The 288,358-nt window shown below is 36.6% G+C and overlaps 2 long non-coding RNA genes across 3 annotated transcripts; both read right to left on the bottom strand.

The window, feature by feature from the left end:
• Nucleotides 1-47,292: 47,292 nt before the first annotated feature.
• LOC128084279 (uncharacterized) lies at nucleotides 47,293-190,377 on the bottom strand. 2 transcript variants are annotated; one of them, XR_008208427.1, is made up of 4 exons: nucleotides 190,314-190,360; nucleotides 73,327-73,432; nucleotides 57,605-57,719; nucleotides 47,293-47,576 (listed from the first exon to the last, which is right to left on the bottom strand). It is a non-coding gene; the product is annotated as an uncharacterized LOC128084279 (long non-coding RNA). The 2 variants fall into 2 exon arrangements; XR_008208428.1 differs by lacking the exon at nucleotides 73,327-73,432 and having other exon boundaries at nucleotides 190,314-190,377.
• A 41,677-nt stretch (nucleotides 190,378-232,054) lies between these two features.
• On the bottom strand, nucleotides 232,055-235,292 carry LOC128084277 (uncharacterized). Its single transcript, XR_008208425.1, has 3 exons — nucleotides 235,133-235,292; nucleotides 232,985-233,052; nucleotides 232,055-232,435 (listed from the first exon to the last, which is right to left on the bottom strand). It is a non-coding gene; the product is annotated as an uncharacterized LOC128084277 (long non-coding RNA).
• Between the last annotated feature and the right edge of the window lie 53,066 nt (nucleotides 235,293-288,358).

Consider the following 288,358-nt stretch of genomic DNA (forward strand, 5'->3'; position numbering starts at 1 on the left):
GTCTTGCATGGATGAGTTTGGCACTTTGTTGCATGAGCAATCAGCATGACTGAGTCTGCTTACAGACCAAACCCTTAATCAAGTCATCTGATGACACTGCATACCACTGCAATAAAGACCCTCTGAGGCTCTAAGTCTCTATCGTTCAGTATTATTCTATGCAATCATGTTCTCAATTTATTTTTGACAGCAAGATAATTTACTGAGGGTCTCTGACTCTGTAGTCAATTTCTTTCTTTTGCATCATTTCAGCTGCCAACACTTTAAGCGATACATATATTAACATGAACTGCCGCAATAAAGGAAAGCCATAAAGACAATGAATTCTTCAGGCTTTTTTATGGTATTTTTTCATGTATTTCTGAGGGAGTTTGAAATGTAAAGTCTTAGACAGTATCTTAGCCTATGCCACTCAGTCTACTGCTTCCTCAGTCAGCAAAACCAGACAGCTGAACAACTAAGTTGTTGGTTAGAAGCAACCAAAAGCTATGTAGCTCTTCACAGCAAATTTTTTCACACCTTCTTATTTGTTCAAATAGACTCTCTTTCACATTAAGAGCAGTGTTGAGTCTGAAGGCTGGGAATATACAGAGACACTTTCACAAAAAGAAGCAAACAAAAAAAAAAGGCAAAAAAAAAAATCAGAAGTACCTCTCACGACAACTAACACCACAGGACCTCTAATAAAATCTTCAGGAAAATGACATTCGCCTTGATGAAAATTATGTTCTTGATTACCTCCTTTTTAATACCACCTGATATCTTCCCTTGGCAAAGCAAAAGCAGAAATTTGCCTCCAAGCATATCTACTTCAGCAAAACTCTGTCTGACTTTATCCGTACAGTTCAAAAGTAGAAACAGGTGGAGTCCGAGGTCATTTTCCTTCAGGTTATAGAATAACAGCTTTGGAAATAAATATCGAAAATTCACATGTACTTTTATTTTAGATTTTTTGGTGAAAGAAGTTATATTTTGCATACATACAAACACTACAAGTAGCAATAAAACAATGAGTAATCTCACCAGCACACAAAATAAAGAAAAAAACTAACTAAAGTGCTGTAAACAGTTTTGCTGTGCTGTAAATGAGAGTAAGAAATGTATCCACTGGCATTTAATCCTGTAATTAATGAAATGCTCTGAGACTGAGAATGCCTTTGATTTTTTTTTAATCTTAAATGTCATGATGAAGAAAAAGAGAACGCAAAGACTGCGATAAGTTTTCTGAGTGCTAGACTGGCTACCACCAGTAATAACAATGAATCTTAAGACAGGAAGAAAAACAATTGCTGAAAAATGTTGCATCTATGTATATGGATGAAATAAATTATTAAAAATTAAGCTGATTTACTTTAATTAAAAGCCTCCACAAACTTACCAGTGATTTCCATAGAATGTAAAACAAACTATATGCCACTTACCTTTGAAGCAGGCAGAAACTTACTTTGACTCAGGAATTTCCTTTAAATACAGTACTCTGGCAGGGCTCAGAAATCAAAGACATTTTTTGTTTGTCAAATAAGTAAATGTTTTGACGATAAAGGAGTTGCTCAAAAACAATTCTAAAGAACATCCTCACACAGATATTTGACTTAGCTTAACACGTACTGTATAGAAAGCCCAAGTGCTTTTGTTCTAACCCACCACTGTTATTTACAAAGAAGGGCCCAAATGCTAGTACAACAAGGAGTTGTTTTTTACTCACCTTTTATTTCCAAAAATCACACCTGAAATGAACCATCAAAATTATTTGATATCAATGCTATTCAAGTAACAGATAACAAAACACCCTAATGTCAAAAGTCATTTCATTTTTCCATCAAGAAGAATGAGGCCATCTCTAAACATATTAAAATATTATTCACTTTGACAATAAAACTAGTTCAAAGACATGAACTATTGCTATATTACAGAAAGGAGGCGATCAGCATTTGTCATCTTCTAAGAATCTCTATAATACAAAAAATCCATCATGTCTAATGGAATTGGTAAGTACCTGCAAGGCAAATGTCTTTTATTTCCAGTGTGAAATCTGGGTGGAAACAAGCATTTATAGTTAACTCACTTCTCTAATAGCCAGAAAAACTCGAACAAAAATGAATATTATCATCTTTTTTTTTTGAAATGATATATGTTTTTTGTTACTATTCTATGATGGGTTGTTGTACTATTAAAGACAGATTCCTAAAGTGATATATATATGTCTATCACACATCCAGTGGAGCTGAGTTCCATATCTAAGGCACAAACAAGGCTGCGTGAGCCTTTTGGATTGCATTTTATTCAGTAGCAGAGAAACATCAAAAAGCCTTTGTTGTCTCATCCTGTAGTACTCAGGATCTGTATAGTACAGGGAAAAATACTATCCAAATTCAATTTACAGGGATTGTTACAATTTACAATTGCCATCAGTTTTAGCACTAACATTAATTATTATTATACTGCGACTTTGGGAATCATAATTGCAAAGAGCTTGCATTTTACACATTTAATGGAAATCACAACTTGGCATTTATTGAAATTAGTTGACAGGATGCTGAATCCTTTATTGCCAGAGATATAACACTGAAACGACAACCTGCACACATCTGCAGGTTGGACCACCAAAGAAAGACTTGTTCGAGGTCTCCCGGTTGCATATTTTGTTATCATTATGGCTAACAACTCCCTGTCACAATTATTAAAGCAACCAATTCATTGCCACCTCAAAATAAATATCACGGTTCATAAATATCTACTGCTTCTTGAAGATCAAAAGTGTGTCTTACCAGCACAATCAAATCCCTATCTTTTACCACGAATCACAGCTGTATTCGAAAGGACAAATGTGTGCCTCAGCATCCACATCAAAGCCTTTAAGCTATCTAGCCTCTTTGTTTTTCTTGTTTGCTGGGCTTTTAAATGCTGCCTCATATTACTCTTGTTGAAAACACGGATATAAATAAACCATTTTTATGGTGTATTGTATCACAGTTTTCTTTAATATAAAATTGCTACTTCCTTTTTTTGATGCATATCATTTTGAAAATACGCTGAGGTTAATGCGTCTTTACAAAGTGAAAAATTAATGATCAGTTTTCTTATTGGAAGACCAGTAGCTTATGTCTCTCTCCTACATGAAAGTATAAGCACAAAAGCACAGCATTCAGGCTGAACTCTTAGTTACTATGGTGATATCATGAAGGACGGTAGAAAATGTTATTTTAAAGCATTCTTTCATTTCCTATTCAAATGGTTAGTACTAAGTATTCTGCAGTATTTTTAGTTAATAGCAGATCAATGACTTTTTTCCTCTCCTGCCAGGCAAGCTATGCAAAAAAAAAAGAAGTCATACTTTTTGACAATACTGCCACGGGAGACTGGATTAAAATAATCAATATGGCTTTCACATGCTATTCACTTAAAACAAAATTCTGAAATTCCAGTTCTTGAATTGTCTCCTACCAGTAATTGTACCGGATTGTATTTTAACTGTTATTTCCCCCCAGGAACAAACTATTGTGTATAATTACTGCACTAAATCAGATGCGTTGTCCACCTTATCTAGCATACTGGTTTTTTTTGTTTTTTTTTTTACTCTGCCTAGTCATACCTGCCCTATCCAAAAGCCTAAGAATGTTCATACATCAGTACAAATAAATTAGTGTGATACCTTATGCGTTTCTTATATTAAAAGGCTAGTAAAAAGGCTAAGTATGACTCCAGCATCAAATCTGTGCTGGATAATTCACCATGAGGTTGCCAGATTAGCTGTAACTCCAAGTTATACTGATTATGAAGATTGACTGGATTCAGGTGAAACCCAGCATCTAAAACACGTAAAATAAGCAGGGATTGTAGCTCAATCAGTAAACAATACGATGGAGAACTTGCTCCTTTTAAAATCCTTTTAAAATGCATCAAGCAAAATTGTTGCACTTACACACATGCAATGAGTAACATGGCAGAGAAGCTTTGCAATTAGTACTCACCAATGGAATGCACTGACCACAGTCTTGGGTACGGTAAGAGACTGCAGTTTTACCTGTGAAAAAAGATAGGTATATTTAGGTCTATTTCCTACTTACTAAGTATGTTATAGCTGCATGGTGACAGTGTTGCCTAGTCTTGCGTTATACAATGTCAGAATCAGTACCATTAAATGCTTTGGAGTTAAAGTAGCCATCCACTAATAAATCTTTTAAAGAACAGCACACTGATTTATGAAAGCAAACTAGTCACCTAACTGGTACTTAGAATAATGAACGCATCATTATAGAGCATCATGTTGATTACTAGCAAGTACAAGTAAAATTTTAAAAGCAGTTTTCATGACTTCAAGACATGATATCATGAAAGCTTTCTGCTTGGAATGCAAAAGGAAATTATTCTTTTCAGAGTAAGTCATACAAAACAGAAATTCCCAGGGATAGCTAATTTTTCAATAACATTATTTTATGTGTGGCAGTTCTTATGCTACAAATCCACTTACAGCCTATATTTTGAGTGGCCGTTTCAGGCCTCTCCTACAAGGAACCCAAATTAAGAGTGTGCTACACAAGATGTTCTTTCAGTTATATATCCTCTTGTTTTCTACATACTCCACCGAACTCTAAAACATTCATAAATCACTTATGATTTTGAAATATCTCCATCTGCAGGTCAAAAACTTGCCATAATTTTAAGCTTTCCTGCATAGCTGGGCATATTCCCATCAAAAGAAAACCATCAAGGATTATTCACTGAAACATTGTTTTTAGGGGCAACCTTGCTGCTAAATTACAATCAACTTATTTTTGCAAAGGAAAAAAGAACCCTTCTTTTGGCATTTTTGAAATATACAATTTCACAAGGATATTTTATATACATTTATGTATCTATGCAAGCAATATCAGAATTGTGTTTCTTGAAGAATGCTACTAAATGATTACATTTTTATTCGTCTTGTAGAGAACCACTAGTAACTAATCCAAAAAGAATTCCAGAAACACAATTGGGGGAAAAAAAAAAAAAGGAAAAAAAAGAAGGAGATCCAGCTAGTGTGTCAAAATTTTCAACTGTGAACATGTTAGATGACTGTTTAATCTTCATAAACATCTAAAGGGAAGAGGAAGGTAAATGGGTGAGTCCAGGCACTTCTCATTGGCATGCACTAATAGAACAAGGAGGAATGGCCAAAAACGTTAACGTAGGAAGTTCTGTACTAACAAGCAGAACTTCCTTATCATGAGGGTGACAGAGCACTGGAACAGGTTGCCCAGAGAGGCAGTGCAGTCTCTTTAAATGAGAATATTCAAGACCCACCACGATATCTACCTAAGAGATCCATCGTAGGGCACCTGCTTGAGCAGGGGGGTTGAACTTGATCTTTTGAGATTCCTTTCCAACCCTGTTATTCCGTGCAACTAGACAAACGGCCTGAAATTAGAAGAGAAACTTATTTTCTGCAGGAATATTAGCAATACTTTGCTGATTCACAGTAGTACTTTATGGTGGAGTTAACTGTTCATCCTAACTTCATTCTCCAACTGGTCCTTCTAGGCCTTTCTGGAAAAGTTAGTGATACACTTGTATTCACTCCAGGCAGCAGACTGAAAACACAGGATAACATTTGTCAGTGTTTAAATACCTGTTATTTTATTTGTGAAGAAGAACAGCCACAGAGAAGGACAGAACAACCTCAGTATATTGAAACATTTCTTTCTATGAGACTTTTTTCACTTAACTTCTTCTACTTGAGATGTAATGCCTGGGTAAACCCCTGTTATTTATTTATTTACTTTCTAGTCATATGGAATCCTTGACATTTTTCCAAGATCTGTAACAGAGTATATCTTAAGTTAGCTCTATAAGTTTAGTTCTGATATGCTTATCTGTTTGGCAATTAGGATTTGAGCACAACTGAGGAAGAGGGGAAGAACAGGGGGAAGAAATAACAAAAATTGGAAGGAATGAACAAATGCAATGAAATCAATTCACATTTTTAACACGATGGCTCAAATTTAGACAGCAGTGTGTCTTTTCAGTACCATACTAAAGAGCACATAGAAGGAATTGTTTTAAAGGAATTGCTTTCACATGCAAATAAAATAATCACGCGCAAAAACACACATCGGGTTTTCACACAGCAACCTGGATTCTTTTCCCTTTAATAACTGAGATATGAAAACCTACTTAGTCTATTCGTAGATGTAGGGTTGCTTCCTTTTTAAATTAATAACATTGTAATGTTTGGTAAAGCAAAATAAATATATTTTCAACAGCCATTTCATACTGAGAAAACGCAGAAAAGCGGGAGAGAAAAGTAAAGCACAAACTAAATACAATACCATATATTACCCATTCATGGCTTTTTCTCATTAGAAAGGCAGAGCATTTACCTCTATTTAAAACTCATGCACTTCCAGAAGACAGTCCTTAAATATGGAAATACTTGATTGATCTAAAGTTGCCTGTGATAAAAGAATAGAGTTACGCAGACAAGACACTTTATACCTTCAAAGATCAACTGAGGCTCATGAGCCTGCATTCAGTGACATTCTTCATTGCATCCGAGACTAAATTTTTTTTTGTGAGGGATTAGGACAGAATAATATAGACTAAGTTGGTGATTTCTTTTTCCGGCATATTCTTTGAATTATTGATTGATTCTCTGTCATGGTTTGCACATCTGATTACTCAGTTCAGTCTGATTACTGAATTAAGAAAATTTCATAGATATTACTAGCAGTGACTTCCCATTTCCGTTCTAGGATAATTCCTTACACACAGCTTAAATTTGCATTAGCCTTAATTTAAATAATTTAAGAAACCTACACTCCATCAACTTCCTCAAATGTTTCAAGATCTGATCACAGAACTCTAAATGCATAATTGAGCAAATGTGTTTCAGCATTCTTATCCTAAGGCATCAGCCAAAGCACATCTTTTTCATAAACCACGTGATTACAAAATATGACTTTTTTCACTAAAATTTTCCCTGGATGGGAGAAAAAAAAAAAGTTCTGTTCTGACTAGTGAAGGCAAATCAGTAAATGATTTTCTTTATACATAAAGTTAATTCACTGATTTCAGAGTCTAGGCAGTAGTAGCAACAGTTGATAGCTAGAACATATTTATAGCAGCCAATCTTCCAGTAAAAAAAATAAATGAAATAATTGAAAATAATTGAAAGAAAGCTTTTTGATTGATACCTTTTCAAGCCCTACAAAAAAAAATATATATATATATATATATATATTTATATATACACACACACATACTATTTAAGCATTACTTATATCAATCACTACAGAGAAAAAAGGAAAAAAATTTCCTTTTGCTGTGTTTTATACATATATGGATGTATATTTATATACTGGTGCATGTTGCTGTGCTGTTCACATCTTATCAGTCTATACTATTGCCTCTGTCAGAACAAGCCACAGGACTCTAACTATGAATGATATGATCCAGTACAACCAATTCCATTTTCTCATTCTTTTCAGAAAAAAATTATTATACACACTTTTTCTTCACTTACAGAGTTATTTCTTCTATTGAAAGTTGATGGCCTGCTCAACCTGACACAATGCATGAAAGGAGACAGTCCTTATGAGGATAATTTCTCAGCAATAGCAATGGAAAACTATTAAAAAATACCAGAAAGCTTCTAATTTTTTTTTCATTTGTATATATCTATGTATCTATGTATTTATAGGTACATACACATATGCACAAGTAGCATTTAAAGTCAATTTTACTCAAATATGAGGTGCATACTATGCCAAGAGGCATTGTGGGAGAAAGAGACATGAAGTTAAGAAACTTAGGAGTAAGATGAACTGTTGCAAATAACTAATATATAAGCACTCTTTTACTAAAAATTATGAGCATCTTGCTATAGGGAACCTTTGCGTTCTGAGCCCTCTCTAATACGTGTTTACCTTTTGTGCTTCCCCCCACAAATAGCTATTATACAATAAAATTCAGATACAGGAGGTTGATTAGCTTTTTTTGCTGGAAAGCATCACCAAAATGAGGTATATTCTGTTTGGGTAGATTTATCCTATGCTGTATTGAGCAGGATGTTATTTATTACTGTTATGCAAGCAGTTGAGCTTCGGAAATTAGTTGGCACTGGGCATGATGTTTTAAATGATGGTTCAAATAAAGCAGAATTAGCTTTTCTGCGAGGATATGACCATACTTTACTTATGATAGGCCTGACAAACGGAGAAAGCCTGCTCTCATGAGGAAAGGGGAAAACATTCCACCAGCCAAGAAATTTAAATTCTAAGCATTTATCAGAAGACATAAAGGTCAGATATGTACCAGTATCTCGAGACACATAGATATGTTATCTCCTTCTCTGAAGGAAAAGAATTATCAGAGAGAGTTGGTAGATGAGAATGAGAAATTAGATGTTAGAAGCCATATCAGGTGAAATCCTACCCTTTGGAAGACATCCTCTCAAAATCATGTCCTAAAAAATCTTCTCTGCAAAGACAAATGCTCAAATTAAGACCCAAAGCATCCTTTTGTTCTTAAGACGTCATTTACGAGACCTATTCATACAAATATTTCGGGTTATCATTATGTTTGGGTAATTGCAAAACCATAAGCAGTGAATGCTAGAAGTTAATCAGCAAGAGTGACCCTAACAGTGGATGTTTGGCTAAGTGGAATTCGACTGTTTTTCCTTTTAAAACACACCCAGAATGCTGTCTTACCTTGGAATAATGAAAAACAAATGATAGATGCACAGTTAATTTAATTTATTTAAGCGTCTCGCCAAAGCTTTGTGTCGTCAATCTGTTCAGTTCATTCTGTAGGTTAGAGTCGATCTCCCTTCTAAATGAACCTTTTCGAATGCTAAATCTACTTCTAAATGGGAAAAAAGAAAATCAAGCAGGCAAGTAGAGCAGTGTCTCTGTAACTGCTGAGCTCTGACAGAGTATTTTTCACTTTGGGAAGAGAAAAAATGCCAATAACTTCATTCAAAAAGCCTAGAGTTCTTGGTGCAATTACCAAAGATGACACGGTGACCTATTGTCACTGCTGCTGAAAAGCACCACCCACTGCTTTACTGTGCTCACATCCACTCTCATCTCCAAAAGCATTCAGCAAGCATCGATGAATGTCAATGGGTGCAATTTTTTCCTCATGGAGAAATTCAACAACATGCCTTCTCTTCAAATATACTTCCACATCAGATGCCATTCTGTCAGACTGCCCTTCTGCTGCACAGCAACAAAACGTAACAAAATATTGGTGGGAAGCTCTACTGCCATAGCACCAACCATCACCTCTGAGACTGAGAACCGACATAATATAATAGGAGGCATTACTTCTGGTGCAGACCTCCTAACTTGACAATGACTGACAAATGCACAAGAGGAGAGTCGTATTAGGGGAGAAAATAACATACCACATCATAACCTGTATTTAACAGCAAAATCATCTGTCCAGAAGCAAAATAAATCAAAATAACCCAGGGTTCTAGAGCTCAGAACCTGTTAGATTTAGCCACACAAGTAGGAAGAGAATAACATCAATATCTGTTACTAACAAAGATGACAACTAAAGTGATTTTAAGGCTAAAGAAAAATGGTCGTGAATAAGGAAACATAAATAGAAGATAAAACTGTATCTTTTCTCTGTCTCATGACTCAGTCACTTCAGGTCTAGATCAATTATGTCTAGACAAAACAGGAATAGGTGATAAAAAGAGATACTACATTATAGCAATTGACACAAACAAAAGAAATGAATTGGACAGATGTTCTGTTGCAACCACTCTATCAGAACATCACAAGACATCTTTAAAGTAATTTGAAATCAGATTATCTTGCATTGCTTCGAAGTTTGAAAATCCAAGCAACTAATCCCATAATTTTTTCTCACTTTATTGGAACAAGCCCAGTAATTAATGCTGTATCTTGTAAAGGTAAAATCTAATTCCAGGGTTCTGATGTTTCACTTAGATAATAACTGTATCCTAACCTCACGAATTCACTAACCAGAGTTATGAATTATTCTAAAATACATCTCCTACCTGAGATGTTCCACCTCACAAATAAATATTATCTGGGAAATCCAAATAATGCTCTCATTTCAGAGAAGCCAATACTGAAATCCTTGCGCAGTGAAAAATGCACTAGAAAGAAACATGAGGGGCAAGGATTTCCTGGATTCTTGGTACTACGAAGAACGGAGTGCTGAACGTCTTTAACGAAAACAGAATCTTTGGGTCTGTGTAATGTTCTTGTTCAGACAGACTTTGCAGATTTTCTAAACAGTTGATGAAGTTGACAAATCTTAACATTATTTCTGAACTTTGCCTTCTGAAGTTTTTAAATTGAAAAATGATCCAGATACTTTATTTTGTTTCTGGGAAAAATAAAGAAAAGCTTATTTCAAAAGAAATTATAGCATTCTGACAGATGAATGTGTCATTTGGAAAAATAATTTTTAAATGAGTAAAGTGACAAAACTGTAGAGAACTTAACGTTTCCTGGTCAATATTTAAACCTAATTTGAATGATATATATTTTGAATTAAATATCATAGAGATATTTTCTCACATAAATATTTCTAGGGGGTTAGTATATAAAAATGCAGAAAAATAAAGCAAGCTGGTATTTTATCACTTTTAGAACGCTTTTGAGTGTGATTATTCATGGCATATCTACTGCTATATCATGATATTCATACTCATTAAGAGCTCTTAGTATCAGAGAAACAACGCTACTTTTCAGAGCTTAACTTCTGAGGATTCCATCATATTTCAGACAGAAAATGCTTCTTACAGTTAAATGCTCACTTTCCATTTCTCTTCTACATAAAAAAAAAGTTCAAAGAAAATATTTGAACTGTTCCTTCATAATCTCTGTTAGTACGTAAGTTCCTTGAACCTGAGCTATTATGTCTGGGTCTTACCCAGTGGAGCTTTTAAGTTATTTGATCTGGAGCTATTTGGTTTTCTGCCTCATGGACCAAGCACTCTGGATCCATCTGACATTAAAAGAATTGCTGTTGACTCAGACATCCTTAATTCATCCATCAACTTAAGCAGAAGCTTGACTGCAGCTTAAGTTAAATCATCCTCTACCTAAGTAAGCTTGCTGGGATCCACTCAGGCTAATTGAAGCATCCTTTTAGTAAAGAAGCTCTTTCATTAAGCTGTTCTTTATAAAGTCAAGAAAAAACAAAACTATTAAAATGCTTATGCCTTGTAACACAAATTTATACATACATTTTAAAAACCATGAGGCAATTATATCATACTTAGCTTCATTATTAACGCTTTGTACAATTCAGACTTGTCAGTTCCAAGTAGCTATTACTGAGTTATTGAAAAATAACTGGGTAAAAATGGTAACTGCAACGTATAATAGAAGATGTATTCTTGCCACGTTCATAGAAAACAAAAGCAACCAAATAGATATGCTCAATTATTTAAGTTCTACAGAACTGGAGGCAATTTCCCTGTGGACTGAGGATATATGTTCTTCGACCTATAGAAATACTGGCTAGTATAAGGCAAAGCACTAAGATATGTGGGACTGGAGAAGTTTATGCAAATTGAACTTGCAATCATTCCAAATGAGTTTGAATGTGCAAGAAATTTATTTCAAATTAAAAGCTGTGATAAAATGCTTGTTTACAAATACTGTGAGGTGCATGGATACGAGCAGGGTTCTCATTCTATCTGAAAGATGAGGTCATAAACCTTGAAATAGGCTGTGAAGTTTTTTACAGCAAACAGTGATCAGGTACTACATGATAGTTACATCCAAACAGCAATCTCTATTCTGCCAGACATATCTGGCCTCTTTGCCACTCATCTTGTATGTATGAAATGTATGAACCACTGCTACTTTTTTCATATTGAAGGTGTTATCTTAACTGATCCTTTAAAAAAACTGAAATTATCTCCATTATGTAGTTCAGTAAGGCAGTGAACTCCTATCTTACCGCAGAACTTAAGCACCACACGTTCAAATTTTGTCTGAATTTCACACAACATCCCTAAAAGCAAGATCAGAGGTCATGATTATGGTATTGTACTAGGAAAAATTCTGGAGAATAGAAAAAGAGAAAGAAAAAAAAAAAAAAGAAAAGTAGTCTTTCTAAATACCCATCTGAAACTGATTCCTTAGAAGGTTGTGTAGCTCTAAGAGTTAACACGAACTTCACAGGTAACAACAGGTGGACATCTGACAAAAAAAAAACAAAAAACAAAATGCTGTTATCATTCAATATATTTACTGAAATAATACAACGAAATCTATCCTCCAAATATTGAATATGATGTTGCAAAATTTCAGAGAGAGGAGTCACAAAATGCAAGAAACAGCAAGGCTGGAAAATCTGCCTTACAGAAAGATTTAGAAAGTTCAATCTATTTAACTCATCAAAGTCAAGCTTAAGGGATCTGTAAGCATAGACATGGAAAGAGGATATCATACACCAGAGGGCTTTTCCACATAGCAGGCTAAGATACAGCATTATGATTTGGCTCTAAGTCAAAGCTCAACAAATGCAAATCAGAAAAGAAGGTAATACAAGCAGTATTAACCAGTGAAGAAATTTAACAGGAGGTTGTCTTGTTTCCCTCATATTTGAGACGTTTAAAAGAAACGCATTTCTCCTTTTGTTTCTTAAAAAAGAAAATAATAATCTGTCATGTCTTGACATTAAGATAGAAGAATATGAGACATAGTCTTCCGAATACGGCTCCAAATTTGTCTCGTTCCCTCTCTGCAACACCTAGGGACACTGCTTGTACCCAGACCAGTCAGCAAAGGCAGGGAAAGCTTTGGCCCACTTGCCAAATTCCACTATAGTCATGTCCATTAAATGTTCATGTGGGATCAACCAATTAGGCGATTCCCTTTCCAGTCAAGAGCAAGTGTTCATGAATGACTTATCTTCTGAATGATGTGAATCTCCAGAATAAGTCTCCAAAAAATACCTGTTTTTCACTGTTGAGTATGGCTACACTCAATCTCGTTATGAAAAAAAGGGAAAACATGTACATGAAGGCTAAAAATCCACATTAACTAATCAATTTAAGAAAGCTATATAGTTCAAATTGCCGTGCACCTAGCACATCCCCTTTCCAATGTTCTTCTAAGTCCTAGGGCTGATAATTCAGACCTTCTCAACAAGCACTGGGGAAGGTGACAAAACATCCTGGGAGAACATGATGCCCCTGGTAGGGCATTCTTCCTTCTTGATAATGGGTTCGCTTAGTATCTGTGTACGTTTTCCTTGTCAGTTTCCTTCCATCTTCTCAATGGCCAGCAGCTAAATCTAGAATCTAGATTTCTAAATCTAGAAAGCTGCAGAAGATTTTTCACCAGCCCAGTGAACACAAAGGACTGCTGCCTTTTACGCAGTCCCAGATTACCAAGGGGTGTCAGGCCATTCCCAGTGCCAGAAACAGCCAGGAAAGTAATGAATGGCCATTTTGTCCCCTTGATAACTGTTATCCCAGACAAAACCCAACTAAGACCAATGGGCAAGACAGCCCTGAAAGGTTCTACTGTCAGGTTGGGTCAATGATTTCCTCCACATTCTATAAAATGGCAAAAAATCCTCTGGACTACATTTGGAAAGATTATAGTGGCTGCCTTATCTGCTGACATCAGCATTTCATCAGATTGCATGACCGACGCAGAAAAACACTCAACATCTGCAACTTTTGATCAGGTTAGGAGTAGAGCACATCAAGCACTGTGCAGAAGAAACAGATCTTAAAGGTGAGCTGAGCCTTTTAGGACTTCTGATAGTCCTGGCTTTTAATGACTTGGTGAAGACAAAAAACAGTTATTACATTCACTTGCGTAACCTTATTAACAGTCTTGATTGTTAAGATTAGTTCAATACAAAAACACCATGCATTTTTTCTTTTTTCCTTTTTCCTTTCCTTACATTTTTCTCTTTTATTTTTTTTTTACGGCACATATACCATGTAGGCAATAACTACGTAACCTTCCATCTAATTTCCACTAATAACTACTTGGAGTTCATGCAGCAGAAGGCGTAAACCTCTTATCCAGCAAATTACTTGCAACTCAATGTTACAGCTTTAGCTTAAATTTATTCTTGATCAAAATCAGTACTCGGTATGTGTCCCGAACCCCAAGGATTCACAAGCTTCATACTTTTCATCACAGTTGGTATGCTGTAAATGCTATTATTCATAGAGAAAACTTAGCCTTGAAAGGGTCACAGCTATATTATTACTTTTTGAAGTTTAATCAGCACTTCAATGCAAAACTGGTATTCACACTCTGAATGGGAACTTCCCATATTGATAGGGAATCTGAATGGAAAGTAGCTGCACAGGACTTGTATCAAAAGAAAATCTTGATTTGCACTTAGGCATACTTTTAGTATATCCCACATATGAACATAAGGACCAAAGGGGTGGTCTCATTAACTGTTTTCAAGTTCTTCATTCCTGTTCAGTTATTGCAACTTCAATCATTCTAATCAGCTTATTCTTATAAACTGTATATTTAATCGCACATTTAATCTTACATTTCTAAAACTATAGGTGCTAAAATATAGTTAAATTGAAGTTCCAGGTGAAGTGCAGGAGAGGATTTTCTTAACAACGTCTACTATATTGAAAATGCTACAGACACATTTTCAAATGTGCCTCATTACCATTATGTATTTCAGGCAATATTAAGGTAGTGGCCATCAAAATCCCTTTGAATTTAACCCCGTGAAAAAAACAATAGAGAACTGGTTCTAAATATTAAATGAAATCAATGAGCATTAGAATTATTTCTAATGCTCCAGTTAAAGGTGTGTGAATTTCAAGACAGTCTGGCACAAAAGTTTCAGTTCAAGTTCACAATCTTCATAAGAAAAACACAAGAAATAAATTAACATAAATTAACAATAACCACAAGGAATACGTAAGCCTCAGAGGAATATCATTCACTAGCACCATGGTTGGAAAGCAACTGTGGGGACAGGACAGACAGGACAATATTTTGTAGATAGTGATGAAAACATTACTTTCAAAACAAAGAAAGAAAGCATTATGTTTTGTAGCTGCTCAACTACCAATGACATTTGGGTTTTCATTCAAAAAATACACAAAACCTTCCATTTGCGTATTTCAGAAAGTTGAGTTAGTTCTTTGCTTATTTCATTGTATACTTCAATGATAAAGAATGGCTTCAACTTTTACCTTTCAGGACAGAACACGCAAGTAGCATGTTCTTATCCCTCTGCTGGCAACCTACTAGCATTTTCAACACAGAGTTTATAAAGTGGTGTCCTCTGAGGGTAGATGTTACTTTCAGCAAGCAGAGATTTATGCACATCTTCCAGTAAAAGCACAGATTAAAATCAGTAGCTGCTATGAGTGGACAAGATTTTACAGATATTTCATAGTGTTGAATACTGACAATCATCACAGAGATGCAATTCATCAAAACATCTCTGCGTGTGGAATCATCTTCGATCTCAATTAAACAAATTATGGAGCAAAAGTTGAATGTACACATTGAGTCAGCTATTGCGTTGCTTTCCTTTGTATTGTTTTCTAGTATCTGATATCAGTTCTGAACATGCAGAGTCTGACAGTTTAATTTTTATAAGTTTTCCTTACTTATCTTAACATCAATATGCTTGTGTACATCTTTGAGAGCTCTTCAGGAAAAATCAGTAGTCAGGCTTTTTTTGGAAAAGCTTAGTTCAAAAAGCAAAAAAGATGTGGGTAAAACATTTTGCATTTCTTTGTTTCCTTATCAGATATTGATTTTCTTTTTTTTTCTTTTTCACAGAGTTGGGAATGCACCCTTTTGTGAAATAAACCTACTTAAAAAAATAATCAGGTATTGCTGAGAAATCAACAAATAACAATAACAAAAAACAAGCAGAACTTCATAGGATCAAGCTAGCTCTCTTTAGGCCTTTTAAATCTGAAAATAAGAAGCAGAGCAAGTCACAAGTCAGCCTCCAATGAACCAAGTGTCCAAATCCTCCTTGATTGCAGAGGATTAAATTTGTCCTTTTTAAAGACAATAGCATGGCGGGTGCCTTGCAGAATTAAATACTCCCTAATGAGATACTTAACAATAAAACTTTACTCAATGAAGTAAACACACAGAAAATAAAATAAGGAATGAATTTTCGAAAATTATAACAGAAAAGGATTAATTTCTTTCAGTAGTTTTCAGTGGGAATTTTTTTTCCTCTTTTTTGTCAGTGCCAGGTCCATTATTTAAGAATTGCTACGTTGAAAGCATATAATTAAAACCTCCATTATGCGCCAGAAATGGTTTGTGCTTTACTTCCAAGATTTGGGATTATCATCATTTTTTTTCTCTTAATTAAGCATTATATGTTAATTCTAGTTTCTTCCTTTAAAACCATTAGCATATAAATTCAGGCTGTGACTCTATCTACAATATTCCACAGAAGATTAAGTTCTTAAATTCCAGTGGACTAATGATTTTTAGAAAATAAACAGGCTTCAAGAAATTACTCTTGCTCTAATATTTGCATTAATAAAGGTACATCTAGAATAGAAATGATTCTAAAACTAATTTGAAAAAGATGGGCAAATAACATTTTAAATAATTAAAAGTGTATATAGTATTTTAAATGTTTTCCTTTGCTTAAAATCTAAGCCTTTGGTTTGGAAGCTAAATTTTTTCCCATTTCAAGTCATTCAAGACAAGTATGGTTAAATATCTCTTGGTTGACATTTCTTCTCTTTTGGAATAAATCAAGATGTGAGACAATACAGTATTAATTATCAAATATTGTGGATATACTCCAAAGCAGATTGCCTAATTTGAGTCTCAAAATATGGTTTTCTAAAAACAGAATATTCAATTGTTAAATAAAAAACAAAAACAAATCTAGGATTGAATGCCCTTCTTCACATCCGCACTGTCCTGTGTGCAGTTATCACCTGCAAACCTATTTTCCAAATCATAAACTGAGCTAAGGAAGGCCATGCATAAATACACCAAATAAATATCGTGCTCACAACATCACTAGAGAAAATCAAAAGCTGCTATGCTGATGCTGATAGTAGGTTTGTTTTCAGTTTTATACCCTATGCCTCTAGCAGGGATGAGAGAGCCCTGCAGATGAACAGAGCGATTATTCCTACCTGTGGAGTTCAAGAGCAAGTAGAAAACCTTACAGAGCATGGCAGAAAAAGCTGTAGCAGTGTCACAGCAAAGAGTTGTAATCATACCATATGACATTGCACTGTTGACAATCAAGGAGCAGACTGGGAAGAGGTCCACAACCTGGGGACTTCAATTCTAGACAGCATCTTTGGAAAAACATGACTGATTTGAAAGAAAAGTCAGCTTTAGCTTACGTAATACTCATCCTGTAGCAGGACAGAAGTCAGGGTCCCCCCTTCTGAATTTTGACAGCCTTTGCAAATCTGACTGGGTGATATTTGCTGGCAAGTTTCTATATGTTCTGCAGACCACGAAAACAACAATTAAGTATCCAACACCACAGAAAGATCGCTGAGATTAAATCAAAGCAACTCAGTGCTGGAATCAAATTCTTCTAAAGATCTGGCCTCGGAGATGTAAGATTTAGACTACAGCAAATGAAGGCCAAATTTCAACTGTAAATTAACTCAGAATTTACCTACGTTAACATTTCAAAGAATTTAACTGCAGTAAAGTAGTGCTGACGGTAGTAAAGAAGCTGATACTAAAGTACTGTCTTATCCAATTAGATACTGTACTCTATTTCCATGTAATACATATCCATTTTAACAAGAACTCGATTTTTTTCAATGAAAAATGGGAATTTCCCCAGCCAATATGCCATCATTTTTCAGCAAAAAGAAAGTAAAAAATACTAAGAGCACTGTACAGAACACTGTACTGTATGTCCAAATATTCTGCAGGTCGCAGATCTGTGCATATACACTGATCTAGTCAAAACCTAGCACTTAATCATGGTGATTTGGAGCAGAAAACATCTGGTTGTAGCTAATGAGCTGATATTTTTCAGCCTCCTTCAATGTTAAAAACACAGAGCAAATTATTATGAGGGAAAGCTGCCTGCCTTACTTCATATTGTGTTATTGGGAATTCTCTTTTATACTGCAATATCACTGATGTTCCAATTTGCAGGGTAGTTATTTATATTCTCATGTACAGTTCTCTCGAGCAGTGCTATTAATGGCTTGTTCTACCATTTTGCTTTGCTTATTCTATATATATCACTAAAACTTCAAACTTACCGGTTATCAAGAACAGTTACAGAAGTGCAATACATAAAAAACTAGACATTCACAATGATCAATAATCCTGAAGAGACATATTGGCTTTCATAAATATGCTAATTTATGCCATTATGACTTGTAACATGCACATTCTAAGACTACTAACAATAAGAAGGCTGCTAATAAAATGACAACGAAAAAGCCTTGTGTTTGTCTGCCTTTTTCAAACCAAATTTAACAGAATGTATAAAATAATATTATGGTATTTTTGTTTTTAACAGTGCAGTATCACTATGTGCTATATATAGTGAAAACAAAAAGGAGCATAAAAAGTATTTAGATGAGGAGGCAATGAATAGTGTGGGGTTTAGTGCCAAAGAATTTTGCTATCAGTGCCAAATCAGATGCAATTTAACTTGGGGAGTTGAGTACCAAGTCGAAAACAACACAATATTAGTTTTCAAAGCTAAGTCTTAGATAAGAACATGTATCCTTGTTTCTCTGCTTTCATGTCATTAATTCTAGAAAGACAGAATGAAGCTGATCTGATGAAGAACAATAATTAACAGTTCCTAGAACTGTTGGCATTGAAAAAGAAACAGGAAAAAAAAAAATCAAAACCAGAAAGAAACAGAAAACAACTCAATCTGAAAAAAGTCTTCTCAAATAATCTTATTCACGAAAGGACAGATTTCTGTCCACAAAGAACTAATCTTGATGAAACTGAAGCTCCCCACCATACAAACGGTGAACACTTACCTGAGGATAAGCACTTGTTTCTGAATGTAAAACACAGTTTTCAAAGATAACTGCTGAAGGTAACAAATCAACCTGGAGCACTGTCTGCCAGAAGAGGATGAAGACTTGTCCATCTTGAAAGAAAATGTTCCTTTTGTGGTTTTGTTTCCCCTTGTTCTACTTCAACTGAACTGTACCAATAACTCAACTACAGCCTCAAGTGAGAGACCTGCTTAAAATAATTTCTGACAGCCTCAGCTGACCAAAAATTTATTTTTGTTTTAAGGAAGGACACTCATCACCAAAGTATCTAACAGTCTCCTCAAAGTAGCATTTCTCTTCCTGTGTCATTTCATTTACAACTATGGTGAGATCGGTGCTCAAAAGCATTTGTGGCATAAAAGATGTATTTTGCATTTTCTTAGAAATGAGAAGCTCAGAAGTCATCTCTTATTTATCTACCTTGCTGAAAATTCTAGGGACGGAATTAAGATTCCAGCTACCTGATCCTAATTACAATGTTGTAGCAATAAATAGCTGTTGAAAAAATAATTTATGCATGAAAACTGGACACTCGTGAGGATTAGCATCAATTATAGTTTATGCCAGTGAGATCATCTAGAAGAAAATACACAGAACCTTCACTGCATATATCGCCTGGCCAATCTTAGCAGGCCAGAATTTCAATTTACCATGAAGAGCAGCCTATTTGCTGAGAAAAAAGGAATAGAAAAAGACAAAAGAAGATAAATGATCCAAACTAAATCTTTTTTTCCCCAGCTGTTAACTGTAGCTTGCTAGCAAATTAATTTCTGTGAGTATCAAATTCTCTGGTTTCTTAGGCAAATTCGTACAGAGCTACAGCTCTGTCACTGTTCTCTACAGCTGGGTCAAGTAGGTCATACCTCTCCATTCCAGGGTCACTGAAAAACAGTAATTTTGTTTAAAATGCTCAGCAGCAAAAATTAACCTATCCAAGTTCAAGATGCTGTAAAAACCTGATTCCACGTATTCAGTTTTAAATGAATACATGAACTGGAAAGGTAATTAACTTAGCACAAAGGGCTATTTATATAGACCATATCATAATGGTTGAAAGTGTAAAGGTTTTTTTCTGGTTTCAAGTTTTGGGCTTTTTTTTTTTTTTTGAAGATCAAAAGGAGATTGGAAAAAATGATTTCTGTAAGAAGTAGTAGTCTTCTGAGGCAATGTCATTTACTTTTAGCCATGATGTGATTTCCTTTGGATATAAATGTGCTGATCCTCAATCAGGATGCAGAGCAGCCAGTTATAAAGGGGAACTTCAAAAAGCCATGAAAAAGAGAAACCTACGTAAAGGTTCACAGTAATTTCTGCGTACAGTTCTGAAAAGGAAACTGCTTTGTAACACGAGTTCTCAATTTGCAATTTAAGGTGCGCTGTTCATCTAAGATGCCTTTCTTAAGACTGCTTTTTGCTTTAAGACTCAGACAGACAAAAATTAGCCTTCAGATGTTTTCTCTTTTTAAAATTCTGTTTCTTCTTACATTTCAGAAGCCTGAAAGACTTTTAAAATAGGGCCTTCTTCATGTAGCTTTTTGGACAAAAGAATAGCATCTAGCTCTATCATTTTCCACACTTCTAATACAAAATGTTAGAAAAGTAACTCACCTTAGTGGATAAGAAAGACTAATCCTTCAAGAATATTGATAAAGGAAATTGAAATAAAGACAAGAGTGAGGCCATAGAATAAACCATACATTATCTTATTTACTGCAATTTAAATATTTTAACATAGTTAAACAACTTGCAGAACAGAGTAAAATTTGAATAGGCAGTTCCCATAGCAATGTCAGAAAGCCACAAGGGAAAAAGCAGAAATGATAAAACTTAGGTGGGAAGGAGAAGTGCCTAAGAGTAAGGCCCTTTGGCCAATATTGACAGGTGTAACCAAGAAGTACCAGTAGAGGATGTTAATACAGTAGCTCATGGTCTCACTTAATGCCAAAAGAATGGGCTTTATAACATGGATTAATATAAGAAAAGACAGTCATAGGCTCTGGGAATGACAAGCTGTCAGAGCTCTCTCTCAGAGCGAGATCACATGTTTGTAAAAACTATAACTCAATTCAAAGTGCTAGAAACCATCAAGAATCAACAATGTAATTTATATGCTAGCAGGATCTAAGACCACATCAGATAACACTGATACAGAAAAGATGAGATTGATAGAAGCAGTAGCCCCAGGCAGCTATAACCCAGGAAACCAAACTGTCTTTGTAACACAGGAGAACAGACTGCGGAAAACGTAGCAGAGCATCAAGCCAAAGGGGGAAACAAATGTCCAACAGGAGATGGGGATGTAGCAGGTGTTACAAACATAATATTTTCCAGCAGTACTCGGGTCACTGAGAACAATCCATGATGGGATGCAATCATCACATAATGATCTCCTGGGAGATAATGTCGTTAGTGCAGACCACAGGGATGACTGTAAATAGAAAAAATATTACACTTCAGGCTAATTCAGTACAGAAGGGGACTTCCTCATTGGCAGTCTTTTTGCGTCCCATTTCCCATCACTGTTACTATCCTGCTGCGTGCTGATCATGAAGTAACAATCCCATGTAGAATCACTTTCTCTTGCTGGCAAACTGCAGAGGTTTTCACAGCAGTTACTGTAAATATCTGTTTCACCATCACTACTCTAACCACTGCTCGTGCATGTTCCCACAACCTTGGCCCCCACATTACGACACACCTAACCACAAGACTGATCTAATATAGACTTTACCATTATAGTCTGGTGAAGATCAAGTATTTCAGCAATCACTTAAAAAAACGACTCTGTGTTTTAAGAACAGAGATAAAGCAGGATTGATAACATTCTGCTGCGAGACGGACATGAGTCAAACATCCCACGGTAGCTTACATAAAGGTGGGGGACTATTTTTCAAGTTCCTCATGCTTTTGGTGGCATCTCTCAGATCCCGTTTCCCAAACACGCTAGGGAATGAGAGTGATCTACAGTGCAGTAAGCAGCACTTAAACAAATCATATCGAGACTCTATGATATTGACAATCTACCTGTTAGAGAGTTCTGGGAAAAAATTTTTCCATAACCACTCAAAATACTTCAGCACAATTCTCAGCAAAAAAGACTAAGTTCAAAAAGTGCTTTCAGAAACGAGGACCTCTCCCCACTGATACTCTCCTTATTCTAGCTGGATTTCCTTCTCCGTATTTGTATTATTTTACACTTGAAAAAATTCCATGAAGAGTAAATGAAAATATCACACGTGACTGCTTTGTTGATTAAATACACCATACATCACTGTTAACTAATAATCTGCTTCTAGTTTTGAGAAGAGAGAACAAAGCCAATTGTTATATCCCTATTTAATCTACAGTGCAATTCTAGCTATACCATTACTGAAAATCATTAGCAATGCTTTAAAACATCCATTGTTGTTTTCCCCTGCCACATTGTAGTGCTTGATACTCTGATTTGCACACACACACACACACAAATGTCATTTTCTTAATTGTATAGACAAGCATGAAGATGACAAAGCACGGATGCATCTGATCATCTTTTTAGCTATGTGGTAAGTACTCAAAATAAGTTCTTATAGAGGAATATGTAAATGACTAAAGATTAACAACTTAGAAGATGAATATTTTTATTATACTAAAATAATAACTACCAATGCTAACAGAAAAAAATAGAATACGTATAAACCGAAATTTCACACCAAGAAATAACTGCTTAAAGCTTCAGCAACACACAAGATAGTAATTATTTCTAACTGCCTGAGTGTGCATTATTCACGTCTGAAACAACTTCAAGTCAGTATACCCACAGTGGCCTCCCATAATCTTTCCGACTCTGTTTTCCATATGTTTCCCATGGCAAGTGCTGCCAACACTCTATCATTCCTTTATATTGACTTTTACTTCCCTTTTCCCTGACATGCAGATTTCAAGTTCCTTGGCTCCATAGCTCAGAAATACCAGTAGTGGGGGAGGACAAACGGAAAACAGATGAAACAATTTAATTCCAAATGAAGAAAATCTTGAAGAAAGCCCTTAAGATAAAGTACTACGCAAAAACTAGTGCATTCCTAAGGTTCTCTTCTGTGAGCAGGAAATAGAACAGTCTATGTCATACTCATTTTAGTTTTAAACACAGAGATTAAACACTCTGTTCACACACCTTGTGTTTGAACCTGGATAAGTACTAGTAACTGATTTGTCTATTCTTCCTCGTGAAAAACAAACATTTATATGTGTTTTCCTTAACCTGCATTATTTGTTTATGATCATTTGCAATGAGCTAGAAAGCAACAAAGCAGTCCAACGTCATGCACGATCCATGGAATGCAGTTATGACAAACAATATTGATATGCAACATCAAAACAGAGAGCAAAAGCTGCCCGGGCTTACAGAAGACCGGGTAAAACTGAAATCTCTGTAAAAGTAGATTCCACCAACATTCCCCACCCAAAGGGCAAAGTTGGCTGCTGGCAGCAAGGCAGAGGGAGGAGTACCTCAATACTGTGGTTCAGCAAAGAGAATCTCCATGCAAATAATGGATTAATTCTGAGGGTTTTCCATGAGATCCAGTACTGCCTGAACACCTGCATAAGCTTTTTTGTCTGATTATGTCAACAAACTAATCTCAGACTTAGACCAAATAAAAGGTAACTCAAGCTGTTAAACTAAGTTCCTTTTAACATTACTTCAATGGATCTGAAATACAGCATTCCTGCAGGAAAAAATCTCATTTTGTTTTTCTATATGGGGCTAAGAGAGAAAAGTTGAAAAGCCCCGACATATTTTATTTTTTTAAAGAGGTTTCTAACACAGTTTTTTTTGTTGTTTTGTTTTCTTTTAACACAGAGAACACTCAGTAGTTATGAGTGCCCACTGATCCAGTCAAATCAACATCTCCTAAGCTCCAAAGAATTTTTCCAAAAGATCACTGCTTTAGAAAGAAGTCTGAAACTGAGAAGTATTTAAATGTGCTTCAACTCTAGAAATGAAGAAAATTCTCTGACCATATTCACATTTCTAACATCCTTTTATGTATCAACCATGATCTGTGATGACTGCAGACCCAGTGATAAGAACCGTACTGACAACTGAATAGCTTAATAAAGAAAGGCAATTTTGCATTGCCATTGAACCCTGCTTCTCTTTTTTAAAAGATAAATTATAAATTTAGAACCACAATAATATTTTCAGGAGTGTAGACATTCAGTGGAAATGTTAGTAAAAAAATATAATGTTTGGTTTTGGACCTGTACAGAAGAGAAATGAAAATAGAGCATAAAATGGGACTAGCTTTTCTGACAGAAAAGAAGGAGTAGCAGCTGCAACAAATCAGTACTATGTAATGCTATAATCTATATACAGTTTTCTGGGACACTGAGGCAGAGAAAGAGAAATGTTAATTTATTCTTTTCCTTTTTGTTCATCATATTCATTGCCATTTATCAGTGTATGGCATGCATTTTCTTCTATTTATGTTTTGCACTTTGTTGCTAGTTACACTATTGATTCAGGTCTGCAGTTTACAGCTCTCTAGCTAAGTTTGCTATTAGGTGAAAAATGCTCACGTGTAAAATCTGTTCCAAACAGTTTCAAGGTAGCAATAAGCATCAATGTAATAATTAGTCCAGCGTTTGGTAAGACAACAGGTAGCAATCAACCATTTCTGCACTGCTGGAGTGTTGTACAAAGCATTGGGGATATCACTGCAATTTGGCATCTACAAGCATATTACACAAAACTGTGGTTCTAATGTGCATCTGCTTCCATTGAGAATAAACAAATGGGGAATGGGCATAGAAAGAGAGTGTACATTTGACTTGCTAAAATGTATAAGGAAATTATTGAGCATAAAAAATCTGGTGAGGCTAAAGCAAAGGACAGTAGCTGCTTCAGTTAAATTGATGCATTCTGTGCTTCAGGATCAAAAACACAGCTGTTGAAAGGAGCAACTCTGAAAATAAAATTCTTTGGACTACACCAGATTTGAATTCGGTTTCTACTTGTATTGAATATGCAAAAGACTGATAGTCTCCAAGAGTATTTTCAAAATTAAGCACCCTTCTCTCCTCTCCCCAGAGGTCAAGGCGACTCTACATCCATCCTTCAGCTTTTTCTATTATTTTCTTTCCAAATGCCTTGAAGACCTGCAGATTTTCACTTTTTTACAATGCACATTCATGACTGCCCCACCAGTCAGTTAGAGAAATCCTAGTTTGGAAGAAATTTGCATTCCATAGTGCTGTGCTACACACCTTACGCAATGATGAATATTTAAGAAGGAGAACTGTACATTCACATGAATAGGAGGCCTCCATCACCAGTTCAGATGTGTAAGACCTCACTGCCTTTAAGTGAGTCTTGTGACTGCAAGGGCATCCTTATCTTTATAACCTACATCTGGAAAGCCGCCAGGACAAACTTGGGGAAGAATAACGAATTACATTAAAAGCATTAAAAAAAATAAACAAAAAACCCTGCTATTCCACCCTTCATCAGTCATTCCTAACTACTGCAGCCATTCTGAGGTCACAGCTTTCCAGCCACGCTTCACAGAAAAGCATGAAATTCTACAGAAAAAAAAATAAATAAAAAAAAATCAAAGAGCAGTAGTAATGAAAATGCCTACCTGGTTTGCAATGTCTTCTACATAAAAATAAAATAAATAAATAAATAAAATTCCTTCTTTCCTGACATTTGAATTCATTCACAATACAAAATATAACTTACCCCTTTCTGAAAATCAATTTTTTGGTTAAATAATACTCCTTCTCAGTTAAAGCCTTGGCTCTTTCCTGTGTCAGACAAGCTTTAAGATGCCTTCTTATCTCCATTTCACTAATCTGCTCCTTGTTAACATACTAAAACAGAGAAACCACGTTTGCCTCCAGCTTTCATTAGGCAGCCATTTTCTCACTTCTTGTAATTTCTCTTTGCATTTTTTTGCTTGTTTCCCCTTTTCTTGATTTTTTTGCATTGCTACTTTCTGTTTCACTGTATCTTCAAATCCTTCCATTTCTCTTCAAACTTTTTCTTCTGTAGTGTTTATCTTTCTGTCATTTGTTCTGTCATTTCTTTCCATATTATCCACTTCTCTCTTTTCTTATCAATTCCTGTGAGCTTTTCTTCACTATCTTCCCTGCTCCTTTCTCAGCCTTTCACATCAATCACCTTCTCTCTTCTGTATTTCTGTCAATTTCTGTTTGGACCCTGTAGACTTCAGCACACAGCCTCTTTGCATCCTCCACCCACAGTTAACTTCTCAGGCTCACACACATACTTTCCTTTTAAGCTGAATGACACAGTCACCATTTACATCTCCAAAACAACTTCCCCTCACCACAGATTCTCCCTCCTGGGTTCATTTCCTTCGCAAAAGTACAAAAAAATCACATGGGGAGGAAAATAAGAGATTTTTACTTTTTTCGCAGGGGAGGCAAAAATCGTCAACTCTGCTTCTCAGTTTCATTTGCTGGTTGGTGATGAACCAGGAGCATACATGTTAGTCAGAATTAGATAATTAGGCAAAAGAGGTACATTGTCAGACTATGTATAATTGTCTGTTCAAAGGGAAAGAGTAAATAGAAGATGTTTTAGAGAACACTAGAACAAATGATGGAATCCATAGATGTTGCTTCTTCGAGAAAAGGTTTCCTATCTTCCTGAGTTCGTGCTGCTTGCACTCCAGTATCCTACCAACACACGCCCTGCACATAACTAAGATCAGCACTTCCATATCCAGCACAGAAAAACTGCCATCCAGTGGCCGAGGCTGTTTCCCAGAACAATAATTGCATTGCTGGAGGCGACTGCTACTTTTCCATTCTGGAATTGCCAGTACTGCTACCATTTTTAGAAAGAATTCCATGAAAAGAAGACATTTGTTTAGCCAAAAAAGCGTCCTCTCTTTCATATAATCCATTTGTCTGATTAATTTGAGATAAATAGGCACTGGAGTATTTCTCTACACTGAGATTTCCAGGCTTGCAGTAAGTTGAGATACATGCCTGCAATCACCTTAACAGTGTCATTTATTTTGACAAAGTGTAATAGAAGTTATTTCCATGAAAGAGTGTGAACCAAATTAAAACTGGACAATCTGGTCTTAGCTGTGACAAGCTTCAGCATGCCATGGAGAATAAAAATAATTGGAAGTAGAAACAGGTCTGTTTTTCCTTTCCAAACTTTGGAGATGTGTAATTGATCTCCTAACTTAAAAAAAAAACATATAGAAGAAAAGTAAGCTGTCAGTTACGGTGTCATCTGTCTCTGTCAATTGTAAACATATTTGCCATGCATTGCTACAAACAGCTGTGCAATATCAATCAGTTCATCCAGGATTCCGAGGCTAATTAAGGAATCTTGGGGGTGGATGAAGGGTTTTTGTTTTTTCTTACAGTAGAATGTAGTGCAATTATATCAGGGGTTCAAAAACTTGTGCACACATTTTAAGAAAATAAAGAGAAGTAGCATATATCTATAGCACTTCTTTCACAAAAAAAAAGTTGCTTCTCTGTCTCTTTACCTTCAATTTCATCTGTTCTTGAGAGTAAGTTTTCAACAAATAGGTCTCAAACAGCAGGTCACCTGCACTACAGAAAAGTTTTGTGGCATATTATAGAAGATATAGTTTCAGATGTTATATGAGAATAAAGGAATGTATCTGTCTCTAATTCAAATCATCTGCCCTGTCCCTGAGATAAAATATTTTAGTCAGTCTGCCTCTTACCCCACATTCTGAAAGGTGATGGGAATTCATATGCCTGAATATTAGAATTTAATTAAAAGGGTCTTATTTTTAGAAACTGCTCTAAATCTGAGCAGCAGTTTTGTAGCAACAAAACAGAAGATATTTCTCAGGTTTTATAGATAAACTGATGCAACTGCTAGAATGTTTGAAGAAAGAATGTGTTCAACAGACACTTCTATTCTACAACTGGAATGACAGAAAGTGGATCTCCATCCTGGTGATTTAGAAGGAAACGGAAGGTGAATCTAGAGCTGTCAAAAAGTAACTATCTTCAAATGAATTGAAAAAGTTTTCACAAAGATTCTTAAATGAAGTAGTTGAACACACCGTTAATGTTATTCTCTTAAAAAATCTCGGATTATTAAGAAACATTTAGAAGACAGCCTTATCCTGTCAACACCATTTTAGTATATTCACCTTACAAAATTCCTTCTGAAAGGAATCACCCTACGTCATTAGAAATAGATTATCCTGATAAACGCCCACTATAAAATAGCGGATCTGGTATATAGTAAAATATTGGAGGCTAAATTCAATGTGAATTAATCATATGACTGAATGGGATTTAGCTAAGGTTTATAAAACAAAGGAAAAGAGAAAATGAAGACCAACTATTGACAATGTCTTTAAAGTCAAGAACTTGAAGAATCATATAAAACAAGCAAGAGGCAGAGTCACAAAAGAAAGGATCAAAAAAAAACAACACATCAGTGAGCAAATTCAGAGAAGAAAAAAACAAAGAAAGAAATGCAAACACAAAAGTGGTATCTTCAATGCACTAAGACTCAAATTCCTTAAAGTGTACAGAGAACTCCAGAAAAAAAATGTATTTATGTGTCATCTTACAGAATCATAGAATGGTTTGCGTTGGAAGGGATCTTACAGATCATCTTGCTACAAACGCCCTTCCAAGGGCAAGTAACGTAATTGATTTTGTCCCAGATGCGCATTACAAAACTAGTGGGATCATAGCTATGGCTTTTCTCATCATTCTCTAGCAACCAATCACCTTGTGAAATGGTTTTAATACAACAGGAGCCTGAAAAATACAGATTGCACATTATACAAAGATGTGAGAGTATACACAAGGCAGTGGAAGACCATTCAGAATTTTTCATAAATATTTGGCACAAGTGAAAAAGGAGAAAAAGACAAAAAATAATATAACACGCAGTTTTGAAAGACAATTGTGTTTACAGAGTACATTTTCTATACTCATACATCCATAATGCTGTGAAGATGTTAATGAAGGTATTTAATTAGGCTTCCTCATAAGATTACTTACTGTCTCTTTGGCTATACTTGAGCAAAAAGAAGTTGCAATCACCTAAGTATATCTCATCTAACTTTCTGCCAAAATAAATGTCCTGATAGCATCAAAATCACTGCGTTCTCAATTTAGTATTTTAGTCTAATTCTGATTTTTTGGCTTCATACACTGTTAATCATTATGACCTGTGATACAAAAAGGGTCGGAACAAATGAAATACTCTTTTCCGGCCTTAAACTCAACGAAATTAGCAAAGCTTCACAAAGTCCAGTTAACTTCTATAACCTATGTTCTGACACAGTCTTCCCACCTTCATCTTAGCTCTGCAGTATTACTTTCACTGAGTTTGAGCCATAAGAACTTGCCTTTCACAGAATCATAGAATAGCCCAGGTTGAAAAGGACCACAATGATCATCTAGTTTCAACCCCCCTGCTATGTGCAAGGTCACCAAACCCCAGACCAGGCTGCCCAGAGCCACATCCAGTCTGGCCTTGAATGCCTCCAGGGATGGAGCATCCACAACCTCCTTGGGCAACCTGTTCCAGTGTGACACCACCCTCTGAGTGAAAAAACTTTCTCCTAGTATCTAATCTAAACCTCACCTATCACAGTTTAAAACCATTCCCCCTTGTCCTATCATTATCCACCCTCATAAACAGCTATTCCCCCTCCTGTTTAAACGCTCCTTTCAAGTACTGGAAGGCCACAATGAGGCCTCCCCAGAGCCTTCTCTTCTCCAAGCTCAACAAGCCCAGTTCCCTCAACCTTTCCTCATAGGAGAGGTTCTCCAGTTCTCCAATCATCTTAGTGTCCTCCTCTGGACCTGCTCCAAGAGCTCCATGTCCTTCCTGAACTGGCGGCCCCAGGCCTGGACACAGTGCTCCAGATGGGACCTCACAAGAGCTGAGCAGAGGGGGACAATCACCTCCCTCTCCCTGCTGGCCACCCCTTTTTTAATGCAGCCTAAAACACAATTGACCTTCTGTGCTGCAAGCGCACACTGCTGGCATGGTCACTACCGCCTAGGCTGCCTCCAATCTTAACCTCTCTAATGCTCTCCTCCATATTAGTGAGAATCAGGTTCACTAAGGCTTCTCCTTGCGTTGGTGCATTTATTATCTGGACCAGGTAGTTGCCCTTGACAGACTCCGGAAATCTTCTGGATTGTCTGCCACCCGCCATGCTGCTACTCCAGCAGGTAGCCAGGTGGTTGAAATCCCCATCAGGACAAGAGCCCTCAGCACAACACCTCCTGCAGCTGAAGCAAGAAGGCTTGTCAACAAGCTCCTCCTGATCAGGTGGTCTGTGGCAGACCCCAGTCACTAGACACAATGACTTCGTTTGAAATAGCTTTACAGAAAATTCAGAAAAGATTATGAAAGTATTTACATGAAAACAACTAAGATTCAATTATAAAACCAAAAAAAAGTTACCAAAATCTTGATTCTTTTAGAGGACTAATCCTAGCAAAGTATCTTTCAACTTTTATAGTAACTTCAGGCCTTCCAAATAGCTACGGATTTTTTTTGCTGGTGTTCAATTGTTCTTTATTTTTTTATTTGTTTTGCTTTGGGTTTTTATTTACTTTTCTACAGCTCCCACTATGAAAAAAACCGGAAACTGGAAGTTGGCATTACCTGCTTTATCCAGAAACACGTGCTAGCTAATACTTTGCATTTCTGTGCATTTACAGAGAGGCATAGCAAAACCCTTGGAGCTGAATGATTCTTAAATGCATGTCACATGAATATTCAGATATATAAAATTAGAATATTTCTTAGTAGATCGATCTATTATTGGAGATCAAAGCACGCATCACAAGAAAGGCCTATCAAAATATCAGATCTTTTATATTATTCTTGTACACAATATACTGCAGGTAGTCACGTTTGTTTTTATTCCTCTTGGCAGTTAGCTTTCTCACTATAAAAGTAAAATCTTAAGACCTCTTACTTTTGTCACTTCACATGCTTTGATAAAGTGTTTCATCACCCAGGCTTCACAAATAACCCTTTGCAGTTCAAAAGGGGTTTTTGATAGCATATTGTCAAAATCCCAAATCCACACAGCAGTGAAAAGGTTTGAGAAATCACACATTTCATAATTACCTAACCAATTTTACAATATATCCAGGTCAGTGAAAAAAATGAGAAAAAATGCTGTATATTTCCTCACAGAATGAGGGAATGGTTTGGGTTGGAAGAAAACTTATGGGTGACCTAGTTCCAATCCCCCTGCCATGGGGATGGACACTTTCCACCTGTTTGCCCAGGGCCCCATCCAGTCTTTAGCACTTCCAGAGATTGGGAATCTGCCCCAGCTCCGGGCAGCCTGTGCCAGTGCCTCACCACGCTGAGTGAAGGATTCCCTTCTAACATCTAATCTAAATATTCCCTTTTATAGTTTAAAAACCATTGCCTCTTGTGCTATCGCTTCTCACCCTGGTAAACAATCTTTTCACATCTTCCTTGGAGACGGTTTTACACATGGAAAGGCTTTAATAAGGTGTCTCTGGAAACCTCTAAGCTGAACAACCCTAAGGCATACATAAACATTATATTTCAGGCATTATGTCAATGCGGGTGATTCACAAGTTTCTTCGGCTACATTTTTAGAAGAAAAAGTAAATGTAAATCCTATAAAGCTACGCTGGAGGAAAAAAATATTGCTATGTACCCATGTGAGGAGATTAACAGAACTCATAGAGAAAGTAACTACTGGCCATCATTGAAAGGAGACTAATGTAAGAGTATTGCATATCTCCTGTTAAACATTTCAGAACATTAACAACTCAGACTGGTAGATCTAATTTGTCTAGTAGCCTTAACTCAACTTTCCTTGAAACTTCTCTTCCTAGAAGACCTATGACTCCTTGCACAACAATCCTCTGTGCTAATATTTTTTTCCTACACGCGTAAGAACATCCTTCCTTTCCAGAACTACCTTTCCAGACATAAGGTCAGTCTTCTCAGGCAAATTCTCAGCCAGTTCATTCAATATTCCCCCATGTGTTTAGCCTTCTCATTTGACAAAAAGAGATATAAGACTTCCCTCATCATCATACTCCAGAAAAAGACAAGTTCAGAGTATTTTTTTTTTGCCATGCTTTAGCATTCTCTGTTCTTCTGTAACTGAAAAGGATTATAAACCTCTGTAGCATTGCCTTCTACTCAGCTGTATCTCTTGGCAGGGTGATATACAAACAGCCCTCCTTACAAGCTCTGCCTTATCTATGCTAAACCAGCACAGCTGCAATGCTACTGTTCAAAGTGTAAGATGCAATATAGAAAAGCAGGTTACTCCAGAGCAGCATCTGGGTTTTGAAGACAGGCTTGGCTAAAGAAATGATCTAAAGGCCCCAAGGGTACTGAACAAGTTTATCTTGCGTTTCCCAAAGCAGTAAAGATCCTAATTAAGCTCAACACCGAAATACATAATATGCAAGCAAACTTCAGTTCAAGACACAAAAAGCTCCCAAAACCTTAACGTTAAGACAAGTATTGTATGCATTCATCTTGTTGAGAAGACACAAGTGACTCAACGAACAGGATCTTGTGCAAATGAATCGTGTTGCTGGAATTCTCTACATCAATTAAAAAAACATCCTTAATCCTTTTGCGCTTTAAGAGGCAGGTACTCCAAGAAGAACTACAGAAGAGTTGTGATAGGCAACTAACCTGTTAGTCAGGTAACAAGCTCATCAATGATAAGTAAGAACAAAAGAATGAAAAACGTGGGAAGTGAGGAGATGAGTAACCTGTTGAAGAGCAGTAAATTAACTCCAGAGAGGTTTCTAAATAGCTAGCAGACCATAGAGAATTCTTACAAAACAGAGGAACGGGAAAGATGTTAGTAAAATATACACTACTATTCTTTACGTTGTATTTTCATCATGTGAGAGTGATCTAAAAGGATAAATCTAACACACTGGTGTTTCTCCTGAGTGTTTTACCATTTTATTTTCTGATAAAATTATAAAATTAATGTATTCTATGAATTGAAATCCTTAAGTTGGTTGAAATTATGATGACTTGAAAAGTATAACAGGTAAAAATAGTTGAAGTAGAAATCGCCGAGATTATGTCAGACACATTCCCTTTCCTTTAGTTCAACCTTCTACATATAACCATGGCACAATATTAATGAAGAATGTATAGTTTTATCAGACAAGTTAACTGAAACTAAACTGAGATGATAGCTAACAAATGAAAAATACCTGTAAAAAAAAAAAAAAAAAAATTATAGACTTCCTTCAGTCTCTGAAGCATCTACTGAAACTTGTTTCTCAAGTATGGAGACAAAAACGATAAGGAAAAACAAAAACAAAACCCCAAATTCTCTGGATCTACATCAAGTCACACATGGGAAATCATTTTTAAAGCACTCTTCTTTGACCACCTGCAGACAACAATGTTAGCATCTCATGAATCCAAGCAATGAAGTGAGTACATGTGTTGCTTTCAAGTGACCCATCCAATCTAAATAGCATCTAATAAAAACAGATTTGAGTTGCCAAAGTGAAAAACAGAATCACTTACATGTAGCAGTAACTTCCTACCTCATAAGAACTCATCAGTACTTAGCAAAATTATCTTTCTTGTGGTATCAAAAAACTTTCTATTATGGAATGATAAGAATGAGTGGAAACTATGCATGCTGCCAGAAGTGTCTACAAAACATTTAACAACTGTAATGACAAAGAAACAACCCTGTTAAGATTAATATTCTTCTCATAATTCATATTTTTGTAATTAATTTCCTGGAAAAGTTCATATTCCAAATTATTCAGGACAATACATTATCCTTGAATTCAGCATAAAGTTTAGCTAGAAAGTGTAGCTAGCCTGCTAGAGTGGGAAGACCTTCCTCCCTTGAGACAGAGACTCTCAGTGAGTGTTGAGTACAGAAGTGACCAAAAGACAAGAAGTAATTTTTAGCATGGAAGACAGTCTCTGGGAAGCATTATGAGGTTCAGGCCATGATTCAGCAGTTCCCACACACTGACATACAACAAGACATGGTTTTCCCTATTAAAGAGTCACGCGATAGGGCATCAGTTCAAGAAAAACTTCTGTTCCTTGCAAAGTCATTTTCATTGGAATTGAAAGATTTCTCTCTTCGTAATTTGTTATTTGCTTCATCAGTTATTTGTTTTAGTCACTTGTTGGTGATTCTGGTCCTCGTTGTACAATTTCTAACTCGGCACAGATGATTGTGCAAAGAAATTTTAGGGACACATAGGAAATACTGGCATAGCCATTTGGAACAATTCAACCTTCTTGAAACTTTGGGGGGGGGGGGCAGGGTGTATTTGTTTGCATTAAAGCATTAGTCCTTTTTTGTTTTCTTTTTTTCATAATTTAGCATAGTATAATGAAATTTAACCCCTTTCCATTCAAGTGCTATGATAAGGAATCACATTAAGTAGAAAATAATTGCAATTAAGAGATGTCTTTAACCATTGCAAAATGAAAGATGTTAAGCACTAAACGTTCTGAATGAATAAGACTGCACGCTTTGAAAGCTTCTACTCAAGAAGCACACAGAATTGATTCATTTCATGTTTTACATAAAGTGTACAGTTTGAATAAAAAATGTTTACATGTTATTGCTTGCTGGCTTTTTGTTCTTGCTCAAATTATTTTCAGCTGTAGTACATGAGAGGGAAAAAATCCAATTAAGTTAATACTTGTAACTACAAAACATTACTACGGATTTATTTTTTTTTTAATACTAGAGGAAAACAATGAGGGCAATTTTGCAGAAGTAGGAAGATTGCCTGCAAGTATTTGCTATCTGTAATCCATCTGATTTCTAAGCGTTTCCTCACAGTTTTAATTGAATTAAAACAATTTCAATTCGGTGGAAATACTGCTACATATAAATTAACATTAATTTACTAATTGCATTTTCAGAATCATGGAGAGGTATCTTTGTTATAACTTGGCAGCATTAATGTACAAAAGAGCTTACTGTGATTTTAGAGGGAATACATCACATCCACAGCACTTGGCTTCTGCATGTTTAAAATGATACCCTCTTTGAATAGAGTCACAGACAAACAGGCAACAATTAGGTCTTTTTTGTATAATAGTCTGATGTCTGCTTTCAGTACAGGATTTACTAATTTGTCCTTTGTTTTGGGGACAATTTAAACGTATCTTTTTGGAATACCTGCCATACTTTCATTCCTTCAGATTGTAGTCCACAATGCAAAATCAACACAATACAAAGTAACAAATGGTTGAATTAGAGCACCCAGGGGAAGAAAAATAAGAAGATACATTTACCAGCAAAGATGGGTAAAAGGAGCATGGCTATCAGGAGTTTGGCTGTTTTTTTCCCCCCCTCATACTGTGTGACTGAATCCCTGTGGGAAGCAAGAAAATCTTGAGTTTGCTCTAATTCTGCTCCAAGTTTCCCAGCTTTATTTATTATTAGAATTCCATCATGAATTTTCAGCAATCCATGTATGGCGTCAGCGGTCTTAGAATCCACATGCTTTTCTAAATCAAGTAGAATTAAGTATACATAAAACTTGAAGAATATTTTTAAGGGATATTTTGTTTTACCTCATGAGCACTAAGAGGCTCCTAGCATTCAAGCAAAAAAGCTGGTTAAAACTCTTTTTGAGCCGTAGTTGTGAAAAAAAATTACACAGTTTTATCTGGAAATACAATCTGAATTGAGCCAATTTTAGAGCACTGGGAAAACATTATCAAATTCTTAGAACACTCCTATCAGGTCATCAGCTATCCAATGTACCTGATTTCACAGATGTGCTACTGAGAAGTAACAGAATTTGCAAACTTACAGACTAAGATTGAGAGAAAAAGAATTAGACACATTCTCCTGCTTTCAAAGCTTTCTCATTCTCACCCATCAGGAAACTACTAATCAATGAAGGAAAATCACCTCACTCTGCGTTGGAATTCAGGAACTGGTATGATACAGCAATTAGCGACTGCACAGCTGAAACCTTCAAAGAGGAATGGATGTTTTTGAACACATGAAGAAAATGGATCTTACTGAATCTCACACTTCCAGATATCTTTATTTCTATGAATAGCAATCCTCATCAAAAGGAAGCTGCTTGTAGCAATAATCATCCGAAAAAACGATGATTCAAAACCATTTTTTTCTAGTACAGGTCGAGATTAGACCATGTGCATGTAGCACTACTGGCCTTCTCAACCTTCCTAACGCCTGCACATCACAAATGCCCATTTTTCCACCAGCTACTGTAGTTTCTGCTTAATATAGCATGGTATGTAGCACACGAACAGAAATTCTTAAGAGGCACTACAGAGCTGCATGGTATTGGCCCCCTCGGGGATTCAAGGGAGGGAAAGCCTTCAGGAAGTACTGTTAGTACCACTCCTTGGGCAAGACAGGAAGCGCATTTAAAACAGCAGTTAAGGGACTCCGTGGTACATCAGAAACACCCAAAAGCACATTACAAAATGTGTCATTCTTTCATTCTTCCCACCTTGTTTCAGTTCTCCCCTTCAACAGCTAAAGGGCGATCGTGTCTTAACTGAACTCTGCAGCTGTCAGACACAGCTTCGCATTCCGTTCTGAGCTGCTGAATATTACTAGTTCATGAAACCCCACATTAACAGTACACTTCCAGCACCGAATAAAAGCAAGACACAGGATGCCACTGCACCTGGAATTTCAAAACTCCATGGAAAGGAATTACTGGCTAACCACATAGAAACAAAACCTTCTATGCCTTGCTTGGCTTCGCTTTGTCCAGTGTGTTTCAACGGATGGTCAACTGGATTTCTGTCTCGCATCGCGCAGTCACAATCTGAATTAAGCATTTTCACGGCTACAAGGAGTTTGATGAAAGATTAACAAAAGGTATTAGAAAAGGTCCTGTGAGAATTTAAACAGCCTTTAAACAATGAAACGCTGTAAAGCTTTCTCCACGAATATGAATCAAAAGTAATTAAGATTTGGAGTATACCACGTCAACCAAGGGAACCAAGGGACATAACACTGTCTTCACTTGTCTAATCTTAGAGGGGGGAGATTTCAGAAAATAATTTACATGGAAGAAATGATTACAATGGTGAAAAAGGGAGAGTTACTCTTCTTGACAAAATAGTTTTGGATAAGGTATAACATGCACACCCAGCTACAGTAGAATACTTAAAATGTTCAAATGAATGGTCATATACAGAGATGGAAGACACAAAAGTATACAAAGCAAAAGCTACACATTTTTACACTAAAAAAAAAAAAAAGGGGGGGGGGGGCTAATTACTGGTTTCCAGAGCAATGAGCTTTTCAGAGTAGAGAAAGGTGTAGGAAGGTTAGAATAATTTTTAGCCAGAATTATTTGCAGTTTAACCTGTCATACAGCACATGCACGATATTTCAATATCTTGAAGTAATTCATATTTTTTAGTTATTTAACTTTAAAATGCATTAGGGATCTGTGCCTTAATGCATAAAGGATATGTAGGGCGTAGGAAGTAGTTGTCTTGGAGGCTTTTCCAACCCAAATCATCCTGCGATTCTATTATCTGTTAGCCAAAGGATTCTAAAGACTCCGAGATTCCCTACGTTAAAACACTGCTAACTAAGCAGCTCAGTGGCTAGTTCTTTTTACATGAGTAATAAGAAACATTGTGAACCACTCAAAATATGTTCGACAGGAACTGTTTCTCTCCAGGAATTAGGAATTTTATAGACCATGTCATGCATAACCGTGACATTGATAAAAGGAAGCTCTTCATACTGATGAATCTAGTATATAGCACCAGAAAAATTTAATGGTCATTTCTGCCTTATGCAGCTATCACATATTACACATGTAATTTTTTATTATGACCAATAAAACCTATTTCCAGAGCAATGCAGATGGGCTCTACTTAACAGTCAGTTTCCTAATGTAATCATCACGCTACTACTGTGTAAAACGTAGCAATATTTCTGTCGCAAAGAGCACAGTGCTATTGCATGTAGATCAGATTATCTGGGTCGGTTTAAATGTTATTACTGGGTCAATTAAATTGGCTTAAGGCAATATCAATTTAAAATAAGTTTCTATTCTGCTTTATTATACTGTAGAATATATATCAATTTCATTAAGACTAGAAAGCTCTGAATAAACCATATGTAGGGAATTAATTATAGGTTTATGGAGTTAACATAGCCAACAATATGCCTGAAAACAAAACAAGAGAACAGTATGTATATAAAACCCAGAGGATTTCATGTCATATAACACAATCAATGACTGATTTCAGTGGCAATGTAACAGTACAAAAAGAACAGTAAGGTTGCTCAACCTTCTTAATTGACAGATTATTGTAAAGTTTAAGGGAATTATTGCAACTTCTTTTTCCTTTCTTTTTTCTTTCTTTTAATACAAAGAAAAATATATTTTTTAATTATACATCAGAACAGTGCTTGCAACTGAAAATACTGAGAGCACAGAGTACAGTTACAGAAGTTCATTCAACCAGAAAGTGTTGCCTCCTAGAAGGGGTGAATTTAAAATTACACTTGGTGCTGAACATGATTCATAGATTAAAATTTAGAAATGCTATAAGCTGGCAATGAGTAAGAAGCTTTCTTCTATGTGGTGCTGTTAAACTGCTTCCTCTCTCTACACCACTCTGGAAATTTCTAATTCACTGATCCCAAAGTAAGCAAAAGAAATACAATATTTGCATAGATTGTATTTATGGACTATCCAGTTCTAGATTGGTATGCATAAGACCCTTCCAAAAAAATAAAATAAAATAAAAAATAATAAGCATAAGTAGCCAAAGTCCACGCAGCGTTATCAACACATCATTTAGCTTTTCCTTCATTTTCCTTCATTAGCTTCTCCGTACTGCAGCAATAACGCTATGAGGTCAAGTACCACCCATACGCTACCCAAAACAAAGGAACATTCTTTGGTCTAAAAATGCCATACCTGATATGTATGGAATAAACAACACATAGCTCATGAGCCTTAAATACACACTGATCACTATTTTTCATAGATGTTTTACTTCATCACCTCTATTTCCCTAGAAATGACATATTTTATCGTTGCCATACCAATTGTGAAAATTTAAACTATATCCTAGATTATCATCAATTAAAGATTTACATCTAGAAGTAAAATGTTATCATATATCATCAACAATTTTCTAGCGACTTAGACACAAGGTCAAAAAATAATATGAACAGCTGTGTCTATACAACTAACAAAAGTATGGTTGTAAGAGTAGCAAGGTTCAGATAGTATTTTGCAGGTTTATAGTTAGAAAGATTATCATGGTGGAGACAATCAAAAATGAAATGCTCACCGATGTCCTAGATTCATAGTAGAAAGCTCCAGAAGGGATCTCTAGAAAGAGACCCTTCCTCAGTCACAGTCAGCCCTTAAATGGGATCTAGGAGAGGTGCAGCCAGGCTCCACTCCTTCTGGTCACACAGCTGAATGGCCTTCAGCTGTGCTCCCAGGGCTGATTCAGTCCTTGCTTCAGGTGATCAATTAGTGGTTCAGGCCTGGTTTCAATAGCTCCTATAGACGTGTCTTAAAGGGTTTTTTTCTTACCACAATGCATACAGAAGCATTCTAGGTTGTTCAAAAATTTTCTATTGTATCTTCCACACTATCTTTCTCTTTCCTATCCTTCCCGTTATATTACTATATCTGTTCCAGAATACAGTTGTGCTGGTACTTGTGAAGTCAACCAAGGATCTCTTTGAAGGATTACAAATTCTAGAGTTGCCAGAATTATACCTGTAGCTTAAAGAGCATAAGGATGTTTCTCAAGATAAACAATATCAACTACAATAATTGATCTCTGAACTAAATCATTTGCAGATAAAAATGACATTAAAGTATTTATTTACTGCTATGTCTATATCTTGGCAATTAGGCAAGGAGTGAATCACAGTTTAATACACAACTGATTAACTGAAGATCACATTTTCCATAATCCAAATCAGGCACTTCCAAAACTTACATCTGGAAATACGCTCTGATCAGACACTGCTACTACCTACTGATTACACAGTAAATATTCAGGGTTCATTTATTTCCTTTGGTCTTTTGAAATCTTTACCCTTTTTAACTGTGCATTTTGTTTATTTCCTCATACATCTTGTGGTCATAACACATGCTTCTTTGAATTCTGGCAATATTGAGCCGTGGTGTTAGAACTGCTTGGATTTGCTGTTATTTTGTTGTTGTTGTTGTTTGTTGATGTTGTTCTCTATCAAATATGTCTAAAAATAATGAAATATTTATGAGTTTCATCTTGGGGTTTATTGTTCCCTTTGGTAACCTCATAGTGGTAAACAAACATTACTAATTATTTAGCAATAATTTACAGAGTCGTCTAAACTTTTGTTCATCAAAAAGCACTTGCTTGTCTGACTCCTAACAACACAGGGACAGTATGTATCTGTGATACCTGGGTAAGTACTTCAATTAATTTTTAAAACCTACTTATATCTAAAAGATGTATGCTAAAAAGCAAGACTTCCGTCCTACTTTGATTTCACTGTCTGTCTCACTGATATATATTAGTTAAGCCTTAAAGTATATACCTCACAACTAAAATTTTAAATGTTCTTTCAATAGGAAATACTATCAATATATGGACCTCTCAGGTGTGCATTTATTAGGCACCAGAACACATTGTGACAAATCACTCTTAAACTTCAGTGGTTTAAGTAAGAAAAATGTACCCTAACAAAGTTTCTGCTATTAAATTATTACCTGTATGTTTAGATTTAAAGATACAAGAATGCAAAATGCATCATGTGTATTAAGGGTCACATACAGAGTCGACAAATCACATGTGGAACAATCATTCGTAGCAGCTCAAGTCACTTGTAAACCTGACCATTTGGTTTGACTATATTCACATAAAATAATGTTCTTCATTGATCAACCAGTACAAAAATAAATAAATAAATAAATAAATAAATATCAGATAAATATACCCATTAGTACTTAAAGAAATTGAATCCTTTTGTCTACAACATGTTGACATAGTACCAACCTGGTCCATTTAATACAAGGAAAAAGACATTTTTAGAAGACTTCCAAGAAAACTGGTATTTGAAGGTATAATTTTGATTTTACTGCAGTGTTCAATTGAGATATAGTAACTCTTTCACATCTATAAACAAAAGATAAATCTATCTAGGATAACTGTGCATAAGCTGACCCTGTGCATTAGGGTGTGTTTCTGCTTTACAAGACGATCATACAGGAATAGTAATGCGTTTCAAGTTCTGTATAGATCTTTTGAATGGTCCATTGGCTACAGCTGGGTATCCAAAACCTAGCCTAAGGCTTTATCTCACATTTTTACTCTCCTAGGCAGTAGGTATTATTTCCTGTGTTAATATGTTGAGATCCTACTATTAGTGAAAGGATAGTAAATCCCCTAAAGGAAATCACCGTTAATCATTTCTGTAGTATGGGTCCTTGAAAGCACAAGTATAGGATGACAGCAGAAGCCCCAGTGGAATAAGCATAAATGAGAAACGGTCAATTATGGATTAATAAGGAAACGCAGCCTTGAAACCTGGATAGAAATGTTATTAGGGCATAATAAAGAGAAAAAAGAACGTGAGGCCAACACATGTATAACAACCCATATATATTAAAGATGCAAGGCTGTAACAAGAACAGATAAAAGGCACTCACAGCCCCTACAAAGAACAGAGAGAGGGCTGCTCTAGCATTGTCATCCCCAGTTAAGGCCTCTGCACCTGATCAATACAACAGCCTGACTGCAGGAGGTCTTCACTCCAAAGAGTAATGAAAGAGGACTGCCTTTTGATTTGCCATTCATGACATCGCTGTTGCAGATTCAGCAATCTTATTTAAATTATTATATTCAATATATTCTTGTAAAGTAAATTAGATTTCTAAAGAGCAGCACGTGTGTTTTCTACCCCTTTTCCACTGAGATAACGGATGCTGCAGAATCAAGTGAGAGTGAACTTGAACACAGTAAACCAGAAAATATCAAGAGGTTAAAAAAAATGAGAGCTTTTAACATGCTTTTTTTGCATGTTCTGCAAAACAAATTTTCTTTTGGGTGACAAGTAATTAAAAGTACATCCATACATGCCTGAACATTTTACAAAAATCAAGATCGTAATTTACCAGTTACTTCATCATTCTCTTTAACTGTGCAAGAAGCCTGCTCAGAATGATTTGGCTAAAATAAATCAGTGAGGGTACTTACATTGAATTTAATGGTATCTTGACAATTAACATGACAACAAATCTTCATGCTTTGTAACAGTGTCCATAATATTTTTTTTTAATATTCGTAACACATGAATATGCAATTACACCACAAATACCAGAAAGTGCTACAGTGAGTGAAGCTGTATATTCTGGAATTGTACAGTCTTGCAACTATCTAAATAAAGCATTCTTTTTCTCCACGTGTGCATGTGTTAAACTAACGTGCTGGTGTGGTACAGCTCTGGGTAACAATATTGTCGAGTCACAAAACCAGGGGAGGAGGTAGGGGATTTTCACTCTGCCATGAAAGCACTGCCAGCTTTGCCTTGTTACACCCAATGCCCTTCACCTTCTTTGCTCATAAAACCACCACATAAATTAATTGGCAGGTTTCTTTTTTCTTTTCAACATTTTCTGTAATGCCAACTGGCCTAAGGAAGGTTTATCTTATTAACACCTGCATATTTTCTCCTACTCCATTCCTCCTATATTAGGGAAATCTTTATGAAAATTGTCAGAACAATACCATTACGCTCCTACAAATTAAGTTGAAATTCTTTGTCTGACAAACAATCTTTAAAATTTTCCAGGTGATAAGAAACATACAAAAAGCCAACATCAAAACTAAAACACTCCATTATTTCTGATAAACTTATCTTCTGCCTACTCAGTCACTTTGTCACAACATTTTGTTTATAAATTCACTGGAGTGGAAACTACAATTTACTTTATGTCTGTAACAAAGTCTTGATTAGCTTGAAGGTTTCCAGATAACTTATGTAACTAGTAAATATTATAGTAGAAATAAGATGTACCTGGCAGCACAGAAGCAGGGCATGTAGAATCCTCCTTACTCATGTCAGTCAGTGGTGAATAGTTTATCCTGAAATGTAAAAATTTGGAGTGAAATTACGGCTCTGCTGAAGTTCATGCTTTTTATGTCTACACTATTATAGTAATACAGTAACTAGAAACACATCTAAGTATCAAATGAACTTAAGAAAATGCCATATATTTTGTTTTGCGCTATTCTGCAAGGGATCTATTACTGCATTTACAGTAAGTTCACTATGACACGCCATTCCAATTTTCATCCTCACTTTCATAAGAGAGCTATTTCTCTCTTTTTTCAAGCTTATGAATCTGATAGCTGTATGTCAGTTTTGTAAACCTGATAGATGCCTTCAGTTAGAGCAGATCTAAGGACTGCTGGGCCCATGACAGGGTGAATTCACTAGGCAGGACAGTGCTGAAAAGCACTGAGGTCAAGGCACATTGAGGGCTGGCTGCTTCCCCAGGGAGAAGGAAATGGGAATCGTATAAAAGTTTCTTTTCCCTTTTTCTACCAACTGCAGACCTGACATGCTGAAGACAGGTTGCTTTAATGTGTCCTGTGAAAGACATAATCTGCATTTACAAATACAAATAAAACTTGAAGGGATAAAGTGCTGAAACTCTTCTTCAAACTTAAAGGAAATAGAATTAAATACTGTATTGGATATGCTGAGTTCTAAAGTGGCCTTTTAAAAACTTTTTCTTAAATAGAGCTCCATCTGCCTGAACCTACAAATCAGTACATACAAGACCCTTCTTGCATTCATAGCATTGCCATTTACATTTACAATTCTGAAATCAAAATGCAAATTCGCTTGCACAGCTGCACATCACAGAGAAAAAATCTGGGTACTACTGAAATTGCTCAGCGGAGCTGGGATTTCATCCCTGCTTTTTCTCTATTCTCACAGGTTTATCAATGAATATCGAGGATGCACTCAGAAAGCCTGATCAACACCTTTCCAGTGAGCTGAACTGAAAACAGAACAGTAGCAGAAACGTCAGCATTTCCAAGGAGCTTTTTGAAGGCAAGTAGCTTGCAGAGAAGTCTAACAGTGAAAGTCACTGTTCTTGTTCTTTTACCTAGCTTAACACAATGGTTTTGGGGATTCATTTCTCTTTTATTCATGCTCCATGTGTTTGTCAGTCAAATTTTCTTAGTCATTAACCATTCATTTGCTATTCTGTAATTTATTATGTTATTCATTTTACAAGGCAGCTTGCAAGGTTTCTTACTTGTCTGTTCAAGTCAAGCATAATGCCTTATGCTAACCTTCACAAGGCACACTGAACTTGTCAGGAATATTTATTATCTGAGTGTAGGAGGATATCTATACATTTTACAGTTTTTGATATTGTTCATTACTTTTCCTTCTCTATTTTTTTTAACTGATTTTCCCTGCATAGCAAACATGGGTTTTTTGATCCATACAACTTACATTTGAGACTTGAACAGATCAAAATAAAATCAGTAAAAGCTGTTTATTTGCTTTCATTGATTTATCAGTTCTAACGAAATCACACGGAATGAAAAGTTTCCACGAATGTGGATCTTGGCTCAACACTTTGTAGTTTTAATAAATTGGAAAATGACACATAGTAAATGTTTGGCAACATTTACATTTACCATCATGTTATTCAGAATGTTTCCTAAAGCAGATACTAATTCAGATTATAGTTTGGAAATTAAACATAACACAACATCCCTTAGCCAATGAATTTGAAAAAGAACTGCATTTTTTTCCTGCGTTAATAAAACTGAAACATACCGAAGAATTTTGATTAAAACCAAAATGTGATGTAATGGTTTTCAGAAAAATTAGGAGCTTCTTGGCAAAACAAAAAGAAAACTGGATAGTTTTGTGAAGACATTCATTTAACTTCCAATAGGCATTTAGGAAAATTAGATCACTAACTTCTTACATTCATAAGCAGTATTAATACAGTACTTTCCAGCACTTCCAGTTAATCTCAAGCCCAAAATACAGAGCTGAAGTTGATTTTTTGTTCTGCTGTTTAATTGCAACTCAGATTGACCTCACACCTACAGTGCAGCCTATTTTTCTGCAAAAACTACCTCAAGAAGAAGCTTAAAAATAAGCATCCTAACTAGACAACACTGGTTTTATTTATATAATTTAATTCTCATCATCCAATAGTGTAATTGTTTTTATTGCTCTTGTCCTTAACAGAAACAGAAAATTGGCCCTACTGAATGAAATGCAGGGAAACAGAATGAGTAGGATACATCAGACTCAGTAGCACTTCGGATCTTGGCAGATTTGGGGTCAAATGGAGAATACAAGAGTTACTGAAAATAAAAGCTTCTCTTTTCCTTCCCTTCATTTGTAAGCTGGGGTGAGTTACTGTTACTCGTATAAGTTTTCTGATACAGATTGGTGAAAAATTCACTGTGAAATAAAATTAAAAAAAAAAAAAAACCCAAACATCTTTTTTCAAATAAGAAAGCCAGTTACAAATACTCATGAATATAATCAACATATTGCAATACACACAGAAAAGAAAAATTCTCCTCATATAAGGGCTTTGATAGAAATAATGGAAATGCATAGATGCCATTTTGTGGAAGAAACAGGCTAACACTAGTTTCCACTAAAAATTCAAACCATGGGATATAAGAAGTGCTCTGAAAATCACACTGGATAAATACACCGAAAATAAAGTATTCGGCCAAACAATTAGAGAACCCTCCTTGGTAGGGATCTAGATCTAAAGCTATGTTTCCACATAGTATTGACAGATACAAATTAGTACTTGTGTCTATGAATATGTTTATTGTAAAGAAACTTGTAATGAATAAGGATACTTCTAATTACAGAATGGTTATGGTTGGAAAGGGCCTGTACCTGGGAAGATTATAGCTTCCAGGAGGATCTGCTCCATGTTAAGGCACATATGAGATAAAAAAAGTGATAAAGAAGTGATTCGAATCATTTCTTTACCAAGGGCAGATCTTGCCCGACCAATCCGGTGGCTTTCTACGATGGAGTGACAGATTCCGTGGACGGGGAAAGGCAATGGATGTCATCTTCCTGGACTTCTGCAAGGCCTTTGACATGGTCCCTCAACACATCCTTCTCTCTAAATTGGAGAGGTGTGGATTTGAAGGATGGACTGTTCGGTGGATTAAGAATCGCTGGATGCAGTCAAAGGGTTGCGACTAATGGTTCTGTGTCAGGGTGGAGGCTGATCACAAGCAGTCCAAGTCAGCCTCGGGCCCGGTGCTCTTCAGCATCTGCATCAATGGCACACGTGCACAATAGCACATCGAGTGCACCCTCAGCAAGTCTGCAGATGACGCCAAGCTGAGTGGTGCAGTCGATACATTGGAGGGAATGGAAGCCATTCAGAGGAACCTGGACAGGCTGAAAAAGTGGGCCAATGCAAAACTAATAAGGTTCAACAAGGTCAAGTAAGGGGTGCTGCATTTGGGTCAGGGAAATCCCAGGTATTTATAAAAACCGGGGGAAGTCTTTACTCACACCAGGAATTGCCTCAAGTCGAGTGCAACACCTTCCTCTTGGTCTTGTTCAACCTTATTAGGGTCTCATGTGCCCGCTTTCTGAGTCTGTCCAGGTCCCTCTAGACGGCATCCTTTCTTTCTGTTGTGTCAACTTCACCACCCTTGGTGTTGCCTACCTCAACTGCCCTGCTAAAGCGAGAAGCAGGAAAACCTAGAACAAATTGTCCAGGACAAATTAATAAATAAAGACAGTTTTAGAAATTAGTATTAGAAAAATAGAAGCAAAACCAGCTTTTAATATAAACAAGTATGACATGGAGTTGTTATCAGAGGCACTCACAGTGACTTGCAGATCAGAGATCCTTATGGGTCACCGCTTTTAACAGTGTCATTCAGACCAAGAAAATTCTGAATGCATTAGACTCCTATGCCTAAAGTGGTATTGCTATCTCCCCTCTTTAATGTGTTAAAACATACGTGAGCTAATTTCACTTTTGCTTGCTGAGCAGTTCCTAAACGATTTATGGATGCTGACATCTACAGTTCTGAAATCTAAAAGTACTGCCAAAAGAATAACTGATCCCATTCTTCATTTCAATAGTTTATTTGTTACAGATACTACATAGAGCACCAGTAAAAGCTCCATTGCAGATATAGTAAAAACTCAGTCTTTTATGTATGGTATTCTGTCTGGGGAAGACTTGAGTAAGGGTCTTCAGTCTAACTAAGACACGATTATGATGATCAGGTACCTCTCCCTCTTCAAAAAGTAACAAGGTGATACATAATTCACAAGGAATCAAACAATAGCAATAATGAACACAAAGAATTAGAAAACATGCAGGACAACCAACAAGAACAGTATTTTTCTCTCAAAACTGTTAGTTGTAAGAAAATCTAATCACTCTCACAAGTGTCTTGAAGGATACTCTAGGTCATCACAGGATGTTGGGAAGCTGAGGGAAGTTTGCCTCGGGGAGCAAGTCTAAGGTGAAGGGGTGCTAAGCAGGCAAGAGATGTTGCTAGTCTCAAAGTCTATGAATAAAAATATATTAGACCTCGCACGGCATAGCAAAGAAATTAGCCCACTATATTTAAATGTATATCTGATTTTAAAATTACTGCTTTCTGAGCCTCATTGTTAAGGGTCCAGTGATTAAAGTTCTGGTTCAGTTATCTGAGCCTCTGTATTTGGAGCCAAGTACATTACCTGAGTGACAGCAGATGCAGCCTGCATAAATAAGAGAGGAGTTATCAATGCAAAGAGCGTAACAGCTACTAGTTCCGGTCTTTACTTTTAAATTAAATGTAATAGGCACTCTCCTCCAGAATCACTAAACCAGACCCAAAAAGGCACTCAAAAATACCTTTGTTAAACTGTTGATTATAAATCCAAATTTGGGAATCTAGACAAGAAGCACTACATTTTTTTTTTTCTGCATGGGACCACTTGAGATATTGTACATTGCACCTAGCAGTATCCGAATCACATCCAGTATGAAACAAAGGACTTCATCTACACTGAAGCTTCAATACACCAAATGCAGTTTAAACTGCAGTTCTGTTACAACGTATGTAACAGCCATACACTATGCAAGACCTCTGCAGGGAGAATTCAAGTCCATTTATAAAAGCATTACATTATAAAAATTGTTCCACTATTAGTCGAAGGCTTGATTTAGTTCTTCACTGTAGGTTCTAATGCACAACATTTGTAACTGTTCATATTTTTGGTGTATTCAATTACCAATTTTATTATATCAGTGTCCAGAAAACCCCAGTCATTACTTTGAATAAGCACTCACATAACTGACTTCAGATAGTCTAGATAAGAAATTAAAAATAATGATGACCGGATTTAAATAAGTAATGTCCAGGCTGAACCTAATTTTGATTTCAATTTCATTGACTATATACTAATTTAACTACATAGACTTAATGGAGTTATTATGATTTACACCACTGTCAGTAGCCTGTATTTTAAACACAGATCTTAATTCCATACTGAACTGCTACCTATTCTCTAAGTACAACAATGAAATTCATATATATAATTTGTAATAAAAAAATAGATAAAAATTTTTACCATCTGCTCTAGTATCATGTAGTTTGTCTATAAAAAGCAAACAATTGGGATTATAACTTTCCTTGTTAGCATGTTAATTTACTAATCATATGTAACAGGAAGAAAAAATAGTCAAATCTTAAATCAGAAGAAAGCAAGCTGTTTGTGGCTATGCTTTAAGTAAGAACAATTTAAATCCTACTGCTTCAGAGAACCAAATAATTCTGTAATATTAAAAATAACGGTTTTACATTAAAAGACACTGGCTTGTTTCTTATATTCCTCATATAAACATTATGTTACAGTGATTCCATTAAAGATGCATACATTTCCTCTGAAATGTCCAATTTTTAGACAGAACTGCCATTTCTTGGCTAATTCCAATGAAAATAGATCAGCTGCCTCTACTCACCGGTGACTAATAATAATGAAATAGAAAAGAAGAAAAAAGTGTATCTCACTTGTAAAGAATGAGTTACATTTTTAAGTAAAATGTTAACTTTTCTGTTTTAAATGTGATTTCAACATTTTTTCCTGGATAATACTGCACCAAGATAAGCTTTCCAGCATAACTTTTTTTTTTTTTTTTTTTTTTTTTTTTGCATATACTAAATAGCTACAAAAGCAGAAGCAATAACATGGCAAACTAACTAAAATATCTTAATTCCTGTTATTTACTACTGACTTGGCTATTTAAACATCATAACTCAGTTACCCACTTAAAATTTCTTCTCAGTGCAAAGATCTTCAGACCGTGCTAAAGAGGCACACGATATCACAAAGAGAGGAATGGAAAAATGGGAACTTGGAACTCTGCTACAGCCAGCGCAGCAGCTCAGTCTCATTATTTTAATCTTTGTGCAACATTTACAGTTGTCAGGAAGAGGGTTGTTTCCATTTGCTCCATCTGGCAAGCTGCTTGTGAGTTTAATGGACGTGCATTTCAAGTCTTCTTATGCCTGAGGCCATCTTTGAATTCATGTGCCTCAGTGGAATACCTAACAAGAGCAATTTTTAAAAATACATAATTTAATGAACTATGAAGCTCAATCTTCAGGGTTAATAGACTATTTACCTAATAAGAATGCTTAGAAAATATTTTTTCCAGGTTTTTTATGGCTATTGGGTTTCTATTTTGATTTCTTCGTCCTCTTTCTTTTTTTTCCTTCTATTAGTTATCTGCATATCATCAAGGATAATTTTTGTTTCACAATAAAGGTTGTAGAAGAGTGTGGCCTAGACCAGATTATCCTTCTCTCAGGATTTATGAATGGACATAACCATGGAATGGGGGTATCCCACACTAAGCTAAAGAAAAGGTGCGTCTGCCATGAGCTCAGTATTGCACAGCCATTTGGGAACCTGCATCACCCCTAACATCCCCAAACTTGTTGAATAAAATGACAGGATTCCAGCCATATTTATATGACATATGTTTTTCTATACTTAGAAACCTGATGGGAGAGGGATTTTATGTCTAAAACGTTTTTATAGCCTCAAACAAGACATGTGGCACTTGTTGCAGTGGAAATTATGTTACAAGTATACAGTGTAGCAAACTAAACATATTTCATACCACCATATGCCTAAAAATTTGGAGAGATACATACATCATGATGAACTGACGTTTAAAATAAAAGTAGTCTAAAATGATTTAAAGGAAATGTTTTAAAAGAAAAAAATAGAAAAAGACAAACAAAAAAGTATGTTGCAATACCCTATTTTCATTGAAAATGAAATTTACAGGAGAAACAGTGGTACTGAACAGTAATTATTTTTATCATTACTTACCTTCAATTGTTGGTAGGCAATCTATACAACTGCAAATAAGACTTCATTGTCAAATCAAGTTCCAGCTGTGAGTGAATCAGATATATTTCTACATATTAGAAATAGTTAAGGGCCTTAGTTTTGATTTTGCACTGGCATATGCCAGCATACCAGCTTAAACTTCAGCAAATTACTTCCAAATCAATTTCAGGGTGAAAATGGAGCTTCCTAAAACAAATGGTTTAACTGATTTAAATTATGCATTATCGTATTTCTATTAATCCTCTCTGTCATTGCTTGTGTTTTAGAATATTTCTCTGTGTATTAAGCTATCTAACATTAATAAAATTACTATAGTTAGAAAATTGTGGTATCCTTCCAGTTACCTCTGGTAAAAATTGTGGGCATTTCATCACCTTCATTAGGTATATTGCCACATGTTGACCAGAGGATCAGTAATGAAGCAGCTCACAGGTAGTTTTGCTACGTCTCTCTAGTGTGCCTTTGGAATTTTTTATGCCATCCCCTCATATCCTCATGGAACAGCTGTATCCTTTGCGTGCTGACACATCCCTGCCTCCCTAGCTGAAGGAATGAGCTGCACCAAGTTTTAAAGAAACACCCAGGATTCAACAAACTTTTCAGTATATCAGTCGCTGCGAGAAAGGGACATCACATACTTGCAGGAAGCCAGAAACAGGCAAGAAGGGAAACAGTGACTTCCACCTGCGCTCTTCCTCAGATCAAGGAGCAGTAATGTGCCTCAGCTTCTGCTTTCCATCATTGCGTGCACGTTACTTATGCAGCATAGTCAACAAGGCAACAATATTCCCTTGCTCAGAGAAGTGACAGCAGCTCCATGGAGGTTTTTTGTCATTATTTAACAGCACCACCTCTCCTGCTGTGGTCTGAAGTATCACCCACAGTGCTAGTAATGAGGGATATTTTATATCTTTAGTATCCAAATCAGGCAAAAAAAAAAACACTTTCCAGGCATTGGAATGCAACTTCAAACATACACCTCAGCCCTTTTTTAAATTTGCTTTTAAACTACTTAAGTATTTTATGGGGAACATACTAAAATTAAATATTGCACTAGTAGATCATATGGCATAATGAGATTCGGATAGATGGTAGGTTTCTACTTCACACTTTGATGACAAAATTCAAACCACGTTCAAAGTTTCTTCCAAAAACAAAACTGGAATTTATTGCAAAATACAAAGAAGGTAAAAAAAACTCTCAAGAGCTCTGGAAGACATAAGACAGATATTGTTTTCGTAATGGGAGTATGTTTCCTTACCCATGAAACAGCAAAATTTCAAGCATAAAAAGCTCACATCAGAACAAAATATTAATACTATCTTCTGCATGCTAATGCAGAAAGTATGGTGTCTCACTACATTTCATTGAAGAATCTTATATACATCTTTAGAAATCCATGCATAAAAGTTACTGTAAATGGCCTTAAAAAGTCCATTAAGTATCCACATATGTAATTTATTATATAAAATTAGATTATCCATATAAGCAATTTTAATCTGGTGTACATGGAAAACAGAACTCATTTAGAATGGTTGCCCTGTTAAAATGCTGAAACGTTTGCTTTTTCTTAGAGCAAGCTCCAGCTTCCTGCTTGTAGCCATTCATTCAGGAAGTCTACTCCTTTAAATATGATGATGGTGAACTTTTGAACCAAGAAACTAGGTGCCACAGAGCAGAATGCTGATCAAATTAGAAGGGGACCTTTTAACTGTTAAAAGTGTTAGAGTCAAAAGCAATAGGCTAAAACCAGGCCAAAGATGAAGTCAATAGCTACAGTGACCATTCTGCAGTGGTTTTGGTCCCTTGGACACATCCGAGTTCAGCCACCAGTCTAAAGATTCCTAAGGAGCAAAGCCAGCACCAGTAAAACATACCGCTATCTTAAGCTGCATCACCAGCAAATATCTTACACATTAACCTACTGTGCATGTCCTAGGGGGTTATCTCCTACTAGCCTGAAACCCAAGGACATGAAGCCATGCAAGAAGTGCGTTCTCATTTTGCCTCCTGTGGACTTGCAAAATCAAAAGCAGGGGACTGGATGCCCCATCCTTGGACCTGTTCAAGGCCAGGTTGGACGGGGTCCTGGGCAACCTGATCTGAATGTGTACGTTTGGTGGCCCTGCTAGGCAGGGGAGTTGGAGCTTCATGATCCTTGAGGTCCCTTCCAACCCGGGTGATTCTGTGGGCCAGACAGGCCTGAAGGCTGTCACTCCGCTGGTTTTGAATGTATATAAGAGAAAGTGAGAATGGGGCAGGCACTGGACACAAGTTCTTTCTCACAAACAATTATTGGATAACATATATCATCATCTATCCTCTCTACTTCTCCTCTGAAAATAATTAGGTGCATAAAACTTTTCAAGTGATTGCAAATAACCTGTGCAGTCATATTCTTTTGATCTCTGCTTAGCTATCAGTTAGGTGTTCTCTGCTCACAGTGATGAAAGATCAATAAAGAATGCAAAGAACTAAGCTTTTCTGAAAGGTGCAAGGTTTTGTTGTTGCTTTTGTAGTCAGGATCTGAAATAGCTAAAGCCAGTAGCTCTTTAGAATTTCATCAAATGCAAATCATCAGCCTTGGTACACAGAAGGTTAATACTGTATTTCTTAGCCCCAGAGTTATGTATGAAAATTTACAATCACTGACTTCAGGAAACCCATCTAAGCTCTGCATGTACATTTTTCACTTCGCCAGCTACTCTGGTGAAGCCAGTAGATCTAATTTCAGCAAGTCTGTGTTCCTGACAGCAGTCACATCAAATTACAGAATCTTCCAGACTTAGCTGGCACCTTCATCTCAGCCCTTTTATCAAATAATATGCCTGTTGCCTTCATCATGTAATCCTTAATTATCTGAAAATCAGCAGACTGCCACTTGTGCCAGAAAAGGAAATGAGGAAAGAATAGCGATCTTTCCAAAGCACATGGCTGGACACCCTTCAGAGACGTCTGATTTGATTGCCAGCAACAATATTCCACTGATGTTTTTTTCAACAGTTATGGCCTACGGCCCCCTTCCTAAAGAGTTATTTGATAAATGTACATATTCAAACCTGCATGTTGGTTTATTTGACAGAGATGGTTTGAATTGTAGTTCCCATTTTTCCAACCCATTTTACTTGTTGGGTAAATATGATGTGCCCCTAGGACCAGGTGCATTATATCAAAAGAAAGATTACAAAGATGGGTGGAGACGTTCACCAAAGGAGAATTCCAACAATAAATCTAATGAGGGACTCACAAAATGTCTTATTTTAGTCCCAGACAAAGATGTTCTAATTTCCTGGAATCAGATATAAACCCCAAAGAGTAAACAGGCAAAACTAGGCAGCCCATCAACAGTGTACAAGGGTCACTGAAAGTAATGCCTCCAATTTATTTCCAAAGACACTACAACAGACACAAAGAACACAGTAACAACTATTCGACAGAGACAATTCTCAGCTGCAGAACACTGTTTTTCAGCACAGTCACCACCATTATCTTATACATTTTTGCTAGTGAGAAACAAGAACCTGCATACTGAGCTCATGAAAATCTGCATGTCTGGAACATAAATGTCTTGCACACTGCCGTTGCCACTGCTGAAACACACCACCCACTGCTTCACTGTGCTCACATCTACTCTTTGGTCTCCAGAAATGTTCAGTAAGTGTCAGTGAATGACAATGGATGCCATTTTTTCCATGTGGAGGAATTCAGTGACACACCATTGCTTCATGGGCACTTCCTTGTCAAATGCTATTTTATGACTCTCTGCTGCCATCTGTCACACAGAAGCCTGATGTGAAATAATGTTGGTGAGAAGGTTCAACTTCCACTGCCATACCAACAACATCCACCTCTGACACTGTGGGCCTATGTAATAAAATAGAAGGCATTACTTTCAGAGCAGACCTCTTCATCATGTCCTATTGACTCTGAAGAAATCCAAGAATCAACACAGATGTTGGAACAGAATCTATCAATTTCTGGCCCCTGTATCATATCATTACCTGTCACCTACATTTGTAATTTTACTCATCAGGAATCTACTCATTTCTACTCATTTCTAAATTAAATGATTATTTAGAACCGAATGCCAGTACCTAAAGTAATCTGTTCTGGGCTAAATTCTTGCAAGCTGTCTCATGCAAGGGATTTTATTCCTTGTACCCTGTCTCTTATTATCAATGCAAAATTTTTTAAAAGAAGTTTTCGTTGGAAAACATACTCTGATGCTTGCCTATGCACTTACATGCACTTCAACAAAATATAGCCAAAAGGAAGAATGGTTAGTTATAAGAGAACTGAAGTTCACAAACTCAACAATAAAGGAAGGATAAATAGTAATAACAACAAGAAAATACCACTGTGCACAGACAAACTGATCGCTCTGTAGCAAATAGGTAACAGATCTCTTCTTTTTTAAAACTGCTATGTAAACTGTCTACATTCTAGCCTCTTTTGGACAGGGATTTAACCTGTGTACCTGTTCAACCACTCAGAACCAGCCCAACTTTTTAGGTTATTAATTGTTTTTATATAAAAATAAAAGTAAGGAAACACATGTCTGAGTACTCTCTACAAATTATTTTTGCCAGTGGCCCTCTTCAAGGATGTCCACTTTCACACTGAGACAGCTGAAGAAAGAACACAAGAAAACTACGCTGAAAAAATAAAAAGAAATGAAGTATAAGAATTGTCTTTCTCACAGTCTGGTGACTTTCTAGGGTGAGGTACAAAGTACTATTGGCAAGAAATGAATATTAATATATAAAATAAGATATGGTAGGTCAGGTCCCAAATCTGTGAAGCTCTGTGTGTGTGAACTTTAAAAAGCACTCAGTTGTTACAACTGTATTCAACTGTACATTATGCATTTCTTTTTGTTTATTGCCTCATGCCACAAATATTCCCTAATTCCAAATCTCAGCCACACACAGGGAAATATATTTGTGCTGCAATCTAAATGGACTAATAAAAACAACATTCAACCATTTGGAACTGAAATATTCATGAGATATTCAGGGAACGATGAAACTCAATTGCTTCAGCTATCCTAAAGGAAAAAGAGTCAAGAAAACACAGGAGTAACTAGAAACTGTTCTACTGTGCCTTCAAACTTTCTTCTTTATTTTTATTTTGCCTTTTGCTCCTCTTACTTCAAATCAAGCCGCTTTATTCTCATTTAGTGGATTCTACACCTGACTACCCAGCTGGCTCGAATTCATTTATTTAAATTTTGGCCTGTACAGTTCAAGTACTGTGAAATCAAAATAGGAAACTACTCTGCTGAGTTGAGTGAACTTCCTTTGCCACAGAATAGTCGTACAGTCAGATGGTGAATACACACGTGTGCGCTTGCAGGAGTCTAAAGATGTTGAAGTTTCCCAAAATCCAGTGCTTAGGGTTAACCTCAGACAAAACTGTATTGCTTGTTATAATTGAAATATATTCACTGTATTGAGAAGTAGCTCTAGGCTCAAGTTACTTGTGAACTAACTGACCACATCGTTCTTCAAGGAAACATATAATCCACTTAAGAAATCCAGTTTTTTCATTCAAATCACAAACAGTCTAACTAAGATATATCACCATTCACATATCTGAGCCAGTGGTATCCTTGCCAGGAAATATATGGTCCTGGAAACACTGCCCACTGGGGCTACTCTAGCTCTGTCCCTCAGACGTGCATGACTCAAGCAGCTGAAGAGGATGCTGTCTATTTCTCTTCAGTATTTGTCAGCTTGGGAGAGCATGAAGTAATTTCATACCATCTTGAAACTGTTTATCATCCTTTATTCTTAGCATCTACCTAGCTATCTGTAACAGCAAATATAACTGTCACCTATCCTTCATAATGGATGTACTTTTTCACAAGGGAGGACGGAGCACACAGGCGCTCCCCGTATCTTCAGTTCCCAGCCATATCCTGTTATCTCATACATTTCCTTTCAAAATTATCTTGAAGGTAGGAAAATAACTAAGACATGCAAACATTTGTAAATAGAATTGTCAACAGAAAATACAGCCTAGAATGGGCCTAGCAACTCCGTGATGCACAAAAGCAGAAAACATTTTACAGACTGCCAACATTTTTAGTAAGCCCTTTGTTCCACCTGTTAGGGCTACACTTGATTTCTGCACTGAAGTATTCCCTTCTCCAGGCTCTTCTGGTGCCCCAGCCAGCACAGTTTACCCACAGCCTCTACAAACACCTCAGGACAAGGTCTGTTCTGGCTGCGGACAGACAACTCTCCTCCAACTCCTTCCTGCTCCCCAGAGATCTTGTCTGACCCCATCTACTCCATACCTAATTCTCTGAAGACCTACCTAGGGCTTCTGCACCAACCAACCTGCTGAAGGTGTTTGAAGTCAGGAAGTATTAAAATCATTCAATGGCACACCTATAAATCCAAGGTCTTCTTCAAACTAATAAAATTCTTGTCCACTACAGGATGCTTCAATAGGGAAAAAAAGATAGATTTCCCTGTGAATGACGGTACACTCAGCCTTTCTTTTGAAGTAAAAAATTGCCTAGGAGGATAAAAAAACTCCACATTTTTACTCTCGAAAACTAATCTTTTCCTATTGATTTTTCAAGTGACAAGTTTTGACAAAGTCTTCAATCCCAATGACCATTTTTTTTGCCAGTGTAAAACATCTCCCGCCAATTCCTTACAGATTTCAAAACTTAAATAGTCATCACATCCGTACTGATCAATAGAAGTCCCATGGATGAAGGATACAAATATTAACAAAGGATTTGGAAACTGAAGAACAAAACACTAGCGTACCTAAATTTATGTGCTGATTAATTTTGTATTAAACACACTTGCAGCAGTACGCTTAAAAAAGGATCTCAGTGTTTTTTTGCATCACCAAATCTTAGTAAGTTCATCTGATTTAATCCAACTTGCTCATCTTCTCTTCACACAACCTTAATTAAGTGCTCCTATGTGCCCTAGATTATCAACACCAAAGGAGTTGTTTGGTTCATATTCCGTTCAACATCAGTTGTTTTACTGTTTGATGTTTTCTAAATACTTTACAAGTCAATCTGGGTTTTCAAACACATTTGAAAGACCTAAGAATGAATGGCATCTCTTGAACGTTGTCTCCAAAATAAAGCTATGCAAAATTCTTATTCCCAGTTTCACAAATATTTGAGGAATATTATGAGAGAAAGCATGATTACCTTTTCACTGTGTGTATAGTCAAAGCAGCTGCACAAAGGCTCTTCGCCACTGTGGTAGTTGACAACAGGAGTTTTCTTTTTCATAAGAAAAGCATTTGCTTGAAAACAAATGGAGCTGAAAAACAAAGAGGATTTCAGGTTAACATACTGCCAATAGAATTTAAAAAGAGCCATTCAGATTTTATATTTCCATTTTCTGAAGATATCCTCAATAGTCAGAAAGAAACATTTTTTAAATATTATTTAATATTTTTAATTAACCATTAATTTTATCTATTAAAATAACCTACAGTCCATGTTTGATGGAAAATTCTTTTTAGTTCATTATTTTGGTTGGCAAACTGCTCAGACCCCCGAATTTCAGAAGGATCTTGCGTGACTCTCTGTCTCATAACCCAGACAGGTTCAATGAATAAACCCTCTAATGCAAAGAAATTCATAAGAAATTAAGTTTGCATTACGGCTCTCTCCTTTGCTGCTTACTGCTGCTCAGAAGTTGCTAGTTCCAGGTGGTTGTATCAAGACCTTATCTACTGAATTACTGGAGCTCTAAATTAGAATCTATATTGTAGATAATACTTTTGTCTATTACAGTATGTATCACTAGTTTCCTAAAAAGTGAAAGTCATTTCTTCTTTGCAACACATCTAGAATTGCAAGACACCTGTGCAAAAAAAAGGACACTTTTTCTGCCCCATATCAGTAAATCAACTCAAACTGCAATTAATGATTAGCTCAGTATCACAAATTTCTCTAATAGCTGATACTACTTAAATCAAGATGGTTGAATGCTAGCTCTCCTAAAACACTACGCTTGATGCACACCACACATTCTATTCCAAGATAGGTTTGCTTCCTTTCAGTGCAGAAAGTTACAAACATGTAGGATCAAGTCCCAGAAACATCCTTGCATGCTCTTCATATTTGCTAGCAAACATGGTGAAATACGCAAGCATAAAAATGGTTACAGTACTGATTACAACTTGCAGGTACACACTTAAGCATTTACACTCTATTTGCAGCTTACCTGCATGACAAAAAACACTGAACAAACTGGAAAAATGATTAAGTTCCTTTTTTGAAATACAAATTATAAAGGCTTTTGAGGAGCTTTTATTAACAAAAAGGATTTGTTAGGCTCCCCAGGGAGGTGATTGAGTCACCATCCCTGGATGTGTTTAAAAATCATTAGGATGTGGTGCTCAGGGACATGATTTAGTGCAGGGTTGTTCAAGTTAGGGTAGTATGGTGAGGTTGTGGTTGGACTCAATGATCTTTAAGGTCTTTTCCAATCTGAGCAATTCTATAATTAAAATTTCCCTAAATTTGAGTCATTCAGAGATTGTGTTTGATTTAATACATTCCTACAAATAATCAGGCATACTCTGGCAACAGATAGCAAATGCTTGGTGAGCAGACTTAAACTGACTTCAGACTATTTGGCAATACCAATCAGGAATGATGTGACCATGTCAATTAGCTCTTCTAAATTAATTTATATTTAAGACAGATACACATCTGGTATGTCAGCGTGCTCAGAATTCACCAAAATACAGAATTGCCACAATTTATGTTAAGAATTCAATTTTTCCCCTTCCTAATATTGTACTACTTTGCCAAGTAAGCCGTTTTAAGGTATGAAGAATAGGCAAGAAATATACTACATGCTTAAGTGTACAGATTTAATTTTCTGATCATGGCAATCAGGGAGTACCATATCATAGATTTAACAATGTTTTTATTATTAAAAGCAAAAATCCATTGACCTAGAAAAAGCATTTCTGAAATTCTAAAGTCACTATACAGCAAGTAAAAATAACAAGCAATAAATACATGAACAATTAACGATACTAAAAATATTGACTGATTGGTAGCGAGTACCTATTACTATCACTTTCTGTATTTAATCAATTCTGACTACACAGTGTGTACTGTTATGATTTTAATTCTTTGGGAATAGTTCTGTGCTGTTTGACCACAGTACTTAACACAAGGCAGAGTGTTTAGTATTGATGGCAAAACCTGTGCCATTTCTATCATCTACCACTGGGCAAGGTACAGTTATAGACAAACACAAATTACATCTAGAATGATAAATCAACAATACACTTCTGAAGTAGCAGTGACAGACATCTACAACTGAAGAGACCACTCAATTACTTGAAGTATTTTCTCAAAAAGTCTAAGATGCTTACCCACGGCCACATTTAGGTTTGAATTAAATGTACATTAGGTAATCAGATATTTGAAATAGCTGCTAGAATCACTAGCTGGCTGTGTATTCTCAGAAGGCCAAAGTAGATGGCAATGGCTAATAAGTAAATATTTCTTGTGTAAAAGGATATGCAGATAGGATTACTGCTGCAGCCTCATCAGAGCAGCCAAACCTAATTAAGTGCCAAGAAGTTCTTACAACAGGTTTATGAGGTTTCCCTTAAAAAAAAATAAAAAAAAAAACAAAAAAACACACTACTCAACTACAGTACTACAAAGATAATAAAACCACAGCACCTCATCAGCAACAGGAATGAATTTTATATAGGTTTGTGAGTGACCTTATGCCCAAGGCATACTTCATTCACATTATTTAGAGAGCGTGTTGGATATTGCAGTTAAAGCATAATTGAAATAGTTAACCTAAACTATGAGGAATATTTTTTTCCTTCATCAACACATCCTTACAGTACTTGATAACACTTTTAACTGTTTCCCCCCACCCCCAAATGAAGCACTGGAGGCTATAATAAGACTTAGCTTTTTCCATTTGTAATGATTTATATTTTAAACTACTCATATTTCTTATTACTGACTATCTTTATTATCAAGTTAGGCATTGAAATTAAAATATTCTGTTTATAGAGACAAGCAAGCCATAGAGGTAAGTGAAAAAACAGGAACGTGTTAGATATTCAGAAATAACAGTGTGTAGAAATAGTGCTACTGTCTCATTAACTTCCTAGATTTCAAACATTTCCTCATCCCACATTACAAGGCAACTCTTTCAAGGATTTGTAAAACAGTCACCAGAGTAAATAAAAAACCCTGCATTTTATCTTGCCTTAGTTTCTCCTACATAAAGAAACTAAATATTTGACATAGAGATTATGTCAGACTCTCAGATATCAGCATCAATTAAAGAAAAAGTTGGATATTTAAGAACAAGAGACGTAAGGATGACACAAGCACATTTTGTATTCTGATGATCATCCTGCATATACACACTAATGTTCTTCATAATTTCTTCTTTAATTCAGCAATGACTTTTTCTCATTTGAGAAACATCTCTCACATGCTCTCAAATGCTATCAATGCAGCATTATCACATCTCATTATTCCTAGAAGTGGCTGCCCATCTTAAGTTTAAACAAGGATTCTTTGTTCATTTATTCCACAGAGCTCTGTCATTTTTGATATATTTGTGTTGAATAGTATTGATTCTCTTTTAATCCAAAAATGTAATGGCATTTCAACTCAATTCCTGGCACATTACTTACCATGTAGAGCAACAGAGCTATGTTAATCCTTGCTATGGTAACAATGAAGAATTTTCTCAGATATTACTATTAGGAGACACTAAACTCTTCAAGTGTGGCATGCTAATCATGTTCTAATTCTTCATCTTTCTCTTTCAAACTTTCTTCCATTCCTCCCCCTGAATTTGCTGACAATCCCCTGCCACTGAATACAATTACAGTTCCTAGAACTGTTCAGGATATATTTTATCTTGCTCAGGGAGTCCTCATAACAATATGAAAATGTACATGGAATATCTTAAAGTGATTGGCAGCCAGTCACCTTTTCCTCAGCCAAGAGAACTATTTAATGTCTTCTCTTAAAAATGCAAGAAAATGCATAAGTAAAACACAGCTTTTATCCCAGTCACAGTTCAGATCTTCCTTCCTACTAAAGCATTCATATCTCTGCTGTCTGCTCAAACACCTTTATAACAAGGGCATGAAACCCCAGACTCATCTAAACAAATTATAAATGAAGTTTCACTGTTTCTTTTTTGTTTGTTATTTCATATTATTTTTCTGATGTTATGCCTTTACGTGCCACCAGTTAGAAAGGGAAGACATGACTGAATAAGGCACAGTATAGCTCACTCCTGCTCACAATTTGAATAAAGGTATTCAGATTTGCACTCACACATAGAAATGATTTCACTGCCTTGGCAGCATATCCTTTACCTTCAAAAGCAGACAGATTGTTAAGCTCTTGATTATTCTTCCTCAAAAAGAAAACATGAAAAGGAGTTTATTTAGCTTTTTAATATTGCAGTTGTATTGAAGGTACAGTTATTGCTGAACAGTATTGAAAACAATTTTTCATCTTGAAGTCTGAACGGAGGAATCAATGCATCCTACAACATCCGATTATCTGTTGAGATAAGGGCATGCATCACTATATCCCTCTCTTACTGAAAAGGGCATCGGGATGCTCTAGGCTGGACTGCTAAGCAGGGCAGTCAGAGACATGAGTCAAATACCACCCCACAATCTAGTGTCACCAAACAGAGGGACTGAGTGAAGGATTTAAAAACAGGGGAGTGCAAAGGGAGGTGATATACAGTGTTTATGTTTGAGCTCAAAGACATACTGCCTTTCCTAAAATACTATTCTTTTCAAAAAGAGAAGCAATCTGATTTTGGGAATCCTTCTGAAGAGGGAGAGCAATATTGTAAACTGTGGAGTCTGTAAGCTACGTTATTTCACAGAAGCAGCAGACATGTTAATTACCACTGAATGAAAATAACATTAAAAAATAAACCACAGAAAACTTGAAGTGCAGGCTCTGGGACTGAAAATGACAAGATTCTATTTGTGTACCAAATTATGTTTTTGGTTGGGTTTTTTTTCTTTCCTACATGCAAGTTTCATTTTACTGTGGATGCCATTTTCTTCCTTTTTAGGGTCTCGCACACATCACTATATTAAATTATGGGAGCTCTGAAGAATAATAACACCCACATGAGAAAGAACAGAACTTGTCTGCAAAACCAGAATTCTGCAGTAAAAAAAATTATTAGAGACTAAATGGCTTTTCAGGATTTTGTTTCAATACAACATTGACCATTCCAGAGCACAGTGATACAACTGTGGCTCAAACAAAAAAAAACAAAACAACACAAAGCCATCATTCACCTTGCCACACAATCTGGCCATACACCGAGGTGGCTTCAAAAGTAATGCCTCCTATTTATTTCCACAGAAACTACAACAGATACAAAGAGCAGAACAGCACTGTTTGATAAAGCAAATTGTCAGCTACAGAACACTATTTTTTCAATATAGTTACCACTATCATAATGGCATCTATTTTCACCAGGGGTGAACATAAGCCTGCATACTATGCTCATCAAAATTGGCCCCAGTGGAGGTAATCCACAGTCACCACTGCTGAAAAACACCACCCACTGCTTCTCTGTGCTCACATTCACTCTTCCATCTCCAGAAGCATTCAGCAAGTGTTAATGAATATCTATGGTTGCCATATTTTCCACATGGAGGAATTCCATGACACACCTTTGCTTCATACACACTTCCATGTCAGGTGCCATTTGGTCAGACTGCCCCTCTGCTGCTATCTGTCACATGGCAACAAAACACAAAAGAAAGTTGGTGGGAAGGTTCAGGCTCTACTGCCATACCAACATCATGGGACAATACAATAAGGTAGGAGATAGTACTTTTGGACCAGTCTTCGTAATAAATTTATCAAGAAGTGAAGAAATTAAGCTGACATTGCTGTCCATAGGATTACAAATAGCCTGGTGAAACAGAAATCAGAAAGACAGTAAGATCCTGAAATAACACTCATATTTCTGAGTCATTGCTCTTGATAAGGAAAAATAAATTTTGAAAAATTTCCAGTAACTTGAAGAACTCTTTTGATTACAGATAATTATTTCTCTTATGTACATACCATAAAAACAAAATGATAAATTTCTTGTAAGTTTTTCAGAAGCACATTTGGCAGCACTTCAGACATTTAACATTTGAAGTTCATTTACAGAAGGTGCTTTTAAGTGATTCATTCACACAACAAACAACTGAAAGAGTACACATTAAAAACAAACAAAGAAATACAAGAAAATAAAACAAGAACAGAAAAAATCCATCAGAAACATATGGAAATAATATATTACACCTTGAACTAGAAGTATAACAACCATGTTCCACTGAGCAAGTCATATATTTGAAGAAGCACATGCAGGAATTGTCTCCTAGAGTCAAAATAAAGACATAATTTTTAAGCAATACGAGCATTTGAATCCTGTGCTAAGTCTCTGAAGTGTGCTGGACTAAACTTCAGCAAGAATGTGACCCTTTCAAATATTTTCTTTAAAGCATGGCATAGAAATACTACAACGTCAAAACGAGATACTGAAAGTCACCATTCTTTATTACATGCTCAGCAGACATTCACTGCTTCTAAAAATATACCTAACATTTACTATGCTACAGGAAGCAAGCAGCTTTGAATTATTCTCCTTCCTCTAACACGCCACATCATTTTTTATCTCTGTTTTTTAACATGCAGGAATTACTACAGATCTAACCCCTCATTTCAAAATCCCATCTGCTTTTTAGGGAAAAAAAAAAATGCACTTTTTCTACATTCAAGCAACGATTATGGATGTCAAATGCTAACATCCAAATATAGTTTATAAAGTGCTAAACGTGTGCTACTAGTTATACAATCCAAAAGAGATTAATAATTTTGAGTGCAAGCAAGGGAGACCACGTATCATACTATAGATACAGTATTTTTGTGAACAATTGAAAAAAAACACTTACAAGCTCAGCAATAACATTTATTGTCTTACTCCATAAATATACACTAGAAGACCAAGTTTTCGTTTTTCTTCACTGTGAATCTTACACGCGTTGAGAAACTTTTCTGAGGTGGTAACCAATTAACAAAAACTATCTTCAACTTATTCTTAATGGTACTGTGATACCTACTCCCATCTGATTTGCAGCATCTCTTTCTCAGAGTCTTTGTTCATTTTTATCTCACTTGAATTCAATATAAAGCAAGAGCAGGTGTTTGTGAGGGAGGAAATATCAATGTTATTCTTGTTAAAAAGAAAAGAAAATCAGATTGAATGTTACATCAGCAGCGAAAAAAACGTCTGCTACAGATACTTTAACAGAAGTTTGACATTTTTTAAATAGATAGGAGGTTGCCAGTTGTCGCAGGTAGTGTTACAGCTGGAAAGATTACTGTGGTGGAAATGGGAAAAGAAACAAAGACAGAAAGAATGCTCACCTGTATCCAAAGATCCAGGCTCACAGGAAAGACTCCACGGAGGAGGGATCTCCAGAAAGAGATCCTTCCCCAGAGGCAGTCAGCCCTTAAATGGGGTCTACAGCTTCACCTGTGCTCCCAGGGCTGACTCAGTCCTGTCCTCAGGTGATCAATCAGTGGTTCAGGCTGTGACTCAACAGTTCCCATACACCAGTGTACTGAAATCATGACTAGGTGTGTAAATCCAACACATAAAAAAAAGAACACACAAAAGAAAAAGCTGAAGTCTCTGCTTGTTTGATGGTATCTTGCTGCGTAACAGTTCTGTAAGGAATTTTCAGTTATGAGAGGTTTGAGTGAGCGAAACGTAGGAGTTTTTGAATGAATTATTTAAATTTGCAACATTTTATTACTGTGAAGAAATTTAATTCAATTTTTGCAAGCATTCCAATACTCAGTCAAAACCAGTCCCTCAAACAGAGCAACGAATTCTGTACTGTTGTTCACTGCCTCTCCAATTACCAAGCTTCAATCCACCTCTCAAAGGAGTAAGAAACATGAAAGACTTTTCTGTGAATGACTGATTAACATGGAAAAGATCATTTCATGAAGATTATATTGTATTCCTAACAAGATCAAAAGCATGCAACGAATTATTGTTATGATAATTACCTTTGGCAGATTTTGTCTTATTGTTAAAAAGCAATAATAAGGTACACCTTAAGAGGCAGAATAATTACACTTAACTGCTGTAATTAATAAGTTAATTCTCAAGCAAAAATTATTCATATGGTAGGAATTATGTAACTGCTGTCATTTAAATTCTTACTGTAATACCTTAATATATTTTTGAATCAAGCATTGTTAATCTTTCTAAACCTTCACTTCCAATATGTAAAAGAACAAAATCAGTTCAGGAAGAAGAGCATTTCATTTCTCCTTCACAGCCCTGGATTCCCTACAACTGAGTATCAAAATACATGTACGCCATGCAGTAAAAAATGAGGAAAGGAGAACAGAGGTTAATATTTGTACACTCAGCTTTTGTGACTTAAATTTGTAAGTGTCATTCTGCAATCTTTCTTCACCATCAAAGGTGTTTTGCCATCAAATTATTTTAATTTCACTACGTGATCAAAAGAGATTTCATAGAGAGATTTAGTCCTCCATTTCATCCTTAAAAAATTTGAGCCAGAATTTGCTATTTGGTAACATTGAATTTTAGTAATTGCTTTAAAGTCTGTTGGTTTTTTTGTTTGTTTGTTTTTACAAATTTCGGTAATTTGGTGTAATTTGGTAATTTTCAGTCATCTGAAAGACAAAAAAATGTCAGTAATGTTTTTAAGAAGCGTTTCTGTTTCAGAGTTTAAATCAACTCCCAGACTACCTACATTTTACCACCAGTTGTAGATGCTGTCTAAATGACACAGTACAGCTCCTTATTACACACTAAGACATTAAGGTTGATATAGTTCTGAAGATGATACACACAGCTTTTACAGTGTTACAAGTAAAATAAAACCTCAGTTTACTAGCATCCTTAACGTTTCATGATTTTGGGATTAATTGACTTTGGAAACAGTTTCCTCAAAAACTGAATACAGCAACACTTGTAGTTAGCCTTTCAGCAAGAAGAGTCTTATTCTTTCAATGAGACAAAAAGTATAATTTCTACTGTTCTCAATACTTAAGCAAATGTTCTCCAAAAGATTCTGCATTAACATTTCAACAGAGTATCTGATTAAAACAAAATACTTCTTTTAGGCTATGGAAATCAATACTATAAGAATACAACAGCTCATCAATATATATACCCTTATTCCATGCTACACACTGACGTGATTCCACATTTAGAATTGCACATAGGCTACAACTCTAGGCTCCATTTAAGAACTCAGAATTTTCTTGTGAGGGCTATACTTCCTACAAACACTTGAAAATGTGCTGGAAGTTTAGAAACAGTTGGAGATAAACACAACTAAATAGTTGCAACTTATTTTTTTTTTTAAATTAATTGAATATAAAACTGTCTGCATACTTAGACTAATGGAAATAAACGAATGTTCCCAAATTTATTTTCTAGGCATTCCCCGCATGATGCTAAGGATAAGTTGAAACTTTTAAAGCTAAAAAGATGATGTTTGATAACTGCACACTATAGTACACGTATGTAATAGGGAATTGAAAGAAATACACAAGTATTGACTGCTCTGTTACTTTTCACGGAAAACAGAGCCAGGTGCAGAAGCAAGTAAAGAGATGGATAATTCCTCAAATGCATTTTAAAGAGTTTAGATGCTACCTTTTTGTTGACATGGAAGTTGTTATCAATTGTGTTTTCCAGAATTATGTATCTGTTCCATACACCACCACAGAGCTTTAACAGCATCCTATGAAAACAAATCCTAGAGGAACTTTAGGACAAGGTATTTTCATCCAGCATCCCCCGCAAGGAGGGTCTCTTCAAGCCAGCTGTCAAGTAAAGCCCATTGGAAGACACAACTTAAATATTCAGAGAATCTAATGGGCCATAGTGAGAGGGTGAGTTCTGTCTGCTTTCTCAAAAACAGAACAAGGGCATACAAAGATACGCCTGCAAAATGCCATCTCCTTTGAAGAGATGCTCCTGTAACCTTGACAAAAATGACCTGCTAGTGTATGATGGCATCAATATACTGAACAGTGGGAAAAGAGAATACACCTGTGAGATTCATGAGAATTCAGAAAATAGCAAGCGAGGCAGATGCGTAATTGAAAGACAGTGGCCAAAGAAACCAATATTTGAGTTCTGTGAAATAGCACTCAGACAGTGACGAATTTGTCACATTCTTTCTAAACGCTAGCAAATGCTCTAGAAGAAATCTAGTCCAATAGAACAAAATTTGGGGCAGTTGATAAAGATATAGTCTTTTTTTGCCTACCTATAGTTCTGTTTCCCTCAAGTTAGAGATTAACTAAACATAGGATTTCTAAGTATTCTTCTGAGATAAAGTGAGTTTATATTTGACAATGGCAGTCACAGTTTCTTCTGTGCCATTCAAGATCACGGAACCGATCCTCCTGAAAGCCCGACTAAGGTAAAAGGTAAATAAAAATGAGGTGATTCATGGTAATCAACACAGTCCCACCAAGGGCTCTGATGAACTAGGTGGCCTTTTATGATGGGGAGTTACAGTGCAAATACAGGCTGGGTGGAGAATGGCTTGAGAGCAGCTATGAGGAGAAGGATTTGGGAGTGTTGATTGATGAAAGACTCAACACGAGCCAGCAATGTGCGCTTGCAACCCAGAAGGCCAACCACATCCTGGGTTGCATCAAGAGAAATGTGATCAGTAGGTCGAGACAAGCGATTCTGCCCTTCTACTCTGCTCTCATGAGACTCCACCTGGAGTACTGTGTCCAGTTGTGGAGACCTTTACGTAAAAAGGACATGGATCTGTTGGAGCAGGTCCAGAAGAGGGCCACGAAGACAATCAGAGGGCTGGAGCACCTCCACAGTGGGGATGTGCTGAGAGAACTAGGACTCTTCAGCCTGGAGAAGAAAAGGATCCAGGGGGACCTGGTAGTGGCTTGCCAGTTCCTGAAGGGGACCTACAAGAAAGATGGGGAAGAACTTTTTATAAAGGCATATAGGGATAGCACGAGGGAAAATGTTATGGAAGAGGGTAGATTAAGATTAGATAATAGAAATAAATTCTTTACCATCAGGGTGGTGAGACAGTGGAACAGGCTATCCAGTGAGGATGTAGATATCCCCTCCCTGGAAGCATTCAAGGCCAGGCTGAATGGGGCTGTGAGCAACCCGGTCTAGTGGAAGGCGTCCCTGCCTACACCAGGGGGGTTGGAACTAGATGACCTTAAAGGTCCCCTCCAACCCAAACCTTCTATTATTCTATTTTACCAATGAAATTAAATATTCCATTATTAAATAAACATCTTTTTAAAATCAGAATGCCCATGTTAAAACACCAAACTTAATCTGCTTACCTTCGCAGAAGACGAGAGTGGTACTTTGTGAATAAAGCAAATATATTCAGCCATATTAGAAATAGAAAAGATTTTGGAAATACGTGAAATACATTTCTCCTTTATAAGTTTAAAAGGCCTGCTTCTTTGAACAGTGTTACCTTCTACAATAAACTAATTACGTTAATAAATGTATTTTATTGTTAATTTATGTGATGATATTAACAGATAAAAAGTTCAACCACACAAATTGTTCCCAACTTGGCTTTTTTGCAGGCAGTTACAAAAAAACCTATAGCTCATTATGCTTCACAGATTGATTTGAAACTGAAGCAGCAATTACTCCAATATTAACAAAAAAGAGTATTAATTATCCGCAAAGTCTAAACTCTGCTAAATGATTATTTTCACCATAATTATCAGGGTATACAGGCCAACAATTATCATCAAAAGCAATTAAGCACATCCCAAGACACCATAGAATCAAGGCATCACAATAAAGCTTTCAAATTATTTCTACTAGGCTCTGACCTACCTACAGGCCTGTAAGAATTTCAGGGAAGAGAAAGGTAGGCTGCCATAAACGGTCTTAAACCCATTTGTGTTTGAGAGCATAGGAAAGCTGAGATTGCATTTTATATTCAAAAACGTGAGGAGGAAAATGAAAAATGTTTCAACGTTTCAAAAATATTTCAGGAAAAAAAAAAACAACAGTTCTCTTATTTGAGAGAAACAGTGTTGCTTGAACCTTTCGCAGCATTTACCACATAATTTAACACATGCAGCATACTTAGGCATTAAGGAAATTAAAGATTTTGGCAACGGCTTTTAGATTTAGGCACACCACTCTGGTGGGTAAAGACAATCTCAACCTATTTTATCTGATAAATAAATATTTTTAAAAATCAAAACAAGAAAAGTCTTAGAAACACTTCTTTCTGTGGTATGTGCTCTGAAAGGACTCATTTGAAAGTCAAGTAAATTATATAAATGTCAAAATTATACCAGTCACTGTCATGCTTACTACAAGATCCCTGTTGCTTTTACAGCACTGAATTTCTGTGCCAGCCTCCACAGCTATCCAACCAAGTGTCCCTGTGGTTCACACACAGATCCTATCTTCACTTTACCCTACTTCAGAACATGTAGTCTGACCCTGCTGCTGCAGATGTCACTGGTTAACCTCCCAGATGGGATAACCAAATATAGCTTTTTCCTTCCAGGCTGTGCAAGTGAAACAACACAGAATATCATTACGAGAAAAGAAAAAGAAGAAAAAGAAGTTTCTCAAAATACTGGGGTTAATCTGAATGCTTCCTTTTATATTATATTGGCCCACAACATCAGAGGCAGATGTTGGTGGTATGGCAGTAGAGCTTGAACCTTCTAATTGGTATTCCATTACATGCCATTGCCATGTGACAGATGGCAGCAGAGGGGGCACTCTGTCACAATGGCATCTGACACAGGTTTATGAAGCAAAGTTGTGTCATCATTCCTCCATGTGGATGAAATGGCATCCACTGACATTCATCAATTCTTGCTGAACATTCCTGGAGACCAAAGAACGGATGTTAGCATAGTGAGACGATAGTTGTTTCAGCGACTCTACTGGTATCAATTTTGACAAGCACAGTATGCAGGCTCTTGTTCATCACTGATGAATATGTGTAGCTAGCATGCTTAAAAATAGTATTTTGTAGCTGACAATTTGCTTTATCAAATAGTGCTATTGTGCCTTTTGTATCTGTTGTAGTTTCCATGGAAACAAATAGGAGGCATTACTTTTGAAGCAATCTAACAGGTAACACAATACGTTCTGACAAGAACAATAAAAAATCTACGTATGTTTATTATGTATAAAATTATGTATAATTATCTCATCTAATGTTATGTATATACAGGTTTGCTGATCATTTGCATTACTGAGAATCAACCACACAAAAAATAAAAATGAAATATACATGTAGATAAATGTCAGAAGCCTGTCAAACATTTTTATAATCTATTCTCATCATAAAAGACTTTGAGACATGGCTTATATTCCTCTTTGCCTCAGCTAGAAGGACAATTCTGTCAGTACCTTGAAGTTACCCCTCCTAAGCCTCATTATTAACCTTAACATTCTACAATCCATTTATGTTATTTCTGCAACTGAATCCACCATTTATAGATCTGGCTTTTCGATAACAAAATCTCTATCCATACAGTAATAAGCGAGTACTTCATTTAATTTCTACTGACACGAGCAGCCATGGGAGTGCCATACAAATGTCTCAGCTCTCCTTCCAACTGTGAAAGAAATATTTCAATTCTCGATACTCAACACAAAATGATCTAGCTTCCAAACTATGATCATATCTGAATCTATCATCAATAACCAGCCCTGCTGATATAATAATTTAAAAGAAAAAAGGAAAAAAAAAAAGAGGGATAGGTGGGGTTTCTTCTTTAAAACCTTGAGAATCAATAAATAGATTCAGAGGTAAAATAAACCAGCTATTATACAATGAATGGAGTAGGTTATTAGAAATATGACAAAAGTTTCAAAATCATGAAGGGCTCTCTACAGGTGTTAATTTTGCTACTTGAATGAAATTAATAAGACTCTCCATAAAACAGCAGGAGATTCTTAGATTACAAGTAATCAGTACGAAAATTTACTGTAGAATCATGAAGCATGAAATGTTTGTGTAATGTATGCAAAGTGGTACTTTATTCTCTGCAATGAACAATTCTGAGCCCTTATAATAGAAAAATATTTAATAGCTTGAAAACTCTTGAGGTACAGTTTTTTAAAAGTTGTTGGAGTGTGATTAATTTGATTCATGGCAAACTAACAGTGAAAGAAGGACCATCTTATTTAAACATTCAATTGTAACTATTGCCAAAATAACTGTTTAAGATTATACAAAGCATACAGAGACAATTGAAAATCCAACTTGATGTCCAGAGAAGCATGTTTTAGGAGAGTAAGTTACACAAATTCGCCAGCACGCTAAACTGAGCAGCTAAACTACTTTTTCATTGTGATATTCCTGAAACAACATACGGATAAGAGCCAAGATTAACATTTGAATATGAAAAATATCAAAAGACTTCAACCACTTTAAGCAATTTATCAATTTTTAAGGAATGCTTTTTTTCAAGCTGCTTTGCAAGCAGAAGATGCTGTTTGCATAGTGTGTTGAGGTCAATAGGTACCAATGGACTTAGAGTATTTGTTGGCTGCTGCATGTATAATATATTTACTTAAATGACTACTTATCACTGTGAAATTCATGTATGTTTTATGAACCATTTCAGATGAAGAAGATCTAACACTAGGTTCCAGATAGGAAATCCTATCTCCTTGATGCTATTAAGTTCTCAGAAAATTATGCCCACCAAAAAACAACGTATGGCCCAGATTTGGTCTTTTTACAAAATTTTGCTTTGCTACAGTGCCCCTAAGAATCACGATTTTGTGCTCAGTACTTCACATTTATTATATATTGATTGCTGTAATTAACTGCTTTTGCTTTGTACTTTTGGGCTTCATTAAGTGGACTAAAAGTGTCAATACACAGCTACTGTTCAACCAGCTCACGAGCAAAATTAAATAATACTTTATTGTGACTAGTTATTAATGTTCTGTAAATGAAACAAGCAAGGGGACTGCATGGGTGAAGGAATTGGTAATAACAACATAAGATAGAGACTTTTATTTTTAGAGTAACTGCTCGGTGCAGATTAACAGTAGCTAAAACTATATAACTAAGGATGCTGAATTAGTTATGCTGCATGCGTTATGTGAAATGAGATTACTGATAGCAGTTCAGTGTCTAGGGTCTAGAGAATAAAGGCATCATCAAGTAACATATTTTGCTATGGATATTTCCATAGTACAGTACTCAAAGATATCATCTCTTTCTGTTCATGCACTGAACAGAGGGGAAAGAAAATAAACAACCCAATAACATGCTCACGTGGCATTTAAGTTGCATCTGTGTCATGTTCTGCAGGTCTGTTGTGCAGGCAACAGCAATACCATGTGGAAGTATCCACTGACAGTTCAGTAAAGCGTTCTTGGTGGGTGACCTGCCCTGTGATCACTGTAAATGTTCTGCCCATTACAGAGCTATGGCTCTGTTAAGAATTTCATTGCTACAGAACACGTTGCACTCGTCAAGTTTAAACAAGGTAGACTTGTGTTTTCAGAGTTTGGCACTGCTTAAGAATATTACATTAAAGCATATGCAAAGAAAAAGGCTATCTTTCTAAGCTAAATTGGTACATCTTTTTAGATAGTAACACAAAAAGATAAGAACCTTGCTCAGAATATGAATTAAAACCCATTTTCCCCTACATACAAAAAACGAGCTGCACGTTAACAGATGTTACCAATTCTAATATATTAGTTTTTCATCTTTTTAAACCTTTCTATACAGGTCACCAGTGAAAAAATATCATTTTGTTTCTAACATCTGATTTATTAGCTCACCTCAACTGTGGATACTCACAAACGGTTCATCAGTTGTCAGTACTGCAGGTTTTCTGTGAAGCTGCTGGCATCTTTTTGAGTATCAGTAAGATGGCAGATAATTCTTTCCCATTGTTTGTCCTTTGCTACATGCAAGGCAATTAGTCATTTACTAGCTTCCTTTCAAACTTTTGAACCTTTTCCCTTATCAAAAGACAGCGTTCAACTATAAACATCTACACGCCACTTAGTTCTGAAAAAGTTGTCTGACATATATATGTCTATACATATTTATTTTTGCCAGGGATTAGTATTTTCATATCTATTTTCTTTAAATATCATACTTAATATCCTTTTAAAATCACTTCACCTTCATATCTTGCTCCCTCCACACACACATGCACTTGTACACATACACATATAACTTATATAAATTTATTCAGACTTATATGATGCAGATTTATGGTAAAAGTTCAAGCATTTTCTCCCTTACTGGAGGCAAATGTCTCATTAATATTTTATTTTATTGTTTAGGCATATATGCTAATCTTGTGTTCTTGGCAAATGAAATTAGACCACCTTCAATTATAAATGACGATTTTAGAATTATATTTATGAAAAGATAAATAACATTGAAAGATAGTGCCAATAATTCGTAAACTATTTATATATTTTGGAATCATATTTATCTCCTATTCTCTGTAAAGACGAATGCAAGACATGAGTCATAGCCTTTTAACATATTTCCCTGGGTTATCTGAAGCTAGATCAGATGGAACACTTTATCAGAATCCTTGAAATCATGTAAACAACAAACAAGAGCATCTGCATTTTAAGTATTAAGTGCTTAAGTACCATGAAAACCTCAGCACTGGCAGATTTGCTCCAACTCCTCTGCTAACGGGTGGGCTTCATATTCTTTACCCTGAAAGCGTTCCACACAAGAGATGAATGTGAAACTTAGCTTTCATAGCTGAAGCACATATCCCAAAATGCGTTACTGTTGTTTAATTAATTCCTGAAAAAGACCACAGCAATTTCTATGCTACATTATTCATTATATTCATTAAAGAGAATATTCAGTAGCACAAACTAAAAGAGGAGATTTATACTGGATAACAGAAAATAAGTTCTTCACAGTAAGGTTTTAAAACACTGGAACAGGTTGCCCAGAGAGGTGGGAGATGCCCCATCCCTTGTGACAATTGAGGTCAGGCTGTACATGGCTCTGAGCAAGCTGATCTAGCTGTAGGCATCCCTGATTCTTGCAGGGGAGTCGGAGTAGATGGCCTCTAAAGGTCCCTTCCAAATAAAACAGTTCTATGATTCTACGAAAACATAAATAATTATATCCATTCTTGCAAAGCCATCTCTTTCAATCCCCTTGATGACATTTCAGTATCTGCAGAAGTTACATTGCTTACAAACATAAAGACAAAACTTGATGTGTTACTTTATCTTCTCATGGCCCATTGCTCTGAGATTGTTCTTTACCATTTGGCTTTTTTTTTTTTTTTTTTTTTTTGCCACATCTTCACTGAAATACTCAGACAAAAACAAATATAGATATATATAGGTTATTCTCCACATAATAAATCTCATTAATCCCAAACTGTAAAATATTCATGTTAAATGTATGCTTGGTTGTTTATACAGTTTGCAGACTAGTCGCAATTTTTCAAGTGTTTCTGTATTGGGCAACGCAAGTGCATGGATTCCTATGTTTGATTTGAGCCATATTGGGAAGTATGGAAAAGATATTCACAGCATTGTTGTACCCAAAGCTCTCTCTCTGAAAAATAAATTCAAAAATAAGAAAAAATAAAGCCTGGTAAAGTGACAAAAAGGCAGCCAAATAGAGTGCCCCTGAGAAAGATCAAGACTTTAAAGGCAACAGCAGCTAGAAGAGTATGCAGACAAAATCAGAATTGCACATATAAGGTAAGAATCAGAAAACAATTTTTATGTTGGCAGAACTGTAACATGAATTTTTCCCTCTCCTGTCCCATTCTACCAGATACCCAGGCTTTGGTGTGCATGATGCGTTCAAATTAAAAACAGCACGAGCGCTGTAAAGAGAAGAAAATAGTCCTGAGGGCTGAGTATTTTACAGGCAGACTGAGATTCCAGCCTCTAAAATCCCCGGGGCCACTTTGAAAATCTCAGCCTAAATGTTTAGATAGTATTACTATCTGCTTTTCTTTCAAACTGCAAATCCCAGTTGTTCTCAGAATTTCCCAATGAATAACACACTTATCCATGAAACATAAGCTGTGGTTAGGACAAAACCTTTACCCTGCAATCTCTCTACAGATATAATCTGTTTACCAATATACCATAGCCCTGGTACCACTCAGCTTACATCGTACACGGGAACCTCTTTACTTCAGCACCTGGGAGGCTTCAGAAACCAGTTTTGCAAATCACCTACAACAAAATGTAATGAAAAAGGCATTGTTGGCCTATTACAATTTTTTTTTTCATGTCATGTGAAAGAACGTGAGGTGATTTAAAATACAGAGCACCACAGAAAGGAAGGAAGCAGGCATTCTAGATAAAAGTACTTAAGATTAATTTAACATGCACAGGATTTCCCAATTAAAACTTTCACATTAGCACTGCATTTCAAACAGTTAATCTCCTAATGAGACATCCCAGCAATGAGAAGTGAATTGCAGGGCTGAATACAGCCCTGAGGCCAGCATCTGGAAAAGGCTGTAGTCTGTAAAGGCTGCATTTACGCTGCTGCGTCCAAGGCTGGAAAGAAAGGACTGCACTGCCACCTACTGTCAAGATGTCTTTTCCCACCAGGAGCTGCCACTAACCGTGAGACTTCGTGCTGTCACACAAAAATGTTGAGCGCTGCTGACCAAAGCACGCACCAAAGAATACGGTGTAACTTAATCATTAATGTATACAAATTTTAGATTATTTTTTAACTCTGGTAGATTTTTTTTTTCTCTCTTCATTATACAACAAAACCAAAAGAATACTGTGCTCAACAGCGTGGGAGAGCCTGTGCAGAAGCCTCTCCTTTTCCCTCACCCTCGTACCCAGATTTCCAGTGTTACACTTTTGAATCCTGGCCGAGGAAGAGAAGACCTGCAGCCATTTCAGCTAACGATACACTTACTGACTCATCCAAGAAAGGTACATTGTAGTTGACTTCTTCCCTTCCCCTGGGAGCCAAAGGCATTACCTCTGTGACATGCTTGATCAGTGAGAAGCTGGATGCAAAGAAGCCTTGCATAGCAGCCCAGGGCACTTCCGTGGAGACATGAGCTTAATTGAAAACCAAGATATACTGCGTGTTCCTCTCAGGGTCTTTTTTTGACAGCTGAATTTGCAAATCAATTAACACGTTGAGAACAGCTAACTCCTTTTCCTAGTAGACATCTCCACTACCCATTGATCAAGAAATAAATTGTCAGAAGTAGCAGGGGAAAAAAAAATAAATCTCAGAACGCAAAGAAACTTACCTAATGGTGAAATAGAGAAGACAGAACATCAGGGTAAATGAATGTCAGTCATTCCATTTGTAAATTATAGCAAACTTGAACATTTTACCTAGGATTTAAGACATGACAGCAGGTAACTGTGTGTTTTCTCTGCTCTTCCCCTTAATTTTATATGCAAAGAGCATTATAAATACACAGACAAGAGAATCTCCATCCTCATATCTATAGTTGTTTGATAACTTAAAGCCACAGACCAGTTGGAGCTGCTGCTGTGAAAATCACAGAGTTGCATGTCATCTGCAAGCACCCTGTGGGGAAAACAATCTCCAATTCAGTGTGTGTGTCAAAAGATGTCTCAGAAGACTGAAGTTGGAAGTACAAGCTCAGAGGAACATATGCCCTTCCTATATATCCATCAAAATAAGTCCAAAGCAAACAAGAAAGCTTAAATGCACTTTCTAAAGAGTAGATTTCTTTCATTTTTTTATTTTTATTTTTATTTTTTTGGTCAACAATAGATAGGACCTGATACAATCACAGAAGCAGTGATATTCACTTGTTTAATGACTGGGAAAAAAAAAAATAAAAAAATCCAGATATCCTTACACTACTGCTTCTCTGCCTTCAGGCCCTGCAGTACTCTATATTTCAAGTACAAGACAGATACTATATTTGTGTGTCTCTACTCTGTGCCTTTTTAGAGGCATAATCTGGTCATGGCACCAAAGTATTCGTATGTTTGGACCTGAGAAAAGAGTTGTTTCTTTTAAAAGGCATAGATATAGTACAACAATTCTTCAAAAAGCATTCTCACAAGAAATGCCTCCCTTCACTTGTCATTTATCACAGTAATAGTTCTGAAAAATTAATGCTTTTTGAAATTCTATTCAATTTTGTTTCACTATATTTTTTTTTTATCTTTGAATCAACTTACTTGCTGTAAGGCTTCTACTTAAAATATATTCAGAAGTTTTTCTTCGTTTGTGAGCAGCAGCAACAGAACTTATGAAAAACATCTTTTTTTTTTATTTAAATAGAATGCAATATTTGCTTCCCAATGGAAATCCTTAAAACATCTTCCTTCCAGCAACAAGCCCAAGTGAGAAATTTTGTATGGTATCTTACGTAACATTGACCAAAGAAAATTGTACTTCACCAATTTCTCATATCCACTGTGTTTAAATTCAAACTAATGAAGTTATTTCCATCAGGAATTGCAGATATTTGAGGCATCTCTACAAAAGCCCTTCAGGCAAGAAAGTGAGACTAATTACACGTTTTCACCTCTTCTTCACAAAAAAAAAAAAAACAAGACAAATACACAAAAAAAGGACAGAAACAAGTTTTAGCAAGACTAATCTTCCTTTCCACAATTTCTGCACTGGCTGTGTTGTGTGTGGACCTCAGTTTGCTATAAAGCACTGTACTTAAGACAATTGTGACGTGCTCCTGTGTTAATGAAAGGTTTTCTCAGGATTGAAGCAGAACTATAAAGGCCTGATTTTTATGACAATACAACTACATGAGCACTGGTAATCCAAAAGCATATTTCATTACTGCTGTAAATAAAAAATATTGAAAAATCTACATGAAATCTTAGTTTCAATGCACTGTATGCTTACTCTTCTTAATATCTTTCACTCCAAACTGACTCTGTTGATATCCTTTATGTAAAAAACAGCATTTGAACTGAACTTCAACTTTACAATGATCAACTCAGCCTATGAAAGGAACAATAAATTATCCCTTTCATATTATCCCTTTTTTAAAGAAAAAAACAGTGAATGTAAGAATCAATGAACCACCCCCACGCTAGGAAAAAAAAAAAAGGGGGAAAGAGAAAGAGAAAATCCTGAAGATTCTTTTGACAGATGAACAGTTTTTAACTAAAACAATATATACTCATTTTGCCTTCAAAGTACTTGTGCTTGTTTTACAAAGTAATCTATGGAGCATTACTGCTGAACCTAAGTGATCGCCAGGTCATCAGTCAAATCCTCCAATTCAGTGAATGAATACAGACTAGAATTTAACAAAGTCTGGTTGTTATATACAGTCAATAACCAGACTTGGTTTTATGATGTACAGCTATGTTCTTCTGTAACAGTTTATTTGCGTCTTCTTTGGATAAGCGTTGGTGCAAAGTATGCTGGTTAGACACAGAACGGTCATATGTTTCTGTAAGAGGTAAATAATTTCAGATTTGATACTGAGGGAGACAGTTCATTCCTGAATTGCTTTCTCCCACAGCTTTATGAAGCTGAACATGATCCATTAGTTAGGCATTCTGCTAAGGCTTTGCAGCTCACAGTCTTCATACTTGCTGCTGAATGCTGTACTAAGTGAAAGGAAGACATGATTGTTTATTAGCAATTCATGTGGCAAAAGATCTACCCAGTGAAGACGAAGTTTAATAAGCTGCAAAGTGAAAGATCTCTCAGATTTAAAAAATAAAAATACTACAGTACTTAAGAAAAAGAAGGGATTCATATGCTCTTAAAACATCTTTCTCACCTTCTGAAACAAAGCTAAGCATTTCAGAACCCACATTGCACAGCTGAATAAGGTTTTCTTAATTTGCTCAGGAGACATGCATATTGTTTTATTCCTTTATGATGGCCCATAACATTTTAGGACCCATGAAATCCCCAAGGATGACCCACCTTCCATTTTCAATGCATTAACATAACTCTATGAATTTTGCATGGGTTACACAGTATGAATACCTTTTGGAAAAACATGGACTTACAGAGTACCAAAAACTAGGATAAGCTCTTTATGTCTCATTCCTCAACCTTAAAATTGTTCTATTATCTTTGAAAGAATCAGATTAATATTAAGAAAGCTTGTCATAATTTCCTTTAGATGCATTGATCTCTTTCTTTAACAACAATTCATATGTATAAATAAAGATTAATTATGTTCAGCCATATTCTCAGATTACCAAAAGCACATGCTTTGTGAGAGTTCCAATTGTTGTGCTAAGGCCCTAATATACAACATAAATATAAAGCAGAAATAACAATTATAAGACAGTGATAAGAAATCTATTGTGAGACAAAAAACATTGTAACATGAGCATGCCATTTCACACCTGACAGTGGAAAACTGAGAGCTCAAAGTGACTTGAAAAGCCTTATATTGAAAAAGTGTATATTTATTTCAGCCTTCGCATTAAAACGTTCTTTGACTTCGCTACTGAGCTAAACAAAACTGAAAAAACTTCACATGATTTCAGTAGCATCGCTCTTTGGAGAAGCTTCTACTATGGGATAACGGAACCTAAAAGCTTCTTATGCTAGGGCTTAGAATGTCAGCTGGAAGAATTTAGTGGGGCAGAAGAGGATAGCATATATTGTGGAACACATAGACAAGGCCTATCTCTCAAGACATGCATGCAAATGAGGCTGGTTTTGCTGGCAGTAACACGTGGAACAGGTAGCAAGAGTAACACACAACACTCTACCAGGACAAACCCCTCACCCCACATTGCAGACCTCAGCCAGGCACCCACACTACCTCTTGTACCTCATTTCTTTAATTTAACATTAGAGTAAGCACAGTTAACATTAAATTATTTATTCGTTTTATTAAGATCTAAATTGCAGCGTTTTTCAGGAATGGGATAACGAAGGATATTCAAATGCATGAACTGATAAAACACAGATAATACCATCATTGCCAAGGTACTTTTAAGCAAAACTCACTGCAATTCTAAACCAGATCTAGGTCTCGGGAAACAAAGTTCAGTGTTACTAACTGCCTCATCTAAATTTGGGGGGAGTGTTCCTGCTTTCTCTCCATGCGAACACCTCAGTCCTTGCCTTGCAAAATCATGAAAACAAATATACCTTAGAATAAATCAGATCAGATTCAAGAAGTGGTAGCATAAAAACTGTCCCATATCTACACGTAGAAAGATCAGTAAGAGCCTGGACTACTAAATTCTATCGTTATTATTAACCTTATTACTAATGTTTTGAATTGATTATAATTAATTAATGTGATACTTCTATATTGTATACAGGAGCAGACATTATAGCTCTGATATCTACCTTAGCTTGTGACCTTTTTCACACCAAGAGACTGTTCCATAAAGATACATTATTTAAAAATCAAAATAGTAATTTTGCTAGTACAGCTTACAAAGGTCCTCACAGATATGTGGTATTTACTACCACTCCACTTACTTCATTAGTACAGTTTAAAAAATAACTATTTATTATAAACATAGCTGCATCAGGGGACAGAAATATGATCTCTGTATAACAGTGTGAAGGGAAGTAGCTTGTGCATAAATAGTTGCATTGCATGTATGTATCAACAGCATGGCCTTTTCTGGTCTCACACAAGTCTAAAGAACATAGGAAGTGAGAGAAAACTGTGCTTAAGATATGGCAAGAGCATGGAAGCTCTTAGTGGGAAGCAACTGACAAAGTGAATTTGATGCCTTGTCTCACTGAATTATATAAATAGTGAATTGGTTTTGCATCCTGGTTCTTTGTCTTCTTTTGGATGGGACAAAATCTTTTCTCACAATACTGCATGCACATAGCAAAATGAAAAAGTAAAACCACAATTCTCTGCATCTAACACAATTAGTGTATATTTTATATCAATGTTACTACGTAGTGACAATCATTTATTGAAAACACACTAATTTCTGAGCCTTTCTACATGCTAATTTATGTTCTTTCAGAATGTGTATTAATGCTTCTCAGTTTGAAAATTCGAGCCACCCTTGCCACCACATTAACCTTTACAACTCTTTTTAGATGGTCATCTCCTGAGAGGGATGAAATGACTGATGCTTATGCTCAGTGCTTTTCTGTTGCCTCTTTTCTTTACTTGTTCACTTGCATGCATTTACGTAGCAGCATTAGAATTAAGATCACCAACTTTCTGCTAAAATTAAGACTAACCTTAACTAGTTTCCTTTGTCTTAATGATTTCCACGTTAACTTTGCATCCTAAAATATTATAGTTTGAAAAAAAAAAATCCAGAGCACTCTATTATTTTCATGTTCTTCTTGGCAATATCAAAGACTATAGGGGTACACAGAAACAATTTCTTAATACAGCATAACAAATTTAACTTGTGCCACTAAACAATAGCAGAAGTATCATGACGTATTTGGGACTTATTAACATTACTCTGATTACAGTAGAAATAAAATGGTGTTCAAACTGCTATTCAATAGATTACTGAAATTTAGACAGCCTTAAGATAATTTATTAGCTTTAAAGCCAACAGGATACAAAAATGAAGCTAAGTAGGGAAAGACAGGATTATAGTATAGTAGGTGTCTTAGTTTCAGCTGGAACTGAATTATTTTCTTCAGAGGGTCTGGTATGTTACTATGTTTTCGTTCTAGGAGAGAAGTCATGTCAATAACACAATGATATTTACAGATGCTGTTACTCAGTGTTGTACGGAGCCAAAGGCATTCTCGGGGAAGGGCATTTCCATCAGTTCCTCAGCCTCCCTTTCTCTTTCACATTTACGTATTTCCCTAGACTAAATAGCTCAATAACACTGAATATGCTTAGAATGCCAACTGGAGAACCAAATAGTAATCAGCAAGCTCGCCCTATAATAGCCCCTTCTAGCCTGTACAAAATCCAATGGAGAGCGAAGGCTAGCCTGTGGACTATCGTGGATTTAGGAGAATGATCAAAGATGATTAACGGGAATCAATCTGCACACAATATATGCACCATATTCAGATAATACAAATTACTCCATATTAGCAAATCAATATTTGCATTCATCATGAGCTCTAAGTGTGATTGTCCCGTGCATCTCTGAAAAGGCTATACAACATTTTTATGCATTAGTAATTCATATAGCGATAAAGGCCTTCTCTAGGTATATAAATCAAAATAGATACTTATAAATATACCTTTGATTAATATAAAAACTAAACTAGACAGCATCAGATAATATGTTTTCCTAACAGCTAAAGAAAAATATCAGCACTGTATTTGTGGAAAATTTTCTTTTACTGAGCAGTGTGCTTACATTTTCTCACTGCAATCCAATCCAATTGTATACAGTGATTGACATAAATAGATCAAATGAGCAATATTTATTAGAAAATAACAACCTGATCTACGTAAATATTTTAAATTAAGAAGACCCACTTTTTAGGAAAGCTTTTTTTTTCCTTCTGTAGTTGAAACTAACAACAATATCTGACATAAAGATTCATCTGAATGGGGGGCTGTAATAAAGTGAGACATTAACTAGACTGAGAATCAGGAAATACAGGTTCTAAACTGGGTGCTGCCAGTGTGAATATATCCATTTATAGTAGGTAGATGGAAACTTAACTTTGTTTGCTAGTGGAACTGTCCTCAGATGAAAGCCATGTGATCATATGACCAGAGAGCTGAGCTTACAAGGCAGCTGAGAGCTGAAAGCAAATTCTTGCAACCTCAAGTCACTGCTTCTGTAGTTGTTCGGCTTTCAGACTGGACTTATCTCTCACCTCCTAAGGTGAATTGGGCAATTCATCTGCTCTTTTTGTTTCCCCTCCCACTTTTCATATTTTACCTACTCTGAGTAAAAGCTCTGCAGCACAATGCAGACATGATCTCAGTTGGGACTTCCAGATTCTTCTGTAATATGAACAGTAGCAATAAATCATGAGAGGATAATGGAAGTGTCAACTGAGTCCTAAGCGTAGCAGCAGAGCTGTAATGTACTGTACTATACTCGTAACACCATTCTTCAAGGAGGTCTTTTGCAGATTGTGGCTTATTCAGCTACAAAAGTAAATGTATTCATGATCATCTCCACATATTACCCAGCACTATAAACGAATCACAGTAATGCTACCTTCACTTCTCTCCAACAAGAAGATAATACTTCTTGTATATGATGCCATTCTGCATAGTTTTCGACAAACTGGAAATACTTTAATGAAGTAGTAGGATTGTGCTAGGAGCACAAGATTCATATTGAGGCAGCAGTGTACAACAAAAGAAAGCTGGAATAAGCAAGGCAATTCAATCTATATCTGCTTAGCTTTTTAGTTACTCCTAACTTTCCATTAGATATTTCCTTTAGTGCTTCTCCCATTCACCACAATCAGCACTTTCTAAGAGGTTTATGAGAAGCTGCAAGATGTGTTGGAAAAATCAGCAAATATAAGCATCACTAGCACACAGAAGAATCCCATTGCAAATGACATAATGACATGTAAGGAAATGCTTGTTTTTTACAATCTGAGATAGGCTGTTACTGATAATCACATGAATATAAGTGTGAAGAGCTTACACAAATTGTTAACATTTTCTATATCATGCTGCTCTTCATTAATGATTGCTAGTTCTGTCCATGCTGTTCTTCTTTCTATTTTGACAGGTTTGACTGATACGATGCCACGTGACTTTGTAAATCTGTCTAAATATCAAATGTTTTTCTAAAACCTCAATAAATTCTTCCATGTAACTGTTCCATTGTTGTCCTCTAATTTGTAATGTTTTTGAACTAAACACATTTACCAGTCTCGGTATCCTCTTCATAAATTAATGACAAGAAACATCTCACTACACATCAGGTTTTACGCATGAAAATCCTGAGATCTGGCCATATTTTTAATGTATGCCTTCACAAGGAAATTCAACTCATTCTCTTAGCTCCCACTACCCACTACAAAAACACCTTTCTCTCCCCTTCTACTGATTACATCTATTAGCCCTCTTGGCAGAAGACCTTCCATTTTCTGCTGCTAATAACTTTTGAATCCTGATCCGTGATTCTTGTAAGCCTGCTTCTTTGTCAGCTTTTGATCGTTCTAATTGCCTTATTATCATCTGCTTTCATACAGTGATAAAGACTTTTAATGTTTCATGTGCTACGAAAGAAGAAAAAAAAACGTGAAGAAAATCACTCTCTGTTCCTGGAATATTACCATCTCCACAGTCCATAATCATTAGGGTGAAGAATTCATTTTGGCCCTCTGTTATGTCAAAGTTCTATCCTTTCAGCGGCCCTGCTGTCTCTTTGCTATTTTGTTCGCTTCAGTGGCAAAATGAATTGATCATCGCTGTTCCTTTTGCCACCTACTTTTTCATACCCTACTTTAACATCCCAGAATAATGATTTGTACTCACTTCTTTAATTTTTTTCTACGAACTGTATGTCACATACATTTTTCTTAATATAGCTTCTTCTATCTATGCAAAGAACTGAATGATAACCAAAAAAAAAAGCTTACCACCATTATATTTTACTATATTAACATCCTTTTTTTTTCTACACAAGAATACGTTTCACAAAGCAGATTTAAAAACATGAATGAGCTGCTGCAGACTTGCCCACCATTTTGAGTTCTGTCTTTTGAAAAGTTAGCAACGACCACAAAAAATGCAGTCTCCATCAGCCATCAGCCTCTCAGATCCGCTGGTTTGGAATGCAGAAATATTTAACAGAACCTTACACCAAAATCCTCACAAAAACAAACAAACAAAAAAAAAAAAAGAACAAAACCTTTTCAGATCATCCTCCAATTATTAAATAGCTCATTTCATTAAAAACAAAACAAACAACAATGGAAAAGGAGATTTTTTTTCCCCTTCTTTATTCACAAACACCAAAACTATTCGTCCCTAAGCTTTTGCATCAGAACTCTCCAGATCCACAGTGTAACTTGTGCTCATAACAAAAGCCAAAAAAAAAGATCAGCAAGAAAGATATACTTCTGCCCAGGTAGTGTCCAAAATCCGCCCATCACTTTTTCTACCCAAAAAAACTTACAGTTGTCACTCTTGATTTTCAAAAGATACTTAAAGCACGCTTACAAAGAGAAGCCTCAAACCTAAAATTTACAATCCTACAGGACATTTACCAAACAGGCAAGACACAGAATTCCCTTTTTTTCATCTGCTAGCACGTCCCCTTCAGTGACAACTTCCCCATATTTTGGGGAATGGGACAGATGGCTAGAAAGATGAATTTTAAGGAGAGAATATGCATGCAGCACAGCCTTTTACGGCAATCTCTCTACCTTACCTTAATCAGTGAACCACAGCCCTAAAATTACCCATCACATGGAATTCCAAGCAAGTAAGTTCCAAGGCAGTAAATTACTTATTCAGAAGCACTAATCTTTGTAGACGTCCTGATAAAGCTTACAAGTTAAGAAGACACAACTTTGAACAATGAAGAAGGAAAAAGAAAGAAAATCTTACTATGGCTAGAGAGATGTACCAACTAACTGATAGAAGTGTGATGTTCTCCTGATGCCAAACATTCTGGCCCACGACCATAATCATCTCTAATTTTTCTTGATGAATTGTTCCCTAGCTGAGTGCTTCTCAACACAAAAAGGAATCATTCCTTTGTGACTAATATGCACCACGCTGTGTTTTTAAAAACCAGTAACCTCTGTAAACAAAGCCTAGCTTCTACTGCATTTCCTGCAAGAAATGAGAGCCTCATTTATCATGAATACGTGGAGGGTTTTATGATTTACACTAAAAGCAATACAAAATCTGAATGACTTGAGAACAGTCCAGTGCTTTACTTTGTCCCTTTATAAAGGCAAACTTTAATCAAGAAGAAAAAGCCATACAGGTCCAACTCGGTAATGTTTTGTCACTATCTTTTTCATGTTTAATTAAAAAAAGTATTTAGAAATAATACCTATTTTAAAAATATCAATTTTATATGTGGCCCAAGACAACTCCTCTTCACTCATTGTGGCCTAGGAAAGCCAAAAGCTTGGACACTCATTGCACTAGACTTTGAATCTGTAGAACAATCTTTAGCAAACTGGAACTGAATTGAACAGCTATCAGGTACATTTACTTGAAATTAAATGACAATATCTTGCCATTCCAGCAAATTTATTATAAGATTTCTGTTCCGATTCCAGGTACAACATCATTATTATCACATTCTATGCAATGACATAAGGAACAAAAATTCTTCAAACACTAGGTTAAATGCAGGAAATAAATACAAGGGTATGTTTCTAGTGAGACAGCTGTGGTTTTCTAAGAAAATTAAAATGTTCCTCTCTTATATCTTTAATAATAGATAGTCATGGGATCAGTTATGCAGCCAGTGAGAGCGAGGGGGGGGGAGGGGAAGGTTAAAGCAGAATAATTAATCCACAACTATGCCATATATTGTAAATTAACAAGTATCACCATATTTTAAGGAATATATTTTAAGTAATAGGCATTTGCATAGTACCACAAATGTATGCCATACATTACAAAAATCTAGAGACACATTGCTTTGTCTAGATTGATTACAAGCGACCAGTCATAAATATTCTAATCAGGCTTTTATACCTCTTCTGCCAGTGTTGTACTGGAGCGCCTTTCTATTAATCTATCAAGCTACATGACTAGCATTTATCTGTCTTTCTGCTCTTAGGTGCAAAATTGCATGTGTTTAAAAATAATTAATATTTTATTTTTTATCTATGATGTACCTGCACATTTACTTGCAAACGCAGGCAGAAAAATATATATCCCATTTTACTGTGTATCTAAACCTGAAGTATTTGATGAGACTTCTGTATTGAAATCAGCGTATTTATATGCTGAACTGGTGAAGAGCAACAACTTGAAATATCTTGAGAAATATGTTTTATACCTTAGCAGCAAATATTTCTCATTATTCACATTCCAGAGTAACCACTGATGTACACTTAGAATGGATTTTTTTTTTACATGTTCACTATTGGCCTAACTTTGCTTCAACTGGAAATTTCATCACGTGTTGCAGTGGGAGCAGAGCTGGGCCACTGCTTAGTGCATCTGCAAACTCCAGACTCAGAAGGCACACAGTGTGAAAGCACAGCAGAGAGCTCAGAAGTCCCTGACTGGCTGCTGAGGGACCTAATTAATCTGCCCCAGTTCACTTCCAATCTGATATAGTTCTTTGTTTGCCTCCATATGTATGAGTTGTAGAATTTCTTCCAGCTGTATCAACTGCAGTCACCAATATCATGCTTGCTATTTCTCATAGACAGTTCAGTTAACTTTACCACAGTAATTCTTAGCACTTTTCTATCTAAAATAGACCTGGAATGCAGAAAAGTTCAAATATCAGAATATTATACTGGTAGTGTCAGATTTAGTAGAGAAAAAACTTACACCACCACTTACACAAGGTTATACTAGTACGTTTTAGTGACCCAAATAAATTCTGGACCCATGTTGTATCATGCAAATACGTACAATTATGACTTCTAAAATGCTGATGGTTTTTCACTGAAAATCCCTACTTCTCCTTTCCATTCCTAGATGTAACCATTCTGAATTTTTGAACTCCAGTTACTTACGAGCACATAATTTAATCAGTTTTATTAAGAAAATGATGATACACCAGAATGTTTTTTATACCAGAGACATGATCTAAAGATTGCTTTATAAAAGATGCTACTAACTTCAATAAAAGCAGAACAAATCTGTATAACTGACTTAGCATTGCAAGACAAACATGGAAATTACCATCAAATTTTGAAAAATTTAGATGTCAGATTAGTTATAAAAAAAAAAAAAAACAGGTCCTTCCACTAATAAAGTATTCTCCTGGCATTTGCTCATGAAACCGTCTTCCAGGGACAGACACCTTCTAACCTCAGACACCAAGGAGACGTTATGTCATCACTGAGGAAAAAAATGCATACTCAGTTATCATACCATACAACATTTACTTTTCCCTAATATTTGATGTAGAAATATCCCTACTTTCTTTTTGAAAATAGAGAAGAACACATGGATTTGTATGGTGTTGGTTTTTTTCCACCTCTTACAACTTCACTGCCTCCTATGCTTATACTCACTTTTAAGATCATCTCCTGATACGTCTCTCCCCTTGCCACACATCTTCCCTTACCCTACATCTCATCTTCTCAGAATCCTTGTGAGTTTTCACTACTCAACAGACAGGAAAATGAAGTGACTGGAAAGTTGCCAACATGTTGATCAGCCAGCTGTCAGCAACCAAACAAAACACGTAACAGTTTAGTTATGCCTATTCCTGAGAGCTCAGGAGAAGCAAACATTTTAGCTTTTACGCCTCTGTCCAGCTTTGGGTTTTCATAAAACTACTTGTAACTTCAAAACTATTACATTGTTTGAAATCCGGATGAAGCTGAACGGTTAGTTTAAAGCTACTGAGGAGAGATTAGGAGAGAAGTAGGTAAACAATCAGCTTGCTTCATTCCTGCCCTCAAAAGAGAATAAAAATGAGAAGCGTTCAAAAATTCACCAGCAAGTAAAGGCAGAAATCACAGCGCTTCTGCTTCTGTCTAGCTGACAAAAACAGAAGAATAACACTTATTTTTTTACAAGACAAGCTTCTATAAAAATGAGTTTGCCAAGAATTATCTACTTTACAGACCAGAAATCACCAAGTTCTGTGATTGTCCCAATGCTTAATTTTGCAAATATATATTAGCAGAAAACTAGTGCGACAAATTCCTCCATTTTAAAACATGATCTTTTCAGACGAGCTACCTTTTTTAAGACTTCAAATATTTAATATGGATCTCACCCCGTTAGGACATGTATTCCTGTTTGCAAAATAATCAAGAAATGAAAGGCTTTACCTGAACACCTTATATGGTACCGGATTTCTAATCTCAACAATAGGGATAGGTGTACATGTTCAACCGAGCCAGACAACATGAAAAAGATGCCATATATCACGTGAAGATGAGGCCCAGACCAATAGTGGAAACGACAGAGTTGATAAGATGCTGACCTAGGAGAACAGGAAAGCAGAGCTCAACTAGTCATGTTCTGAAACTTCCTTGTGTGCGTGAAGGTAAGCAGTTGTGACATGGGGCCCTGCTTCAGCATGGGTTGCCTCCGCTCCAGAGCTGAGCACCTTGCTGAAAACATCAACGGATCTGATAAAAACCTCAATGAAGATAGATAACGTTTATAACTGACCTTAGCTGAGTTTGAACTTGATCTATTGGTACTTGCCAGTAAACAGTCCATATATTTCTGTATAGTGCCGTTGCTTTAATAGGGGTGTGCAGGCCAACTTTTTAGTGAATGCACAGCAAGACCACAGCTCCTAACATGCATCTAAACTCAGATGTCCTTAGCACAAGCTGTAGGGTCTTTCCAATTGGACACATCAGGCAAAGCCCTGAAAGTCCACGCTGCTCACTTTAGCCAGTATTCACGAGCCACTTGTAAAATACAAACAATTACCTTATTTTGACAATTTATTGTCAAAAGCTGTTATAGAAAAAAAAAAACAAGCTGACAAAATCAGCAGTGGAAGGAAAGATTAAATATTTTACAGATAAACATAAAACAACTTAAAATAGTTCCATGCTTTTTAATCATCTTCTAATTGATTTAAATATTATTTTTATTCATATTATAATCTTCCTCAATTAAATGAAAAATCTCTGTAAATACTTCAGTTATTCAGCATGAGAACTTCACACAGATATTTGGTTAGAAATATCTGTTTTAGTTTCAAAGTTTTATTAGATCATGAGATAAATTAAGAGTATAGTTTAGAAAATAGATACTAAGAAATACATTTGATCATACTTCAAAGTAAATATTTCATATGTAACTGCAGGTTTGTAACCATATTCACTAACCAACAAAATCAAGATAACACGAGTAAAAATAAATCATAAAAACAGATTTCTATATCATCTTTGGTTATCAGCTTGGTGATCAAGTAAGTAAGTACAGTACTCAGCAAGCTTCAGTTTTTATTTTGATTTTTTTTTTTGGCAATGTGATCTATGTACAAGTAGAAAGATTCATAGGAAAAGGAACAACTAATAAGAAGGACTTCAAATTCTTATTCAATAAACAGTTACTATTACACTCAAACACTGTAGATTTTGAAAAGTATCTTGGACTAGAATGATTTTATTTTAAAAGATAAAGGAGATTTTCCACCTCAGTTCAATTCATTAGTGATCTTTATTTTATTTATTTATTTATTTTTTTGGAATTACACTCTAGAAGTTACAATAATTAAAACAGTGTGTTGAATAAAAATACTTCATTTTTTATGTTATATTACTTCTTCAGCATTATTATAAGCTCAGCCTGCCTGATGTGAGTCTGATTTTCTACTCAGTCTTAGACTGAATCCCACTGGGAAAGTGAGATATTGTGATTATTAGGAAAAGACAAGAAATAAGAGATTAAAGACTCCCTGCTAGTGAGTAGAAGAGAAAAGAAAGAGTTGTGCCAGTCCAAATCATATTACCTCTAAACTGAACTGCACAACAATAAATCACAATAGGAAATAATTCTTCATCAGAAAGTTTTTAGACAGTCATAGGGAAGTGCAAGAAAATACTGTTAAAAATAGGAAAGACCAAAACAGTCACACAGAAATTGAAATGTATCAAGTTTGACTACTTTACTTAAATCCCTTCGTGGAATGAATATAATACAGACATAAGGTGCATCCATTAAATATTTGGAAAGGCAGACCAGTAATGAAGGTTCAGTAAAACAGTGCCAGTTTTATTCATTTTTTACCTGCTTTAGTTTATTACAATAAGGAACAGAATTGAGTTCACTGAGAAGAATGCAATTACACTTGGAGTAGTACTCATGCACAAAACCACTGAACTAAACAAATACATCTGATGTAATTGCTGGAGGTTTCAGCCATCAGAAATTTTTATTTACGCTCCCTTTACTCCTAACTCCACCTAATCGATAAAAAGCACTATTACTACAAAGAAAAAAAAATGTCACTGAAGATATAACGTATATCATTGAAGAGTGATAGTACTGTATCATGTAAAATATTATTTCATTATTATCAGGTAAAGTATTTCTATTTCATCAAAGGATCTCAAAACACTTTACAAAGGAGGAATTTTTCCACTCTAGGTGAACAAAACAAGAGAGAAAAATAGATCAGGTTGCATCGAATTATTTAGAACGTTAATGTGGCAGAAGTATTAGCTGTAGATCCAAATTAATTTCTTTACAAAGTAGTATTTGTAAATTAACTGGATGAGCTTGATGCTACTTAACAGAATTATCACAAAGATTGGTGGAAGTGTACATCTACCTACATCTATTCAATGACTGCAAAATATCATTACACCATCTTGAGAACTTGAAAAATAAAGAGCATTCTGAATAAAAACACAAATTTATCCATGACTCAAAGAGGGTACAATAAGAGTTCTTCTGAGCAAGAACTACAGCTTGTACGTTATGACAGCACCTGCTGATATAAGATCAGTCTGGGCAAGTGCATCACCACATTCCACTATCATTTATAGTAATCTTAAGACTTGTTCTATCTATCAAGAAAGTCCACAATTAGCCCAGCAAACCTTGACTATTAGAGCTAAAAGAATAGAAACAACAACCTCAATGATTAATAGTGTAACACCAGATTGTGAAAAACCTTTCTGGTTATTGGAAATTAGTATGCCAAAAATAATAAAACTACAGAGATGGGATGAAATAAAAAAATGGATGCTCCACTTCCCTTCAGAGCTCATAAAGTCTTTTATGCTGTAAGTTCTTACTATGCCTTGGCTTCATATTCAAATGCAGCAGTCTCAATTTCACCCTGTTTACCAATAATCTCTGTTCCTCTGATTATCAGTGACCTGTGCTCTTTATTTTCACCTCTGTCAGTATTTGCACCAACTGCACACTAACAGCTAATGATGATATTTATTCCAGGCCACTGAGAAGATCTTCAACAGTGTACCAATCATCCCTGATCAAGACCACCAGACCAGTGCCTGCTTGATGATTACTCATCACTCATGCAGTCACTCTTCGTTCACACAGCACGTACTATCATGACTTCACGCTGTTCTGAGGGTGTCATAAAAATTCTTGGCCACCCCCAGTCCCTCCTTCCCATAAAAAACCTCCCTACGTCAATAGCTCTCTTACATCTATCAACTCAAACTGTAATCTCATCTAAAGGGTGTCATATCAGTTTTACAATATCTATTCTGTAAGTCGTACTATTATCATTACCCTTATTTTATTACTCATAATTGAGTCCTACATCAGCCACGCTATTATTTTAGCCAAGATGGATGTCAAAGTGACAAGCCTGTAATTACCACAGTAACCTCTTTCACCCTTTCAAAACATTGGCTCAACAACAGATTAATTCTCATCTTCTGGAATTTTCCAGTTCAGTTTTATTGAAAAGAAGTGATAATAGTCCACTGAGCTCCTCGTAGTTTTTTTACAATGTATAGACACTTATCATATCAAAATATTATGAAAATATCAAGGTTTAGCAGCCCATATTAATGATTTTCATTAGCTTTTGAAGTATTTCAGCTTCAGCAGCATACTGTTTATACCTTCTCAAAGAATTAGGCTTCTGCTTCAGTTCCAACTTTTATTTTTACACACTGACCTGAAACATGTTCCACCTGGAAAAGGAGGAAGGCAAGATGATAATAGAGAAATGGATGGAAAACAACTGCCACTCACACAATAAAATGAGCTAAAAGGAGAGAATAATACTGGTATTAGAGAACATAGAGAAGGCAAAAGAATTTGCTTCCTAGAGAGAGGACTACTGAGGAATCCGAGTTTGTAAGGATGGCAGCAGTTTGGTAGCTTAAGAAGAAAAGAATGTAGTCACAAACAAAAATCTTTACCCAGATCCATGATGAATCCTTGGAAATTCTTTATTTAGTCTAATTATTTGTTTCTTGTTTCATCTCTATTGCCCATCTTACAACTCCTTTGCTACTGTTCACGTCTACCTATTTCTGCTTAATCAGCAATTGCACCAGCAGTACTCCTTTTATGCCTCTCAAAATCCACCTGGATCACTGAATATCATTTAACTTAGAAATTAGCCGTGACAGCTAAGCTTTCTTAGCACAGAATTCAGACTAGTAACCGGCTAAAGATGTAACAGAAATGTTTAACAAATGCCTCTATTTTTCCTGCATTGTTACACATTTTTCCATTTTTTCCACCTATTAACAGATGAATATCATTATTAGAACTTTTTCCCCACAAAAAACTTTTTGAAGTTCTTAATTCCAGTGGCCACAGTTTTCTTCCTATGCCCTTCTGATTCCTTTAGAAACGTCTTCAATTCCTAAATTCTCATTTATACTCATTTATTCATTGCTATCAACTTTTTTTCTCCCCATTTGATTCATTATATATGTTTCACTTTCCTTGTAAGCCAGGCTAGATTTTAGCTGTTGAAAAACTTTCATTGAAAAAATACCAATGAACTGATCCTGAAACATTTTGCTTAAGACAAGATCTTTTTCCGCATTCGTTTTCACCTGTTCCCACCCCTGCACCTTGTTTTGCTTCTGGCATTGTGAGACAGTATCTTTCTGATCACCTTCAAGGCATTCTTAAGCACTTGTGTATTCTTCACGCTATTTACCATCAGAATCCTAATTGATCCAGCTTTTCATACTTATAAAGCTTCAAGTCAAACAGGACTTATTACTGGTTTTCACTACAGTCTACATAGTTACAGTAAAATAATAGTCAATAGTCATAGTCATTAAACTCATTCTTCTTTCCTCTCGGAACAAAATCTAATGTGTAACTCACTGCTATTCCACTACTCTTAAAGCTGATACAAATTTACCTCACCGTGGTCCTCTTGCTCTCCAAACACTACCCATCCTGCTACCAGTCCTTCCTCATTCAGAACGTCTCTCCAATTTCTGCATGAGATTGAAGCCAAAGAAGCTACAACCATTATCTCCTTTTGCATGATGGTTTAAGACAGGCAGATGGCAAGAATCCGCATAGCAGGCTACCAGGAATGAAGGGGAATAGACGTCCTAATGAGACCCTTAAAATTAAAATTAAAATATTAGCACGTTCTTGTCTACATTACCATAACTTGTTTAGCTCACCGAATTTCAACATTTTTATATTTGTTCATCTAACTTAACCACTATCTCAGGCATCGATGGGTGTCTCTGGGTGAGAGTGAGTGACAGGTGCTGTGCAGTCACATGTGTAATGAATGTCACAGACAACAGCAAGGCCTCCTCATAGAACGCCATCAGGAGAGACAGCTTGTCTTCCAGCAGTTTGTAAATAGAAACCCAGTGGGAGTTGCACGGATGTGAGTTACCAGTCACTTTATTCCTGACTGCTCTCCACAGGAGTCAAGAGAATAAACAAGTACTTCTCATTGTTGCACTTTCCACCCAAAGCAGAAGACACTGTGTATGTAAAACAAACCATTACAAAGGATATTCCTTCTCTCATTTAGTTTTATCAACATCACAGTCATACTGTTATGACTGCAGTTATGGCCAAGTAGGTATTGCAGCCCTAGATTTCTACACAATACATTTTTATGACTTGCCTATTCTCTCTTCTTTTAAACAGAACATGCATGCCATACGGAAATGGTGCACAGATTTCCAAAGACAGTGTTCTTCAGGGAAGCAATAATGTGAACATAGCTTCTTCTGCTTATATTACCTAGTGTCAACTAGACACAAAGCAGATAGTTTGTCAAGAGTATGCTCTCACATCAGTACTGGGAGCACGCTTTTGATATAAACTTTTCCTATCAGGAATAACGCACTCCATTGTGTATTTGTCATGATCCTTTTTTTTTTTTTTCTGCTTTTCCTTTTTTTTTTTTTCTTGTTCCCTCTAGTGCAACCTTCTAACAAGGCAACAGAAAAGTATACATAAACAGAAATAGCTAGAGTTTTTTTCAGTGAAATATGGATATCAGGAAAGGCTTGAAACGCATATGCAGTTGCTATCTTTCATTCTTCATTGCCCTAGGACAGGTGACAAGCACGAGAGAATGGTATTCTCTAAGGCTATACTCAGGAACTGGCACTTGGCACAACAGCACACCTTCAGAAAAATGCTCGCAGATCTGTAAACGGTTAAGAGATAAAAAGCCAGCAGGTGGCACCCAAAAACATATAGTGGTGTCTGGATGAGAGCACAATCAATAGATTTTGTGCACTAGATGTGGCGGCATGCTTCCTCCTAACAGTACCTCAATTAGAGAACGTGACAGAAATGAACAAGACAAAAAAATTTCTCTTGGTCAAATAATGGTTTTTGATCAAATTTGATCAAATGTATAAACACATAATTCCAGATTATAATGGCACCATACGTGCCATCTCAGAAGTCTCGTTTACACAGGTAAACAAGGAAAGATTATGTACTTCGTCTGTATTTCCATTTTCTTCTTCTGTTTCCACTCGTGTGATTTGCCTGCACACAACATTCTCACACATGAAGGCATTTCTCAAAACTCACAAGGGAACAAATTGTATCAGTCTTCAGTGGCAGCTATGCGCTTGCATGGGATTTGTTATCTCTTTCCAGTTCAGTGTTGTGAAGTACTCTATCTGTAGGCAAATGTCTGTATCTATACGCAATGAAGATAATCTTTTGGTGCTCTTTGCCTATCAACATGTAGCCATTTTCTCAATTAACATGTGTCCAAGCTCAAAACCGACGGCATCATCTTTCACTGGTAGCCCCGCTTTATTAATGGTTAAACCAGGGTGACTTAAATTTGTGCAAAGGCATGACTAATGGACACTAGCTTTCTCTATCAATAAATAACAGGAAGTCAGTGCTGCTTGTCGTTCTTTGAAAGACACTCAACCCAAGTCTGCCACTTGAAGCACTACTCTTATTATTTATTCTCTTTCTTCTATACAGCCCGTTATCAAAATAGATTCCCTTTCATATTTCAGTTTTTAAAAGTTTAAAACTCGACATTTACAGCCTCTCTCCCCCCCTTCCCCCCAGTTAGACTTACAAGAGAGAAAGAAAAAAGACTTAAAAACTGCAAGGCTGGATGTTACTGCTAAAATTTTAGTTCCTACACTTTTATGATACCTTCCCAAGGCTATATGTTACTGAGGACCCTATATATGTGTCATTAAGAACAAAGACCTTAATATCTTCTCTAGAAGGCTGGCCATATGATTGATTCCTAGATCAATCAGACACTATAAAGTGACAAAACAGGAAAGATATTCAGAGTAGCCACAAGAAGAATAAAGGAGAAAATGCTTACAGCTCTTTTTTTTTTTTTTTTTTCCCCCCCATCAGCCTTACTATTCCCCTTATTTTCAGGAGTCAGCATTAAAAAAAAAACCACAAAATAAGCATATCCCTTTCTAACACCAAAAAAATCCAGTAACAACAGAACTCTTCATTCAGACATGTATGTGATACAACTATAAAACCCAAAATACTTCAAGAAGTAATAAAAATCCATACAGTTCTTCAAGATCCCTCACACCACAAAGTCCATCTTGCCAGTTATGTCTTCTGATAGGGGAAAACATACTACATGCTGATTTAATTTTTAAGAGATACAAACCCACATTTCATTCCCTCTAAACAGCCAGATGGCGTATTTCTGTATATATGCATCCAGATAGGCCTAGTCTTTATTATTATGGTTAGTTTATGTTACATACTCAAACGAATAAATGAACATAATTCTAGATAAGGAAGTTGTCAGCCGTCTTCACAAAGTGCTGATCTCTTTGGGGTAAGCCAAACCTAAATTCTACAGTCTTAATTAAATCATTGTCAACCATGAGGAGATCATTTTCTTCATCACTGAATCAGGGTTTTGGTACTACTGTTATACACTCAGATTTCAAAGGTAAGGCTCAGAAATTGTCACCCTACATGAAATTCCCACACATTTCACACTTCATGTTTTGCAAGTTTTGATTTAAAAAAACATTACTGTCTCAATTATTCCACTGCTTTCATTCCCTATAAAACTTTAATTTAGCTAAAGATGGAACAGAAATATTTCTTTGTATTAAAAAAAAGAACAAAGAAACTTTATGTTTGTATTTCCTCTCTCCTGTAATTTCCAAGAGGCAGATTCTTTCATGGAGAAATCATTCAAGTTACTATTAGATTATATGCTCTGCTTATAAGTATAAATTAATTATCAAGTACAAGTGAACTGCGTTTTAAACATTAATTAGAGATTACATACCTATTGTAGACTGGATGGCAGAAAGGGCTCTATGTTGATCTGAATGTTTTAATTCACTCTGGCTGACTTAATGACATGATTTAAAATATTTTTTTTAAAAACCTTTGAGCAGACACCTACTTGGGCATGTGGATATTTTCAGTCTTTCATAAGCCACAAGTTTTCACTATTGACCATGAAAGCAGCTCAAAGATTAGCTCCTTCATTACCTTGATGATAATTGCTTGATATAGCTGAACATATTCCAATTCTCTCTTGAACTGAGGAAAAGAAAACCAGGATGACTGAAATTCTGGCACAGCAAATTTTACTGGGAAGTGTGGATGCTTAATGAGACAGATTTATTTTTTCTCACTTGGAAATGGTTGCAAGTGCAAGCATTATAGAATTTCAAAACGGAAAGCATCTTTAAAAGATGTAGGATGGATAATTTTTGTTCAAGTTTTCTTTCTTTTTAAGGGAAGCTTTTTTAGCCACAGATAGACTCAGTAAGTAACATGGCATCAGAATATTCTTGCAAAGGCTGCGGACCATTTATAAGATGCTAACATTTGGAAAAACGCTGTTACTTTCATTATGTTTTTATCAGAGATGTAGAGTTATTCATTCTAATATGAGTGACTACAATTAGATATTTCACTAACCAACCCCTCTTACTTTCCCAGTTTTTGTTGCCACAGTACTTTATTTACACATAGAATAAGCCCTGTCACCAAGTCAATGAGATGCACAACAATTCATCATTAATTTATGCTAGGTACTATTCCGTTCCCTTCACATCTATTGCTGTTATCCTCCCACAGCCCTCAAGCTAATTTTAATTGATGGTTTCCATCAGCAAATTAAAAAACAATATACTCCAGACTGAAGCAATGAAAAACAGAGAGTAAAACAACATGTTCTTAGAGTATACCATACTTTGTTATCTTTATGGAGCAGAATGAAAGACAAATTAGGGAAAGAATGCCATGCAAGTCTTTTTATTGCTTTTATGATAATAAGAAGATAGTCCTTATTTGTTTGATTGGATGGTACAAATTATGGTCCTGTTACAAATTATTGATTTGGTTGAAAATCAGCAGTTGCCTGATTTAGCACTTACGGGTGTTTCTTTCTGATAGTTTACATTTGCAATTTAAATTGTGTTAAGACAGCTTAAATAACTAATCCTCAACTTGTAGACACACGTCTCTTCAGAAAATGTAATTCCAGTGTCAAACTACTTTTTTTTTGGTTAAATACATTATTGATGATTTTTTTTTTTCTTATCCTGTTAAATTAGAGAGCATCACAGAGTTTAGCATGGGCAGTGGAAGTATATGTATGCTGGGGGTGGGGGGTAATTGAAAAATTGCTTTAGTTTAAATGCTTCATAGTAACCCTAAATTAATGGCATAAATGGTAAACTTCTGCATTTATAAGCAGAGGAGGAAAGGAGCTACTGTTCATCTTAAGCCCATCTACACCACACTTGATCTATCCTGGTCGATAAATAATTGAGATACTGTTACAGAAGGCACAACTGCAAGCCAGCATGGAACTCACACCAACATTGATATTTGGTGTCGGGAAGTAATTATGTTCTTAAGAATATAGAGACCGGTATAGAGAACCTCACATGGCATCTCCTCTCCACATCCAAGTGCCACTTCAGCTCAGCCCGATCCCCCTTGCAGGAGAGCTCATCACTAGCTCAGCCACAGACAATCCCTGCACAGCCACACGCCTGACCTGCATGCCTTCACCCCTCTTGGTCTCCAATCCAGCGATCCCTGCCTGTGGCCACCACCACAGGTGACATCCTGAGGACAGGGGCTGGGGCTGTTCATTTCAGCATGTCCCTGCATTCCCACCCTGCAAGCAGATGTCCCTTTCTGTGGCCCTTTCAAGTTCATAGAAACTTGGCACTCACCAGTGCCAATGATTAATTGCTTTCTAAAGCTACTGACATCAAGTTAACGTCAAAATGTCTGAAAGAGTTGACTGCAGTTGAAGTTAATCCATAAATTGCTGGTTGTAAAGCATGGCCAGAAGCAGCAAAAAGCCGAGGAGAGGAGCTGCAGGCCAGCATGCAAGCAGTGGAACTCTACTGAGAGAGCACCACTACTAAGGATAAGATGCTCAGGCCAGACTTTAGCAATAGCTTTATCATTCTCTTTCTTCATTCCTCCAAACTGAATAATTTTTACATTTAAGTGTGCTAACTTCACTGTCTTACAATATTTCCAAAGGTTAGCGAGCGTATTCAGGTCAAGTGCTTTTTGCACAACAAATGTTCAGATGAGTTGCCACATGCACTATAACTGAATTTTCACGCCATATCTCCACTGAACAAAATAACATCTTTCTTCAAGAGATTTTGGTTTTGGTTTGGCTTCTATTGAAAAAGAAGTTATCTTTTAGATGAAGCAGTTTACCACCTCTCTGTGTAAAAGCTACAACTGCAGCAGATAATGCCCAGCTCTAGGGAAAAACATTAGAAAAGCTAAAGTGTGACCTATTCCTCCCTCCTAGTTCTACTGATCACCTACTCTCTGTCACTCCAAAACAAGGCTACAGTACAATCTCAAATTAAACTTGCATTTAAAAACAAAACAAAAACCACTTATCAGATACCTTCTTCAAATGACAGTCCTCCCCATGCTGAAAATTCTTTCACTCTATGCAAATCCTCTTCTAAACCACAAAATCAGGCAGCACAGATAGATTCCACCAACCAAGCATGCAATGTATGTAGTGTTATGTTCACTAGCCTTAGGTAAGCATTTTCCTTCTCTGTAACTCAATTTCATCTTAAAACTAGAAAATAGTATGACTTCTGAACAGTTATTTGGTTAATGCTCGCAATCAAGTTACAGATAAACCAATTTCCTTTTTCTTACTTCACTGCTGTTTCTCAGTTGACAACGCTAAGACCAACTATATTAAATAGATATACACACATACATTTTTCTTTGAGTAACCTCTCACACTTCTCCAGAGACAGATACCATTTTCTAATAACACTCTAACAGTGGCAAGCCTGTTTATAGGTATTTTTCCTGGATCTGTTGTATCATTTTTTCCTATGAACCATGCATTTAAAAAGACAACTTTAAAGTTGTTCCTGCTGTTACGTTGCACCTTGGTAGTAGTAATCAGTCTTCTTACTAAGCTTTCCATTCCGCATCTATAATTTTGAAAGTTCCCCAGCTTCAGTCACTTAAGTAAAAGATGAACACTGTAGCTTTATGATTAAAATGATAATTTTAAAATAAAATTGAAAGTAGTCCATAAAAATATAAGCACAGATTCAATACAGCCTGCGTCTGATATTTTGTCATAACTGCTCTTCATCTGTTATCATTACATGCCCTGTCTGTCACCAACAGAATAAGCTACACTACCATATGAACTTTTACAACTTCAGTAGACTTACTGCACAAGTAAACAAAGCTACTGTGAGAACAACACTGACAATTTAATTTTTTTGCAGTGTGTAAAATACCATTTTACAAGTTCCTTTCCACTTACTGTTACTTCAGTTCTGCAGATTTTGCAAATAAATATGTACATAAATATTCTTCTCAGAATACTTCATGATTTGCAAAAATCTCCCAAACATCTTGGTTTGAGGTGTGTGTATTACATTCCATTCAAAAAGTATTTATTTTCCTTCAGGTAGTTTTTACTAAATTTGCTGTAAATACAATTCCCTATACAAGATGCAAGCTTTCAAGTCCTGCAAGAAGAATGATTTAAGGATTTGACCTATATACTGCCAAGTGTGTTGAAATCAATGTTCAGTTTTAACCATAAGGAATACTTAAATACCTCCTCCTCAATTAAACCATATCTTCAGAAAATAAAAGTCCTGCTTTCTAACACCTTGTTCTCACAGCAATGCCTCCTGTAGTCCCAAACTATTGGAGCAGGACTTCCTGCAAACAGAAGAGAAGCAGATGCTTTACTCTATTTCCTTGTCTACTGTGTGTCCACACTCTTTGCTCTTTATTTTTGCAACTTTATTTCAAGCACAGTTTATCCTACGCTTTATACACTGAGAATATTATATGAGAGAAAAATAGTGCTACTTTACCTGACGGATCTATACCACAGAGCAAAGCACAGACAACGGAGCATTCAGCCTGAATAATCCAGTAATCGGATGCAAGCAGTTATTAGTGATAACATCATACAATATTGTGTTGCCCACAAGCTCAATCTCCTTACCATTCTTGAAATATGCATTCAGTGCCATGAGATACAACCTGTTGAGCAACACTGCAACCAGACTCCATTGCTCAATTCAAGCAAGTGTGATACTATGTGCTGCAGGTGAATGAAAATGAGGTAAAAGCACAGCTGTTACCAATCTGAATCTCCACCTGCTCCAGATTGACAGAGTAAGCACCAGAAAGACAAAAGGTTTGAGTAAAGCCAGCAGGATGCCATTCAGAGGAACTAATACTGTTTCTTAAAAAATAGATCAGAGTCTGATGGGATTCTACAGCCGCACCACAAGTAGCCCCAGGCATTTGTTCTTCTGACAAAGTGCATCAAAGGAAAGAAGGGACAAAAAGGAAGAATACTCTAAAGGCTTTCAGAGACTGAAAGAGGTTATTTCAGTCTACTGCTATTGATAGGAAGTATTGTGTATGTTCCATTCACATTTAGTACCCATTTAATATTTTAACGACATTCTCAATCACTTCTTCTAATTTTATTTTTTTATTATTATTTCTACTGCTTGAATGTCCTCTAGGAAGCTCGAAAATCCAATGTCTTTCCCCATTAATTTTGCCCTTTTCTGACTGACACGCTCATTCACCTGAGATTCTTGGTAAGATTCAAATTAATATCTTCTCCATTTCTTCTCCTTTCCTTGTTTGGAAAGTCTGGTTTACTTCATATGCTGAAGATGAAATATCTTAAACAGCACATTACACCAACATGAACTCAGCAATTTTGGCTTTTAACTTCCCAGGGCATCATCAAGAGCCACGATGAGGTACGTATCTAACAGAAGCCATGATACACTGTTCAGTAAATAAAAAGACACTGGTTTAGATTAACTTGGGTCAAACCATTTTGGCATTAAAACATAGATTGTAAGCCTGAGCCATCAGAGAAACTAGTTCCAGTAATCCAGGGCACCCACTCGAAAATTATGATGCAAGTAACAAATCCAAAGCTACGCTCCTGAAAGTTGTAACACAGCACCTAATTTGAAGGTACCTGTTTGTTCTTTTTGTTCTTTTCGAAATTCATACTGTTTTCTAATCTGATACATACTTTGTATGCACTGAATTGCCTCACTTAGAAGGAATTGACACTTCTAACGCAAAGCAGTATGCAGTGTGTATCTCCATCTGCGCCTACAAATTGACTAAATCCAACACAACCTTTCACTGCATAGTCAAAATACACTATTAATGGATACTTACTGTAGGCGCCTACTTTGGCCAACAAACTATGTGGCAAAGCTCCACTAGGAGTCAATGAAAAGGGCAATTCAAAGCACAAGATAGACTCAACTGCATTCATGAAGATACTGTGTTTCTGGTGACAACAGGAGAAGCCTAACTGAAGAATTTTGCCAGCTAAATGAAATGCCTATGGAGAAGTGCTAACGTCAAGTGATATATAAGGTAAATAAAGAGTGAAAATAGAATTTAGTAGCCTTGCATTCAGTGTTTCAGACTTACAGACTTACTCCAGTGCATTTACATCTTGTAGATGCTGGATGCCTAAAGTGAGTTACACAAATACTGCTGTAAGCCCTGGATAATAAATTCCTTCTTCAAACAGACTTAAGCTACATGAGTCATGGTCTCACTTGTCCTCCACTTTCTCCTGACTATGGAGATGGCAAGCCCACTTAGTTTACTTTTTGATTCGTATTACTTTCCTGGTGCTAAAACGACTACGCACGAAGAAAAACATTCACTCAGTGACTATCATCCCTGCCCAGCTCTGCTTTTAGAAATAAACAGACACATGGTCACTTCAAGAAGTTGATTAGAAGCACTTACCACTGAATTATATTTTTTTTTAGTGGAGCTGCTGCTAACAGAGACTGCACCTACCTACTTACACGTCTGAATCAAAGAATGGTTTCGGTTGGAAGAGACCTCTAAAATCACCTAGACCCAACTCCTCTGCTAGAGGCAGAGACACCTCTCTTTAGACCAGGCTGCTTAAAGCCCCATCCAACCTGGCCTTGAATTCCTCCAGGGAGTAGGCACCCACAGCCTCTCTGAGCAGCCTGTTCCAAGTGTTACCACCTTCACAGTAGAGAATTCCTTCCTAATATCCAGTCTAGATCTACCTTTTCCAGTTTAAAACCATTTCCCCTCATCCTATCACTATATGCCCTTCTAAAAAGTCCCTCTCCATCTTTCCTGTAGGCCTGTACTCTTCAAGTACTCCAAGGCTGTCATAAGGTTCCCCCAGACCCTTCTCCAGGCTGAAAAGTCCCAACTCTCTCAGCCTGTCCTTGTAGGCAAGGTGCTCCAGCCTCCTAATCATCTTTGCAGCCTGCCTTTGGATCCTCTCCAATAGCATGGTGAAGAGTAAAAGGGTAGGATTTCAAGCACATCATATATTTATTTTCTTCTGAGTAGTTAACAGTTTGCACTACTCATTGCTTGGCTCTCCACACACAACACACAGCATCAAAGATTTGTTACCTAGGGATCTGTTTGCAGTAAGAACCTTCCAGATATTTGTATTCTGTATCAGAACTACCCACATTGGAAGTAGTCACAGCAAGTAATCAAGTTGTCAGAAGCAGAATACTCTAAGATGGCTAAAATGTTGGTAAAATTGAGAAAGCTGGTTTAACACAAGAAAGGTAAGGAAAGGTCAAGGATTGCTGAGCTATCTTAAAGCAGATATTTTGCTCTGAAGAAGGTATGGATTTTTTAATCCCAGGCACTCAAAAGAAGCACCAGAAAAAATTTCATTCATCCTACATGGTAGTAAAATTATGCATTCTCTAAGATAGCAAATGATAAAGTAACAAAATACTGAGACAGAAATACCAAGGGAGAGACCCACAATATGATTAAATCGAAAAGTCTACTCTCTTCCTTGCATCACAAGATGTATGTAAACTATAAAACTTCAAACTCCATGAACACTTGAAAAATTGTGGCCTTCCAAGATGCTGATAAAGATCATATTCTATGCAACTTGCTTTACATTTTCACATACCTCAAAGGAGGTTCAGGAGAGACTTTATCACTTTCTACAACTATGTGAAAGGAGACTGTAGCGAGGTGGGTATCACCTTCTTCTCCAAAATAACTCAGGGATAGATCAAGAAGCAATGGTCTTAAGTTTCACCAGGGGAGGTTCAGATTGAATATGAGAAAAACACTCTTCTCTGAAAGAGTCATAAGGTATTGGAACTGGCTGCCAGTATCCCTGGAAGTTTTCAAGCAAAGAATAGAGGTGGCACTGAGGGATGTGATTTAGTGGGCATGGTGGCAATGACCTGATGGTTGGACTAGATGATCTGGGAGGTATTTTCCAACCTTAATGACTCTTTGGTTTAATATTATTTTCCTGGTGCCTACATCGCAAAAGAGTTTAAAGATATGCCATCACCTTATACGTAACACAACAAGGATTGTAAATGTCTTTTCATAACAGGCTGTGGTCCTAAAAATTCATCTTTGAGAAACAAAACACTCACAAAAGCCTACTATTAGTTCAAGGGGGTTTTTTTTAAAGGTATTTTTGAGTAGTTTCTATTTCTCTATATTCCCTATTTTAATTCCTACTTTTAAAAGCCATTGTAAATGTTTAAATGTTTTCAAAATAGTTGTCTTATTTCTGTCATAAATTTTCCCTATGTATTATGTTCCCTATGTATCTACAGATGTATCTACAGATGTATCTACAGATGTATCTACAGATGTATCTACAGATGTATCTACAGATGTATCTACAGATGTATCTACAGATGTATCTACAGATGTATCTACAGATGTATCTACAGATGTATCTACAGATGTATCTACAGATGTATCTACAGATGTATCTACAGATGTATCTACAGATGTATCTACAGATGTATCTACAGATGTATCTACAGATGTATCTACAGATGTATCTACAGATGTATCTACAGATGTATCTACAGATGTATGTATGTCCCTAGGTATGTATGTATATATGAAGAAAATGAAATTGAATCTGTACCAGCTACTATTGTTAGCATGGATCAATATACAGTGCATTATATAAGACTTTCATGGTCTCTTATTTCATATCATAGGATGGCCTGGGTTGAAAAGGACCACAACACTCATCCAGTTTCAACCTCCCTGCTATGTGCAGGGTCACCAACCAGAAGACGAGGCTGCCCAGAGCCACATCCAGCCTGGCCTTGAATGCCTCCAGGGATGGGGCATCCACAGCCTCCTTGGGCAACCTGTTCCAGCGCCTCACCACCGTCTGGGTGAAAAACTTTCTCCTAATATCCAACTTAAATCCCTCCGTCTTAGTTTTAAACCATTCCTTCTTGTCCAATCACTATTCAACAGGAGCTGTTCCCCCTCCTGTTTATACACTCCCTTCAAATACTGGAAGGCCAGAAATGAGGTCTCCCAAGAGCTTTCTCTTCTCCAATCTAAACAAGCCCAGTTACCTCAACTTTTCTTCATAGGAGAGGTGCTCCAGCCCTCTGATCATCTTTATGGTTGTCCTCTGGACCAGCTCCAAGAAGTCTGCTTCTTTCTTGTGCTGGGAGCCTCAAGCCTGGACGCAGTGCTGCAGATGGGGCCTCACAAGAGCCGAGTAGAGGGGGACAATCACCTCCCTTTCCTTGCTGGCCACCCCTTTTTTAATGCAACCTAGAACACAGTTTGCTCTTCCGGGCTGCAAGCGCACATGGCTTATGTCCAGCTTTACCTCTCTTGCTTCCTACAAAGACTCCTTGCTTTTATTTCCTATCTCCTCTATTGCCCGTGTTCCCTTCCCCATCTCCATAAACGACATGACTAGGATTTGTAATACACTGACTGGGCAAATATTTCACTCATCGTGTTTTAATCTCATCGTTGAGTACACATATATTAAAAGAATCTCCTCTCCCTCCTATAAATTGGAGTAATACAATTGTTCTTTGGGAACAAACAGTCCTCCCTCACAGTGAAAAGCAGATTGACACTTTCATACAAATCTAAGCCATCAGAATTCAAATGAAAAGGTAAGGGAAGAGAAGCCAAAATTGTGCATGTTTCATAAATGCACAAACTGAATTTCATTGTCTGGCCTTCACTCTTCACTGATCTTTCTCTGAATGAGATTCATATTATTCAAATGATTATTATCCAATCTTAAATATATGATTTTAAAAAATCTGTTTGATGTGACAGATTCTTAAATAGAAAGCCATTTTCTGAACTTCATTAGTTATTTTCTTTTACTATGAGAAGATATAGGTTCCCCTAGAAATATCCCATTACGTGAGGAGTAAAGGTGAGTACCAGAAGGGAGGATATATCCAGACATCTAGGTGCTATATCCCAGATCTCCTGCACTATTTTGGCCTCTTGATTCACATTACACAGGTCAACGTATTTATCTCACTTATCTTGCTTGAAGTTACATTTGAGATAAGAAAAATATTAGTAGAAATTATTTTTCTATCATGAAAAGCACAAAGGAATAAGATTTTTCTTTGTTTCTGTATTGAAATGGACCTTAGAGACTATTGACTTTCATTTAAAAGCAAAATGAAATAAACAAAACCTCTGCTGAAGAAATTAATAACACTGAGTCTTACAAAGCTCAATACTCTCAGGTTCTTCTCAAAATCCAATAAATGCTTATTCTTACAATTGTAAGACACAACTATACACATAACGTAACATGCTGACTGCTGCCACACTAGATATAGCATATTCTACTACAGCCTTTCCTTTGCTAAAGGTGCTAAAATTTCTTCACTTTGCTTTTTTTTTTTTAACCAATCCTGGAAAAGAAAAGTCGAGACTTTGACAGTTCTCTCTAATCTGAATGAAATTGCCTGGCTGAGTTCAAAAGTTATTAGACAGACTGATGCACTGAAAGAGAGGTCTTAAAACATCATTTCTTTGAGAAATCCAGAAAAAAAAAAAAATAGAGAGAGAGAGAGAGAGAACTGAAGATGACAGTTCAAAATGTGACAACATTTAAACACCAAGACCATAAAAAGTGACAGACGACTCCAGGCTTTTGAAGCTGTTATATATTTGAATTCTATATTTAGGTCAAGAAAGGACTTCTCAGAGGAGTTTTGGAGCACCAATACTAAGTATAAGAATGAACTAGTTAAATGTGACTGACCATTTTGCCTTACAAGCGACTTCACGATACTCAGAAAAGAAGGATACTAAAGATTATAGTTACAGGAGTTAGGCACTGTGAATGCTGCTGATCCATCTTTAATTTCTAGTACTAGTAAATATTCTGCTGTATACGGTGCTCTTTTAATATAAAAGATAAGAGACTGTAAAGGTTTCAACATGCTTACACTTTTTTGTTTCTTTTCCACCTAACTTGTATCCTGTTTATGAAGACTGAATTAGTTCTGTGGTCTTGTTTGCAGACAACAGGTCAAGAAGTAACAGCATATGTAGGGTTTCATGAGAACTGTGTAACAAACACGACTGTCACTTTCTGCAAACTGTATTCACGTGAACACACGCAAAATTCTACAAGCTGAATTTGACTGTAAGATTATGTGATGAACCACATAAAATACAAGCGTTCATTTAAAAAAATCATTATCAGGTCGTGGATAATTCACAGGCAGAAAAACTGACAAAACCCCTTGGCAGCTATACACAGAGAATGGCTTGACCTGCTATATTCAGTACACGCATACCGGAGAAGTCAAGTATAATGGCTCTTTCCTGATGCTTCATAGATTTTTGCATACATTATTCCAAGTATTCCATAGATTACAGTGAGAAAAAAAACACTTAGTTAGCAAGCTGCTGCTGAAAAATCCAGCACTTACAGTGATTCATAAGCTACTTTCTGAAAAATCCTTCACAGGTTCCATTAAAATTTACTTAAAACCTTCTTTTGAAAAGCCATGAAATAAAAAACTAGCAGTGTTCTAAGTTTTTATTGGGAAAAAAAGCCTTTATTCTTTCAGAATAGTAGTTCACAGGTGCTCATTTGAATAACTAGCCAAATAAATTATTATTGGGTTATGGAAAGTCTTGTTTCAGTGGTTATTCCATGTGAGAATGCCTATTGATTTCAGTAGAGCTATTACACTGCCTGTTATGAAGTCTTATTACTTTCTCATTTAAAATCCTCACTGGTACGTTTGCTCCTTTCATTTTATTATTGGTTCAAATCTTTATGATATTAAAGTAAAATATCCAGAGTAAATCTTTGAAATGACAAAGACTACAAATCAGAAAGCTAATGATAAAGATGGTCATTTATAAAGAAAAGGCTTCCCTGTTTTCTTCGAGAAGACTGTTGGGCCAAAGAAACCCAACCAGTAAATGACACTTAATCTTTTCTAACTCTAATATACCATATAATCTTATTTGTAGCTATTGTTTTTATAGAAACCTCTGTGATGTAGCCTTAATGCTACTTAATAATTAAAATTACTTAAATGCAAAATTGACTACTTACAAGGAGTAGCACTGATTATGTTAATTTAAATTATAAATGCTTTTTCTTTGGAGTGATCATGTATTTTTAAGTCTTTTAGACAATCATGCTTCAAGCACATTTGGCACAGACTATATGAACTGATAACTCTCCTATGTTAATACGTTTCCAATTTCATCTAAATCTTTTTTTTTTTTTATACTGAAAGCATTTATCTTTTATTCATTACATAATCCTTTTTATGCACAATGACTACAAAAAATATCAATATTAATCTGCTTCACGTCTTCAATTGTTTTAGAATTTTCTCCAAGCCAAAATTCGATTCTTGTGTTTTGTGGCTGCAGGGCTGTCTACATTTGCTTGGTTCATTTGTTGCTCATACCCGAATTGGGAAGCTCTGATACGAACCCATGCAGGCCTTAACTTAGTAGAAGCACCTGCATTTGAGGCGCCTGTGACATAAATGTATCTACTGGAGTGTTAAAGCTAGACAAGTACTTATGTGCTTTGCTGCATCTTGAAGAAACTTGATTTTATATTCAAAGCATTATTGCCACCTATATGAATACACTAGAAGAAATCACCACGTTAATAATCCAACATATTAAAAGTTCACTGAAGAATCAAAATTTCTTACATTATCTGCATACTGTTTACAATTCAATCTGCAGTATTTTTCCAGCCCTTCTTAATGGTTTATAGAAACATAAGATTATCAGTAGTTACTGTTTAATACATTCAGCATAACTAATTGCTAAGTGCTGGGCTCTGTGATGTTCTAACAGTTCAAAAGGATGCTTGTGTCTCTGTGGAGCCTCAGTAAATACAGCAGAGATGGAATTTAACTCCATTCACTGTAAATATGCTTCTCTAAGCCAGCCAATTATTTCTACTTTATAGCTACTGGAGAAGTATGCATTTCCACAGAATAATTCATAACCTCATAGCGTAGAAATGTACCACCACGTTTCTCTATTGACCACAGCAAGTGTCTGCAGTACCACTGCAGGTATGGCCATGACACTGCAGATGTCTGATAGAATATGAGATTACTCCTACTTTGGTGCACCTCTCAAGGTGGGTTTTTTTTTCTTTTTTTTTTTTTTTTTTTTTTTCTGAAAAGAGATCTTCAGCACTGAGGGAAAAAGAATTATCTGTAGTCCTGACAAAACGTTCAGACTGTTATCAACCGCCCAAACATTGCAACTCCATCTCATTTATCAACCTATTACCGGCAGATTGGCATGCAAACACATGAGAGATTCCCTCACCATTTGATACAGTGAAGGTGGTTTGTCCAATGCTCAACTCTAATTGTGAGACCAGTTTTTTCACTTTACTTTTTTTCCAGGCAGAAACAGTTCACAGAAATAAGATTAGTCTTTTACAACTGAAATGTCAGATAAATCACCATCCACCCTGCAAACTATGTTTCTGAAGGAGCCTGGCATGATTTGTGACTTGAGAACTTGTTTCTTACTGCTCATATTCCCGAGAAAAACACATGGTGAAATATTCACCATCAGCTACATCTCTTTGGTAGTTCACTGTATAGTCCTGGTTTTCATGAAAAGGAGAATACAGTTGTTTCTGTAAATAACTGGACACTCATGTACAGTGTCCTGCACTACCTCATACTGTGCACCTTAAGCGAATGGTTGCAGCCTTAACCTCCATTGAGGGATTTGGATATCACTCAATAGAGCGCAAATCTCTAAATATTCCTGTGCAAGATACTCCATTTCAGGTATCAGTAATAAAAATCCATTTTGATGAAAGCTGACAACACCTTGCTTAAAATCCTACCTGTGCATCTTTGTCCAAAATGGGTCTCCAGCCAGGTCATTTGCAGTGAAACTCCATCAGTACACCTGGCCGACAAGCATTCCCACAGGCAAAATCATAAGGCTCAGCAGCTGCCAAGCTGGGGCCAAGTACCTGGCAGGGGCATTTATTTCATGCTCTCAGGTACATTCATGGTCTATGTTTACGTGACTGAAAAATCATTCTCATTCTTCCTTTAAAATAAAGTATATAGAACAAGCCACCCACAGTAAGAAATATCTCTTAAGTGACTATGGCCTACTTCTGTCTATTCAACAGATGGATCAGAGAAGGCTAGTTGTGCCTTTAAAGTTGGTACCAACATTACTGCCCAACATTCACTTAATCGGGTCCCATGCAACCATACCATCTGATAAGGATAATTTGGTTACACAAAGACTGTTATAAATTGCCCCTTTTGTACTTGAAGCAGATGTTCCTGTAAAGGTCGCAGTTCATTGCGCGATGGTTAGGTGCATCAGTTCCTCCTGTAAGAGATAGGGCTAATGTTTTCTGGCAGATATTCTCCCAAACAGCCTGACTTTAATGTCTCTCTATGGAGACAGAAGCCAGCCACTTCACCACAGTTCCTGCATCTGTCACAACTACAAACACTTCTTCAGACTTGTACAGCTCTCGGCGGGAAATATCTTCACATTACAGATGGAGAACTGGGGCACAGGGAAATGGAGATGACCCAGACAGCGCCACAAATGATGAGCTCTGGATTTTATTTTCCTCTTATTTTACTTCTTTGAGTCTAAGTCAAGTACCTTAGCCACCAGACAATCCTCCCAAACACAAAGATAACTGCATATTAATTAAACAAAAGCCATTAGATGTGCAAGTCTTCCTTATGCACCCATCAGTGAGATTAGAAGATTTAAAATACTGCTTGTCACTAATCTTCTGAGAAGAGTGATTTAAATATATTACCTCATCACATATACAGACATCTTTTACATTATCATTTTAGCATGACTTTAATAAATGGAGTACAGACAGGAGAAAAATGTGTGTTCACGTTAAAACTGCTTTTTTGAAAGTCTAGAAAAGCATGGACCGAGGATTTGTTTTTCAATATATTTGCTTTCAATGCATTATTAAAGGTTTTTCCCCTTTCTTTTACATTTTGGTACTTGCAGTTGTTAATAAATTAGCAGGTTTCTATCTTATGAAACCTGAACTAATATAGTTATTTCCAGTATGAGGTAAACAGTCATCTATGAATGCAGCTCCTTACCAAAGTAGGCATTTTTTCTTCAGTTCCACCCTGGCAAAATCAAGCAGGAGACCATCTCATGAATCATTTTTAAGACATCTGAGTCTAGAAATGTGTACAAGTCCAAAATAAAGCCAGTGTAAAGCCTAGTAAGATAAATCTAAATGGTGATATAAATGTTTTTTGAAATATTTCACTGACAAAAATCAACATTTCCGTTGATGAACACCACTGAATAAAAAGCATTAAGGATGGAATTTTCAGCAAAATTCTGCTTGGAAGGTTTAAGTATGAGAAAATCTCCTAAAGTTTAAATCCTTGACACAGATTTTCCTTGTAAAAGATACGAAAATCCAACATCTATCAAGTAAAAATCAAACTGTAAATCATACAATCAGGACTCAAATAAAAGGCACTTGACCGGAGAAGAAAAAGAGCTGTCCTTCATAGATGGCTTAATACTTCATTTATAATTCCTTCATTGTCCAATTATCAGCATCACAACTTGGAACGGCCTGAGAATAGTCCAGAAAAGCAGGTCTAGTTTCAGGAGACTGATGGAATGCAAAAAATCCTTTATGATGAATCTTTTGTTTGACAACTTCCTGTATGCAGATAAAAATCTGGCCTAAGTGGTTAAACTAGTTTTTAAACCCTCCTGTGAAGCTAAGTTAGTGATAGACAGTGAAAGTCAGTGCTCTCTGTACAGCCAGACATGCAGACATGACAAGGGCAATGACATCTCACTCACAATGAATGCAGGAAGCTTCCACAAAACAGTTCCCCTTTTTCTTTTTTTCCTCTCTGAATCAATTTATTGTGGTTTGTCTTTTTTTTTTTTTTTTTTGTGTGTGTGTGTCAATCAATAGGTCAGTTCCCAAACACAGACTGAACATTCTGGGAGGAAGTAATTCAGCTTACCAGGATTGCGTACATATATGTATCTATATATACACATATTATTTTTCTCTTAATTTCTGGTATTTTACAAAATTAGCACTGTAATAAGAATTAGGTGTATATATATCTAGATACTAGCCTTGTTACGTAAAAATATTGGTTGCCTTGAAAAAGACAAATGCAAGAAAATGTCAAATTGCAGATGGGGTCCCACTTCATTTTTATACATGGAAAAAGCAGAAATGTTTTCTTTTTTGCTCTTTTTAAAAACATTAAGTTTTTAATCCATCTGCAAAATACTGTAACATAACTGGAGAGAAAGTAAATACCTGTAAATACACTGTCAACCAAAATCAAACTAACTCAGAGTAGTTGAATTGAATTTCCATCCAAACTCACTAATAAGTATCCTCAGCGTAATTTATGAACATTTCATTTTGAAATATTTATTGCAGTTTTTCAAGGTGGATTGGTAAAGGTAACTTCAGCTCACCACACTATTTCCCTAATGCTCAAGCTTTAATTGAGTTTATCCATCAATGTCATATGCTGTTCGGAAAAAGGATGCAGGGCTAGAACCTCTAGAACTATATATGGGAAGGCCTTTCATTTAATTAACAATAGTATCTCAGTAGAGATGTTTAAGGTTATATTTATTCTGTTCTTATAAATCAGATTCTGGCTTACAGTTGGGATATAGAGTGGTGAACCATGTTTGTATCTATTTCTTAGAAGGGGCAGAGCATGAAACAGGGATAGGTTGCAGCGGGGCAATTAGTTCAAACCATTTGAAAGCATGTATTACCTCACCTTATCAGAAATGTACCTCCAGCATTATGCTAGATATTTGTCAATACAGCACTACTGTTTTCTTGTCTGCTTTCACCTGCTAGATGAAAATACAATTTCAAAAGCAATACTGCAAATACAGAAGATATGGACTTCTGCCTTGACTATATGAGATGCACTTTGTTGGTTTTGCCTTGACTGTCAACTCACTGGAAAGCCTGAGTTAAGGTAATCACTCCCATGAAGTATGAAGAGAAAGGAAACAAGATATTTTGAATGCATGTTTATATTGCCAATTGAGTCTCATTCAGCTCCATGGTTTTCAACAGATCTTAATTTGTTTTCCATTTTTGTATATTCCAAAATTATCATTTTAATAAAGGAAAGAACAACATAAAGCCCAATATTCTGATTAATGCATGAAGCATAAATTTGGACTTGGAGTAATAACAAATAATGGAAGATAAACGCAACACGCTATTTCTCAAGTAGAAATACCCAGTTTACTGCCAAAAGGGAGGACTGGTAATATTGAACAGAACATGTCAACTGAGAAAAAGGTAAGAAACATTGATGAATGCTTCAGCAAAAGCTGGTAGGAGATTCTGAACTTGCAATTTTAGCTTTTATCATACTAGACCATGTGAGCTAGCAAATAAACAGCAGGACATCAAAATCAAACAAAACTATTCAATAGAGAGGACAAAGATCAAAGTAGTCTTGAATCTATCATTTTTTCCTACTGGCAAGTGAATGCACGAGAGCATTTTGTACTGAAAGATCATCACATAACATTTAATTATAACATCTAACAATGAAATACCATAAGTTTAAAGAACAACAGCAACAACAAAAAACTTGTATTCCGTGTGGATGGTTTGCTTTGTTTTTATTTTAAAATAAAAATAACAGGTTGTAAAATGTCAGCACTAATAAACACAGATGATTAGCTGCCTCTTATTTAACATACAATAGAAACGCTTGGAATTCAATAGTCATATGGATAATCCTCAAGTCAGACTACAGCACTGCTCAATTCAATGTAGCTACAATTTTCCACATAAGAATTCTCCCCTGATGGCAAAGCAAAACCAATTGTAATTTTCCAGGGTAAAAAAAATAATAATAATAAGATAACCTCTATTCTGCATTTAACTACAATGAGATCTGAAACTGGGAAAAATAAACATTACATGATACTCCAGAGACTCACTTTTCCATGGGAAAGGCATACTCGTAAGTTATGAATCTGTTTAACTGTATGAAACCAAGAAATGTTTATTATCTTAAGAAGCATATAATAGAACTTTATTAATATCTATACATACAAATTGATTCATAGAATGTTGCTAAAATAAAGATGTCGGAAAAAAAAATCTGCTTAACATCTCAACAAAAACTCCCCTCCTTCAGTTTAAAGACATTCCCCCTTGTTCTATCATTATCAGACTGTAAAATATCAGTCCCCCTCCTGCTTGAAAGCTGTCTTTAAGTACTGGAAGGCTGCAACAAGTTCTCCCAGGAGCATTCTCTTCTCCAAGCTAAATAAGACCAATTCCCTCAACCTTTCTTTGTAGAAGAGGTGACCCTTTGATCATCCTGGCACACCACCCCTCCTCCCCTTCCCCCCCAGTTCCATAGAATCATAGCATTGCCAAGGTTGGAAAAGACCTCTAAGATCATCCAGTCCAACTGTCCACCTACCACCAATGTTTCCCACAAAACCATGTCCCTCAGTACCACATCTAAATGTTTCTCATACACACCTAAGGTTGAATACACCACCCTCCTGGGCAGCCATTCCGGCGCCTCACCACTGTCTCAGAGTACTTATTATAAAACATCTAACCTCCATCTCCCCTAAAAATGGCCTGTAGTAGACCCCAACCACTATATGTACTTTATTGGCCTGATTTTCACCCACAGGCTCTTAACCTCTCTGTGGCTGTTTCTCAGCCATTCTATCGCATTCGCATTCTATCCGGCCTCATAACACGGAGGGCAAATCCCCCTCCCCTCTCTCTTCTGAAAATCTTATTGACCTTTCATACTCCAGTCACATGAATCATCCCATCACATTTCTGTGTTCATAATTAGCTCATAGTTTACTAACTGCAACATGGTTTCCAGCTCTTCCTGCTTACTACCCAGGCTGCATGCATTGTTATAGAGGCATTTCAGCCAGTCCTATGAGGACTCCTCAGACAGGATAACATTGCCAGTAGTCTAGTCAAAGTGCCTCTGCCCAAATGGAGGTCTGGGCAGCTCTTTTACTCCTCTGGAGGTCCAGCTGGGTGGACACGTCAGCCCAGAAATGTTCTGGTCCTTTGAACTGGGTTGCTGCCTCAGCCCAAGTGTTGTGGCAGGTGGTCACCAAGTTAATTTTGATACAGTGCTGCACCCTTGCACCCCTAGATGAAAACAGCCCGCCTAATGCCCTTCACGCTCACCCTGTCTGCACCAACAGCCACACCAAGTGCCACGTGCTGCCCTATTTGCATGCCCTGTTCACTGCACTCCTTGAGAACAGCCTCTGTTATATGCAGGTGGTTGGCTCACACAAACTTCTACAAAATAGGAAATAAGGCTAATGAAGGCCAATGAAGCTAATAAATCTGTATGTGGGAGCCCCCAACAGCACAAATCTAATGCTCACTCCGCACAAGATTTACCTATATTAGTATGATCTTGCCGAGAGCCTGAATACTTTTAAGACCTAGAAGCCACATGTTGGTACCTGCCTGACTTTACACATCAGTTTTCTTTTTTATTATTATTTTTATTTTCATTTAATTGCACGGTAATGAAGCAAGTGATTCTGGCTCTAAAGGAACAGAATGATTTAGTGCTGACTTGATGTTGAGCAGTACATACACAACCAGACAATCTGTGGTTGCTTTTCAATCAGGGGAAAAAAAAATACTGTGAACGAATCAGTTCTTTCTGTTTTGTGTTACTGCCCTACAGAAAATAGGAATGGTAATACCAAAACCAATCCTTCTACCCTAGTACCATCACTCCAGAGAACCCAGTACTGATCAACAGCTGGTGGTTTCAGTCAGGGTGTAAAAATAAAGCAAACATATAGAGAGGAAAAGAAAAAATGCCAGAGTACAACTGTTTCTAAAATCAGAAATGCTGACTGATGCGTTCAAATCAGTAGGAATTGAGCTGGAACCAAGACCAGAGGAAAACTAGACCAAGTTCACGCTCAGATTAGTGAATACTCTCTATTTTAAATTTGTGCTTCTGTTCTGCAGGAAAGAAATGGGCAATAAGGAAACATTTAAGATCCCTGTGAAGAGAAATTAAGGTTTGTGAAAGAGTTTGCTACTACCACTAAAGAATATACCAAAGGAGAACATGAGTAAATTAGCAATTTTGTACTCTGTGTGGTTCAACTGGCAAAGTAAATAGGGCATAGGGCCATGTACCATAAGATCCAGTGTAAAAAAAAAGTTGAATTATTAACCCCGTGATAAACACATCTGTGCATGAATGCATATATAAGCCAAATACATATATTCACTATGTTTGTATGTATACATAAATATACATATCTATATACATATACACATATATGGTATAAAAGGCAGGAGTCCCGTAGGAGGTACAAACAAGCACAAGATCTGGTAACTAAAACCTTTCCAACTGTACACAGAAAAGCTGTATAAAGTATATCATCCTGCATTCTGGCATTTCAAAACTTGATATTCTATTTTTCTGCTTTTTTTGTATTGTGTTCCTACAGAGGTAAGGAGCATAATACGTGCATTTCAGTTTGTACAGTGAATCAATGAATCAATCAGTGAATCAATCACTGAATTACTTTTCAATTTCCTTTGAACTAAATCATATGCTCTCCCCTTGGTTATGTTGCTATTGAAGATATACACAGAATATACATGCACTGGAATTATTTTTAAAAGCATTATTTTAAATAATTTCAAAAATTAAATTTAATTCAAATATTCGCGTGTGTGTTTTTTTTTTCCCCCCACATACTCATATTGACTGCTATTATCTTCTGTTAGGCACTAAGACTTTGTGATGTACCTATTTAAGGAATATATGACCATTATGACCATGTTAAACCTGGCACTTCTCTTCCTACAGCTGATTCTGAAATAATTTGCAATTAGTAAGTTTAACATTATCTAATGTCTTCTAGAAAACATCAATGAAATACGTTCTGCGTAAGCACAGATACTTAAATTTCGAAGAACAAAAGTGTAAGAATACTAAGGCAGAGCTTTCACCTCACCTGTCCCACATATGCAATTTGCTATGTGCAAGATCGCTTAATAGCAAGTTGCCCAAGGTAAATAACACTACAGCTTCAGTCCAATAGGAAAGGAAACATCGCCGAGAGCAATGACAAGCAGAAAGACAGCTCTCAAAACTATTTTATATGAATGATATTGAATTCTTATTTACAAGATTTTTTTTAATATTTCTATATTTGAATGTATGTTCATATATACATTTCTGCTTTCTTAAATCACAGCAAATTTCTCTCAGGTTTTACTTTTCAACTTCGCCTTTTCTGTAGTCTTGATTCACCCCCCAGGAACTACAGCAGAAGCCTAGAACAACATAGTGCAAACTTTTAAAACTATTATATTCGTGTTCTTTGGCAGAAAAAGAATGTGGCTTATAAGAAACCTAAGCATTAGGAAGCCATTGGTTTGATTCCAATTCTAGTCTATACCTGTAGAAGTCCAAGTTTCACTCCCAGGAAGTACAATAAGTCAGAAACATCTAAGCAATACAAAGCAGCAGCATCTTCCCAACCACCATCAACACAGAAAGAAAAATGAAAACTAGTCTTCAGTACGTGAAGAAGCTAACAAGCACCATCTCTGTCTGACTGTCATTCTGATACAGCTTCCAGCACAGAGTAAATATTTGTTTTTACTGCAGTGTTACTGTTATGTGAAAAATCAGATTTTCCTAAAATGCCACTAGTCAGCATTTCCAAGGACGTACATTTGAAAGCAATTTCTAAAGGTACAATCAACTCAGAAGACCTTTTCCATGTTACTGTGAATACTGAGAATGTTCTAATGTACTGATATAGGATGCTACTGCATGTGTCACATCATACTGCTACCTGCTTTAACTTTTGAGCACAGCTATCCTTAAAAGCACCACAATGTCAGTACCAAAAAATAAACACGCCAAAAAACTTTGGCTATAATGAAATCCAAAAGATTTTTCATTAGCTTTCATGTGAAGAGCCTCGGTTGTAAGACTGAGCCTCAGATCTTTGGTAAGCCTTGTGTAATGGGCAGTATGTCATGCAGTGGCCAAAAATAAGCTTACAAAATAAGCTCACACGTATCTTTAGCAGATATTTTTGCCAGAGAAAGCAGAGCAGTTTACAGATGATACCAAAACTAACTTCAGATGATCCAACTTGAGCTTCTGAGTCTCAGTAGCATGAAGTACTCTGAGGTTAATTTATCTTGCTGAAATTTAATTTATCTTGACTCAGTGAATTCCCAATAAGCTAAATGCTGCATCTTGTCAAGCAAAATAGCGTTCAGTGTGCAAGGGGCATTAGAGACTTCCCCTCTGTTCATGTACTGCCATGTGCTGTTACCACAATTTGGATTTCAACCAAGATATCACCTCTCCATCACTTGCCCTATTTGTCCTCAAAACTAACCTGACTATCACATCCTGAAAATAGCAAGACAGGTTTTAAGAAATCAAAGTCCCGTTCTATCTATAACACACTTGCTGTTACACCTTGTATTCAGAGCTTAAGAACATGCACGTTTCAAAAACATGACTACTGAAATGTTATCAATCCACCAAAACACTTCTGCAAATGGCCGTGGGAATAGTCTGCTTTGCTTGTGGAAAAGAAATTTTTGTGTAAGTGAATTGCTTCCTCTTGAACTGTCACATGTATAAAGCTTATAAAGCAGCTAGCAACCACTCAATAATAGCATATTATCTCATAAACCCAACCTTCATTAGAAACAATTCAGTAGAGTATTATACTGTGTGTAGAGTAATTTAAATTGTTACTTTCTTGATAGAATAATAGGGGTTTTTCATATTCATAGCACGTAGGTAACAAAAAAGCTTTCAACCCTAAAGTATCCTGTAGATAATTTCAATGCATACAATTTTGCAGTAACAAATTAAAGCTTGGAAACTTAGAAATCCTGCCTGGTGGCCAAGCTTAATATTTTGTATGCAGGGAGAGAGTTTTTGTGTCAAGGCAGAAAAGGAAATGTTGATAACCTGAACCCACCTTCATGTTCATAATGTTTTAAAGCTGCTCCTGAGCTAATTCAGGCTTTTCACGTATGCTATTTTCTATTGCCATTAACCAGAAAGCAAGAGGCAAACTACAACATGTTAGAAAGCAAGAAGGTGGCTGCATGAGCCTTCTAACCAAAAACAAATGTCTAATAGATGAGGTATTTTCAAGTGAGATTTTTGCTTTCTTTCCTGCAGTGAAGACGTAGAGAAAATGCAGGATCAAGTATGAAATCAAGCACCTGCTGTTGTTCCGGTGCCTTGGAAATCAGAAAAAGTTACTCTGTTTTGTCCACAGCTTTTTAACAGAACCATCACATGATTAAATGAAAAAAAAAAAAAATTTAGGAGTTTGACTCTGTTTTTACATAATTCAGCAACATTATTTTTCTCCTATATGAGAAGAGCAATCACGTTTGTAGGTACTACTCTCCACCAATTACCCGCCTCCTAAAAGATGTCAAAAAGGAGTTTCCAGGTGGTCATCTCTGAGTACTTAAGTGATTCGTGTAAATTTTCTTCTATAGTCTTAGTTTTTTAGGTTCAAAAGCCTGCAGTTGTTTTTCTCTTTCTCAGTAGGACAGTATCAGTCCCAAGCACACATACACATGTTGGGCACAAGTAAGAGAATTAAACTTTGACATGTACTATTCACTCACTGGCACTGAGTGGAGAAGGGAAACACTGATTTCACCAAGCCATTACCATATATTTATTTCCAGTCAGTACTTCATCACAACTAGCAAATGTTGCCCAGTGAAATCTCAGACTGATACATGAAGACACTCAAAAGGCAAGCACTTCAAAAACTCTCAATGGCAAGACTAAAGCTTGCTCAAAGCTGAAATTCCATTCTGAAAACTGGATTGTTCTTCTCCATGCATGGTATGGTCATTCTGCTGTAGGCAGCACAGCTTCAAATGCAAGAAAACCAGCTCTTGGCAAAACAAACAAACAAAAAAACAATCAACAAAACAACCAAGAATGAGAAAGGTTTCAAGATGTAGAATCTCAGGAAAATCAGACTGCTTTCTGAAAGTCAGCAGCTGCTGAGCACATTCCAAGCTCAGCTCCAGGGATGGTTGCAAAACTGCAGGTAGGACTTCTGCTAAACGCTAACCTGGAGTGACAGCCAAGCTCTCACAGCCCACAGTCACGTCTCTGCTGGAGCTCAGACTTTCTAATCCACGTTATCTTTCATTATTGCTTTTTCTCAAATCTGAAACAAAAGCTACAAAGCATCCTTACTTTTCAAAACGACAAGCACAACAGTCAGATGAAATAACACTCCTGGGCAAAGCATGAACACGCAGTACAATGCTCGTCAAGCAGGAGTTGGTTTATTCATTCCAGAGAGCAGTGTGGGCTTTCAGGACGCTCAGTGGGCAAAAACATCAATGTCCAACACACACAGCCCCAGGATATCAGATCCTATTAATTGTTATACTCTAGTTCATAAAAGAAAAATAATAAAAATGCTTTCTTCGAGTATTTTAAAGGGTCTCTTGAGTTCAGCAAATTAAATATGTTTTTATCCTTTGAGACTGGAACAAGTATATTCATGTTACTAAGGAAACCTGCCTGTGCAAATGCCTAGATAATAAAATAGCAAGAAAAAAAATCCCTAAAACCATTGTTAATAAGATTATTTTCTCATGCTTTTGGCACACACCAAAGCATGACTACACTGTTACTCAGTCACTTTCACGACCTATATAACTCATTCATGGCTTTGCTGCATGTCAGTCTTCGAAGTGTGTATCCAAAAGAGAGGTCAGTAAAACCTTACTATCCAAGGTTCTGTAGCTATGATAAATGCAAGTTGTACATTGAAGTAGCCAAAATTTCCATCCACGTGCTTTTCAGTAGCGAATACAATTGCTGCTGTTTTCTTTGTGTAAAAGCAAACTCCAAGATACCAAAATAGAGACAAACTACACTTAATCTCAAATATTCCTTAGGCAAATACATAACTTTGTAATGGGGATCAAAGGTGAATACGTAAGTCCAAGACGTGAAAAAGAACGGACTATTCTCACAGTGCTTAAAACCACTGGAGAAGAATCTATCATTGTCAGACTACCAACTAAAAGATAAAAAAGGAAAAAAGCAGGGGAAATCTTTTTGTATTACAGGAAAAAAAAAAAAAAGACGAAAACTGAAGTACTAAAAAAAAAAACAAAACAGGTGCACAATTCTCTTGATATGTCAGAGCACATCTGTGTGTTCATCAAGAGCACTTTTAAGACAAAGTTTTCATGAATGAGAAAGACATTTCAAACAATGTAGGTAACAGAACGTGACCTAAGAAGCAGTGATTACCAGGAGGTCTCATGCATGTCGCAGTGAGGAAGATGAAGACAAAAAGAAGCACTCCTCATTCCCCAGCTGCACAGATAAGGAAGAGAAGAAGTTTAGAAGAGGATGCAGATACAGCAGGTGAAACGATACAAAAATAAGCGTCCTTGGTTTAAAATGAAAGTAAATTGTACAAAAGAAGACTAGCAAGAAGACAGCCTTAGCAGATAAGCTGGAAGCTGAACACAGCGCAGAAGAGATAGCACAGAAGAGAACTTAAGATTTGGTGCTATTTGGATTTTTAGAGTGGAAGGGAATATCAGAGTTGGAGACAAAACAAAGCTCTGAGCTGCAGTATCTGGGCGTATGGTTAAGGGTACGTAACTTCTTTTCTCTAAGCTATCTTTTCTAACATGACAGTGATACTTCTAAATTAAATCAGATTGAAGATGAACAAAATAGGCTGCTGTGTGCTATGTGCATCATATTGTACAATATATCCACAAAGTTCTAACTATAACTGGTGCCACAAACATGAAATGTTCTTTAGTTTATGAGATTGGAATAAAGTTTAATCTCTGAAGGTAGGATTAATAACAGCAAAATAATTTACGATTCCTCTAAACTAGTAGACAGAGATGCTAGCAGCCAATATAGTCCCAAAAATGCATGACTTGTCCCAAATGCAGTAAGTTTAGAGGAGATATCTTCTACGAAAATAAGACAGGTATCTGATCCGAAGAAAGCAATATGGTATGAAACAATTTGCAGGGATGTATCAGGCCCTTTAAATTAATGTAATAGGAAATGCACTAAAATCAAAAACATTCTCATTTTTGACCTACACTGAGAGATGCAAGATTATCTCAGTGACAGGACTGGTAATAAGAGCTGTAATGGTCCACGCTTATTTTGGATTAAAATTCCGGTCAGCGGCAAGGTTACAACAGCATATTCTGTGAAGGATTTCATACATACAGGAATGAATCATTATAAAAAGAGCACACAAGCCCTAGAAAGCTCAGAGGCATGCCAAATATAGTGAAAATATTGCAGGCATATAAGTACTTGTGACAGTTTCTGTATATTGTTTTCAGCATAACCCAAATATTCTGCAAGATGGACGCCTGTCTCCCTTCTGTCCCTCGTAAAAACTTCTTCAGCTTACAGGGGAAAAAAAATGAAGACTGAGGGTTTCAGCTCCACAGAGCTTATCATGGCAGAGTAAGTGCTAAGCAGAAAGTCAAAGGGCCGTGGCCGTTCCCTGATCCTGCACCATTCTGAGTCATGACATTATTTAGATGAGACTGAAGGACACTAACATGCATCAGCTGGTTACAGTCTCTAGAAGACTGAATATCAAATAAATACATTCAAAGCACACCGTCTTGCCCCTCTTCTTGCCTCCTGCGCTGTGGATGAGCATAAGAAATAGAACAGCACATGAGAGGTCACCTTTCTAACATTTTCATGAATTCTAGGCATGATCTGCACATTGATTAAAGTCCTGCTGCATTACCTGAGCGCTTTTCCTTCCTAAATTTAATTTACACTGCATGAAATGATCAAAGCCAGCATTCACCCCAATAAGGTTGAATGCAAGCAAGCGTATGGAAAGCAGGTGTGTCTACCACAACAAGAGCAATAATGGAGGATCTCGTTTTGCATACATTTTGAAAATAAAGAATCCTTCATAAGTCTGATTTTACATGCATTGAGCATTCCCTTGTACTGACTGGCACCATGTTTACAAAATACTCTAATTCTGCTGGTCTCTCAAGTACTTAAGCCACCACCATTTACTGGGAGTACAGCATTCTGACCCAAGGTGGAAAAGTTGGTCTGCAGTTTTTCAGCACTTAGCCTTGGAAATCTAGACATGTGAAAAACGTGATTCTATGATAAAGCAAAGACTGACTTTCAGAGAAACAAGGTGAGAAACAGCTGTGCATTTGAAAACCAAGACAAGTGTTTGATCACAATAGCATAGCCCAAGTCACGTTTGAAGAAAATACTCCCAATTCTCCTCCTACACTCCACCTCAACAGTAAGTTTATCAGAGCTGGTGCCTCTGGACTTACACGCTGCAAAATACGTACTAATAAAAGCCTTAAAAAATCCCCTAATCAAATGTAGAAGTGCACATTTTATTATCTTAATACATTTGATATTTATTTTTAACACCATGAATGGATTTTTTTTTTTTTTTAATGAATGGACATCTCTAGTTCTGTGATGGAAACTTTGCAGCATCATAATGCATGAGAAACCTAAACTTAAATTGACTATTCACTCACCATAAATGACAGTGACTGCCTTTGCACTAACTGAAGTGAACTGTGCAAACAATGAATAGGGTTTTGATGAAATCCTGATCAATATCTCTTACATTTGACCCATTTTTAATCTAAAAATGTCCTTTAAAGTGACACATGAAAAATTAAATGCTTTAATAAAAGAGTACAGCTTTTAACTATAAGCTGAATTATAATAAAAGCACACGGTCTTAACGTAGAGCTTTTAACATATACTTTGATGTTCTTACATCTCAGATTTTAGGACATCGCAACATGCAAAATGAAAATACGTTCGTGGTACTATTATCACACTCTGCCTTAAAGGGATCATAATGTTCCTGGGCTTACATCAGTACAATCAGTGCAAAGCGTTGAAATTTAAAGTAATTTGGAAAAATTATAACACACGTTGGAAAGAGACACCACTAATGGAATAGCATGCAAACAGGTCCAGTGGCTTGAAAATTTAAAACGTTCATATGGGATTTTTCCTTCGTACCCTTTTCCTGTGAAAAAGAACTGAAAAGTCACCAGTGTTTTACATTTGATGTCAGATGCCCAATCATAGCCAAATCAAATACTACAGCTGTGTGTTAGGGTGTAACATACTCAAGTCTAACACGCATTAGGCTGTCAAGTGCATCTTTAAAGTGTGTTTCAGTTGCATGGCAGTGATTTTCTATCACGATGTTTACAAGCATTGAGTAAACTCATATTCGTATCACTGAAATTCTGGATTTAGGTTGATGTCATGTACAATTTATCCATTCATAATAAATGAGAACAGTTTGATTGGATGGGGTACAGCTGTACATACTTTATTTTTTTTTTAAACCAGTGATGATAACATATGCCTCATCCTGCTGACAAGGAAAGGAGCTTACTCCTCTGCTTCCTGTCAGGACACTCAACTTTTTACAGTTTCTTTCATTTGTATTTAGTACTTCTTGAATGTGGATATTATATAGAAATTCACCTTGCTTTCTCTAGAAATAAGGAAAAATCCAATTCTAACACAAAGGTTAGGAAATTCAGGCAATATTGTGTGCCTAGTGCCTTAGTCTTTCTGGCAGCAGAGTATAGGCCACAGCTTGCTTTTACTTGGAGGGGCATTCCAGTACACACGGAATTGACTGCCCCAGAGGTGGAAATACAGCTTTTCTAATTTTCATGAGCTGATTCTAACAGCACTAGATCAGGGGGAAGCTCCTAAACACCTGCAGTACATAAGCAACAACATCATGTGGGGAAACACTGAAGTTTTGGAGAAAGAGAAGTAAATAAACCAAATCCTTGTAAAAGCTTTTTTTGCCATGAAGCAAAGTAAGATGAAGGGACCTGCATAAGAGATTCAGTTTTTAGGAATAAAATGGCAAGTCAGATGCTCATGGATGCGATCGACAAAATAACTGCCATGTTTCCACCAACTAACTGAAGTTTCCTTACGTTTTGTCCGTTTCTGAAATTCTGGATTACAGTCTGATTGTAAACCCGCTTTATCAAGGGACCCAGAAGAATGATTTCACATAAGGCCCTGAGCAACAATAAGCCTTCGAACAGATTAAACAGGAGATATTTTTCGGTCCAGTCCGGACAGGACAAAATATTAAAAATACGCTCTACACTGCAGCCAGAGAGAATGGTCCCACTTGGAGCCTCTGGCAGAAAACTCAAATGTTTGGGAGCAGAGGGTACAGAGGATTCAAGGACCACTACGTTCCCACTGAAAAAGAAATATTGGTAGCGTATGAAAGGATCTGAGCTGCTTCAGAAGTGGTTGTGAAGCACAGCTCCTTTTGACACCCCAACTGCCTGTGCACGGCTGGAGGTGCGAAGGGAGAGTTCCCTCTACACATCAAGCAATTTAAGTTACGTGAACTAAGTGGGTCACACTTATCACCCAAGGGGCTCAAACTGGGAATCCCAACCGTCCAGCAATCTTAGAATTGATTATAGACTCGTCTGATGGTAAAGATTACGGAACATCCTCAGAAGAGAGGCAAACCTATCTGGGCTGCTGCACCGTAGAAAGATAATGCTACTTAGGTAGAGAACATTATTGTAAATGTACATCATGTAGATGCTCACATATCCAAGAGTTGTGCCACTGAAAATTGCCAAAACAAGCAGCAGATGGATCAGGATGCTAGGATTCAAAAGGCTCAGCTAGATTTGAACTGGCAACCGAAGATTTAATTATTTCTAGCTCACTGGACCCTTGATACTTCAGGACACTTCAAGGAAGAGATACAACATATATAAGGGCTCAAAATCAAGGGGTGGAGTTGACTATGGACACAGAAGAAGGGGGTTCTCCATTCTCTCACCTCAAAGTGAATTGATGCTGGGTGAAGGAAGCCAATAATTTAAATTTTATGATATTAAAGTTACTACATAATACTTTATATAATCATTACGACAGTCACTATATATCTTTTTAATAGTACAGTAGGAACTGGCCAGGTTAAAGAAAAATGAACTCTGAAGGCTCAGAACTACCTTCTGCTGGTAGTAACCCAACACCGCGAATCATTCCTCCTCACTGAAGAACTGTTATGACAGATGAAGCCCAAAGTTATGAATTAAATGAATACCACAGAAAATTTATGATTGACTCACAGACTATAGGAACAAAATGTGTCTGTGTGCATACATATCAAAAAACAAGTTAGGAGATGGTAATTTTTTGAGCTGTGTAGAAACTGAAACCTGAGCATGATGTAACAACATGGAGTAAGAGGTAGATATCATCTTAGTTTCAGCTAGGACAGAATTGTTTTTTTATCAAAGTGTCTGATATGATATGGTTTGGTTCTAGGAAAAAAACTATAATTATGATAACACATGATAACACACTGATAACACATCAGTGTTTACAGTTATTGCTAAGCAGTGCCGTTCGGAGCCATGATCATTCTCCAGTTTCTCAGCTCATACTAACAAAGGGTTAGGAGGAGACAGAATCAGGATCCCTGACTTAAACTGACCAAAGTGACATTTCATACCATATGATATCATACGGAAGGAGAATTTTGAAGAAGGTGGAAGTTCATGTCACTCTCCTCCACTACTCAGGCAACTGGATATCGTCCAGCAGATGGTAATTGCTTGTGCATAACCTATTATGTACACTCTTTTATTTATATATTTGTCATAGTTATCTTCTTCCTTTTCTCTATCTTAGTAAACTGCTTTTATCTCAATCCACAAGTACTACTTTATTACTTTTCCCCTATCTGTTCTCTTCCCCATCCCACTGGGAAGTGGGAAGAGAGAGCAACCAAATGTGTGGTGCTTAGCCACCTGTCGGGTTAAACCATGAAACCTAGTAAATGGGGAAACCTTGATTTTGCACTTGTACAAATGGCATTAGCTCAGTCAGGCAAATGCAACACCATTACAGCATCTCCTATCAAGTAGTCAGATACCATGATAAACCTGCTGCTCAATATTAATGTTTAAAAACAACAACAACAACAACAACAACAACAAAAAACTCATCTCTTCCAAAATAACTTCGTGACATCTGTCATAACTCACTTGGTGAAATGATTGAAATTGTATCTTAATATTGAAAAAAATCAGAAAAGCTACGGATACAGTAAAGATACAGATATAGATACAAGCCTAGAAATGTCAGTTAAAAATTATCATTTATGACTTATTCAATGCAAGATGTAAGCTGTATTTTTTTTTTTCCTTTCTCTACAACAAAGTAAGTAACGACATACACCTGAGGACAGTGACAGCACAAAGCATCACCCTTCACTATTCCACCAACTGCTTATTGTTCTCACATTGGGAAAATTCCTGTATTTATAAACTGAAAATAGATCTATTTGTTTTTAGTGTCCTTATGCTTCCAGTAATCTTGACCCCACAGTAACAATAAACTGACATAATAACATTGATGACATCAGCATTGTTTAAATCTCAACATGTTCCAAAATAATGCATCTGGGAGCACCATAACGTACGTTTACCGTAAGTGCACAACTCATTTGAATCCACACTGTAATTGTAATAAAACCTATAATGCTTTTTGATTAATTTAATTTTCCAGAAATAAACACAAAAAAATCATGTTAGTGACATAAAAATCACAAGTATCCAAGTTAATCTGTAGGTATCTAGAGAATAATAAAATATATCAAAAAAGCGCCAGCTATTTTTCAGTATTTTCCACAGAAAAATTGTAGTAATTGGTTATTATTTCATACAATATTTTCTTATCTAGCCACTGTGCTTGAAAGTATCTGAGACAGTTGCTGATCTCAACTGAATACCTGACAGAAGCTAAAATTCAAAGCACAGTATCAAACAAGTTGGAGTAACGCTCTCACTCATACATGCCCACTAGAAGGAAAGAAGATTGTTTCTCCGTAACTCAAAAAAATATGTGGGTGTGCCAATATGCAATCAGGTGGGTTGGCTATACGGAAAGACTGCATCAGTTAACAAGGGAGGAGTAACAGATATCATCTACCTAGACTTCTGCAAGTCCTTTGACAGGCCTTCCAGACAGTGAGTACGTGGACAAAAAACCACTTACATTAGAACAAAAAATGATGTTTGTGAAGTTTTCTGTTTCAAATGGCAATTGTGCACAGTGGTTTCCCCATGGTTACTTACATTTCAAATTCCATCATTTTAAAATCTCCATGCCATATCAGCCCATTTTTCCAAACTTCTTTTTTCAAAGTATTTTGTCAAGATAAAAATAAGCCTACGTCATATTCAAATGAAGATATATAGAAATGACTGTGAATTTCCATTTCTCAGATGACCCAACAATGACCAGCATTTCTCAAAACTGTAAACTGTCAGTAAACCACTAAAGTCAGTTATCATCAAAATATCCTTTGGAAAGATTGTATTACATTTTCATGAGACCTTCAATTAGAATACTTTAAGACTCTTAAAACAACAAATTTATTAAGGCTCTGTGCTTTTCCTCATCGGTAGTTAGTGTTTATCTTCTCTATTATTTTTATATTGAGTCAGATCTTTCTACAGATTTTTCTACAATTTAAAATACACTTTCTTATTTTTCTGTAGCATTAGTTCCATGGTTGCTGTCATTCCTCCTTAGAAAATGCCCACCTCATTTAGAAATGGACAAAAAAAACCCCACAACCCATTTTCCACTACTTCAACTTCTTACAGTACCTTCACAATTGAAGAGTATTTTTACTTTCAGTAGCCCTACCAACACTTTCTTTCAACTTCATCTTCCTTTTACTTCCTGTATTACTTCAGTGCTATCAGAAACTCTGTGCTGGACCTACCACCCAGTTTACTACTCCTCTCCTTCCACAGTATCTCACGGACTTTTTTCAGTCAAGTGCAAAATGATAGTGCACTGCAATTCCTCACACATGTTGAACCATTTAAATATGCACCTTCGTTTGCTCTATGTAGTGCTGACATATCAGGATCAAAAACCGTATAATCTTATTGATAAATTATTAATGAGATTCAGCTTGCCTTTTAGATCTATAATTGTCATTGCTCCTATTTTATCAACACAGGGAAGTTAATACTGAAAAATGACCCTAAGTAAAAAATGTCAAGGATCAGATAATTAACATTTTAGTAGCACCCTTTTAAAGATCCACAGATTCCCCCTATAACTTTATTCTGCCCTACTTAGGAGACCCACTTAGGGGATTGGAACGTACCACTGGCCACTTCCAACTCCGCATTAGCATCAAAAAAGAAAACCAAAGCCATTTATAAAGTATTGTTTAAGTCTGCATCAGGATTTCCTATTACTTAAAAGAGGTGTTTGAAATCCAAAGGAGCTTGAAATAACCAGGGAGTAATGAAAAGCCAAAAATGAAAACATTCAAGAGAAATAAAGAGGATTTAAAATAGATTTCACACAGCTGCTTTTGCTGTAACTGTTTATTGAGTGGCAAGACAAGGGATTTTTTTTTTTTTTCCTTACTGATATATTTACCATAAACTAAATAGAGTTGTTGGTGTCTCAAGTCACTGCCACAGAGTCATCAGTACTTCAGAGCAATGCAATTGCTTTATTGATTCACTGAGTGAAAGCCCCCCCCAAAAAAATCAGATCCTAATGGAAGCTAATGTACAACACTAATATAGAATTATAGCATCATAGAATCACAAGGTTGGAAACGACCTACAAGATCATCTAGTCCAACCGTCTCCTCAACACCATTGCCACCACAAGCACTAAACCATATCTGTGGAACAGAAAAAAAAATGAAAAATGAGAGGCGGGAGCTGAAGTTATAGGCTGTGCTGATCCGTAGACTGAAAATAACTGAGAATTTGCTTTTTTTAAACAGATTTGAGACATACTTGTGTAGCACATACTTTTGCATCTTCCATTTTTTCCAGAAGTTGCAGAATTTCCTCAAGACTTGAAAAGGTATGTGCTTTGGTTGAAAAGAGCAATATGGAACAGTAACTACCTGAAGTCATGCTCTTTCTGATCCAATGACATCAAGTAAGATCCCTTCAGTTGTGCCATTCACAACTGATGTATTAATGGATTAGGAAGAAACATGGGAACACAAGCCTTCATTTCCCATCTAGGCACCCACTTAAAAAAATTCTCCCATCAAAACTACCTTCCAACTGCACCAAATCACATGCACTATCACCAAGATTTTTCTTTTAATTAAATTCTTCCCCACTAAACCTTGATTAATTTTTTAACTGTAGAATGAAAAAATAATTGCTCTACATAATACCATCAAAATAGTTTAGTCATTCAGACTGGAATTTTACTTGACTGGGTTGATTCCAACATTAAATTATTACCATGCCACTGCTCATTCTTATTTCACACCTGTAAGCAGAGCAGTTCTGCAAAGCAGAGAAGAGGCTGAAAAAGATACAGAAGCAAGAGGCAAAGACCGTTTGCCTGACTCATGCAAACACTTCTGCAGAAGTCAATAAAAGTACACTTGTGAATCAAGAAAGCGGGATATGACTTTGAGCTTTTCCCCTTGATATTTAGAGAGAAATCATTGCACTGCATAAGCCACACAGCTAGACCCCAGAATAAAAGACAGTGACCTTTAAGAGATTGTTTCTAATTGAAGTTACCCATTTGAAATCACACAAATAGTTTAGACACCTTTGGCCATTCATGGATACTAGCTGTTATCTGAAGAAGTACCAAAATACGAGCTGAAATTAGAAGTTCTTTGAAGTTCTGTTCTATTTAAATTTAAAAAAAAAAAAAAGTTCACAATGCTGCTAAATTTTCTTTCAAATCCTCTGAAAAATATTTTGAATACTGTGGAAGTCTTTCTTTCACAATCTGTCTCCACAAAAATTGTGAGAATAACCCATTATGGAGTTGCTAGGAAAATTTAAACAATAATTACGTGGTGTGTTGTTTTTTTCCCCAAAATAGTTAACTGCAAGATAAGATGCCATATCTCCAAGAAGCTATTTCTGACAGTCCAGGAAATTAACAAGTAAACTATGTCACAACAGCCTTCCTGTAGCACTTGTTTTTTTTTAATCACACATTCTCTTTCTACAAAATAAGATGTTCAGGAAACAAATCAAGCATAAGTTATTATTACAAGAAGAACATAAATGCAAATCCTCACATTTTCATGATCTGCGTCATCACAGGACCTTCAGTTCTTAATAAAGGGAGAGGTGAGCCCTAAAAATTGTACTTTTTACACATGACTTTCATTTAGGAATAATCTGTACCCCATTTTTCATCCCTTATCAGTGGAAATTTCTTCACCGATCCACTAAGTGTTTCATGAAACCTATGGATTTAGTATCTCTGACTACCATTAAGAGCTGCATGACCAAAGAAAAGTTCAGCAGCAACATAGTTAGGTCCTGCTAGGCTTCATAGTACATTTGGAAATCAAAGCTAAATTAGTACAGTGAAAGACGAGAATCATAGAGTCACCGTAGTTGAAAAAGACCTCCCAGAGCATCTAGTCCAACTGTTTACCTACCACCATTATTTCCATACTAAACCATGTTCCTTAGTACAACATCTTTCTTGAACACCTCCAGAGACTGATACTCAACCACCTCCCTGGGCAGCCTATTCTAATGCTTGAGCACTCTTTTGGAAAAGTTTTCCTAATATGCAACCTGAACTTCCCATGGTGCAACTTAAGGCCATTCCCTCTAGTCCTATTGTTAGTCACTCAGAAGAAGAGGCTGACCTCCACCTTGCCACTACCTCTTTTCAGGTAGTTCTAGAGAGCAATAAGGTCTCCTCGAGCCTCCTTTTCTCCAGACTGAGCGATCACAGTTCCCTCATAAGACTTGTGCTCCAGATACCCTCACCAGTTTCACTGCCCTTCTCTGAACATGCTTGAGGGCTTCAATGCCTTTCTTCTAGTGAAGACCCCAAAACTAAACACAGTACTCAAGGTGAAGTTGAAATGAGGAAAATAAATTAGGTTAAAAGTTATGGTCCTTCATGGGATGCTGAACTGGTACCTACAGATCTGTACTTGCTAAGTCAGTTTTTCACTGCTTATAACAGATGCTTTTCTACAGACTTAGTACAGACAGACAGTGGGTCTCCTGTGTCTCCAATTAATGTTGTTAGCTATCTCTAGAATGAAAGGCAGCAGGATAGGACAGTAAACCACAAATTAAAAAAGAAGCAGCAGATTGGTGAACAGAGTTGTAGACCAGCCAGTGCCAGCCAAGCATCCTCCAACTTGATACAGGTCACACACATACCTGCTTTATGACTACTCTGTGTTTATAGTTTGATTCCGCACATCAGCCTCACCAGAGCTGAGTATGGGAGTAATCACTTCCTTGCTCCTGCTGGCAACATTATTTCTGATACAAGCCAGGATGCCATTGGCCTTCTTGCCATCTAGGCACACACTGCTGGCTCATGTTTAGCCAAGTGTCAGTCAACACCCCTAAGTCTGTTTCTTCCACATACTCTTCCAGCCACTCCGCCCCAAGCCTTTAATTTTGCCTGGGGTTCTTGTGGCCAAAGTGCAGGACCTGGCATTTGCTTTTGTTTAACTTCACCTCATCGGCTTCTGCGCAACTAACCAGATCCTCTGCAGGGCCTTCCAAACCCCAGGCAGATAACACCTCCTCCCAACCTGGTGTCATCTGCAAACATACTGAAGGTGCATTCAATGCTGTGATCCAGATCATCAGTAAAGATATTAAACAGAACAGACCCCAGTACCAACCCTTGAGGAGCATCACTCATAAGCAGTCACCAGCTCGATTTCATTCCATTCATCACCACTCTCTGGGCCCTGCCATACAGCCAGATCTTTACCCAGCAATGACAGTACCTATCCAAGCCATAGGCTGCTACCTGCTCCACGAGAATACTGGGGGAGACGATGTCAAAGACTTTTCTTAAGTCTAGGTAGACTATGTCAGCCTTCCCCACATCTACTAGGCAGGTCACTTGAACATAGAAAGAGATCAGGTTGGTCAAGGAGGACCTGACTTTCATGAACCCATGCTGGCTGGGCGGGATCCCCTGGTTGTCCTACACATGCCAAGTGATCTCACTCAAGATTATCAGATCCATAACCATCCCTGGCACTAAAGTCAGGCAGACAGACCTGCAGCTCCCCAGATTGTCCTGACAACCCTTCTTGTAGATGCGAGTCACAATGGCAAGCCTCCAATCCTCTGGGATCTGTCTACATCCAAAGGACAGTAACGCATTTTCATCACCAATACAATCAGCGTGAGAAACTTTTTACCATTTCATTGATTTTGTTATATTCACACAGTAATGGAAAGAATATTCACTGGTCACAAGAGGAATAACTAAGAAATCAGATTCAGTGACAGAGGGTGGAATAATTACCTAATTAAGTTATAACTGCAGGAAATTAGGCAAATTCATGAAATATGCATAGGTAGTGGATCAGTATATTTTCCAGGCTCCTACTCTGCTGTTTTCATCTGCAATATGCATGTTGAAATGGTAAGAGAGAGGGGGAAGGAAAAAGTAGTGTGGGAGAAAAATAGTGAGGAAGGATTGTGTCTTGCATCTACTCTGCAACTTGCAACTCAAAGTTAAAATAGATTTATATAACAAGTTTCAGGTGGTTAATGTCACGTGAGAGATATTATCATTCTATATTTCTGGTATTTAAAATTAATATTTGTCACATATAACTATAAACATCTATATACTCATAAGCATAAAAATCAGATCTTGTTACTTGGTAGTACAACCCTCCTTGTTACTGCTCTTCTTGGTGAGCTCTGGGAAGCATTTAATTCAGTTCACTGCAGCTCACAGAGGAATAAATAACCAAATGAATTCCTGCACATCATCTCTAAACCTGCTTGAGAAGTTTTCAACTACCTATCTCCTTATTAAAGTTTCTTCACAATGCCAAAAAAAAAAAGCCAGATTAAAGGAAAGCCAAATACAGGTCTTACCTTGAAATGACCAAGGTACCCTCTATAAGGGTAGAAATTAAGTTTGCTTATAGTAAATTTTCTGCAGTTTGTCATATCTACAGTACATCCTGATTTTATTTCTTTCTTTTTTTTGCGAATTACCGAACTATCTATACTTCAAACATTCTCTCCATAAAGATACTCTGTCAATTTGAAATAGAATTCAATTAACTCACTCTTTTTCCAAAACTGCTTCAAGTGAACTGAAAAGTTGGGAAAGACATCTGATAGAGCCTTCAGGTTAATTACAAAGGCCCTTCAAAATGACAATTACTAATGCATTTCTTACATTTTCAGTGTATGCATTCGAACAAGTACACCTCTAGATAATAAAAAATCATGCAAACTTAGGACTTCAGGAACGTATACTTTATTAAAGAGGCTGTTGCTACTGTTAGGACCACAGAAAAGCAGCACAATGGCAGGCTTCAGAGAAGACCTCTAACATCTTTTTCATTTCCTTCTCTTCATGTCTGTGACTACTCATAATTTTAACTCTTCTTCCATGTCCCAATCAATCCCTGAGTTGCAATTAAAGTAAAGGACACAACTGTGTGAAAGGTTGCTATGCTAAGCATACTACTGAGTTCCACTTTGATGGCTTTATTTTACAGGTGTAGAGGCATTGAAGTTGTTATTTGATTTTTCTTCTGTTGTCATTTGCACTTATGCATTAAAACACGGTAAATACATATTTTTAGAATTTTGAAGTGTTTTCCTCCCTCTCTGTTAATTATCAAGTACCTGGCTGATTGCTTATGATTGATGACTGTTGGGGAGAAGGTTCAGCAGGTGTTAATGGTTTAGTAAATGCAAGTGGCACAGAGAAAGCAAGTGGCCATAATTCTATTAGACTGTGCTGCTGTTGCCTGTGAAAGGACTCCTCTGTGGCAGTGTGTATGCTGATTAGTATTATAAACACAAGACTGAAATTTCTATGATGTGTTGTTACTAAAAAGAGTACAACTGTTTGTGATCTCTGCTTATGGAAATTGCTTATTTAAACTTTCATATAGAAGAATATATAGTAAGGTGAAAAGCCCTTGAAGTGGAATAATCAAACAAAATACTACAAACTGAATTCAGCTTCAGGGAAAAATACCTTGCAATGCAATCAAAAACTATCCAAATAACTTCATCTAATTATAAAAATATATTAATTTACATGAAATACTTAAATCTGATTTTTGAAGTCAGCAATCAAAGTCATCTTAAGAACACAGTGGCTTCCTTCAAGACAGAAAATGCAGCCAAGTCATTTAAATACATAATTTGAACAGATTCCTATTTACTAGAATACAGATGACTTTTCTATATATATATATTTTCGTAGTTCAGTGCTGTCATGGTTATTGTTATAAAATGTTTGTAAGAATTAGTCCCTAGCCTACATTTAATTTACTTTTCTTAGAATCAGCTCCTGAATAGGATGGCACTTCTGCTTACATGTCACTCCAGTGAAAGAAATGAGCATGTATAAAGAACCTTCTGATAAGATTTGGTTTCATGTAATCTCATGTAATCCACTAAGTGGTTGGAATGAAAAAACTGAAGTGACAAACCCATTTAATAAAAAATACTTATGCATAAGCACATGTGAAGTTTGGGTATGAAAGAGGTCACATCGTTTTTACTTTTTGTGGGTTTTTTTGTTTTTTTTTTTCCTAATTTCATGTACAATATTCTACTATAATTACATTGTTCTGTTTCCAAACAGGTGGTAATTCCTACAACCGTTAAGACATCTCTACCCAACCTAAAATTCATAGGAAATCATTAGGTTTTATCTTTAAAAAAAAATCTTAATAAATTAAGTGAAAGAAATGTAAGTGCGCTGAAACAGTCATAGACTCACAGAATGGCTTGGGTTGGAAGGAACCTTAATGACCATCTAGTTCCAACCACACTGCTATGATGGCAGAGTTGCAAAACTATAAATGAGTTGAAAATTAAATCCTTGCTTCACAAGATACCATGAGGTAGCGAAGATGTTCATACATTTTGAAAACCACAATTTTATCACCAAAATTTAGAAGTGTGTAGCAGCTACACAGTTATGCAAAGATACATAGTTCTAACAGACTTAGCAGTCAGTGCTTTTACACAGAAGTAAAAGCATTTCTTTCCATAAGATATTTTCCAGTTAAGCACAAGGATATGCATATTAATCCAAAATTGTTAAAGTCTGAAAATCAAAATATTGCCTGACTCCATGTTAAAATATAGATTCATATTAATTTTGAAAAACATAGAAATCTGTATTTCTGTATCAAGATAAGGAATTTGATCTAATTGTCTTCTATAAATCAGCAAATGAACAGACAACTGTTGTCTATTTCTCACTCTGAACATCATTGAAATTCATTAAAATTTTGCTTCAAAATCACTTGAAGATTTAGCGTCACTCTTGAGGAAAATTTTCTACTCAGATGTAATAAAAAATTATATCCAAAATCAAACTCTGAATCCTATTACTTTGAAACTAGGAAAAAGTTTCCGAAATTAAGCACAAAACTATTGAATTTACTTACCTAAAGTAAATTTCATGCATAACAGTTCCAACATGATTTCATTCTGGTTCTAGAAATATAAAACTCAACCTGCAAAAGCATGAGACCACATCCTACTTGTACCAAGAGTTGGTTAGAAAATTGCTTTTGATTAGAAAGCAGCTCTCGGTTTTAAAATCACCCACAAATTTTAGATATGAAATTCCCTTCAAGTCCTTAGAGAATTTGTACTTCTAAATCAAATAAGACCTTTTGTAAAATCCCATCTTCTTACTACCACACTGATAAGTATCTTCTGAAGACATTTGGTAAAACTGATTCTTTTTGTTCTACAAGTAGAACAATAAAAATTCATTCTGCTTCAAATAGAACAATAAAAAATGTACTTCAAATAGGACAATAAGGAGAACTCATTTCTTTTCGGAAGATTCTGAACTGTTCTGTAGGAACAGAACTATCTTAGCAAAATAAAATCTGTGAAGGCTTTTAATCTGATTAGTAACAGCAGTTTAGATATCTTTCGCTGGTCTTTCATATAGAAGTTGAAAATCTGTCGGTGATTTCCGCAAAACTGGTCGGCAAAATGAGACACATTTAAGAGTTTTTCAGCAAAAGAAAGACTAAAAAATGGATTTAACTCCCCTCCAACTCAACTAAACAAAGATAGCTTTTGTGGTATTATTTAGAGTAAAGAGCAAGTCTCTGATCTGATGCTCAGTGAAGTACCTGGAAATAATCTCATTGCTTTCAGTAACAAATGAGTACGATTTCAATACATGAAAGCAAACCCAACAAGGAATTCAATGGAAATATGAACACTTCCACAAGCACAGCAAATTCACTGCCAAAACCTCAAATACACCTGAAGTCAGGCATCCAGAAACACAGGAACGTACGCAGAAATTTCCTTGAAGCATGAATTGTTTTACCTGTAATTAGTTTTATTATATCGAATGGAACTACACATATTTTCAGTACCCATACAGATATCTAATCCCACTAGGCACTTAACCTTCATGGCAGATAATTTCCATAAGCTAATTACAGATTAAAAGGAAATATTTTCCTACCAATCTGTCATCACTCCGCACAATCATCCCTTAATCTCCCACAGTCCCTCAACTGATCTTATGCCCTTTAGAAATCCACTGTTTGGCATTGACTTCACCAACCCCACACTCCCAATTTCATTTGATAAGCCTCTCTATCTCTCCTAATTCACTATGCCATGACCCCAGTAATGACATTCAACATGTTTCTTTTTTAACTAAGTTTATCTCTAATATTTTCCTAGTATACAAATCACTCCTGCATACCCCAAAAGTAACCAGATTTTCCATTCAGATCATTTTTTTTTCCTCGCTGATCACCAATCCACGTCTAACACCAATTCTTACTATCTATCCTTCTCAGTACTGCACAACAAAATCATTTTTTGAGTGCATCCATTCATAACATTTCTTAGATTTGTTCTCCAGAAACTGACCTAAAAGTCCTACTGAGTTCACTTACCCTACCATTTCCCATGCTTTTTCTCTTTTCATATCTTCATCTGTTGATTTTTCAGACAAACTTTTCAAAACATGTTATTCACGTGTTATATTTAACTAACAGGTTGATGGATAATGAAGAAGGAAAGCAAAGGAAATACAAAGCTGATACTGCCCAGAGAGAGCTGCTACAGACCCAATGTTTTTAGTGTAATGGAAAGTAGAAGCTGGAAAGAGTTTAACTAAGGCTGTTGTGCATCAAGCAAAGCTTAATCATGGACCAAGTTTCTCATTTCTCCTGATTTTCACCCAGTATTTCATTTATGTGAAAAAGGAGAAAAAACAAACCATAAAATGCTACTAGTCCAAACCAAACTCCACCTTACACTGTGATAAAATGAAGAACAGTAGCCTCCAACTCCAGCTGATCAAAACCCTTCCTCTCTCCTTATAGTATTACATACACATCTGGCCTCTCTGCCTTGCAGAAGAGACCTCAATTTTTTCTGTTTGCAACTTGAGCTTTCAAGTCATCAGCCTTAAGGCCAGGTTTGATGCAGCTCTCAGCAGTCTCATCTAATACTTACTTGATCTAATGTCTGGCAACCCTGACTGTGGCATGGGGGTTGGAAGGTTGGAACTTGATCATCCTTGAGGTCCCTCCCAACCCATGCCATTCCATGATTCAACAATTTATATATGTATATATATATGTTTCCTATATGTACCTATGCTCATATAGGAACAGAGTATACATACAGAGTATACAGAGTACATATAGGTACCTATATGTAGGAACAGAGTATGGTTACAGCAAGAAATGAGATCAAGAAGCCATAAGATCAAGCACGATGATAATGAAGCTGACAAAGGGATTCCAAAAACAGTAAAGCTGAGGAGAAGAAAGACTCAAATCATTCTGTCATTCAAGGAAGCAAACCACAACTGACAACTTCAACAAACAGAGAGCAGCACAAATTATCCACACCTTATTCTCCAAAATTCAACCCATGTAAATTAAATAGAGCAAGCAAAAGCCAACTATAAAGTCTTTATTGATATTCATACACTATGAACTTACTTTCTACTTCCACTAGGATTTATTTATAGGAGTTGTTTCTTACAACGTTTATTAAAAAATGAAACTGTCATAAACTGCAGATTATGAATAAAAAAACTGAGATTAAGTTCTGTGAAGCTGAGGTGCTAATTTAAAGAAGAAACCTTATTTCTTTTGTTGAATCTATTTAGATCCCAAATTAATAATACAATTGAAATATCATATTATAGGCATGTTTTAATTAAATAATGTATGTGTAAATGGGGCCTATGCAAGCAGACCAAAAGTCTTTTTAAAGACATGCTTACTGGCATTTTATTTTCAGGTAAAATTAAGAAAACACTAACAGAATTAACCCATGTAATTTTAAAGATTCTGTTTTGCCTTTAGGACATACAAGCAAACAAGAAACGTGTTTAATAAATAAAGAGTATAATTTACTATAGTTGATTTAGCATAATCTTGAAGGGCTTTGATGTCCCATATTACTAGCAGGCAAAGCGGTGAGTCACTATAAGAACGCACTGCATCAACAAATCTAAACCCTATAATCAAACAACGAATTAACTGGATAGCTAAAACTTTATGTGCACAGTATTACTAGCTATAGATGGTCTTTGCATAGATATGTAGGCTTTTATATGACCTTGTTTGGTCACTCAGTTAAATATAATTCCATATCTCGTTACAATTAGCTGAGTATGTGTCATTTACATCCAGGATTTAATTACATCCAAACAATATCAAAAGTAGTTGGGTTTTTTTGTTTGTTTTTTTTTAAATAGGTTAAAATACCTTTTTTTTTTCCCCTTATTTTTAAGCAGAATTTATACTTAGAACCTGAAATAAGAGTTCATTTTTGTACGTGAGCACATCAAATCTATCTTACAGATAATTTGATGTTATCATGATAATTATTATGCATCTTGTGATAGTTCAAGGTACAGCATTACACAAGTGACATGGTGGGTACTAAGTTGTACACAGTGATTGTTATCAGAATAACATTAAAAGGCCAAAGTAGAGAGCTACTCAGCATTGCTGATCCTTGTACAAGATATTGATTTTATTTATTCTTAAAGCTTACATTCAACACTGAAAGCTCAGCCACAACAAATTCACTATTCAGCACAATTCAGCTTATCTTTAAGAAAACCAGCCATGAGAGAAGAAAACAAATTCTGCCTTTCATAAACCCAGAAAATTGAGCTGAAGTGTTCGAGAAATATGCAGGTGTGGTAATCAGGGACATAGTTCAGTGGGGAAACATTAGTGGTAGGTGAACAGTTGGACCAGAAGATCTTAGAGGTCCTTTCCAATCTTAATGAATCCATGATTTTTTTTGTTTGTTTTAATCATATCTCTCAGAAGGTCTGAACCAAAACTGCACTATTTGGCATTGATATCAGTCACTGATCTACTGCTCAGAATTATAATACTACTTATGATTGTCTTTAAAAAATACCTGGAATGTTAACAGTATGGAGCCTAGAATAAACAGCTACTGACTACTAGAATCTCCTTATCTTCCAGTTGATTAACAGCAAGTAAACAGACTCAAAAATATTTCAGGTATCTAAATGACTTAAATTATGGACAATCATTCTGATTTTGCTTTTTGTTGAGCTACTGCTACTAATTCAATGAGAACATCAAAACAAGAAAGTATACTGCCTGCTAAAGGATAAATCTTAATACTTCAGTTTCTCTGTGTAGGCCTATCAACATTTACAGCATTAGTCATGGTGGAGAATACTGACAAATTGAATAACAGCAGGAGCAGATTATGTTGTAAATGGCACTTCTAAATTTTTAGTGGACTAAACCAATTTTATCCCCATTAAAAAGTATTAAACACTGTATATTTTAAAGTGCTGCCAGTCATCTGAAATAAATGTAAGTATCACTACAGCAGAAAACTAATGTGTCCATTCTTAAGTAAGTGTTAATGCAGCTAAGTCATAGCAGCCTGTAGTAGTTCAGTTTCAAAACAATAAACGATTTCATCTCATTAAATTATCAAAAGCACTTTCTTTCCTTCCTCTTGGTTAAATCTGTTCTTCTGCAACTGCTGAGACGTAGCCAGGCCTTATTCACTGTCTGTTCAAGAGCTGTTCCTCCTCTCTGTAGCGTAGCATCATTAGCTGACTTACTCAGTTAACTATCTCCCCACATCGGCTAGAAGAGAGGGTATTTCTTTATTGCCTTCATACTCTGGAAGGTGAACATCATCTGTATGAGTAGCAAGGGAAGAGGCAGATACTGTAAATTGCCCCTCCTACTTGCACTTGTCAAAAAATACCTGCCGACATAAGAAATACTGCCAATATTTGTTTGTCTAAGGGACATGAGACTATCTCCCTTCACGAGTAATCTTTCCAGTGAGGTTACTCAGAACATTACAAACATTCCCCTATGAAAACTCTAGAAAATACATACAAATATGACTTTATATAAAGCAATCTTTATTTTTTGCTAACCAGGAACAGACCTGCCACAATCGTCACTTCACTGCAAAATGAAAAGGCAGACCAGACAAGTATTTGATATTTGCAAGAATAACTCAGAAGGTATCCGATTACTTTCTGAAATAGACTGAGATTATTACATCAGAGCACATAACCCACACTAAGAGTCAAACAAGTCCCACAGTGGTAAATGCTACTTGGGAATTTTGAATAGAACAGCAAATACGTAGCTCAGAATATTTATTTCAATAGTATCAAAACAATAGAAACAACAATAATTACCAGTGACATTAGAACAGAAGTGTGACAATTACTAGAGGGAGTAAGAAAAGGTTTAGAAAGGAGTTCTGGAAGCTAAAATTAAGCAGAAAGCCTTTGGATTTGGCTGAAAACAATCTAACTTCATAGAAATCCCATAGAATGTGTGTGGAAAAAGCTGCAGAAGTTGCCAACTGACACTTTGCCTGAGGGGAGACAAATTTCCTTGCATGTTTTAGACAGATGCTTGTACAAAAGCTATTTTAAAATTTCCAGATTCAGGCAGTGTCTCCATCTCACTGGACAATCTACACTGTTACATAGTTGTTTTCACCAGGAGAAAGATGAGATTTGAGTTTAGAAGTGTGCACAAGCACTTAAATGTGGACAGAACACATAAGAGGATGATTTTCCCAGCAGTGAGTAAAGTAAATTACACCGGATATTTTGTTTTGCAGGTTCAAGTATGTTTTGTTCTCCAAACGTAACTTCAGTAGTGCAAAATTAGTCTGTAATTCATTGCGAACTCTATCTTCAGAGGAACCGTTGCCTGCTTATTCCTAAGCACAACATTCATCAGTGGGACACAATTCCATAAGGAAAATCAAACAAACGAAAAACTGTTGAGTCAGTAATAAAAATCAAAGGCTGGTAGATCTCAGAAGCGATTGCAGTCATACCAGATTTCACGCACAGAAAGAAGAATGATTTCAGTGCAACACAGAAGCCATTAATAAAATACTTCAGAGAATTGGATGCAGGATGGATTCTTCCCCACACAATGCACCACTCATTAAATTCTAGAAATACTATTTCCAAACCAGTCATAAACTAACTTTAGAGAAGTTTCACTTTATTTAGTGAGAAAAATGATGCGTAAGCATTTATCCTAGCTCTGAGAAACCAGTTTTCTTTGAGAGATTAATCAAAATGGATGGGGAATTCAGCTATTCCTCAAAACTTCATACTGCAGAAGTCATGTTGGAAATTCTCATCACTTATAAAGACAGAGATCATTGCAATTGACTTGGAGTTCTGTGCATCATTATTCTGAATGTTTTATCCCAAATATTGCTGTTTTATTCAGAAAATGTACTGAGCCATTTTATACCAAATACCGTTCATCCTGCTTGGCATGCTTCCTTCCCTCCCTCTCCTCATTTATAATAACCATTGTACCATTTAGTTGCACAGCAGTCTTTGCTTCTAGATCAGTGATAGGTACATCTGATAAGTTTTAGACAAATAAACTTGCTAACATCTCTACTTACAACTCAATTTCTAATCTGTTTCTACATTGACTTTTGCTCCAGTTAACTACCCATATGTCTGAGCTCATATCAATTTTAATATTTACAACCTGCCAAAATAATTCACATTGCTCACTGTAATCTTCGCTCAGGTGTTTCACTTATCAGGCCCCAGCTCCTTTCTTTATACGAGTCTTAAATTAATTTCTCAGAGCTGGCAACATCCCTCATAGAAGGTAACAAAGATAATTTTAGCACAGATAAAAGCAAAAGATCTAATTCTTAATTAACTAAGCATTGATCAAGGATGACACCTCCCTGAAGTTTCAAGAGACTCCATGCAAACAATCAACTTGCAGCAATAGGAAACACCATGGCAGAGAAGTATTTGTGGTTTGGCATCAGTGGCACATCAGATCACTCCTTGTGAGCCACAGGGACTGCCTGTAGATACCACAAGGACACAAGCAGACTCTTCCCACCTCTGTGATACCAGTTTGCTGTGCAGACAGAACAAGCAAAGCCAGACCTGGGGCACAGTTAGCTGGCATGGGAAGACTTTAAACTGAGCAAATGGGACTGTTCACTGAGAAATGGAACATTCCTCTAAACATCAAAAAACATGCTTGGCTTGAGAAAACAAAAAATAAGTAGAAAATTTAGTACAAACCACTATTTTATTTTATCCTTTTTCTTCAAGCTGAATGTAGTAGCGCATCACCTTGATATGTCTTTAAAATTCAACATTATAAAATTTCAATTTGTAAACTTAATAGGCCCAAGCTGAAGATTGAAAACACCAAAATACCCAATCCTTAGATAAACAGCTGTATAGAACAAGTGCTAAACATTATGTGCAGCTGCGAACTGACTATCAATGAGAAAAATGAGAAAAAATTAAGTGATTTTATGACTCTTCTAATAAACTTGCTCCTTACAATCAGCCTTGTTTGTCCATGTTAATGAAACACAAACACACACAGAACATCCAGTTCAGAAGGAAGGCCAGGCAGCATAATCTTGCAGTTCATTAGGTAAGATCTTCCATATCCAAATGACCTCAGAGGCTTTAATGGGCCTTGAGTATTACAGCTGCATGAAATACCCTCCAACTCTTAAATCTTATCCTTCAGACAATATAGTTAGGCCAATTTCACATTTAATTTCTCACTCTTATGAAGTTTGACTTTTCCACCTCAGCATACCTTAAAAATTGAATATATTATTTGCAATAATAAAATAACTTCTTTCAAGGATATGAGGTAATTTGATGATCATTCTTTAAAGCAGTAGGTTAAACCCTTTTACTGTGAAGTTGATGGCAGAAATTATATCAATATATAAATGCTCTACAGCAGCTCTAATGTCATTTTGTAACACTGACTTCTCCCAGTTGGTCTGCAAATATGATGAAGTAAATCTCAAGGTCAGAAATCAATTGTAACACGTCTCTTCTTTCTGTCATTACCAAAGAAGATCCTTCAGAGGATTTTTACAGCGGCAACTTAAGGGCTAGGCTTAGTTTGATGATCTATCTAGTAATTTATTTATTTTAGTAAAATGCTTTTTTGTGGTGTTAAGAATAATTACTCCTATCTCCAGATGCTAGTGGACAACGGTTATTTGAATTTCAGATTTAAACTTTACGCAATATGTGGTTACACAGCTGGTTTTTGATTTTCTATTTTTTTCCCAATGAAATGCAAACTTTTTTTTCTTAGTGGTCATAAAACAAGAAGAGTGGTAAGATCTGTTCTGCAAACATTTTTGGGTAAGCATGCTTTTGCTGCCCTGGGTAATTCTTCAGACATCAAGAGAGCTACTCACGTGAAAAAGGTATTTGTGTGGGTAAGCAGTGAATTACTGTCAATACAAGACTTCAAGATCTAGCAACGGAAGGAGCTGACACCAAGCAGCCTGAGACTTGTCAGGAAATGGTGGATGCTGGTGATACAAAGGCGAAGCAAAGGCAATCTGGATTGATTAATCAATTCCTGAAATTGCAGCTGTTATAGCAGACATTTCTTCTGGCGTCCTGCAGTTCTTAATCAAGCTAAGCATCAGCAAGAGGCGCATTTGCAAAGCATTTTAAAACCGTGAATAAATAACATGGTGCACTTGTGTTTTTATATATGCACTGATAACTATCTTTCAGTAACGAGGGAACTGCAAACTCACTCCCTGTATGATTGCATAGATATTGTCTAAGAATCTCCTGTGGAGATTTGTTGCCTGGCAGTAAAGATTTCTACGGATTTCCCAGGAAATTTCTTACTGAAAAACTTCATGAAATTGTTCTACACCCTTTTTCTGTCACTCTTCCCTTACATTCTCCCCACTGCCTGATCTGTTCAGCACTATAAAAGAGATTTACAAGTTATAATTTATAAGTTTTGGACTGGTAAAAAATAGTTTGAAGTTGAAAGCTTCCTTTCCTTACCTTCCTTTAGGTGAAAAATGCTTGGATTTTTGTTTCTAAACTAAAAATCAAAGCGGCTCCCTTGATGTCCTTTATGACGTGTTTCAACCCAGAGCAAATACATTACTGGCAATTGTAATGGAAATACTAACAAACCCCTAAACTGCACCAATGATATCAGATATGACTAAGTTTGAAATGGGAGCTCCCATGATTGATCTGTGTATAAACTTTAAAGGCAGTGTCAAGTTTACAAAGATGGTGGAAATATAAATTCAAGGAGCAGCACAAAATACCACACAACAGTATAGCTATAGTCTCAAAAAAAAAAAAAAAAAAAAAAGGAAACTAAAAAGCCTGATCGAATATTAAAACCCACTGGAAAAAATAAAATGATCAAGTGAAGTAGCTGCGCTAGCAGCAGCCTTCTCACAGGTACAAACTTGTGGAGCAAGAAGCACTTATCATGAGATATTAAAACAAAGAAGATTTTAAAAAGATAAAAGGAAGGGGTCAGGGAAGAATAAAAGGGGAAGGTTTGTATTTAAGTGCCGCAAGTCTTCAAAACACCACAGAAGTTTTAAGCTTACAGCTTGAACAAAAGGAAGCTTCTCTTATGTCCTCTCAGCAGGATGGGGATGCATATGAGTTTCCCACATTTTTTCATATTCAAGTATGAGGATCGATAGCTGAGAAATTTACATTAAGTACTAATTTATTCCTTATTACCTCATTAATGATAATTTCAACGTTGCAGTTACTACAGAAGGACAGTTCATCATTCTCAGACCTAAGCTACACACAAAAAAGATAAACTGTTTTGATGCACCAAACTTCAAATGAGTCCTCTCAATACAACAGAATGTTTGCAGCTATGACATTTTGGGAAGGGCACGGACACAACACTAAAGCTATCTTTCCTAAACAGCAAAAATACACAGCATTGGATGTTGGCACTTGAAATGAGACCACCTTACTGTAGGCTTCACTAAAGCCAGAAAGAGTATTCAGAGCATTCGGCAGCCTGCTCAGCACTCAAATATTAAAAAGATCCTTACATTTCATAAATGTTGAATCCATCCCATAACATAACGCATCTTAACAGTTGGATTAACGTATGTATAAAAGTATTGTAATAATTTTAAAATGTATTTGTCAGAAATTAAATATTTACATCTATAATAGCGCTTCATGCTTCCACTTGAACTTCCACTGAAACTTCACCAGCTAAAATATAGATGCAAGAGTGAAATACCGTCCTCTGTTCATTCAAGATGCCATTTAAATTCATCTGTTCTGTAAAGCTCATGTTTTCTCACTCTCACCAGGAAGAATTCACACCACACTTATTCTAATAGTTCACGCTGCAAGTACAGTAGCTGGGGGAAGGAAGGAATAAGAAAATCCACTCTCACCACCAATGTAACCATCAATGAGCTCCTTTTCCACAACATTCAGAAGATTCAATATACAACAACAACGGCACTAACAAGTACCTAGATAGCATCCAAACTAAAAATCTCTTTGCACAAAATTCATTTTAGTCTCAGAGAAATCCTGTGCTGTTCTGGTGATGATTAGCCACTACTGACATAGCAGCAAGCACGTAAGTTGTTCCACCAGTAATCATTAACTGCCAATTTAGATAATGCCATTAACTAATAAAAGCACAACTGCCTTATAATGCTAGAAGATGCATACTTACTGTCACGCAACTTCATATGTATGTGCACGTGGTGTGCACAGGTAACACTGTCTAATTCTCTTCCTTTAATCCTATCATACTAATAGCATTTAACACTGTTTCTAGTCAAATTCAAATCGCAAGCACCTTAGCAAGACAAATTTACTGTTTCAAGTGTTCTCTGAAATCCTCTGGGGATCATCTTTATTGTTCCGGTTAGAGAAAAGTAGAAGACAGACTTCAGTTATATACATAAATTGTGAAATTATTTCATTTTTCCACTTTGCAAGCATCTTGTATTAGAGTTTTTGTCATTGGACTTTCAATTGTATTGTCTTAATAGAATTACCTTTTTTTTTTTTTTCCTTTTTCTCCATGCACTGCTAAAGGATGTTTCCATATCTCTCCAGAAGAAATAAATTAAGTACCTAAATAGAATAGGATATGCTCAGGTTCAAAAACCATTTGCACCTAAATTTGCACCTAAGCTGTAATATTTAATGTGTCAAACAATCATAGCGACAACTGGAGAGATTTCACAGCAACCATCTGAGAAATCACCTTCTCACAGTGGCAAGGAAACGCATACAACTGTTGTTGGGTGTTTTGTTTTTGGTTTTTTTTGTTTTGTTTTGTTTTGTTGTTTTTTTTTTTAAGAGCAGTGTATATTTTTTTAATCATACACAATTTTAGAACAGATGTCAAGTCTCTCATGATATTGCGGAGGAAATACATCTTGAAGCAATTTGGCAAACAAAGTTCCAATCTCTAAGTTCCAATTCAAGTAATGCAAATTAGGGTTGCATTACACAATTTTAAACAGTATAATTTTCAAGGAGTGTCAAGTACAAATGTGTTATATCATATACGGAAATCTCAACATTATGTCTTTGCCAAAAATCATCTGCTTGGATTCAGAAGGAAAAGGCTACATTTTGATGACAAAATCTCAAGTAAGTGGATTTCCTGAAAACATCTTATGCTTTCCCTTGAATTGGTAGCATGCCTGACTACATGGAGAACTGCAGAGAACTTCTGATAGATGCTCACCATTTCAGAGTGGTTACAACTACAGATACTCTCTGGAGCCACCATCACCTCTTTCATAGGAAGAGCACAAGCCAGAGAACAAAGTGGTTAGAAATGCACAGAAGGACTTCTGGGACTTCATCTTTGAGTCCCAACTCTCTGCCTAAAGTAAAATGAAATTCATGCTTATTGTTGCTATTATAAAAACTGATTTCTCTGTCATTACAGGCTCTCCTAGGATCCCATTTTGGGGCACAGTATTATGAAGTTCACTTTTAATAAGACTGAGGCTGTCCCACTGTAATAGGGAAGCCACTCTCCAGTGCGCCCAGTCAAGGTTATAATTTCAAAATCTTCGTTAAAAATTTTACTGCTTTGCCATATTGATGCATGGTACACTGCCTTTACTAATTAAATTAATAGCTACATTTGCTTACTAAAGAGATTAACTTCTGCATTGCCCTCACTGGATGAGTTAGTTGCTAGGCAGCTCTCACTGGAGGTTTGGCACTATGTTCTTATCTCTGAGGACAAAAGCAGCCAGGCATCTTTCACTAGGACAATGAACGCTACGCTGCTCTCAGTAAGAGCATTCATCTCCGTCTTTATATCTCAATTGCTTTCCCTTAATTATTTTAATCACTTGGTGCATTCTGATGTTGCAAGCCTGTTTATTCTGGAGTATATTTTGATTTGTAAGCTAAGGAGTTGTTTCCATTTTCTCTCCCTCGTCAGTTTACAACCTCAACATTTATTTTAAGTCACATGTGAGGGTCTAGCACACCAGAGCATGCCTTGTCTATTGCTCTAGTATTATTCAGTCTGATGTTTAAGCTCTTCTCAACATTTTTCTATCCACTGAACTGTTCACTGTCAAATATTTGTTTACTTCATCCTTCTTATTCTACAGTCCAGTTCATATCTAGGAAGTCACACCCTTTATTAACAGCCTCAGGGTGTCAAATCCCTAATCAATATAAGCAGTGCTAATGCAATGACTTTCCTGCCGATACAACTTACTCCAACAGTTTGGTCTCCTCTGTCTAGCAGATGGACCTTCACACACCCAGATAGGGTTGTCTTCTTTTTCATCCTGAACAGATCTACATACAGTCCACATCCCAAAAGATGGGGAAAATACGCTTAGTTCCCCCGATCTTAGCAAAGCTGAGACGTGGCTCCTAATCTCCAAAGCAAGCCAAATCAAAACAAAGAAAGAGTGAAATTTTCAGCTTTCAGCTGCAACTAGATTTAATTCCTAGACTAACTCCATCACTTATTCTAAATGAAACAAGCACAGACTTAGAAGTCATATGTCAGCATTACTCCAAACACACAGCAGAAGCAAATAACGGCTGAAGAATATATCATTAAATTGTCCTTTTCCCCACATTTTTGTGTTGTTTATATGTTATTGAAAGTTTTACTTCGAAAATTATTTCTTAATTGATTTGCAATTTGTATACAATCACGACATGCATGTTTATGCAAGCCTGCGCTTAGCTATTTTTCTTTTTGCCACACAGCTAACTCTGAGGACTCTCCATCCAGTAGATTTAACTAACATAATATAATCATTCCAGAAAGCACCACAATATTTAACTGGATGGCAAAAGCTCTAGAGATTGAGACAGAAAAGCCTTTAATTATTAATAAAATCTCCATAAAAATTCAAATTCTATTCTCCAAAGGAATAACAACTCACATTCCACATAATAATTATGTGAACACATTCAAGTTGAAATATTTTTCTAAATAATTTGTCTACCCTTTGGCTTTTTATGTTTTGAGAAGTGGCTGAGTTTCCTGTGATTATAAATGCAGTTGTTATCTGCCAGCATAAAATGAATTTTATCCTAGCTACGAATCACATAAGAAATAAGATAAAAAGTTGGTCAAATAATTGTCTCTGGGAAGGAATAAGAACATGAAGATTTTCAAGTTAGAAAGAGATAGGAAAAAAATGAAGACAGTGATGATAGCCTTACAAGTTGAAAACACAAATATTTGTTAAGGAAGATCGTGTTAACATTGGTTTCAAAAGAAAGATACATCATGCTTTTGTGTTTAAATAAATTTGACATTGGTATTAAAATCCTTGATGACACTTAATCTTTTTTCACTTTTCAGGAAATTCAGAGGCAAAAAAAAATGAAGCTGTCACCTTTTTATTTAAATACCAACCTAATGACTCTTCAGAGAAAAATATGAGGTAACCACTGTGCTTAAAGGCACCTTCTTTTTTCCTAGAAAATGTCGGCATCTTTTGACATTCCAAGCAATATTTCAAAAATAGTGAATATTCAAAACTTGGTAAATTTACCTGTTCTGGGACAAGTTTGAATAATGTTCTCCTAATGATCCATTAGTGGCTCCGAAATCTTTGAGACTGACATACATAATTCATAATGTGAAGTCACATACGGAAAAAAGGTGGGTGCTGTTCTGTTATTAACACATTAAAAAGTATTTCAGACGTGCAAATGGCTAGAAACTAGATTCTCCATCTTTATGGCTCAAGGAAAAGTATTGCAACTTCTATGAATCTAAGACAGCAAGGACAGAAATTCTCTGAGTCATATATAAAATGAAAGTATGTTCTCCTTGAGGTAATTAAACATCAGCTAACTTTATGATCTCTGTATGGTAAAGATATAGTTATTGTAATGATGATTCAATAATAAGCAGATTCTTAGAGCACTTAGAAAGCACTTAGAAAACAGGCAAGTATCACACTGTGGTGTTTTTATAACACTTTTAAGTAACGCTTTTGATTGCTTATTTCCCCCCAAAAGTCTTGGCCAGAATTGCAACTGGAGCACAAGGACAAAGCTGGGAAGCAAGATAAGCTAAAGCAACAGTTCTCCAGAGACCACTGAAAGATTCCTCAACATCTGATCAGGTGAATTCACTTGATGACCTGACGCACTGCTTACTGAGTAACTATAAAGTGTCTTTGGTTCAAAAAGGATTAAAAGCTTTCATTCCAAGTAGATGAGGAAAGCCCAAACATTAAAGGATACGCTCTGCAGTGCCAGGAAACGGATGCATGCCAATTGTAACTCTCAATACTAAGAACCCGTTAACCTCCAATTTTTGTTTTTTATTCTTTTTGTTTTCTAATTTGATTCTCTGAAAATGAGAAAAATAAATACTTAAACCAGGTGTGACACTAGTAAAGCATCACTCCCTTTTGTACAGATAGATTTAATTATCATCTAAGCAGAAGCAAAGAAACCATAAAATAGCATGCACGAAAGAAGTTCATTCTCAACCCAAAGCTGTTCAGCAGTATCACTCTAAAAATAGGCCTGACTTCAAAATCCGGAGTATCTGCTTTAGAAAAAGATATTGGATTAGATGGTCTCCAGAGGTCCCTTCAGACACCTATGGGGTTGTGAAATAACTGCTAGAATGGTTTCTGTAGGACAGTAAGAGAATCTCCCCTAAGTTTGCGTTCTAAGAGGAAAAGTAAGAATGAAAACTTCTGTTGAGGAGATATGGCATGCAAGCAACAATGTCAATTATCAGTCAACATACTACGTGAGAACAAATCAATGATTGGATGAATACTGAGGTTTTACAATAAAGAATCACCAGGATTAAAGCGTTAGAATGATGCAGAAGACTAGACTTAAGAAAAAGAAAAAAGGAGAGGAATGTATTAGCATTCATCAGGAAAATTAAGAGAACAGAAAAACAACATACACAAATATTCAAGCCAAAACTTCCTATCTGTTTTCTCCTTCTTTCATATTTTCATTCCAAATAACTACTGATGTCATTCAGATGTTGCAGTGGCTGTAGACTTTGGAATAGACATATCAGACCCTTAAACTTCACTGAAATCAGATGATTATATACTTTTGAGTTCATTATGTAGAAAAAAACTACATCTATCATGTTTGAACTGAATTTTATGACACTACCTGAAAGATCAGGCACAAGCTATCTTTTTAAGATTATGTACAGAACTTCATAAATCAAGTGTCAGAATAGAACTTTGTTTATTCTCAGTAGTATACAAGCAGATATTTTTGTAATGATATTTTACCAAATATACCCAAATATCATGCTGACACAATATTTCAAGGGAGTCCAGTGAGGCAAACAATGTGACAGTAAAAAGAATGTGGAATATATGTCAGAGCAAACAATTGAAGTAGCAGATGATAAAATCTAATGCAAATATAGCTTTTACCAGGGGGGAAATGGCATGAGAATGTTAGTCTCTGAAAATTAGTATTATTCAAAAAGTATATATAGCACTACGCCATTCATAGCAAGTAATGAGCCATGATAATGTACTGCAATATAAGGAGATATTTAGAAGACTCATTATCATTGTTTGGAGCAAGACTAGCTTTATGAACTGGTTTATATTGTCAGCTGAAAAGTTCCCAAATTTGAAACTTCTTTGGCATCATTATAGTTGCAAGAATATCAGAAGAAACTCTCCTCATTAGTTGTCCTTGTTGAAAATTCCATCACGCAAGTTTGAACAAATAGAGCTTCTGTGATAGGCAGTCCTGATACAACTTGTAATATTCAGTCTAAGTTACAATATTAGAAAAGCTTACTCTATTTTTATTATTGATGTTCAGAGTGATGGTCACATTTGGATCCATTATTTTCTTTTCTTTTTTTGTCACAATGATTTATCACAAGAAGTCCAGCTTGCCCTAAAACTGTCAAAGCCTTTCTAGAATTATAGTAAGCAGAACAATCCTAAAAAAAAAAAAAAACAAAAAAAAAAAAACAACCCACATTATTTTCCCAAAGCAGATGCCACCAATACCATTTGAATCCTAAGTCTCTACCACTTAGGAACAAGGCAGACAGGTACCCTAATGTAAGCAAGATATATCTCTAGAATACTACTGAATACCATTGTTTTTTGATAACAGCCTGGATTTATGAAATATCAAGTCACAAGCTTCGCCATTTAACTACTAGAAAAATTACAGAATATATATACACACATGTACATACACATATATATAGTATTGTCATATAGAATATTCTAAGACTTTCTATACTGCAAAGTAGTAAAAATAGATACCTGACATTAGGTTGGCTTTTTCCTGCCCATTTTATCTTTGGCAAACTAAAAGAATGTCTAAGTAAAATGAAACACTCCTGAAAAACAAACTACCTTTGCTAAATGAACAAGAGAATTCATACTCTCATTCATACTGCCTTTAAGTAAGTTACCATCTATCTACAATTACAAATAAATTGACAGCTTTACATGTAATCCACACAGAACCTGTACAAAGAACTGTCTCTAACCAGTTAGTAGGCTTTTCTTTTTAGTATGGACATTGTGATACTATGAATCACTTAGCTGCTGATGAATTGAACAAACAAAATTCCCCAAATTGTGCTTTTGACCAAAATATTCTTGAACAACTCTGTTTATTAAAAAAATATTTACACAAACCAAACAGCCTTCATCTCTCACTGTGTATGTTAGCCTGATGGATTTCTTACCTTCCCCATCTAAAATGGCACTGTACTGCATACTGGCAGCTGTAACTCACACATCATAACCATGCCTTGTTATTTCATACAGTATTCATGAAAATCCATTATTGCATAACAATATCTTAAAGGTACCTCAGAAAAACTCTTCATTGAATGTTTTAGGCAGAAACTGTTAGCAGCAGAATCTGGAATTTTCCCTACATAAAAGCGGGATCACAAAACACTCTAACGTTCAATCCTTTCTGATTTCAAGACCGTATCAAATATGAGTGCGTGTTTATAAGATAAAAGCATGGTTGGACTTCTTGCTTGGGGACAAAGCTTGCTTCATTTTAATTAAGGAATACTTTGCCCAAGTTCCCTAGGCTAACACAAGTCAACACTAAGTCCAATGTGTTGCCACATGCGAAATTTAAATTCACATTCTAAATTTGCCTCAAGAAGATAATAATACTTCAGCTAGACCTATTAGAACTTGCAAAGAGTCATCAGCACTTCACATCTCTTGATATAGCTAACCAACACCAGCAAAGCGTGCTGGAAACGCAAAATGGAAAAGAAAGATAGAGAATTACAGGAAGCCAGCTGCAGCCAGTGAGTTCAATACACACTCTCCTGGAAGCCGTATGTTCACTCAAAGCATCTGCCTGTGCCTGCAGCAATGCTTCTGGGGTAAGCCTTTGTTCCATACTTCCCCAACAAAAAGCATCCAAGAAGTGGATAGACAATACTGAGTATTGAAACCACCTGTTTCTGGCTCTGGGCTTCCGGGCTGGAGGAGGGTAATTCCTTCTAACATGCATTTAATTTAAAAAATAAAATAAAAAAAATAATAAAAGAGAATTCCCAAGGTCTTCACTTTTTTAAAACAAAAGGACACAAAGAAAAGGAGAAATTGGAGATTAGAAACAGAAAGCACAGTCATTGTGGGCTTAACTCCCCTGTGATTATAACCTCTTATACTGAAGGAGGGCTTTATTGTGCTTTGAGAAGGTAGCTTGGAGAATATGAAGATACAAACCTGTGTCAGCTTCAACCTATCAGCTCTAGAATCTAACTCAAATAGTAGTTTAAAGATTAGAAGAGATTCCATCATCAATAGCTTTAACCTCTGGAGTTTTCCAAGCTAACAGTTTGTGAATCAAAATAATTATTAGCCTATCACCTTAGAGACCTGGGCACAAAAGCACAAGTCAATAGTTCAGAAGATAGCTAATGAAACAGGCAGCCTATTTTCAGCCTCCGTTGTGCTATAATTCCCCTCACTCACCACTATCTGCCACTACTCCCACCTCAACCTTCCCTACTTTTTGTTTGATACTTTCACTTTGTTTTTATTTCCACAATCAAAACAAAAACCCAAGTGGTCAGGAACATCAAGTCACTTCATAGCCTTCTCTTCTTCAGGCTGAACAGCCCCAGCTCTTTCAGCCAGTCAGATTCTCCTGGTATTGTATGCTCACAGCTGTAAACAGCATCGGAGCAATATCAGATGTGGCAAACAGATGAGATGGCTTTAAGGCCACACGGATTTGAACAGTCTTGAACACAGAGACTGAAATCTAAAGTATAACCTGGATGAGAAACTTACAGAAGGCCATTATTTAACTAAAAGTGTGTTTCAAACATCACAAGTTTGACCCTAGGATTTAGAGAGCAGGAGATGGTGCAGAGTGAGAGTTTTTTAAGGGTAAAATTTGGGTTTTTTTCCTGACTGATACACCTCTTCCAGAGCACTTTTTACCATACTGTTGGCCAAAGGCCAGATGAAGTAATACGTGAATTATCTGCAGTCATTTATTTAGCCATTCTGCATTACAGCTAAGTACAGACATCTTATTCATGCCTCGCCAAATGAGAGTGTTAGACTTAAAGACAACATTGATAATTAAGTCATTTGTTATTTTGAGTCAATAACAATTTGCCCAAAAATTATACATGCTTCCCTATTTGCGACCCATCTGTAGCTAAAACGAGTTTGCCTATTTAAAACCAGCTAAGGAAACAGAAATGAAATGAGCTGGCTGATGTTGTATGACACAGTGTGAACATCTAGAGAACACGTGAAATTAAGAACTTAAAACTAGCGTGCATACACTGTTCAACAGACAAATTTTAGTGAATTCCTTCACAGAAGCTGTGGCCAGCTGACAAATAAGTCAATGAAATAAATACAGCACAAATCAGTGATAACTATATCCAACAAATTCCAGGCTGGATGGTCAAATAACTTATGTATAAGTAGAACCAAACATATATTTCCAAAAGCAAGCACAAAAAAAAAAAAAATAAATCCTTACAGGTGTCATTATTTAATACTTTATCTGACTTTTTAAAAATACAAGGAAAATTTTAATAAATTGATTTGGAATGATTATTATTTTTCTTGCAGTGAAATAAACCATTCAATACTGGTATCATTTTCTATTCTAAACAGAATAATTTTCTGCTTTCAGTATAGTAAAAATTGAGAAGATAGTGCTTTTAAGCATTCTTTAGCTTTTATGAAGTATTTCTTAAGTGGCAGTAGTTGTATATGGATCTCTTCTTTCCAGAGCATATTTTTCACCTTGAACAAGGATAGTGAAAGAAGGTGCAGGGAATTTATAAGTCTGAAGATAAATACTCCACGGAACATCAAAATGACTAACTCAGATACTAACTTAGCAGCATAATAATGACAATAAAATCATGTACTGTAATGAATATCTTCAACTCTTATTGTTTTGCATGCTGTTTTAATCTAAAATCTATATACTTAATTATATTTTCACCTATATTTCAGTTCTTAATGCACATAAAAAAATACATATTTCATGATAGTTCCAAAAGCTTGCATGATTTTTTCATAAATGCAAATTTAGCCTTACACACAGACAAAAGAAATCAAAGCTGCCCAGTATAGTTTCTACATGTTGGTCAACTTGCATGAGAAAATCTAGTCACAGCACTTAGTAACAAAACCTAGCCATTAAATACAAGAAGGTTTGTAGGAACTGAGAATTCTTTGCTGTAGTATGAAGGACTATATTTAAACAAGTGTATGCCACCCACAGACTTAGAGCTCTTGGCAAAATAGCATAGGGTCTTTGTGATTATAACATAGAGGATTTCATCTGGTTATCAAATGTGGAGTACATATGCTGGGCTCGTATCACACTGAGTGTGGAATCTACAAGGAGAGCGTAAAGAATACAGGAGCCTACAAGAACACAAAATTAACTCCTCTCACAGATCACAGAATCACAGAATTGTAGGGGTTGGAAGGGACCTCCAGAGATCATCAAGTCCAACCCCCCTGCCAAAGCAGGTTCCCTACAGCAGGTCGCACAGGTCGGCATCCAGGCAGGTCTTGAACATCTCCAGAGAAGGAGACTCCACCACCTCCCTGGGCAGCCTGTTCCAGTGCTCCGTCACCCTCACTGTCAAGAAGTTCTTGGGCACATTTGTGCAGAACTTCCTATGCTGCAGTTTCCAGCCGTTTCCCCTTGTCCTGTCTCCACTCACCACTGAAAAGAGTCCATCCTCGCCATTCTGCCCCCCACACCTTAGATACTTATAGACCTGGATCAGGTCCCCTCTCAGTCTTCTTTTCTCAAGGCTGAACAGACCCAGTTCACTCAGCCTTTCCTCATAACAGAGATGCTCCAGGCCCTTCACCATCTTTGTGGCCCTCCGCTGGACTCTTTCCAAGAGATCCCTGTCTTTTTTGTACTGGGGAGCCCAGAACTGGACGCAGTGCTCCAGATGAGGCCTCACCAGGGCAGAGTAGAGGGGGAGGATCACCTCCCTCGACCTGCTGGCCACGCTCTTTTTAATGCACCCCAGGATGCCATTGGCCCTCTTGGCCACAAGGGCACACTGCTGGCTCATGGCCAATCTGTCCTCCACCAGGACACCCAGGTCCCTCTCCGTAGAGCTCCCCTCCAGCAGCTCATCCCCCAACCTGTACTGGTGCATGGAATTATTCCTCCCCAGATGCAAGACTCTACACTTGCTTTTGTTAAACCTCATCCAGTTTTTCTTTGCCCAGCTCAATACGATAATACTATAATAGCTAAAACGAATGCAATCCTAACTATGCTACCAAACAAAATCTACATCAATCCTTCATGTAGCTTTTTACACGTGTTGGAAAAAAACATGACTATAAACCTCATTTGGCATCTATGAGGAAAAAGACAAGAAAGGAAAAGGTGTAAGAGAAAATACCAGCTCTACAGTTTCCCACTAATAGTCTTAGAGAAGAGCTGTGTTAGTTCAGTTACTGGAGGCTTTGGTAGGGGATAGGACCTCTTACCCTTCTAAATTCAGATCTCAAACTTGCATAACACCATAGCAAATATGCCTAGAAAACCAATATATTTAATGTATCAACCTTTTTCTAAGATAATAGCCTGCACTACTTTGATATGAACCTCAGAGAGATTAGCTGTGAAGAATATAAACAAGCTGACCAGCATACTTTATTAGGGTATTTTTATGATCATTAATTTTACTCCGTGGAGCACCCCAAGTGAATGAACGGAGTAGCAGCAGATAAGAACTGACTGAAAGGGAAACAAACATTTCATATTGCAAACTGGTTGTCCAACGCATTTTTAACATACAATTCAATGGAAAATCTAGAATAAATACAACTACTATTACTACAGATCTTAGACAGTTTTGATTAAGAAAACATCTGAACCACCAAAACTCATGTAAGATTATAGGAACTTACCATTTAATAATTAAAAAAAAAAAGGAGTAATGGCAAAAATCAACCATTCCAAATTCCATAGATTTTTTTTCCCCCATGTACATTTGTTTTATTCTTGCTTCCTCTATCAGAATATTAACAGCTGCATTCTCAATAATAACTCCATAGGAAAAAGTAGGAAAAGAAAGGAAGAGTTTTGTCAGTAGTTACTCTGCTCTTTTTTTTTTTTTTAAAGTTATGTCTCAGACATATGTAAAAATGCAGTCAAACTAAATGACCACCTCATGATCTACTGGGAGCAAGACTCTTTCAAATCCTTATAACATATTGACAAAAGCAATTGCTGGATAGGTCATTCAATTCATAGGACCTTTCAACCTCATTGAAAATTTCAGAGGGAAAGAAAACAAAAACCATCAAAGTCTTTGTATTCAGTATATAGACCTTTTCGCTAGTTCAAGTTTTTAAAGACCTTTTTAAAAATGCACTGTCAGCAGCATAGCTTTTAAAGGGAAAATGAGTCTTTTAAAGCAGGTATCCCACTGCGCATTCTACCACTGTGCTGCCTGTGGAGTGTAAAAAACAAGGACAAAGATGGAACTGAAAGTCTCAAACACTCTCTTACAATAGCTTTCATCTTCCTTTCCAAATCTGTAACCTTTGAAGACAGAAGGAAATGCAGTTAATGCGTTTACAAATAGGCTGTAACCTGCTATGTTTTTTAAAGGAAACTCACAAAGGGCACAAATGGCCAGTGGAATCTCATTACGTTATTTAAAGGCACATTTACAGAGTAGGCACTAATTTCATCTGTTTGAAGAGTTCATGCAATTTCTCAGATACTTTTAATGACTTAAAAATGACTTCTCACTTCTCTAAAAATGAAGACAAAAATGTGACTAATGCAGTATCAAAAGAAGCCTGAGACGAGTCATAAATCCATTCTCACCATTCACTCTTTGCAGGGAAAATACCAAAAATTCAGCTGACTAAATATGTATCACTTTGAACATCAATAACTTGGTCTTTTATAAACACTAAGTAGTCAACAAGGAACAAAAGCCAGCAGACCAGAACGAATGATTAAGTGTGAAATAAAGCAATATGCATCACCCATGAAAGAAAATATACTTTGTGAGCATAAGGACTGTACAGACCAGGCATGTCCAACTTCTGACCCACAGGCTGCATACGGCCTGGCCCAGGCTGTCCTGCAGCCACTCCCTGCTGTATGCCATCACATGCCATCACAGTGACAAGCTCTGCCCTACCCAGCAACCTGGCCTGGCCCCAAGCATGAACGTGCTGCTCAGCAACAACATCACATCATTGTGCAATTAGCACTGCATGGGCTTAAAACAGGGCACGAGGGCAGGGTGCTGTGCAAGCTCAATTTATTGCAAATAATTTTCTGCATTCTGGTACACTGACTAAACACAGTCTTATGAACAGTGAAAAACACGCAGCCTTGCTTCCCATTTTGATAAAGGAATTTGAGAATAAGTTTCAAGAGAACCAACAAAATCATTGATCTCATGGTATATCTGCAAATCAACTTTCAATCAACATAAATAGACAATCTGTGATTTTTCAAGTGGAACATATAAAGTCGCAATCAGATATTCAACCCCCAAAAAATCCAATCACATTTCTTCACCAGATTTTTATAAGACCTGTCTTACCAGAGATAAATACCCCTCTCTTCATAATAACACCTTATTTATATCAAGGCTTCTTGGCACAATGTACATTTGTGAACAAGTGTTTTCAAGGACATTTCTAAGGTACATCCACACCACAGTTTGAACCAGAAGATCAACCATGTCATATAAGCAAGGCAAGGATCTCCAAACCCATTCTTCTCAGAAACAGTGGAAGTGCACTAAAATTTCTGCCTATTCGAAATGACACGCCACCTGATTTTTGTTTTTTATTTTCTCCAGTACAAATGCTTTGGGACAGAATTAAATTGATTGTCTTAAAGAATCAGTATCAAATTTCAATTTAGTAGCGTGGATTGGTTCTTAATTCATATAGCTTCACTTTCTGCGTGATATGTAGATTAATCTGAAGTTCAAATGTGATACAATGTGATCTGAGAGGCCCAAAAATCTCTATTATCATTAGAAGTATTCTGAATAAACAGCCTAAAGATAAGATCTTCATTTATTTTGTATGTTTTATTCATGAACTTGAGTTCATAAAAATCCCTGCTACGGGGAACTATACAACATAGTAACTGAAGTGCACTTGGACAGGAATGACCCTGGGAAAAGGGTTTGACATGCAAAGCCTACGAGAGTCCACTAGAAACCAACAAAGGATAGCCATTCTATTTCCAGAGTCTACAAAAGCCGTGATTTTTCTTGGGTTTTCTCACTGGTCGTCTAAGGAAAAGATACAGAATACAAATAATGACTGCGGGTTTTCAGATGTTTCGAAGCTTCAATTGTTTCAATAAACACATAAATAAATAACCACATAACTCGTCTGGGCTCTCAATATTACTCCTCAAGTACAACCACACAATGTTGTTTTCCACCCTATCGAAAGCATCTCAACCAGTAAAAAATTGTCCCATTATAGTAACAGCAAGAATTTTTAAAACAATTAAAAGCAAATAGAAAGCCCTCAACACCAAGCCCTCCATATCCAATACACTGTTACATCATCATGCACTCCATCCAGTTCAGTTGCAAGAGGAACACATTGAGGCTCCTGTTCCGCCTATTCGGATTAACAAGAGCTCCCAAGGGCCAGAGCCATCAGGGCTAATGAGAACTACATCAGTTTCAGATATGTTTTTTAAGGACTAATTGCTTTGAATACACAAGGACACTTGCTGACAGACATTAAGAACCAATCACTGGCAACAAGTATTGTCAATCTCATAAAATGCCAGGCTCAAGTTTGAAACTGCACTGATCTGCCTTTTTCAAGTATTCCTGTTTCCATGTCCCCTAATTCTCAAACTGACAGATGGATTTACATATAGCCAGCTGCAAAAGGTTCTGTGTGTCAGTAAACTTCTCTCTGGTTATCCTTACAGGATACAATCATCTTAGAAGACCGAATACTCGATGATACACAGTACCACAGCTTCCACCTCATTCTTGTTCTGCCTGCAAAAAGCAGCACAGGAACAGCTGCAGATCAGTAAGATGACTCCACTAGCTAGATAGAAGGTGGCAAACACAGAACTATTAGACTGACAGCATGAGACTTGATAATCCTGCTTTTCTCTATCACAAACAAAATTACCTGCAAATCTAAGGGAAAGCTCTAGCAGTCTCCATTCCAACAGCTAGTACTCTACTGAGGGAGTTGAGAAAAGTCTTCTGCTCTATTCTCGGAAAAGAAAATGGCAGGAATACTATGATACTTGGATGTCTTTACCCTTAAGAATTTGTGACAACTGCAGATAAGTATTTTAACTTATTAAACAGGATTGCTTTGCACAGCGATAAAGTATTTGGATTGAAAATAGTCATTCAACTGATGCAAGTTTCATACAAAACTCCTATGATTTCATCATCGGGTCTTCTTAAAATGCATTTTGGTGTTGGTAGATATCATTAAATTTGCTGTGTCTGTATATTGCCTAATTATTTGGCCTCCATATTCTGTACATTATAAAGCCAGCAGTATTAGTCAGAAACGGTTACAGAATAAAAACGGCAACATAGAAATAAAATATGAAAGAAAAAAGCATTTTCTTTTCATTTTTTAAGCCAAATTAATTTAAATAGTATTCTGGTTTATAGGTTAATAGAAGACAAGATAAATTAATTACTTGCAGAAATAAATACTTACAATGCAAAGACCACCATAAGGACAACAAATAAAAAAGCTTCTCAGTCAAAGTGCTTGCCCTAAAGGGCAAGAGATATTTGCACATCGCCTGACAGCCTAAGGTGAAGTCTTACAGTAGCTCTTCAAGCTCTTCAAGTCTTACAGTAGCTCTTCAAATTTCTCAAAAGAGAAAATGGAATGCATTGCAAAGAGGTACCGTTTATCTAAATCAATGGAGACATTTCCTACTGCATTGACCTTCACAGCATCTTGAGGAGTATAAAAAGCACTAAGGAACATTTTTAAAACACCCAGGAGTTTTTTTTTTGTTTTGTTTTGTTTTGTTTTTCTTTAATCTACATTCTCTCTCTGATTAAATAAACTGGAACTCTTTATTATAGATATTTCCCATATTTCAAGTCAGTGTACACTCACCTGCAGCATAGCCACCTAAATAACCTTAACAATTCGTGAAAACCCTGACAGCCTCCCAGAAAAGTCATATTCCTCCAGCAGTGAACATCCCTGAGAATGATAGCTTTCCCATGTCTCTTTGTGCTGACACTAACTGAAACCATTATCTTAAGATGACCAGAATCAAGCAATAAATGGAAGAACCAATGTTAAACATCAGCACAAATACTTAGAGGTGGCCTACTAACAGACTGTCTATGTTGATACTGTCTATGTGATAACATCACTGGCAGAAGGGTCCTCTCTGTCACCTATGACAGCAGAGCAAGTTATCCACTTCTACACAGTTTTCCTCTATCAGCTGTTTAATGCTGTTCTTCATTAACTTGGTTTTTGCAACAGAAGAAAATAGTAAAGTAAGTTCTGCTCAATAATCTACATACATTTAACTCGTAGTGCTTTTTAAATCCATAATACTGTAACAAATCAGCAAGGCTTAATTAAGAAAAAAATCCAAAATCCTCTGCCAGTACTTATGGCAACATACATTACTCTGATAAGCAGGAATTTCTCACTAAATGAAGAATATTCATTTTTTAAAAATTTATTTCCATCTCTGTTCTCTCCAGTAACATTGACTAGTTTCCTTGGGAAATATTTGGTAAGTGAAAAAGAGAATAAATGCAGGGAGGAGGGAAGGTTCAATTTCTGTAATATCCCAACCCATTTTCTCTCACTTTTGCAGCTACGGTATTCTGTTCACACATCAGTTTGATTTTATCTTTTTGTACACTCTTTCTGCTCTCTGCATAAGAGTCAGTTCTTTATTTTTTCAACCTGTCTTAACACCTAGTTCCATTTCCTGTTTGTTTCTCCAAGCCTTTCAGCAGATGTCTATTAGAATTTGAGCAGAAAACACCGGTCTAAAATTTCATTTTCACCTTTCATATAAATAATGCAGTGTGTAAAATATTTCCTGATCATTTTAGCAACATGGGAGCGAAATTATATCAAAGGTAAATTGTATCAGATATGGATACATAAAATACAAGCCCTTTATTTTCTATTTATATCTAAATTCTCAAACTGGCATAGGTGCTTTACGGTCTCAGGCTCAATACAGGTAGTTTTAGGAGGTTCTGCATTCTGTTAGTACCCACTGCACAGATGCAGAACATCGCAATACTTTTAGTTCCGTATAGCTTCTCTTTACTAGTCAGTCATTTTTCTTTATTGCACTTTGAAAGCAGCAGACTGATTTCTAAAAAGTATATAAGATGCATGTTTTTCTGTTTAATAAGTAAACTGCGAAGAGCAATTGTGATAATCGCTCAAATCACAAGGTTACTCTATGAAGCTTGACAACAGCATAGAAAAACCACAGAATAAATGCAGTTACCAGTAACATTTTTTTAACAGCTATTGATCAGAATATTGAATATATGTGGCCTGAAATTCTGTCATGATAATTGATGTTTTTCATCATTAAGAAACAAAACAGCTCCTTTTAAAATTCAAGGTAAGGAACTGGGTGCCTAGCCTGCTTATTTTATTGAGTTCCCTGCATCTGTCTTTGAGCCAAACGCACTGAGGAGTTCTTGGATTTTATCCTCTCCTCAAAATTAATGTGAGCCACAAAAAGTACCTGACACCGGTAATCATTCCTTTATATTTAAAATCTATGTTTCTAGAATAAATGTATGACTCACTTGGCCATGTTCCATAGCTGTGCTACTGTACCTGAATAGCTCTCCAGTACTCCACCTTTTGTACATATTGCATGCTTTAAAGCTGTCTGGTGTAACAGATAAATCTGGGCAATCGTGCATTTTGTAATGATTTTTCCTGACACTCTCAATTACATTTTGGAGAGCCGTAAGTACAAGATTTCCAGCAGTTCCCTCAACCAACAGCATAAATTTTGTTAAACCGCAGAGTGCTGCGCTAGATTTATTTGCTGAGCAGCTAACACTGGTTCCACCATCAAAAGCATGAAGTGAAACTGCAACAGATTTCACTGGTAGTAATTAATTTGTTACTTTGAAGGGAAATGGTAAGAACTAAGGCACAAAGATTAAATTCATACATTCACTGGGCAGAAGCATTTCTTTACATCTCCTACACATTAATGATACAAGAAAACAGCAAAAGAAGAGAAGTATACATACATATTTTTAATATATTTTCTTTTCTTCATATATTATGAGAGGCCTGACCATGTCTCTCGCAACAGACCAGATGTCAAAAGGTATGAAGCCAGAGCTCTGAAACACCGACTGACAGCTGGTAAATTCCTACGTACAAACATACTCCTTACATACTATATGAGAAGCTGGATTGGAAGGGAAATCAGGGGATTTTAACCTCTGCATGTAAAATCTGTATTTTGAAAACTCAAAAACAAGGTGGTTTTTTTCCCTCCCTCCTTTTGCCATTTCAGTGATAAAGTTCTCAGGAATAAAATATGAAAGCACAGATCTTCTACCATCCAACTGGAAAAACAGCCAAAAACTACTTACATGAGCGGCTCTTTAATAACCTGCAACATGGAGTTGCTCCTATCAGTAACTCACACCATATCTTAGTTATTCTGAAGAGACATAAATCAGAAAGCTGTATTTCTGGAAATGAAATACCTGTCCAATTCTCCTTCCACAAGACTGAGAGTATAATTAACAGAAGGAATTATGTAGGGTTTTTTTTAAAGGATCAAATTACTAATTGGACTACAGACTAAAAAGACGCTATAGCGAATAAATAACTGGCGTACTGGTTTACATAAAACAACAGTTTGGAGAGAAATGGCAGGCGTGTAAACTGACTTTCACAGAGAAAACAAAACACAAAAGCACAATTTCGTAACAAGAAAATACTTAACTGGAAGAAGAAAAAAGACTAGTATTTTGTGAAGAAAAAAAATGTCTACCCTAACCATACTAATTCTTGAACAGGTCCTTAAAACTAGCAAGGAGAGAGAAAAGAGGAGAAGAGACTGTTTATTGGTTGACCTTATAAAATATTATCTACAATTTTCATTTTTGACCACATTCACAGTTCTTAGGTCTCCTTTGAATAACCACCTCAGTTTCATGCAAAAATCAATCTAAGTTAGACATCCAGTGGAAAATCTCAGGATAATCTATACCCATGCTAACAATCTCATGGTGCCAACTTAATTTTAAGTCAGTTCCTGAACATTTGCTGTTAAGTATTAGAAATAGTAAGTCTTGTGACAGTAGTAGTTCTGAATATTTAGCCTCAAATTATTTTGCTTTGTTTTTCCTCAGCTATGAAGAAGGATATGCACGTTTCCCAAAAATAAGCTCCAGAATAGTCAAGGCATCCACCAAGAGATACTTGCTTAACACTGTGGTCAAGTACTCCATTTTTAATTACTGAAGCTTTCCCCTCCTCCCCCCCCAATGAAATAAGCAGATTGAGTTCTACATTTCCACTGAAGCTATTTTGGGACAATCTCCCACACTGGTCCCACTCTTGCAGTTAACTTTAAAACAACATACATGTAAGTGGCCACAAAGAAAGGCAGATTTGTAATAGACCCCTTTCTAATGGAAACAGTAAGTAGGTGCATCACGTACTACCTCACTTTGACTGCCATGAGAGAAGGCTGATAAAAGAGTTACCAAAATAAAGATTATCAAGCGGTTGTTTCAGCATGTGGGTGTAATTGAAATATCATGGAGAACAGAGTAAGCTCACTGTTTATGGACTGCCTACTATATGAAGTGCCCAGGTAGCGCTCATGACCAGATTTCTCTAGTTCTTTCCTTTTACATGACTTGCTTAGTTTTCCCTTTGCTGTACTTAAATTTTCATTTCTCATCTTCCACAGCTCATCCTCATTTTTGTTATTAAACTCATCTTCTTTCTTCTTCCTACTTCTTCTACTTAACTGCTGTCATAAACCCTATACTACCCACAGCTTTGTTATCTGCCTTTCCCTTAAACGCTTTTCATCTTTTTCTTTAGAAATGTAAACTCAAATCTAAATTCACTTGCAGAACGTCAACAGCTTCCTAGGTTCTCTCTAATTTTTCTCCTGCACATTTCAGAATGTAATATCTCCTGCAGCAAGAGTCTGTTTGTTTACATGATAGAGAGTACTTGCCAATCTAGTAGGGAGACACATTATCTGTAGGAGATGCAATTACCTCCTCACTGTAAACAGCTTAGTTTTTTTTAATATGAAACCAACAAAAATACTTGTTTTAGCACAGGACATGGGTGATCTTAATATATTAAGCTATTAAACAGGGTGACAAACTGTCCACAAAGCACACACTGGACTGCAGGAACAGAACACTTCCTACATTCTGCTGTGTTGTTCCTTCCAGAAGCTCCCATCAGTAATAAAGAAGAAGCTGGTGCAGATTCAGCACAGTTGGAAGCCAGCAAACTACAAGCAGTAAATGAATTCAAAATTAAATACGGAAAAGTTTAAAAGAATGGAAAAGAAGGGAAGAGGACAATTCTTCAGTACTGTAAATGAATTTAAGTTATTAACCTTTATTCTACCATCCATATTCAAAGTGATTTCTCCAGCAAGCTTGACTCACTGTCTAGTAATGTACAAAAAAAGCCATAACCTCTACCTTTAGCAACAGCAAATTATGCACGTTTCATTTCTTATTTTTTCTTTAAACAGCACTTACACAAAAATAATTATAGCGCTTTTTCTTGAGGCATTTATGTATAGTGACTAGTTGGTATAAATTTGCCTCAGCAATAAATGTGCACTGTGACAATACTATTTTAAGTGCGTATTTAAGAAAATAAGCATGACAGCTGCTTGAACAGTGATATCTGTTGTGGCCATTCTTCAGCTGTAGGAAAGAAAAATAAAAACAGCCTCTGAGAAAAAAGTTTTGGGACCGCTGATTTCAGATTCATTGGTTTAAGTTTCAGTAACTGAAATAATTTCAACTATATAGAGCTTTCTACTGTCCTGTACTTCAAAATATCCACGAGTAGCTTTGTTACATGTGTTTTCCCAAATAAAGGAAATCAAATGAAAGACAATTCCATAACAACCCTTCCAGCCCAGAATGCAATCCTGTAGAATGACATCTCAGGAATATGTGTTGTATTTCGCATGAATACACATATGGAACTTAAGATCAAATTCACTGGTATGTAATGATAACAATTTATGCAGGGAACACTCACGACAAAGAAAAATCATGCATTTACCATTTCTTTACCACATACAATGTGTACAGAATATATACTTTGTTTACTGAGAAAAACACTGTCTGTTCTGCATGTCCAATACTCCTTGCTTTCTTTTTTCACTGAGAAAAACTCAAGTTTTTAGCCAAGTAGCTTTCTAGAAGTAGATACAAAAAAATGACTAAGTCACACTGACTATACTTCTGTATCACTTCATTATGAAGAGATCACAAGCAGCTATCATATAGAAATTATTTCAAAAAGAAGAGCCGGCATTATTATGTGTTGAAACAAGAAAGTAGTTATTCCAACAAAGAAACAAAAAAATGAAATAAGAGATGACACATTACACCCCAACAAAATACCATAGCCAAGACATTCACTGAGTGCATAAGGGACTATCAGGAAGAAGACAGACAGCATTGCCTCTGCAGCTTGTACACATGCTGCAATACCAATGACAGCACCAAACACTGGGCTGAGTTCAAAAACCCACCGTTCAGAAAGGATGTTGAAAATCTGATTAAGAAGCAGAGAGGAATCAGAAGAACGGCTTTCAGAAAAATCTGCTTTCACTGATGCATAATTATCTTTGTCCATAAGCAATTCATACAAAAGGCTTCTGACATAACTCCGTAACGCACAAGGAATACCTGCAAATGAAGACTCCTCATAGCCTTCTTATACATAGAAAGCACCTTTTTCTAGCAGGCATTTAAAGCAAAACTTAATGGCCAGAGATAGCCAGGTAAGTTTAGAAAAGCGGACATTTTTAATAGTGAAAGGAAAAGCTAGGACAACTTTCCCAGGAACACACCTAATTCTCCACACTTCACAGACTCTGAGTTGGTTTTGAACGCCACAAATTCACACCATAAGGTATAAATTTGAAACAGAAACAACTGTCTAAATAGCAACAGAATGCAACTATGGTGAGATGGGACTATGGAGAAGGTCAAATAATGATGAACTGTCTGTGGTAATGCTTTCAAATTTTGTTTCTATTACCCTAAGATAATCTTCCAAAAACTCAATTTACATCTACTGTAAATAAAAAAAAAATAAAAAAAAAAAATAAAAAAAAACCAAAGAGGCAGAGATATAAATATATACATCTGTTAGCAGCAGGCCACTGGTTTTCCACGTCCAGCCCAGAATCAAGTTCTGATGACAGATTCAGAACTATTGAAAAATCAATGCGTAGAGTAAAATGTAAACTGCCCATGGCTGTGGATAGCACTTGAACGATAGCCTGGGATCAGCTCACTGAACTCATTACTTTCTACCGGAGCTGCATTTTTGTGTCACCTTTTCGTCTTCCTAAACCATAGAAGGAATACAGCTCAAACACTGCACCCAGATTAACACAGCAGTTCTGATCTCCTCGGCCATGCTGGAGCTGTTCCAAGAACCAGAGAGGGAGAGACATATATCTAAGAAGTACAGCACTCATCTTTTACAGCTTGGGCTTATGCGCATCACTGCCAGACACAATAAAATCAGACAAAAGAGAAAATGAGATAACCCACATAAAGAACTCTTCATTGAAGTCACACAACCTGTACTGCACCCAATGAGCACAGAAGCAAGCTACTAGGCACAAACATGACAACTGTTTTGCTCAGTGCCTGTAAGCTCTTAGATGATCAGAAGCAGGGTTCAATTTTTGTGCACAACTTTAGCATCATGCTGCCTGGTATTGGATTTTGAAGGCTTCAGACTTCATGCGCTTACTGTGAATGTTACTTAATATGCAAGTGCTGTGAGATTGTACGCTAACTGGAGAAACAATGTGATTTATCTGAAATGTAAGCAATTCTCCTATACTCAGCTAGACTGAAATAGCAAGTTAGCCTTTTACCATGTGGCTTATTTTTAGCCATCACGTAACACAGATCTTTTTGCCTGACATTACACGTGCTATTGAAATCAGCACCCTGTCTATGCCTGACAATCTTCTTGGTTCCCTAAATATTTTCTCTTTTTTTTTTTTTCCCTCCCTGTCTAAATCTGTCACAGTAAAAGCAAGGGAATACTCTTCAATTTGTATTTTCCAGTAAATTAATATGAATCAGAACAAAAGTCACTATCATCTTCTACCAGGTATTTCCATATCATTCAGGCTTATAAGAAAGAATACTGCTGGCATTCTTGCCATATGCTAATACGAAAAAATTAGCATCAAAATGTACTGAAGAACAAGTAAATGAAAACAAGTTACACCAAGACTGTGAGCTACATTCAGCAGGCAATAGCAGTTTTCATTACAGTACCTTCTGCAATACTACCTTTGGCACATCCACTTTTTCAGCCCTAGCAGGTTGGCCATTTCTGTTGACCTTGTCCTTGAAAGTGCAAGAACAGCATATTATGACTGATACATCTCTTGACACCACCACTCTGAACCTAATCATTCTTAGTTTTGAGATCTTCAGACACTAACTTCCTATAAATTCCATTTCAAAAATGATGAAGCCCATTATGTTCAGCCTCTCATTAGCACTAGGGATGCAAGCAGCTTCTTAAAGGCCAGAAAACATAGCTACGTGATGTGAAGTATTCCTCAGATAGGTCATTGTCTTTAATCACCACTGCTTGAACTTGAATAAAGACTTAGGTCTAAAATGTAAAACACAGAGAGAATACTAACTTCTGAAGTATTAAGAAACTCAAAAAAGCTGCAGTTACTACAAAACTTTTCAGCTGACATGCCTGAAAAGTGTAAAAGTCATTCAGAGCCAAGATACGTTCTAAGCAATTATCTTACTTTTCACTTATTTTTCGCTAGTTCAGAAACAATCTGATGCTAATCTCAGCTATCTCCAACACTGAATCTTCTTTCTTCTGCTCCTCAGCTGCCTGACAAAAGTCTGTGTGTTGATGGTTATATACTTAATGGCAGCAAAGAGATTTCCCTATAATTATTCTGTTTCAGTTCCCACCTAGTTCTCACATTATTCCTATACAAAGGCTGTTTTTCTTCCCAGAAAAACCCAAGCCGTATTCTCCAGCACATTTCTTTGTCTGCTCATCTCCCAAATTAAAATCATAAAAAATAAAAATAAAAATCTATTCACACATTTGTGACTATTTAAGGTTTACAACTCTCTATTCATATACCTGCCTGATTTCCCTGCTTGCAATAAATTTTAATAGAATTTTATCTATCAAATCAGATTTGGGCATCTCAGTACAGAAAGGACACGGAGGTGCTGGAGCAGGTCCAGAGAAGGGCAACAAGGCTGGTGAAGGGCTTGGAGAATATGGCCTGTGAGGAGAGACTGAAGGAACCGGGGCTGTTCAGTATGGGGAAAAGGAGGCTGAGGGGACACATTATTGCCCTCTTCCAATATCTGAAGGGTGATTGCAGAGAGAGTGCGGTTAGTCTCCTCTGACTGGTGACAAAGTGAGGGGAAATGGCCTCAAGTTGTTCCAGGACAGGTTTAGATTGGATATCAGGAAACTCTCCTTTACAGAAAGGGTTGTTAAGCACTGGAATAGGCTGCCCAGGGAGGTGGTTGAGTCACCATCCCTGGATGTGTTTAAGAACTGTCTGGATGTGGCGCTCAGGGACATGATTTAGCAGAGGGCTGTTAGAATTAGGGTAGGATGGTTAGGTTGTGGTTGGACAACCACAACCTAAGGTCTTTGAGGTCTTTTCCAACCTGAGCTATTCTATGACTCTACGATACTGTAATTGTACAGCATTTTTTATTCCTTTTATTGAAAGAACTTGGGAATTTAACAGTTCTTTCCCTTTAATTACATCTAAAATTTCATTCATCATTCATCACAATCTCAGTCTGCTTTTCTTTTATGAAAAGCAATTGCATTGTTGCAAGTCTTCTTTTTATACATTCCTGCAGGCTTCAATTTTACTCACATAGAATTATTAAGAACTGTGCAAGTTGTCTTTCTGAAGAAATGTGGTTGTTTTTTTTTCCAGAAAATGTGCTTATTCATTAATTTGTAATGATAAAATCTGCCAGGAGCTGTATTTCTTATGCCTCTGTGTTAAGACCAAACTGCCTCAAGGCTAAACAAAATGCCTTTCACTCTGCAAAGCGGCAATATCTTTATGATAATTATAAAAATATTCTGCAGATCTGTTCTTATATTTCTCAGAAAAAATACTTATTTGAAAAAAATTTATTGGCACATTATCATACTTCATTCATGAAGACCTCAGTAATGAATCAAACCATGTTATAAATACCACCAAAAAAATAATTCAGAACAATTCCTTGAAAGACAGTGGAATACTGCATTGTACAATGGCAAAAATAGTCAAAATGCCCTCCACGATGGCAAAAGCTGAAGCCAGTATCAAACCAAAGAATCACTGTTTTTCAACCATCCCTTTCTGCTTTCAAGAGATCTAAGATAGCAGAAAAGCCGACCCTTTGGCAAATGAGCAATATGAATTTACATCCAAGTTACAGATGTTAGCATTCACATTAAATTTCTCAGAGTAACAGCCTAGGAGAAATCAAGTGTTACCTCAATATTAAAAAAAAAAAAAAAAAAAAAAAAGATTTTTTTTTTTTTTAACCTTAAACACCTCCTATTTTGGAATCATAATTCAGGTAATTCATTTCTTCTACATTTCTGATGAAGACTTTATTAGGTTTGTATGCATTGCTGTTACATCCCAATGGATATCTTCCATGGAATTATACAGATTTTCATTTATCCTATGATATTTTCTCATCCGAAGAGGACAGCAGAAGAGCTAAATGTAATTATCACCACTATACTGAGATAAATCAAGTGTTCTGTTTTGCTCATATCAAAGTTAATATTATTTCATTTCTAAAATAAGAGTTCTCATGACAAGTTCTCCTGTTAAATTCACCATATAATCTATCTGCTCAGAGAAAAACATGTTACCTACTAAATGCCACTTTCTACACCACCACTTGGTATCAACAGTAATAGTTCAAAATACAATAGACTTAACGTCTGCAAAACAAAGCCAAGGGAATCAACACACCTGCTCGCAGTTTTTGCCACTTCGGTTAACCATTACATACAAGCATACAAAAATAGATATTAAATACAAATTCTTCACAAAGCTGTCAACCAGTCCCCAAGCAAAAGACTTAACCGATGTTAAAGGCTTCTCTCAGCCATCACATGCATTGACATAAATATTTCTCTGAAGAACAGATTCATTTATAGAACTTGTGTTGCGTATTTCAGAACAGTAAATGTCTTCTGCTGCTATCAAAACTCATTAGACAACAAAAACCAAAGCCGAACTGGTTGGTCCTATTGAATCGGCACTCTCCAACAGATCTTTATGCCATCTGAAATTTCCTGACCATCCCTAATTGTCCTTGTCTTCTTCCACAGTTCCTCTGAGGGAAAAAGGACAATATGACAACTGCCTATTGTTGTTATTCATCGCTGAAGACCTCTTCTCCAAGGGCAGTGAGAAAAGAAAGGACAGTTCAGCTATTAAGAAGGAAGTGTATTTATATGCCTAGGGAAGAACTGAATTTAGCCGTAGCTCAGACAGCAACCAAATAAAAATTGAGCTGAAAATTGAGGGAAAGGATGATTCAGTGGTTAGACAGTGGCCAAGATGAACTTCCCCTCATTCATGAGCTTATGTAACCACAGCAGCATATCTCACACAACATAGCCTGCAATAAGACATAACAGCTGGTTCATTCTCACAGCTATGGCACTTCATTCTTTAAGTAGCTCCAATGGCCATGCTTCACTGCCAGTAACCTACACAGAGCCATCTTCCTTCTCTGCAACCACAGAATGAACAGGCAATCACCTATCACCTCCCAGAAATACTGATATTAGCACCTATCTGTTTTTCTGGTATTACGGTAATAACTGCATTAGAACAGCTCTATGGTAAAATTGTGTTCTAAAACAGGTTTTAAGGTAAGGAGACAACAACAGTGAAAGGGCTCAGTTTCCTATCGTTTGTTGATACAAAACAGAAACCTATCCTATTTCTTAGTTCATCTTCTTAAATCTCTCAAGAGCTGTGCTTCTGTCACCACTATCATCTTTTAACAGCATGTTCTTATAGCAAAGGTGGAATTGTCTTCTTAACTGACAGCATTTAGTCATCACTATGAAGACTGGAGGGCAAAGCTGCTGTTAGCAGACCTGATCCAGCAAACGATTACAGAACAGTTACTAAACTGCAGTATTTGTTTTAAATACTAACAAAACAGTAATGTGTCTCCCAGTGTGATGTGTTTAAGCACCTTCTTAAAACATAGCACGCATGTTCTTTCTACGATGTACATCCTTTGTGTACAATGAAATTTTTGTATTCTATGTAATTAGAGCTTTTTTTTTCCTGATAATCATTATGTTTATTGCTTATTTACAAAGCTTTTCTGTATGTGACAAACTTTCACCTTTTGCTATCTGAATAAAATATATCTACTAAAACCATTGTGTAGCTTATAGCCAACAGACCAAAAATCAGGTATTCATCTTAAATAGATTCAGTTTACTTTTGTTTCTTACATTCTATTACACCCTGGCAGCATAAAACACCTTCCAACAATATACTTTTAATGGACTTCAACAGAATATTTGTGCTATTTATACCCCATCTGATACACTGAACATATGCTAACAAAATCAGCGTCAGCTGCTGAAATGCAATGTTACCTGTTACCATAAGGCACAAAGTTTGGCAGAAGCAATTTGGAGGGTTTTGAGTTTGATATCCTGGCCAAAATTCAGTAGGATCAGTGATGATCAGTGATGAAGTAGGATCTTCAAGAACCTGCTCGTAACAATGCAGAAACAACACAGGAGTATGAACGTCTCAGGGAAGGTCAGGACCAAATAACTCCATTTCCTCAGCAGACCTACTTTTATTATACCAACTTCAGCTCTACATCAAGGCTCCACAGTGTTCAAGCAGTATCTACACCAGTATCTCCAGAGTTCACCTTTGAAACAAGGAACCCAGATATTTTGATCCTCCATAATAAGCATATAGCAAGGCCTACCAGACCACATAATCCAGTGATATATTCAGCTCAAAGTTGAATTTCTTGGAGAGTTATGCATGAATTTCCCTTCACGTACCAGGGGGGTTGAAACTAGATAATCATTATAGCCCTTTTCAACCCCGGCCACCCTATGATTCTATGAAGTTCAGCTCAAATGGGAAAGAAAAACATAGACTGTGAAACTTATTCAATTTACTACCTTTCCCTATCAGAGGGGACTGGAAAAAATAAAGTTAAGAGAAGACTTGCCAAAAAGAAAGTGCAGAGCTTTTGCCTGGGCTACACAATCAGATTACCACAAAAGTATAAACCTGGGCAACACCCATATCCCTGGGGCAGGACAGAGGAACATCACTACAGCTCCACTTGCAGCCGCTTGCTTTGCAGTCACCTGGTGCAAAATTAGAATCTTTGCAGCAGAGTTCACAAGGGGAAGATGTTAAAAATGTGCTGGAAGTAAATGAAGACACATTTTATTATAGGGCATTTTTAAACTGAAATATCTACTTCGTAACATGAAGTCCATGAGACTGAACACTTAAATATTGATTTTGTATTCACTGGCATTGACAGAACCAATTCTGTTTTTGCTGAATGTAATAAATATGGCTTTAAAAAGAATAAGGCCCTTTCAGCAAGAAATTTTACATCTGTTTGTAAGCCTAAAATTAAAACCGCTGGAATTTAAAAAAGAAAAAAAAATAACCAAAGGGGTTTTCAAAAATTTAAAACTCTATCATGCATAAATGGAGCTCATCAGATAAAGTAATTTCCCTGCAGAAAACACTCCATCTTTTGTTTTATGTAAGTTAGCAACATGAATATTTTATTCACAGCGAAACTGCCATTATCCCCTTCGAATTTCATAGCTTTGCTTGGTGCATCAGATAAATAGTGCTTTTTCCATCTTCCTCTTGCTGTTTGAGCCCATTCCAAATAGAAATTTTGCCATAGCTCACTAGATACGAGAGTCTGGGATTGGGCATTAGCAGCTACTATAACCACTGTCCCTGTCTAACGTCCATCCTAAAAAATGGAAGAAATGCACACTAGGGAAAAACTGCTACGCAGGATGTAATTCTTCTCAGGATAGCAATCATCATTTGGAAGGCACATGGCTGCCATTGTCTTCAGGTAATTTAGGTTTTTCTCAGAACTGTCTATATTCAAGCAAAATTTTACAGAGTAGGAAGTAACACCATCTTCAGTGCTTATTTACACTAAAACAACGGTCTAAGTAAATATCAGACTGAATTTACCAGAGAGAAGCACTTCAACTCCAGAAAGACAATGATAAAATGAATCAGTACAATGGATAACGTATTCCATGGCTGAGAGCTGTAGCACAAAACTGAACAAAATGGGCTGCACAAGAATACAGAAGCTATACAGAATTATACTTTAAATGAGTTTCATCTTGAGAATCTTAGAAGTAACTTTTTCAATCAGGCTGAGAATTTGGGCAAGATAGACTATGATCTACATGCAGTTCCATCATCATTGTAAACTCTGATCCTTGAGAGCAATTTTAATTTTGTTACTTGGAATGCAACAGTATGAGCGACTGGTATTCTCACTTAGGGCCTGGTTCTTTCTCAGTCATTTTTGCATGTTTTTTTTTTCGGTTAGATTTAACGCTTCCAAAAAATGGCTGCATCGTATATCAGATCTTCCACTAAACAGACATACACCTTTTTCAGATGTGATCTTCCACATGGGTTTTTTGTTAGTTCACTGCAGCAAGTTAGCAGGGGACATAACAGGTGGTTGTGTTTACAAGGCTAGCATGCACTGAACTACGTGGTTACCTGAGCAGCATGGGCAATGCTGATTGAAGGCACTAGCTCTGGGCAGCATTATTAATACAAGCCTGTCCCTACCTAATTAGCTCTGCTGTTCTAGACTAAATTGCTCAGGCTTCAAGTCATTCTGACAGATAAAGTTCAAGTGCTATCTCATGGACTTGCATACAGTGTTTACAAAGCACAGGATAAGCAAGCTGTGCATTTCAGTCTCAGTCGTACACAGAAGAATGATTAATGACATAACAAATAAATCCTAGCCACAAATGACAACGCCTGCATCACGCTGCAAGAGCAAACCTCTGGCATGTTACATAAAAGAGGAAGAATCTACAAAATAAAACCACATTCCTTTTACAATAACCTAGGACAACACCAAAGAGATTCGCTTTCCTGGCCAAAAGTCACTGGGGGAACATCAGCTGGATTTAACTCCATTCACCACCACTTTCTGGTTCCAGCCATCCAGCCAGTTCTTTACTCAGCAATGATTGCACCTGCCCAACCTACAAGCTGCCAGATTCTCCAGGAGAATACAGTGGGAGACAGTGTCAAGGGCTTTGCTAAAGCTTTTTACAATAGAAGACTAGCTTACACGCTAATTATTACTCATATTCAGTGAGTCCTTTGTGGTATTAAGTGAATAGTTGATCATGTAAATGTAACACAGTCTTCGGTGTTGTACTCAAAGGATTTTAAACACTTAGTTAATCATTTTTTTTTAATGTAGTTTGTTAGTGAAATTAATTGCATGTTTCTTTATCTTACTTTCTGAGGTCCTGTTGCCCATTTTCTGTTTTATTTTCTGGGTGACTAATCAAATATGCACAAAAACATGCCAAGTTAAATTTCAAACAATATTCCAACTGGATATAAAATAATTTCCAATATTGACAGGCATTTGCTGATAAGCCTCATTTCTCTAGTTTTTCCTCTCTCCATCTAGTCTTTGATTTTCTCAATGCCTTTAAATCTCTTCAAATAAATTTCAGAATAAAGTTGTCAGCAAAATACACCAGAAAATAGTCGTTTCATTCACATCAAAGCTATAAAAAAAAAAAAAAAAAAGGTATAAACTGGGTTGATCACTCCTCTGAAAAAGGCTTAGGAAATCCCAGAATCCAAATCTTCAATGATGATAACAAAAGTTACAGTGGATGACTTCTACAAATTAATTAATATATATTACATAAAACAAGAAGATAGAATTCCTTTTTGATAGTCTGTCAGCTCTACAGCTCTCCCCTTGCTCTTTCATATTTTAAAAACCACTGAGGTTTTCAGGTCAATTGTTTTCCCCACCTGCAGCAGACAGGGAGATAGGACCCCAAATCTGATTTGCTAATTGCAGGCAAAATTTAAAAAAAAAAAAAAAAAAAAAAAAACCACAAATAACACCACCACCACCAACAAAGAAAACCACAACAGTGCATTCTGTTTTGTGGTTTGGATACTGTTTTGTTTTTCTGTTTTGTTTTTTTTTTTTGTGTACAATCAAAGAATATTAGGATGTTACAACCACAAAATAAACAAGAGAGTGAGGCAAAGCAGACTATGATAACCAAAGAGAATAAACAGAATGCTTACCCCTATCCTGGGCTCACTCACAAAACACCAGCAGAGCAGATCTCCAGAAGAATACCTCCCCCACTGGTAGCCAGCTCTTAAATAGGTCTAGGAATTGCCTTCACCTGTGCTTCTCTGGCTGACTCATGGCTCGCCTCAGGTGATCAATCAGAGGTTCAGGCCCTGACTCAGCTGTTCCCATACAGTTTGGTTTGGGTTTTTTTGGCTTTTTTCCCCCAGACACTGGAAAAAAACATCTTTTCAACTTCACATTCAAGACAGAAAAAAAAAAAAAAAAAAATAGCCAAAAATTCACGGTTGAAGTTCTTGTATTACACTGCTTTTGATAACAACCAACAGAGCACACTATCAGTGACCCGAAGTCAGAATTTTGTAGAAGTGCTCAAATCTCACTGGAAGTAACAGTTTAACTTTGGAATAAAGTCGTTATTCATCTTGTCCATTAAACCATACTCCAAAAAACAGCTTAATTTTATTATCCACCTCACATTGCTTAATTCTCACAGCCTTCTAAGACATTACATTTCACACTACTTTTTAGCTTTTATTATGAATGTAAACATTGGGCAGACAGAAGCTAAAGCAAGAAAACAATTTTCCAAAGGAGTTGGACTACTTCCCAATTGTTTATTATTTATGTATTCTCTTTTCAGAAATCACGAATTAAAATTCCACCTTCTTGAAAGCTTCCATGTTCTTTGGATCTCTTCAGCATTTATATTTAATTTCACAGCAGTGTCACAATTCAAGTGGTACTTTTAATGTCTGCAACAGCCAATTGTTGATGTATTTTCTTTCAGGCAAAATGCAAATCATCACTTAAGAGGTTTGCTTGCGAAATTTTGTTTGTGTTAATATATTTTCAATGAATAAATTAAAAGACCAAATATGACTTTTTTTTTTTTTTTTAAGGACCTCCTGAATCTAGAAAGTCTATTCATTTTCTGAAAAGTACTTAAAAGTTTTCCTACAAGAACTAACTTGAAAGAAACTCATTAGAGATGTTGGGCTGCTCCATTTTAGAGGTATGCTAACCATGACCTTCAAGGGAGGGGAAATTAGCAGCTCTAGAGACCTAGCACCTATTTTGAGCTCTCCAACAAAATACATTCACAGCCCATTCAACAATGTTGTGTAAGCCACTACTCCCAAATTACCTGGAGACCATCAACCCCGAGGAGCAGTCTAGAAAGAACTGAGATGTAACAAGCTGTCTGTCAGAGCATGTACCACCCCATTCTGCACCATTAAAGCATCATGTAAAATCTGGGGTTTTTTTTCCTCTTTTCCATCTGGTATAGTCACAGGTTGTTACAATCAATGCATGAAAGCTTCAGAGACACCTGACTTAGTTCAATGCACTGCAAACAGAAGGAAAAAACACATCCAGTCCTCACAGGCTCAGTTGAGCACATTTTTTTAATGGGATGCTGACTCCAAATTCAAGGGTCCCAAGTCTGACCTCCCCTGAAGGAAACAACGGCTCCTTCCTGGCCCATAATTTCTCATTTCTATATAAAGTAAAGCCATGCACATGAAGAGAAAAAGCTGATCTCTGGTTTGGCTTCATTACACACTCAGAACATTGTTGTAACATTACACAAAAAAAAAATATTTTGCCAAATCATCACAGAACATTCAGGAGCCATTAGAATAATCTTCATGTTTGAAGTTAAGCAAAAGTACTAGGAGGAATTTTTGGATTATCTGTCATGTCTGAGCACATTCAAGAAATCTATCTTTAAGTAGTTTCAATATTTATTTCAGTGGTGCATTGTGAGACGAATTATAATTTTGTAAGACTCCCTAATACCTGATAGCACTGTGCTTCACAAGAGGATGGCTGCACTGTTTAAACACTTCACAGAATCACAGAATTGCAGGGGTTGGAAGGGACCTCCAGAGATCATCGAGTCCAATCCCCCTGCCAAAGCAGGTTCCCTACAGCAGGGCGCACAGGTAGGCATCCAGGCAGGTCTTGAACATCTCCAGAGAAGGAGACTCCAAAGGAGACTTAGTCTGCACATCTGAAAATCATCATCCCCATGATGATATTCCAAATTGTTTTTTCACTAAGTTAAAAAAAGAAAACACCCTTGAAGCTTCAATTCTATTCTTACAATCAATTCATCAAACTGGAATGAATTAAATTTTGCAATTATGTTGAAATAAGCAGGATGGAATCTTAATGTAAAAATGTTGTAATGAACAAGAGGTATTGCTTACATAAACAGATTTTGGTTTCCAGATCATTTTGTTTCAAATTAATCCCTAGTAAATTATTATTTGCAGTTTAAAAAGCCAGTTAACTTTGCATCTAACAGACTCAAATTGGTCTTTCGATCTATATATACCTAATTATATATTCATTTTATTTTTAGAATCAATTAATTCAGATTATGAAAAATGTTTGCATTTTCCCATGCATCTCTCATCTGAGACTATACTTTCTTTCATACAAGTTGTTTTCTATTTGGAAATGTAATTATCTTTATAAAAAGACAGATTAATTTTTGATAGCCCAGCCTGATTAATTATTACTGCTTAGAAGAAGGAGGAAAGATTACTACAGAAGTTAGGCAAATAATTTTTAGATTTTTTTTCCCAATGAAATACGCTATTATTTCATATAATGTATTTTCTAATGAAGTCAAGATTGAGCTTCGCTGCAATTTATTCCAGATTATTAACTTTACAACTTTGACATTCTGTTTCTGTGAACACTGAAATTGTGCACTGAAAAATCAAGTTACAATTTGGAGTTAACTCACCAGGAAGATTGCATTAGGAAAACTGAGTCTCTTACAATCTTCTGGAATAGATTAAACACAAGTTTGTGCCTGAGCAAGGTTAATTCATCTACAAATTAGTAATCACAGATGAAGAACCGTGTTTATTTATTTATTGTAGTGCTTGCTCAACTCTTAATTTGATCATTACAACAAATAAGAAATTATATTCATGATTCTTTAAGAATCACGCAAATGCAAAACCATGATTTACTACTCTTCAGTGCGTAATTACAATGTGAAACAGACTAACTTCCTTATTTTTCTTACTATTCTTCGTTTTCTTTCAACATCTGTTCAATAAGAAAAAATAGTGAAATTTTTCAAAAAAATCATATCTTAGTTTCTAGATGATAATGACTACGTGCATTTTGTATACAAATTCAAAATTGTAAGTGTCAGGTATCACCTCTATTGCTCTACTCCTTTCTTTTAGATGTGCAGATGCACATATCTTTATACCACATGGTAACATTTCAGGTGAACTTAAATTTATTTCTAACCAGGTAGAACAACCTCTCCTTTTCTTTCTACATTCTTCCCTTCCACAGAAGAATTTCTGACAAGGAACATCTCTTCCCTGGCCTTTACTGGGATAATCACACTAAGAACTCAATCCTAATTGGAAACCTCATGCACTCCCAGCCTTTAGATTTCTAGCCTTCAGCGTCCAAACTTGTTTCCAACTGCCATTTTCCAGCTTCTACAGTTGCTGCCTCTGCCTAGTGCAAGGTGCTTGACACAAAATAGAGTTGTCCTGATAAATTTGCTCTCAAAACCTCTGAGGTTTTACCTTCTGCCAATTGAAGGAGAGTGAGCTAATCGGGCAGCAGAGAGTGGCTGAATCATATCTTCTTCCAATCACGTGCAATCACAATCACTCAAACTAAAGTTAAACAATTCCTAGCAGATAAATTTAATTAATATCTTTGCCAATTAGAGAACATGACATTGCTCCTTCTTTGCTAAAGACATGGTAGATGTGACATTTCAGTCAAGTGGGCATATTTACTCTTTTTCTGAAGTCTAACATAAGGAAGACTAAACCATTGATCAGAAGACAGGTTATCTGGTAACACGGACCAAGTTACAAGTACTTTCAATGCATCTTTGATAATCACCTTGATAATCAAATGGCTGTGGTTCTGAAATTGCTCTATTGACATCTTTTCGTTTCCCTTCTGTACTGCCATACGCTCTCCACAGATTTCAAGCGACATAATTTGCCAACACCTTAACATGATGTAGCTGCAATAGATTTGCATCACTAAATGTCCTGAAGGCTTGGAAGAGCACTTCATCTGATGTAACAGCGTGTCTGTGGATTCACAATGACATGCTCAGGAGATTAAGATCACAAAAAACCTACAGGAGCAATTAGGAAATCTGCAGCACTATGAAGTGCTAGCCATGATCCGAGCAAGGGTTTGAACTTCCTTCTGAGGGCCATCATTCCAGATGTAGGAGACAAAAGCATCTGTGAAGCAGGATTTAAGCCCTTAAGTCACTCTAGTGGCACAAGCTCTAATCCCTTGTAAATCATTCTGTGTTACCTGCTTGGCACATAAAGCTTGCCTATAAATACTTAAGTGTTTTCAAATCCATATTTCTGCCTGGAAGTAACTGGAAAAATGGCACACTTTTCTATGTTTCTTATATGGTTCAGACTCAGAAGAAAACATTTCCAACCAGTTTTTTTTATGTTTGTTTGATGGAAGGAAAAAAAAAAAAAAAAAAAAGTCTGCTCCTGAACAGAGAAGACTAGCTTGTTGTCTTAGCAGTCACACAAACTCCAACACTTTTAAGTGGCATTAAGAAAAGGTAACCTCAGCTAGATGAAGCATTAATAGCACTGGTATAATTTGCATTCATTTGCTCTCACAATAAATAAATAAATAAATAAATAAATAAACAAACTATGATCTAAAGATACGCTCAGGTGATTCATACAGTCCTCAGAATTGAGCCTCTTGTATGCTGCTTGCCACTTTGCTGGTACAGCCAACAGGACCTAACAAATACTGGTTTGTGAGAGCATGCAAAATATTGCAGTTAGAAAGGCGTTTCATGCAAGAGAGATGTACATTAGTAGTTGCCAAGCTTCCCTCCCCCTGCCTTGGAATTCATGGAAGATCACAGTAATAATTTATCATACTGTGACTAGAAGCCTATCATGTATTAGAGCTTATCTCTCCTGTGATTTAAAACCACCTACACAAGTACTTCAGAGCTATTTCTGAGATTCCCTGAGCTGTTTTAGTCTGTATGAATCACGAAGCCAGTGAAAGTTTTATCAAGTTTCACTGTTCTTTTTTATTTTTTTTTTTCCCTTTCTCCCACTGTCTAGAATAAGATAGAGCTCCACCCTATTTTTTGGGGGAGGTACACAGAGAGGAGCAAAGCTGAATCATCTGTGTCAGTATTGTCCTTTGTCCTGACATTTACTTCAGCGCAACGTAGGACTGGGAACAGGACCCCTGTGCTCATGCATATCATGAGATCAATCCAAGGCCGTGACATAAGCGTGATACTTAGAGAAGGAGTATGATAAGACAAATTTTAAACATATTCATACGCCACGGGATAAAATCTAGCAATATACAATCACAAAAATCATTCTCAGTAAGAAATCAAGCCACCTCAAAAGAAAAGCCCTCTCCCAGGCACATTGTACTTCCCAGCACAACTGGACCATCTTGGCTGGTAGGAGTGCATTATGAATGATTAAATCCTCTCATTTAATGCAGGAAAAAATCTACAGCATAGACCTACATCCCAAGAAGAGTCTTGACATCATTAGATGCTACTTACAATAACTGATTGCAGCCAATGCCTGACATACTTTGCTGGTCCCAAATAATAAACACAATGTAAACATGCAGTGACATGCTCTATTTTCTTAACAACGAAAGGGCAACAAACTGCACTCTAGAAACAGCAGGGTCCTTCCAGAAGGTTAAAGAGCAAAGCCTAACCTGCCTAAGCACTAAGTCCAAAAGCATTTTCTCTCTATAAAGCATTTCAACAATGCCAAGTTAATGAACTGGATTTTTTTATTTTTTTTTTTGTATAATCAAAGTGAGATTAGCTTTCTACTAGCAAAAGAAAAAGCTCGAGTGCTAATTGTGCTTCAAATATCAGCCAAAGTAGCCAGTGCATTGTTGTGTTGGCATCAGACAATAGAATCGCCACTCGCCAAAAAACCCTCATTACACCAGAAGTGTTGCCATTAACATTCCCAACCTTCTCCACCTCCCCTTCACATCTGCAGTATTTTTCTTCTGTTTTTAAGAGTGTGTATTTTGCTTCGCCTTCACTCTGTGCCTAACAGCACTCAAGGCATAGGTAGATACCACCTAAAAACCATCTCACAATGTTCTGCTTGTTCACATCTCTCTCATGCTCTCATTGCACAAAGAAAAGCAAATAGATAAGAATTCAGAATCTTCCTTATAAAAGGCCATTGGTGTGAGTGTGTGGCAGGACTAGTTCTTTAAAATAGACAGTCCACTGTGATAAATTCCACTGTGATGGCATCTAAAGCAGCAAGAAGCTAAAAATCCAAAGAAAATAAACATGTTTCAGTTGTATGAGCTAACAGAATGAAACAGATAAGCTCTTTTCCAAAGGAGGAACTGAGACCATCTAGGAGCAGCGTAAGAGGACGCTGTGTCTGGACTTTAATAAGCATACTACCCAGCAAAAACATAGCCACAGGATGCTTTGTTTGTTGTTGGCTTTCCATTTGTTTTGTTGTTTCTAAGAACAATGAAAATACAATAAACCCTGAATAGCTAAAGGCAAGCTGTAATGTTCAATAGTGCTTTATATTTTTTTCATAAGAAAATAGCATAAATGCACTTCAAATGAATATACAAGCTAGCATTCTGCAATACAAAGACGCTCTGCTACTGAAATAGCCACAAAGAGAAAAAGCGCTAAGAACTCCAGGTTCAGCAGTGCTTCTAATACATCTTAACTTCTCCTTCTAATGCATGAGAAAGAGAAAAGGTAACTCACTCCAATTTTAAAAATAACATACTAAGGATAATATAGGATACAGTCATTTTCATAATATCAATCAAGACACTTTAACTTGCCTGTGTCTTATTTATTACAACCATTGTCTTTAATAAGATACATTGCTTCAAATCTGGAAATCCCCCACCTAGGTAACCAGAAAATGCATAAGACAAAAATACCACGACCAAACCAACCAGGGGCACTCAAACACTGGGTACTTCCAGGGAATGCTCATAGTGAGCAGCTGACAAGCTGAACAACTGAACTTCCTTCTTAAAGTTTAGGGACATTTTAAAATAGCAATTACACAAAGGCAAACAGAGTTTTCACACGGATTATTCACAACTAGGAAAGAGGCCTTCATTAGTCAAATGAATTATTCTTTTGTACTACTCACATGGAACTTGCAGAGTGTTGCTTTCTGCCATCAGTCACTCAGAGTGCACCTATGGGCACCCATCCTGGCAGAGCTTTGTTGCTGTTCTGCTATGAAGAGGATTGCTGCATTTCTTCTTGCAATCATAACTGGTAACATGAAAAAAAAAAAAATTATTGTAAGAAAAACTGCATGATGAAAACCTTTTTTTTTAATTTCTTTTTCCCTAGTACAAATTAACATTGCTATAACATAACTGCATTGTTTCAAGTAACAAACAAGCAACAGATCTTCATTATGATCTCTGTTAGATTTGCATATTTGTACTTCTTTAAAGATCTGGTCAAAATATTAACATGACAAGCAAGTATAAAATAAGCAGCAGCCAAGCATGTTACTGCATTAATTAATGCACTCAATTCTACTTCAGAGAAGTAGGATGAGATGTTTGGATAGTTCAAGTGAGTGCCTACATTCAAAGAATAAAACTTCACACTGCTAGTTTAAGTCAGAGGAATCTTAACAAATATTAAGAATTGTGCTCATACATTTGTCTTATTCTCTGTGTCAAAATTTCAGCAATGAGGGAATGGGATACACAATTTAAGTAGAAGAAAATAGAAGAAATACCAAAGTAGCTGACTATAAATATGTCCTATCTTCATTATTCCTTTGTTGCCTGAGAAACTGAGTCACTGTTAGGACCTGTAGAGTGTAACAATGTAAAAAATCCTCACCAAAACATACACAGTTAGCTCAGCTCCATTACAGAAGTGCCTGTGTTTACATGAAGGAATAAATCTGAGAATAAACACATATTCACTGCAATTAATCTTAGATTACCTATTCCACTATTCATAACCAGCCTGTGTGCAGACACAATGCACTTCTGTAGATTCCAACAATCCCAGGTGTTAACTGTTACCAGTTTAGGCACAGCCATGAGGTCTCGTAATGCTTTGGTACCTTATAATGAGGTACCAAATACATCCTATCTGAAAATATATTTTCAAAAGCAGTTTGTATGCTAAATTTCCCCCTACTAGTAGGTTACCCAAAAGCACTGGAGTTAACACATGTAAGAGCAACGTGCAATCTCACACAAGATTGAAATGTTGAAACAATTTTTTTTTTTAAAGTCTTCCCTTAAAATAAAGCTCCCTTCCTAGCTCAAGAAAATTGAGTAATATTTCACGTCTACAGTTATTTGTGATGATGAAAAGGAGTTCATCTGATGACAACCTGTCCCTTACACATCAAGCGCTATCTATCAGTATGAGAAGAAGAAGGCAGTTAAGTGTAATTCAAGTGAAAAGATTCAGGTCTCTGCACATTCTAAAATAAGAGCTGATTATACCGCGTACACATGTGTGCCCATAAAAGGTGCCAAAATATGAGTCTTGCTCCCTGTCTGCCCCATAAAATTTTGGTATGTTTCATCATACTGAAATAGCAGAATTAACAATCCCCCAGACAGGTTATAAATTTAGCCTCATGAGAGCTAGAATTCAATTACATTTGCTTCTGAGAACCAGACACGTTAGTAGAGCACAACACTTGTGAGCCAGCACAGCAGCATTTTCAAATCAAAGGTTTCTAGCTTTTTGCTGAAAGCTGAAAGTTTCTGTTTTCATGTAGCAAAAAGTGGTGAGAAGTCAGAACTGCTTATAAAGAGCACACAGACAATAATCTTAATAAAGAAAATACTTGCAACAGAATATTTTGGGCCACTTCCACAATGAATTCATGCTGGTTTGCCTTTTACAAAACAGCAGCATGAAACCTCAAGGTTCAGAGCTAATCCAGTAGAGCAGCCTCAACCCCAGTTAATTTTAATCACAGAAGGTGCCCAGCACACCCAACACAGCTAACCTCACGTTATTCATTTAAATCAAGTCTAAAGAAAGAAAAGGAAAAATCCTCACTCTTTTCCTCTTGGTGGAGCGTTCTTATATTTGAATTACACTGTTTTATCTCTAGTGACAAATCTGTTATACTTTGGCTGCACCAACATCTTAGAGTCACGCTATTCCTTTCATTCGTTTCCCCTGTGCTTCTACCTCAGTACCTAATGCGCTGTCAGAATCTGAGAATCCATCCATAAGTATTATGAGTAACTGCTGTATATGCAAGTACACGGGAGAAGTGAGCTTTCATTTCTTTCACTGCCATCATTTACATAGTGAATATGATCCCGTATAAATTACTTCTTGTCATCTCTCTACATTTGATCAGCTGAAGGATCCTTCTATCAAAACTGGGGAAACGAAAGAAAAACTATCAGCTATTTGACACTCCTTTATACTTGAAGTTTGAGGGTTTGTACAGCTTTATATTCAAACTGCTATACTTTGTGATGGCTTCTCCTCTTAGAAAAGGATTCCTTTGATAGTAAGACAAATTCTATCCTATTCCTCCAGGCTAAAAATCTCTATTTTCATGACTTCCTTCAGAACATTAGAATCTCTGAATACCACAGTATTAAGCAGAAAGGTGTTTTTAAGTGGTTACAACTTGACAGTAACTCCTTAGCTGGGGGAGAACTGACAAGTGCACTTCCGGAGGCTGCAAGAACCCATACAGTCTTCCTCGCTTGACATAAAGCTTCCTACTCTAGACATTTTTTGCATTAATGTTGGTCTTCAGCCAGGTTCTCCAAGAATTTAATATGAAGCTACATCTTGACAAGAGTTATCCTAAATCACGTCTCGGTCTACGTTCCTTAATACAAAAAAATCCACTTTGCATTAAAGTGACAAAAGGGTATGATTTAAACTCTTAGCACAATGCAATTCAGAGCTGAAATAACTGAGCAGAGTGTCTTTTCTCTGTGTGGGTCGTACAAGGCATTTGAAATTGATGACTAATACTGAATACACACTCTATTCCATTAAAAACATCATACTGCTAATGAATATTTCACAGCGTCTTTCAGATGAGAATGCCAAGGGTGGTGAGGAGGTATTTTTCTTAGTGCCATTAACACACCTATCACATGTCTACAGGACTTTCTCAGACAATTCTGTCCTGGGGAATGATGGGACTGGCTTTGCTTCACATATATTCAAGGGACTCACAAATACTAGTGAAAAAACTATGAGCTAAATTCTGCTTATTGCTTTCAGTGCCATTAACAACATGGTAAACAGGATTTGGCCACCGTCACTTTTCATTTTCGTGCACCTGGGTGATCAAGATAAGCAGCTCTTAACACAGCATTCAAAAAAGAAGCAACTAAATTCAAGATGTGTTCTTCTCCTTGAAGAAACAATTATTCAACTACAATTTGCAACTTCTCTTAAACACAATAAAAATAGCCAAACTACACTGCCAACAGTTTTACTTGTGTAACTACACTGGTGTCCTAAGAACACAAAACTCAGATAAACAGCACCATCAGTAAACCTGTCTTCTTGCTTACTCCATATGCAAAGGAAAAGATAAAACCACTAATCTTTAGAAAAGATTGTTCTCATAATAAAAAGCCTCCAAGGAACATCATTGTTGGTGATTTATGGTTATAGTTTCCTCCTCATTGAAAGGCCTCCTGTTACAACTAAAAAGATTATCATGGTGGAAATGGGAAAAGAAGAAAAGTGGGAAGGAATACTAACCTGTATCCAAAGATCCAAGTTCACAGGAAAGACTCCACAGAAAAGGGATCTACAGAAAGAAAACCTTCCTCACTCCCACTCAGCCCTTTAAAAGGGGTCTACAACCTTCACCTGTGCTCCCAGGGCTGACTCAGTCCTTTCCTCAGGTGATCAATCAGTGGTTCAACCTGTGACTCAACAGTTCCCATACACCTCCATTTGTTCAGAAAAAGCAAACAGCTAGACTTTAGAGGAATATGGTAAGATAGAAGGTCGATTTACTGCAGTAGTCTAAAAATAAGTAACAGTAGAATTTTTCCATTTTGCAACTGTTAATTCTCGCATGTTCTGTTCTGAAGTGGGACAGAAAGGGGATTTATTAATACCCCTTGATTTCTTTTTTTGAATAAATAATTCACAATTGGAAACAGATCCAGCCGTGACCTCCATTAAGTTTTTAAGCATAATAGCCTTATTTAAATACATATATTTCCAAAGTGCACTTTCAGATTGGAAACTGCCACGTACCTGCCAAGTCCTACACCATCTTCACAAAAAGGATTCCTATAGTCTTGACTGAGGTAATGTAGAATCAGAAAAGAGAACCCTTTCCAGAGAATTCTAAAAGATAAACTGCCTTCTTTAAAAACAAAATCCCCACAAATCTGTGGCCATTAATCATTTATGTTACCTCTTTAAATCAATGTTACTAGGAGATTAAACCCTTTGAGTTTGGGCATCAAGGCTTCTTTACAGCTACACTCAGCATGATACTCCCCCTTATAGGAATGCCACAACACAGCTCTTCCACAGAGAAAATACGTATATTCCTTTAAAATGTGCTACAAATAAATCATCAGATCATATATCTATATAACATTGTACATCACAGAAAGATATACTTCGTGAGAACATCAGTTTCTGTTTTTTTCTCAGCTCTGCCCAACTGATGTAAAGTGTCTTGACAGGAAAACTATTACAGTAAGCTTTATAAAAGGCCTCCCCTATATTTTTGCCTATTCCAGGCAGAGTGCTGCTGATGTTTCCCTCTCAGTTCAGTTGTATCAGTTGGGAACCAGACACAACGAAAGCTAGACTTTTTCTTCTTTAAATTTTAAGTCTGATAATTTTGCAGCTGTTGTTAATAACAAATTTTGTAACAGAAACTTCCTTGCTTAGTATTGCTACTGCTTTTGTTGCTACTACCACTTTTCTTGTCCTCCTTATCATCCCAATTATTTGCTATTAAAATTCATGCCCTCTCCTACATCAGCTTACATATGAGCTGAACTGAAAGTAGGCTGCTATGGTGCTCACAGACTTTTGAAGAGCAATGGCATGTATTTGAGTACAAAAAAAAGCCTGTAAAAGAAAGTATGCATCAGTAGCACAGAAGACAACCAGCTCACACACTGAATAAATTTGTGATGAATATCACACAGACTCTTGTACAGGCAGTCATGCATCTACCACATTCTGCTTGCTGCTTCCCACAAACCCCATCAGCCTCGTTTAGGAGAGACATTTTAGATGATAATATTGCCTTAGATAACTGGTTCACGTAACATGCTTTTTAAAAGCGTTTTTTCTTGCTTTACTGTGAGCAAAGCTGCAGATTTCTGACAGAAATGAACAAACCAGGCACATCAGGGAGATTATTTAAAAATTGTATTTTTCCCCCTGTTGTCAAGGTCTTCAGGGTACAAAATAGGCCCTAACAACCCAACCCAGGATGGCCCTCAATCCTCTCTCGTATCTACACTCCGAAAGTCCATTTCAGCTTCTGCAAGGGACCCCGATGTTTTTCCCAGCACAGTGCCTGTGCTCAAACCTGTCTGCTGCACTTTCCACTGTGATGACACCCAACACATCACCTTACCGCATCAGGCAGCCCCTGAGCTTCCAGGAAACCTATCCTGGCCATCAGCCCTATTAGAATGCCAAGTGACCTGTGGTCATTACCATGCTTTCATGAGAGGCACTGCAACTCAGCTTCCATCAGGGTTGTCCTGCTGCTCCTTGACAACACTCACATACTTGTAATATTTTATAACATTGAGAATTTTTTAATGATAAATTTTATCCTAGAAAACACAGTTTTGAAAAACCACAGTAATTGCAGAAAAATATCACTTTTCCTACAAAAGCATCACTGATAAATGAGACAAGGTGAAAGTTCTGGTCAAAATCAACAGCTCCTATACTACTTCAACCCTGCATTAGGCACAAGCAGAATCTGAAGTTCAGATTTTTATACCTCTGACCCGTGACTAAGTCACTAACACATTGCACAGTACGTGCACGCCTGTTCTCTCACACTCACATGCATTCTGGTTCAGGTTTATTTGTGTGAAGACATGAACTGTAGAATGGTTTGGGTTGGAAGGAACCTTTAAAATTATCAAGTTCCAATTGTTCCAATGTTTCACCACCCTCACAGTAGAAAATTCCATCCTAATGTCCAGTCTAGATCTACCCTTTTCCAATTTAAAGCCATTTACCCTCATCCTGTTGCTACCTGCCCTTCTAAAAGGTCACCCCCCAGCTTTCCTGTAGGCCCCCTTCAGGTACTGGCAGGCTGATATAAGGTCCTTCTAGAGCCTTTTCTTCTCCAGACTGAAGAGCTTTATCTCATTCTTGTGTTGGGTTCCCAAGAACTGGACTCAACACTCCAGGTGAGGTCTCATGAAGGGCAGAATTACCTCCCTCAACCTGCTGATCACTCTTCTCTCGATGCAAACCAGGATACAATTGGCCTTTTGGGCTGCAAGCACACATTGGTGGATCATATTGAGTCTTTCATCAACTGACACCGCCAAAACCCTTCTCCTCAGGGCCGCACTCAAGCCCTTCTCCCCACAGCCTTTATCTGTGCTTGGGATTGCCCTGATCCAAGTATAAGACCTTGCACTTGGCCTTGTTCAATTCCATGAGGTTGGCATGGGCCCGCCTCTCAAGCCTGACCAGGTCTTCTTAGATGGCATCCCTTCCTTGAAGCATGTCAGCTGCAGCACTCAGCACCCATCTACAGTGGGACTCAGTCCCACTGTCCTGTCTCCTATCAGTCCCAGCATGGATCCCTGAGGAATGTCATTTATCACTGGTCCTCATTTGAACATTGAGCCATTGACCGCAACTCTGCGTGTGACCTCCAGCCAATCCCTTATCCAGTCAACGGTCCATTCTTCAAATCAATTTTTAATCCAGTTTGGCAACCTAGATATTGTGCCAGACAGTGTCAAAAACAGGTAGATGACATCAGTTACTTTTCCTTTATTCACTGATGCTGTAACTCCATCATAAAAGGCAACCAAGTTCTGTCAGAAAAAGTTTGCCCTTGGTGAAGCTACAGTAGTTATCACCAGTGTGGAAAGAACTGAATGCCAATTCAATAGCATAGAAATGGTATTTTAGGGATAGTGGAGTTTGAGTTGTTTGTTTCGGGGTAGAGAGAGTAGTCTGGTTCTGACATACTTCAAAATTCTCAAAAGAGGGAACAGAGCTGAAAAACATCCATGGTTAGATATTAGTAATCCAAGGAGTAGAAATCGCTGCTCGAGACTCTGAGGGATCAGATACTGCTTAACCAGTGAACTAAGAATAAGGTAGAATGAAAAATCAGCAGGATATCAGTCATATTTTCAGTATGGAATCTTGAAGTTATGTGATCCAACAGGATATTTTTGTTGAAATTAAGCCTTTTTTTCTGCATATATCATAATTTTCACATGTTGGAGAATCCCAATTAAGGAATTTTTTCTTAAAATCTTAGTCCACTTCCTTTGAGAGACGGTAACAGTTTATGATAAGTTTGTGGTTTTTTTTAATTCACTGACTCACATTCCATTCCCACTCCTTGGCATAAAACATTAATGCGCATCTGCAAGCGTAACTTGTTGGGAGACTGGAATGGGGAGAATCTGTCAGCTATATGTAATACTTTAAAAAGCAGGATAAAAGAGGAACCAGAAAAATATCAAGAGGATCCCAGTGGGAAGAGACAGCAATCCTCAGATTGCAGTTTGAGAGTTGCTGCTTATGAGTACATCCAGCTTCATCCTTTGAAATATACCTGTATGGAAAATATTCCAGACTCCTCTAAGACTACAGTAGTAACAAGAAGTCTACATGATCTATTTACACTTAGGTCTGATTTACAGAAATAACTCTTGGCAGGAGGCAAGTTGATAATAAAAAGTGAAGCTTTCCCATTCCTCTTCTAAACACATCTTTAGATGTCTCTCTGTTCTCCACCCATTAAATGATGGATCTAAAGACTAAAAAGAAACTGAAGAAGTGGCAAGTTCTAACGCCTGTTGGACTAAATGTGTAAATTATGAAATCAAGTCTCAGAACTGGAAGACCTTAAGTCAGAATACTGGTAAGTCAAGAAAGTGATGAAAGCAGTGTTCACCATTATAAAGGATGCTGATTTTATCTGTGACATTTCTAGCCCTTAGAAGTCTACAATATTTTTCATACAAGATCAAAGAAAATGCATTAATATTTGCATATGGTTTTGGAGTATATTTCCCCCCTTCTACTTGCATCTCTCTCAATCCCTAACTTCAAACACTGGATAATACTGAAATCTCTAGTTTAAAAGCAACAAAAAACCCTCCACTTCAGATAACTAAAATGCATATTGAAATTAATGGGAAGCATTTGATTTCTTCCCATGAAAAATAAAAATCTGACATTTTCTGGAGAAGGCCCATCTTTAATCTCCAGGTGAATCATGAAAGCAGAGAAGTGTGATTATCTAATGAAAGCTTTTCTGTTATTCTCACATTTTTCTGCATGAAATTTTTGTAATGTTTATTTGTATGAGTTCACTTATATTGCTTGAATTTTTTAAGCAAGCATTTGCTTTTATTGTAATACAGTTTTATGATAATTAAGAAGAACTTGACATATTTTAATAAGTTCTGCATGATTGGCAGTAAAACATTCACTGAAAGGAATTAATGAGAATATTGAATTAGATATGTCAAATGCATCCAATTTTTATAACCTCTACATAACACACACAAAGCACAGGAGCTATTTTGTCAGCATAAATGATACTTTATAATGAGACAACTGTATGATTTTGAATATCCAAAATGAGTTTCTATGGGGATTTCTTTGTAGTTTTGTTTTAATATTTTAAGTTTTTCTTACTGAGAAAAGAATACTCCGAAAGTAAGGAGTTAATGATGTGGGTCAGTCTTCCCTCAGAAGAGTGAGAATATTTATTAGTTCAAAACCAATAGGCAAAGAGCTACATTAAGACATTTCCCACCTTTTAAATTTTGGTGAGCATACCATGGCCATGGTTGCAGTACACTGAGCCTAAGAAGGTGACTGATCTTGGAAACAGCCATTCTCAGTCTAAAGGTATTGACAGAACTTCTGTAAGAATAAAAACAAAAATATGTTTTACCAAACTCTGGCAAAAGAATCTGTGAAAGTTCCAGGTAAGAGATTTTCTTCTAATATTGTGTATGTATGTTTTTAAAATCTCTCTCTTTTCCAAAGAATGGATAATAATTAATGCTTCATGACATTAAGCGTGTAAGTTAAATCGAAAATCCTATTACATGGCTATGAAACATTAGCAGTGGGATGACATAAGACACAGTCTTCAGCTCCTAACAATATAGGAGGAGTTCGCGTTCAACCATTCAGGAAGTCCAAATTACATATAATTCTGCACCCTTATCATGAATTTCTTAAGGATTGCTTCCAGGAGCCTGGTAAGGAAGAAGGGTCATTGGGTCTTTTATTTTTAATATTACAGTAGGAACATTCATAGGAAAAAAAAAAAAAAAAAAAAAAAACTGCTGGCATAATCATTTCCATTGACATGGCAAAAAATTGGAATATTTCCTGTTATTTAATCATTGTTTACCCTTTGAAGACTGGTCATCTATGACTCTTTCCAGAATCCACATTTAAGAATAATCAGAAATATATCATTTGGTAGACAGAAAATCCTGTTCTAAGTGACTTAGGCAGATAATTGCTGAGACTTCAGGACACTGGTGGGGTTTGGGGGTTAAAAGAGCATACCTATATATGATTTTCTATTTTCAAATCTATTTACAGAAAGTAAAAGTACGCTACAGGCATTGGGCAAACCAAAGATCTAAAGCAACCATTTAGATATGTTATTTACCTAATAGGCAGCATGAAACAGAAGTCCTGATCAAACCTTTTGACCTCTCAGAGGTCCTTTAAGGATGCCCTTTCCACAGGCAGCTAGCAGGCAAAGGCAAGGCAGGCATACTGGCAGATGCATTCACATGGAAGGATTTTAAATCCAAGCAGTGGGTTTCCAAGCCTCAGGCTGCTGAAGAACATTGTGCTGGAAGGTGTTAATGGCTGCCAGCAAGTCTGCCTCTGATCCACAGGAAACCAGACTTTGTGCATGCCAGCAGCCCTTTGTTCAGAGGAATTAAGATCTTTAATAGAGTAAAGCAGCTGAAACAACAGAAAACCATGCGGGAAGGCCCAGGGCATTGATTGAAAATGTAGGGTCCCGTATTGACAGAAGGTAGATGTGTTGGTACACCTAGGCAGAAAACCACCAGGAAGCCAGAAAAACAACTGTAGGTCTGGCCTTGAGAACAGAAATAGACTTCCTTGGGTAAAGGATTGAACGGAAATTACAAGTTGGGAGAAAACTACCCGTTATTATTCATTCCTGCTGCATTTAGGAAAAGAAGATACATTCACTGTGAACAGCTAAGAAATACCTGACGAATTTAAGCAACTTCTCCTCCCCCACAAGCAAGCTAGTAAAGCCAGCCAATAGAAGCAAGGAGCCAAAAACAACAGTTTAGTGTTCAGGCTACAGTGAAAGGATTTATTCCTTTAAGAGATCAAAGAATAATTTAACTTCCAGTAGTGAGCAGCTGTCATAATTGCTTCAGTACCCCAAAACACTTCATGCTTGATAGCTGCTCCCTGCAGCAACTTGTTCTGGGCAAACTTCCCTGTGGAACAGCCAGCCTGCTTCCAGAGTTCCAGGAGCCAAGCAAGGAGCTCCTTAAGCCTTGTCCTCTTCCCACAGCAGGCCTGGCATGGTAGGGTCAACTCAGAACCAGCACCTTCACTCGCCAGTGGCCATGCAAGCTATGAGAGAGTGTGAACCATGTCTAGGGCAGCACTAGAACAGTACTGTAAAAATAGACGTTTCTTCTATGTATGAACAACCTAACAGAAAAGAAGAGCTGAGTAGCTAGGTTTGTAACTTCCTGAGGGACCTCAGCGTTCACCGGAGCCTTTACGGCCATCTACTGAATGTGAACAGCACAGTAGGCACAGCTAATGCTGCATCTTCCTACACCTCCAGCAAAAGCTTGTGAATACAGATATAGTGGTGGAGACCCATTACAGGCTGATTAAATGCAACAAACAGCCTTCTGACTCAGGGATAAGAGTGCTAGGAACAGGGACAGGCTGCTGCCTTGCACCGCAGTATGATTTTTAAACAAGAACACGGCAATGAAATGGACTGTTCCTAAATTAAGTCCTACTGAAGGCAGTGACCAAAGGCAAAGCTTTTGGTCAAAAAAAGCTTAACAAAAAAGCTCTACAAAACAGATTTGTAAGTTTTTTACCTTCTGAAACATTTTACTATATTTATTTTGTAAATACAAGCATGAGTCGGTCACCTCATAACATAAGGAAACAATGGCAACTTGGCCTTTTCAACCCATGTCACTACTAAAAAAAAAAAAACAACAGATCCTGAAGAAGACTGTTACTACATTTTTTCCAAGTCATTTTCCACGTATCTAATGCGTTATGTTTCTCAGCAGTGCTGTGGCATAAAATATTAACAGCAACAGCAGCAACTAACAACTAAACACATACGCTTTTACTGTAGTCGCTCATGTTTTATATGACAGTAATATCTAATGTAATGCCATTTGATGAACTTCATGTCCCAAACCTTTATTTCTCCCTAGCTAGAGCCACTGTGAAGAGGGAAAAGAGGAAAGAAGAAACACCCGTAATCCTTACACTGGCTGTAGTGTTGACAGCACAAGAACATGTTTATTTTTGTTATTCCTTCTGGTGCTCATTATAAGCAACATACTTTTGGATGAGTTATGGCTAAAGTGTCTAGCTATCAATAAAACATGGGTTTACTGAGCCTGTAGCAACGTGAGGCATAAGAGCAGTAATCTGTTTGCTGATAGCACATTATGTGGCATGATTTTTATTCAACTCCGACCATTAGAAAATTCAATCAACTTTGATCACTTTTGGAAATTTTAGGCCATGGTTTCCATTTGTAACTATCAATTATTTAAAGCACAGTTTTAAAGGACCCTGAGCTTTAAAAAAAAACAAAAAAACATATATGTATATAGTAATTTGAGCAGCAAATGAAGATGATGACAAGTCTTAAGCTACAAATGAAACAAAAAGTCTGTATAAAATAGTCACATTGCCATCTACTGACAACTCCTTATAAAAAGACTTGCTCTTTTCATTAAGTGCCTGACTATGTACTAAATGTTCTTTCTCCTGACATACAGTAGTATGAAAAATTAGGGACGTACAATATATGTTGTTCAATACATCCCACTGCAATAATCCCACTTCTCTTCAAATCCATTTCAAGCCATTCAGGCTTTCAGTTATATGCTGCAATTAGATACGTTTATTAATGGCATTATTGAACAATATTTCATAGGAGGTAAAACAGTCTTCATGAAAGGAACTACAGAAGGGTATGTTAATAAATCTGTGCTACAGGCACAGTACACAGGGACTCGCTAATAGGATTTCCATAATAACAGCATTTATCTCACTGCACATTTTACGAGGGCTGCTCCCAAAATAATGCCTCCTGTTTTCTTATGTTATGCACGATATCAGAAGCAGATGCTGATGGTATGGAAGTAGATGTTGAATCTTCCTGCCAATATCTATTACATTTTGTTGCCATGAGACAGTTGACAGCACAGCAGCAGTCTGACAACATGGCACCTGACACAGAAGTGTGTACGAAGCAAAGGTGTGACATTGAATTCCTCCATGCAGAACAGTAGCACTCATCAGCTCTCTTGCTCAGTATTGATGGAGCCCAAACAGTGGATGTGAGCACAGTGAGTGGTATGTTTTAGCAGCGGTAACTACAATATGAAAACAAGCAGTGTTCCAGATGGCCATGTGGCTTTTTTACATTGCAGGCAAGCCCTTGCTCATCACCAGCAAACATGCCTAGCTAACGGTGGTGGCTACATTGAAAAATACTGTTTTGTAGCTGAAAATTTGCTTTCTTAAATAGTATTCTTGTTCTCTTTGTATCTTTTGTAGTTTCCACTGAAATAAATAGGAGTTACTCTCAGAGTAACCTCCGTATAATACCAATCATTGGCAAAAACAATATTATTATGTGAAAAGTAGGAGTTCATGTTGAGGACACATCATACAGACTAAAACAACAAATCACTGATTCACCTGTATATTCACAAAAACTTTTACCTCGTCTTGGCATCAACATACAGTTTTGGCCTTTGCCTTAATGCCTTAGTTATTAAAATAACTACATGTAATTGCACTTGGAAACTGAATCTAGCCCTCAAATCACTTCTACCTTACAGTGACACGGGTCAGTGGATTCTCAAGATGTCCTGTAAGCTGATGAAAAATACCCCCATGAAAGCAAATATATCAAGTTCAGGGTCTCTTTACTGTTACTGAACAAGTAGTCGAAGGCCATCCTTACCTCCCCATTTCTTAATTCCCTACAAACAATTTCTGCATGCAAAAAATGTCCCTAAATTAACCTAGCAAAATGAAAGCTGGCTTTTTTTTTTTTTCTCTCCAAAATAAGGTACCCATTACCCAGAAAGGCTAACATAAGTTCCTAATGGGAAGACTGGCATTGTTTATTTCATTGAAATTGTGACTGAGAAACACAGGAACATCATGTATGAGAACATCATGTTCAGAGTATCTCCCCTCTTGAAGAGCTCAAATTTGAACCTCACAAGAGGCGATTAAGGAATTTTTTCTATTTTGGTTTGGGTTATTCTTGTCTTTTTGTTTTCTTTGTTTTGTTTTTGTAAGACTTGTTGTTTTACTGTTTAAACAGTACATTGTGATAGCTCTTACAGTGATGGAAGCCAAGACAACGCTATTTACGTATTCCCTAAGAAGAATAATCTTAAACTAAGCTGCTGATTATGCCCAGGGCTCTGCTCTTAAAATGATAAGCTGAAATGGCCAAGAAGCATGCAAAGAATGCAAACATTCAATTAACACAGTTCTGAGCTGAAATCACTTTGTTTCTACAACGGAGAGCACCACAGTGATAAATTATTGCTTTAGCACTGTAACAGCATCTGTTGCACACAGCCTGAAGGGCTAAGATCTGGCCTTTGATCTGCATCAGTCACACTGAAAATAACAAAGTAATTGGGTACCTGTAGGACTGTATATACGTATGGAGAAGCTATTTTTTTTAAAAAAAAAACCCTCTAATAATCACAGCCCATGTGGTCATTTGTTTTGTGTGTTGGTGTTTTGCTGATTTGCTGTTTTGGCTTTTTAAGTTCAACAAGAGCAGAAGCATGAAAAAAATGTCCAGTTCAGAAGGCTAGCTGGATTTGTTTTTCTATTGTTTCTATTTGCAATAAATGAATACATACAAATTTGCTTTTACACAAAGCATGACTGAATTAGGGAATGAAACAGTTAATGATGGTGGATACCTGCTTCTTTAACTCATTTGTGACAACCTTTTTCAGTTATTTTGTTTTTAAACAAACTCCATATACTTGAGGAAAAAAAAAAAAAGAAAAAAGCATAGCAAATTCCATGGTGTCAGAATTGTTGCTTCTGCAGTGCAGAAGGTCATGTCATTCAGTATACAGTGTCCTGTGAGAGCCTCTGAATTAAGAGTTTGGTCTTTTAGTACCTATAGCTCATTAAAAACTCATTTAAAAGTCTCAAGGTTTCAAAGCCAGCAACAGCAGAAAATAGAAATTTGGAAAGCATACAGGAATCTAACAGCCCCAAGGGGCTTGTGCTCATGCTTTTGAAGACATCACTTAATCATCTCCTGCGCTTAAATTTATAAATATGAAAAACACATTGCAAAGTTAAGCCGTAAGGAACGTTTCTCCAAAGATGTTACGAAACTTTTCAAACCGAGTAAAAGTTTCATGGTGGCCCCTTCTCACTTGGATCTGCATATTCAGAAGAAACAATCCAGAAAAGAGTCCAATAACTTTTAAGATGTTCACGGATAAAAATGTAACTCAGCTTTCAGACTCACACATTTTGCAGCATGAAACGCCTTTGGCAGTGAACTGAAGGCACAAGTGACAGAATGTAGGAGTGCAGCTGTCATCCTCAATGTCTTATAACACCACTGGTCAGTGCAAAATGTTTCTGAAGGCTACAGTGGGTGACAAGGCACTTCATGAGGAGACAGGAACACTGAAGAACATTGACTGTTTTATATAGCCACTGAGTAAATCAAATAATATTTTGTTTGTAAGATCAGGATACCTGCATATTTTTTATTTTTAAGGATTCATTAGCACAAACAAATGTTTCTTATTAAAAAGTGGCTTTTCTTTTTGAAGATCTAAAAAAAAAAACTCTGTAGAAAGAAAGGATGCTAGACTGTCAAAAGTACACAGCACAGAACACATTCTGAAATCCTTGTTACAATGGAAACATTTCATATTGAGTGATTAGAGAAATATATTTCTAGTTTTAGAACACTTTCTAAACAAACGTTCTAGTTCAGTAACATTTATATAAATCGAATATAAACATAATATGTGTATTTCACATATTTTTTATTATTTCAACACTAATTAGTGGGAAATTGTCTTATTCTTCCCTAATTATTTTGACCCATCAAATATCTAATTTTAAGTTTGAGCTCAAATGCTTAGAAAGTAGTCCCATGCTGAAATGATGAATTAAATTATTGCAGATGTATTCAGAACCTCAATTTTAACCATTTCAAATTATATAAAGATACTCCTAAAGCCTTGAAAAGAGGCTAAATGTCTAAAATGTGCAATAATACTTTTTAGTAACCATCTTATGCATGTCGCACACTGGGCATGACTTTCCATATTCAGAGAGCATTAAAGATTCTGCAACCAAGACATATATATCGCCCTTTACTTCAAGGGCATCTCTCATACTAACAAATCTGAAATAGCATGTATTGACCAGACCCATTTTTGCCCAGAGGAATTTAAAAAAAAAATGATAGGGTGTGGATAAGTTCAGTGAAAAGATAACAAAACCAGCAAACAAAAAGATCGCCCAATAAATGCATACCTTGAAAATAAAGTGTTTGCTCCTTATTTATTTAAAGAAAAAATAAACACAAAGAGCTTTGATTTATACTGCATTCCAAGTCATGCCAGGAAACATGACAAAAAAATATGAACATCAAACATGCTTACCCTCTGCCTCTCCTACTTCCAAACGTCTATTTTGCATGCCATACCACTCTGCCCTCTTTTACAACCCTAGCTCTAAATGTTAAAGAAGTTCTTTTCTTCACACCTCCATAAAACATAGTGTATGAGCAACGCTTCATGTTTGGAAGGCACGTTTTAGAAGTACTTACAGGTTATTTCCAATTCAAAATGCAATCACATTGATACAAATAAAAAAGTTTGTTTGCATGTAAAATGAACCCAGATGACAATAGCAAACTGTTTAAATATGCTAGTAATATTATGTTTAATTGTAAATCATAACAGAAATGCTTTCAATAAGTATTTCTGCTTTGTAATTCCAAGAAGAGCGATCTGTCTTAGGAAGTGAGGAAATACTTGTCTCTCATGTATTAACTCAGGAAGATGTTAGCCAGCAGGTTCTGAAGTCTGACCTTTCAGAAACTGGCAGACCAGATAACAGAAGAAGAACCAGCCACGGATCTTTCTAGGCTGTCAGAGACTTCTGTCACATTGGCAAAGCTTCAGAAAACTGGAGAGGATGTAGAGTTATAGCAGTCTGATGATGAGACTTCCGAAAATCCCACAGTAATTGTCATAGAGCAAAATACTGAGAAGAGCAAGCAATTCACCTCTCTAACTTAACCCCATGTAAATACATTCTCCTATGGACTCAAATACAAAATCACAAGACTCTGAATTTCATATAGATCAGAAGCACAGACATTTGAATGAGACATTTCTGACATTTTCTGGTACATAAAGACTTCTTTAGAAGAATGTATCAAATGCTTCTTTGAAGAAGGAGAGATGAAGTGAACTGAGTAGATTACAAGACATTCCTTCTCTATTTACAAGTTGTCTTACTGCTCTCTACATGAGGTATTTTCAACCACACAAACACAGTCCTTCACATATCAGTAGTCAGACAAATGTTTTTCACACAGGACATCTGGATTTCTAACTTGCTGTCTTCATTTTAGATGAAAAAGCACTTAGCTCTCTCAGAGCTATCATAAAATAAAGGACAGTAATTAACTGCCAGCTTCTACTGCATTAACTGAACTTATACTACTATGCTCAGCTAAAGAGGATAGTGGTTAAATTCATGTTTATTGTTTTCAGTACATTTAATATTAGGCCTAACTGGCAAATGTTCTTCTCCCTGCAGAGAAAAAAAATAAAAAATAAAAAATGCAGCTTTCTGTGCAGTGACTGTATGTGTAAAAGTTTATTCATTTGAATTAAATAGATATATTAAAAGCAATCAACAACCGGCAAAAGACCCCAAGGCTATTTGCATACAACAGGCAATACAACATGTCTCATGGTCTGAGCTGATACTTTCCAAAAGAAACCAAGCTAAGAGAGAAGCTGAAACTTAGAGGCTCAGGTCTTGTACTTCAACTGGACTTAATGTAAATGCACCTAATTTGGGAGCAAGAATTAACTGCAGTAGTCTTTAACAGACCTAAACTAAACATCTAGAGAAATGGCAGAAGTGATCCATTTCTACTTTCTGCTATATGTTTCGTTTTTAACTTTGTCTCCTTTCCATCTATCCAGAGGAAATTCTGCTCCCACAAGGCTTGTTCCAAATCTTGTGCAGGTGACAGCTCTAAACCCTAAGCATTGTAAATGTGAGATTTAAGAGTATCACATTTCAATTAGAAATGTACCTACAACCACTGTTTGATTACTGCAGTTTTTTCTTCCCTTGCCTCTAGCACCATATCCATACTCTTGAAACAGAGCATTTGTCAAGCTCCACTCTCTCCCTTCGTAATGGGGTTATATATAATAATATAAGGATTTGGTTCATACTCCATTACATTGGGAACTCAACCATTAATACATAAAACTATCCAGTGAGTAGGATACATCACAACTTACAATAGGTGCAGAAGTGAGCGATAAGAATGGAATTTAACTTATAAATACACATGGACACAAGAAAATACTGAATTGAGAAATGTTCTATGAAAGCTCGAGCATTTGAAAGTGAGAATGCTATGTCTTACACTCATCAGGGACAAATATCTCGATAGACCATGCTGGTGAGACTCTTGCCTTTTTGTCTTATTCTTCTCTGAACTCTTTTAAAAATTCTTTTTAAAAATAAAAAAAGAACAACTTCTCTCTTGATAGCCTATTAACTTCCCGGAATATTTAATATTCAAAATGTTTTCAAAACTAGAGCCAAATATATTATAATCTGTGTATGAGAAGACCATTAAATCTTAATGAGCTACCTGTGGCCTATCCAGGGCTACCAGGCTTTTCCCATCCATAGTGCCACCAGCACAACATTGACACAATAGCTACTTACTTATGTGGGCAATTTTTAAAACAAGTTGAAAGTTGCTGAGGACAGGAAAGGTATAAGGACAAAACAATCACACAATCAGACAGAGTATCAGTGGTTTACAGAATGAGTTTGCTAATTATTTAGAAAAATATACATGTATATATTTAGAAATAAATTAGATTGCTTATCTGTCTGATACTGTTCTAGACAGCGCTTGAAGGTACAAAAAGCATTAGTGTATGGACTTCAAATAAGAATTTCACAGTATTTTATACACAGGAAAAAAAAAGCACATATGGGAGAACAGATCAAAGGAGAGTTCAAGCATGGAATCTTATAAAGAGTGAATAAAATACAGAAGTATGCAATTTTGAAATACAATCTACATTACAAGGGTTCTCTTTCTAGTAAGTGTTTGGAATTTTAACCTCATGTATTTTAGCTTTTCATAAATTGTGTTTATTTGCTCTAGTCTCCGTCTAAAAAGGAGCTTGTTTTACTCTCTTGGAAAGCACATTGTAAAGAGTAATGTTCAACCATAGCTTCTGTGACTCCACAGACCTGGGTGTTTCTCTCCCTATGAGCTTCTTGTGGTTGTTATATTACAAAACCTTTACAGCCTTCTAATACTAAATGCTATAAAACTGGCACCCTTCTGAGAGCTTCTTCAGTTGTCTACAGAACCTTTCGAACTTCCTTCAGATAAAGCACTTACTGAGAGACCAAGTTCAAGCATACATGATAAACTAAGGAAATGCAAAATAAAACCAGATTATTGACATCAAAGATTCCAGTTTTCCTCTTCTGACAACAGCTACCAGTGAGACACAACCTGCACTGCCAGGCTAGAGCTGTAAAGTGGCAGCAAAGAGAGGAGGATCATCAAAGCTAATGGTAGGCAGGGCATCTGCATTCCCCTTGAAGTCCTCTGTCATTCTTTTACAGCTATCAATAAGAGCAGCCGCAAGATAGGACAAGGTGGGTGGCAATGTGCCCAGGCTGCTAACTTCTGGTATAAAGGAAGAAAGCTTTCTGTGGCAAGCATAACTGGGGCTTCCTGGCAACACCTCTCTGGAAAGCCTGTGCCATAGCTTAGCACAGTCCTGGGCAAAGGTTGTGAGATCCTTTGTGTGGGGGACGCAGATGGACAAGGGCAGGGGCAACGAGAGCGAGATGAGCTGCAGCTGAATGGCTGACAAGTGCTCCTTTGTGTGGACCTATCTCAGGATGATGGCCATCTCAGAGGGCACTCAATGACTCTTGCTCAAGACCCTTCCTTGTCACGTAGGCAGAAGAACAAGGAGGATAAAAGGGGAATCGAAAACCACAAGAAGAGGTTTTCTGGCAACATATTCCTCATGAAGCAGAACATAGGATTCCTGACCATCAGATTCCTCGTGAGGTGACACCTCACATGCTGACGAACTCTCCTGGGCTGCTGCCTGAGCGCTGCTGCTTCCTCAAGGATCGGCTCCGTGCCTGCCTCCGCTGCCCAAGGCCACCACGCTGCTGCTCCCCGCCCCCCGCTGCTTCTGCCTCGGATCTTCAAATGCCATGCGATGGGACCGCTGCTGGATCCTGCTGGTGACTCTCCCTGCTTTACGCAACTCTAGCATCTTTCCCATCTTTTCTATCGCCCTCCTTCCCTTCCCCGTCTCCCTAATTAGGTTTTGTAATAAACTGGTCGGACCAACATATGAACCGTTGTTTCATAATCTCACGCCGGGTATACGGATATTAAAAGAACCTCATCTCCCTCCTATAAATTGGAGCGACAGACTTTTTAAATATTATATATGAACTTTTCCATTGGAAGAAGGGACAGAGAGAAAAGCAACTAGACTATACTGACACACTAAAAAAGAAACTTGTCACATCAAGGAAATTTAAGATGCCAAGCCGGCACCAGCAGAGAAAGTCTGTGGGAAACAGCATTTTGTAGGTTTGTGTGGTTTTTTTTGGAAAGCACGGAAAACCGTGCTGAATACAAAGAATTTAACGAACTTTTCTGAGGTAGTCAGACAGGTTATTTATTATAGTGTTAATTATTAACTAACTTTTCTAAATGCATTTCTGTATTTGTAAGGAGATACAGAATTAGAAAAACCAGAACATCTGAACAACCCTGAACACACATACCCAGTGGATAATGAAATACAGATAAGATTTCATATTACAGAACAATAAAACTAAATATTTTTGATGATCAAACACACACACTGATTGTGAAAAAGCAGTAGCCAGTAGATGACAAGGTCCAGTTCAGATCCTCAGCTTCTGGTAAAGAAATTTAGTATACAGTAATAACGTACACATTAAGTGTTTGGAATGGAAAAGGGTTCATTTCGTGAATGGTGGACTCTTCGGAATATTTCCCCCCCCACACTTGATATTATATCACTAGGCTTATATGTCTGATATGTCTGGCAGACATGTGACACCATTTCCTTTTGAAATAAGTATTTTGGGGTTTTTGCTTCCCACCAGAAAGTGATATTTTAAAGAGGAGTCCGGCTTACTGTCATGTTATCCAACTTCTTAGATGACCAAAGACATCTATTCTGAACCCCACAAAAAAATTATTGGGGTATTATAATTTTTTTTTTTAGTATTTTTAGTATTATAGTACTCTATCAGAATCACAAGAATCACAAGAATCACAAGAATCACAAGAATCACAAGAATCACAAGAATCACAAGAATCACAAGAATCACAAGAATCACAAGAATCACAAGAATCACAAGAATCACAAGAATCACAAGGTTGGAAACGACCTATAAGATCATCCAGTCCAACCGTCTCCTCATCACCATTGCCACCACTAGTATTAAACCGTATCACGCAACACGTCATTCAGACACGTCTTGAACACTGCCAGGGACGGTGACTCCACCACCTCCCTGGGCAGCCATTCCAGTGCCTGACTACTCTCTGAGAGAAGAAGTTCTTTCTTATGTCCAATCTGAACCTCCTCTGATACAACTTGCGGCCATTGCCCCGTGTCCTGCTCGTTGCCTGGGAGAAGAGGCCAGATCCCTCTTCACCACAACCTCCCTTCAGGAAGTTGTAGAGTGCAGTGAGGTCTCCCCTGAGCCTCCTCTTCTCCAGACTAAACAATCCCAGCTCCCTCAGCCGCTCCTCATAAGACTTGTGCTCCAGACCCCTCACCAGTTTTGTTGCCCTTCTCTGAACACGCTCCAGGATCTCAACATCTTTCCTGTAGTGAGGGGCCCAAAACTGAACACAGTACTTGAGGTGCGGCCTCACCAGTGCTGAGTACCGGGGGATGATCACCTCCCTGCTCCTGCTGGCCACACTATTTCTGATGCAGGCCAGGATGCCGTTGGCCCTCTTGGCCACCTGAGCACACTGTCGGTTCATGTTCAGCCGAGCATCAACCAACACCCCGAGGTCCTTCTCTTCTTCACACTCATCCAACCACTCATCCCCAAGCCTGTAACGCTGCATGGGGTTGTTATGGCCAAAATGGAGGACCCGACACTTGGCCTTGTTGAACCTCACCCCATGAAAAATCAGATGTTAATGACAGAGTCAAAATACATCATCAAAAGTGCTTCCATGAGACACTGAGATTGGTCTACAAGTATGAACTATTGCCAAGGGGCGTGATTTGCAAGCAGCACTGTGTACAACCTCCAAAATGAAACTTCAGAAAAGTTCAAAAAAAGTTGGCTATTTTACTGACATCTTTACTTCACATCATTCTGATACAAGGTGAAGAGAATAAATGCTATCCATAAGGAAGTGACAAATGATAATTCTGTTTAGCAGACCATCATTTGAGTCACAAATTCGAATGAGTAGCTGACATGAAATATAGTGAGATAGTAGGAAAATGTATGCTCAGGATTACCACAGTGATGAGTTAATTTTGGTTTCTTGGACTTGGGGAGTAATCACTGTTATGATTTTAATATTTGGACTTGTAGTCTCTATGTATTGGCTGCCTCACTTCTTAAAACTTGGGTTTGTCAAGACAACTGCTCTTGCACTTGTCTACTTCTATTTGCAGCTTCATGCACCTACCCATACTGCTAGATTCTTGGGCAGCAACCATTTTGCTTCTGTTTTTTGATATTTAATATTATCTTACTGCCTGACCAAATATTTTCATCTAAATTTCAAAGACAGGCAGGAGTCTCTTTCTATGGAGATATTCAGGGGCCACCTGGACACCTGTACAACCTACTATAGGGTACCTGCTTCAACAGGTGAGTAGAACTCTGTGATCTCTTCAGGTCACTTCCAACCCCTGTGATTCTCTGATCCTGTGAGTGGCCTCTGGGAAGGCAAACTGCTCCTATACCCTTCAGACCTCTCTCCTTCCCAACAGCCTAATTTGCAACACATCAGCCCTCATTAGATTCCTCCCTGACTCAACAAGACAAAAAGAAAGACCACAGTATGGTTCACAAAATGACCCATTTGATCAATACACATGCTAACAAACAATTGGAAGAAGGATCAAGTAACTAGCTTATCAAGCAGTCTAAAATTCACTACTGCCTTATTCTCGCGATCATACTAACAAGCTTGGAATTTGCTTTCATCTCTCTTCTGTGCATATTATGCAAAAAAGTCTTGCTCTCTTGAGTTATTGCCAACTAAACACATCTTTTGTCATAGAACATAAAAGCGTGTGTGATAGCAAGGAAACAAAGCAGGAAGATGCTCTTCTCTATTCTGCCACTACTCAGCATTAAGGTGCCAAGCTACCTGTGACCAACTTCAGTAATTTTCTGTTGCTCCAGCTCCCAAAACCCAAACCTGGCAAAGTTGATTTTCTTAAGCTCAGTTGACAGTTGTTTTGAGTTGTTTTCATACTAACAGCTACGCATTAGCATGTAACGAACACTTTAATGGTCATCTTTGCTGCTGAGGATGTTTTTGGGCTGGTTGTTATAAATCAAACATACATTGACAGACATCTATATTGGAGTAATTTTTTTTTTTTAATAATAATGCCTCCAAAACAATTTCAGAGTTTGTCTAGTCAAGGTTCCCCAAACTCTTGGTCATTTCACATGAAGACAAACAGAAAATACTTCTTCACTGTAAATGAAGAATGTGATGAAAACTACTCCTACTCCAATTATGTTGAAACTCAGATTAGATAGACTATTACATTAAATAGGGCAAGCAATGAAGTACATATAAACAAATGCCATTTAGAAAACCAACAAAAATGGCTAGAATTAATATTGTGAAAGTCATTAATAGGAGAGTAAGCAATACAAATGTATGCTATTATTAACTGCTTTTGCTAATGAAGCTATCAATAAAATTTAGAGACTGTTATAATAACATATTCTGTAAAAATTAAAAAACAAAAATCTTAGGACAAGTTGCTTTTCTAATTTACAGCCATTTATCTGAATAAGCATACTTTTTATTTGTATCCTTCTAGTCAGGATAGAAGCTTCAGAGAAAGTGGTTGAGCTTTATCATTCCAGACTGAATTTCCACTCATTTTTTCTTTTAAAAGCTGTCGGTACTGAATTAGGTACATAAACTTAGAAAGAAATACAATCAGCAACACAAATATGAACTGCTGTGCAAATACTGAAAGCAAATCAGTGATAGGAACTGATTACATATAGAAACATTGGAAGCTTTCTGGTATATCATATTCAGACACCCACAACAAAAGTTTGTAAATACCTCCACAGCTGGCATGGCATGAATGACCAGTAGACTCTAGTACCTACCAATTTTCACATATCCTTTCTTCCTAATGGAAAAATACTGCAAAAAAAAAAAACACTTAGAAAAAAAGTCTGTGAAGTGCATGCTCTGGAAAACTTCATGGAAATGAAGCCCTTCTATGTGATCTATTTTATTTTCAACATCACCGTTCATACACAGGATAAGAAAAAATACCAGTGCAGAAAATATAATTTCAGATGCAACAGCAATTCTTCCAGTCAACAGACTTAGTAATGATTCCATATTTAGAGCCTTTCCAATTGGAGTTATTTTAGTATTTTCAGCCTTCTAGGCAGTTGGGGTTATTACTTCAACAACGCAAAGCATCTTTCAGTTCTTAGACAACTATCCTTATCATCATGACACTTGAACACCGATTTAAAATGTTTGCTTTCTCAGTAATGAAATAAGGAGGATGCTGTTTCTAATCCTTCTTTGAACTCTTGATTAAAATACACAAATATATACCTATATCTACGTATATATGTGGTTCTGTGATGGTTTTGATCTACATTCTTGACATTTTACTTTGAAGTTGATTCAAAAAAAGAAATTTCTAGCATATGCCAGTACCATTACAAGCATAGGAAATACAGAAAGACTGTAAAAAGATATGTCAAATAAAAAAAGGAGACAATTGTTTTTAGTTTATTCACTTTCACAAAAAGTGACAGTATTCAAATATTTTAGAGTCCTTTGGGATGTACTAAGTATTTCATTTTATATAATCCATTACTTCTGATAATTTATTATGTTTTTTAAAATTATTTTTAAGAGGTGACGCAAGTGGTGATACAGGAGCAAATAAAGTATTTTATACTGGTAGCTAAATTTTGAATTAGTTTCATCTACCAAACATACAAACTTATGCATCAGTTTCATTATTTCCTCAGCTCAATTCCTGCTGAAAGATCACTTCCATCTTTGCATTTGCTGCTTCAAAAGTTTACTTACTGAATAAGCTGGGTCCCTAGAATTGCAACCATTGCTTCTGGAAAGTCAACAACAAAGTGTTGCTTCCAACCATGATTATAACCTTTCAGAAAGGTGACGCTCACATTACACAGCCAAATATGTCTTCAGAAGGAAATGGACCTTGCTTGCCACTGCTCTGCACTGTATTTAGTACCAAATACATGATAACTGATCAGTACAAAAAGCAAATGCAGCCTCATATAATTGAAAACAACTATCCTTCATAAAAACAGCTAGCAAATTACTGTCTCTTATATTGCGCATTTATTCTACACAATGACAATTTGGAAAATGAATTCACGTGAAACTGTCAGCTTTTCCTGAAGTTTTCCAGGGGAAAACATCTTACAGGGAAAAACTTATGATGCATCCCCTGCTGCGAGCTGAAGTACAGCATTTACCACATCACAGAATCATTAAGGTTGGAAAGAACCACTAAGATCACCTAGTCCAACTGCAGACCATCATTCCCACTAAACCACGCCCCCAAATGCCGTATCTACACATTTCTTGAAAGCTTCCAGGGACAATGAATTCATCACTTCATGGGTAGCCTGTTCCAGTGCCTCATCACTCTTTCTAAGAGATTTTTTCCTTGTATATCCAATCCGAGTCTCCTCTGGTGCAACTGAGGACCATTACCTCTCTGTGTTCCTGAAGCTCAGACTGAAAGCAGGGCAAAATGGATTAGTGAATGACAGTTTATACCTTTGTTCTGGTAAAATTCCTGTACAAACTTCACATGAAGACTGTACAAATGAAAATTAAATCCTTCCTTTCATGTTTCACAATACTGTATTTGGTAGGCACCAAATCTCCATTTAAATGCTTCTATCCCCTTTTTCATCACTTTTCTCTCCGAGTAAATCAAATTCCCAATTTAGGCATAAACACGTAGAGGTTTTCCAATCATTGGCTCTTTTTTTTCTTCTTTCATTTTTTTTCCTCCAGAACTATACATGGTAAAGCCTTTTATTATTATTATTATTATTATTATTACACATCATGATAAAACCAAATGTGAAGCAAGCCTCTTTTCTCACAGCATGTGCCTGAGCAGTCTGAGGGCAGCAGCACTAGATCCTTTATAGCCACTGAGAACCACAAGGCAGTTGTGAATCAGTAAATGTACAGAATCCCTAAGCACAGATCAACTAAATCTATTTCATTTCAGGCTAAACTACACTATGGAACGTGTAATTGGTTATGCCTTTTGCATTATTTCCAATCTAGCTCAGATTTGCATTGTAAACAAATCAATTTGCCACTTTAATTGTTTAGCTCTGAGTCAGCTTACAGGGCTGAGAGGGTAGACAAAACATAATAAATGGCTTCGTGTCCAGATTTTATCACAAGCAGCAGAACTAAATAACTTATGGGCCCAGTCAGTTCTATTGAGTTATGAACTAGCTCTTCCTCCAGAGTAAATTAAAATTCTCACTGCATACAAAAAGCCTAGTGAACACATTTCATTGCGCTTGCATGGAAGTGCAGAAAAAAGAGGTAGAGCTAAGGAAAATACATAACCCAATGCCTCTCCAGTGGATTGCTTTCTAAACCTTCTAATTTTATGCACTGGTATTTGAATGTATTTTCTGCCTGTATATTCAGAGGGATCAGTAAAAAAAACTTAAGTTGCTGGGACATGACAGAGTGAGAGCGCTGTAATGACAGAAGTTGCTACCATAAAGAAAGAATATGTCCTAAGAGCAATGACAATTTCCTGCTGTGTTTTCCAACAACCAAACTCATCCCCAATTCAGGAGCAATTGGTATTTTAGTTAGCATTTGGGAAAAAAGCTTCTCTGCAAAAAGAACAGAAACTAAGTAAATGGAAAAATTACAGAGTTCAGATGGCAAGGAGGCTGGCATTTACTCTACAGTAAGGATCCCTAGTTTTAGAAATATGCAACTATCATTGTGTATATGATCAACAAAGAGGAACACACAACCTTATAATCAAAGAGCAAGGCTGAAGTCCCTTAGTAGGATAGGCACGCACAGAGAAGGTTTGTCAGATGTGATATGAAGGTGAACTAAGAAAAAAACAACTGCATCATTCTGCAAAAAGTTACAGGAAGGCAACAGGCTAAATTCACCACTTAACAGCAAAATTTTCATCAACTTCAGTAAGTCTAGGATTTTGTGCATGGAAGAAAATTGCAATGAATGAAATACATAGATTCATTGAAACAAAGAGGAAACAAGCTTAAACCTTATCAACAAAAAATACCTGACATTTGAATTGAAAGCAATCTATTTCAACTTTTTTTTTTTTTTCTGCAGTGATTAAATGAACCTACAGGCACCTCATACAGGAATTATAAAACAATTCAAGATTTTTTTTTGTAGTAAATGACAACCCACAACCTCCAGTTCGATTCTAAAAATGAACAGGACTCATATAAATCACATAAGTAAAACATTCAAAACAATAAGACTTTGGAAGTCAATGCACAATTTCAGGCTAGTCTCTGAGGACAGGTCATGAGAAATATATCATACTAGTGCAACTAGTTGTGCTCTGAAATAAAGGAAGATCATCTGTTCGGATCCAAACTGAGCAGCAGGTGACAAGCTACTTTGTACATGGATGAAAACAGATCAAGAAAAATACATAATAAATGAAAAGATCAAAATTATGTAACAAATCAAGTTCTGTTATGTAAGTTACAGAGCACTCTTAAATATTTTTTCCTTTTTGTAAATGGAATAAATTTAAACTAAATAATATGGACTGAAACTCAAGCAAGCCTCAGTAGTAAAGAATGTTACAGAGACCATCACAGAGCAAGTGTTATCACCTGCGGAATTGAAAGCCTGCTCAACATGAAAGCCTATAAAACAGGCTGGGAAGCAGGAGAACTAAAAAGAGATTTGAAGAGCACCTTGCAAAGAATTTTCAGAGCAAAAAGTCTGAAACTACATCAAAGGAAGAAGTCAACAAGGAACTGAGAGGGACAGTTTGACAATAAAAGTGTGAAAGAAGCACCTGAGATTACCAAGACCATTGCAGAAAGCTCACTTACTGTTTTGGTGATTTACATCAGAATTGTAAGAGACATTCTTGCAATCAGATGATTTCTCATAGAAGAAAGCTCAGAGGATCAATATCAGCTTGGAGAACATAAGGTAATAAACCAGATGGAATGATCAGATGTCAGGAGGGCCCAATGGCATTCACCTGAGAGCACTGTAGAGATTAACAGTAATAAAGGCTATTGAAGTAACTGCCACTGAATTGGAGATAATCTTATATTATGAACTAAAATAAAGGACAGATAGCAGAGGATGGATCTAAGTGGTCGTTTTTTCACAGTGGAGGATTAGGGTTAAGGATCCCCAAGGATCACTTTTAGGACCATTTCTTTCCACTACAGTCAATAAATTCAACATTAAGTAAGCGATCAGTTCAAATTAATTAACAGCCAGTGAAAGGACAACTAACGGTGCAACTCAGCTCTTTCAGCTGGTCAGCCTGCCATGGAATGCCAGCAGGACATTGCAATCATGAGTAAGAGACAAAAATGTAGGAAATCTAAGTTCCAATCCAGAACAGCATCTTTACAGAAAACAGTATAAGCCATACTTAAATGAGGATTACTTCACACTTGAAATCAAAACTCTGAGAAGATTATGGAGCCATTCTTGTCAAATTGTTCTTTCTCGTCAACCTGGCCCAATTCACTTTAGCAGCCAAAAAGAAAAAAAAAAAAAAAAAGGGTGGGTATTTGGCCCTAGGAACATTGCTAAGAACAATACAAAAGGGTTCACATATTCCCACATCTTCAGTACTGTGTGCAATAACGGCCAAGGTCATTCCAGCATGTAATGAAGCTGGAAAAAGTATAATGGAGGCAACTGTAATGTTTAAAGGTTTGGAGCAGTGGCCCTAAGAAGGCAGAATAAAAAGAGAGGAAAGAAAAAGGTCTAAGGGGAAGAGAATAAAAATTTCTAAGATCATGCAAACTACATGAAGAACTTTATCTTCTCACCTTTTAACACACCACAAAGAGGGGGCACATGGTGAAACTAAAAGGGAATTAATTTTATGGAACAAAAGAAAACCACCAAGTACATCTTTACACAGTGGATATTAAAGTTCTAGGACTTGCTGCTGGAGGAAGAAGGCTGGAGGAAGACACTATCAGAAAGTTCACAAAGGAATGAGACGTTCATAGACAGCAGGTGCAAAGATCAAGACTCACAGTACTAAAAGGATAAAAATGAATTCTAACGGGTAGGGATGTAGCCTCTGATGTCCCTGATATAACTCCAACTGCTGAGGACTTATCTGCAGAAAGTAGGCTCACATGCTTCCCTTAGATAGCATCTCTTTCTACCACTGCAAGAGAGAATTTAGGCAAGAAAAAAATGTGCCCCATAAGTAAATGTGTTTAGAGAAACACAAAACAAATTTACAAACTAATTTAACGTAAGTTCTGCCTGCATTTTAGTAAAAAGGAGAAAGGATTTTGCAATCATTTTAAAGAACTTGGGCATATACTCTTATACAGAAATTGATTTATGTTTGGATTTTATGGTGGGTATTTTAGAACAAGGCTTTGCTGGCTTTGGCGTATCCTGCTTCAAAGGTGAGATTAAAAAGAGCAACCATACCAGGATCTAGCACCTCTCTGATTGGTGAGAGGAATTTTTCTGGTTCCAAGAGAGGAAATATATCAACTGACAAAATGGTAACACATGAGCGATGCAGTAAAAAATAAAATAAAAGAAAAGAAAAGAAACAAACACAAAATACACATTTAGAAGGGGATTCAGGCATAAATTATGGTGCACCTCAACCATAATGGCAGAAATGAGATCTTGATTCTCCCAAAAGCTCACTGCTGTGTAGAACTTGCTTTTTAAAATTGTATGATGAAGGTAATTTGTAAATAAAACCTGAGAGTAAATCCTTACTATGCAGGAACTACAGATTTTTAATCAGACTCTGGCCTTGCTTCTTTCATAAAATCAGAAAGAGGCTACAGTTTATATGCCAGGAAAATAACTGAGGAGTTTGGACAAATAGACAATATACAACTTTCTTGTCTGCACACCCAGGAAATATACTGCCATTTTCAATGCCACAAGTAATCTAGTACTGCAAAACCCACATTTTACCAATCATTTCTATCTTCCTTCTTTGGCTCCGAAATTCTCTGTAGACCTACCACCCATGCAGAATGGCTTAGTCTGTTTTTACCTCATACACAGTCATGTCAGCCATGTCTAAACTACTTCAGAGTTTCCTAAGATCTGAAGTAAAGGAAGCTGAAATGTTCTTTCAAGAATCCCAAATGCTGTATCCATGGAGGAAGAAAAAATCTCAACAACAAAAAATGCGACTTCAATCAGTTTCTATTCAGGCCCTGCTCAGAAAAAATAAAAATAAAAAGTCTTATGCAGCATGTTAGCCCCAGGAAATGACAAGAAGTTGTGTCCGTTGCTGTGAATGGTGATTACGTGTTATTGTAAGATACTTCATAGTTCTCAGGTGGCCCATTAGTCATTTTTCCAAGGTCAAGATTTCCTATTCAACCTTTTTGAAAAGACAAAAGAAGACATTTTTTTACTCATATTCATCTTGATTGTGTTTTGCTTATACAAGAGCTACAGTGCTTGAAAAATTATTTCAGACCCGCATAAAATTTACTTGAAGTTTATTCACTTCTCATCCCTAATTTCTATTCAACGTCAGTATTATTCTTTTTTCTTCTTAAAGCCACAATTAGGACAAGGGATCAAAAGTGACACAAAGTGCTTCTTCAACCATTATGTGGCTATTATCACCATGCATTGTTTTATTGACAAAGGGGGCTAGCAATAACAGTTATTTTTGAAGGAGAGTCAAATAAGCTCTGTTTATAGTACAGCCAAGAGCTAGATGACTTTACTAATGAGTAACAAATTGCCACTCTGATCGGTGCCAGCTGTCTAGCAAAAAAAACTGGAATCATGCATGGATGTTTTGGAATGCTTTCTTTTGTAAAATACGGGCTGGGTGCAGCACTATTTATATACAGCTCTTCTGTATGCTGCATCTGAGATGATGTGATAGCTGCTGTGTTAAAACAGATATAAAGTCATATCCATCATATAATTATATCAACTGGGATGTATTTTAATGTATATTATTTTGGTTTTAATTAGGACAGTGAAAATTTAGGTCCAAAATGAGCATGTATGACAGTCCGTGATTTAAAACAGTAGTCTTCAGAAATCTCTTGCACCTATTCTATTCTACTTCAGCTAGCATAGAAATTTGCAATTACGCAAATGTGAACATTTTCCCTTTCTGAGGCTGTCCCATCTTTATGTCCTTACAGCCTGACAAGGAGGGGTAGAAGGAAAGTGGGACAGAAAAGGCAAATTCCTCACCACTTTCCAACAGATCATGCTGACTGCATGCTGGCAGACTTTCATTTTCCAGGTCTGTAATTGCTTGTCCCAGTTACATCTTCTTCTGAGGCCAACTCCCTCCCTGTAGATGCCTGAGCAGAGTTACCATGTTTTAAAGGCAAGTGAAAGGAACAAAAAGTACTGAGAAGTTTGATTAACCCTCCTCCTCATCAACCTAAATGCAGGTTTTAGTCTCTTATCCACCTAAGACTTGTAGGTGCACAGCTGCTTCTCTCATTGGAACTTCTTCATCTGTTCCCCCACAGTTAGATAACAGGTTTTCTCTATCCATATGCAATACCTGTTGGCAGTTTGATAAAGGATGAGCTGTTCTGCTGGAACCTCTCATGTAAGCAAGCTAGAATTTATGTGGATACACTTCCACCTAGCAGGAAACAGTAGTTTTTTCACCAGGGAGATGAACAAAAAAGGAGCAATATGCAGCAATCTGTTAGTCTCCATCGAACGCTAATTCAGGCTCACTTCCAGTCCCTAGTCTATGCTTTTGGATGTTTGGTTTGTGAAGTATTGACTTTCCATCACTTTCAGAACAATTAAAGAAAAAGACTTTGGGGTGTTTTTTTTTAGGGGGGTGGAAGTAGTAGTGTGCTTAGGAGAGGTAAAGCATTTGAGGACCAATACAAGATTATCATTATCGTTCAAGTCAAATGCATAAATTAAATAGAAATAAACATTACAGTGAAACATGAACACAATCTCTTAACCCCAACCAAGCATCTTTTCTTCTAAAATATTTTCTTTTATACAAGATGATATGTAGACATATGTCACTGACATTACAGGCTTAAATCAGAATGAAAGGATAGGATAGCCTGAAGAAGCTACACTGGTTTAGTAACTGGTAAGGGTCAAAGACGTTACAGATGTGCTGCTGGCTTTCCCTGCGTATGGCTTGAGATTGCCAGAGCAAGACAACTCCTGGCAAGCCACTCACTTTTAATGAACTTCATTTAAGGAAACAACTGTTCTCCAAAAACGTGCCCAAAAATGGGTTGTCTGCTCACATTATTATTCGCAGCGTTCACAAAAAAAGTCACATGAATTTATGGCTTCAGAGAATGACAGATTACAAAAAAAATAAAAAAGACAGGGACAGTGCTCTTCATATGTGGGCCAGATTCTGTGTTCCTGCTTATCTACATGTCCTACTAGAGCCCAGAGATATTTACTGTAGCATTTTCAGAATAAAAGGAGAGTGCTTTTGGAGTCTAGTAGCCTGAATTCTCACCTATTTTCTTTCAATTTTCCCCTCATTATTACAGTGTCACAGCCTTTAGCATAATAACTCTTTCCAGCACTAAAAGAGGCTGAGAGCAGAGAGTTTGAAGACATTTATTATTCTGCTTTAACAAGAAAAAAAAAATTGGAAACTAAGAGTGGCCCAAGGCTAACCACGATCTAATGGAGGTAAGTTAATGCAAAAGGTCCCATGAGAGGCCAGATTTAAGCACTACATTTTGTATGCATGTTTAAAAAAAATATACAGACAAAAGGCCTAGATATGGATCCACAAACTATATTGACAGTACACCTTCAAGCAGTTTTACACATTCCCTGAAAGAACAGAAGTAACCTGTTTTTTCAGAAAACATCCAGCTTTGGAAACGAACTGGCTTATCTTCACTAAAATTGAGAAATGCCCCAGTTCCTCCTATTGCGCTTCTTACCAGTGGTGGGGAGAGAGACGAAAGCAAACAGAAGTAAAATTCCAATATATGTCAGACTCCCTTTGTTTTATGGACAAGATGACTAGGAGAGAGGGTTTGGATGTCCAAGTCATCCCTAACAATCAATAACAAAACATAAACTTGTTTTTATTCAAGGTCTGTAAAGGAGCATGTTAGTGACGCTGATGTGCAGGCTGACAGGACTCAATCTATGTGACTTGAATCATTCATTGCAAATCCTCAACAATTCCACCAGCCTCCTGCCCCCAAAATTTTTGCATATTCACACTAATAAGAAAGCCAAATATGAGCTAGTGTAGGCACTTGGGGAAATTTCTCACAGCAGCAGAAGTCGGTATTTAAAAAAGGAAATGCTACATTGTTAAAAAATAATGACCTTTGTGATTTACAACACATGAAAGTGCTTGGGTATTTAAAATGAATAAAATTATAAAGGACACCAAGGACTGAGGTTACTGAAGTTTATTCACCACAGAAAAATTCTGAGTAAGAAGTAAACTTTCAGCTGTCATTTTGCAGTCACTGGTTAACATTTGAAAATTTTGCCACTTTCCTAAGCTTATGAGAAAGCCAAACGCACGCAAATATATTTGCCTTGAACACGAGAAGTAAACATGGAAATAAGATGTTTACAATAGATGAGCTACTAAAAACATTTCAGTGAAAAGAAGCTCTCAGAAGCAGCAGAGTAATGTTTCAGCCTTCTCTCTCAACAGGTCCTTCTTTCTTACCACACCTCCATACAGAACAGACTTCTTGCATCCCTCTACCTGACCCTCAAATGGGTCATTTTAAGGAGCTTGAAACTAAACTTTGTACTCCTCCTGCTCCTAAATCTGCTGATCTAATTTTATGTAAGATTTTACTCATTAACAGAAACCAGTATCATATAATACATATAACCTAACATGCAGCCACCTACTGATAGCTCCTCACTGGACTCTTTTGTCACCTATTTGCTGCTAGGAGACAGGCTGCTCTTTAAGATTCATTCACCCTGCAGTTATTCGACAAACATGCTTAAACCAGCTATTCACAAGCCAGCTGAGGTTCTGCTAGCAGTGGCTGTGCTAGTAGTGCAAAGCTCAGCACAGGAGGCAATGATCAGTGCACAGGGTCAGAATGGTAGCTTTCTATTGTGGCAAGAAGCCCCAAGTTGCTTCTTTTTTCCAAGGCAAGTTAGGTCTGTCTACATGAGAATCTGTCAACATAGGGACTGCAAATGTAGATATGTTCCAAGAATTCCTACCTGCACAGACCTCTCAGAGAAAACAGCCAATTACTTCCCTAAGCCAGAGTAGATCCCCAAGAATCTGTGCAAAGATCAAGATGTTTTCTTTAATCTTAGCATGTCCACAGCCTGTAAACATTGATAAATGCTCAACAGTTGCCACAGTTTCAGAATGGGTTTGTGTGTCGCAGAAGAGTTTGTAAAACCCTTCTAAAAATACTATTAGCAAACTAGCAACATTTCTGCAGATTTCAAAGGGGTGATGTAGAGACCCGCTGCTCTACTTACTTGGTGTGGGCACTCACAGTACTGAGTCTCTGAAAAGCAGACGGTGGAGATAACAGACACATTAACCCTTATCAGTGGACATCTATCTTCCTTTACATGGCATGTCTGATAAATTCTGCTGAGAGGAGCAGAAGGGCAAGAGATTTCACTTGACTTGCAGAATCAAACTCTATAACCATGAAGAACTTATAAAGCTAGAATGTTCATTCAGTGCTGCGCACACACACTGGATGCAAGGGGAGTAGCCCCTCTTAGCCTACACAATGGACACAGGTAAGCACCTTTATTTATAGGTGAAAACATACATATTCATAATATCTCTAAGAAAAGGAGTGGTTATCACAGTTACTTCTAGGAATTTACTACAGTATTTCACACCCATTCTGCACCCAAAAACGTAGCCATTCCAAACTCACAGCTCTGAAAAAAAAAAAGTCCTCTTTCTATACCAAAGACAGCGACTATCCAGTATTAAAAAATTCTACACTCAGTTTAATGATTCTGTGTGTTGTTGGAGCCTGATACTTGATAGTGTTGTCACAATATAAAGATACTTCAAGTATTTTGTACATTCATAATGCATGTAATAAAACTGGAAAAGATCGTCTCAATGCAGTTCAGTGTACACAAGTAACTGCAGTTTTCCTGCCTCCTGGGTAGTTAACGCTGCTTTTAATTTCATCTCTGTCTTTTCACATTATCATCTGCAGAAGCTCATGACCAAAAGTTTGCCCTGGTAATAGCTGACTGTTCTCTTTGATATTATCACTCCTTGCTCTTTATGGACAGGGCAATATTCATTGTGATTAGCAAGGGACAGCCCTGTCTATCCAGATTAGTCATGAATACTTAGCAGTTCGCTCCCTGCATCATCACTAATTGCTGCAAAAGAAAATGTCTGTTGTTTGTGGTCTTTTTTTAAACAAAGAAGACCATAATTTTCTCTCTCCAGGGAAGACAACAATGCTTCAGTTGTATTCATCACATTCGGTGAAAAATTGTTCCAACCAGTAATTCCAGAAGATACTACCTCGTTGGTCAGCTTTTGTATTTCCTACCTAAGATTCAGTGTTCCATTATCCTGTACTACAGTATTAAATTCTAAAAACAGAGTTCAAAAGGCCTTCAGATGACTCAGCTATTCCAGTACTTAAGCTAAGTAACCATTCATTTCTAAAAGATTATACTCCTCATGAAAGTTTAGTCCTTCTGCCATGTGAATGAGTGTGGTCGATAACGTGTCTCTCATCCTACAAAGATACAAAGGTTCTATTTCTATTCTCAATTTAGTTCATGTTCCTGAAATATTAATAACTTTTTTTTTTTAAAGCCCCTCCAGAAAAGCCTATCACTTTAAATGCTGCACACAGTTTCAGCTTTCCCCTTATTTGGATGGTTTTTCTGACAGAAATTTGGTCTTTCCTTAAATATTTTGTTTATAAAGTTATCGATTATTTCTCTTGTCTTCAGTGACATTTCTTTAAACGTCCTTTTTAACTGACCTGTAGTTGAAATGTCTTTCAGGTGAGATTTATCTAAAAGAATGCCCTGAGGCATAACACAAACCACAGCACAACTGAGGCATTCCCTTCACAAACATGATCCTTACCTACACTACCGCACTTAAATAGATGCACATAAGATGAGCTAATAAAATGAGCATTGTTTCCATAGCTCATTAATATATATTAATATAAATAATATAAAAATAACATATATAAATAATATTAAAATAACACTTATTTATACACAAAACAATTCAATTAAGGGAATTATCTTGCACTGGATATGAACTACTACTGTGTTGGTTAGCAGCTCGTAAGGAATTTTCTGTCAAGATTTACTGTATCTTAGTTTTTTATTGAACATCTTGCAGATGCAGCAGAGGAGGAACACTTTTGAAATGTCCTCAGTCAATCAATAAATAAACATCTGGAGAGAAGGATTTGTGTGTCCTATTGAGAGTCTTGACCTGGAGCTGTCACCATTTAACATTCACAATAACCTCTCTCTGATTAATATTGTTACACGTGGAAGGTAGAGGCTATGCAAGCGGAATACTTAAGACATCTCTGCAGCTCTTCTGCAAACCCGGTAATGAAATCAATCAGCTAATTATCTAGTATTATTTATTTCCCTACAGCCCATTAGTATGCTGTCACTCAAGCACCTATATATCATACCGTCAGTCTGTTTAGTACTTTGTTCCACATTCCTAGGAGGCCCACTGTGGATGTTAGTACCACATTCCAAAGCCTTCATGGCAATACCCACACGTACATTCCTGTTACTGATATGCACATTACCAATAGTAATAATTTATCAAGCAACTAAAAAACTTATTGGAAATCCAAGGTTCTGAGAGTTTTGGAAACCTTTCCACATTGTTTATGACCACATTTTTTCATACATTTATTCAGAAATCATTTTTATTGCTCATACCACATCTAATGCTGAAATATGAGCTACTCTGTGTTACTGATTTAAATTATGTTCTTTCTTCCAAAATTACAGACGCAGAACCTTAAATCTGAGCATAGCTGCTATTAAACTTAACAGGACATAAAAGCCCAAACACACAAATCAGTTTGAGCAATTGTGGCCTTAGATTTATTAAGCAAAAGATACCATTTTACTAACACTGAAAGAATCCCTTAAAAACACAACACACATATCCTGTAAGATCTTTTATAATTCTAATCCCTGGCATACCTAAATAACCTAACACATATTTAATAAATGAGATTATAAAAAAAAAAAAAGTTGTCTGTCAATCTTAAACATTTTCCATTCATCTGGAAATTTTAATTGAAGACATGTATCTTCACCTTTAGGGGGTATTTTTAGCGGCTGTATTTTATTTCTATTTTAAGGCATTTCAATTGTCAACATTCTGATCACCAGCTTAATATACTGTAAATTCAGGACTGAGGATACCTGAAAAGAAACATCAGTAAATATAGGCCCTGAATGTCACTTCTGGACTGACTCATTGTTGATAGCTTAGACTGTACTTCCTACAGGCAAGGGAACTGGAATAATGTGAGACATATGCACACTCCTGTTTGGCCATCACCACTCATCAGGATTAGAAAAATAAGAGGTGAAATCTTCTGCTGGTTGTTAATGACATCTATGGCAGAGCTTAGAACCATTAACGAACACAGAAATGCAAAAACTCAACCAAAGATGTCCCTTTGATTTTTACACCTATTATACCTCTACTTCTGAATGGAGGAGGCTCAGTAAGAACACGTGGGTAGCCAGAACTGATACTATTTCAGTTTATCACTATTTTATCTGCAAAAAATTAAGCTCTAACTTATTTTTTGTGGATCATGCAGCCAATCAAAAACAGCGCCGAGAGTGTTTGCGTCTCAAAAGCACATTTGTTCTTATGTCATCTTTTCAGAGACAAGTCTACCTGAAATGAGTATGCATTCATATATATGTATGAATTTCCTCTGCAGTCAGTTCACTAGCTCTGATGCAATCGTGACGGTTTGGAACTACAGAGGCAACAGCAGGGCCACAAAGATCTCTTAGCTGAGTGAGGATAAGGGAATGCTCAATATGACAAACTCTTTCCCTTCTTTCCCCTCCATGCCTTTTCCTCCTACATCTGAATGGAGAAGGTCATCTCCTTTCCACAGCCTGAGCACACAACACATATTTATTATGTTCAAGACTTCTGAGTAGGGAGTACAAATCTGTCTCGCCAGCTGACTCTCATGCTGAGAGGCACAGCTTTTTGTGACAGCTCTGGAATCTAAAGGTGATTTATTTTTTTTTCCTCATGTAATAACATTGGCAAAATGCCATCTGGCATCCAGAGCTACAGTATGGGATTTAGGTTCCAATTCTTGCACAGTGGGAGAGTTCCAATAAGTCTGGTAGGTTAGAGTCAAACAGAAACCCTTGTAAGTCAATAGACTATCTGGTCATGGCCTGAAGCAGGAATATATCTTATGCAGCTAGTCATTCTTCCAATCTCTGTTCTCTACCTCCTGATCTTGGGGTTTCTAGACAAGTTCTCCAGAAAGAAATGTGGATGCACATTTGGGTCTCGCCTTCACACTGACCAAAATTTCCTAGTAAATCAAAAACCATTAAAACATCTGCAATGCAATCCCTCTAGGTAATTTAGAGCATACATCCAAGTTGGGTAAAAAGGTATTTAAAAAAAGCTACAGCCTTCCTACATAACTCTTATTATCTAAACCATATTGTGTTCTGATACATGCAAAATCTGTCAGTGACAAGAATCTGGTCATTTTTCTATAGCTCAGTAAAATGCCCTAGAAGTGAAAACAGGTTATTTCTACATGCATTTTCTTTCTACATGTATTGAGAGATTTCAAATGACATTTAAATAAACGCGTAAAAATAATCGTCTCAATTGTCTCTGGTGTCTCTTGGAGACATTTCATGACTTTAGTGCCAAAGAAATGCTATCTGACCCGTTATAAAAACCCAAAGGATACATCATCCTTTTCACAAGGAAAACTAGACAAGGTCACCTCTGGAGGGAATGAGGACAAAAAGGAGTGAAATATGTGGCTACAGCTGACTAATAGAAGAAACTACCAACACTTACCTATTCTGTGACCTGGCAGCATTGGAATATGTTACTCATCTTGCTGTACAAGATAAAGTATAAATCATCTTAGTAATGAACACAGTCAAAAGTTCACTGGAAATATGGCACCGTATAGTAAATTGCACTACTCTCAATGGCTCAAAATATCTTTCTCCAGCTTAGGCTTACATAATGCACATGAAATTCACATTCACTTAGAAGGGAATGTGTGACTTGAATGTAGTCTGAATTCATTTCTGAGACAAATAATCCAATTGAGTATAATGGGTCTGTGAAACTGCCTATAGTAAAACATGTAAGTGATTGCATGATTGAGGCCTGAGACATTAAGAAACATACTGCTACTACTCAGTAATAGCACCATTAATGCACTCATGTATTGGTTTATTTTTACTTAGAACAGGAGAAAATGCATTGCCCTTCTGAGACCACAAGAAATCAATACATTTTCAGCTTTTAATAACATGATCTAAAACACTTGCTATAGTCTGCAATGAAATCTGTTGTGGGTATATGATGCCATTCATTCTCTCCATAATATTATTTGCATTTTAAGAGACACAAGCAAAGATTTCAGCAAAGCAGTAATTAAACTTATGCTACACTGCCTAAAATGAAAATGATGTGCACTTAAAAATTCTAAAAAGTAATCTAAGCACCTTTATTTTCATAACAAAGACAAACAGTCATCAAAATGTACACATAGTACAATCGCCAACTCACAACATCACCACACTGTATTAACTTGGTATCACTGAATACTGTGCTGTAAAAATGCAAAACATCACATACACAAAAATCTATGCTGAATCCAATACCATTTTTTGGAGCTTTTAACACCTTACTTTGAGAAGATCTGCCATTATATATTAAAATTTTAAATGTTATTTCTCCCAGAAGGTAAAAAGTATGCAAATGTGGCAAGACTTAAAATGCCGATTACTTTAAGCTGTTTTATGTCCCCTGATCAAAACAGAAAAGGTACTATCATGGGAGACACTGTATGGAGGACCTAGCAAATGAAAGAGGCACCAATGACTCAATAGGCAACTCTTTTAGAAGTATCACATCACCCATAGGGAATGCAGAAGTCCCTGAAGTCAAAAAAGCAGGGATTAGTTAGCTCAGTGATCATCACCACTGCTGGTCAGTAATAGCGTATTCTTCTAAAAGTCATTCGCATTTAATTTTCTTCAAGAGTCTCATTATTGATCATTATTATCACAGCTGGGCTGGATCTCACAGAAACATCTTGGATGGATCCTTAGGAATTCATACACGAAGCTGTCTTTTGGGGTATTCTGTTTTAGAAGCCAAAAAAATCAGTAGTAGCCATGCTTGACTGGCTTAGAAAAGAAAATTCATTTGCAATGTATGTAATTCAAAATCAATCAAAAGCAACCATAATTTCGTTGATTGAACATGATATTACAACCTTCCGCTCCATTCTACGAGCATTTATAGTTGGCAGTGCTTAATCTCATTCAAACCTTTTATTTTTCATTTCTTCTATAAGAAAACACTTCTTTGCTTATGTCCAGAATGTTCGTTTTTTCAGGCACACCAAATCATGTCTACAGATGTTTTACATGTAGTACCTAATATTTAATGACCATTTCTAGGTTACTGTCATAGTACTTGAAGTGTCTGATGGGGTTGTGTCTCAGAGCTTCTAAGTTTTTAGCATGCAGTTGCAATTTCCCTTCTGTCTTGTAATTAATCCCTGGGCACGTTCATTTTGGCCACTATATCCAGTTATGAAGGCTCCAGTGCTGTAAGCTTCACCAACTAGAAGGAAGTCTGTGGGACTTGGGCACAGACAATGTGCTATAAGAATGTATTAAAAATATATTTATTTTTATGAAGCACTAAACAATGTTAGGAATGAAATATTTCTTCCCAAACAGAATGCTTGCACTCTGTCCAAACAGATATGCTTTTATTCTCACCTTTCCTCCAAATTAAAAACTACCCTACATCATCAGTTTGAAACTGAACATTAATCAATCAGCTTAGGGCAGGGATTTGCTCAGCATATTGGTTTCTGCAAATCCTAAAACCTTGATGCCTATGAGTTAGGGGGATTACAGCTTAACCGCAGATGGTCAAGTAAAACACAGGCACTGAAATATTTACGAAGACAAATCTTAACAGGGCTGCTGGACTTGAGAAAACCAAGGAAACATGGCCACCTGATGTTTCTCATTTACTGATTATACACTGTTCTATAAAGATAGTTATTTTTTTCCACCTGCTTTTGTACATTTGACAGTAACAGTAGTTCTCCAGTGTGGTACTGAATTAGAAGGCATTTTGTTTGCATTGTTAGAGACTTAATTGAAACAGTCAGAGAGAAAATGTTTTATTACAGAGAGAGAAAGGACTTTTTTTTTTTTTAATAAGGCTCTAAGGGGACTCAGTTTTAATGATGCTTAACACAGTGTTTTAAACCACACGGTACATTTACACACTATTCCTTGTTAAATGTTGGTTATTTAACAGCAAGCTGGCACCAGATTGCCTGCTGTGGATAGTTAGGTCTGCCTTGTACAAGTTCTGACAGTCTCAACACTGATGAAAGACAGTGTCAATTTCAATTCTCACAGTATTTCACTTCTTGACATTTTCTTTGTCAAACTATTTATAACAGATGTTCTTAGCACGGCAGAGAGACTAAACAAAAATATAATCAACTACTAAGCTATACGTCCTGACATCACTTGAAATAGTAGGTATGAGACCAGTATTCTAGAAAGGAGGTACAGCTGTTCCTTGTAGGTGCTTAACACTCAGTGATTTGGTATGAATAATTAAGTATGCAAATGATAATAATCATAAAAACATAAATATCAAGATTCAACAACTGAAAAGAGCAAGCTTAATATAGAACCTCAGAAACTAAGAAATATATTAGTTTGTTTATCGTTCTATGGATAATAATAATCAACACTGATTAGATAAGATTTTGAAAAAAACTATATCAAAGCATGAATTTTCAGCTAAATTGTTTAGCTACAGTCCAGTAACCTTTGAAAGCAGTTGATTAAATTTCTTTTTCAGTATTTTTTTCTCTTCTCTCCTACATGGGAAATGAGCATATTTCTACTCACTTTTTGTAATGCAAAGGGAGGTTGATTATTGGAGACTTTTCCTTCCTTCAAAGGGAATAGGTAAACTTCTATCAATTCAACAGCTGTTTCTAAAACCATTGTAAAAGACAGTGTAACTAAAATAACATATACAGTACCCACTGAGTTCATGTGAAAGAAAGTAGGAACTTAATCTGTAGAAGGTGCAAAGAGAAACGAAATGAAATACAACTCCCCAAAAATGACAGAGCATTAAAACTGAGCTGTTCTTCATAGGCTAGGGCAAGTAAGCTTTAAAGCAAGCTGTATTTAACCATCAAAACTAAGTCTTGCTTTCAAAATATAATTTCATGTCTAGCAAGTCAGAAATTTATGAACATGGCCGAGTTTTGGCATTAAGACAAAGAAAATGTGAGGGTTCAAATAGCAATAGACAAGTCGCGGGCTGAAAATCTGCACTATAGATGCTCATAAAAATAATACTGTTACTCATAGAAGCAATAAAGGCAAAACACAAATAGGGTGTTTTTAACCATCTCAAAAAAGAAGTTAACCATGGAGTTTTGCTTTCTTTCTTCTGATATTTCACCGTAACTTATTTCTAAAAGACAGTTATTCCCTAAAGAAAAAGCAAATCAAATGTTGATAAGGTGACTCAATCAATCATGGGACATATTAGCAGTGGTAAACCAAGTTTTCTAACCAGAGCGTTAACCTTCAGGAGGAAGGAGGAGGAAGTAACAAAATAATAAATCCCCCAAACACGTCAGTTGGTATGCAAATCTAATAACCAGTTACTTCATTATTGGTACTAACATTCCTTCAGTTGTTCCAAAAGGGGAATTTGCACTCTGCAGCAGAGTTTTTTTAATGCGGTACATAAAAGGAAGAGTAATGTCCAAGAAGTCCTAGCAGCTGTCAAAGGTTTATGTAATGAACTAAATACAGTGTAGAGTAATGAAAGTAAACATCTCATCTTTCATAACCAAGTCATCAAGTATACTTTTTGCAATGGTTTGGGGTGAATGGCAAAAAATAAATAAATAAATAAAATCAATAATACCTTAAAACAAAGGGAAAAACCGCACCACAGGAAAAATAATATCCAAACTTCTCACTTGAAATATTTCATGTTTGGATCACTTGTTACTCTTATAGGGAAGAGAAAGGAATCTTGATCTAAAAGCTCCCTAGGCCACATAGTATAGTAATAAATAAACATGCTGTTTCCAGTGGCTTGGTACTTTTCTTCAGTACAAGTTAAGTCCTCAGACTTCTCTAAGACTACAAGAGTGATGGCAAGGGACTCTGAACCGACTCTGAAAGATTGTATATGTTAGTTTACTTCCTCTGTACGTCAAAGGTAACTGGTTGAGAGGTGAGACATGCATTTGTCATGTCATTAGGGATGCTTGTCAAAAAGGCATATTAACAGCAAGAACACATGAAACATTCTCTGCTTGCACAGGAACTGTAATATCCACTCAAAATACAGTAGGTTCCCAAGCAAAATCAACTTCCAAATTTAAGCCATAGGATTTGCACTCAACAAAACTAATTTTGTGCAAAACAGGTTTGGGCATATCACTGTTGGTACCCTAGTATTTAGCAGGGTAAGACCATAACTCTCTGGGTCCGTGAGTTTGTAGCAGTGCTCCCAAATGAAACATACATTCTGAAAAGTACACTGAAAATCTACCTCGAATTGCATTAAGCACCTTAAATGTGAACAAAAGCAAACAAATAATTTAAAAAAAGGAGTAACAGAATTAGGATGAGACTAAAGTCTTAAGTTTCAACCTAAGTTCTGAAGTCAAATGTTTCATTTTCCAGGGAACAACTCCATGAGCATGATATACCTTTTTCAACTGTCACCTTAATCATACGTGCACACACAGATCAGAGATTATGAACACCCATGGTTCATTACTCCATTCTTCCAAATGCTTGTCTTTTCTCTGCTTCACACTGTTTAACAATTGGTACAGTTACACTTTTAATTATCCCAGCAATGGATTCTCTGTAGCTTTACTGGGGCTCCCATTCCACATCCTAATTAATTTTATTGCCATGGAAATTTTTTCTCTTTTTTCATCTACTTTTTATACTTAGTTTTGCAGTAGTGAATTTAACCTTTTACTTTAATTATGTTGCTTTGAACCACATTTTAAGTTTTTTTTCTGTATTCAAGCATATGAGACATTTATCATATCTCTTGATTAACTTCTTCCCTGACTGCCACATCTCCTCTCTTGGCTGTTGTCCCTCACTCCTCCAAAATCAAATAAATAATCTTCTGTTCAATTTTGCCTGCATGAAAAAGGTACAACCAGACCATTTATTCTTTTTCCACTAATTGTTCCTATCAATCTCCAGTCTCTTTGGTAGCTTTTCTTTCTGAATTATTTCCAGCAAGTTCACATTTTTGCCGTGCCAGCTTCAACTCTGCTAACACACACAAGCCAATGCGTGAGTGCTTACTCTTTAAAAATATATATATATGCCAGTGTTAAGTACAAAATATTACAAATGTAGAACACAGTTTAGACAAAATCACACGCTAGTACACATCCTTTGGATATCAACCAAGTGTCTTGGAATCAAGCGTTACCATAGGAAAAGGAGGGAGTATGTGGTAGTACATACCTACCTTAATCAGCAGTAGCAATAGAAGAATAATGCTTATTTTTATCATATGAAGACCCAATCTGAACGTTTCCAACGTTTTGCAATTATCATACATTTATATGCTTGATTAATTTAACAAAGACACTTTCAGTTACAACAAATACAGAGCCTACTATATTTGGATGCTGGAATTAGACAGTAAGTCTAATTTTTTTGATACAAAAACTTCATCTTGCATTGACATGACACAGACAGGAGTACTCCATTTTGGAGGGTTAAAAGAGTTTATACTGTTAGATAAAGAAAGAAGAAATAACTGTCTTAAGCATCACTGTGATTAATCCACTGAACCTGGTACAAAGGAGACAACATTCATTGGCACCTCTGAAATCACAACTTTAAGTGTTTTGAGTTTGGATACACCAATGAAATATACCTTGGTGCTTGCCAGGTGAAATCCAGAGCCTAAAACAGCCTCTACTCATCACAGACAGCCTTCATTTGTGCATGTCTGACCTTCTCATCCTGGAAAATTAATTCTGCTAGTCATAAACAACCTTTTTACCACACATATGCTCCACCTTACCCTTGTGGTGCCTCCAGGTAATTCTCCATGCTGATTTGTTCTAGTCTGACAACTGTGTGCTGGGATTTAAGTTAACCTTTTATACTTCCTTAACAGATGCTTCATAGACTCCAGTCAGGGATTTTGTTAATTGCTTCTCCAATGGTGAGGACATCTCAGCTGCAAGGGATTAGGAAAGATTCAGGAAATTAACAACAGGTAAATTAGAAGTGGATCAGACACTTTCCAATTCCAAAAAAAATGTAAATGTTAAAATCTAAGTTTGATCCTCATGTTCATGCATGCTTTCAAAATAGGATTTGTCAGTTTCAGATGCAAAGCAGCTCCTATTTGGTATTACTGACTTCGTCTAGTTTATATTCTGAAATATTAAAATTGCAGAAATGACCTGCCAAGTATTGATGTAAGCTTATTGACAAAACAGAATGCTTCACAGTAAGGGCATCATATCACAAGGCTCCGCACACTGACTCTGTAATTACTGTTTCAGTCTCTGCATATCAGATCTCTAGCATACTGTGCTCAATTCACCAAAAATAAAAAGGAAGAATTAGCTCGTGTAAGTAGGAATAAATTATCTGAAACAAATAATCTTTGAGAACTCACGAAACCAGAATTATTCTAAAACAATGTTAAACTTCTTTCTCTAAGCTTTAGAAATAATGGGTTGACACAGCAATTTCATCAAAAAAATCACAAAATCCTTACCTAGTAGCACATAGATCTCCCATGCATCTCAAATGCCATTTGATTGTAGGGCAATACAATCAGATAGCCTAAAAAAAAAAGAGCATAAGAGAAATCTTCACACTAATATTCTGTGTAAAATGAGAACAGATTCATATTTTGCAGAATGTGCACATAAAGCAAGGAGAAGGTTAGAATACCTAGACAAAGCTTCAGCTTGGACTGGACAGGCAGGATGATTGTTACTTATTTCACAACATCAGATGGGAAAGAATAGCAAGAGTAGCAGAAATGAATAGCAGGCCCAACTGTACTTGCATTTATCAAATCCTTTAATTACTTCTTTATTCTCTCTCACTTCGCACTGACCTTATTTAAGAGTTTGCATATTCATTCCACTGGGAATATTTTCATTTTGCTATTCCTTAGAAATGAAAAATTTTTTAAATGTTTTAAACTTTTTTAAAAATTATCATCTGTAAAATGTAAACAAGTTTATGCAAGCTCTTGAGAGTGGACATTACACTGATCTCTTCTACTGGACATAGGAGCTCTAACAACCGAGTTGCCGACAATCCATGCTTGCCTGGTTCGGGTTATTTCTTGGCCATCCCTCTTCAAGGGCATCTCTCTCTCTTACATAAATCTGCCTCAGACCAAGGTTAAAGCAAACAAGGTAAGTGAATGGTGCAAAGATTTCACTCAAGTTGCTTGCGTAGAAATCACTACTCGGAAAATGAACTCTGAAGACTCACTCAGCAGTCAAGGAGTTATGCTATGAGGATTCATTTCTCTGTATAAATAACAGGCAGGATATCAGGATATGGCCCATATCTGTGCATACATCATTAACCCACCATTTCAGTATCAGTAGCAATATTTATTGAATCATACAAACTTTGCTTAATTGGCCTATTTCAGAAAGGTTTTGTTTGGAATTCCTTCAGGTTTTTACACCTATTAATATTTATCTTCAAGAATTGTCTTTAAATACTAATAACTGTCCCACTTCATCCATAATTTATGAACCACTTCTTAACACGAAATCCATAGGAATCACTTGCTGCCCCTTGACTCCAAAACTTAAAGCCAGACAAAGCTGTAGTGAACAGCATAGGAATATAACTGTCGCTTTGTGTAGCCTGAGAAAAACCTGCAGTTCAGGTAAAGTTTAGGTAAAATTCATATTTGTTTCACATTTAAGACAAAAAGCCATTACTGGTACCCAGTAGCTTCAAAACCATTTTGTTTATTTTATTTATATTTTAACAATGTTTGACAAGGTAAACCTCTGAAGAAATATTGTATTGCTTGTGGGAAATGGTGCTGTATCATAAGAAAGCAAATATTCCAAGCCATTACAAACAATTCCCTGAAAGAGAGGTGTTTTTTTTTTAATTACAGCTGTCAATCAAAAACATTATTTTGTTCATTGGTATTCAAAGACCACATTTCAAAACGAAGAGTGACATTAAAAAAAAAAAAAAAAGAGCTTTTCTGAAGTAAGGACACACAGGAGAATGGATAATCTGAAATATTTCAGAGATGAAGATGCAAGTCAACATCAGACAGAAATTTTTAAAAGCTTTTCCTAGCACACAGTCAATTACAATTTAAGAGACATCATTTGTGTTGGTTCTTCCAGTCTAAACAGCAAATTCAGTATTCTATATAGTGCAGAAAACAATGTTAACCACAAGTTAACAGTAATTTTGAAAGACAAGGAAGAACATAAAGTATGAGCAAATGAGCCTTCTCAGTTCTAGTCAGAGTCAAGTGTAATATTGCATATATGTGATCACATTCATAAACCATTAGCACAAAAAATGTAAAAATACTTGTGCCTGGATGAACAGAAAAAACTCATTGCAGACTGGACTTTGCAAAGATTTAAAGCATATTCCATTAAAAAAAAAAAAAAGAAAAACAAAACAAAACAAGAAACCAAAAAAAAACCAACCTCAAATCATGTCTAGATAGCAGCAAAAAGATCCCTTAAATGACTGAGACCCAAACAGAACTGACAGAGACCCAAATAACTAAGTCTACGCTTTGTAGCCCATAAAGCACCACTGCCATGTTCTCACATCTCAGGGCTAACAAGCACAGAGATTCCCAACCTGAACTGGAACACAATCAACCCAGCCAAAATTTTCCCACATGCAAAACCTGAAGTTTCCAGTTTTAAGTCTGCATGGGCAGAAGTGACAGTGCCCACACTGTGAGGTAGATATATTCTCAGGGAAGGAGATTCTTCAAGTCTAACTGATGCTGGGAAACCATGAAATACAGGATTCCCTGGCCAGGAAAGAGAGGGATGATCCATAGAGATGCATCTACCCTAAGTGAAACCAGTAGACAAGTGTCATTAATGGAAGCTTAAGTGCAGAAACAAGTTTACAGACACAGTACTGTTACATTCCCACCTAATTTACCCTTTAAAAGTTACCAACAGCTGTGTCCATGAAACGCAACTACTATTGTCTTAAGAAAAATACTACAGATAAAAAAAAGATTTGTTCAATAACAATTGAAATGTTCACTTCAGCGAGTTCTATTACCTTTTTAATAGTAATTACTAACATAGCATCAGATAGTCATATTTTTCTACAATTCTGCCATTGTATTTAATCAATTTAAGTCCTCTGTAAGTCTGTAGGGGTTCCACTTTCAGCAAAGGAACTTAAATTAGAAATCAATATATAAATTCAGATTTTATACAGGTTTAAAATAAGTATAGTCAATGAAACAGGCAGGAAAAAAAAAATGGGGTACAATATTAAAAGGGTAAAGTGTAAGCAAAACAAATGTCTCATAACAGTACAGTGAAACTTCTGATCTTTTGATATTCCAGTGGCAGCAACTTGTTCAGCATACTGATTGTGTTTTTGCAAATACATGCATGTATAAGAATAATTATAAGAATAATATACATCTATTACCTGCTTCTCAGTGTAAAAACTCCAAAATAAGATAGAAGCTAAGAAATCTTGTTGCAGTGAGACCTGGTAACTGTAACCAGCAAAGCACTCACCAAAAAGATACAGTATTCTGAAACCCCACAGCTATGAATTAGGTTTTTTTGGGTTTTTTTTTTTTGTAGTATCTAAATAGTCATGGTAAAAAGATAAAAGATAGGTTTAAATTTTACATGAAGGCTATAATTTGTAAAAAAGAGTAGTTGAATGATGTAGCTACAGATTATTTATCAACCTTCAATCCTCTTAAAAGATATTTTTTTGTAGATCAAGTAACAATGGAGGTTGTCTCATCGCTATAATGGCCTATTTTCTCTGCTCTTATATTTAAGCTATCAAATGTAAATCATCTTCGGTTACTCTGAAGTTTTCTCAGTGTCTCCCCAAAGGCAATGGATTGATGGCTTCTTGTTGAAAAGATTAAATGCAACATTTTTCAATCTCTCTCAAAACATTTTTTCTTCTTCCTCAGACATGTAGCAGTTCACCTGACTGAGCTGTCAGAAAGGCAGACTCTGGCTTCCACTGAACCAGCACAGGTTGTAACCTGGGAAGCTGTTTATACACACAGGCAGAAAACCACCCAAATTATTCCAACAAAACTTACATGAGGTCAATTTGTATGATGAGCAGTGATATCATACCCTGTGATATGATTAGGGTTGATCTGATGGCTTTCCTGAATATGAAGAGGCACATGTAAGGAAGCAAGAATTCTGGTACGAGCAGTATCTGTGATTTGCAGCCAGCAATGAAGTCTAGAAAACGGATGGGAGCTGGATCAGTTCTTAGTACACACAGCAGAATGAATTCTTAGTACACGCAGAGAAATGAATGTCAGTGCCAGTGTATCTTCCAGCAACTTTCTTCCTCATTCAGTAGATGCTATACAGATTTTAGAGTGCATAGTAGGGGTACAGACATATCTGTTTTCCTCTTTTTTTCCTCTTTTCCGTCAGCATTTTCTTTTCTCATCCTTTTTATTTCTAATTCAAAATATAAATTTTTTATTTTCCTATTATTTTTTGCTGTTCATTTTCCACTTTTTTTTTTTTTTTAAATTTAATTTTATTATTTTATTGCTTAAAATCGAGGGGGAACAAGGGCTCTCCTCTACAAATTTAGAATTAAACATATGGCAGTTAGTACAAAGTGCTACCTCCAAAACTGCTTTGTTACCACTCTCTTTCACAGTCTAGAATACACTTCTGCTTTGGTAAATTCATTTTTGTACAGCATGAGGAGATGCATTCTGCTTCCAACTACAGATTCAAAGAAACACTACACGTCACCTTTCACATTAAATAAAAATCAATTTTCTACCTGGATGTAATGAAAGTATTTCTCACTCCTGTTGAAAAGTCACGTGTCTCATCAGGCTTAATTTCAAAAATCGGTTCATTACAAAAGGTAATCTGTTTAAATATAATATTTTAGGTGTTATACAGTTCTTCCTTTTCAAAGGTTATGTGCAGTTTTATCTACTGTATTTAATATCAAGCTTTCTCCTCCCTCCCTCCTGCGTCATGTAAGCTCAGCAGTTATCAAGAGACTTTAGTCTCAGTAAAACTCCACAACACGTTTCATCTAAAAAATGCAGAGCAGTCATCTCTCCCTTTCTCCTCATGATAAAGGACATTCTAGAAGATGAGCTGCACTAAAAGCTCAGATCTGAATCAGAACACAACAGAAAGCCAGCCGTAAAGATCTGCCTGTAGACTGCTGCGAAAATATCTTACTTGCAAAGCATGCTATGTGGTGAGGCAGATAAACGATAACACCGTGAACTAGCAACAGGCAGGAGGCTTTATTCTGCATATATCTGGGTTTGACTTCCAATCTGTTATCAAATACATGGAGTTGAACACGTATTCATAAACATTCAGTTCAAGCACTTCTGCGCATGCAGCGTTTTAACGCAGGAAAAGCAGCAGTAAGCCATTACCCCGCATAGCTGTACCAAAACAAATCTCTTAACATCTGAGCGATTGGAGTGGAATAAAATGGTAGTGAAAGAAATGGCTGGCAATAAACAAATAAATAAAAATAAAGCTCACTTCTGGCAAACAATGCATTTCCAGTCAGATGAGAAAAATTTTTCCCTGACACTCTATCAATCAGCGTGTAGTTTATTTTAAGCTGGTGATAATATAGCTTTGGAGATTAGAAAGCTAGTGAGCTACTAAGATCAAATTAATTTTACATAAGTGAAAAAAAAAACCACAAAACCAACAACAACAAAAACTTCCAGCAAGAAAGCACAAAACTTAACCCTCTCTGTCAAGTTGAGAATGCAAAAACTACTCAGAAATATTACCTAATGTGAATTTTGTCAATATCCTGAAGAGGAAATACATGAGCCAGGCAACAAGCAAGAATACCACGCCTGAGGTGGAGAACTTGATTATCAGTATTTCTTTTTTTAACTGATTAATTAAAACAGCTGTGTGAACACACAAAAAGAGGAACAGAAAGATTTCTGTTTAGGGAGCCACTATTTTTCACATTTTGGTCTACAAGACTAACTGCTGCAGTGCACGTTCAGCATTTTAACAACAGCAGCCCCATTTCCTGGTCAGGGAGACACCCACAGCTGTAGCACAAAGCGTGAGCCCAGCCTAATCGAGAAAATAAAAACCATTTTGATTCACATTCCTAAATTTAAGTCTTGTGTCCAGTATCTGTTTGACAAATTTGATCCTCATTCCCCTCCCAGAAAAAAAAAAATGCTTTAGAACCAGTTAATTACATCCTCTGCAGTCTGTAAGGGAGAGTTTTTGCTGGTGATTCAGGAGCTGGCAAACATCAAGGCATCCAAACTTGATGACAGCAAGAAGTCCAGAAGAGGGAAGGAAAAGCTGGAGTCCTATCTCCTCTTCCTCTGCTTCTTGAACGGGCTCGTCATACTCTTCCTATGGAGATGTGACCGAAGCCACTTGTCCCCGTGTCCCTGTCTCCATCTGATGTCTGGCAGCTCCCCAGGGCACACACACAAGGGGATATTTGACTGCAGAGACCAGCCCCAACACCCACACCATCCTTTGTCTGTGGGTGAAACTGTCACTTGGCCTAGTATGCTCTAACAGGCAAACCAGCCCAGCACGATGCTGTGACACGTGCCACTCCTGTCTTCTATACTGAAATTTAATTGGAAGTTAAAATACACTACTACACTTTTGATCAGCTGTGTCTTCATCAATAATGCTAAAAGAAGCAATCCTTCTTGATTCCCCAAGAGAGGATCATAGCTAAAATGAGACAAAGATTATTCTAAATGGTGGCACAAACCCCAAAAGAAAACATGCCTCTCAAATAAGTGTAGCAGCTTTTAATTTCTGGATTGTTCAGTCAAGCATACACATTCTTGTCTGATGAATAAGAATATAACTACCTAAGGGCATATCAAAAATAACTGTTGCTTTTCCCTTCCTGTCCTTTCTTGGAAGAGAGATTGGTGAGCCAATCAAGAAATTAAAACCGACGTTTCACAAACTGATAGTCATGTTACTATTTATTTATTTATTCTTTGCCTGTTTAGACTGAGTGCAGCTATCAGGCATGTTCATAACGAATCTGACACAGCCTTCAGCAATCTGAACTAATCCTTGAGATAATTAATTCCTTAAAAAAAAAGAAAAAAACACTCAGATCACTATGCTGTCCTACATCATTTGTAGTAAACCGAATGCTTTCAGTTCAATTCAGCCACCTAACTTTCATTTTAAGAAATCCCACGTTCACTAGCTAAGACAGAAATACCAAGTTTAACATTTTGAAATATCAGACTGGTTAAGGAAATAAAGAAGGCATTTTGCTTTGCTTTTTTTCCTTACTTAACATGCACCCATTATCAGCAAAATTCCTTTGCACTCCTTCTTCACTGCAGAAAAGGATGTTCTGATAACTTTTCAATCTTAATATTCTTAATATTAAATATTCTCCCCAAACTCAATTTTATGTTCTGTTGTTTTACCTGTACAGTTACTTTGTTTTACAGATAGGGACCTAGATTCAGTGGTCAGCCCCATTAGCCTTGGCCACACTCTACTTGAGATTTAAATAAATTATTTCGTATACTTGGTTATAAATTAATTCTGTTGAATTTCCAGAACAGTTCACATAGAAAGCAAATTTGTAAGCAAAAGAATCTTGTCTTACAAATCCCTGAATTATGAGAATCTGTTTGTACAACTGAATTTTAATCCTTGACACTAAGCTGTGTCTGCACATATTTAATACTTAAGACTATCTATAAAGACAACAAGGATGTGAGGTAAATATTACTGGATTTTCTGATACAGATTACATCTTCCCCAGGGATACTGAGAGATTTTCAAAGAATTATAAAGAACCGTTTCAGTATTTGAGATATATGATTATTAGCAGTCACACTCGATTACATTTCAGAAAGGATGGTTTATGGGTTTTGCTCTGATGTATTCTACTACAGAGAGAGTCAGGGGGAAGGGCAAGCCACTGAATATTTAGAAAATTGTTCCCTTTGATACAGATAAAAATTCAAGCAGAAAATCAATTTATTTTAAAAAAGTTACCATGAAACAAAACACTATTTATAAACCATTCAAAGAGAATGAGAAAATCACAATAGAGAAAGAGAAATTCACAAGTTCTGAAAACATGGACTGCCTTCTCTCCTGTCGTCTGAGGCCAAAACAGAGAATTGTTTGATCTGCTTGAGCTTACACACCAGTTCTTTTCCAAACTTGTATTTGGATCACCCAAATGAGCAGATACTTAGTGAGTTTCTGACTCTTGTAGAGCTTTCAAAAGCTTTCTAAAAAACACACAAAAGGTAATAGTTCTGTTTTGTGAAATATTTTATGATCCATTAGAATTTTAATAGCAAAGGAGCACATCTTTGTAGTAGATATATTAAGCAGTTCATTATACAGGAACCGAAAAATCTTCCTAACAATGGCCTTCAAGGTAATAATTCTCAAAAGACCATCTCTAGATTTTCTTAATTAATGAGAAAAAAAAAAAAAGAAAAAAAAAAAAAGGACTTGTTATAACTTCTGCAGAAGGCTGTCTCTTTCCAAAAAGGAAATATTTTTTTATAATTTTTTTCTAGTTATGTTTTCTACACCTTAGAATAATTCTTTAAATTAGTAAATCATTGTAACATTATCAGATTTGCTACACCATAGAGGAGCTGCAATACTAATTCCCAAATTAGCAAACAGAAGAGAGAAGTTATTGAAGGTAGATACCACAATGCACAGAACTGCACCTATTAAGACAGCTGAGATCATCTCAAATTCTAAAGGAACAGCCAAGATCTACTTCATTTAAAAGCAATGCTACAGCAAGTTACTAAAATCTTTAACACAACTTTTCCAAGCAACAAAGTTTTCTGAAGAGTTTTAAGGGCTTAAAGAAAAAAGATTCTAAAATCAAAATCTTCAGCAGTTTCAGAAACCCTACTTATGACCCAAAATATTTTTAAGTAGATGTGTAACGTGGGAATACCTTAGTATGGTTCAAAGAATTACTTTGGTCTTGACATTGGTCAGGTGTAGGCTTTCTGGAAAGAAGAGCATTGCTTCTCACTGCCCACCTACTACTAAAGAAAGCAGCATTTCTTTCGTTAGCAAGCAGCAGACCGATGCACACAGGAGCCTGAATAGCACAAAACTAAACACATTTAGAACCACTTAGATTAGCTGAGTTGGTGTTGCTGTCAGCATGCTAGCCACGGCAATGGAAAATTTACCTTGCACTAATTTACTTTGAGAAAGACTTACTTCAGCAAATGCTGAATCCATAGTTCATTGGCATGATATTTATACTCTTGCTCACGAGTGAAAGGGTTTTGTATTCTTCATAGTTTCCAACTATGTTCTCAAAAACAGAGGGGGGTAAAGCACTCGTACTGTAATTTCTCCAAAAAACATTTCTGTGTAACTTTTTTTCTTTTTTACCAACTTATAGCAATTCATAGAATATCTACAATATCACTAACCACAGCTGAATAGATTACATATCAACAAAATCCCTGTAGCCCATATTCATGTACTTCTTAAATATATACAGGCTCTCATAGAAAGTGATATTAATATAGTAAAACCACACAGAATTTACTAATTATGAAACAGTTAATCATAGACATCTCATTAACTTTGGTCAGACTAAAGCATGGTAGTAACAGCCTCTTATCTATGGACACAGTGTAACAAATTTCTCAGTTACAACGCTATCAGTAAGAAACATCAATTAAGTGCAATAAAATTTCATTCTGGTTTATCCACTCTGCTCCCAACAAGGAGGAAATTTTATACTCATTTTAAGAAATACACAGCCACTAGCACACAACAGTAGAGAATCAGCTACTCATTTCTCTTCCACTCATTCTAATGGAATATGACTGTGATGTTCCAGATACTTAAACCTCACAAAAAATACATCAAGTTATTTGGTTTCTACTGGTAGAAATGGAAAGGTAGTTGCTTCACTGTTTTGTAAAACCACAAATCACACAGAATTTACATCATTTCTCCAAAACAAACTCAAAATGCTCATGTAACTAAGCAGTTAATATTTGCTTTGTGTCTCAAAAAGCCTGATTTACTGAGATGTTTCTAAACATAGTAAATAATTGAAGAAACTGCAAAGTATGCATGTGGAAAGGTTCACATGAACCTTGAAAAGTCTTCTGTTGCATTATTTAGTATAGTCATAAATGTCAGGCTACTGTTCATAGAGGTATGTCTGTTTAGAATGGCATTTGCAGAATAATCTTTGCTAAAGTTCATATGAGTTTTTCCTATCAGCACCGCTGGCAATTTTTTTCTTACCTTTCCCACACACACACCCCCCACTCCAAGTATGTTCAGCATCACTGGTCCATTTGAAGGAAATATTTCACCTTTGCTGTTTTCAGCTGTGGGTCTCTTGTGGCAAGTTAAAACACTGGAGGGCATAAATTGTTATTACTGTTGCCATCATTTATTTGAACACTGAAGGTCTAATCGAGTAACAGGATTCTCCATTCTGCCCTTCATGTTGTGCAATTACTATCAGAAAAAGAAGCTTCTATTTTAATAAGTTTCCATTCCAAATGTACAAAAAGAGGAAAGTAGTGCAACGTAAGAAAACAATTTGTCAATTTGTGAAGATTTTATTTTAATTAAAGTTAAGAGTATATTTAGTATATTAAGTCATAACGATGACTCAGGGCATTAGGTTCAATGCATCCATCTTCTGGTTTTGTGAACTCTCTGACAGAAATTATTACTGCATGTCTAACTTTTACCAGCTATTTATGATCATACAACTAAAACTGAGACAGTGAAAGTGCCATCTCAACCTTCATTACTTTGAAGTTTAAGTTAAAAAGCAGGATCTGCAGGAGTTGAACACTTAACAAAACTACCTGCTCTTTTTGGAGATGTTTTACATGTTGTTCAAGGCATTTGAACTTTTTAGCACACGTATTTGTTGTTCAAGGACAATTGAGAACATGGCAAAACATGCTTCCACACAACAACTGATCAGATCAAATTAAAGGAAAAAAACTGACTTTCAGGCTTACGTCAAGCCAGCCAAAATCATGCCTTGAAGAAATTCATTAAGGAACAAGATATTGAAGGAAAAAAAAAAAAAAAAAGCAGCTCTAAATGCATCATGCAGTGCTTTCCCATATTCCTCTGCTGAGGCCTGCAAGGACCGTGCTCTGCCAACCTCCCAAGACCACTTTTCTCACCAATTTACCTCCAAGTGACAATTTACCTCCAAGCTTTGGCATTTAGCCTACTTGTTTCAAGAGGCAGATAGACAACGCTGAAAACACAGCAAGTTCTTACAGAAGCCCTGCAATACACCTTCCTTTTTCTGCTAGAAAAACATATGCTTTTCCCATGCATAATATATACCTGTTTCATACATATAACATAAAAGAAGAAATTATTACCGTAACATTTTAAGTCATTTTGAAAGTTTTTGCAGATAAAATAGCAATCAGGCTTAAACTTCAGATTCAAGCTTAATTGCTATATTGTTTTAAAATATTTTTAGTTCATGGATGAAATACAGATGACAGATATTGGTCACTGGAAACATTTTCAATTCTCTTTTCATTCCAAAGCAAAAATAAATGATCAGATCAGTCAGATCTGATGTCACATAAAAAGTTACTTCCAGTAGTTGGTTTTTTGTTGTACTTTTTTTGTTTTCCTGTCAAAATGTTTTCTGTTCGTATTTCCTTGCTGCAACAAAGCAGTAAATTTTAATAACATTTTGCTTTATGTGATCTCTTAAAAAAAAAACAAAAAAAAAAAAACAAAAAAAACAAATTCTCCTGATAGCAGCTTTTCCATAGGAAAAATTCACAGTTATGAAATTCTGAATTCATACAGAGAACAAAAGACACATGTCTTAGGAAGTACCTTCCACAAAACACTGCAGTTCTGCTTGTTTTAGTAAGTGAAATAAGGATTGATCTTAATAACAAAGCAAACTATCAATTTTTTGATAAGGTTAAAACCATCCTTTACCCTAGCTTAATCCATGACTAAAAAGCCAAAGTCTGAAGGTGTGATTTATCCATGTAACATACATTGCACTATATAATTGCCATCTATTGAAAGCCACTGGAGTAGCCGTGCAAAATTATTATCAGTAATAAATGTGAGACATTCAGTATGGCAAATAGAATCACAGAATATCCTGAGCTGAAAGGGTCCCACAGGAACTGTTCAGGCCAGCTCCTGGCTATCTTCTGAAAGATCCAACTTCAATTGGAAATTAAATAAAATAGAAAAGCATCTTTCACTTTAGACTCATTGTAAAATCTTTCTTTAAATGCTTCTTACTGTCTCATCAAAATGTGAAATCTTCCTTTTTTGAATTGCTCTCAGTAACAAACATCGTGTCTGTCAGAACGCTTCACAAGCACTCTCTGGATCTTGAATTTCTGTTCTTGAACCTATCTAAATATTAAACAACAATAATTTAACTCCCAGTATGTAATATTTCATAAGATCATTTGAAGGCAATGTATTTCAGATTTTTTTTCACTCAATCTGTTGGTTTTTTTTTTTTTAAGAGGACATATACATTTACCTTTTCAACATGCATCTTTTTCCTTCTTAAATGATTAAAATCTCATGTTTTTCCAAAATGAAAGCACTTTATATTACAAATTCACAATAAAGTACACGGAGAAAAACAGCACGTTACAACGAAACTTATTAGTGGACCTGGAAATATAAGACCGCAGTACCTGCATCAAATACAGAAAACAACATTTACTGTGTTTTCTTAGCTTCATATCTCTGTTCAATCTACTCTGTGCTAAGACTGGAAAACACAGAGAACTAGTCTCAGTGGATCTCCAGAAGGCCTAGAAAACAGAAATTTTAGCTGAGCACTTTAGAAGTAACTTGCTATGAGCTAAAAAGTGGTTTGGGTTGCTCTCTGGCTTCAGTCTCCTCAGTGCTTTGGATTTTAAAGGGGAGAGAAAAGATAAATCTTTGCTGTCCTTATTTCACCCACCCTCTTCAGTTTCTTCCGTTACTTTAATTATATTTCTTTTCCGTAAGCTTGTCTTGCCTTCATTTTAAAGAGATGAGAGCTTGCAGCAAGGCTCCCTAACAAAACTTTCAGTTGTATTTTTAATGCATGAAGTCAGAAGCATACATTAAAAGATACAAAAAGCAGCTGATTATTAATTCCAGTTAAACTATTACTGAGAGAGAATCGCTGATCAAAATTGTACTAATTAATTTTACATTTTCAGTGATTTTCTACAAGACCAGCTTTGTGAGTACTTACAGTCTATCGAGCTCTGCTTAACGTAAACCCTCACCTTTTGTGCCAGCACAATTTACAATACTGTTGAAGAATTGTTGACTAAAGTAACATTTAAACTTCTCGCAAGAAAGCTAAAACTGGAATTACTTACTTTTGATATTCGTTACTGTTTTGTATCGCTATTTATTAATCTACATACGAAGTCCTCCTTAAGGGTAATCATTTTATCAAATTACGGCGTGATAGAAAAACACAATTCAGCACTTGACAGTTTTTGTTAAGCTTGTTTTTGATAACTGGATACAGAAGTCGCTTGTGGCCATTTGGATGCATCTATTCTACTTTCATGGAGCTTTTGAATAACGATCAGACTTAAACACATCACTCATTCTGCTGAGCCAGCTTGACAGTTTTGATAGCCCATTACAGTAGCTTAGATTTCATTTCTGGAAGATTTCGGTAGACATCTCAGAACTAGGCTACCTTGGAAGCTCAAACTCCAATGGGCTCTGACTTTGATCTCAGGTCATCTTTAGTTAATGCAAATAACTCATAGAGAGTTCTTTCATATTAACATTAACATGGAACTTTTGAAGTACCACTTTCTCACATCCTTCTTTATTTATAACTTTGTTGGGCAGCTCAAGAGGCATCTTCGTGAACCACCAAAAACTATTTCTCAATCATTCAATTAATAATTAAATCAAACAATAATTAATGGGTATGATATTTGTTTGATTAAAAGCAAACCAGCAATAGCCCTGTGGAAAATAAAGTTGTTTGCATTTTATGACAGAGAAAGTGAAAAAGAAATGCATATTGTAAATTCTCTCTGTTCTTCTATCCTTTGAAATGATAATAGCAATGCAGTGGGGAGAGAAGCTGGATGAGGACTGAGCAAATAGGGGGAATGTTATCTGTGAATAATCTGATGTACAAACCAACTTTTGACTCTGTATTATTTGTGCCCTTATGTTTAACTTCTTAAAAATTCATGAGTGCAGTAGTGGCAACACTCAAACACTAACAGTACATTACAATCAGTCTGCCCACAAAAGGAAGAAATCCATTTTTCATTTTAACAAGCAAACTCAGAAGGAAAAGTAATAACATAATAAAGCTGGAAAAGCAGCAGAAATTATTCCATTCCTCTAACTGGATGTTCCGAGTGGGCCTGCTTCACAAATCTGCTTTGTCACCAGCAGTAATCTCACCTGGCTCCCTAAACTAAAGGCCTCTGACAATACTTTCGCACAGAAGAATGAAAACGTGCAAGGAAACATGAACAGCTTTCTATATATCAAAGATAAAATATGCTTTTTGAACTGCAGCTTAACTAAAAACAATCCCATGTAGATTTACATGCAAGAATTTGCTCAAATAATCCAATGGTTGATGGAAACTATTCTATGTCATATAACATAAGCATATAACATGATTTTGAAGTCTTATCTTTCTGTCAAAAACTATAGTCAAATTATCATCCAATATAAAGCAATTAGCATTGTAAGTTGGAACTTGCAGAATCACAACGTGGTTGGGGTTGAAAAATGACCTAGTCCATTGCCCTGCTCACAGGGTCAGCTATAGTAAGGTTGCTAAGGATCATGCTCAGTCAAGGTTTTGAGTATCTCCAAAGATTGACATCTCACAGATTTGCTGTGAAACTTGCTCCATTGCTTGACCACCTTTTCAGCAAAAAAAAAGGTCAAGTTAAACAAAATTTTCTATTCTTCATTCTGCACCCACTACCTCTCCTAACATCACTGGATACATTGACAGAAGTCTCACTCATCTTCATTACTCCCTACTGATCGAGTAATCTTGATGAGATTCTCTTCCCCAAGCTAGTTTAGTCCGAACTCTCAGCCTCTATCCACATGCCCAATGCTCCAATCCTCTGAACATCTTCATTGCCCTTTACTGGACTTTCTCCATTACATCTTCACCTCTCTGTCACTGGGGAGGCCCAGCACTGGTGCCAGCACTCAAGATGTGTCTCACTTGTGCTGAATAAAGGAGAAGGATCGTCTCCCTCAGTCTGACAGCAATGCTCTTCCTAATGCAGTCCAAGAGACTGCTGCTTTTCTTTTTTGCAAGTGCGCATTGCTGGCCAGCATTCAATTTTTCAACCACTTGGAAGCCCAGGACCTTTTCTTGAAAATCTGCATTCCAATCAGCCATTGCTGCAGTAGGTCATTCTTTCCCAGCTTTAGGACTCTGCGTTTCCCTTTGCTGAATCTCACAATTTCTCACCATTTCTCCAGACTGCTGAAGCCTGTGTATTGAATTCATACCTTCAAGTCATTTCACCAACATTTTCAATGAGTAACATCTGCACAGATCAGTAGGTGAAGGTTTCCTCATGTTAACAGTACTGTGTTGCTGCCTACTATTTCAAGTATGCAGATCACTCTGTACTACAGCAACTTTCAACATCTTAGCAATAGGTCATTAAATCCTTCACCATCTTTTTAATATTAATAACTACAATACAGTACTGTACAAATACAGTGGAATGTACTTACTTTCTTATTTCAGAAATTTCTGTAGAACCGTGCAGTCTTTTCCATGTTCATATTCCGTGCCTCTACTTATCAGTCTCTCTTGGTGATTAAGTCTGCCAACCTGGATGACAAGCGTTTGTAAGAGACTGTTCTGTTAACTTCTGTGTCTCAAAGCTTGCTGGGGACACAGATGGACTTGCTCAAGCCCAGACAAGTCTCGAGCAAGGACCGTGAAAACCTTTCTCTTAAGGAGACAGATTAACAAGTCCAGGCAAGCCCTAGGCAAAGGTTGTGAAATCCTTTGTCTGGGGGAACATAGATGGACAAGGCGAGGGGCGACAAGAGCGAGATGAACTGCAGCTAAGTAGCTGTGAAGTGCTCCTTTGTGTGGACCTATCTCCGGATGATGGGCCATCTTAGAGGGTGCTCAATGACTCTTGCTCGAGGCCCATCCTTGTCTCGTAGGCAGGAGAACAAGGAGGATAGAAGAGGAACTGAAAACCATGAGGATAGGTTTTCTGACAACAGATTCCTCATGCAGAACGGAGGGTTTTCTGACAAGAGATCCCTCATGAAGAAGAACAGAGGGATTCCTGAAGATTGAGGTGATTCCTGCATACTGTCGAACTCTCCTGAGCCTGCTGCCTGACCGCTGTTGCTGCTTCAAGAATTGGCTCCTCGACTTCCTCGTCTACCTGCCTGCTGCTCAAGGCCGGCCACGCTGCTGCTCCCCGTCTTGTGCTGCGTTCTGCCCGGGACCTTCAAACACCGTGCAACGGGACCGCTGCTGGATCCTGCTGGTGACTCTCCCCGCTTTAGGCAACTCCTGCTTCTTTTCCATCTTTTCTATCGCACTCCTTCCCTTCCCCGTCTCCCTGATCAGGTCTTAGTAATAAACTGGATGCAACAACATATGAACCGTTGTTTCTTTATCTCACACCGGGTATACAGATGTTAAAGAACCTCGTCTCCCTCCTATAAATTGGAGCGAGACAGTGTTCTACAAATAAATGGAGTATTTTCTATTTCAGCCTTACACAGAGAGTTATTCTGGCAGTGTGAGATCACTGAATCACTCTGAATACATACAGTAGTTATCTAACAAAGCACTGTATTTTGTGACTCTGGCATTTTAAAGCTGTTAAATAATCATATCAGCAGCATTAGTTAGAAAAAACTATTTTTGAAAAAGAAATTTGAAAATTGCTTAGAAAGTTGTGCTTGGACATATAAAAATAACAAAAGTGGATTTTCGTCCAATGTATGTATGGGCAGCACTGCATTGCTTTTTTCTACAGTGGTTCTAAAGACACCAGTGAAAAACAAATTCTGGAAGATCCAACACTTTTATGAACAGAAGACCAGAAATAAGTGTGTCAGAAATTACAAAATCTGACTAAGAATTTTTGTACTCCTATGATAAAATGCTTATAGTGTGTTTAAAACAGAATAAAATAAAAACAGAAATGTATATACACAAAAGCATTCTAGTTACTCAGTTTCTTCCTCCTGTAACACTCATCGCCACAGCAGATGTGCAACGTAGGAGTGCTTTATACAAACATAGCACTTAGCTCTTTTGATAGAGTCCTAGATCCAAATTTAGCAGAGAACTCACGCAAACTATTTTTAAAAATCCTAGCAGTTTTCTGCCTACTTGAATTTCTTACCTTTGGAACTCTAACTCATAAATATAGAAATACGATGGTGGCACTTTAAGAAGTGCCATAATACACAAATAATCACATTAATCTGCTTCATAACAAAGAGTATCCAACATAATAATCTTTCCTGTCTGGACCTCATGTCAGGGCTGGACCCTGTCCTGACACTAAGATATTCTAAGCAGCCTGTCTTGTCCTTAAATATCTTAGCTCCACACTTCCTGGATTCAGCACCAACTCTGTCTTCAGCAACCAAGCAATGAATTTCTCAGCTAACAATTCTTTAGAAATTGAACTTTGTAGTTCTGATTTGTCACTACCTCTACCCACACTCACAAGTAGTATTGAGAGGTGACAATGGTGAGTTGTCTACAGCCTGATTACTCTTATCTGCTGGGTATAAATTGGAGGTATAACATGGTTGCTGTGAAAGACAGCAATGATGAATCAGAAGCAACAAAGTTCTGTTCAGCCACTTTCTCTCTCTTCCTTGTTCCTTTCCCCTCAAGAGAGGCTGACTATTTCCTGCAAAAGTACTTAAAAGTCATGTCAAGTCAAAACACTAGCATAGCAATTAATTACTGTCTTCTGAAAGTGCATTTTCCATGTGTTTTCATCATCAGTTTTGTTGTTTGTTTTTTTTTTAAATAGAAAAGCCTATACCTTTTTAAAGGACAAGATATTCCTAAATAAGCAAAAACCCCAACAGCTGAAGCTTTCAGAAAAAAAGCAGTTGGAAAAATCATATAAACCCTAGACAGAACAGAAGAGTTGGCAAAACTTCCAGCTGCTCTCTTTGAAGTCTGGGATATCATCTTCTCAGGAATTGTGCCCATGCTGTTTTGCTACACACCTTATGGCTCAATGCACAAAATGGCAGCATAGATGGCAGTCCCAAAGGAGAGCTTTCCATCAATCACAGCACATTCAGAGGTCTGAATGCTAGCCTGAGACCCAGATAAAGCTGGGTGCTGACATTCATGCACATTTTATTATTATTATTATATATTATTATATATTACATTATTTTATACCTTAATATAACTATTTTTATTATTTTAACAGGAGTTTGGGTTAGGTGATTTAACTGACAAGAGTGGTTGTTTTCTTGGTATGAAATCACATTTTCATTCTGCATTTCAAGTACTTGCTAATGTAAACTGCTCCAAATTTAAAAGTCCATTTATTGTCAGGTTTGAGCCTCCAGATTTACAAGTCACTTTAAATATGAAAAATCCTGTAGTTACTTAGTATTTAAAATAAGTACAGCATTTCCACCACTGGCCTGTATTTCTGCTCCAAGGTAATGTTTGCTCTTTGCAAAGAGCAAGCCACATTTAGCATGGGAGGGAAATAAATCCCAAAGATTCATCCATGACAGACTAATATCCCAAAATTAAAATAGTCTCCGCATTCACTTCAAGAGTTGATAGTACTATCCAAAACTTCAGGACTGCAGGATAAGCCAAAAAAAAATAAAAAATAAAATAAAAAAAAAAAAGCCTGCTATTGCTATTGTGGGGAAATACAAATGTCATTTTTTTAATATTTTAACAAGTTTATACAACGGTGAAGAAATTTTACAGTAGTGTTACCTGGCTATACATAATCAAAATAGAAGATAAAAAATGAAGCAAACTTAGATGCTAGATTTTGAGATAAAATTGTCCTATTTATTAGTACAATCCACTTAATTTTACTGCAATTATAGCGCATTAGTTGTCAAAAGTCTTATGAAAATAATAAAGAATTATAACCTGTAACATCAGCATACTAAATCATGGCTTTTGCATTTAAGATTTACACTGATGAATACATCGGCCTTCACATTAAACTATGTTCAAAGGTTAAATGAATTACATTATTATTGTTGGCTTTATTGTCTTGTTGGATGCCAAATTTCCTCAGAAAGGCCTGCTGAAGGCAAAAAATTTCCCATTTAAGAAAACAATAATTTAAAAAAAAAGAAAAAAAAAAGGACTCTAAAGCTAGGTCTTTAACTTGGGGAAGTTAGGAGAGGATCTTAATACTAGTTCTGTTCAGGAATCTATCTCATATATTTATCTCTAAGCATTTCAGAGGCCCATAGCAATGCAAAGAATCTTTATTTTTTAATGGAAAGAGCATTTCATCTGCAGAAAGATATGAGCTGGAAACAATACAAGAACCTTTGAATTCTAACCCGATTCCACTTTAACATACTTGTTGCATTAGAACCTACTCTCAAAAGCACAGAGAGATCTACTGAAATTCGTTTCTATACAGGCTTTCAACTAGTCCTTTCCTTAGGCTTGCAAGCAATATGCTAACCTGGGTGTTTGCTGACTGATCTGTTAGGATGATGTTAAACTCACTGTACATTTTTCACTGACTGTCTACAACAGTGGCATATTGATTTTGCCTTTCCTTGGTTCACTTCTAAAGCCTACACACTCAAAACTGTTAGTTACTTGAAGCTTTCTGCTTCTTCAGTTCTGTTCTGTCAGATATCTGTGTTCTGACACCATCTGCTATCTTCATATTCCATCACCAAACCACAGGCTAGCACTTCTGCTGTGACAGCTTTTGAGGTGTAAAATACATTTATCTTGACATCTGCCTCAGCTCATCCTTTCTCCAACTGAAAATATTCTTTAGTGGTACTTTACATTTTAATTTCTCTACAGGATCCGTCTTCACTCAAAGGATGCCAACTTTCTGTGGTTTATTGTCTTGCTATTGCGAAGAGAACTCATAATTTTTGCATACGAGCTCACAATGTAGTATGCAAGCAGGGAACCCCAGATGCAACAAATGAGTGCTGCTTATTGCTGTCTGCTGCTTGTGAAAGTGTATGAAAACTTCTGTACATACTTTTCAAGCGTAAGGTGGGGCTAGAGATTCCAACTCTTTCAACTTTGAGGACACACTGATTAAAAAAAATCTGTTAACCTAAAATGAAAATAAAAAGCAAGCTGATTAGATGAGATACGGTCTACTGGGCCATAAATGGAAGATGAGCCCGACCTCTGCACAAAATCAGTCCACCTGTTATCTTTAAAGTTACAACAACATCCACCTGACTTCCTCACAAAAGCATCATGAGTTAATTGCTGCTGTAAAAACAACCGGACAATTCAGGATCTAAAACACAGCTCGTGCTCCAGTCTTTAAGCATCACCATGCATCAAAGCTATTCATAGCATGTCTTAAAACTACTTATCTTACAAAAAAAAAGTAAGAGGCAGGGAGAAGAAAATTTATAAAGATGGGGCTATTTCTTTTCAAACTATCTGACCATCAGAAATTCAATGTAACTAAACATATACAGATGATATTAAAATCAGCATGTGGAACTCGTGTAACAAATGAGTAAGAACACGTAAAAGGAAAAATTATCTCAGTTGCTAAAAATATTGGGGGAAAAAAACATAATAATCTAATAAAAGTAGAAAAATTATAAGCAAGAAACCATAGCTGGAAACAAGCAGACTGGCATTTTCACTAGAGGCAGAAGACAAGAAAAAACAAATTACTGAAAATGTATCCTTCTCTTATTCTCAAGCATTCTGAATAACGAGGTTCTGCATCAAGAAAAGACAAAATAACCATGTTTTAAGCCTTTTACACAGCAGGTCCACTGCTCTCACAGTACTATTTGCAAACAGACTGCCTATAAAAATTCCCAATTGATCTAAGTGCATATATCTAACTAAAGCACTTCCTAATATACCTGCCAACATGCTGACAAAAATCTCACCACCAGCATTTATTAATGAAACAGATCTATGCTATCAGCATTCTGTTGAGCTCTCTCCTTTTTTGTATATTACAAAATCCTTACTTCAGTCCAGAAAAGGCTTCCTACTTGAATGATTGTAACTAAATCTATCAGTGCAGTAGTTCTTTTTCATAGTCCAGTGTAGGAATTGATATCTACGTTTGCTATCTTATTTAAGATCCTTTCACAAACATCTACAGAGTACTTTTCCACATTTCTAAATGAAAGCAAATATATTTTGGATTGTATTTTAGACAGTGCTTAATTGCTGGAGGGGGGAGGGTTACTACTTTTCCAGCACATAATAAAAACGTGCAAAATCATCTATTACATTTAAGGAAATAATTATCATCTTCCAAATAATTCCATATCATATTTTCTTAAAATCTGTTTCTATAAACCTGTCCTCAGACATTTTTTCTTTGCTTACATTCTAACTACTCCTTTCTGTTTGTTCAGAATGTGTCCTTCCTACCAACTTCACGGAAAGCATGATCTTTCTCCTTTTATAATTCATTCACTTTTTCTTCCTTGCATATTTTCTACTTTGCATACATAGAATAACACAAGTCATCTTAAAAAAACTTTAACCTCTTTCTTTTCTTAACATTTTCCCTACCTTTGTTTTGCAATCATTTTGTTTTGTGTTTAGCAGGCTGGCAATCCGTACTTCGATACAGCCTCACTATCTGTGTTGAGCGAAAACTGAATTTTTCAGGTTCTCTTTCTCTAAATTCAGTTTCAAGGATTTAATCCTTCCTTTTTTCTTCTTTATGATGTACTGCTGATCTTGATGTGTTCAAAAGAAGAAAAAAAAGATCTCAATATTTTCTGTTTCAAGACAGACTGTAATCTTTTTTATGTCTTTCTTCCTCAGAACAGTTTATGACAAGTTCTGAAACACTGGTACCATATGTTCTCCCTCAGTAAGATCAGAAAGCTCTCTTATTCTTTCTTTTTTTTCCCCCTCTCCTTCCTTCTTTCTCAAGGACTTTTTCCAATTTAAAAGTTGCAGTTTTAAAGTTGTATTTCCATGTTTACCTGAACTTGCAATAAGGAAGAGGTAGAGAACCATGTCCTCCATGACGAGCCTTGCAATTGTTTTCCACTACAGAAATGTGCAAGTTTTCCTTCAATATTTAACATCCTCTTGAAAAAATCCTCAAGTCCTTCATGGTATTTTCTTTTATTATTTTCTCAAGTGCTTGCAAAATCTTTTTCTGTGTAGTCATATCAATTTCATTTCCTAAAACTACTATATTTAGACAGTTTTATTCATATTTATCTGTAAGCTCAATAATTTGTTTTTACCTTCAACTTTTAACTTCCTATTCATTCCTCTCAAGCTGTATCTTCCACAGATTTCAGAGACTTGACAGAAGTGGACTCCTCTAATCCTTACCCAGCAGTAGGCACTCTTCTGTCCTCTAAGCACATACTGCTTCCTCATGTAATGGACTTTATTTTTTTAGTTTGAAACCATTTTCCCTTGTACTATTACAATAAAACCTGCTAAGGTGTCTGTCCCCTTCTTCCTTACAGCCCCCTCTCCCTTTATATACTAAAATACTGCATTCAGGTCTCCCCAGAGACTTCTCTGCTCCAGGCTGAACCATTCTACCTCTCTCAGCCTGTCCTCCTAGAGAAGGTGTTCCACCTCTTGGACTTCTTACAAGGAATACTATACCTGTATATCTGAGTGCTCAAACCCCAGCTGGAAGTCAAACCTGCAAAGAATTCTGCAGCTACGTCCGCCTCCCTTTCATCGTTATCAAGCTTTGCCCAAGTCACATTGTGCACAACCCATTGAAGGACCAGTCTATGTCTAAGGTGAGCGTCACCACATCTAACTCAGGCAAGGAAAGATGGCACAAAAACACTTAGACATGGCAGAAAAATGTGTCAGGAGCAGGTGACCTGCTGAAGCCTTTGCAAACGCAGGTCTGTGCTGGACCTGCTGATTTGGGTCTAGAAAACATGCCTGAGGGTACAGACACAGACACAAGCAGCACTGCACAGAGCACCATATCTCACCATGGGACAGCCAGAATCAGCCAGCAACCAGTGTCCAGACTGAAAGTAATCTGACATGGAACAGTTAAAGCACCTGGTGCTTGTGTTACCTTGGTAAAAGTTGGGACAGAAAAATGGGTTTCCCTTTACCAATTCTAGGTCCAACACAGACATCATGTTTGGCAAGTCAACATCTTCATTTTGGAATAAGTCACTCCAGCTTTAAATCTGTGATCTAAGCGTTATAACACATTTTCAGGCTCTGGCAAGAGAACTGTGTATTTTCAACCTTAAAACAGACAGCACTTGGGTGACATTTATTGTCACCAAAATGGAGAACAATTTCTCACCACTGTCTATAAATTAAGTACGCTTATTTTGCATGGGCAACATTTACTAGAAATTGTAAATAACGAAGTAAGCAGAAATCATGTAAATCACTACCCTAGCCAATTCAATTCTGCATCTAATAGAGTGAAATTTATTGACAGCTCACTAAGATGAATTAAGAAAAGTAGTAACTGCATTTCTTGAAAGTAATAGAGCGTTGGGGTGGCTGTGTATGCATTTTGTTTGATGGGGTTTGGGGGTTTGTTTTATTAATTATGTTCTGGAGTGGGTTTTATTGTTTGCTGTTTGGGTGGTTGCTTTTTTTTTTTTTTTTTTTTTTTACAAGCATTTACAGGGTTATTATAAAATTGCTCTGGGCCACTCCATTAACATACAGAAGCCAATTACTAACCTTTAATCAGAGAACATTGACTACTGTACTGAAGAGACATGTCAAATTAATGATATACATGTACTAATTTACATCGTATTAACTTTCTTCAGTCATTTCAGTATTCCCATCCTCTAATTTGGAGCAAATTAATGTATTTTTATTTAAATAATAGTCTTCACAGTGGAAGAACATGGGCTCAGACCTGTCCTGAGATTTGCTATGCCAGATCAAATTTTATCTTTACTTGCAACACACTCTAACTCTAAACCAACACATCCATTGAACATTTAAGTGTTAAGATCCAGAGCAGAAATTATGGAAAACAGATATTCTGACGAGAAAATAATACAAAGGAAAAGCCTGAAGGAAGAGACATATTAAAGAAATCAAAAGTTCACTGCTCTGAGGTGAAGGATAAGTATATTAGGATGGATTCAATAGTAAGTGAAAAATAAATAAATACAAACAGTGTTAAAGAAAGAAATAGTACAATTGACCCCATGGATCAACATTTTCAGCAGCTAGGCTGGATAAAATAGATTATTTATGGCACACAAAGCACACTAATAAACCAACCACAAAAATACTAATTGCAATTAGCTATTTAGAAATAAGTAGGTGAAAATACCCAAGCAGACAAAAACATGATTCCAGGGTCAACAACAGGAAAAGAAAAAGCAGAGATGTTTCAGAGATGTCATTATCACCTGTGCTAATTAGTAAGTTTGAGAATTTGTATACAGTTTCAACAGACGGCCTCTGCACAGGAGCAAACAGATTCACAGCTAATTATTTCCTGAATAACCTTTTATATGAGCACTGATGGCCAGCACAGAAATCACATACAGTCACCTTTAACAAAGCTATACAGTGAACAACAACGAATAATGAAATGTGCCCTTCATTTCCACATACATCCTGCACAGAGATGGTAAATTATATTGGGAATATTTTCTGTCTATGTCTGCACAGTGCTGAGCATGACTAATTTCTTCATTCAATTGTTTTAGGATTCAGGGTTGTATTTTTCTGGGTTTGGGGGGAGAGGGGAGCTAAAGGCATCCTAAAGGTCCTCCCCAGGAGCCTCTTACACAGCAGTCAGCAAGTAGAAAGGTTCAGAGTGAGATATAAAGCTAAAAGGTTTTCAAACTCCATACACCAGCAGCAGAGGCTCCTCAACCTAGAGTTGCATGACAGCAAGCATCTCTGTTTTGATGCTTAACCACAGTCACCAGCCACTGCTGTTTATAGATTCAGAGAGCAACCAAAATAAATAAATAAGTAAACGGATTATAAAGCATTTATGAATCATAAAAGAACTAGTTTGTCCTCAGTGGTAGCACATATTTACAGCATACAGCCAAATATACCTCACTTGAGGTCCCCAGAGCCATAGCTCTCTTTATATTCTATTATTCCAGCGAACAGCAGCAGAAGATGCATTCAGTTGACAAAAAGATGAGCAACTAGTACCTTAAATCTGTCATAGGGTTCTTTTGACTAAACAAATGAGAATCCTAAAGAAACCTACAGGTAAAGCAATGAAACCATTCCCTTCAGACCCACAATAAGCGAAAACATCAGTTAAGGTACCTCAAACAGCGCAAGCCCGGCATTAAATCACTGTTGATCAAATCAGATAAGGTGAGTGTAAACTCCTTTCAAGCTGTATTCAAGTAAACTTTCTCTTATTCCTTCCCTTGATAGGAAAAAGCAAAAAATGAATAAGAGACGACAAGAAAGAGAAATCTTTGAAGTCCTTCTTGTTGTTTCCAATGAAACAATTATAAATACAAAAGAGAAGCACTAAGAGGGAGTAACTAGCATGTTTGTTGGTTGGTAACTAACAGAAATATGAATAGAATAGTACTGGAATGAAAAAGCAAATAAATGCAATAAGCATTCACTTTACTTCTTTATGTCATAAATTACCACACAGTATTTCATTTATAATGCAGCTATAGCTCCTACATGAATACATACAGCATGAAAAACCAGGAGCAAGAGCTATTCTATACAGGAATATACTGTGTAGAAGCCAAGAAAAACACATGTATTGAAAACTCCATTGTCTATTCCTTAGTTTAGAAAAGCTGTGACATTTTTCATCAAATCTTATGTATAGAATCATAGAATCCTAAAATGGCTTAGGTTGGAAGGGACCTTAAAGATCATCTAACCCATTGCCATTGGCAAGGTTGCCAACCACTAGATCAGGCTGCCTGGGGTCCCATTCAACCTGGCCTTGAATGCCCCCAGAGATGAGGCATCCACAGCCTCTCTGGATAACATGTTCCAGTGCCTCATCACCCTCGAAGTGAAAAATTTCTACCTAACATCTAACCTGAATGTTCCCTCTTTTGGTTTAAAACCATTCCACCATGGTCACTATCAGATCATGTAAACAGTTAATCCCCCTCCTGCTATTTATATGCTACCTTCAGGAATTAGAAGGTCTTAATTAGAAGGCCTAACTCTTCCTGCATCTGAAGCAAGAAGGCAAAGTCTGACTGACAATATGGCATGCCTGTAATGACAGAAACAGATAAAGTTATCTAGAAAAGAGTTATCAATGTTCGTAAGTAAGAACTAGCCATATGCACTACCAAGATATTCAAGCAAGACTTTGGCAATAAAGACACACAAACTCAGTGTGATGCTTTTTTGATAGAAAATCACTTCTTTTAAACCTTAGACCCCAGAGTTTTACACACAGCTCTGGGTTGTTTTCAGCTCCCTCATCATCTCTGAAAGACAACCTTAAGTTCAATGGCGACAGGTGCCAGTTAAAGAACATTTTTTAATTGCTGTTACCACAAGTAAAAATATAAGCCATATATGGCCAAATGAATCTGCTTAAATTTCTGCTTCATTCTAAATCCTCAGCCAAGAGAAGAATTCACTTGGAGAAAAATTACAAGTAATAAATCAGATTAAGTTTTAATATTCTTCCAATGTTTTAATTTTCTTTACCAACTTAACTACAAAAAAAAGAGCACCCTTTGAGCAACATCTTGCAATATTTTACAAACAGAAAGGAATTAAATTTAGATGAGTTCATCTCCACAAACAGCTCCACCACTTTCACTCAACTCTGCACTCTCTATCAATGAAAGACAAGATCAGACTTTTCAAATTGTATAGTGTTCAGTGTACAGAGAACTTTTCCCTTTGACAAATCAAAGAGATGAATTTTTCTAAGCCCTTATATCTTTGCTGCATAGCATAGTCACTTCAGTTACAGAAACTTCTGTCACTGAGTTTTCTATTATTAACATATTTATTAAGGTACATTTTCTCCCACGTATTTAAGCTGTTACAAATGATTGTAATTGAATTTCATGCTTGAAAATTATTAAAAAGTATTAATTAAGGCAACATTATAGAGAACAGGTGAATTTGGTTAAGTCCTGAACTTTGCCTCTGAAAAGATGTGTTTTAAAATGTGCAATTAAAGAGCTTCATTTCCAGTCCCCCCATAACTAAGAATTCTTAGTGGAACTTTCAAGTTACCTTTTATGTCAGGCTACTTATTTTTAACATCTAAATATAAAAATCGAATTCATTTGTTAATAACAACAAGTTTTAATACTCTGACATATAGTATTGCTTCTTTGGATTTCATTTGTGGAATTCTTTCAGGATTAAGGACAAAAATATTACAACAACAAGACATGGCACTTATAGAGACATTAACAAATATTTGTAATGACAAGTTTAGTTCCTGTTGCTGTCTAAGACAGAAGGTGGACAGATTCTTTGTTAAGTAAATTAAACTCCATAGGAAGTTTCCCTGCAGGAAGGCTGCATGCCTCTGCCTACAGCAAAATCACAGAAGAATATTCTGGTCCTGCAAGCTGCTCCCTTAAAGGCACTCAAAGAACCCTGCAGACAACTCCATTGCTTCAAAGAAAGTGGGGAAAGGAATGCTCCCTATGGACCCCCAGCAACCACAGAGAAATAAGCAGTGCTTCGCAGTTACTGGGCTGTGTCAAGGACCTCATTCTCAGCTCCTGTCTATTACTTCTACCTATGCAAGAAGAGTCTAAAATAAAAATCACTAGATTTCAATGGTGCTTAGAAAACTACGTTATGCATATGTGACTGTCAAACAGCAGAAAGACCAGGAGGAACGAGACAATAATACAAAGCTTTTTATGATTCTTCCAAAGAAGTCTTATGATGGGAATTATATAAAATTTCCTTTTTTTATTTTTTTTAATTGAAGAAGTTCATTAACTATTGTCCTTGAGAGCAGCTCGGCAGAGAAGGACCTCGGGGTCCTGATGGACGAGAGACTTAACATGAGCCAGCAGTGCGCTCTGGCAGCTCGAAAGGCAAATGGGATCCTGGGCTCCATCAGGAGAGGGGTGGTCAGCAGGGACAGGGAGGTGATTGTCCCTCTCTACTCGGCTCTTGTGAGGCCCCACCTGGAGTACTGTGTCCAGGTGTGGAGCCCTCAGTACAAGAAAGACATAGAGATCTTGGAAAGGGTCCAGAGGAGGGCGACTAAGATGATTAGGGGGCTGGAGCACCTCCCCTATGAGGACAGGCTGAGGGAGTTGGGCTTGTTCAGCCTGGTGAAGAGAAGGCTGCGGGGTGACCTCATTGCAGCCTATCAATACCTGAAGGGAACCTACACCCAGGAGGGGAGTAAACTCTTCAGAAGGGCTGACAACAGCAGGACTAGGGGAAATGGATCCAAGTTGAAGGAGGAAAGATTTAGGTTGGATGTTAGGGGGAAGTTCTTCACAAGGAGAGTGGTTGGGCCCTGGAACGGGCTGCCCAGGGAGGTTGTGGATGCCCCGTCCTTGGACGTGTTCAAGGCCAGGTTGGACGGGGTCCTGGGCAACCTGATCTGAATGTGGATGTTTGGTGGCCCTGCTAGGCAGGGGGGTTGGAACTACATGATCCTTGAGGTCCCTTCCAACCCAGGTGATTCTGTGATTCTGTGATTCTGTGATATTATCATCTGAAAACAAACACTGAAAAAGCAAATGAGAAAAGGATACAGGAAAGCTTTGGCTCAGCAAGTACAACGGTCACCATTCGGGATTTTTAAGTATTAGATTCCACGCCTCCATCTTGCATAAAGGTTTTGACTTTTTCTATTTCTACTCAGATGTTCCTTGCTGCCATGAATGACCGCTGGCCTGGGACAGGTATGATCAACTCAATAGATAAGCAAAACCTCCAGCAGAGGCCTCAGCCCCAAGAGCTGCCCTTTCTGATCACAAAGGCTTCCTAAAGGCTGCTGGTCCACAAGTGCATCTGTGGGACGAGCAGCAGGAACCCACTGGTACTGCTCCAGGAAAACTCAGTAGTGTTTTTGTATCACCACTTTGAGTTAGCTTAACAAAGAAAACTGCACGCCTCTCAAGTAGAGAAGATAAATCTAATTGTATCTAATATTGCCTACTGCATACTTGCACCTACCCACCTGACAGTGGTAGACAAATGTTCTGACAATCGTTATACCCCTATACGCTGAGTTATTAAATATTTCCCATCAGTATGTTGGGAAAAACACCTACACTGTTCCACGTTCCTCTACCTTACTTCACATTCTCAATTCTCAGCAGCCTTGGGACAGACAACATGCTTTCCTCAGAAGCAAGCAACAAGCCCTCTGCAGCCTGATCAGTCTCCTCGAGCTGCAGTGGGCCTTCACATTTCAGTGCTGTGGTAGCCATCGCGTAACGCAGTGCCAATAATCCACCCCCATGAAACAAGCTCCAGTGGTACATGCAGAATTCAGGAATTCAGCCAATTCATGAATGAAACAGAGTCCCCAGGTGAAAAGACCTCCTCAGCAGTCCATCAGCAAAAAGTAATTTATTGCAGCGATAAGCTTTTTGTCCCCTGTGTAATGCAGCTCACACAAAAAACGGCAGCAGCTGAAGGACAGGGAAAGGTATGTAAGGTTTTAGATTGTACTGCAAGCCCTCCAAACCAGTCTTGTGTGTCCAGAAACAGTGAGAGATGGCAGTACTTTCTCAAACTGTGCTGTATTGCTAACATATGCATCTTCAGTCTGCTTTCGAATGCATTCATCAATAATATATTATTATATGTGATATATTATAATGGAGAGGGAGAAGCATTCTTTACTTAGAACACGAATATTCCACCTTAAATCAAGTAACTAACAGTTTTCTCCTGAAAGTAGGATCATCTTCCTTAGTTACCATCAAATTAAGGTTTAGACCTGAGATTCATATTCTGCTTGGAATTTGAGCTGCACAGTTCCTTCTTAGCTCAATAAAAACTGCTGGAAAGAAAGTGAAAAGAATAATATCTATGCCAGCTCTAAAATTAAAAAACAATCTCAGGCATCCTCTGTTTCTGCAAGGTTGGTTAGAAGATGCAGCAGAAATTCAGAATTCCCAGCCATTCAGAGACTTCTGAGGAAACTCGATGTTCTTCGCACTTGGCATTCTGCTCAATGAATTTGAGCAGGCATGCCTGAGATCACTGTCAGTTTGGAGGTAACAGCATTGTCTAGACAAAAACACATTCCCCAGAGCTGGCTTTCAAATTCTTCACATTTTTGTTTGCAAAGTCCCATGCCGTCAAAACTACTAGGCATGCAGCAATCAGAATCTACAGTTTTCCCTTCTCTTTTCCTAAATACAGAACCTTCTCCACTCAGAATGAGATTCCGAAGCATCAATACACCAGAATGGCCAGGATCCCCTTTTTTTTTTTTTTTTTTTTTTTTTCCTCCTTTTCTTTCCCAAGGAAAGCTGTGTGGTTTAGACTTCAGAAGGCAGAACAGCTGCTCGTGTCTGAGAGACCACGACATGGGCTATTTGTTCTTTGAGATCAGAGAACAAGTACTTTTTAAACTTCAACCAGTGTTTTCTCTAGAGAGAACAGACATCTTTCTGAAGAATAAATTAAGCATTCAATTAAACTCTACAACAGGTAAGTACTGTTCTTATCCTTTCGGGAAAATATGTTCAACACTGCTATTGCAGTCCCCTATAACTAACTCTAATAAGCCACACCACACTGTGAAACTCAGTTCTCTGCTCAATGTTCACTATTAACAATACAGATTTTGAAAGTAAGGTATTTCAGTTATTTCTGCAAAATACTTAAAGATTAATGCAGAGTATTGGCACAATACCAGACCCTGTTCTATATCTGCAGGGCTAGGTCTGTTGACACCTCAGTTTTTATAAAGATCCATGTGCATCAGGGCTTCCCATACAATTTCCAATTCTTTCCTTCCTACATGCATTCGTATGAATCCCATACTATTTCTAAATACAGAACATGGTATTGAAATTCACAATAATATAGCATTTGAGAATTGATTTTTCTCCATTGATGGAGAATCTAAGTTAAGTTAAATGACTATGCTTATGAAATAGCTTCAGGATTTATTGTCTTCAGCGTTACCTCTCATCGACTACAATTTAGCTTGTAGGAACTAAAGCAGAGAAGTTAATTAACAATTATGTTCAAACTGCCAAGAACTACTATGTAAGCTCAGTAAGTATTCTATATACATATAGCACGAACTGAAAATAAATAAAAAAACATTGCTTCCAGACCACTGAAAGTATTAAAAGGAACTGAGCAATACTAACTTACATATTTTAATTATCCAAAATGGTTAAAGGCAATAATAGTCCCCGAAGATACAAAATTCCTTTTACTTTCCATTAAAATTTTGACCACAGAGATTTAATGAAGCAGCATGAGCATCTCTAACCTCGATGTGCTTCAAGTAAAGGCTATGCTAGACAGTAGTTAATGCATTGAAAGGAGCTCTCCAAGTGATTAGCTTGACAATATAAAACAAAGAATGAACTAATGGAGCAACAGACCTTCAGCTGACCGGGTTTTTATGTGACTTATTGAAGTTATTTCTTTGGACAACCTGGCGACAAAACAATTAGAAACAGAAGCAGCAAGATTTGTGCCTGAGTGTAATTCAGAAAAAAATGTATTTCATATGTTAATAGAAAAAAAAGTTGTATTATAATACCAAGAGGTGAGGGAAAACAATTTGAGCAGCAGTAACTGAAAGTTTCAACTGAACATCTACTTTTTATTTCTGCATGTTTCAGAGGAGTTTTGTTTCTAAATCTAACGATGCTGTGGCCTGTAAGACCCACTAACTGGGTCACAGCCCTCTCGACCTGTAACAATTTTTTGCTTGTCTTTACACAGACTAATCTGAAAACAAGTCATTATTACAGCCCTGGTCCTTTTACCTTCTAAGATCGATTTTACTGCCAAGAAGGTAGTAAATAAATAACTGATGTAAGAGTAAATAATGAATAATTTGTAGTAAGTTACTATGAACGAAACCAAGCAGTTGAGAAGACCAAGCAAGTAAACAAGATGTAGCCACTTGGGAAGGATTATGAAAACGACTAGACAACAATTCTGCATTACAGGACTGTCTCCATAAAGCACATTTATCAGCAGGCTAAACTTAACAAGACAGACACGATGGAGATAAAAGGTACACATGTATATGCTGGATACAGATCCTGCTTACTTGACCTACAATTGTGCTACGAGCACTGTAACTAAAGATGATAATGCATTGCTGAAACAGCATTTTAAATCACAATCACAGCATTATTTTCCTAGATACAGTTTCTGGTGTCACTGAAACGCATACAAACTTGTAAAACAGAGGCACGCAGTAGCGAGTGAGAACGGCTTCCAGCTTTGCACAGCTCGAGCATCGCTACCAGCCTTGCCGATGGGATGTTGGTAATTGGTTCATCCTGCAGAAACCTCTCTGAGTTGTTCTCTGTTGGAAATCACTTACATCCATAAGCAGGATGGGAAACACCACTAATTGGCTGTGTCTATTTAGAGAACCTGAGCCGGTGCTGGCAGCCAAAAACCATTGGCAACAAGATTACTGTTAGCTTCAACACTTCCTGAGCTTTCCATCCAGGAAGCACTAAAGAGCAATGTGCATGAGGATCACTTTATAATTATTAAAACACTTTTTACATCTCTGGTCAGTGAAAAAATGAAAAAACGTCATGGTAATTTTCCACAGTTAATTTGGCATCACCGGAGTTCCTTGTTATTTTCTCCAGACCAATTCTGGCACTCAGACTCTTTTTCTTTGCTAAAATAGTGCAAAAAATAAGGTGAAGTACAAAAAATAACATTCCCCAGTTATTGTTTTTGGCCCTTGGTGAACAAAGACTTATTGCCTGACCGGTGCATGAGAAACCTCTACTTGTACTTCTGTACAGGTGTCCAGGGCACCTGCAGTCTAAGACTCACCTGGTCCAAAAGCCACATCACTACAAATTTTGGAGCTCCAAAGCAGAGAACCCTGCCTCAGTACCACAAGCATGGAACCAGTGAACTAAAACTTGCCTCGCAATTTTTTTCCCTTTAGAACTGTGCAATCCTGCCTGCATAAGTATAACACCAAGATTGAAAAGAAATGCAACAGGCGGTTACAAAATCAGAAGAATAAGATCAAGAATAAAATTATTTCTTGAGATGCAGTTTCTCAGACAGTTGCTGAGACAGAATACAAGACATGAATAATTTTAAGTTATCTTTGCCTCTCAGTTGGCTGATCTTAAATGACAGACTACGCCTGCAGTATGAGAGTGTAACACCCACGGCGGAAGGGCTACATTTAATATAGAAGCTCGGCTCCAAAAATAATGCTTTCTCTATTTGATCACGTTGGCCCACAACATCAGAGGAAGAAGCTAATGATATGGCAGTAGATTTTGAACCTTCCTGCCAGTATCCCCTTATATTTTGTTGCCACGTGCCTAATGGCAGCAGGGCGGCACTCTGACAAAAAGGCATCTGATATGGATCACAGATGAAGCAAAGGTGTGCCACTGAATTCCTCCGTGTGGAGAAAATAGCACCCTCTGACATTCATCAACACTTGCTGAAGGTTCATGGAGATCAAACAGTGGATGGTGTGTTTCAGCAGTGGCGCCTGTGGGACACCTCCACTGGCTCAGATTTTTACAAGTGCAGCATGCAGGCTCTTGTTCATGGCCAATGAACATACACAGCTAATGGAGGTGACTTGAAAAATACTGCTTTGTAGTTGATCATTTGCTCTATCAACTAGTGTTACTGTACTCTTTGCAGTTTCCACGGAAACAAATAGGAGGCATTACTTTCAGAGGAACCCTACACTGTTACATCAAACACCACATGGTTATGAGGAAGTTGTACAGCTGTGCAAAAGACTGTGCTGATGCTGCTCTGGGAGGCATGGCCCTAGCGCTGGTTTGCCAAACTGCACTGGGAACTGCAGAACAAACACAGTTTAAGAATAAAACAGAAATCTGTGATGTTTGCTTCAAATTATTCCCAGTCACAAGATCTGCCTGATCTGAGCCACATGCATCCTCATTGACATACCAATGGTTAATTCTCCATTCGCCACCACTAAAAGTTGTGGTTAGCAGACTGAACTTGGTCTCAGCACCTGCATTTAGGATGTCAAGATAAAGGTGATTTCAATGGGAGTCAACTGCAATTCTGAACTTAAACAAATCTATTAAGCCAGTAAAATTATATACTGACAGGTGTGATAACTGTGAGATGGAGGGTAGGAAAAAAGAAAAAAAAAAAGGAGAAATATCACAGATAAAACTGCAGGTAGGGTGTTCTGCTAAAATGATGGTCTTTAAGCAATTAATCTTTTTTTTTTTTTATTGTTATTACTTGTGAATTGTCATCGCAGCTATGGTTAGCACCTTAAGATATACATTACACATTTACGTGGAAAGTGCTCTAAATATTACACTTCAGCTTTTTAACACAGCTTTTAAGATAGTTATGTACAGATTAAGAGGCTACGGTAATCCATACAGATCAGACACACAATGCTAAAACATATGCTAGTTTAGAAAGTGTCCATTGGCACCACAAAAAGCAAAGCACACAGACACAAAAAAAGCTCTTTCAAAACTTTTTGTGCGGTCACATAGACTTAGAAAGAGATAAACATTTAGAAATAAAAATTCACGTATCAGATTCACAGACTGCAGAATAGCCTGTTTGGATCAGAAGATGCATCACTTCATCAAAATAACAGCGCTGGTAATAGCACTGCAACTCCTTTCATTCTGTGCAAGACTTCAAAGATCCTGTATACTCACATCTTCTGAAACAGTTCCACAAACCTCTGAACATTAGGGCATAACAAGAAAGCTATATACAGTGAAGCCTTTGTATACGTGTGGAAATAACATAAAGATGATAAAAATAAGTTAGAAGGAAAGAAAATTGCTAAGGTGAAAAGCAGGCATAGAAAATGAAAGAGATAATCCACTTCATCTTGGGGGTTTGCTGTATTCATGAATTTCAAGTCCGTTCAGAGGACTGTATTTGCACTCACAGCTGAGAAACACGTGCTTGCCCAATCCAAACATAGGAAAGCTCTTACATTAAACACTTCGCTGAATCTATTTACGCACAGGGCCTGTTAGGACAAATGTAGGTGCTGCAAACTGAACATTTTGGTTTTTATGCCTACATCACTTAACCTGCAATAACAGGAACAAATTAGATACTCAGCCTATTTGTTGTTTTGTTGGATTTTTTTTTTCCAGATGCCTCACTCCGTTCTGGTTGCTCACTGTCTGAGCCTGCAACTCCTGTTGCAGCGATCCTCTGAGCTCACCCTGGATGAAGAAACCTGTAACTCACACTGGAAGCATAACCATCTTTCTGAATAGCCTAATTGCCGGCTTCTGTTGTGGATGTGATAATGCTATGCCCTTGCAAACAAGATGTTAAAAGATTAAAACGCTACTCAGGAAGAAAAATTTAATTCAAATACTCAAGGTCCCAAAGGGCACAGGATTTAAGATTGCACAATTAAACAGCACACAAAGTTTTTTTTACCACACAGTTGTCACTGATGAAGTGATTGTGTTCTGCATGTGGAAACACCATCAAAACCAAGACACCCTCCAGAATCTGAGATCAGCCACACAGGTATTGGCATACTATTTTATAAAAAAGCAAACAAGAAACCCAGAAGACTTCTACTACCAAATTATTTGTATCACAAAAATATAAATGTACAAGTAAAAAAGAGCATCAATTTTTTTACTTCACAAGTTTGAGATCTGATCTTTTTCACCTGCTGAGAAGATTAAAAATTTAATAAGTATACATATAAACACCACATTTCTGCCAGTTATGTTTGGGCCTCATAGTGAAGGTTCTGTAGTGGTAGGTGGCCTCATCCTACATGTACTCAAGGAAAGGCAACCACAATTATCCCATCAGCCATCTTGTTATGCTCTGATGTTGTTGGCCTGTGTGCCCTACCTCTACAAGGACAGACAAGTTCACTGCAACAGCTCTGGTTTTCATTTCCAACGCTTCCAGTGGGCAGCTGTTTTTCTAGTCTAGAGGTAGAAAAAGTTCAGTCCTCTCTTTCAATTCATTCACAAGCTTATTTCAGACTTACCATCAACAGGCCTTGTTGAAGCAACAGAAAAATCCTAGATAACTCAGTTCTCTGTTTTCTACATGTTAAGCAACAGTACATTTCTCTCAAATCTCAGACAAAATAAAATTCACTGATCGGTTGCATCCAACTTGACTTTCCAAAATCTAAATGAAATTATAAGAGTTTGCAAAGCAAACAACTGATTTATCGCACCAGTATGAAAAGAGGTACACATGCAATGATCAAGCACTAACTCAAGTATGCAAGTATGCTCAGTTTAAGTTTGGAAACGGAAGGCATCAGTTTTCATTTAGAGGAAGGCTTTTGAACATGCTGGTCTCATTTGCTAGATTTAAAAATGTTTGTTTCATTTACTAAGGACCACTTTACCCCAGGCTTAGGAGCAAGTCAATTACATTCTATACTTTGCCAAAAAAAAAAAAAAAAAAAAAAAAAAGTAGCTCCAACTCCTACACACTTTTATAATTCTGGATATCTAATTTTATTTATTTATTTTTTTCCTCTGGGAAATTTCCATTTAACAGTTGCTTTACGAATAGATATATCTTCAGTAAACTAATCGGTCTTCCAAAGAAAAAGATGTGGTTAAGAATAACTGCATAATGATTTGAAATTCTCCCTTGAAATTAGCTGAATTCTGCTAATATATTTTCAGCCTATTTTCATTCCAACTATAATGCTTGGTATGAATCTGCAACTCATTTTCTTCCAACTGGATCATCTTTAATTTCAAAGGAATAATTATGTGATTTATGAGGCTTATATCCAAAACTGGTATTGATCAGTATTGCCCAACTGCTGTCCGATTGCAAAGGCACCTACATTTCTTAAATCTTAAGAAGTATCCCAGTGTCTAAGACTCCGTTCCTTCAAGTGGCCAGAGTCCTATAATACTGAGCAGTACAACACAGCCTAACATTTATTTTGATGTTACTTTTAAATATTTAGACACTGGATTTCAAAAGGCATTAATAGTACATTTCTGACTTAACCAGACTTATTAGATCCCTTACTAGATTCACTGGTCAAAACACATACAACGTTTAAAACGGATTTGACAGAGACCAACTAATTTGACAACTGTTGTTAACCATGTGTTTTAAACATTCTACTCGTTTTAAGAGATTTAATCTCTTTAACTTTTAAGTTGAAAGGACTTAACGAGGCAAAATGTAAATCTAAGATTCATGTTTGAGCTTCAGTTTCTAAAGGAAAAGCCAAGTATGTTTTCAGCAGCTTCTATCATTTAGAGGGAAAACTGTGCAAGCAGTCCAGATGAGTAAAAACAAGTGCTGTCCTGAAAAAAAGAAATTAATCACACTGAACACTGCTTTTTAAAAATGTGATTACTTGTTTAAAAGCCGTACTTCTACCCTGAGAGTGAGCATAAGAATGACATTGTGACAGCCATTGCTTATTGTGTCTAATAAAAAAAGCTTGAAGTTTAAGAAAAATGCAACCAGATAGAGAATACAGGGGTATTTGGTGGGGCTAACATGTACCATCTGCTACTTATTTTTTGCTTCATCATCAATAAATAAAAAGCCTATATTTTGCTCTCCAGGTCTTCTGGGGTTTTATGTTCTTTGTTAATACTGAACATCTTACTAAGTCATCTAATAAACAGTTAGTCAAAGACAATTTGAAGAAAAAAGGAGAAATAGGTTCTTTAATATACATGTCAAAGCATCAAGTAGCCATATTATGGCTCTTGGGACACAGCCAAAACTTTGACAAATTTAATTATCGTTCCTAAGTCTAGATTCACATGTTTCTCTAGAATTGTGATCATTCAGAGGTCACCTGTGAAATCATTATGGAGCACATAACTCATTACAGCCTGTGAAATGAGTTATGCTTTCCCAGGAAACTGAAAAACATATACATATATATACCCCAAAGAGCAGTAAGGTAATAAAATCAGACAATCTGAGAATAAGAGAAAATTTATCATTAAAAAAACTAATAATGTCTCCTAGCACTTTTTAATCACGGCTACTGAACTGTTGCATCCTGAGGAACGTGGTTTGTTTTAATTATTTATTGGGAGTTGATAGTTTATTTGGAAGAAAATGCAATTATATCCTGACACTTTAATCACTATCAGTTTGGTTTTTTCCCCTGATACTATTAAGAGGAAGGTTATCTTCCTATGGAAATCCTGACATTTCTATAATTGGTTTTGCAACACTTCCAAGAGACTGTAAAATATTAATATTATTAAATTTGCACACAAAAAATGGGGTTAAGATATTATTAAGATTGATGGCTAATCACACCAATAAACTGAACTTCAAATAGATTAAGTTTATTTTCTCCATTTCTGTTAGATACACGCTATGTAGACTGCGGAAAGTAAAATCTCCACTGCTGTCAAAGATGAAAATCAAGTATTTCCTTTACAGATGCAAATACACAGATAGCTCCACCATCAGGAAAATAGTAATAATCACAATAAATAAAAATAATCAGAGACTAACAAATCAAAGGGTCTTTCGACAGATAAGAACTCAATTCCACTGAAATTTAAGGGAGTTTTGATAGTGTAGCCTTTGGGTTAAGGTCCTGCTCTCATCAGTTGATCAAAACCAGGAAAAATAAGTTATAGTCTCAAAAATGTTGTGGTAAGCATTGGCTACTTGCAGTAGTTAGAATATTTCAGAATATCCAGTAGAACATTCCCATGAATGAAATATTTAACTTCAAGATCATTTTATTTCATTCATCAGACTCTGATGTTGTTTAAACATAACATTGTGATCCTACTGGCTAACCCTTAAGGAGTTACGTGTACAGCCACAAAAATAGAAGGAGAGAGGAAAGGAAAATGCTGTAAATGGCGAGACTAGATCACAACAACATAGTTTAGACTGAATTTAACTCTTGCACAAGGACTTCTTCATCCTTCAGTTGTATCATCTAAGAACCTCAAGTTGTTCTGCAGCAGTGGTTATCAGGTCACTCCTAAGTGTCCTGAACACTATTACCTGTCCCTGAGCCAGAGCTAATAGACCACAGGTTTCAGTAGGGCTTAGTGCTGAACCTGTAGTTACACAGTTCCTGGCCAGCACCACACAAGCTCAGTGGTCTCTGAGGAACACTCTGGAGAGGGTCTTTCAGTCTCTCTGAACAGGGCAGGTGTCTTGCAAGTGTAAACTAACCAGTCATCAAGTGCTAGATATTTAGACACCACACCTAACAAGAGGGACTAACGCATCTTTTCACCCCAGAATCTCACCAACACTGAAGTTCAAGTAAATATTAAAACACCTATATGCTTATCTCTAGCAGACTCGTGTTATGTAGCTTTGAAGGCTTACCTCTGTCAGCCAGCAAATTAAGAAGCAACCTGGGATTGCAGGAAATTGGATAGGCCAGATGATCAAACAAATCCTACTTTTCTTGAATCAGGCAGTGTTTGGACAGTCAATAGCATTTTCCAGTACAGGAAAATGAAGAGTCATTTTAAGTTCTCTATATATAGAGATAACAGTGGGAAACACACATTGTTGAATCTGTCAACAACAGAAACACATGCCAACCCAAACAGCATGTACCATTCAAAGACAGTTGATTTAAAATATACTTAGGTGATGTTAAAGTGGCAGTAGGCAATTTGAAGAGAAAGATACAGTTGACTAAATTATCTCCCACAGCTCATAACCACCACTCTTGATGCCCTTTGGAGTTCATCAGTGCTGTGGAAGACATTTATCGACTTTTATTTTCCCTCCTACTGCCAAAGCTCACCAAGGTTAATGCAGTTACTCAGCACCTCTGATGCAGCCAGGACAATTGTCTGACTGGAAAACGCACGCATTTTAAGCAAGAATCAAACAGCTTAAGGAAATAATGGCAAGAATTGCTTTCACGGCATCACAATTAGTAAAACCCACAATGACAACTCAACTCTTCCCATAAGGGCAAAAGTTGACCAAGTGCTGAGCATCTGCAGAATCCAACTAAATTCAGTCATGGAATCAGGCAGCATCCTGTTTGGGGTTTTTTTTGTTTTGTTTTGTTTTTTTAAAGCCACAAGTGACTTGTTGAAGCAGGATCTCACAGGAGTTATAAATACTGATACATATATAAGCTCTTTTTTTTTTTTTTTTTTTGAAGTTCATTTCCAGAATTCCACGTGAATTCCTTAAACTACTTTTCTGTTTTCTCTAGGTCTCATTTGAGATATGAACTGCAGAATTGTCCCTGCATTCAATCCCTATACTCCATGAATATCTGGCAGAAAGAAAAAAAAAAAAAACACACATGAAAACAAACACACACACCCTCACACACACACTGAAGGAAAGAAACTCCTTTACACAAACCTGACATCTTCAGTGTTGTGCACTACATGCCTAACTTAAGAAATAAATCTCCCTCACAGTCAGAAGAGCAGACATGAACTTTCCCACAAGGAGACCTAATGTACTGATGTGCAGTACTTTAATAATGTACTTTATCTGTCCAGCACCCTATGTCTGCATTGACTTGCATGCAGCCCATTCAGGTAAATTACAAAAGACAGAATCCCAGCTTGCTAATTTTCTAGCTTTCATGCAAGTTAAATTCATCAGATATCGTTAATATGTGCACTAGGAACATTGACTACATCCACAACTGATAAACTTTTACTTAAAAAAAAAAAAAACAATAATAATAATAATCACCAACATCATTTGCCTAGGGATGGATGGCTTTCCTCTCAAGATTAGGAAATTCTTTCTATTGAAAAAAAAAAAAAAAAAGTTTATTTCAGCACAAGCATAACCATTCCCTGCATCTGAAGACAAATATACAACAGGCTCTTTCAGAAACTGCAAGGGAAAATCTAACTTCCTTCTCATTTTTTGATCCTGCTTACTCAGTTACGTAAATCTTGTGCTGGACTTACCTAAATCCATTAAAAGACCTAGGCTCTGTCTTTTCGTTTCATTTTTTCATTCTGACTTTCATTTTCGAAGATTACTTCATCATCTACTTTACTACTGCTCTTATTAGACAAGACAGTTACTTTGGCTGGTGCAGGTAACTTCTTAAAACTTATTTTTTCTATTACCAGGACACCAGTTTCCTGATGCAATACACTGGGCTCAAAAAGTAGACAAAATGCAGTAAAATAACTTGATTTTGTGAAAATATATATTTTATAAGATACTGTTACTGTACTATGGATAGTGCAAACCACTACATTTAATTCCAGAACGTATACACATCCATTTACCTAATTCAGATGAAAGGTTCTGAAATCTATTTTTTGTTTGCTAATGTACTAAAACATTACAAATATTTAAGCTTATTCCCAGTTGAATAGGATGAAATTTCTATGTCATTTACATGCATGCTACTCTTAATTACATAGCTCTTGGTACTACCACTGAAAGAATACATAAACCTATCAGTTAAATGCTGAAACAGCATGCACTAATAACTCCAATTAAAAGGTTTTCCAATTAGTTTACAGCTTTCATTTAGAACTGTGAGATCAGAATAGCAGGAATAGACACAGGGATACACACTAAAAGAGGAAAAGTCAAATCTATTCCCTACAATATGGATCTTTCTACGTATGTAAATATGTTTTTGTCTAAATACACTATAAAACTGAGTATGCTATTAAGATACAAATATATTTGGTACCTAGCACCTAAACAACATAGCTTTACATAATAATTACAACATGAAACCATCAAATAGTTTATCAAATGCAAAGTGTAAGGGTAGAAAATATATGAATTATCTGTATAAAGCTGACAAGAAGGTGCTTATCTGTACAGCTGTTTGTATTTTAGATGAAGACACCAGCAATAAGCTGATATGAACATTCCATTTAAAAAATGCCACAGTGTCTCACTCAACTCACTCTCTTTAGTTTTGTGTGTTTTAAATACAGCACTCACATCTCTAAAGTTATGCTACTGTACTAGAAGAAAAAAAATCAAATCCAAACAGTGAACACAACCAGTTCCTCAATCCAGCCATTAATCTCTCAAAATTTCAAGCTTTCTACGGAGCCTTTAGATCCTCAGTTATTCTTGTAACATTTTCAGCTCAAAGTCAAAGAAGGGTAAGACCTATTTTCTATATGTACTTCAAAAGTTAGCCCAAGCTCGAAGTCTCAAGAGATCAGTGCTTTCCCTTTTTCACTGTTTAATCAGTACGGATATATTTTCAGTGCCCTATGTTTAAAAAGATTTCACAGCAGTTGTCAGACACTTTTTATACACATATTAATGTATTTTTAATATATTATATAGACTATTTATTTTTTGTTTTTATATGAAGCTACGTTCCTTCTATCTTACCTGAATTCAATAGATAAAGACCATTTAAAGAACGCACATTTTCACTCTAAATTTGCCTTTATATTAACACATCTGTATTTTGCTGGGGCAATTCATCTGGGATGACTATAGATGACACCTCAAAAATAACATATTCCATATGGTAGCGCAAATTCCAGTAGAGGAAAATAAATTCTCATTATTGCCATTTAGTTTCACTTGCAGTTATAAGGGAAAACAACAAAAGGTGTTTCCGTAGCCAGCAATCTGATTTGCTAGCATTGTGCACATCCAAGCCACAAAACGAGTACTTTTTGACCTAATCATCTACACTGGCGAAGACCTATGAAAAATATTGCTCTCGTCTAAAACAGGATGCACAACCCAGCCTGGCATTTACGATTGCGGGGCATATTCTCTAAAATAAGCTAAAATCTAAACTATGTTACAAACTATAAAAGACAGCTACCATTAGACATCTATTCCATAAGGACAAGAGTACATCTGGAACCTAACATTTGAATTTTGTAATGAATAAGTTATTTAGAATTCCTATAAGATAACTTGATTTGGAGACCGTACTTCTCTTCACAACCAGCCTCCTGGGTTAGAGCATTCTTTACTTTAAATAACTAATTCAGGTCTGAGTATACACTTCAGCTTGTTCAAATTCTACCCATATTGCACATGTATCACAGATCTTTTGATTGAGGCACTAGATCAACTTAGACAATGTTTAATCCCTGTACTATCACTATGATAACGGTCAGCTCAGTAAATAGTAACTTTTGCTAAAGAATACAACACAAACACTAATTTGTTTTTTATTGTAATGACATTTGATTACATTTAAACCAAATGGACACAAAACAAAAATTTTGTTCACAATTCTAAGTTACAGTATCACATTATATCTTATTACAATCCTGAAGACATACTACAGAAAAATATTTTACTGAGAGTGGCAATCCTGAGAAGGATAAGCAGCTCAACAGATTTCATCACTGGAAGAATTTCCATGCAAAATTTTTGCTTACGACAGATCTAGCTAATTTCTCTGAGGAATGACACAGCAAGAACCTACCAGCCTTAAACAGCTACATGACACAGACCACAGTAGGAATCCTCATGCTCAAAAACATCCCTGAGGCAGAATTTTTCCATTAATCCCTTTAAGAGAGGGAGTTAAATGTATCTCTTTTGCTCATTGTAACTGAAGACTATTATCTTTTTTGAACTAGCTTCTTAATGGCGCTTGGAATTTTAGCAGGAGGAAATAAAGTAGTTGCAATGAAGACAGATCTTGTTTCCTGCCTGGAAAAACATGGGAAGCACCTGAGCTCATGATAGGTTTCTGATATCATCATGACAATCAAATTCCCATTTCAACTTAAAGCAGCAAGAACTTTTTATCTCTACTGACTCTCAAGATCTGATTAGTTAGTCAAATTCCATCCATCTCCTTTCAAATGTCACTCCTCCTCACTGGAAATATTACATTAAAGCAGGCACTAGTAAAATACCATAACGCTACTCAACTGCCACAGTTCACAGAGCAAGCTTCTAATACTTCTCAAAAGAGTATTTGAACCACCTGGCATAGATATGTCACTCTCTCCCTAAAGGCACCTGTATACATGATCATCTTATCGTGGAAGTTTTTGTTTTTGTTTTTAATTTTTATGGTATTTTGTGCAGGAGGTTTTACAGTTATGGAAGGGATAGCAGATAACTTCACTTAAAAGGCTCTATAAAGATTGTGTGCCTCAGAGGAAATCATGCTGTGTGTAGCTGTATTTCTGCACAACATATTATGCTAAAAGCAATTGGTTTAATACCTCTGGAGAAAAAATGCTCTAAGAATCTCAAGTACAAGTTTAAAAAACAAAACAAAAAAACAACTCCAGTTTAGGGAAGAACTGGCTGATAGTACAACTACACAGCTAACAACACAGCTCTTTTCAGCAGATTCCCAAAGACAACATTTTGAGCAAGATGAAGGTGTTAACCTCGATTGAATTAGTTCAATTGATGACTTTTCTGCTTATACAAATTTTTGTGGATTTATTCAAGTATTCTTCTTCCCAGGCTTTAACTACAGACTGAAAAATATGGGACTCTAATTGAAATTTTGGTATGCAACCTCCTCCTAGCCCATTGTACAGATGTTTGTTTTTCGATTAGTTGGTTTTGTCAGTCCCGCCCTCCAGCTGAATGCAAACAAACCCACCCACTCAGGATTGCCTACAGGGCAAAGAAAATCAAAAGCGTCAGATCACAAATCCTCTTCCTTCCAGTAAGTCTCCAAAGAAAAACCATTTGAATTGTGACACGGTATCAGGCCTGCTCTTCTTCAGGAATACAGGAGCTGATCTAGAGGAACTTATCCTCAGCAGAAACCACAGAGCTATTCCCAGATGAAAAAGGAACAGCAAAATCCAAATTCCTATCTCCATATCTTACATCTCCCTCAGGCTTACCAAGACACAGCTGACCAAGCTCACCCTTTCTATTAACCCCATTAGAGACCCCCAGATGCCTTAGATGCACCTGGACAAAACAGAAAGATAACATAAAGCAAATTCAAAGCCACAAGTACCAGAAAGGTCCTGCCCCTTGACTACAGGCTGCACTGCACTGCCATCCGTGAGAAATGCAGAGTCCAGAGTGGCAGTCAGCATGGGGCAGCTGAAAATCAACTCAGTTTCCTCACAATTTAAATAGAGGTCATTCCAAAGCAACCAGCCTTAAAGTCGTGGTAGGTAGATAATCAAAATCAGAATTAGCTTCCCTGGTGTCTGCCAAGATGGAAAAAGGAACCTGCATGTCATCGTCCCAAATAGCTAGTTGGAGCTTTATTTCTACACAAAGACAACTTCAAGTAATACATACACAGAACAGCTAGGGTTCAAAATTTTTGCTCTGTAGGATTTCTCAAAGGACACTGGACTGCACTAGAAGAAAATCCCATCCATAAAATTGTGTTTACTGCATGAAATAAAGTTAGCATGAGATACCACCTGCGTCTTCCAGATACCAAAACTGGTTTGGAGAGAATAGCTGAAGAATTAAAACAAACTGCAGTGAAGCAGATAAGTTAGTTTATTAACATTCACGCATGAATCACTAACATATGAAAGACACACTGAGCTCTAAAATGAATCCCAAATTAATGAATTTTGAGGCTGTATTAATACTGTTCAATACACTGTAACAGCCAAAAAAAGGCTATACATTGCTATTTTACATTTTAAAAGGTAGAAGATAAGGTGAAACGTTATGAAGTCATCATATAAATCAACATTACACTCAAGTGGTATACTGTGTTGGCATGAAGATTGATTTCATAAGCACAGATGATACTTGATGAATTCAGAGACAGGTGATAGATGTGATTGAAAGTGCTCTACACCCAAATGATAGGGGAAGGAAGGTATTCTCAAAGAAATATAATAAAGTGCACAGAAAATATAATTTATTAATTTCTATTCAACTTTTCTTGCAAAGCAAGACTGCTTATAGGAGAAAAAAGGAAAAAATTCAATGGAACTCCCATTAATCATTCTCTCTTCCTAACATAGGGCAATTAGTCTGAAATTCACTGCTACAAGGTTATGACCTAAATGACAGCAGCAGAATAAATAAGTGGTCAAAGTAAATTTTTATAATCAGTCAAGATTAATGACAAATAGAAACCACTTTCTGGATAACAAGGTCAGCCTTGTCCAGACTCTGAATTTAAGGAAGAAAGTTGCTGCTGTTTTCAAGCAATGTTTTCAAATAACCCTTTTGGTTCGTTTTAGTATGCTTTTCTTCTTCCTCATCTCTTTTTTAAGTCAGTATTTGAAGATGACTAATTCAAACACTTCGATTTCAACTAAGAAGCTCAAACATAATGAATATTCTGAAGTTTATTGCCTTCCCAAGCATTTTTTTCCATACTTATTTTAAATACTGGACTTAGCGATTAGAGACCTACCCCTTCCACTAGTACTAAATTTGCACTACATTTTATCTTCCTATGGAGATCATTTGATTTACTATACAAATATTTTAACAGAGCACAATGCCTGTAAAGGAAAAATCTATTTCATGTTGGAGAATACTTCCATAAGCGCATTCTTCTTAATATGTCCATTTTTTTTCCCCAAGGATAATAGTGGGTATTTTTAATATCTCTAAGGTAGAAAATTATCACAGTACAGAAAGCATTCTCTTACTAACTGGAATCTAGAAATCAGAGCAATTAGGCTGAATGTTATTAAAACAAGGGAAACTAGATCGCACTTTTATTAAAGATTTCATTTACACCTATTCAGATGATTAAGCTTTAACCCATCCTGCTTTCTTTTTAACACCGCATGCTCCAACTCAACATCTCATTGCAGTGCATTATCAAATTATTCATTTTTTCCCCAGCTGAACTGGGGGAAAACCTTATCATTTTCCCTCTAGTTTGCTTCTTCCTTTAAAACTGAGAATTATTTCTACTTCGCAGAGAGAACAGGCTGCTCAGCCTGTGATGAACTTCATATAAACTGCATAGAATAAGAACACTATTTGACTTTTAAAAGCCTTGAATACCTAAAAGTTATGTCTCCAGGCATGCCATAAAACACCAAGAACCAACCAGCTCGTGTAAAACACAAGCAAAAACATAAGGAAAAGACAGAGGGAATTCAGCACCTGCCCTTTGGGTACACGAGAGATATTCCAAATGAACAGTATTTCTCACATGGCAGCAAGGCTATTCTCAACAAATGCAGGAGCCAGACCTGAGTCAAGGCACTGATGACAGCCTGCTGCTCCGTAAGGGATGGGTGGCCAGGCACAATGCCACAGCCAGCAGGGCAGGGCCTCACTAGTCAGGGTCCTGTCCCACAGCCCCAGCATGGGCCTGGCTCAGAGGCAGCAGTGAGGTTCAGTCAAGAGTCTCAATCTAAGACAAGCTCATGGTGGCAAGGCAAGTCATCCAAGGTCAAAACAGCGAGTCCACAGATTGGGATCAAGGGGGGTAAGCAAGGTCAGATAACAATTGAGAAAGTGTGAAATAGCAGAAAGCTGGGCTTCAAGAAGCCTCACTAAAACACAATCTAAGATGATTCCTATTTTAGAATTTAAGTCCTTCCCTTCCACTTAATATGTTCTAGATGGCAGTACATTTGCTTGCTTTCTTAGCTGAAAAGCCAGATATTAGCAAGTCAAACGCTACGAATACTTCCCACTGCATCAGTAATGCTACAATTGCAAACAGTTGCAAAATGAAATTAAGTTAGTTTAAGAAAAATCAATCAGCTATTACTGTATATCAATTGGCATTAATTATCTTATAATTTCTTCTAATTGTGTCAAATGAATCTTGTATCGCGCTTTCCATTATCTTTACTGAATCAGTATAAGTCTGACAATTCTATAATTATCCCGGCCATTGAATTTAACCCTTTTACATACAGCACAGCATTATCTTATTTGCAATTCTCGAAACATACCTAGTAGCCTGAGATATTTTGAAAATCAAAATTCTATTAACTTCTTTCCTGCTGTATGTTAAAATGCTAGGTAAGCATTCACAGAGCAAACTTGCAAGTGATTCTTTGCGTTTTATAGATAGAGTAATATATTACCCAACATATGTTTTAATTACGCCTTATTGTAAGATACTTGCCCCTATTTTAATGGTTAGCTGGTCTCATTTTTTCTTTACTGTTCATATTATTGCATAAATTTAGAAGTAACTTCTTTTAATCTACTTCTTTTCAATGAGAATCACAAACTGCTGTCTTCATCTGTTTTGACCCTAAGTTAGAAAAACAGTTGAGCAGATGCACTGTTTCAAGCCCATGAAACACGAAACTGAACACATGAGTTTTCAAGAACTTCAGATATATTTAAAAGCAGAGAAATAAATCTGTACTTCAGTTATAAACTACTTTTCTTGAAAATAAACGTATGTAATGGGGGTTTGATGCACCACAGAGTCACAACTTGTGCTTATTTTTCTCTGACATGTGTACAAACAAAGCTATAACATCAAAATAAAACCAGAAAAAAGCACCATGCAACATGTCCCTCCAAATTCTCAAAGAAATTCTTTTTTCCACACCTTTTCAACTGGAAGCAAAGACTTTTTATTAACCAGATGAGATCAGGAACAAAATCGGGAATATGTATCCTAATTACTCTGAATGCAAAACGTTAAAAAAAAAAAGTCACATTCCATTCCTTATATATATATATATATTTATATTTATATATATATATTTATACAATATATATAATACTATATACATAAATATAATTAATTATTTTCCTATATTTCATATATATATATATATGAATATAATATATATATATATTTATATATATATATATATATATTTTATATATATATATTTATATATATATTTTTTTTTTTTTTTCCTACAGTTGGGCCTATATCCTAGCTGTTGTCAAGCTACCTAAACTATATAAAAAAAATTATGATTTAAATGTACATTAATTAAATTCCTGATTACTATCCTCATCGGATATCCTGAGATTTCTTCTCTCAGGACATGAAAATAGGAATTGAAACGCATCAGCAAATGTTTGTTAAGAGAGATCTTTCTGTATCTGTAAGTACAGCTAAAAAGAAAAAGGAAAAAAAAAAAAAAAAAAAAAAAAGAGAGAGAATTTGATTTGCTGGGGAAAAAAAAAAAATAGAGAAAAGCTTTTGGATTTTTTTCAAATTAATAATTCAATTTTTACTGTCAAGGGAATCAACTTGACAGACTTGAGACCAAAATCTTGTATTTATTTGAACAGTTTCCCATCAACGTAGTATGGACAAATCCACACATCACAGCATACACTTTTGGTAGCTGCTCTGTATCACTTTGTCTCACAAAATTTATTTAACGTATATATAGGAAGAAGTTCACACTTGTAATATTTTTGTTATAACCTCTTAATAGGTTGGCTTACAGCCAGAATATTGCCTATCTTTAAGCCATCTCATTATCCCAGAAGCCCAGGCTCTGCGCTGAAAATAACATTGTTTACAAAATATTTTTGGCACTCTGAAAGAATTAGAGGTTCTCATTTAAATTTTATGACACAGAAGCCAGAAGCAGCATTAGAAGTTTTAGCTCTGGAAGGGACATCGAAATGCCATCACAAATTCTAATCATATGCTGCTGGGACATCTAGTCTTGTAAGCATAAGTCTTTTGGCAAGGAGAAAATCCTTTGAGTAAACAACACAACCTTGTTTTCACATGCAGCATTTGCAATTGGAGGCTTACATTTCAGATCTGCTCACTTTCTTGCTTACCTTTACTTAAGTCATATGAAAAATGCTGACATATGTCTTTGACTCCTTGCCAACAAGTGAACAGAGAATAAAATCAGTGATTTTATTCACAAAGCCATGTCGATTGGAGGCTACACCCAACTTTTCAACCAGCTAGGAAAACTACTTGAATATTATGTACACAACAGCTGGAATGAAGAGTTGCTTCTAGGTTTTGGTTCATAAAAGCAGGTAAGTGCTTAAAAGCAGCCTCACTTCAGAACAGTTTGATTTCAACGTGTTTGTGACACACCTTTCAAAGCAACAGAAGCTCACGCGCAGCCCTACAACATCACCCAATATCTAGCAAAACACGTCCTACTCTCATCCCATGGGCCAGCTAATGCATTCAATAACAGTAGATATGTGCAAACAGCCAGGAGATGTCTGTCATCCCTAGGACATCTCAGCACAGAGGCAGATGCCAGTTGGGCCATTTCCCTGCACAGTGGGACTAAAGGGCTAGGAGATGCCACTGGGAGCAGCAACTCATGTCAGCACCAGCTCAAGGATCAGCTCTGTGCACTACAACCACTGAACCGCTACTGAATTTCCTTCCCTTACGAAGTGGTTTTCACTGCTCTTGAACTAGTCACCAAACGCAACAAATATTTCCATTTTGCTACTAAACTACTTTAAACTGAAATGAGACCCATCTTTACACTCAACCTCTTCATCTGCAATTTAGCTGGACAACATGATATGGTTTTGTTCTGCAATACGAGTTGTTTAAACTGGTGTTGACAGTTCTATTTTCCTCCTGCATCCTGAATTCAATTCTTCCCTGGATTTTAACTCAACATTTGCATTTAAAACTTTTGACAGTGTTCTACTTAGAAGTATTGAATGTCAGTAATACTCATCTGAAGCATAGCAAGAATTAATGCATTTTGCTTACTTACACACTAACTTCAAGGAAATAACCATTACACAAAATAAACTAAATGCAATGTTGTTAACACAGTGTTGGATTTGTCGTTTGTTTATTTAAAAAATTAGATTAGAAAGCACCTCAGCTTGCTCAGTTTTTTTAAACTCCTCAGCCCTAAACCACATGTAATTACAAGTTCAGGCTGATTACTTTTTTTTTTTTTCCTGCCTTTTTTAAAATGTATTTCCAGCTCTGTAGTTGCTGAAGGTTTCTTTAAAATCTCAACTCAGGTGTCTTATCTTTATACATATAAGATTTGAAATTGTCTTATAAGTCACCTGAAAAAACATGAGAGTGAATTTCATAGCTGGGTAAAGAAAAGACAGACAGAGGTCGGTTCCGTTCTTAGGGCTTAAACAAAGCAACCAGCCTTGGCATTTTTCTCCTCAGTGAGATGAAATCAGGGCATATATACACAGTTACTCATTTTTTAGGAGAAACAAACAGCTGAGCACCTTGTACATGCTGATCTTTAAGGTTTGTTTTCACATATTGGAAATAAGATGTACTCTAGTCACACTTGCTGCAGAACAGAAACTAGAATACAGTATCATTTAGCCACATACATGGCACAGATATCTTCGTTAGCACTGTACTATGAAAATTTGAAAGGATTTTACTTTCTCCCCACCCAACTCCCCTTCCCCTTCACCTCCCCAGAAAAAACGTCTCATGGTCTCTCAAAATAAACAACAAAAAAAAAAATTAACACATTTGTACAAAGAAAATAATCAGATGTGTGAAGATTTCTTGTGCATTCAAGTTCTATTAATCTTGATTAATATGCATTATGGTTAAATTTTACAATACAATTCCAATATGTAGTATGGTCAGTTCTTCCTATGCAAAAAATGTTTTTTTCCTTGCGGTTGATCTCTAATCCAATGCATCTCATTTTGTTACACATTCCAGTGATTAAAGCAAGAGCCACGAGGTGCTGCTTCTATTTCATTAATACCAAATTGCCTCAGGGCTTCGCTCAGTACCAGTAATACTGGATTTGCCAAAAGCTTAATAGTCAAAAAATCTTCCACAGCAGTTCATGGACTTTGCATCAAGAACATCCATGAGGTGAACTTTTCTTGGTCCTCATTTAGGTCTAGTAGCAATTATAAAGCTATAAAATTAGAATGTCCTTTTTAACCTAATCGTAATATTTAAAAGAATGGAAGTAAGAGGAGCGTAAGGTCACGAAGAAAAGCAAAATCGCAGTTGGTTTTTTTTGTATTACCTGTTAAGGTATGCAGGCAAGTCCCTTAAGACTTCTCTCCAAGGAAAATAAATAACTAACTTCAAAAAAATACACTTTTGATAAATCAAATTTGGAAGGAAGAAAAGGAAGGTTAAGTGCCTTAACATCCACTTAACTTAGGTTGAACTCTCAGTAGAGCAAGCATTCCACCTTTAAAATAATGATCCAAGGAGAGAAATAAAACAGCGTGACTAAATGGGCACATTTTGTTGCTTGAATAATGGCAGGGATCCTCATTATTTAAAAAAAAAAAAAAAAAAAGTGCACACAAGAATACGCAATTAAAAAGATACTAATATTGCTCCTAGGTTAAGTAAGACTGCCAAAAGACATTCTGAAATACATTTTGAAGTTTTCAGCAGGTGAAGGCAGTTCACATTTTTTGCTGAAATGTGAATCTGTTCAGAAAGGAAATTGAAGATAACTATTCAAAATATGCTTGGAGAAAACTTAGAGGAAATTAATAGTTGCGCATCCAGTGCTATAAAGTCATTTTTAATCAATTGCTACTTTCTCTTGATCCCATTTTGAAACCTCACATAAAGCTATTGAGTGGAAGACCTTGATTTCTGCAGTCAGCACGGAGACAGCATGCAAACAGAATATAAAGCATGGATCCATTTGATAATCTGACCACCCTGATGGGATGACAGCGCTTCCATCTCCACACTAAGCACACATTATCTTGACACTTAAGATAGAGCCAGTGCATTTTCTCACATGCACAAAGATAAGCAGCGACTTAAAAGCTGCTGTGCATGATCAGTGGCACGATGAGTGATCTGCATGGGCAGATATGAAGGGCATGACTGCACCTCAAAGCCAGCTCCCCGACTGGTTTATGAGTGCAGCTCTAAAGTAAACAGAGCACTGCCAACTGAGAAAAGCTGGGAAATGAGTCCCAGACCTGTATGATCTTCCTTGCCAATTTACAGCAATCTGCAGCCCTTATTTATGTGACAACCAGAGCCATTCAATCCTATGTCTTCCTGAGACAATTTACTCCAGACTACTACCATACAGCATTTGCCAAACCAGAATTGAGATGAGTTCAAAAAATTTGTCTGTAATTTAATTCACAGATACAAAAATCGTATGAAAGAAAACTCAACTCTCTTAAGATAATTTTAAGTTATTTTTGCCTCTCAGTTGGCTGATTTTAAGTGACAGATTTTGCCTGCAGTATGAGTGTTTGATTATGCACAAACAATAGCCTACCTACAGAGACACAGACATCACTGGCCTTGACTATTGGCTTCAGTAACACATTTTAATCATTTGTTTTCTGAGTACACAGAAGATACAGTTAGCATCTATGTGAGTACAAGAGAAAAGGGACATTATTCAGAATCATTAAATGTTCATTTACTGTCAAATTTAACAGTACAAGAGAATGATACACTGAGTTTTCAACTTTTGATAATAACTTGGATCCTTTACAGATAATTTTCCTGGTACTAAAATAGTTGCAAGGAGAAATAAAAGAGAAGCAGATGGAGAAATAAAGTTTGTACATTATATATCTTTTTGACATTTCCTATGATATCTTTTCTTCTCTCCTTTTTTTTTTTTTTTTCGTGAAGGAGGACTTCTCTCATACTGAATCAGAAAGAAAGAGAAATTAAAAATCCTTACCTAGCTCATTATGTCCTCATACTCCAAAACTTTTTCATGTTATAGGGAGTTGATTAACAGCTTTCAGTCAATGTTTCTACCAACAGAACCAGCTAAATGCAAAGCACAGTCTCCCATTGCCATACATTTATTACTATTAAAGAATTGTCCACAGAGATACATGGATTTCAACATTTTGGACTTCGGAAGCACTCAGTAAAAGGCTTGCAAGAATATATTGGAACTATGGGTTGTTCCACACAGAAACTAATTGGGCATGTACAGTTCAAATTAGGCAACAAATACTAGGTGACTTACACTCAGCTTGAAAGAAGAGTGCATTGGTACCAGTGTTGTGAATTTTCACTGAAACAGGTATTTACCAGCTGTATCCTGGAACTCAAAAAAAAAAAAAAAAAAAAAAAAAAAGGAAGCAAATATTGTAATGCTCAAAATTTCAATTAGATACAGCTGTTTGAGAATGAGTGTATGCCAAGATAGGGAGATACATTTTTTGTTAATAATAACAGAAGAGAAGCCAGCAATAGAAGACATAGGAGATCAGTCCACAAAGTCTTAGCATTGCTACCTGCTTACTTTCCCTGCCTTGAAAGTGAACAGTGGGATGAGAGGTCATTGATTTTATTCCACATAAAGAAGCATCTCTAGATATAGGCTGATTTCAAGGTTTACAATCTTCTCTGCAGATTGCACCTGGGAAACTGACACAGACCAAGTGATTTGCCAAAGTCTTGAAAGGAAAAAGAATCCCCATCTGAGCCAGGCAGCCGTGCCAGGCCTCTCCAAATCTACTTCTATGCCCAGCTTGCCAGGTACGATTTTCCGCCTAATCAATAAAACCAGTCATAAAATCCATAGAGAGAAAACATTTACTGAAAAGGAGAGTGCTGACCTGAGGGAGACATGTAGTGCCTTTATTGAAGTCTGTATGGATCAGAGCCTCTGGCACAGACCGCTCAGAACAGAGACCTGGTTAGGGCTCTGATGGATTGGCTCCAGCACAGCTCTGACAGGATTTTTGCACCCCTGCAGACTGTGTTTGCTGCAGTGTCACAGCCCAAAAACAAACCTTTCCTTGACAGAATGCTGGTGGTAAACCTCACTTACTCTTCCGTATTCTACACTTTACAAGAATTCCTCAAATTCCTCTCTCTAAAATCACATTTTAAATAGTCTAAACACATTTTGTAATGGAGATCAGTTAGATTTCTCCTTTTCAGCTCTATTGAAGAGTTAACCACTTTCCAACTTCGCAGCTTTCCAGGTCATTTAAACCTAAAATTAATAAGAAAGACATAATGCTAATCTGTGTTTTCTAAACAACCTGCCATTTATACCCACTAAGAAGAATAACTTTCATCCTTTTGCTTTCAGTCCTTAGAGAAGCTGAGCTATTTCAACATTTTTTTGTGTATCAAATGCCAACATGACCATTAATTTAGTTCAAATTCCTCTCCAACACTGCAGGCTCCCTGTTCTTTGTGACACTTCCCTACTTTTTTGTCCCGTACAGGGCGGAATCTGTGTGAAGAATTTCTCCATACTACAGATATACCACCACCTCCTTTACACCCTCTCTCAGCATGCCAATTCTTTATATAGAATGTGATTTTTTTTTTTTACATATAATATTCATACTTATACATATGAATCAGCTTTTATGAAAAGGATTTTAAGTTATATCTGTAATAACAGTTAATTTTTATGCTTATGCAAGTGTTGCACGTGTTTTATACTTGATACATCCCTTCTCAAAAAGACACAATGAGGGAGCTGGGCTTGTTCAGTCTGGAGAAGAAAAGGCTACGGGGAGACCGCATTGTTGCCTTCCCGGACTTAAAGGAAGCTTATAAACAGGAGGGAAATCAACTTTTTACACAGGTAGATAGCAATAGGACAAGAGGGAACAGTTTTAAACTAAAAGAGGGGAGATTCAGATTAGACATCAGGGAAATTTTTCACTGAAAGGAAGGTGAGGTGCTGGCCCAGGCCTGGTGCTGTCCAGTCTAGGTTGGATGGCCATGGGTCACCAAGGGGGCGGTGGGGAAGATGAAATGGGATATTATTTGAGGTCACTTTCAGCCCAAGCC

This window comes from Tympanuchus pallidicinctus, unplaced genomic scaffold (assembly GCF_026119805.1).
Source record: "Tympanuchus pallidicinctus isolate F22 unplaced genomic scaffold, pur_lepc_1.0 scaffold26, whole genome shotgun sequence".
In the NCBI taxonomy this organism is placed as follows: Eukaryota; Metazoa; Chordata; class Aves; order Galliformes; family Phasianidae; genus Tympanuchus; species Tympanuchus pallidicinctus.